This window comes from Bubalus bubalis, chromosome 15 (genome assembly GCF_019923935.1).
Source record: "Bubalus bubalis isolate 160015118507 breed Murrah chromosome 15, NDDB_SH_1, whole genome shotgun sequence".
NCBI classification, from domain to species: domain Eukaryota; kingdom Metazoa; phylum Chordata; class Mammalia; order Artiodactyla; family Bovidae; genus Bubalus; species Bubalus bubalis.
Window position 1 is genome coordinate 81,443,449 of NC_059171.1, and position 269,190 is coordinate 81,712,638.

Sequence of the window (269,190 nt, forward strand, 5' to 3'; positions counted from 1 at the left end):
AGGATTGTACCTGTGGGTGGCCGGCACCCCTCTGCAGTTTAGGCAGGGTGAGGAGTGTACAGAATGAATAAGAATATTCTCTAGAAGAATGGGTTTCTCTGCATCTAAGAATAGACAAATGTTTATTGAAATATTACTTCACATGTTAGCCCATAGAGGCATTAAAGAAAGCACAGGAAGACTGTCTAAATTTCTACGTTTGTTTTATACTTTGTATGGGCCAGAAAGGTTTCCTGTAGATGCTTTTGCTCTGTGGAATATGATTAGAAATGTCCTGGACCCCCGTCATGAGGCTGTTAGACAGCCTATGGGGGAGGCTATGGCGGTGGGTGCTGGGTCTCCACCTTCTGAGCAGATCATATTTTCTGCCATTGACGAAGAAAAGGAGGGAGACTGTGCTCTGCCTCCTGAGGAAGGAGAGGGCTTACAGGACGCTGCAGCCGGGCGCCCTGGCGAGCCCCCTCCCCCTCTACGCAAACCTTTAAAAACTTATCCACCATTTTCTGATTTAAGGCAATCGCCGCTGCCTCTGTTTGTGCCTCCCAGGGCCCAGGAGTTCCCCACTTTGCCCCCAAAGCCTCCCAAAGCGTTGCCTAAGGCCGAGGTAGATGGTTTTTTGAACAAAGGAGCTTTTAAAGCATGCACAATATGCAGAACCTACTCCTTGGAGAAAACCCCCTCAGGGGGGCCTCACCCAGGCTAGGAGAGAAGCCGATAAGGGGATTTAGCAACAATATTAACCCCTGACATGCCAGTTACTCCGATTCCAAAGGGAGTGGCTGGCCCCCTACCTGAGGGCATTGTGGGACTTGTGCTGGGGCGTAGCTCGCTTTCTTTTCAAGGAATTTCGGTGATGCCTGGTGTAGTAGATTCTCATTATATTGGGGAAATTAAAGTTCTGATCTCGCTGCCTACCAAAACTGTGCAAATTAATAAAGGTCAAAGAGTAACACAGCTTTTGGTTTTATCTTATTATCAGACAGAAAAAAACTTGACTTCTCAAGCTAGGGGCCCCAGAGCATTTGGATCTAGTGATCTAGCCTTTTGGGTGCAGGAAATTACAGCTCCAAGGCCTTTGAAAGATCTTTTAATTCAAGGGAATAAAATGTCAGGGCTGTTAGATCCTGGAGCAGACGTCTCTTGCATTGCTGGAAAAGATTGGCCCTCGTCCTGGCTGACACGCTTGACCAGTGCTGGCTTGGTAGAAATAGGGTCAGTGCCCTCGGTTGCTAAGAGCTCACAAATTTTGACCAGGTCAGATGAGAAGAGGGCACAAGGCACCTTTTGTCCATATGTGATTCCTTCACTACCTTTTTTCTTTATAGGGGAGAGATATATTATCTCAGATGGGAATGCTTTTATATAGCCCAGATAAAAAGGTTACTAATCAAATGCTGCAAATGAGGTATAACCCTGATAAGGCGCTTGGTGAAGATCAGCAGAAAATTGTTTCTCCATTAGAGGTGGTTCCTAACAAAAATACAGAAGGTCTAGGATATTCAAATTTATCCAGAAGCTGCTGCTCTTGCTGCCGACCCTATTACCTGGAAATCTGATGATCCGGTATGGGTGGAGCAATGGCCCTTAACAGCTAAAAAGCTACAGGCAGCTGAGGATTTAGTTGTGAAACAACTGGCAGCCGGCCATATGGAGCCTTCTAATAGCCCCTGGAATACTGCTATTTTTGTTATTAAGAAGAAATTAAAAAAATAGAAAATTGTTACAAGATTTGAGAGCTATAAACGCAACTATGGAAGACATGGGGGCCCTCCAGCCGGGCCTCCCTTCCCCAGTGGCTATGCCTTTTCAGTACAATGTGATAGTTATAGATCTACAGGACTGTTTCTTTACCATTCCCCTGGCTGATCAAGATTGTGAATGGTTTGCCTTCAGTCTCCCTTTATATGGGCTTCCCTGGTGGCTCAGAGGTTAAAGCATCTGCCTCCAATGCGGGAGACCCGGGTTCGATCCCTGGGTCAGGAAGATCCCCTGGAGAAGGAAATGGTAACCCACTCCAGTATTCTTGCCTGGAAAATCCCATGGACGGAGAAGCCTGGTAGAAGTCCACGGGGTCGCAAAGTGTCGGACATGACTGAGCGACTTCACCTTCACCTTCACCTTCCTTTTAGCTAATTTTAAACAGCCCTATAGAAGGTTTCAATGGAAGGTTTTGCCTCAGGGAATGAAAAATAGCCCTATCTCGTGTCAGAAATTTGTAGACCAAGCTGTGCAAAATGTTAGAAGAAAGTATAAGGATTTATATTTGATACATTATATAGATGATATTTTGGCCGCTCATAAGGACAGAGCCTTGTTGCAACAAATTTTATCTGAATTGATTGAGGCTTTGGAATACTGGAGATCTCTTCAAGAAAATTAGAGATACCAAGGGAACATTTCATGCAAAGACAAGCTCGATAAAGGACAGAAATGGCATGGACCTAACAGAAGCAGAAGATATTAAGAAGAGGTGGCAAGAATACACAGAAGAACTGTACCAAAAAGATCTTTACGACTCAGATAATCACGATGGTGTGATCATTGACCTAGAGCCAGACATCCTGGAATGTGAAGTCAAGTGGGCCTTAGAAAGCATCACTATGAACAAAGCTAGTGGAGGTGATGGAATTCCAGTTGAGCCATTTCAAATCCTGAAAGATGATGCCGTGAAAGTGCTGCACTCAATATGCCAGCAAATTTGGAAAACTCAGCAGTGGCCACAGGACTGGAAAAGGTCAGTTTTCATTCCAATCCCAAAGAAAGGCAATGCCAAAGAATGCTCAAACTACCACACAATTGCACTCATCTCACACGCTAGTAAAGTAATGCTCAAAATTCTCCAAGCCAGGCTTCAGCAATACGTGAACCGTGAACTTCCTGATGTTCAAGCTGGTTTTAGAAAAGGCAGAGGAACCAGAGATCAAATTGCCAACATCCACTGGATCATGGAAAAAGCAAGAGAGTTCCAGAAAAACATCTATTTCTGCTTTATTGACTATGCCAAAGCCTTTGACTGTGTGGATCACAACAAACTGTGGAAAACTCTGAAAGAGATGGGAATACCAGACCACCTGACCTGCCTCTTGAGAAATCTGTGTGCAGGTCAGGAAGCAACAGTTCGAACTGGACATGGAACAACAGACTGGTTCCAAATAGGAAAAGGAGTACGTCAAGGCTGTATATTGTCACCCTGTTTTTTTAACTTATATGCAGAGTACATCATGAGAAACGCTGGACTGGAAGAAACACAAGCTGGAATCAAGATTGCCGGGAGAAATATCAATCACCTCAGATATGCAGATGACACCACCCTTATGGCAGAAAGTGAAGAGGAACTCAAAAGCCTCTTGATGAAAGTGAAAGTGGAGAGTGAAAAACTTGGCTTCAAGCTCAACATTCAGAAAATGAAGATCATGGCATCCAGTCCCACCACTTCATGGGAAATAGATGGGGAAACAGTGGAAACAGTGTCAGACTTTATTTTTCTGGGCTCCAAAATCACTACAGATGGTGACTGCAGCCATGAAATTAAAAGACGCTTACTCCTTGGAAGGAAAGTTATGACCAACCTAGATAGCATATTCAAAAGCAGAGACATTACTTTGCCAACAAAGGTCCGTCTAGTCAAGGCTATGGTTTTTCCTGTGGTCATGTATGGATGTGAGAGTTGGACTGTGAAGAAAGCTGAGTGCCGAAGAATTGATGCTTTTGATCTGTGGAGCTGGAGAAGACTCTTGAGAGTCCCTTGGACTGCAAGGAGAGCCAACCAGTCCATTCTGAAGGAGATCAGCCCTGGGGTTTCTTTGGAAGGAATGATGCTGAAACTGAAACTCCAGTACTTGGGCCACCTCAAGCGAAGAGTTGACTCATTGGAAAAGACTGATGCTGGGAGGGATTGGGGGCAGGAGGAGAAGGGGATGACAGAGGATGAGATGGCTGGATGGCATCACTGACTCGATGGACGTGAGTCTCAATGAACTCCGGGAGTTGGTGATGGACAGAGAGGCCTGGCATGCTGGGGTTCATGGGGTCGCAAAGAGTCGGACACGACTGAGCGACTGATCTGATCTGAAGGCGATCCTAATCCCAGTTCTGAGAGAATTGACTAGTGAGTTGGCTCTTGTTAAAGTGGATGAGGGTTTAAATGATCAGTTAATTAGGGTTAATATTACCAGAGAATGGGATTTAATTATTCTCGCCACAGAGCATACACCTACAGGAATCTTGTGGCAAGAAAGCCCATTGGAATGGCTCCATCTACCAGTGACCCCAAGAAAAATAGTTTTATCTTATCCCAGCTTGGTGGCACAATTAATTATAAAAAGTAAAAAAAACAAGTGTAGAACTTTTTGGAAAAAAAGTAGCAAATATAGTGATTCCATTCAATAAAGATTAAGTGCAATTTCTTTTACAAAATAGTGATGATTGGCAGGTTTCCCTGATAGATTTCTGGGGTCAAATTTTGTTTAATTTGCCTTCAAGCCCCCTTTTGCTTTTTTTGAAAACTCATCCAGTGATTTTTCCGAAGAAATTTTCTTTTTCTTTTTTTTTTTCCAAAGACATTTTTTATTCAACCTTTGGAAGGGGCAATTTTAGTTTTCACAGATGGTTCCTCTAATGGTAAAGCAGTCACAATTATTGATAGAATATCCCATGTTCAGGTAACTGAAGAGACATCTGCACAGAGGGCTGAGTTACGAACAGTTATTCAGGCTTTTCAACAGTTAAGAGACCACACCTGCAATCTTTTGCCTGACTCCCGATATATTGTAGGGTTGTTTCCTCATATAGAGACTGCTAATATTGTGGGAAATAAAACTATTATCTTCTCTTTGTTATCTGATATACAGAAAGAGATTAAACACAGAGATAAGAAATATTTTGTGGGACATATTAGAGCCCTTTCTGGCTTGCCTGGCCCTTTACATGAAGGAAATGCTTTGGCAGATACATTAACTAAAGTAATTGCTTTTAACTTACATGAAAAAATTGACAAGGCCAAAAGTTCTCACAAAATTCACCATCAAAATGCAGCTGGTTTAAGGCATGAGTTTCATATCCTAGGGAGGCAGCTAGACAAATAGTTAAGTTATGTCCAAATTGCCTAACATCTAATCCATCTCCACCATTAGGAGTAAATCCCCAAGGCCTTTGGCCGAATGCTCTCTGGCAAATGGACGTAACTCATACCCCGGCCTTTGGAAAACTGTCCTTTGTACATGTTACCGTGGATACCTTTTCTCATGTTATTACAGCCTCTGCTAGATCAGGTGAAGCAGCAAGAGATGTAATTCAGCACTTGTTTCAATGCTTTTCCCAAATAGGACTCCCTGAAGAGATAAAAACAGACAATGCCCCAGCTTATACCTCTGCTGCTTTTATGAGATTTTGTCAACAATTTTCTATAGTGCATTCAACAGGAATACCTTACAATCCCCAAGGCCAAACCATAGTAGAAAGAGCACACCAGACTTTAACAAATCAGATAGCTAAATTGAGGCAGGGAGAATTTAAGTATTCCTCTCCACATCATGTTTTACACCATGCTTTGTTTGTAATTAATCATTTAAACATAGACACACAGGGGTAGACTGCAATGACGAGACACTGGACTCCTGAAGGGGCTACGACTCGGCCCCTGGTCAAGTGGAAGGACCTCCTTACCAGAGAGTGAAAAGGGCCAGATGTGTTGCTAACTTGTGGGAGAGGGTATGCTTGTGTGTTTCTACAGGATTCCACTTCTCCTGTCCGGATTCCTGACAGACTGATTTGACATGTCCAGCCCCATGGGACCTCCAGGATCACGAAGACCCCCGAGGTCACTGAGATCCCTGGCGCCCTGGAGTCCGGGACTGAAAAAAGATGGGGAGACCAAAAGCTCGTTGAGGCCAGGCCTGAAGGAGCCAAGGAAAAGCCAAAGGGCGAATGACTCTTCACCTGAGGCTTCACCGCTTGTACATCTCTTCAGGCACCTGGCACTTCAAGAGAGACATGCTGATCTACTTCAACCGTATTCTGCTCCACCTTGTCGCCATCATCATACTCAAACAACTACCTCCAACACAGTACTAACTTAGGGCCAGCTAAAACATCTCGCTCAGCGGGCTGAAAAATTAATAGAAAGGGGGAAATATGAGGCCACTCCTATACTAATGTTTGTGGCTATGCTTGCTGTGTTGGCTTGTCAGCTGAGGCCCTCCAGTGCAGAAAAGGTTCAGATCAGATCAGATCAGATCAGTCGCTCAGTCGTGTCCGACTTTTTGCCACGCCATGAACCCCAGAACGCCAGGCCTCCCTGTCTACCTGTCCATCACCAATTCCCGGAGTTCACTGAGACTCATGTCCATCGAGTCAGTGATGCCATCCAGCCATCTCATCCTCTGTCATCCCCTTCTCCTCCTGCCCCCAATCCCTCCCAGCATCAGAGTCTTTTCCAATGAGTCAACTCTTCGCATGAGGTGGCCAAAGTATTGGAGTTTCAGCTTCAGCCTCATTCCTTCCAAAGAAACCCCAGGGCTGATCTCCTTCAGAATGGACTGGTTGGCTCTCCTTGCAGTCCAAGGGACTCTCAAGAGTCTTCTCCAGCACCACAGCTCAAAAGCATCAATTCTTCGGCACTCAGCTTTCTTCACAGTCCAACTCTCACATCCATACATGACCACAGGAAAAACCATAGCCTTGACTAGACGGACCTTTGTTGGCAAAGTAATGTCTCTGCTTTTGAATATGCTATCTAGGTTGGTCATAACTTTCCTTCCAAGGAGTAAGCGTCTTTTAATTTCATGGCTGCAGTCACCATCTGTAGTGATTTTGGAGCCCAGAAAAATAAAGTCTGACACTGTTTCCACTGTTTCCCCATCTATTTCCCATGAAGTGGTGGGACTGGATGCCATGATCTTCATTTTCTGAATGTTGAGCTTGAAGCCAAGTTTTTCACTCTCCACTTTCACTTTCATCAAGAGGCTTTTGAGTTCCTCTTCACTTTCTGCCATAAGGGTGGTGTCATCTGCATATCTGAGGTGATTGATATTTCTCCCGGCAATCTTGATTCCAGCTTGTGTTTCTTCCAGTCCAGCGTTTCTCATGATGTACTCTGCATATAAGTTAAAAAAACAGGGTGACAATATACAGCCTTGACGTACTCCTTTTCCTATTTGGAACCAGTCTGTTGTTCCATGTCCAGTTCGAACTGTTGCTTCCTGACCTGCACACAGATTTCTCAAGAGGCAGGTCAGGTGGTCTGGTATTCCCATCTCTTTCAGAGTTTTCCACAGTTTGTTGTGATCCACACAGTCAAAGGCTTTGGCATAGTCAATAAAGCAGAAATAGATGTTTTTCTGGAACTCTCTTGCTTTTTCCATGATCCAGTGGATGTTGGCAATTTGATCTCTGGTTCCTCTGCCTTTTCTAAAACCAGCTTGAACATCAGGAAGTTCACGGTTCACGTATTGCTGAAGCCTGGCTTGGAGAATTTTGAGCATTACTTTACTAGCGTGTGAGATGAGTGCAATTGTGTGGTAGTTTGAGCATTCTTTGGCATTGCCTTTCTTTGGGATTGGAATGAAAACTGACCTTTTCCAGTCCTGTGGCCACTGCTGAGTTTTCCAAATTTGCTGGCATATTGAGTGCAGCACTTTCACGGCATCATCTTTCAGGATTTGAAATGGCTCAACTGGAATTCCATCACCTCCACTAGCTTTGTTCATAGCGATGCTTTCTAAGGCCCACTTGACTTCACATTCCAGGATGTCTGGCTCTAGGTCAATGATCACACCATCGTGATTATCTGAGTCGTGAAGATCTTTTTGGTACAGTTCTTCTGTGTATTCTTGCCACCTCTTCTTAATATCTTCTGCTTCTGTTAGGTCCATGCCATTTCTGTCCTTTATCGAGCTTGTCTTTGCATGAAATGTTCCTTTGGTATCTCTGATTTTCTTGAAGAGATCCCTAGTCTTTCCCATTCTGTTGTTTTCCTCTATTTCTTTGCATTGATCGCTGAAGAAGGCTTTCTTATCTCTTCTTGCTATTCTTTGGAACTCTGCATTCAGATGTTTATATCTTTCCTTTTGTCCTTTGCTTTTTGCTTCTCTTCTTTTCACAGCTATTTGTAAGCCCTCCCCAGACAGCCATTTTGCTTTTTTGCATTTCTTTTCTATGGGAATGGTCTTGATCCCTGTCTCCTGTACAATGTCACGAACCTCATTCCATAGTTTATCAGGCACTCTATCTATCAAATCTAGGCCCTTAAATCTATTTCTCACTTCCACTGTATAATCGTAAGGGATTTGATTTAGGTCATACCTGAATGGTCTAGTGGTTTTCTCTACTTTCTTCAATTTAAGTCTGAATTTGGCAATAAGGAGTTCATGATCTGAGCCACAGTCAGCTCCCAGTCTTGTTTTTGCTGACTGTATAGAGCTTCTCCATCTTTGGCTGCAAAGAATATAATCAATCTGATTTTGGTGTTGACCATCTGGTGATGTCCATGTATAGAGTCTTCTCTTGTGTTGTTGGAAGAGGGTGTTTGTTATGACCAGTACATTTTCTTGGCAAAACTCTATTAGCCTTTGCCCTGCTTCTTTCTGTACTCCAAGGCCAAATTTGCCTGTTACTCCAGGTGTTTCTTGACTTCCTACTTTTGCATTCCAGTCCCCTATAATGAAAAGGACATCTTTTTTGGGTGTTAGTTCTAAAAGGTCTTGTAGGTCTTCATAGAACCATTCAACTTCAGCTTCTTCAGCGTTACTGGTTGGGGCATAGACTTGGATTACCATGATATTGAATGGTTTGCCTTGGAAACGAACAGAGATCATTCTTTCTTTTTTGAGATTGCATCCAAGTACTGCATTTCGGACTTTTTGTTGACCATGATGGCCACGGAGGTCAAGTTCAAAAATAAAATAAAATAGAATAAAAAAAAAGAAATTACAAACTTAAAAATTAAATTATCTTTAAGGTGCCATGCTGAATTTAAATGGATGTGCATTACCCCCCTAGAAGTGAATGAATCCATGCATTCTTGGGAACGCATTAAGAATCATATTTTAGGCATCTGGAATCATTCAGATTTTACTATTGATATCTCTAAATTACATCAGGATATTCAGGATATGAAGCAGGCGGAGTCTGACTTTTCCTCTCAGTTCAGTTCGGTTCAGGCGCTCAGTCGTGTCCGACTCTTTGCGACCCCATGAATTGCAGCACGCCAGGCCTCCCTGTCCATCACCATCTCCCGTCCGTCTAGTCAAGGCTATGGTTTTTCCAGTGGTCATGTATGGATGTGAGAGTTGGACTGTGAAGAAAGCTGAGCGCCGAAGAATTGATGCTTTTGAACTGTGGTGTTGGAGAAGACTCTTGAGAGTCCCTTGGACTGCAAGGAGATCCAACCAATCCATTCTGAAGGAGATCAGCCCTGGGATTTCTTTGGAAGAAATGATGCTAAAGCTGAAACTCCAGTCCTTTTCCTCTCAATGGCTTTCTAATTCCCTCTTTGAAAATCTGGAGGGGTATCTTTCCCATGGATGCTTTTCTACAATAATGATTAATGCGGCCATGTGCTTATGCCTGTTAGTTCTGATTTGTGTAATAGCCCCGTGCCTTTTCAGAATACTCAGCAGGAATGTTTCTGCTCTATCTACTGAGTTTCATACCTATGCTCTAAACAATAAAAAAGGGGGAGATGTCGGGAGCCACGTTAGGCATTACTGACAAAATGGAGGCACGGCCCTAAACCCCCTCCCTTTGTTCCGTAGGTACGGACCCAGAATGAAGGAGTTAGGCTTTGTGATTCTGACTTGTTTCTTCCTTTCCTTGGCTGAGTTGACTGAAGAGAATATTAAGGTGCTTATTGTTTTTGAGAGGAGCATAAGAAGGCATAAAGCCTTCTGCAGCGGTGCTCAAAGAATAATTCATAAAGTTAATCACTGACATTTGTTCAAGGACTTTTACAAAAAAGTGTTCCAGGGTGAGCACACAGGCCGCAGCTTGAGGCCATGGGAGGGATTGCTATCCGAAGGCCATTTGTGAGAAAAGTGTTTCTGGCAAAGGAGTTTGCTGAATTTAGGGCTTAGGAATAATTAAAATAGTTAGAAGCTAAAGATACAAGGATTGCTGTAATGTTAGCATATTCTACTATAGCTTATAGAAATTAGGGACTTTAGAGGTAGTATTAGCTAGAAGCCCTTTCTAAGAAATAGTGAGTTTAGGACACTAGAGGCAAACAGGGCTTAAAAAGATAAGAAATAAACTGAGGAATGTGGTATGCAGCCCAGACATTAGCATGAGTTACAGTGTATTCACAAGGACACATGAGAAAAAGTAGATAAGAGAAGCGCTGAGGAAGGAACTCCTTTTGAGGGGCAACAATGATTTTTTGAGAAAAATAAATCTGGGTCAATGGGAACTAAAAATATCAAACCTCTGACCTAATGCTTTTGTAAAAGTATAAAAGAGAATCATAAGCTTGAAATGAACAGGCAGTCCAAGAAAAATGAGAGGCTGCCTCAGTTTCTCTCGCTGACACCGTCCACCCCTTCAGGTTGAATCCCTGGCTGCTGGAGCTGGACTCTGGCAGGCCGGGGTCTCTGGGTGGATGGACCTGGATCACCCCTCTGCTTCTTCAAGGGTCTTGTTACTGAACGCAGGTCTGTGTGCACGACACATGGTGAGGTTGAGGCTTGCAGCAGAGAAAGGTTTATTGTGGTGCCGAGCAAGAACAGGTGACTCATGTTCAAAAATCCCTTAAATCTCTGGGGTTTTCTCATAATTGGTTGGTGGAGAGGTAGCGGTGGTGCCCTGGGCTCCCTTGTTAGGCTGGGACCTTAGTCCTGGCAGAAAAACTCAAGAGACCCTGCCCCAAGGCTGTAGTTTCTCAACCGCCCCTCCTTGGTTTCTGTGTCCCGCCCTACCCAGATTAGCAACTATTTGAACCTGACCTTTGGAATTCCGGAGAGGTTTTAGGGGACTGAAGGAAGCCTGTTTCCTACAAGGAGAAATGGAGGACCTGGAAAGGATTTTACTGGGAAGGGCCCTACAGGGTGCAGTTCATTTTCCATCCCCGCCCCCCCTTTTTTAACTTCTCAATCTTGAGAACAGGTGTTGGACAAAAAAGGGAATAACATTTTGTGTAGAGAGGTTAAGTGTAGACTTGGCAGAGGAACTTGGTTTTATGGGAACTCGGTTTCTGTCCGGGTTTGCTTCCTGTGGCCCTCTCGCTAGGAGCTGCCTCCAAGCCAAGGGCATCTGGGGCAGAGGTTCCAGGAGACCACCGGGGCTGTCCCCCACCCCACCAGAGAGCTCCAGTACAACTCTGCCCCCTCCCCTCCCCCCCACCGCAGTATCTTCCCCCTCAAGGCAGCTCAGACACTGCAGGGAGCCCTGGTTGGGGGTGGGGGTGTGGATCCTGAGCTGTGTTGGAATTCTCAGGGTGGACTTGCTGGGGCCCATGTGAGGAAAGAGGAGAGACTGCATCTTGAAGCCTGTCATCCATCTTAAAGACAGGATGTGACCTGGGCCTGAACCCTGCCCAAGAGTGAGGAAACCGTTGCTAGTGAAAACCAGGTCTCCTGGAGGCTTCCCTCCCTACAGGTGACAAAGGGAGACTAGTGGAGGCCAGGCTGCCTGTTAGGTTAACCACGGGGATATCCCCCCCTTGATGTATAGTCATTGTTCCCCCCTTTAACCTTAATCGTTTGTTCTCCCAGCACCTGCTTGTTGTAAAACTCAATCATATGCAACGAAGTGGTTGCTAACATGTAACCAGTCACGTAGTGGGGGGTATGAAACGGGGCCTCTCAGAAACATCAGGGTCCTTGTTGGGAACTGATCCCTGTTGGACCCGCTGGCGTAGTAAACTGTACTCCACTGTCCTGAGTGTCCTCCGAGGCGTGTTTTGGACTCCAGATTCCACAAGAGAATCAGAGGGAACTGAGATAAGGTGCTGAGTCACACTCCCTCTACGGCCTCCAGGGAAAATCCCCAGGAAATGGCCAAAGTGCCACATAAACAGAAGGGAACAGGAGCCAGGCCTCTGCCCTGGGCATTGAGCACTCCTAGGAAGGGGCTTGGGGGTGGGGAGAAGTGTGGCTCCCAGCCCTGACCCTCCCTGCGGGCTCTCACTCTGGCCTTTGAACCCCTAGGCCTTATCTCTGCCTAGTTGGCAATCTGGGGAAAGGGGCAGACCCCAGGGAGCCAGTCGCCTCCACCCAGGCAGGTCTCAGGGCAGCCTTGTCTTCTAGAGGGAGTGTTCAGGTGGCCCCTACCATACCTGATTGGACAGACCCCTCTGTGGGGTGTGGTTGGGGTTGGGGAGGAGAAGCTCCAAGAGAGCTGGGAGCCCAGGCCTCAGGACTCTGTCCCAGTGTCCCCTGCCACCCAGGGCAGGGCACCTGGCTGAGCAGGAGCCAAGGGCTGAGTTCAGGCACAGTTCTGCCCCTCCCTCACTGCAGGGTAACCTTGGTGGGCCCTGAGGGGGTATGGGGAAGTGGTGGGCTTGAGAAGAACCTGAGGGTTCCTGGACCCCTGGGTCAATTAGGAAGGAAGCTGGAAAGATGCAGGCCCCCCTCACACAGTTGTGAAGTTCACGGGCTCAAACTATCCCTTTTCCTATCCCACCTTGCCACGGCCATTGGGCCGGCCGGAGCTGAGCCACTTCATCCTGCACTCTTCGGGCCTGGAGAGCTTCAGGGAAGAGGTCTCAGCTCACGTCTGGTCAGCCCCCCAGGTCCCGTGTGCAGGCCTGACCCCACTGGCAGGCCCCCGGGCCTCAGCGCCCCTCTACGTGGGCCCACATTTCTCTGCTTCATGTTTGCCCCAGCCCCGCCTTCCTAGCCCAGGGCCGCCAGAGCATGTCAGCAGCTTCCCTGCACACCTGCCTGTCCCCCGCCCACTGCTGGGCGGACCCCCAGGTCCTTCCTGCATCAGCCCATCCAGCAAGCACCAGACGCCCTTGTTCACTGCATGATATTCACAGCAGCCCTAGAGCCCATCCCTGGATGGAGATAAAATGTGCTCTAGACATTTTTAAAATGTGGTCTGGATCATCATTCTCCATCTTTGGCTGCAAGGAATATAATCAATCTGATTTCGGTGTTGACCATCTAGTGATGTCCATGTGTAGAGTCTTCTCTTGTGCTGTTGGAAGAGGGTGTTTGCTATGACCAGTGCGTTCTCTTGGCAAAACTCTATTAGCCTTTGCCCTGCTTCTTTCTGTACTCCAAGGCCAAATTTGCCTGTTACTCCAGGTGTTTCTTGACTTCCTATTTTTGCATTCCAGTCCCCTATAATGAAAAGGACATGGTTTTGGGGGTGTTAGTTCTAGAAGGTCTTGTAGGTCTTCATAGAACCGTTCAACTTCAACTTCAGCATTACTGGTCAGGGCATAGATGTGGATTACTGTGATATTGAATGGTTTGCCTTGGAAACAGAGCATTCTGTCATTTTTTGAGATTTGATCCAGGTACTGCATTTTGGAGTCTTTTGTTGACTATGAGGGTTACTCCCTTTCTTATAAGGGATTCTTGCCCACAATAGTAGATATAATGGTCATCTGAGTTAAATTCACCCATTCCAGTCCATTTTAGTTCACTGATTCCTAAAATGTCAACGTTCACTCTTGCCATCTCCTGTTTGACCACTTCCAGTTTGCATGATTCATGGACCTAACATTCCAGGTTCCTATATTAACAAGACCAGGAGCTGACTGTGGCTCAGATCATGAACTCCTTATTGCCAAATACAGACTTAAAATGAAGAAAGTGGGGAAAACCACTAGAAAATTCAGGTACGACCTAAATCAAACCCCTTACGATTGTACAGTGGAAGTGAGAAGTAGATTTAAGGGACTAGATCTGATAGATAGAGTGCCTGATGAACTATGGACGGAGGTTCGTGATACTGTACAGGAGACAGGGATCAAGACCATCCCCAAGAAAAAGAAATGCAAAAAAGCAAAATTGCTGTCTGAGGAAGCCTTACAAACAGCTGTGAAAAGAAGAGAAATGAAAAGCAAAGGAGAAAAGGATAGATATACCCATTTGAATGCAGAGTTCCAAAGAACAGCAAGGTGAAAAAAGAAAGCCTTCCTCAGTGACCAGTGCAAAGAAATAGAGTAAAACAATAGAACGGGAAAGACTAGAGAGCTCTTCAAGAAAATTAGAGATACCAAGGGAACATTTCATGCAAAGATGGGCTCAATAAAGGACAGAAATGGTATGGACCTAACAGTAGCAGAAAATATTAAGAAGAGGTGGCAAGAATACACAGAAGAACTACACAAAAAAGATCTTCATGACCCAGATAATCATGATGGTGTGATCCAGAGCCAGACATCCTGGAATGTGAAGTCAAGTGGGCCTTAGGAGGCTTCACTACGAACAAAGCTAGTGGAGGTGATGGAATTCCAGTTTAGCTATTTCAAATCCTAAAAGATGATGCTGTGAAAGTGCTGTACGCTTTATGTCAGCAAATTTGGAAAACTCAGCAGTGGCCACAGGACTGGAAAAGGTCAGTTTTCATTCCAATCCCAAAGAAAGGTAATGCCAAAGAATGCTCAAGTGAGTGAGTGAAAGTTGCTCAGTCATGTCCTACTCTTTGCAACCCCATGGACTGGAGTGGGTTGCCTTTTCCTTCTCCAAAGAATCGTCAAACTACTGCACTATTGCACTCATCTCACCCTGCTGCTGCTGCTGCTGCTGCTAAGTCGATTCAGTCGTGTCCGACTCTGTGCGACCCCATAGATGGCAGCCCACCAGGCTCCCCCGTCCCTGGGATTCTCCAGGCAAGAACACTGGAGTGGGTTGCCATTTCCTTCTCCAATGCATGAAAGTGAAAAGTGAAAGGGAAGTCACTCAGTCGTGTCCAACTCTTAGCAACCCCATGGACTGCAGCCTACCAGGCTCCTCCATCCATGGGATTAATGTTCAAAATTCTCCAAGCCAGGCTTCAACAATATGTGAACTGTGAACTTCCAGATGTTCAAGCTGGATTTAGAAAAGGTGGAGGATACCAGAGATCAGATGGCCAACATCTGCTGGATCATGGAAAAAGCAAGAGAGTTCCAGAAAAACATCTATTTCTGCTTTATTGACTATGCCAAAGCCTTTGACTGTGTGGAGCACAACAAACTGTGGAAAACTCTGAAAGAGATGGGAATACCAGACCACCTGACCTGCCTCTTGAGAAATCTGTGTGCAGGTCAGGGAGCAACAGTTCAAACTGGACACGGAACAACAGACTGGTTCCAAATAGGAAAAGGAGTACGTCAAGGCTGTATATTGTCACTCTGCTTGTTTAACTTATATGGAGTACATCATGAGAAATGCTGGGCTGGAGGAAGCACAAGCTGGGATCAAGATTGCTGGGAGAAATATCAATAACCTCAGATATGCAGATGACACCGACCTTATGGCAGAAAGTGAAGAAGAACTAAAGAGCCTCTTGATGAAAGTCAAAGAGGAGAGTGAAAAAGTTGGCTTAAAGCTCAACATTGAGAAAAGTAAGATCATAGCATCTGGTCCCATCTCTTCATGGCAAATAGATGGGGAAACAGTGACAGACTTTATTTCAGTGGCAGACTTTATTTTTTTGGACTCCAAAATCACTGCAGATGGTGACTGCAGCCATGAAATTAAAAGACAATTACTCCTTGGAAGAAAAGTTACGACCAATCTAGACAGGATATTAAAAAGCAGAGACATTACTTTGCCAACAAAGGTCCATCTAGTCAAGGCTATGGTTTTCCAGTGGTCATGTATGGAGGTGAGAGTTGGACTACAAAGAAAGCTGAGCGCCAAATTGATGCTTTTGAACTGTGGTGTTGGAGAAGACTCTTGTGAGTCCCTTGGACTGCAAGGAGATCCAACCAGTGCATCCTAAAGGAAATCAGTCCTGAATATTCATTGGAAGGACTGATGCTGAAGCTGAAACTCCAATACTTTGGCCACCTGATGCGACAAACTGACTCACAGCAAAGACCCCGATGCTGGGAAGATCGAAGGCAGGAGGAGAAGGGGACGACGGACTTTGAGATGGTTGGATGGCATCACCGACTCAGTGGGCATGAGTTTGAGTAAACTCCAGGAGTTGGTGATGGACAGGGAGGCCTGGCGTGCTGCACTCTGTTGACTTAAAAAAAAAAAAGATGTACAACTTAAGAGTTGCGAGTCAAGTTTTATTTGGAGCAAAATGAGGACTGCAGCCCAGCAGGCAGCATGTCAGTTCTGAGAGACTGCTCCAAAGTGGCAGTGGGGGAAAGTCAATATTGATGAAGAGGGAGTTCAATACTATGAAGCACTCATTTTACAAAAGGTTTTTTGTTAATCATGAGGATCTGATGTCACCATGAAGGAATTTATTTAGTGCTTCTCTGGATGTGAGGAGATGCAAGGACTGAGATAATAAAATCTGTTCCTAAAAACATCCAACTATCTAAAGAGCAGTCCCACCAGATTCCTTGGAGCACAGAGTGCCTCCCTCCACCCTGAACTCCCTCAGGGGGTGTTGAAGGTCTACAGCTATAGGGGCATGGGGTTCAATCTCTGTAGAGGCAGATGGCAAATGCCTTTGCTGTTCAGTCGTTGGCAATGTTTTTGTAAGTACCAATTTGTAGTTAACAAGTCCATGGGGTTGCAAAGAGTCGGACACGACTGAGCGACCAAACTGAACTGACTCTTCACACTTAGAGGTCTCTAGAGTTTTCAGAATCCAGAATGGTAGGTGGAGGTGGCAGGAGTAGTGGGGGCCTGTGAGAAGGGTTCTGGAGACGAGTGGAGGCAATGAGACCCCAAGGACCTCCCTGGCCCTCTGCCCCTTGGGCTCCCTAGACAGCAGGGATCTGGGGCTAAGGCTCACTCACTCTCTCAAGGTCACTGGGAGGAGCCCTGAAGGCCAATCGAGTCTCGGGCCTCCCCAGACTCAAGCCTGAGTGCAATTCCTGAGTTTTCTCCCCACTGCTGTCTCTGGACCAGCAGCAGAGACTGTGGGCACCACACACAGCACAGTCCACACTCACAACGTCAGCCCCCCAGCTGCCACCCTGCTCTCACACAGACACACACACACACATGCGTGAGCTCTGCTCCCCCCAACACATACACACAGCTCTGAGAGCCTCACTGGCATCCAGGACTCCTGGGTACAATCCTAAGCCCTCACCAGCCAGTCGCCACCCCGCCTGTCTTCCTGCACCCCTCTCCTCCTTTTCCAGCAACCCTGCTCATTCCCCTCATCCTCTGCTCATGCTGAGTCCACAGGAAGTGCACCTCCTCACTGCCCCCTCGAAACACCACACTTTACCTTGTTGCCTTTAGAAGCCAGATACGAAGAACCACTAAGAAAATGTTACAGTAAAACTGGCTTGTCCCTCGTCCCAACGCCATAGGTGCTGAGACTAACCCACCTTGGCACCCAGAGCCTTGGTCTCTGGTTTGTTGCTGTCTGCCTGAAGGGGGCGGATGTGAACAGCACGGGCCTGAGGCCCTGGAGCGGGCACAGGGAGCAGGGGGTGCTTCCCCACCAGGCTTTGGGTGAGGCCAGTCCAGGGGTTCCGAGCTGTCCACTGCTCCTGGGTGAGGACTGCCCTTGGCAGCTGTCAGCTGGGACTCCAGTGAGCCCTGCGCGAGGACGGGTCCTGCTGCAAAGGTGTGAGCTTGCCCCAGCTGCCCGTCTCCAGGGCCGGGAGATGCTGGTGGGGCTGTGGCCAGACCGCCAAGCCCAGGCAGCACAGCCTCCTGCTCTCAGACTGGGGGTGGCTGTGGCCGGCAGATTTAGTCAGCCCTGCCTGTGTGTCAGACTGTGCCCACCAGAGAGGCCAATGCCTGCTCCCAGGGCCGAGAGGACAGACAGGGAAGGGCTGGAGAGGGAGGAGGGCCCTCAGCAGCAGGTCAGAAAACAGCTTTATTGGGAAGAGGGGACTCCAGACGCCATGAACAGACAGACGGGTGGTCGTGGAAAGCAGGTGTCCGGGGAAGCAGGAACCATGGCGGAAGGCGGGCCTGGGGAGCCAGGGCTCAGGCATGCAGGAAGCGGTTGAAGGCGTTGTAGGCCGACTCCAGGTCGAAGAGCATCTGGCGCACCTGGGAGTCATCCAGCTCGTCTGAGGCCGACATGCCACTCAGGGTCTGCAGCCTGCAGGGCACAGGGTACAGCGCCTGAGTGTGTGTGTGTGGGGGGGGGGGGGGGGCTATGGGGCTGGGGTGTGTGTGTGTGTAAGGTTATGCGGCTTGGGGTGGGGGGCGGTGTCTGGAGGGTAGGGCTATAGCACTTGTGTGTGTGTGCAGTGGTGGAGAGGGAGGGCTATGGGGCTGTGGTGTGTGCGTGTGTGTGTTTGTGTATGTATATGTGTCTGTGGAGGGAAGGACTATGGGGCCAGAGCGTTCATGCATGGGTGTGTGTGTGTGTGTGTAGCTATAGACCCAGGGGGTGTGTGCACAGGGGAGGGGACTGGGGCTAGGGTTGGGGGGGGCAGGGTTGGGGGCCCTGGCAAGCGACAAGCACTCACCACTGGCTGACCGTCTGGCGGCCCTCGAAGTCAGGGGGCAGGTGGCTCATGCGGTGCATGGTCTCCATCAGCTCCCGCAGGTCAGGCTGGATCTAAGGGAACAGCGCCCGCTGGGACCCGCCCCCGAGCCTGGCTCCTCAGAACCTCCCCATCCCCCTTCCCCCTGCCCAGGGCCTCACCTCGTCCATGGCTCGGATCTCCAGGCGCAGCTTGTCCATCACCGTGATAAAGAGCTGGGAGCAAGTGTGTGTGCGTGTGACTTCCCGGACCCCCGGCTCAGACCCCCGACACCCTGGTTCCTCTGCAGAGAGGAGCCTGGGGCCGCTCCACCCCGCCCCTTGCTCGCCTTAGCTGGAGGATCACTTGGGCCTTCCCCGCACCCCCCCACCCTCCGCACCCATTCCTAAAACCAGGGGCTACTGGGTAGGAATGCAGGACACGACCCAGGTAGGCCTGGGACAGGGCGGGGCCTTGGGGCGCCCCCCCCCAGCCCCCGCCCCGGTGGACCCCTGCGGCGGTTCGGGGCATGCGCACAGGGCCCGCACCGAGACCACGTCGGCTATGCAGCGGTTCAGGTTGCCTTTGTCGTCCTTGATGGTGATAGGCCGGTCCTCCTTGATCCTCTCCATAGCCAGTGGGCAGTCCAGCTGAGGGGGGGATCATAGCTGGGCCTCACAGGGCAGCCCGGCCGCAGCCCCGGGGCCCCTATGCCTGCCCCCGTCCCTCAGGGTGAAGGAGTCGCTCACTCACGCGAAACTTGCGGCAGAATTCATCAATGGAGCTGATTTCTGAGCCCTGGACCTGCCGGAAGGCCGCCTTGTACTGGACCAGGAGTCGGGAGCAGGCTGCAGTATACCTGGGGGAAGAGGCCAGGCTGCTGCCCGCAGTGCCAGGCCAATGCCTCCGGGTCCCTTCTGCTTATCCTCTGCCCTTCCAGACACGGGGCAGCTCGCATGGACAAGACGTGAAGGGCCAGAGACCGGCCATGGGGGCGGAAGCTTCCTCATGAAGCTTTGAAAGGTGCAGGGGGTGGGGTGGGGTAATGCCCCAAACGTGGCTGCCACAGAGGACCAGTGTGGACTTTGCAAGTTGGCCCCGCAGGTCCCAGCCAGGTCCCTGAGCCTGTTTCCTGGGCTGTGTTGGCTATGCCCCCACATGGACAGCTCACAGTGCTGCTGCGGGGCACGACCGCACTAGACAAAGGCCCCACATACCTCCGGGCTGCCAGGCCTAGCCAGCGGCTCCCCATGGACTGACTGCCCGAGCCCCCAGCTCTCCTTCAAAGAGTTCTCACCGATGAGGTCCCGGGGAGTGGGGCGGGGCCAGAACCCTGGAGAGAGCTGGGTGCAGCCGCACCCACGTGGGCACTGCCCCCAGACTGCCCACCCTCCCTCCCCACTGAGCACCTGGCCTGGGAGGCCAGAACTGAGCTTCCGAGGCTGGGCCAGCAGTGCAGGGAGGCGGGCTCTCACTCGTTGGGGGTGACGCAGTCCTTGATGTACGCCTTCTCCAGGGCCTGCATCGTCTTCACCACCGCAAACAGCTCCGCCATGTTGTCATACCTGAGGGGGCGCAGACTTCAGGCTGCCCAGGCAGGAAGCTGACGGCCCGAGCACACCTGCCAGCCCTGCCTGGGTGCCACTGAGGTGGAGCTCTTGGTCTGGCCGCCTCCTCACCCCACCCCGAGCAGAGGCTTCTGGGAACCTGTTTCCCTGGGAAGACCCCCAGGGTGGGGGAGGCAGGCAGCCTGGGGCTGGACTCACTTCTCCCGCTCACGGGCGTTCTTGTACAGCTTCACTTCCTGTCGGGAGACCGGGCGGAGGGTCGGCCAGCAGCACCAGTGAGGCTGCGGGGCCCCAGTGAGGACCACGCAGACGAGAACCAAAGTTGACGTGGCCAGGAGGGTGCCCACCACTCACCTCATACAGCTCCGGCTTGTTTCCAGGGGCTGCGAAAGAACAGGCAGAGTGGAAAGTCACCCCAGCGAGCCTGGCCACCACCCTGGCCCTAGGAACTGCAGTCCCAGCCCCTCTTAGTCTGCAGGGGACCCGAGCAGAACATAGGCCCCCCTCACTCTGAAGGGAACCCGAGCAGAGCACAGGCCTCTGGGTTCAGGGGCTGCACGCCAGGCCTGGTGCTCCATTCCACTCCTGTTGCTCAGCTACTGCCCCTATAGCTGAGTGACCACATCTTGCTCATGATGTGGTTGTGGGTACACAATGTCTGCCACATGCTTTGCCGCCATCCTCCTGGCTTGGGGACTCCGGGACACTTGAGACACCCTGAAGCCCAGGCACACCACAGCTGTCATCTCTGCATCCAGCTGACCCCACTTGGAGGAGGTCTTTGGGCCCCTGGCTACCCCCTGGGACCTTGTTGTGTCAGACGTTATAGCCTGCTGGCAACCCCTGGCCTCTGCGGCCCTCTGGGTCCCTGGGCCCATCATGGGCCATACTCACCTCCCATGCCAGGAGTGGCTGGGATCCCGTGAAACATCCTGCCGGCTCTGAGTCAGGTGACCGGGAAAGAGAGGAAGATGCTGCAGCCACTGGAGGAGTGACCTGCAGAAGAGAACACACGACGCAACCTCTTAAAAGACAATCCCGAGCATGTCTTCACACAAGAATAAATTTGGAGCAGACCAACGGGGGTTGGGGTGAACTTTCTGTGAGGACAGTCCAGAGGATGATAAAGGCAGAGGGGAGTGTGTGTCGGGGGGTGGTTTGTCAAAGGACGCACCACTCACAGGCAAGAGGAGTCTGGGCTTATCCTGGTGCAGCGAGCTGGAGTCACTGGACAATTGGAGACAAGTCCTCGGGGACCCAGATGGGCAGCGAGCTGAGCAGACAGTGGAAGCAGGAGCCCTGCTCACTTGAGAAGTTGATGCAGTGGCTGGGGCGAGGTTCAGACGTGCTTTGGAGATGGACCCACCAGGTGCAATAGAGAATTTTAAAATGGGTAAAAATTAAAAACGACTCAAGAACGACATCCTTATTTTCGGACCAAAGGCACCATGACCGTCAGATGAGCTGACACGGAGACGGTAAACAGAGTAGGTGTAGACAGTAGGTGGGTGTACTACGGTTTGAACGTGTGGGCTTTGAGAAGCTCCGCAGGCTCCAAGGAGGCTGCAGAGGCGCCTGGAGGTCAGGGGAGAGGCCCGGACGGGCAGCCTGAGCCTGTGGCACTGAGTGGGTGGGTGGCGCCCCACAGGAAATGGCTGAGGGTGAACCAAGGTAGCGAAAAGACAGCCTATGCTGAGCCCCGGGACCCGGCGCAGAGGCAGTGCAGCGGGAAGGCGGGATGAGGCCTGGGGGACGAGGCTGTGAGTTCAGCTGGGCGCGGCGGGGGCGGGGCAGGGACACAGACCGCTCAGCAACAGTGAGGCGGTGGGACGGCCAGGAACAATCAGGGGCTCGGCTGTGGCCCTACAGCGGGACCCCAGCAGCCACGAAAGGGGAGCTCCGCGGCCACACGCTGAGCATCGTCACCCTGCACGAGCAGGGCGGCGAGCTCCCAGAGAAAGCCCAGCAAGCGCAGGGCGCGCAGGCCCGGGAGACTGCCTCAGAGCCCCGGACGGAACCAGGAGACCCGGGGGCCCGGGACACAGAACTCCGAGAGGGCACCGAGGAGCAGGGATGCAGAGGACCCTCCGCAGCGTGGCGAAGACCGTGGGTTTTGGTCAGACCGCCTTTTCCGCCCGTCCCTGGCCCGGAATACCTGGACCGCCTCGCAGGTCCCAGCGACGGCGCGAGGGCGGGGCGCGCCTGACGTCTGCTCCCGCGCCTGCGCGCCAGGCCCCGCCGCCTGCGCCTGCGCACGCTACACCTGCACCAGGCCCCGCCGCCTGCGCCTGCGCGCTGGCTACGCCCCGCCCCCTGAGAGCTGAGGCTGCGGGTGAGTGTGTCCTTGGGACAGAGGGAAGCAAGCTGCGGATAAGCGGCTTTGCGTTCCCCTGGAGGGCCTCTAAGCGGCCAGCTCTGCCCTTGAAACCGCCCCACAGGGTTAACAGAAACTGGTAACAGAAACCTTAGAGCTTGTCTTACCGCTTGTTAAGAAGCCCGCGGTAAACAAGGACCTACTGTATAGCGTGGGGAATTATATGCAGTCTCTTGTAATAACCTATAATGGAAAAGAATCTGAAAAATAACGTGTGCATACACACATATAAGAAACTGAAGTAACACTGCAAGTTAACTGTGTGAAGGCTTGCCGCCCTTCCGACTATGCAGTCCATGGAATTCTCCAGGCCAGAATACTGGAGTGGGTAGCCCTTCCCGCAGGCCCTCCATTTGTAGCCTGTCTTCACGGATCGAGGTTGCTTTAATTGTTGATACAAAAGCTTGCATGTACGACGCTAAAACTGGCCCTGCTCCGGGGTCCAGCGAATGACCTAATGCCTTCAGAGCTCCACCCTATCATGTGCCACCATTTTTAACGTGTGCCATGAAGAAGCAATTCAGATGTGCCTCTGCAGAACAGATGATCTCACCTCTTCCCTGCCTCCAAGGTTCTCTCCCCACACCTAAAATCATCCTGCTTTTTGTGGGGGGCACTGAGGCTCGTGGGATCTTAATTCCCCTACCAGGGATCGAACCTAGCCATTGGCAGTGAAAGTGCAGAGTCCTAATCACCAGGGAATTCCCCCAACCTGTTTCTTTATACTGTAATGTCGCAAGCCCCTCGCCTTTGAGGAACCAAATATGAGACCTGTCCTCCCATCACCTCGCTTGGCTGCCTTGTGAATAAATCCTTCCTCTGCTGCAAACCTTGGTGTCTCTGGGTTTTGGCTCGCTGTTTCCTGGGCAGACGAACCTGCTCCAGTAACACCCTCAGTTCCTGTGGGCTCTAAGCTTTACAACCCTGCCTTCCACCTCCCACTTGCCTTCCAAGGAGCAACAGCAGAGAGGGGTGGAAGCAGCAGTGGCTTCTTTATTAGAGGCCTGGGGAGGGCACACCATGAGGCTGGCCAGTCAGAGGTGCCTGAAGAAGAGCTTGGGGCCCTGGTCCAGGGTGCACACTTTGGGGCCCAGCTGGCTGGGAAACAGCTGGTGCAGGGCATCCCGGTCCTCAGCGGAGAGACGTCTGGTGCACAGCTGCAGCTCCTGCAGCTGCGCCACAACTTTGTCCCAGAGGTCTAGGCCCAGGGGGCCCTGAACAGCACAGCCTGCAGAGGGGAGGCAGAAGTCAGCCTTGGGGAGCTGCTCCTGGCAGGATGCAGCAGGAGTCCCACGGGAGCTAGTGGGGTTTGTCTCGGGTCTCACAGGACTTTTTTCTTTACAGTGTTGCCCTAGGGATGATATGCACTTCCCCTGAGGCCCCGAGGGCTGCAGTGAGGGGCATGAGCAAAGCCCAGGAGAGGCCAGATCATTCTCAAGGATGGAGGGTGCTCTCCCAGAGGCTGCCTAGGACCGCAGACCCCTCCCACAGCCAGTGGTCAGGCAGGAGGGAGGTCAGCTCTGAAACACTACATTCACATCTGTGCCTCTGACAGTGTCTGATGATGTCTCTGTCCATAAGATGGACCCAGCATGGCTTCTTGGGAGTCTCAAGACACTGAACTGCCAATGCTCAATCCTCAGAGACCACAGAGTACCCAGCAGGGGGCTTGGTGAGAGCCTACAGGTGCCAGGAAGCCAGATGTGTGGGTAGCGGCCCCACAGCTGAGTGAGGGCTGGGTCGCCTACCAGCCTGCCTTCAGGAGGGCCTTCCTGAAGAACCAGCCTGGCCCTGTGGGGCAGTGGGCGAGGAGCAGGAAGAACCCAGGGGTCCCCAGTGTGCACACCCACTCCCAGCCCTGGTTCTCTGGAGGGCCAAGTCTGGTCTGCCCTGCCCCCAGCCCCAGCAGGACGCACCAGTTCACCCAATGCACCTCCCTGGGGTCGTTCTCAAGACGGGGTCCTGCAACAGGTGTGGCCAGAGAACCACCTGTCAGGCCACAGGCCTAGATGGTACAGTCAGGGTGCACTGGCCAGAATCAGAAGGGTCCCTCGGAGGCAGGTATTGCCACTCTAGGCTGACCTCCCTCCCTCCCTCTGGACAATAGGAATGAAAAAGTCCCTGCGGCAGTGGGTCGCCCAGCCATGGTCTTGAGGGTCGGGCTGACCAGGCTGGAGGCAGAGGCCTATGCTCCTCCCGCCCTGCAGTTTGAGGGGTGAGGCTTGCACCTGCCTCTGAGCGCGCTGGGCACTGTCCTCCACTTGAGCACCCAGGGGCCCCAGCTCCACTCTGCAGCCTGGCTAGTGGCAGGACGGCCCCTTCAGAGGAGGCACCTGGGCCTCAGTCAAGTTCCCAAGCAGGGGCTGTGTCACCAGCTCCAGTTGGGCAGCTGCGGCCGCCACACCCAGAGCTCACCTGACAGGCCCAGGAAGCTGAGGCCTTGGGGCCGCTTTTGGAGGGTAGACAGGAGCTCCTCCAGGCCAGCACTGCTGACCTCAGGGTTGGCAGACAGGTCCAGCGAGACCAGTGAGGGGCAGAGAGGGAGACATCTGAGACAGGGCAGAAGCCTGGGGGTCAGTTTCCATCATGAGGGGAAGCTGCCCCAGGTGACACCAGACACTCCTGAGAGCCACTGAAGCTAGAGGCCATGGAGCAGTGGCCCTGGCATGGGCCATGGCACATGGGTGACAGGAGAGGACCCAGCAGAAGGATGTGAGAGCCCGAGGGAGGCAGGTCGTGAGGCCCCAGCCTCCCAGCTATGAGACCAGACCCGCAGGGTAGTGGCAGCGTTACCTGCTCAGAGCTCTCACGTCTTTGTCGCCCAGGTGGTTTGCCGACAGGCTCAGGTGCTCCAGGACGCAGCCTTCCTAGACATCAGAGAGGGACACCTGCCCTCCCTGCCTCCCAGTAGAGGCCCTACACCCAGAGCGCCAGACACCACCCCCATCCCTTGAGAATGATGGAGTGAAGCATGCCTGACCCCCGAAGCCAGAGGGGGCGGCGTCTCCCCAAGTCTGCAGGTCAGAAGGAAATGCTTCTACCCAGAGGAGTGGGTCATACTTGGCACACCATGACGTGATCTCAGTAGACCCGCGCCACCCAGGTGCCTTTCCTGTTGGCCAGGACCTCGGAACCCGAGGCAAGCAGGTCTATAGAAAGAGTTCCCCACCCCTGTTCTCTCCCAACTTGCACCCTCTCCCAGCTCCCCCAACCCCAGTCCTGGGGGTCAAGGTGCCTCTGGCTTAGTGCCCCCCTTGAATGAGTACCTGGCTCAGGTAGCGAACCACAGGCTCCGTGAGGCCGAGGTCACTCTTGCCAGTGGCCACAGAGCTCAGCTCCAGGCGCAGGAGGCTGTGTGCCGGCATGCTCCCCAGGACCTGGCCCAGAGCAGTGGGGCCCAGGCCATTGTAGGACAGGGACAGTGTCTTCAGGCGCTTGGTGTCTATATGAAGGCCAGACCCTCCATCAGGTTCCTCCCTGCCCCCAGGCCTTGGCCCAGAGCCCCCGTGACCCTTGGGAGGCTGTCACTGTCTCCGAGGTTCTATGCACTGGGAAATGGGGTCTCCAGCTCAGGGTCTCACGCTGGGGAGGGGGCAGCACCAGACTCCTGAGCTCAGTTTCTTCCCACCACTTCTGGGTACCCGACCTGTCCCTACTCATGACAGGGTGGCCCCAAGACTGGGACACCCACACATGGTGGGGCAGGGCTGGGTGGGGGCACTCCGTCTACCACCCAAGTCCCAGCCCCTCCTCCCCTCTGCTGCGCTCCCAGCTCTGAGCCTCACTTCCTAGCTCAGGCCTCCGTGGAAAACCTCCTGGAGGATGCTCAGTTTCCCACCTCTTGGTGCTGGGACTGCGGGTGGAATCGTCTCCCACAAACAGAATGCTCAGAGCTGGGGAGCAACAGGGCTGGGCCTGCAGTGTATGTAGCTGGGACTAGGTCTGGGTCCTGGGGGGCTGCCCAGGCCAGGCAAGCCACCCCCATGTCCACCCACATGCTCCCGAGAGCCAAGCTGGTGCCCTGGTTTGAGGCTCTCTGAACCCCTGGGGCCGGGGAGTGGATGTGCCAGCAGCTCACCTTGGAAGGCACTGCCCAGGGCCACCTGATGGCTCAGGAAGAAGCTGGGGCCAAAGCCACAGGCCTGGAGGTGCAGGGTGCAAAGCACGGGGCAGGCCCGCAGGACGGAGGCCAGGGCCTGGCCACAGCCATCCCCGAGGGGGTTCATGCTCAAGTCCAGCTCTTCCAAGTTCTGTGGGAGACACAGGGCCCCCAGAGGGTCTGGTGTTTGCCACCTGGATCTGGGCGCTGGCCAGCGCTCTCAACTGCACCTCCCCACCAGGGATGGGCTGGATGTGGATACTCAGATGCTGGTGTTCCCTGTACCTCTTACCTGCAAGGTGGTCTGCCCCAGGAGGCCCGCAGCAAGCTGGCGCAGGCCTTCAGGGCCCAGGTGGTTAGAGGACAGGTCGAGGAGGGTCAGGCCGGGCACGGTGTTCAGGGTGGCCAGCAGCTCAGCAACACACCCATCCCCCAGCCGGTTCCCGGCCAGGCGAAGCTCCCGGAGTGCTGAGTGCAGCTTCAGGGCCCGCAGCAGTGGCGTGAGCTGGGCCTGGCGCAGTGCCAGGGAGCAGGCGCTGAATGTGGGGGCTGAGCCCTGGTGCTCCACGGCCTGTAGCACCTGCTGGTGCTCCCCTGGGGAGGGACATGGTGTCACCAGGACAGGTCCCGCCTGTCCTGCCCTGGGAGTCAGTGGTGGCCAGTCAGGCGGCACCCCGCCCCCCGATCCAGCATGAGCTCCAGGGCAGCTCCTGGGGCCCCAAGGCATGCTGCAGAGCCAGGGTGCGTGGTGCTGACCCACCTCCAGATGGAGCCACCTCCTGCCCCCACTACCTACACGCTACGGGGCCACTAGGTAGGGGAGGAAACCCTGAGGCCAGATGTGGCGGGGGGACCCCAGTCAATGCCTGGGGTCCTGGGACTGAAGGCCGTGGGCCTGGTCTAGTTCTCTGCCCAGGTCTCCGCAGGGCTGCCTGGACCCTTACCTTGCTCCAGGGTCTGGCAGGCCCGGCGGTAGCGGTCCCTCAGTGGGGGGAGGTCCCACGAAGTCACCTCAGCCAACACCTGGCGAGCAGCAGCGGTGAGTGGCCCCGACCCGTCCTAGAGGACGCCCCCAGCTCAGGGCCCTGGCTCTGGCCACTCACCTCCTCGTTGCTCTGCAGCACGTCGGGGATGGGGTCCTGAGGGGCCAGCAGGGCCCCCTCTTTCTGCAGGGAGAGCCGAGGCAGCAGCCCGGAGGCCTGGTAGTGACGCTGGGCGGCCTGCTCAGCCAGCCAAGCCACAGAGTGGGCCTCCCTGTGTGGGCACGGGTGCGGGCTGAGTACAGGCAGGTTCCTGCCCTGCCACCTGGGGGTGCGCAGCTCCTCCCTCTCCTCCTGTCCGCCTGCGACGTGCACACCGGGGCACCTCCAGGCCACTCTTAGGGATCCCAGGGCCTGGCAGACCACTCGGGGCCTTCCTGAGCCCGTGCCTGCCGGCACCTCCCCGCAAGCAGTCCCCCAGGGGCGAGGGATAGGGCCAGGTGGGCTCTCATCACAGGTCTCATCTCGACAAGGGCCCTCTACTGCCCCCGGGCACCATCCCCAGCACAGAGCCCACAGAGGCACAGCGAGCCGGGCGCCGGGAGGAGACACCTTACCGGTGTGGAACGGGAATGAGGAAGAGGTTGTCCTGAACTCGAACTCGGACTCGGATGGGAGGGGGCAGGACCTGACCCTAGGCGTGGGGGCAGGGAAGAAGGGGCTGAAGCCAGGAGAGACAGGCCCCTGCCCATCCTCTCCCACAGCCTGGGTGGCACTCTGCCCCAGGTGTGAGCACCCACCGGGAGGCGGCCTGCTGTGGGGTTTTCTCCAGCGGGCGCCACGACCCTGGGGACGTCGGGGCTCCGTGCGGGCTCTGTGGCCGGGTTGTCGGCTCTGTCTGCTCTGACTGGTGTGCTCCGGCTCTCGAGATAGGGCAACCGGCTCTGCCGGGCCTGGGCCCGGGGCCTGCGTGCCGTGTCGCTGCCTGGGCCGGAGACACGGTGTCTGCCGCCATCCCCACTGCTCTGGGGACGGGCTGGGCGGTGGCCCCGGTGACCAGGGCTCATTGGGAAGTCTTCCTCCAGCCAGTCTCTGGCCAAGCACTCCTCCCTAGGGATGAGTGCTGCTTGGGGGATGGGCATCTCGCTGGGCCCTCGCAGTGGACTGGGGCCCAGGCGGCAGGTCTGGGCACTGCCCACTCCACGGATGGCTGCCCGGTAGGCAGCCCAGCTGGCACTTGTTGTGGCTGCCTCCCTATCGCTGGCAGGCCCGGGCATCGGGGCCTTGGTCTGCAGTGATGGGCTGGCGTGCCGGGGCCTCTTCTGGGTGGGCTGGGACGGGCCAGCACTGTCCTCGCCCTCTGAGCTGCTACTGCTGGCCACTTTGTGCCTGCTCCTCCGAGGTCTGGCCACAGTAGACACTGCCAGCCCCTGGGACACTCTGGTGCTGGCTTCACAGACCTCTGGGGTTCCTGGGCAAGGACTTGAGGGAGGAGAGGTCTCAGGGTCAAACAGATGGTTACTTGGGAGGGTCTGTGGAGCCTGGGAGCTGTGGGGAGCTGCGGAGAGAGCAATCTCTTGTGAGACAGTGCCTGGCACATGACGGCCACCCTGGGCCCAAGACTCTCAGGCTAAGGAGTGGAATCCCCAGGGGCAGAGGAGGCCCTGCTTACCTCGACCCAAGGAGGCCGCTTGGAGCAGCCTCCCCATGGCAGCTGCCTTCTCCTGCGTCTCACTGTCCAGATCCTTGCCGTACAGCTTCACCCACTGCTGCAGCGTCTCCAGCGGGCTGTGGCCCTGGGGGTACCAGTTGGGCAGGGCTGGTGGCAGTAGCTCCACCCACCGCTGCCCACGCCCACCTGGCCTGTGTCCACTCACCTGCCTGGTGCGGAGGGTGACAGAGGCTCCTCGCTCGATGAGCAGCTCAGCCACCTCAAAGTGGCCACAGTTGAGGGCGTCATGCAGGGGCGTGATGCCGTCACAGCCCTGGCCGCCTGGGTCATCCACTGCAGCCCCGTGGTCCAGCAGGAAACGGACGATGTCTGCGGACAGGTGCATGAGCTGGCTCCCAGGCCCTCTCTCGGGAGGGACACATCCCCTCTCCCCATCACAGGCCAGAACCCCTGTCCCATGCTCACCCAGATGCCCGTAGTTGCAGGCCTCGTGCAGGGGCGTCCAGCCACAGTAGTCCCGAGGGTTTAGGGGGTGGCCCTGTGACCAAGAATGGGAAGGAGCCTGGCCCCGAGTGCCCCCACCAGCCTAGCCTTTCCCTGGCACTGAAGCCTGCAGAGGGTGCCACGGGCGCACCCCTCAGCCTGGCCTGGCCCAGATCACAGCAGAAAGAGATGCTCCCTACCAGGAGGGACAGGGTCCCCAGTTCTGGCTCTGGCCCTCCAGCCCTGCCCTGTTCCCTGGGGAGATGGCCCAGTCTGCGGGGGCAGTGCCTCCCTGCCTCACCAGGTCCTGGGTGCGGCCCAGCCTGCAGGGGGGTGCCTACCTGCCTCACCAGGTCTTGAACGCGGCCCAGCCGGCCCTCGATGCAGGCTCGGTGCAGCAGCGTCTCTCCCACGTCGTTTCGCCGGCTCCACTGTGGGCACAGCCCAGGACGGGGGCAGAGGCATGAGGGGCTGGATGGCACCAGTGACCACAGAACGGTCACTGTCCTCAGCCCGCGGTCCTCACCTTGTTCACCCTCTGCCGGCCCAGGCAGCCTCGTAGCTCCTCATCTTCCTCCAGTGGCGGGGACGCGTCGGCTTCGTTCTCTGTAGCAGAGCCAAGCCCGCCACCCTACGTGAGCTGGTCCCTGCGCCGAGGCCTCCCGAGCTGAGACTGCCCGTGGGTCAGTCTCCCCCAGCCCCAGACCTCCGCTATTTCTTTCCCAGGTCCCGCCCTCGGTGAGAGCAGCTGACGTGGGGCGCAGGTGTCCTTCACTGCGTGACACCTGTGTGCGCCCGCGCAGCCCCACTGCCTCTGGGGCGCCCACCCTCCCAGCACCTGCTTCTCCACCGTGGGTTCCTCTCACCCAACTGCTTAGTGGACAGCATCCCTCTTCCACCTGCCAGGTGCCCAGCTGTTCCCTCCTCAGGAGTCAGAAGCCCGCGAGCTGGCCCCAGCCACCCCAAGCAGGCGCCAGGGAGCGAGCCTCACCACTCTCGGAGAGCTCCAGCTCCGTGGCCTCCAGAGCATCGTCGTCCTCCTCGTCCTCCCCGTCCCCCTCGTCCTCCCCGTCCCCCTTGTCCTCGTCTCCAGCCGCTTTCAGTTCCTGCAGCCTGGTTTCGGTGCTGGGGGCCTCCTGGGGCTGCAGCCTCAGCTGTACAGCATGGAGGTGCTTCAAGATCTGCCTCTGAGGAGAGGGGGCACCCAGCTCAGGGCCATGGGCAAGACAGGGCCGCGGGCAGTCAGGCTCCGGGGAAGCTGTGTGCGGGATCCCAGCGTGGGTGGGCAGGCGCTCCCCACCTGCAGCTGGGGCTGCCCGGCCAGCTGGGCGCAGCCAAGAGCCTTCTGGAAGCACAGCGCCAGCACCTCATAGGCATCGCCAGCCTCCTCACGGGACAGCGCAATGTTCAACCAGGTCTTGGCCTCCTGGAGAAGTACAAAGTTGACGGCTATGGCCCCCGCTGCCAAACCCGAGATGGCGGGTGGCCGTCCCGGGGGTGCAAGGCCCCCCCGTGCCCACCCCCAAGGGTGGCAGCCCTGTGATGGAGCCTCGGGCAGGATGGGGCCATGACTGCTCACCTCCAGGGGGTTGCCCTCCTGCAGCTTCAATTCCGCTTCGTAATGGTGCACAGCTTGGCGGTGGTCCTTCATGTCCCCCAGGGTGGCAGCCAGGGACACGTGGATGACGGCCAGCTCGGGCCCCGGCCTGCTGAGCAGCTCTGCAAAGTGCAGCTGGGGGGCAGCTGCCGTCAGGCCAGGGCTGTGCCACCCCCTGTAGCCCCTGCCATCCGCCATGCCCGCTTGGCACACACCTGCTTCTGGTAGGCTGCAGCGGCCTTGGGAAAGTCGCCTGCCTTGGAGAACAGGTCCCCCAGCTGTTCACAGATGCCCATGGCAACCTCGGGGTCACTCTCCTCGGACTCCTCTAGTCGCTGCTGCAGCTGGATCACCGCCAGCACTGCCGGAAAGAGCCTTATGCAGGGATGGCCGGCGCGGGCCTGACCCAGCTCCAGCAACCACCAGACCCAGCCTCTGCTCACCCCCAGTAAGGGGGTGGTAGGAGGGGCTACCTCGTGGGGTCACAGCAAGAGAACCCACTAAGGTCAGCACAGGGTAGGGACTGGCCTGTGGCAGGGATGCAGGCAGGGGCCCTGGTGACCACTACTTATCAATGGAGGACACCGGGCCACTTATCAGTCCCACTAGGCCATACTCCCGCCGTTAAGCAGGGCGTCTTTTGTCTTGGGTCTGCCAGTGAAGACGCTGGCTTATGAGCAGACACCAGCCTCCTGACCACCCAGCGTGCCTCCTACACTCCTTGCTGAATGGAGGCTCAGAGAACAGTAAGACCCCTCCTAACAGGAAGTGGTGGGGATGGGCCTCTCCCGATGGTGCCCCCTCCCCAAGGACGCATGCCCTGGCCTCATGTGCTGAAAGAAGGAGCCCTCCCTACCCTGTCTTGGGGGGTCGAGACCCCAGTGCCCCTCCTAGGCTCACCATACTTCAGGGTCCGGCAGACTGAAGCTTTCTGCAAAGGCTTCTGGGAGCCGAGCCGATAGGCCTTCTTCAAGGCTCTCTTGGCAGCCAGGAAATCCCCGAGGTCTAGGAGGACCTGGGGGGCAAGGGAAGGTAAGCCTGCAGGCCCCTGAAGGCCCAAGCCCACCCGAGGGCCGAGCCCAGGGCACCTGCGAGAGCAGCAGGCAGCACTCGCTCTCCAGGAAGGCCTGCTTCAGGACGCGCGCGCACTCCCGTGCCCCCTCCAGACAGCGCATGGCCTGCGAGTGCTGCCCCCGCCGCCAGTGGATGGCCCCCAGGTTGTAGCGGGCTCGAAACAGGTCTTCATACAGGTGGTTCTGCCTGTGGGGGGACGGGGCTGTCGGTGCCCGGGGCTCCTGCACAGGGACAGCAGAGCAGGCACCCACAGACACCACTGAGGGCTCCGGCCCCACAAAGTCAAGCCAAGCCTCTGCTCCCAGGAGACTGACAGGGCACAGGGGTGAGCCAGCTGGCTGCCCTCGCCCTGGCCACTTCCTCCAGGGGCAGGAACCCAGATCCCCCTGGGGCCTGGTGGGGCCTTACTCGGCCAGGAAGATGCTCTTCTTGAAGTAGGCACTGCACAGGCCCACCTGCTGCAGGCTCTCGCAGGTGAGGCCCAGGTTGAGGTAGATTCGGGTCCTCATCTCACTCAGCTCTCGCTTGGGCAGTGAACCTGGAAGATGCCCCTGCAGACACTCAGTGCCCCACCCCCATTTGGGGTCTCCGGCCTCTCCCCAACCCTCTTCTAGCCTCTCCCTGTAGGTGCCACGGGTTCTGCTGCAGATAGAGTGAAGGGAATAGAGCAAAGGCAGCCAAATCTGGGGTTAGGAGGAGCACGGGATTTGCAGGCCGCAAAGAGGGGGGTGGGGGTGGCTTCTGAGAGCCAGTCTCAGCCTCACAAAGGGAGGAACCTAGACAGGGGACCCGTCACATGGGCAAGGAGGCTGTAGCCTCTTCTCCCTGCAGAGCACAGGAAGCCAAAGTGGGGGAGGGCCAGGCCTAAGGGCAGTCACCCTGCAGCTTCTCATCCAGGATAGCCAAGCTTTTCTCGAAGGCATCCTGTGCCTGCTGCAAGGCGTCCTGGGACTGGTGGTGGTCATAGATGTCCAGGTGGGTGCGGCCAATGGTGGCCCAGGCCCTCTGCTGCTCAACGTGGTTGGAGAGCGCACACGCTAGCTCCAGGTAGCGGTGCTGGTGCTGGAGGCACAGAAGAATGGCCACTGTGAGCCAATCCCCCCCGCAAGCAAGCCCCACATGTCCCCCAAGCCCCCAGGTGCAGGCAGAAGCCAGGCTACACACACACTGTTTCCTCTATGCCAAGCGCTGCCTGTGGGGACGGTGGCACCACATGCTGACCAGCCAGTCACACAAGAAGAGACTGACTGGGAGTCATTGGTGCTGCGGGAACACAGAACCCAGGGCAGTTCTGTGTGGATAAAAGGTCTGGAATCCAACCCAGCCAGCCCCCGGTGATTTCAGCTCCAGTAGTAACATGTTCATCAGTGGTTTCTGCAGCCACGCTCCCAGGAGAGGCTGTGGTGCATGCATCCAAGGACCAGGTGACCACTGCTGATGCAGGGCTCTCTGAAGCTGAAGCCGCATCGCACCATGTCCCCCTCTTCCCTCCAGCCAGAGGCCTGGACGGCAGAGACCTAGCAGGCTCTGCCCCCAGGAGATGCAAACCACGGAGTGTCGACTGTGGCCAGCGTGGGGGCGGGCCGGTCTCCGCCCACCTGCAGGGCAGCCGAGTAGTCTTCCATCTCCGCCAGCCGCTCTCCGATTTTGCGGTGGGCCACGGCGCAGCCCAGGGGGTCGTCGGTGGTCTCCAGGAGCTGCAGCTCTTGCTGGTGCTCTCGCAGTGCCTCCGCGTAGCAGCCTGGGTGGGCGGGACAGGCTTCAGTCAGACTGGGCAGTGGGCCAGGGGCAGGAAGGCCAGTGAGATGGCGGCCGGCCGGTACTCAGGAAGCCCTTACCCCCGGTCCTCCCGGTCCCAGGCCCCTCCGGCCCCTACTCCACCTCACGCACCATGGCTGGCCAGGAGTTCCCCTAGCTGGTGGCAGAAGGAGGCCTCCTCCCGCAGCTGGCCGCTCCTCTGGGCCTTAGCTTTGGCCTTGCTCAGCTCTGCAGAGAGAATAACGAGGCCTGAGCGCTGAGCCTCTCCGCCCGGGAGGGCCAGGGCCGTCTCCAGCCCCCGCGCTCGGGCGTTTTTCTCTGGACTCACGGCGAAGCTCGCGCTCCAGGCTCATCCTGTAGTCGCCGCGCCCGGGGTTCCGGACTTCCCGCGCTCTCTGCTGGCGCGGCGGCCCCGCCCTCCCTGGCCCCACACGCAGGCCCGGTCCTGCTGCGGAGCATCTCGGGAAGTGTAGTCCAGGTGCCCAAAGCATCCTGGGAGTTGTAGTAGGGCTGCGTTAGCGCTCGAAGCGTGGAAGGCGCCTTCAGCACCCGGGTCTTCTGCGCGCGGAGCCCGGGCCCCGCCCCATGATCGCAGCGGCCCTTGGGGTGAGGTCTCCCGGGCTCCCGCCGCTTGCTGCCGCTGTTCTGGACACCCGCGCGACCTGGTCTGAGGAACGCACTGCCTTCGCAGGGGAGGAGAGGAAGGCCTCGGGGACCACGGGCACTTGGGCGCTCGGATCTGTGTCCCCGCAGAACCTGCATCAGCCGCGAACGTGCCGGAGTCCTCACACGCGGGGACTCCGACCTCCAGTGCTGCCGGCGGGAGGGGGGGTTTGAGTTCCAAAATGAACTGAACTTCTCAGTGTGCTCGACGGTTGTATTCCTGGAAAACTCAGCGTGCGCTCGTTAAAACTGCAAAACCGTCGTGTGCTGAGAGGTAAAGGGGGCAGGATCCGAGCCTGGAGCGCTGTGGCCTCAAAGCTGGGAGATCTGGGGCGTGGGGAGCCCTGGCGACCTCTAAGTGCCCGTCCTGTACCCCACGCCTGGAGAACCAAACACCTGCTAGGCCGTGTGGCTCTGTCCCCGCTGCCACTGCGGGTCCCTGGGCCCTAGGTGCCAGGGCTAGCGCCCCAAAGGCCCTAGAGGAGGTCTGGAAGAACTGGGAGGCAAATGTAATGAAATGGGGCTTCCCTGAGACTGTAAAGAATCTGCCTGTAATGCAGGAGACCTGAGTTTGATCCCTGGGTCAGGAAGATCCCCTGGAGAAGGGAATGCCTATCCATTCCAGTATTCTTACCTGGAGAATTCCATAGACAGAGGAACCTGGCCGGCTGTAGTCCATGGGGTCACAAAGAATCAGAAATGGAGTCAGACCCAATGGGGTAAAACTCTCAGCCAGTGGATGGGCAGCAAGGCCTGTTGGGGAGGGAGCTGTATGGAGGGCTGCTGGTCCTCAGGTCCAGGGAAGGTTGCCCAGGGCCAGTGGGTGGCTGCAGGGGTGGGATGAGGCTGAGTTTGGGGAGCTGCAGGAGGGCCTACTCTCAGCCTCCTTGAAGGGTGTGGGGCTCTCCCCTGCCCCCCACCGTCCCCAACATGGATCCCAGGGACAGGAAACCAAGGTGGCTGCTTGGCAGGCGGGCTGTGAGGTTCCAGGGGCACAGTGAGATGCAGGGTGGGGATGGGGGAGTCAAGTCGTGGGAACAGACTGTCCCAGCTGAACAGGGTGTCTCCCAACACCTCTGTGCCTCCAGCCCTCCAGCACCAGCATCCACAGGGCAGCTCAGGTTCTGGGCCTGATCCCATTTCATAGAGGACCCAGCTTCTCTAGCCTTGGCCTTCTGCACCCATCAGACAGGGATGCGCATTCAAGGCACTGCCAGCCAGAGCTGGGGGCCTGGGGTGGGGAGACTGCAAGTTGGGGCCAGCCTCAGCCCCTGGCTGGGAGGCCCATCTGTGAGGCTGTCTTGTAAGGAAATACAAACAAAACTTGGCTTGGAACTTTTTAAAAACTATAGAGACAGAAAATATCGAAAGAGATTATAGACCACAAAAGCAACATAGTATGTTGTAAAAATACCTCTTGACTCCTCTTTTTAAAAAATTATTTTTTATTATTTTTGTAAATGTCTCACTTTGGGCTGAGAAATGTAGTGTTTAAAAGGAAGTGGGGTGAGAGGGGGAAGTGGGGCTCGACCTGTGCCCCCAGGCCTGCCCCCACATCTGCTGAGGTTGCGCCCCCACATCTGCTGAGTTTGCACCCCCACCTTCACCAGCTCAGGATGCTAAGATGGACTGGGATCCTGGAGACAGACCGCTGGGGCCTTCTCCTTTCTAACAACGTGACTTGGACACCCTCCAGTAAACCAGTGACTCCTGGTGAGATGCCACAAGCAGGTTCATGGCACCAGCCTCCATCGGTGGCCAAGAACACACTACAGTGTCCCAGGGTGCCCATCTCCACAGGCTGTAAGGCTCAGCTGCTGAGGTGACTGTCACAGGGTGGGGCTGTGGGATAGATTAGCAGTCTCGGGCACCCCTTCAGGGGGGGCCTTGCCTGGGCACCAGCCTCCCCCGCCCAGTGCTGGCTCGCAGGCCGCTGGAGCTCCTGGGCTGTGCCCCTCTGTGCACAGCTGACCTGGGGTGGCAAAGTGCTGCTCCTCCTGGCCCTCCCCACACACGCAGCACAGCTCTCCCGGCCTTGGTTTCGCCCCCGTCACACACCTTCACCTGCCCACCCAGGCGGCCTGGCCCTCTGCTGCCTCAGCTTCACACAGGCACCCACACACACACAGACCAGGTGAGCCCGCCCTGTCCTGCCCCCCCGCCCCCAATATAGTCACTTCGGAACCCACAGAGGGTGTTTGGCCCCAAAAGACCTGAGATGGTGTCACGGCACCATTCCACACACAGGAGACACAGCCTGCATGGACCTGAATGTCCTCACCTGTGCCCACTGGCAGGTGGGGGCAGCCCTGGAGGGCAGTGGGACCACAGCAGGGTGTGGCTGGGGTGGAGTCTTTCTTTGTGGAGGGGAGGCAAGACTGAGTCGGCCTTGCAGGAGTCGTCTCCCGCCAGCACCATGCCCTGGGTGTGGAACAGGGGAGCCCTGGGCCTGGGAGAGCTGCCTTGGCCACTAGGAACTGGGCTCAAGCTGTACCCCACAGCTCCTTCACCCCTCTGCTCAGCTCCCACCAGAGGGCCAGGAGAGAGCAGCCCCCAGAGACAGGCCAGGGTGGCCCTGCCCATCAAGCCTGCAGTGGGGGCCAGGCCACCAGGCGCTGCTCCAGGCCCAGGTGGGCTGGCTTGCGGGGAGGGAACCAGCTCTTTGGTACTGAAGCCGTGAGTGCGGGGAGCCTGGTCTCAGCAGGGCCCGCACCCGCTTCACGAGCAGGCCTCGGGGTCCCAGGCAGGGCTCCTCCCGCCGTGAGGCCCACAGGCCTGCACCTCAGGGGGCCACCTCCCTAGGGGAGGAACCACCTTCCTTGGGGAGGAACCACCCTGCCCAGCGCTGACTTCCACTGGATGCAGGACCAGCAGATGGTCCCTGAGAGCAGTCTGGGGGCAGCTGTACCACTCAGACCCTCAGCCAGCCAGGCCTGCTCACTGCCAGCGCACCCCAAAACTCTCCTCATGGCCTGGAGACACTGAGTCCTTGAGACTGAATACAGAAGATAGAGTCTCTTTTGCTAAATTTGTGTAACTTAGACAAGAGCCCTTAAAGGGTTTATTTTCCTGGGAAGAAACAAAAAATCACCCTGCATTCCGAAAAGCCTGCTGAGCCCTGTGGCTAAGTCTTGCCTCCCTGGAGCAGCTGGGGGTGGGTGTGCTGGGGAAACTGACTGCTCCCTCCCCGAGGCCTACAACAGAGGGGGCAGCGACTCCAAGTCTCTCCTGAGGGACGGGCTCTGACCTTGGCCAAACTGAAGACCCCATCCTGTTCAACTATAGCCACGCCTTCCTCTTGAACAAAACAGAAAGTAGGAAACAAGGGTGCCTTTTTAATTGCAATCAAATATGCTGTCTGTGGTCAGTGCCCCCGAGCCCGGCCCAGGAGCTGTGGGTGGCCCGGTGTGCAGCCCAGAGCAGGCGTGGGGCCCACTGCACGCTGGGGCTGGGGCCAGGCAGCTGAGCCACGCCACACCCCTTGGGTCCCCGAGCAGTGTCTCCTCTTCGGGGCCCAGCCTCCGGTGCCCAGGACAGGGGAGGTGGGGCAGAGGGCAAGGGGGCTCCCACCTTCGCACACACATGCAGACATCCCAGGGTTCGCTTCCGTCCCTTCTCCGCTGAGATGGGCAAGGGCGCGGTGCAGCCACGGCGGCGGGTGTGGGCGGGGCCGCCTACTTTTGAATCTGGAACAGGAAGAGCCGCAGGTTGATGTTCTTGGCGGCCAGCAGCTTGTTGCACTCCACGGAGTCGACGATGGGCAGCGGCACGTAGTCCGTCTCGTTGCTCTCGTTGGTGAACACAAAGTGGTAGATGACGGGGCTGATTTTCACGTCGTCGTACGGGCCCTTGAGCAGCAGGAAGGAGCACTCCAGGGGCGCAGTGACCTTGCTCTTGAGCAGGAGCTGGAAGGAGAGGGTGCGCTTGCACGAAAGGTTGGGGTTGCGCTCCGAGTCGTTCACGCGTGCCTTCAGGACCCACGTCTGGTTCAGCACCGTGAACCGAGGCGTCTCATAGTACAGACGCGTGATGAAGTCGTCCGTGCGGTACGGCCGGAACTGGACCTCTGTGGAGACAGACAGGCCGGGGCCGGCGGTCAGAGGGGGCAGGGCCAGGGTGGCGCCTTCCCGGCCGGCCGAGAAGAAGGGCTCGGCCAGGGAGGAAGGCAACTTACCCGGACACAGCAGCTCTACTTGTCACAAGGCAAATCAAACCCATTAGGGCAAACGAAGGCGCACGCAAGCTTTGGGGGAACAACTACAAACAGAAGTGACACTCGTTAGCGGCAGGGAACCCAGAGGCTGCGAGGGGAGAGTGGCCGGCGTGGCCGGACCCCCACTGGCCCCTCCTCTTCCCCCCGGGGCCCCGCAGGGGGAGCGGCCCCGCCCAGGGGAGCCGGGGTAAGCAGACACACAGACAGGATGCAGTTCTGTGAAAAAGTGCACTTTATTGGTTCCGATACAGAGCTGCCAGAAAAGCTGGTAGCTGGGCTGGCACGTGGCCCCCGAGCCCACACTGGGCCTCAAGGCGCAGCCCCATTGAGGGCCCAGTCCTGGCTCTGCCAGCTGGCCGAAGGGCCCCTCGGTCAGCGGTGACTGCCGCCACACAGTCCTCGCAGTAGAGCCCGTGGCCCCTGGCCGGCAAGTCCCTCTGCAGAGGTGGCCAATTCTCCCTTCCCGGCCACTGCCGCAGTCACGATGCCTCGGTCCACAGGGACTCTCCAGGCTGGGTGGTCTGGGACACGGTGCCCACTACGGCAGCCAAGGCTACGACTAACCAGAGCCATGGCCTTCTGCTGCTGAGGCCAAGCCCTCGGCTCCCTGGGCCTCCGCGGGCCAGCACGGAGCCAGGCCCGGCCCAGGCAGCACGGTCTGACTGCTGCCTGACTGCCCTTGACGTGGAGCTGGCCGCCGGGCGTGAGCTCCAGCGAGCACAGGCTTCCTGCCATCCTCTGTCTAGAGCGAGCTCTGGCCTGAGTCCTGCTCCCCAGAGTGTCCAAACGCAGTAGTGGTGACCGGGAGAGCCCAGGAGATCCAGCGGGCCTGGGCGCAGTCCAGCCTGCCCATCCCTGGGCATCCACTCCCGGCTCTGTGGTTTGAGTCGGGCCCCCTCAGCTCGCTCTGGAGCCCCAGCCCTGCCCATCTTCTCACTGGCCTCAGGAAGCCTGCGGCCACTGCAGTAACTGCCTTTCGGCAGGACCCGATGTGATGACTGCTCTTCTTGCCCCTGGCTCCGCAGGGCAGGCCCTCAGCTCTCAGAGCCCCCCAGACACACCCACCTTCCAGTGAGACTCCACCAGTCCCAAGGCCGTGCAGCCCCCCGCAGTGAGGACACCACTTTGTTGGAGTCACAGGACCAGGGTGGGGACGCCAGGGAGAGGGGCCTCTGCAGAGCCATGCAAGGGCCCCTAGGGTCCTGCCCGGCCCCCCTGCTCGGCCTCCAGCCCTCTTCCCCGAGGCATCCTCCCACGCACCAGGAACTCATCCAGAGCCTGGCCACCGGGTGCATCTGCCCTGGCTCCTGGCTGCCGGCCCCGCCCCAGCCCGTGTGGGGTGCAGCAGGCGGCAGGGTGCCTCACCTGTGTAGCCGATCTTTTCAAAGCTGAGCAGGCTGAAGATGCTGTTGTAGAGCTGCATCTCCTTGCGGTGGCTTTGGTCCATCTCATCCAGGATCTCCATCAGCTCATTGCCTGTCTTGGTTGGGTGGGCACATGCGGCCTCGTGCACCGTCAGCTCGTGGAAAGGGCCGTGCCACGGGCAGCCGATGCGCTTGTACTTGCACTGCGTCACCCTGGGGAGGCGGTGAGCACTGCGGTCACACCCTGCCCATGCAAGGTGGCCGTGCCAGAGGTCCTCCCAAGGGGTGCCTCCACCCAGCCCTTCTCATGCGAACTGCTCCCTGAAGAACAAATACCCCGTGTGCTGGCCCCGAGTAGGGGTCAGAGCTCGGGAGGGCCTAGGAAGGAGCAGGGCATGTGTGAATTGTGGGTGTGCACACCACCTACACCCACCGGGGTGGGCCCCCCACGATAGTCCTGAGCCCTGCATGGCTCCGCTCCAGGGAGGCTCAGTGGCCTGGCTCCCTAGGGGATTGTGGAGCCAGTGCCCCCTTACGCCACAATCCCAGAGCCCTTGGGCTGGCCACACTCTACTGGCCCAGGACCACCAAGGACAGGCTCCAAGGAAGAAGTCACCATACGGCCATGAGGAACTCTGGAGGGCCAGGGTGACTCCAGAGGCTGCCAGGTGCGGATCTAAGCCCTGTCTGTGGGGCCTGCCTGCCCCAGCAGCTTCCCGCTGACCCCGCCCTGCCAGGGCCTGGAGGCAGGTGGACCAGCTGGTCCAGATGCTCACCTGTCCTGGCACTCCTCTTTCTGGTGCCTCTCTAGGATGGAGCGGGGGAACTGGCACAGGCAGAAGCCACACTCAGAGGGCAGCTCGCTCACGGCCTTCTCCACGGCCAGGTTGCGGCAGCAGAGGCTCTTACTGATCTCACAACGACAGTTGGGGCACGTGGCCTGCTCCTCCTTCAGCCGGGCATCTGCTAGTAGGTGGATAAAACAGCCAGCGCACATCAAGTGACCGTTAGTACACTGCGGAGAAGGAAAGGGAGACGAAGCTCACGGACCTGCGGGACCAGGCAGAGGCGCACCCGCCCCACGGCCGGCCCCTCCCAGGGCTGCAGCTGCAGGGGCCACAGGCAGGCAGCGGTCTGAGAAGCACAGGTCTGGCCTCCGGAGCCCGCACGGCCCCGTGGGGAGGGCGGGTCTCGAGGTGGCCCTTGCCGCCAGCAGAGCCTGACTCGGGGACGCCTGGAGCACACGTGCTCTCGGCGAGCTTCCTACCCTTGGCAGGTGCGCCCTCACCCAGGCCCTGCCACACTGGCCTCCTGGGCCGGCACAGGTGGCAAGGCAGTTGCCACCCCCCCAAGGGGCTGGCTCCCGCCAGCGGCTTTCTTAATGGCTGGCAGTACAGCCCGGGCAGATGGGGAGACCCTTGGCACAGCCTGGGCACAGGGGCAGCGCGTGTCTGCAGGGGATTGCTGGCTTTCGGCCTCGGAGCCGGCCCCTCCCTTTCTGAGCCTGTGGATCCAAGGGCCAAACGCTGTGGTTGTCCACCTCCCCTCCAGCCTGGGGGCCTGGTGTGTGGACAGCAGGCTGCTGGCTCAGCTCCCTCACTGAGGGAGGGTGCTCCACACATCCCCAGAGCACCCACTTGATGCCACTGACAAACTTGGGCTGTGGGCTCGGGTCTGCAGGGACTCACAGGGTTGGGGTAGAAGAGAAGGGAACCAATGGTGCAGAAGCAGACGAGCCATGTCCTCTGGGGCATACTGGGTGGTCGCTGAGCCTGGGAGGGAGTGTGGTGCCCCCCCTCTGGGCACCCACCTCCCCTGCGAGACGCCCAGGGCAGAGGATGAGCAAGCAGACAGTGCGCCCACCAGCTCCCCTGGGGCCCAGGACCCTTCTGCAAGTGGGATGCAACGCAATTGAGACGATCGGGGCTACTGCCAGGCCAGGCCCGCAAAAAGTGGGTCCTCAGTGAACACCAGCCTCCATCCCACCCTCCATCCCACCGCTCCAGGGTCCGGGCCCAGAGCTGAGGACTACAGGAGGCCGAGTGGGCTCTCAGCACCGACAGGCCACGCTTGGGGTCTAGTGGGTGAGGGGACTATGTGCTGAAGGCTGACTGGGGGCCAGAGACAAAGGCCTCAGACACAGAACTCAGGTCCACACAAGTGCCCTAGATCAGCTGCACTCAAATCTCAATTTCTAAGTCAGGTGAAAGGTTAAAGAGTGTGAGATGAGGGGGGAGCCTGGCAGGGTTTGCTCTGGACATGCGGGCTGGCTGAGGGTGGAGGTGAGGCTGGTGCCAAGAACAGTCAGGGCAGAAAAGGAATCTGTTCTGTCTACCCCCTGAGTCGTGGAAAAGCCAGAGAGGTCTGAGTGGAAAGGACAGTGGAGGACCAGGCACCACAGGCTGCTGCCGCTCACCCAGGTTGGGTGTGTTCTCCAAGCCCCCACGCGGGTGGGCCCAAGGGCCTGGCTGCACCAAGCCACATCCACAGAGAGGGTCGGTGTGGCCTCCAGAGGCAGAGAGGCAAGCAGGACCTGCTAACCTGACCGCTGACTCATGGGAGGAAGTGCCAGGCAAGGCAGCACCACACCTGCCCAGCACCCCAGGGAGGGAGCCGGCTGGACGCTGGGACCCCAGGGCCTGGGACCCCACACTACTTTGTGTGGCCAACGTTAGTTCTAGATGCCCTCAGGCAGGGCCCGAGGGTCTGGGTGGAGAGCAACAGCTGCTGCTGGGCCCGGCCCAGCTGACTTTTCTGGTCTCTGGTGGTCCAGCCAGGATGTGGGCCTGAGGGCAAGAGACTTGGGATGGGGTCCAGGGACCCCGTGAGGGATGCAAGGCTGCCCGGTGTGTGACTGCTCACTCCCGGCCCTGCCCTGAAAGTCCACTGCTCGGGAACAGACGGGGTGACCTGCAGGCCTCCCCTCAGAACTTGGGGGTTGCAGGAGAAACCCTGTTCCAGGCCAGCTCCCGTCCGGCCCCCCGGAGCCTCCAGACCTAACACAGGCACCAGCCCTCTCCTGGCCTCTGGGGAGACACGGTGACGGCCCCTCCAGCCCTAAGAGCTCAGTTCTCAGATTGAACACGGCGAAGCAGTGCTGCTGGCCTGGCTGAGGGGCAAGCAAATACCCACAGCTAGTCCCTTATCGGCCACCCAACGGACACTCTCTGGGGGGACAACGGGTGACCTGCCTGCGGGTCTGTCTGCAGTCACCACACTCGAACCCTCCCCACATCCAGGATCCCCTGGACCCCCGACCAAGACCCAACTCTGCACACAGGCCTGGCAGAGGCAGCGGGCCTCTTGCCCAGCCAGAAGTTGGGTTTCAGAGGGCTCAGCCCAGTACTGGCTGTGTGCCAAGCCTCTGATGGACAGCACCAGCCAGGGCAGGCCAGAGTGCCCCACACAACTGCCAGGGCCAAGCCCCTGAGAGCCTGGGCCCGCCACGGAGCAGCTCCTGCCGCACCCAGCCTGGGCTGCTTGCCCACCACCTGCCAGGGAGACCTGAGAGACAGGAAGGATTGGGGAGGGGGCTCCAGGCTGGCCAGATCCCACAGGCCACCGGCAGGACGACCACAGACTGGCCACCTCCCTTTCTGGGCTTCATTTTCTCAAGCACATAAGGCAAAGGGACTTCCCTGGAGACCCAGTGGTTAAGACTCCGTGCTTCCACTGCAGGGGGCACAGGTGTGATCCCTGGTCGGGGAACTAGATCCCACAAGTTTGCTCCACCCCCCGCCCCCAAAAAAAAACCTGCAATGAGAACACGCGGGTCTTACCATGTGCAGCAGAGGTATGACAGCACCACACGAGGGCACAGAACTAACTGCCACTGCCAGTGGGCCTCTGCACACCCCTGCCCAGGAGCCTCAGGAAGGGCTCCAGGCACAAGCCTGCCTCAACAAAGGCCCTCCCTCCCACTGGGTTCTCCAGTCAAGTCCCTCTGCAACAGCCCTGAAGGAGGCATTCGCACCTGCCCCCGAGGTCATCACCTGGCCAGTGCACCCAGGCCGTGCAGGTCAGGCCTCTGCTTGAACCACTTTTCCCTGGGGGAGCTGGAGGCTGTGTCTGCACTCCTGAGAAAAAGCCCTGGGCTCTGGGCCTTGGGACAAAAGCAGGTCTTACAAAGTGCCCTCAGTACTTGATCAAGTCTTTGATCAGTAGGTCTTACAGCCCGGAGTGCATGGTCCCCTCAAACCCTGGGGTGCCCCCTAAACGCCACTGCTTACCAGTAAAGGCAGGCTCAGAACCCAGACTCACGGGACCAGCCCACTCTCCAAGCACAGTGGAGGCTCTAACCATCTTCGTGCCCCTCAGCCCAGCTGGAGCCACAACCCCCCACCCCGTCACCTGGCCCAGTAGGGCCTCATGGCACCTCACACCCCTGCACCCTCTGTCCAATGTCTCCTTGACCTCTTTCGTCAAGAGATGCAGAAGGCCCCTTCTCAGGGCAAGCCAGGACTCCAGCCCTCCCCCAGGTTTCAGGGCTGAAGCTCTGGGCCAGCAGCCCAACCCCCCACCCCAAGGCTCGGGGACCTGGGCGGGGACCAGGAGTGCTGCCTGGACCAAACGTTAACTCAACTGACAGCCAGCTCAAGCAAGCACAACTTCTCGTGGCCACAGACTGGTTCCTCCCCTGGTGTGGACGGCTAAGCAGACAGGTTCTCAAAGCAGGAGCCGGCAGTTTCAGCATTAGGGAAGAGGACCCCCAGCCACGTGGGTGGGCAGCCCTGTGGGAGACCCCAGAACATCACCACGAACAGAGTCTGCGGCACCAGGCAGGTGGACAGGCGCTGAGGCGGGGCACTCACAGGATCCCCAAGGCAGGTGCCCACGCTGGCCAGGACCCAGGCAGAGATGGAGCCACCCCTGCCTCAGGCCTCTCACCCACACGACCGCCCACCAGGTGGCTGAGGCCCTGGGCTGACCTGAGGCCTGCTGGGGACAGAAGGCACAGCAGCGTGGCCTCAACCCTCCCGTGGGGCAGACAGTGCCACTGGCCGGGCAGGTGGGGTGGGAAAGGCATCCTGCAGCAGGGAAAGGACGGCCTCGGCCCGGGGTGCTGCCTCAGCAGGGCCCGCGGGAGTGGGAGGGGAAAAGACCGAAAAGGGGCCCCAGGCAGAAGGGGCACCAGAGGAAAGGGCTGGAGGGGGCTCAGGCCTGAGGCAGTGGACCAGGCACCAGGCCAGCTGGAGCCACAGCCTGTGACAGAGGCCCCAACTCCTCCACCCTCAGGGGGGCACAGGCGCTCTCCTGGCTGAGAACCGAGTTGGGGTGGCAGAGCCTCTTGGGCCTGTACTTCAGAGGCTGGTCTGCGGCTCAGAGCCTTCGCTGACATCAGCGGGGTCAGGGACAAGTCTGCCTTGCGTGAAGGGCTGGGGGCAAGCCCGGACGGGGGTCAGAAGTCAGATGAGGGGGCAGCGCCTCAGGCCCACCTGCTGAAGCTGTGTTTCCCCCGAAGATGGCAGAGGAGCCGGGTCACAGCACCCTGGGGCCCCAGAACTGCATGCAGAACAGGCGCAGTACTGCTGCCCGCCGCGCCCAGCGCAGAGCTCCTATCCTCTGTCCCGGCTGCACCCCTGACCGCCTAACCCTACCTGGCTGCCCGCTGCTGTGCCTATCCGAGAGCCTGGAAAGCAGCCGCACACCTTGTCAGGCCAGGCATGAAGGATGCATCTAACACCCACATAAGAACAGCAAAACCAGCACCTGCCGTACCTGCTACAATCCTGACCTGACCCAACCTAACAAAGGCCATGGTGAGAACCAGTTGCATGAGCGCCCTGGTCTGACTCCAGAGCAAGAGTCCCAACCCAGGTGGTGTGGCGGACTGGATGTGGGCAAGGGTTTCCAATCAGGGACAGGTGACCAAGCCCAGGCATGCCACCGTGTCTGGTCTCGGCACTACCCAGGCTTCCCCAGAGGCACGGAGGTAGGAGCTGACGGCCAGAGAGCAAGCTCTCGAGTTGTGTGCCCAGCCACATCCAGAGGCCTATGCAGACACCCCAGCACCAGGCACTGCATGAGGGCTCAGCACGGTCACTGGCTCTTCTCCTCACCCCCAGAACCGGGCACCAACTGCAACAGCCCTCAGATGCATGGCACAGCTGGTGCCCGCCCCAAGCCATGTATCCTGGTGGGGTCAGGCTAAATGTTGCCTGTAGCAACAGAGAGCAAAATATACCACAACACCAGAGGCAAGCGCACCAGACAGCCCATCAGTGTAACTCACCAAGACGGCCAGCAGAAGTGGAGAGGCTGAACCCAGGCCAGGAAGACACGGCAAGCAGTGGGCCCCAACCAGGGACACGCAGAGAGCTCTGCGTCCACTCATTTCAAGGCAGTACATGCAGGACCCATGCCATCCTTGCCCAGATCCTCCCAGGAGAAAATGGCACAGGGCTCCAGGTCCATTTCAACCTCTCCCCCATCAATGACCCCATCCAGGGTGGCTGTGAAGGTGACCTGGAATACTACTCGCAGCAAGGAGCGACCAAGAAGCCTTCCCTCGGGGCCCCACTCACCCCAGGCTCCAGTGTGGGAACGGCTAGGCATTCACACCAGGGGCCCCCATCCCACAGCAAGTCTTCAGGGAGCCAAAGTGAGTTCTGACCTGTTGCGGGGCTCTGACCAACTGTTCCAGAGCCAATGGCTCTCCCACTGACCACATGCTCTACAGCTTTCTCAAGCCTCTAGAGATGAGAGGAAATTCACTCCCTGCCAAGGCCTGGTGTCACTGGGGAAGGATGGAGGTGGGGCAGACGGCCAGCGCCGGCACCATCCGTGGCTCTCCTTGCTCAGCAGGCCCATTCCTCGGGAAGCACTGAGCAGAGCCCACGAGGTTATGGGCAAGGCCATAGCCCACGTGGCCACAGTGCCCTCACCACCCTTCATCAGAGCTGCTCAGCCGCCTGCCTCCAGCCGGGCCAGGACAGACCTCAGCTCCCGGCACAGTGTGGGCCGGTTTGAACCAGCCAGGCTCAGAGGCCCGGTCACCAGAAGCTCTGGCCAGAGGCAGAAATGCAGCTGTCTCTGCTGAGTGGACCAAGAGCCGGCACTGCATGGTCTGTTCTGATGCCAGGTCCAGCTCCAGCCCACTCACATGAGGGGAGACGAGGCACCCCCAAATTCCCTTGGAATTCCGCACCATTGACTTGGTTTCCTAGTGTCTCACTTAAGGCCCAGGGAAAAGTCCTTCTGGAAGAATCAAAAGGTCATGGGCAACCAAAATGGGTAAGAGGAAGGACATGTCCTCAGGTGCACCCCGAAGCCTTGAGGGAGTTATGAGAGGCACTACCCCCATTTGTACTGAGCCAGGAGGCCTGTGGTACCCGTGAGCTAGGACCTCTGGCCAGGAGCTTCCCAAAACCCAGGAAAGTGAGTCGAAAACCAGTGTCCTCTCCCAAGGAACTCAATCCACTTCCCCACCAATGCCTCCTCTTTTGTTTCTCCATCATCCAGGCACACTGGGGTCGTCCCAAGCAGCCTCCTGCCAGAGCAGGAAGGAGCCGGAGATCCAGAGGCTGGGAAATGACAATCCACACTAGCCCTGCACTATTTAGCACAAAAATGACCTTCTCACCACAGCCCCCAGTTTGAGCGCAAGCAGGGGGACAAGGCCTCATCAGTCATGTCCAGCTCCTGTAAATGCAAACAAAGGTGACAAAAGTTCCTCAAAGCAGTTGGGGGAGGGAAATCAGAGATGGGGGTTGACATGGAAAGACAGATAGCAGAGAGAGCAGAACACTGCACAGTGATCCTGGGACCAGAGTGTGACCCTGTCACTGGGTGGTGTATGAATAGGATCCCCCAGGGTCCAGTACCCTCTCTGGTAGGCCTGAGCTGGTTAAGGATTCAGAGTCCAGCCACTAGGCTGCCTCTTCATGTATAAAGAAAGCCAACAGACCTCCTGGAGCGCCAGTAGCCTAGGAAGCCAGGCCTGGTGTGGGTGATGAGGGACGGGCAGGAGCCCAGTCTGAGGCAAAGCAAGCCCAGAAGGTGCTAGGCTGGGCTGGGGAAGGGGCCCAGGCTGTGGGGCTTGAGGTAGGCAGTTCATCCATACCAGGAGTGAGGGTTCGGGTGGGGGAAGGCAAGGACGTGAGCCCTTCCCTTCTCAAAGTTTTTCCAGAAATAAATAACAAGGGGAAGGGGATTTTTCCACTGCAAAGGGTAAAGGGATACAGGACGAACATGAGGACAAGTTTGGGCGGCGGCGGCGGGAGGCGGGGGGGTGTCTGCAAAGAAAGTGACAAGAACTCTTGAGGAAGAGCCAAGACCAGGGGCTCCTAGAGCCCAGGGAGCTCAGGGCTGCGGGGAGCAGGCCGGGAAGTGGGGAGGAGCCCACATCTGTCGCCAGCTTTCTCTGGGGTCAGTTTGAAGGTGGGCTGGGGAGTGCTGAAGAGAAGAGAACAGGGGAAGCGGGAAAGAGAAGGGGCGTCTAAGTGGGAGACAGGAGGTTCCGATCAGGGTATAAGAGCAGGAGAAAAAAAGGGGTTCCGAACAGGAAACAAAAAAGTTGCCAGAGAACGAGAAAGGAGCTTCCGAACAGGCGCCAGGGTCCCACTTCTGGGCCCCAGGGCTCCGGCCTGGCCTCCGAGGAGACGCGGTGCCGGGGGGCCAGCCGCGGCGGGGCTGGAGCCGAGCCGGGTCGGGGTTGGGCCGGCGGCCCTACCTGGTACACGGAGGCCTTGGGCAGGTCCAGGCAGACCGTGCAGCACAGAACCGAGTAGAGCCGCTCCTCCAGCTTCCCGCTGCCCGCCGCCGCCGCCGCTGCTGCCGCCTCGGCTGCCTCGGCCGCCCGTAGCCGCTTCTTGGGCGGCGCGTCGGGGTCGCCCGCCGCCTCCTGCAGCTGCCGGGCGCCGGCCAGGCCCGCCTCGTCTGGGAGCCCGGGCCCCGCCGCCTCACCCAGCGCCGCCGCCGCCGCCGGCCCCGCGGCCGCCCCGGGCCCGGCCCCGACCCCGACCCCGACCCCGGCCCCGGCCCCGGCCCCGACCCCGGCCGGCACGGAGCCGGCTGGCCCAGCGGCCGGGCCGCCTCCGCCAGCCTCCTCGGCGCCGGACATCGCGGCCGGCCGGCCCGGCGGGCGGGTGCCGGCGCGCTCCCGCGGCTGGCGGTTAGGGGCGCCGCGCGCTCCCTCTGTCCTCTCGCCGCCGCCGAGACCCCGCAGCCCCGCGCCCTGTGCCGCCGCCTCAGTGGGTCTGGCCCGCGCGTAGCCCCGCAGCCGCCGCGGCCACCGACCCCGGCGCGGTCGCCATCTTTGTTTTCGCTGCGCTCTCCCCCACCTTCCACCGCCGCCTACGCCCCCTCGTTCTCCCAGTCACGTGAGCTGCGTGAGGCCAATGGGAGGGCCTCTCGGGCGAGACAGCGAGTCGTCCAGAGCCAATAGGCGCGCGAGGACCCGCCCCTGCAGAAGGTGGGCGGGGTCCCGGGCGACCAGCTGAGGGGTGCTCACCCCGGAGTACCTGGTGAGCAAGGTACTTCCTGCCAATTCAGGTCCGGACCACACGCCTTGGGTGCCCAGGCAAGGAGGGCAACCTTGGACTCCCAAGTCTACATGTCTCTGCGCCTTTGTCGCCAGACACCCAGGCTTGAGTGCGCGGGGCTCTAGCCTAGCTCACCGGGGCGAGAAACTGCCGGCCACCTCTACCTCTCCGCCCAATCCCGTCTCCTAACCCGGGCGTTCGGAGCTGCAGAGCGGTCTACTAAGGAAAGCGAGGGTCTTAGGAAATCAGGACTTGCCTTGCACAGGCCGAAGGGCAAACGGGTAGAGGTTGAGTCAGCCCTGGGAGGGGATGTACATTTCTGTGAACAGCTGTAGGCTTCGTTTGCCTTCATCTCAGCCGGCGGCCAGTGAAGGTCACTGCCTCAGAGGACCACCAGCCAGACCTTGCAAGGATATTCATAACTCCATCGTGTCCCAGGAGAGCAAGGGCTACTGTATCTTCTCAGTCCAGGGGCCCTCCTGACAACAGGGCCGTCAGGCCAAGTTGAGGGAGACCCCCGAGTTGGTCCTGCACATTGCCTTCTTTTGCTCAGGAAAACCAGTTGCTGCCCTGGGAGCCTTAGGAAGTTCACTGCAGGACTCCTCAATCTGGCTAAAGAAGAGGCAGAGTCCATATTCCTGCTAAATCCCTCAGGTTTATTGGAGACCAAGCCTCTCTCTGGATCCACAACCATGGCCTGCCCAAAATCAAGCCTGAGAACGTGCCTGGGACCCGGTCCCCCTCATTTTGGTTTTGGGCAAGTCCTCACACTAAGCCAGAGAGGGAAATAGTCAATCTGCAGAAAGCTGGCTTTGGGAAGGAGAGTCTATCACTAGCGGGAAGGTGGTAGCTGGTCAGAAGCTTCGCTTTGTGGTCTCCAGCCATCACTCCCACTGTAGGCGCTGTGTGTGCAGGGCCCGGTGGTAGGCCCAGCTGCCCCCTGCCAGGGCCCAGCGACAGATGTCCTCCTTCGGCAGCAGCAGCAGCAGTCTGTCCTCCTCCAGCCGGCTCAGAAGACCTGCAGCACCCAGCATCACACCCCCCCACATTCCATAAGAGTTGGTTGTGAAAACGGCCACAATGAGGATGGTCACTGCGACCACCAGCACCACTGCCTGACCAGCCACAGAGCGGCCCTCAGCACCAAGGTGGTCACCAGCCACTGCCAGCACCATGCCTCCTCCCAGAAGCAGGTTGGCAGAGGAGCAGTCCCCATTCACCCAGTGGAAATCGAATGCCAAAAGGGGCAGGCCAATGACAGTGGCCACCCAGGCTCCAGCAAGACAGTCTTCATCCGTGCCCAGCCCTGAAGCCAGCATGGTGGCGGCGGCCAGGGCCTGGAGCAAGAAACCAGCAGCGGCCCCTCGATTTGCCTGTCAACACAGGGAAAGGAAATGTGGGGAAAAGGGGTCAGGACCTCCCTTTAAGCAGGGGAGGGTCTGGGGGTCTCAGGGAAGCCTGGCCCACACACTAACCTCCCACCACCCTCTAGGAATTTGGGAGTAGGCTACGCCCCTGCCCCGCCCCAATGTACTCACCTGGGCAGTGCTCAGGGCTGCATGTAGAGACACTGCTCCCAGCGCCAGGTGGGACAGGGCGGAGCTCCACTCGCCCCCTGGCCTGGGGGTCATGACACCTCAGGCGGTAGTGAGTTTAAGGGGACAGGAAAGGGATCCTCAACTTGAGAAGAATGTAGAAGCCCGGCGACGGGGAGCCTTAAGGGTGCCTCTTCAGGACTCCCAGGTTCCAGAGTCCCATTTCTAAGTATTGTTAAAGGCTCATCCGAAACTCGCGGGAGCCCTGACGCCACAACCTTGGGGAAGAAGGGCCTAAATAGGCCGGGAAGGGAAAATGCGGTGAGGAACCGGGGCTGGGTGGGCGTTATTTCTGGAGTCCTGGAACCCAAGTCAGGGTGCAGAGCCCTGCGCTCGGGGAGGCGCCGTCCTCGGAACCCGGTCGGGAAAGAGCGACAGCCCAGCACTCAGGCCGTTGACCACGACGCAGCGGCGAGCTGGAGGCCCAAACCAGCCCACCGCACCGCCCTCGGGCTGCTGCTCCGCCTCTCGCGCCCGGCCTGCGGCTTCCGAGCGCCGACCAACGAGAAGAGCGGCGGCTAGAGCGGCTGCGGGGGGGGGGGGGGCGGGGCGGGGCCAGGGAGTCTGGCCCCGGGGAGAGATGGGGTCAGATGGACGTGAGAGATGGGCGGGGCTGGGAGGAGGGGGGTCTCAGCTTGGGATGGGACACGCAAGTCCATGGTTTGCGGGGAGGGAAGGGGCTCGAGGAAGGAGCGGTGAAGGGAGGGCCGGTGAGGTGGGGTTGAAGGAAGGGGCGGTGAGGGGAGGGAGCTGAGGAAGGGGAGGTGAGGGGAGGGGCTTTAGGGGCGGGGGCGGGGCCTGGAAAGGGCCGAGGACCGGCCTTGAGGGGAGGGGCCGAGCAGGGGGTTCGCGGATAGGGAGGTTGGATGCTTGCGGGTAGCAGCCTCTGAGGGTTGGCGCCGCGCGCGGTCCTCCGCCGAGGACTGGTAGGGATGCTGGAAGAGGGTGCGGGGCTGCGCCGAGGGGGCGGCCGCCGGAGCATGCGCGCGGGCTCTGCGGCGGGCGGGCGCGGTGTCGGCGCGGGGACGCGGGGCGGCGTGAAGCCGGGCCCTCTGCCGCCCCGCGCTCCCATGTACGCCTTCTACTCGCTGCTCATCTACATCTTCTACAGTCTCTTCCGCAGGGATGGCGGGGCCGCGGCGGCCGTCGACGCTGAAAACCCCGCCCAGGTGAGCGGGGGAGCGCTCAGCTCGGCCGGCTACCCTCTTCCCGAGAACGGTTCGCAGGTCCCAGGGCGTTGACGCGGGGGAGGGCCCGTACCAAAGACCCCGTCTCTGGTGTTGGAGGCTGAGAGACCGGAGCCAGCCACCGAGCTCAGTCCCCGGAGGCAGGGACCCCACAGGCTGCCTGGCCTCTCCTCAGGGCCTCTCCCCCGCTGCCTCCCTAGAGCGCCCGCTGTAAGCCCGGGAGTCGCCGCCGCGCCTACCAGCCATCCGCTGAGCTGTGGACCGAGCTGACCGGCCTGGTCGGTAGGTACTGTTGGTGCATCGGGAACGCTGCTGAGAGATGCAGGGAGGGACCTGGCAGGCGCCGGCTGGTGGCCTGGCGTCCGACACAAGACCCAGCGCGCCTCCCCAACCCGCTTCCTGGCCTCGCAGGCTCTTCGGAGGCCGAGGATGGGTCGGCAGGGGGAGCCGAGCGCTGTCCGGCAGAGGTCTCTCTGGAAGAGGCTCTCGTGCGTCTTGCCGAGTTCCTCTCAGTCCAGCTGGGGGCGGAAGAGAGCTTTGGGACTCCTCCTGACCTGAGCAAGGTGAGCAGTTGAAACTCTTCCAGCTACCTGTTCTGCCTCCCCAGGTCCTCTGATCACCATCCATCGCTGTTTTCCCTACACCCGGCCCCCATTCTTCTCCACTTTGATACCTGTTTCTTTCCCAGCCCGGTGATGTTCCCCCACTATTGACGGTGACTGGTCAACTCTTGGCTCTCCTGGCATGGATTCGAAGTCCCAGGGGCAGGCAGGCCCTGTCCCAGGGGACGCAGCCTGTCTCAGGGGTGCAGCACCCTCCTCCTGCTGGTGCGTAAGGAGTAGTGAGCTGAAGAGGGAGTCTATCCAGGGGTTGACACCCCCCAGAACCCGAGCAGCCAGATGTGAGGTGCCCCCTTTCAGGCCACAGAGCTCTTCTGTTCTAATTGGATCCACCTCACCCCAGGATCCGCATTGCAAGAAGAAAGCCCTTCCCTTTCACCAAGGGGCGAGGCCCAGGGACAGCAGCCTCCTCAGCTGGAGGAGGACCAGAGGGCTTGGCAGCGGCTGGAACAGCTCATCCTTGGACAGGTGAGGAGTCCAGAGCAGCTGGGACCTGGGCGTCTGGGAAGGGCTGGGAGTCTGGGAGGGGACTGGAAGGAGGTGTTCCACCCTGTGTCCCTCCCTCCTTTCCAGCTGGAAGAGCTGAAGCAGCAGCTGGAACATCAGGAGGAGGAGCTGGGTCAGCTGCGCCTGGGAGTGGTGAGGCTGCTGGATGGGGGCTGGATGAAGGACCCAAGAGGGTACCAGCCTCCAGGTGAGTCCTGAGGGCTTCCTTCTCTCCCAGGGAGCAACAGACTCAGAGAAAAGGGTTCAGCATCTGACTCTGGAGAACAAAGCCCTGAAACAGAGCTTGAGCCTTACTCGGGACCTCCTGCTGCACTGGGGCCCTGCCCCCCACACCAGGGCCCCCCAGGTATCCTGCTTCTCAGCTGCGACCATCCCTGTAGCCTGGGGCTCCCACACAACTGGTCTCCAGCAGCACTGCCCATGATTTCTCAGGACTCACGCTCTGACCCTTCAGACCTGGGCCCAGACTGTGGGCAGCAAGTGCATGGCAGCCCTGTTCAGGAGTAGGACGCTGGGACCTTCCTGGTGCTCTTGGGGCTGAGCCTCTGTACTCCTCATGCAGGAGGCCCGGTTCCATCCCTGGGCAGGGAATTAGATCCCACGTGCCTCAACTAAGAGTTTGAATGCTGCAACTGAAGATCCCACACAGCCTAATAAATGCTTTTTAAAAAGGGGCGGGGGGGTGGGGGGGTGGGACTTGAGAATCCCCTCAGTTCACTCCAAGGCTCCTCCCAGTGGCTGACCCCAGGGGAGCAGAAGGACTTGGGGAAAGGACCCATGCATGGAATTGGGAGGCACGGATGTGTGATCAACTTTACAACCCTCTCTTAACTTTCTCATCTGTAAAATGGGGCAGCTGGAATGCACCCCCCAGTTGCCTCCTGCCTCCACAGTTTGACTGGCTCCCACTCCCCCTGCAGGAGGAGGCAGAAGCCCTGCTGGAGCTCCGGAGGCGGCTTCAAGAAGCCCAAGACACCACAGAAGCCCTCCGAGTCCAGGTGGGCACTGGGCCCAGGGGCTGGGAAGTCTGGGGCTCTGGGAAGGGGGTGTCTGAGGCAGAGCCTGGTAAGTGCCTGTTTCCTCAGTGACAGGGGTGGGGTTGGGTGGGGGCAGTTAGGGGTGCAGGAGGTGCAGCTGCAGGGCCTTCAGGGGGCCCTCCGGCAGCTCCAGCAGGAGACTGAGCAGAACTGCAGGAGGGAGCTGCAGCAGATGCGAGGGCAGCTGGCAGGTAAGCTCCGGGGCTGTGGAGCTCATGGCGAGGCGTGGCGTCTGGCCTCCCCTCACCATAGCCTCCCCCGCAGGACTTCGTGCTCGCATGGCCAGCTTGCGTCAGGGCTGTGGGGACCTCCGGGGACTCGTCAGCACCTTTACCCAGAGCTGCCAGGGTTCTCTGAGCGAAGCCCAGGGACAGGTCAGGACCGCTTGCTCCCTCCCTCGCACTTGCTCTCTGGCAGCCTTTTCACTGGCCTTCCCTTGGGGAGCCCCTGTCCCCGCCTCCTTTCCACTCCCAGGGTGTCGTCTGCTCTGATGGAGACCAGGGGCTCTGGAGCCAGAGTGACTGTGTCCTGTGCAGACTGGGGTGACAGTGGATCTCTCACATGGTTGCCAGGAGCCACCATTCTCCTCAGGTCCCTGAGCTCCATCCCAGGTCACTGAGAGATCACTCCCGCCCCCTGGGGCCTGAAGCCACAGAAAGCGGTAGATCACCGCAGCTGGGCTGCGGAGTAGATCCTGCCCTCAGCACCGCATCCCCCAGCTGTTTCCACTGCCTCCCCTCCCTGTGCTGGCCCCTCCCTCACGTCTCTGTCCCCTCAGGTTTCCTGGGCTCTGGGGGCACTGTCAGCTGACGGGGCTGGGACTCAACTCGCAGAGGCGCGGCAGAGGCCTCTGCCTGGATGCTCAGGGCGGCTGCTGGAGCTCAAGGGTACAGCAGGTTTGGGGAGCAAAGGGCTGGAGTGGCAGAGGTTGGGGACGTGGAGGCTCTTCACACTTCAGGACCTAGGAGGCAGCCCTGGACCTGATCTCCACCCCAGGAAACATCCGTGTGCTGTGTCGGCTGAGGCCAGGGACACCCTCCAGCCTGGTGAGCTTAGAGCCCGGCCCGGGTGGCACTGTTACCACCTGCTATCGAGGGCACCAGCGTCGCTTCCGCCTAGACTGGGTCTTCCCTCCGCACGCCAGCCAAGAGGAGGTGATGCTCCACCCTTGGATCTGTGTTGACTGTCTCTCAGATCCCCTGGAGTCCTGAGGAGGCGCCTGTCTGTCCGCCCTCCTAGGAGAGAGGGTGGCTGGACTCCAGCAAGGAAGGGAGGGAGCCGGGGGCCTAGGAGCAGGGCTGGCATCCTAGCTGGGCACTTGTTTTCCTCCCAGGGTTTTTCCTTTGCATCTGGCCACCAAGCTCTTGGGGCTTCCCTGGTGGCTCAGACGGTAAAGAGTCTGCCTGCAGTGAGGGAGACCCGGGTTCGATTCCTGGGTTGGGAAGATCCCCTAGAGAAGGAAATGGCAATTCACTTTAGCACTTTTGCCTGGAAAATCCCACAGACGGAGGAGCCTGATAGGCTACAGTCCATGGGGTCACAAAGAGTTGGACATGACTGAGCGACTTCACTTTCACCAAGCTTTTGCAGGCTGGGGAAGACAAATTATGGCTTAAAGGAAGATTAACATTTTCAAAAGTAACTTTGTGCCAGGAGAGCATGCATGAGGTGACAGTCCCGCAGGGCTGCAGGGTACGGCTGAGGCCCTGCTGTGCCCGGGGACCTCTGTCCCCCAGGCTTCTCTGGCTGTCCACTCCCCTGGCCCAGTGTTCAGACTGACCTGCTCTGAGAGGGGTACCCCTCCTTGCTTTGTGGTTGGGGGAGTGGGGACCACAGGTGAGCTTCCAGCACCTGAGCTCTCCCAATGCCCTGCTCAGATCCTGCCCTCCTCCCCTTTGCTGCCAGACCCAGGGAGCTGGAAAGCAGAGGCTCAAGTCCCAGCGCCCGCCACCTTGCTTCCCACACACCCTCTCCAGTGCACACACACTGTGCAGCTGGAGCTTCCCGAGCTCAGAAACAAGGCTGAGAGCTGGGAGGGTGAGGTGAGAGGCGGAGCTGTGAGAGATCAGACTGTGGTGGCCTCACAGGGACGGACTGTGGTGAGAGTGCCTGGCAGGTGGCCAGGGCTCCCTTTCACTTTCTGGGTCCCCACAGCTGTTTGCCACCTACCTCCATTTACCCCCACACCACCCCTACCCTGTGTTCAGCCTCCATGCCTGCTGCAGCCCTGGACAGGGGCCCCTTTGTGCACTGTCTTCCAGGTAGACAGGGCCCTCCGGTTCTGGAGGAGAGTTAAAGGCATCTGGCACTGAGCCCCCTCTCTGCAGGAGCACCTCTGGTGCTCCTTTCTAGCCACGGAGTCTGAGCCACCTCACTGGCTATTCTGGGTTCTGCTTTAGTGTCTGGCAATCAACATTTCAGACAGCACCGGCTCCGTACTCAGTTAGGCTTTCATGCCTCTGGGCATGGGAGTTGACCGTGTCATTGCTCAGGAGGCTGCTGCTGGTGTCCAGCTGTGAGCAGGATGCTAAGTCCCAGCTCCATGTCCCCTTCACCTGCTTCTGTGCACCCGCCCAGGGATGGCTTCAGGATCTTGGCTGCTGCCACCCCCCAGCCATGGGCCCTCTGGGTTCATCCTTCATGTGCCACGTGCTGCACTAGCCCTCTTTCCTCGTTATCACTTAATCCTCACAACAGGTGCCACTACAGTCCCCACCTTGCAGAGGAAAAGATGAGTGATTTGCCTCCAATCCCACCTAGGGTTTGAACCTGGCCATCGAGCCCAGGGTCTGGACCCTTGACTGCTACACCCCCAAGTCTCCCAAGCAGTCAGTCATCAGGACTCTATTACTCTGTTCCCGCTATTTGTCATGTTCCTTCCCTCTTTGGCTGGCAAATTCTTGCAAATGCCACCTTGTCCAGGGAGCCTCCTCTGTCTGTCGGGAGATCCTCGCTTCCCCTACGTTCCCCTAAAGCCAGTCTCCTCCCAGGGGAATCAAGTTATGGTCAAGTTCTCTTACCTCAGGCTTAGGGCCCTTCCAAACCCCTTGCACCCCTAGGTCTTCAGGGAGCTGGAGTCTGCTGTGCTGTCCTGCCTCGGGGGCTACAGTGTCTGCATTTTCACCTACGGTCAGACAGGGACGGGGAAGACCTACAGCATGGAGGTGGGAAAGGATGCAGTTGGGGAGCTCCGGAGCCAGGGGCTGGGATGTGAGCTTGCTGAGGCACCCCATGCCATCCCCAGGGGCCGCCTGAGGACCCCGGCATCGCTCCTAGGGCACTGCAGTCACTGTTCCGGGAGATGGGCACAGGCGGGCAGCACCGTGTGACCCTCAGCATGGTGGAGATCTACAATGAGGCTGTCAGGTCAGGGGCACCTGGTGCCTCCTGCCTTGCCCCCAGCCCCAACCTCTTCTGTCTCCACCCCCCAGAACCCCCAACAGAGCCCTGCCCTTTTTCACCAGGGACCTCCTTGCCCCAGGGCCTCCCCAGCGCCTGGCAGTGAGGCAGGGCCCAGCAGGCCAGGGGGGAATCCAGGTGGCCGGCCTCACCCACTGGGACGTGCCCAACCTGGAGTCTCTGCACCAGGTGAGGCTGCCCAGTGGGGCCCTGCAGTCCTCCAAGCCCCCGCCCTGTACCCGCACCTGGGGCGCGGGCCCCGCTACAGGCCAGCCCTTGTCCGCCCGTCCTGCAGATGCTGAGCCTGGGGAGGAGCAACCGGGCCACCGCTGCCACCGCCATGAACCAGCGCAGCTCTCGCTCGCACGCCCTGGTCACGCTGACACTGCGCACAGCGTCCCCATCGCGCGGTCCTGGCACCGCAGGTACCTCGGCGCCTGAGCCCTGCGGGTGCCTCGCTGCACCCACGCCGGGCCTCCGTCCACGCCGGGCTCGCTCGCTCCTGCAGGCACGCTGCACCTCGTTGACCTGGCGGGGTCCGAGCGCGCCTGGAAGGCGGGGACGGCCGGCACGTCGCAGGAAGACCGGGACGGCGCCCAGCGTCTACGGGAGGCTCGGACCATCAACCGCTCGCTGCTGGCACTGGGGGGCGTGATGGCCGCGCTGCGGGCCCGCCGGCCCCACGTGCCCTTCCGCGACTCGCAGCTCACGCGCCTGCTGCAGCCGGCGCTGGGTCCAGGCGCCACGGTGGTGCTGCTCCTGCAGGTGGGCTGGACGGCCGGCGGGGAGGGTGGTGATATGCATGCCAGGCGCCGCCCACCAGGGCACGCCCACCAGCGCCGCTACCCGCAGATCTCCACGCGGCCCGAGGATCTCGGCGAGACAGTGTGCTCGCTCAAGTTCGCCGAGCGTGTGGGCCGAGTGGAGCTGGGGCCGGCCAGGCCCCGCAGGGCCCCCCGCTCCGGGACGCCCTCCTCCCTGAGCACCGACACACCACTCTCCGGGACCCCCTGCACCCCGACGCCGTCGCCCGGCAGCCCTCCAAGCCCTGGCCTAGACAGCGGCTCCAGCTCGGCCCTGGCACCGCCGGAGGACCTGCCTTCCTAGTCCTGCCCAAGGAGCCTGGGTCACATCTCTGCGGGCAGAGGCAGCAAAATCCCTATTCCCTCATGACTTCCTTGACCTCTGGGGGCCGCTGCCCCCTAGACTGCCAGAGCCCACCCTCCTCTCCCACCCTGAAGGAGTGCTCTGCCTGGGGTAATTATCACAGTACCCCCCCCCCCCGCCCCCCTTATCACCATCTGCTGTTATCCTAGCGCACAGCAGGGGATCCCAGGGCCGCAGAGGCAGACCGCGGCCAAGTGGTCACCAGAGTCACTATCCCATCAGACTTGTGTTGAAATGTTGTCTATTCCTTTACTGTTACCTCCCCACCTCCATCACCCAAGCCAAGTAGGGTCTCCATTCTCAATCCCCTTCCCCCCCAAGGTGCTTCCTCTTTCCCAGGCAACAGCTGAGGGAGGACAGGGCTTTAGGCTGGAGCCCCATTAGGTTTTCCCTCCCCCAGCCCCAGCCAGGGAGGGGAGGTGACAGCTGGTGATGGATGGATAGATGGACGGAGAGCTGGAGAAGGTGGGACCAGGAAGGGCTACTCCAGGCAGAGCCCTGCTCCATCCAGCCTTGCCTCTAGGGGTAGGAGGGGCACGACTAACCACTGGGCCGGGTGATGCCCTGCTGGGCCATAGCTCTTCTGGGGCAGCCAATAAACATGTGGACTCTCAGCGTGGCTGGTGCCTCTGTCTCAGGCTGCCAGAGTCACACAGACGTTGGTTTCTCCTCAACAAGCCTAAGGGTGGCAGAGGAAAGCAGCCCCTGCCCTGGGAGCATCACAAGCCATACCAAGACAGCAGCCAGCCTGGGGTGGGGGTGGCCAGGTCTCGGGGGTGGCTAACCCACACGTCATAGATGCTTTTGTTGGGTGGCACCCCCTGAAAGAGAGTATCTAGATCCCAGAGCAGCCTTGTGGGGCCATGGGTTTCCGGGGCCACCCCCCAATAGCCTGTGCTGGTGGAGGGGGGGCACCGGGGGCAGGAGGTGGGTGGCAGTGGGGCCAAAGGCATCACCACGTTGGGAGTGTAAATGGGCAAGTAGGAGGTGGGCAGCTGCCCCCACAGCGAGGCCCTGTGACCTCCACCAGAGAGAACCCCGGGGTCTGGGGTGCCCTGCAGTAAGTGGAGAGGCCAGGCCCTGGGCTCAGGGGACAGGACGGAGGGCTTGCTGTTTTCCCCCTGGGAAGTCTTCCCCTCTGCCCTGATGGGCCTTGGGAGGGGGCAGACCGGCCACAGAGGCTTCTCAGAGGGCGGGGGTGCAGCAGGCACCTCTCCCTCCCCTGAACGCTGTGAGCCTGACCGTCTGGGGCTGCTCCGCGGCGTCTCCTCCCCGGAGTCCCCTAGCAGAGACTTGATGCTGAAGCCCTCGCAGGGCGGCGACTGGGGACTGGGCGGCTGGTAGGGCCGGCCGTGCAGCACGTAGGGGCCGAGGTCCTTGGCGAAGGCTCCCCTCGCGCCCCTGCTCTGCCAGCGCCGGCACAGGGCCGTGTTCTGCAGCCGCAGCGCCTCGGCCGGGATCAGGCTCACGTCGACCGCCCAGAAGTTGCCCTTGGCCTGGGGCTTCGCGGGATCCTTGGGCACCTGGTGGGGGAGGGGAGCAGGCTTGGGTGGGGCCGCACGACCCCGGATATCAGGATTTCCGCCGGCGTCCGGCTCCCAGGCTCCGACCCTCGCCCTGCCCTACCTTGCGGAAGCACCGGTTGGAGGAGAGGTTGTGGCGGATGGAGTCTTTCCAGCCTTCGTAATCGTCCCTGAAGAAGGGGAACGCGGCCTGGACCTGACGGATGATCTAAAACCATCGGGTGGGCGGTGGGCGCCGTGAGCCAGGGCACGCGGGCGGGGGCAACGCTGTCCCTCCCCTCGCCACTGCGTGGCCTGCATCGCCAGGAAGGGGTCTGCCCGAGCACTTTAGTTCTCTCCCTGGGTGCCCAGGCCGGGACTGGCCCCCCTGGTATGGCTGGGGACGGCCAGGTCGGGGTGGAGGCCGGAGCCTGGGCCTCAGGCCATTAGAGGACGCGTAGGGACACAGGTCCGATCACCGAGTGCGAGGGAGAGCGCGCGGGGGTCCTCTCACCTGGGCCAGCTTCAGCCTGCGGGAGGGTGCAGCCTGGATCACAAGGGCGATCATGGCCAAGTAGGTGTAGGGGGGCTTGTCATGCCGCAGGTATCTCTTCTTCCTCCTCTTGGGGGGCTGGGAGGGCGAATCCCCCTCAGGGAGCCCCAGGCCGGGGTTGCTGCAGGGCCCCATGCAGGGGAAGCAGGAAACGTGGGCAGGGGCCCAGCAGGGCAGTGGGCGCTGGGCACGGGGTAGTGTGGTAGTGTGGGGAGGCAGAGCTGGGACCTGAGGCCAGGCGGGGGCTGGCGGGCCAAGCCCTTTATCATTCGGATGGAAGGGGGAGGGGAGGGGAGGCAGAAATACGCGATGGGGGAGGGGAGCGTGCTGAGGGCAGCCACAATTAGCAGGTTTCGGTTAATCTGGAAGGGAGGGAAAGGGCAGGGAAGATTCCAGTGGGGGCTGCGGCCGGCCACCCAGGCCCCATTCCTCACCCCTGGGCTGCCTTGGGCACCCCCCTAGAGCTGGAAAGAAAAGTCTGTGGAAGGGGCTTGTGACACACACTTTATCCCACCCAGATCTCAGGCTCCCATTTAACAGAGGAGTGATTGGTCCAAGATGAGCTGCCAAGAAGGGGTGGGTCCTGCCCAGAGTTCAAGGCCAAGCAGCTAGCAGGACTTGGATGGTGGTCTGGGAGGGCTTCCTGGAGGAAACCTCAAAAATAAGAGACAGATAAAGTTGACTCAAGGGATTTTCCCACAGGCTGCTGCAGGGCCCCAGAGGGCTCCCCAGGTCCTGGAGGCCACTTTCCCTCCCTTCTTGGTGCTGGTCAACAGTAGGTCCTCACTGTGCACTCACTCTGCACCTTAGTGGCCCTGGGACAGCTGGACCTCCATGGCCTGAGAGAACTTCCTGGAAGCACGTTTGTCTTTCTACCCCTCTTCTGGGCCTGTGGGTCCAGATCCTTTGGAAGTTTTCCATTGGAGGAGGTCACTTGGTCCTCTGGGGCACTCAGGCAGTGCCCCTGGGTGGGTGTGCATGGAGGGACAGGCCTTCTAGCCGTATGGGTTTACTGGTTACATCTTGGGGCCACGCCTTGAGACTACATCCCTGTGGATCATGGTCCCTACCCAGGGGAGCCTGGGAGGACCACTTGGCATCACCCTGGGCAGGAGTGAGGACAGCTGTGTTATGTGTGGGTACACAGGACTTCCCAGTGCCCTGTAGCTTACTCTAGAAGGAGGGAGATGCTCCCCAGGCTGGTGGGGTCTGGCCTGAGTGGAGAAGGGGCACTCTGGGACGAGTGGAGGGTGAGCCCCATGAAGCCTGTGGTGCCAGCAACCCCTGCTCAGGCCTGGCTAGAGCCTCTAAGTGCTTTAGCAGACACAGGGCCTGGCCCAATGGTGCAGCCCTGGAAAAGTATGTTTGGCAGCAACCCTGAGACATGGTTCTCCTGGTCCCAGACCCTTCTTTCCCCTCACCTCCTCCCTGGCCCGATCTGTGGCTCTGCCTCTCAAGTGCTCTGTACCCTGCTCTGTATGCTACCCCAAAGCCTGGGTTCCACCCCCCCACCCCCCACCCCCCCGCCCATGAGGACTGGGCAAGTTTGCACAAGGGATTTATCAGGCCCAGGCCACCAGCAGTGGTGGGGTGTTGCTATTAGAACCCCCAGACCCGAGGGAAGCCATGAAAGCACAGGGACACACTTTATATCACTTTACTCAAGATTTTTCTCGGGCAGCAGCAGCACTCCCCATGCCCAGTCCGCCCCCAATTATACCCTTAGAGGGCTGAAAATCTGGAGCATACAGTGGATGTGCAGCTCTCACTGAGGTGCTGAGAGAAGGGATGGGTGATGGGTGCTCTGGAGGAGGAAGCCTGGGGCTGAGATGATGTTGTTGGGGTGCTACATTGCTACCTCCATTATCAGATTCTTCGTATTTCATCTGGCTTCCTCTGGACTCCCATGTCACCTCTTCAAGTCCTGTTCGTTTCCAGGGCTCTAGCTGAGAGGTTCTTGTGTCTCCTAGCCCAGTTCAGTTATTGAGAGGTCTTTTTCTCCAACAGGTCTAAGGCACCGCTTTTCCTCCATTGTCCCTTCCTTGCTTCCAGGATAAAGCCCAGCTCTTGGTTTGGCGTTCAAGGCTCCTCACGTCCTGACTACTCATCGGTGACTGCACATACCCCACAGAGCGGGCCCCGCCCTCCTAAACCACCACCCCAACTGTTCCCACCTTGGCGCATGCTCTCCCCAAGTAATGCCCCTGCTTTGTCGAGTGAACTCGGACCCTTCCTTAAAAGATCAGCCTAATCAGACGACCTCCCTCCTGGTAAACTTGTGACTACTTGCGCTTCTCGCCCCGGCAGGCCCTCCCCTTGCCGGCCGGCCATCACTGCCCCCTGCCCACGCGGCGGTCCGCAACCTCCTCAGTCGCTCTGGGCAAGCCACGCCCCCGCGCGGCGGTTTCCGGTCCTGGGGCGCGCAGGCCGGAAGTTTCGCGTTGCCATGGCAAGGGCCGGGCGCGGGCCCGCCCCCGCGGCGCCGGGAGGAGCGCTGGGCAGAAGGACCCGCGGACCGGCTCCGATCGGCTGCGAAGTGGCTGCTGGCGGGAGGCGGAAGGTGAGGAGCGGACTTCCGGGGCCTGCAGGCGGGCGGGGAGACCGGGAGGCTGGGATCCCGGCTGGAGGCCGCCGGGGCCTCGCTCCGCGCGGGTGCTGAGGGTCGGGAAGGCTCCTGGAGTGGCGGCCGTCAAGGCCGGGCCGGGGCGCTGTTCGCGGCTGAGCCGAATGCGGGGTTGTTTTCAGCCGTGTAACCTGTTGGCCAGGTAGGCAGCACCGGAGTTACCTCCGTTTCAGCTGAGGACATTAGGGCCTGCAGAGAAGGTACTTGCCAGGCTTCCTGTGTGCTTTGGACCGAGGCCAGAGGAAAAACCTGAACCTTTCTGTGCCAAATTCCTTCACTTCCAGGGATTCTAGTGACCTCCTTGTGGGGATCCTGGGCTCCAGCCCACCGATGGGTGTCCGGGCTGGAATAGCCATCGCTGTGCGGCGAGCGCCGGCCCCCGCGGCTTCGGAGGCGCACGGGCCTGGGCGGGAAGGTCCACGCAGGCGGAGCCCCTCCCTGTCCTGCAGTGGAGGCTGAGGCTACTGTGGGGTTAGTTTCCGTGGGTGCGGAGGCGTTCCAGGTGTGGGGGAGCGGGAGCCAGGGCCGAGCTCTGGCTAGCCCTCCCCAGAGCTCTGGGCCTCCCTTTCTCTACCCCGTCCTTAGCTTGGGGGTGGAGTGGGGGCCGGCACTGCTCTTCTCAGCCCCTCTGCTCCCCGGGCTGCTCCCTAGCGATGCTGGGGGCTCTCCCTGGGAGAGCTGTGAAGGAAGGGCCTCTGTGTCCCTGGCTGGCCTCCTGGCTTACTTTAGGGGCAGCCAGAGTCGCCTTATGGGCGGATGGCTCCCGGACGGATCCTGGACCGTGCTGGCCCCGTGATCCTTGCCAGGGGGGCGTGTGGCGCTCTGAGCACCCAGCTCCCTGCCTGCCTCTGCTGTGCTGGCGACTTTTGCTTAGAACTGGGATGGAGCAGCATCAGCAGGCCTATCTTTCCTTCCTTGTGGGCTCTCCGCGGACCTGCCCTGGCTTCATTCCTCACCTGCCTGGACTCTGCTCTCCCAGAAGGTTCCTGGGCTGCCAGGCGCCCAGCAAGAGGCCCTGGTACTTGTGGGCTCCACGTTGGTGTCTGTGTTCTAGGGATTTCTGAATCTCACTGCGTTCAGCTTTGGAACTTCAGTCTCAGATGAGCCTGTGGTGACCCAGCACAGCACCTGCACCCCAAGAGTTCCCCACTCCAGTGCCTCTGTCCCGGTCCACCTGTTAGCCAAAGCAAGATGTCTGGGTGGTAGTGTCTTCTCTCAGACTTGCTCCTCAGTTGCCCAGATCCTGGCTGTGCTGTCCATCTCTCGTACCAGCAGCCTGCACCTCCTTCTGGGATGGGAGCCTTTGCTCCTGGCCACTCTTCTGGGCTCCGACTCAGAACTTTGACTCCACCCTTCTCACCATAGGCAGAGTGATGGGTCCGAAATGCAGATCTGATCCTTGTCCCTCCTGAACATCCTTCCTCAGAGACTGCAGGACGACATGCCTGTCTTTGCACACTCGCCCCCCTCCTCTGTCCCCGCCCCACTCCTGAGCACCTTGCTATGTGTGTCGGGCCTCCACCCTCCTGAACCCCTGCAGTAGTGGTGGAGGAGGCGAGGAGGGGAGAGAAAGAGCCTCTGCCTCCCTTTCCAAGCTCTGTGTCTGCCAGCACATCAGACTGAGAAAAAAGGACAGAGGAACAGTCAAGTCTAATTCCACAGACGCCTGGGATGGCGGGCTGGGGAGGAGGAGGCGCTCGGCTGCTGGGCCCCGTGCTGGATGTGTGGTGAGGCCGGATGGCAGACAGCGAGTCTGGGCTGCGTGCTTCCTGGGCAGCTGTGACAGACACAGATTGCCGGGACTGCCTGAGACCTTGGTCATTCTTTGATCTGATCACTGCTGTTGGGTGGGTTTTGTGTGGGGTGCTTTGTAAGACTCACCCCCACCCACCCCCAGAACCTCCTCCTGTTTTGGAAGGACGAGCATGTGAGCCCTGGGATCCTCCAGGACTCAGGTGAAGCTCCTGCAGACCCTTCTCACCGTCTGGGAGGTCTGGATGGCCCTTCCGCACTGGCAGGGCACGTGGCAGCCTCGCCGTGGCCACAGGCTTCCTGCGTTTGCTCCGGGCTGCACTCAGGGCACGCGGGCACTGTATGTGTCACCGTCGCAGGCTCTGCATCCCAGTGCCAAGCCCAGCCCTGGCACAGCTGCACTCACAGCTGAGTGACAGTTCATCCACCCAGTGGCTCAGTCCTGGGCTGGGCTTCACCCGCGTCTGCTTCCACGCCGTCCCTCAGTGTCAGGAACCCATCAGCTCCTGCGGTCATGGGTACTTCCTGCAGGTCAGGCCCGGGGCTCGGGGAAGAAAACAGCGACTAGTGCAACAATGGAAGCGGGGTGAAGACGCAGCAGAGTGATGGGTTGACGGCAGGGGACCTGAGGAGGCAACGTTTAAGCTGGGATCTGAGCTGCAGGAAGAAAGGAGCTATGCTGAGATCTTGTGGAGAACTTTCCAGACAGAAGGCACAGCTGACAGAAAGGGGCACGACGATGAGGTGGCAGATCAGGGTCGGCAGAGCTTTTCTGTGAAGGGCCAGAGAGTCAGGGTTTCAGGCTTTGCAGCCCATGTGATCCCTGTGGCAGCTATTATGCCGTTTTGTGGAAGAGCAGCCACAGACAATATGCAAGTGAATGTGCTCTGTTTCCACAAAACTTGACTGACAGACCCTGAAACTTGAATTTCACGTAATACTCATGTGTCACCAAATATTCTTTTTCTTTTAATGTCTTTGCCAATCATTAAGGTCAAAACCATTTTCAGCTCATGGGCCATACCAAAACAGACAGTGGGTCAGTTTGCCTGCCCTTGTGCCAGACAGCAAAAAGTGCTGTGTCTTAGTTCATTGAATCCTCATAAGAACCTTATAAAGAAGGTACTATTATTCCATTTACAGGTGAGAAAACTGATTCCCTCAGAGGTCAAGAAACTTGACCAGTGCCCTCAGCTCCTGGCACTTTAAACCCAGAGTGTGGTTCCCGAGCTCAGCTTCCAGCCTCTGTGGTATGGAGCCGAGGTCCCTGAGGTGCAGGAAGCAGGCCAGTGCGGAGTGGGTAGTGGAGAGATGTGGGAGGAGACAAGGCCAGGAGAGGCCAGATCACCGGAGTTAGAGGCCAGGGGAAGACTTAGGTTGTATACTTATATTTTTTTACACCCAACTTTATTGAGGTGTAGTTTACATATAATAAAAGGAACCTATATAAAATAATTTGGTGGGTTTTGATAGATGTATGCTCCTTGTAAATGCCACCACAATCCAGACACAGAGCATCTTCCTCATCCCTGAAAGTCCTTTTCCCTGTGCTCAGTCCACGGTCCTCCCTGCCCCAGGCAACCACTGATCTGCTTTTGTTTTTATAGATTCATTGTCCCTGTTTTCTTTTCCTAGAATTTCACATAAGTGGACGGATACAGGATGAACACTTTTGTGTCTTACTTCCTTTCGCCGGACAGAACGTTTTGGAAATTCAGATTGCTGCATGTCTCCATAGTCCATTGTGTTTCTTGCTGGGGGTTTGGTATTCCATTGTATAGGTACACTGTTTACTCCATGCACACACCTGTTGATGGACATTTTGGTTCCTTCCAGTTTTTGGCTATTGTGAATAAAACTGCTGTGAGTATTCATGTTTACCAGTCTTTGTATGGACATACACTTCATTTCTCTTGGGTTGAGATGACAGAAATGATGGTTGAAGTGCGTACTTGTATTTCACTCTATACAAAAAGTGCCAAAACTATTTTCTAAAATGGGAAGTCATATCACATTCCCAATTGTTCTGTGTCTTTTAGTCATTCTTTGGAAGTTTAGCCCTTCATGTGAGTGTTGATGGCTTGTTGTGCCTTGAGTTGGCATTTCCTAATGATGAATGGTGTTGCACACCTTTTCATTTGCCTGCTCAGCCATTTGTGTATCTTATTTTGTGACGTGTCCAGATCTTTTACCCATAAAAAATGGGTTGTCTCATCAAGCTCTAAGAATTCCTTATATGTTTAGGGTGCTAGTCCTTTGCCAGATACAAGTATTGAAAAAATGTCCTCAGTCTCTGGCTTGGCTTTTAATTTTGTCACCAGTGTCTTAGACAGATACTTATAATTTTGATGAAGTTCAGTTTGTCATTTTTTCTTTATGGTTTATGCTGTCTTTAATGGTCAAGAGGTCAGGGGTCATTGTTTTCCTTGGATATCTGGGCATTCCAGCACCATTTTGAAAGGGCACTCTCTCCCCATTGTGTTACCTTAACTCCATTGCTGACAGTATGTGTGGGTGGACTTCTGGATTCTCTATTCATTGATCTTATTGCTCATATCCTGCAGATTTGATTATATTAGCTTTAAAATAAGCCTTGAGGTCAAGTATAAGTAGTTTTCCAACTTGGTTTTTCTTTTTCAAATCATTTTGGCTCTTCGAGATATGATATTGCTGCTGCTGCTGCTAAGTCGCTTCAGTCGTATCCGACTCTTAGCAACCCCATGGACTGCAGCCCACCAGACTCCTCCGTCCATGAGATTTTCCAGGCAGGAGTACTGGAGTTGGGTGCCATTGCCTTCTCCGAAGATATGATGTAGTTCTATGTAAATTTGAAAACTGGCTTGTCAGTTTCTCAAAAAGAGCTTACTGGCATTTTGATTGGGCTTATACGGAAGCTAGGGATCTGTTAGGTGAAGAATTGACATTATAAGAATGTAGAACATGGTATACATTTCTCCATTTATGTAGGTCTTGTATTAATTATCTATTGCTGTATATGAAATTATCCTTAAACATTATGGCTTAAAACAATGAATTTTTGTTCTCTCACAGCTGCCATGGGTCAGGAATTGTACAGTGGTTTGGCTGGGTGGTTCAGGTTGCAGGTCTAGCCCGCCATGGGGATGCTCCACCAGGCGGCTCCCTGAGGGCCAGCCAGGCTCTTGGCCCTGCCCTTCCGGCCTCTGGGCAGCCTCACCCCCAGGCCCCAGGTCCAGGAGAGAGCCCGCAAGCTGCACTGCCCTCCAGGACCTGGTCCGGAGCTGGTACCTCCTGGTTTCAGGCTTTGTTTCCGTTTGTTCCTTAGAAGTAATTAACTGAGTCCAAGTGAAGTGACTGATTAACTGCGTTCAAGCCGTATCCAGGGGAAGGAGACCAGGCTCTGCCCCTAGCAGCCAGCGTCAGCGCCTGTTCCGTTTGGAGACACTAATTTTGCGAATGATATATTTCACATTTTACATGTTCCAGTCCTTTGTTACTAGTTCACAGACATAAATTTGATTTTGGCGTACTGTCCTTTGTATCCTGCAACCTTGCTAAATATATTCATTTGTTCGAGGAGCCCCATTATAGATTTCTAAGGATTTTCTACAAATCTTTCTATGTGCCTCCTGCATCTAAGGAGTTATCTTCCTTTCCACCTGTCTGCTCTTTATTTCGTTCCTTAGTGCACTGCCTGGGGCTTGCAGTGTTGAGTAGGAGGGGCAGGAGTTGATGCTCTTACCTTGTTCTCAGTCCTGAGGGTTTTACCAGATTGAGGGATTTTCCTTTTATTCCTAGTTTCCTAAGGGGTTTTTTTTTTTTTTTTTTAATCATGAATGGAAAAATAAAAATAAAAACAAAAATTATGAATGGATACTGAATTTTTCCAAGTCTTTTTCTGCTTTATTGATTTGCTTGTTTATTTTAAATAGCAAACTATGGAGTTTCTTTGTGGGAAGGTTTTTAATTAGAAATTTAATTCCTTTAATAGTTATAGGACTGTTCAGGTTTTCTATTTCTTCTTGACCCCATTTTGATAATTTGTTTCATTCAGATAATTTACCCATTTATCTAAGTCAAACATGGGAATTTTTAAAAAAATATATATAAAGGGCCAAATAGTAAATATTTTAGGCTTTTCAGGCCATATGGTCTCTGTTGTGATTGCTCAGTTCTTTGTGTAACACACAACAGCCACAGACAATACATGAACAAATGAGCATGGTTTTTTCTAATAAAACTTTATTTACAAAAGAGGTGGTAAACTGATTTGGTCCATAGGCGTAGTTTGTTGATCCCTGAATTAAGTTGTTAAGTTTATGATTATAAATTGTTCAGAACGTTCCCATTTGTTGTCTGTAGGATCTGTAGCGATAGCCTGTATTTCTTTTACAATTTTGGTCATTTTTGTCTGCATTTCTTGATCAGTTTAGTGAGAGTCTTATTGATTTTATGAATATTTTCAAAGGAACAACTTTTAGTTTCAGTATTCTCTTTTTGTCTGTTTTCTTTCTTTTTTTTTTTGGTTCACAAGGCATGCGGGATCTTAGTTCCTTGACCAGGGGTTGAATCTGTGGCCTCTGTAGTGGAAGCATGGTGTCCCAACCACTGGACCTCCAGGCAATTCCCCATTTTCTGTTTTATTATTTTTTGTTCTTATTATTAATTCCCTTCACTTACTTTGGGTTGAGTTTTCTCTTTTTTTTGTAGCTTCTTACTAAGTTGGAAGCTTTGGTCATTGATTTGACCATCCTTGTTATTTATGCGTTCAGAATTAGAAGTTTTCTTCTAAACCCTGCTTTGTTTTACTTATTTATTTTTGGTTGCTCTGGGTCTTTCTTGCTGAGTGGGGACTATTTTCTAGTTGTGGTGTGTGGGCTTCAGGAGTTGCAGCTTGAGGGTTCCAGAGCACAGGCTCAGTAATCATGGCTTACAGGCTTACTTGCCCCCTGGCATGTGGGATCTTCCTGGACTAGGGACCAAACCTGTGTCCTCTGCATTGGCAGATGGATTCTTCCACTAAGGAAGTGCTAAACTCTGCTTTAAATGCATCTATTGTATTTGATGTGTTTTCATTTTCATTCAGTTCAAAGTATCTTCTACTTTCCATTTTGATTCCTTCCTTAGCCTGTAGGTTATTTAGAAGTATGCTTTAAAGTTTCCAAATATTTGGGAATTTTTCCAGGTAGTTTTATGTTATTGAGTTCTAGATTAATTCCATTGTGGTCAGTGAAAATTCTCTATATGCTTTCATTCCATGTAAACTCACTGAATCTGTGTTGCATTCCAGCATGTGGTCTGTTTACTTGAATAATACATTTGCAGTGTTGTGCCGCTATCATCACTCTCAATTTCCAGAACTTTTGAATGACCTGAAACAGAAACTGTCCATTCAACACTATTTCCTTACACCACTTGCCCCAGCCCCTGCTTTCTATGCCTGAATTTACCTATTATATAAAAGGAAATCATACATGTGTCCTTTTATTTGATACATTTCTGACATGTGTCAGGATTTTGTTCCTTTGTATGACTGAATATTCCATTGTGTTTGTATATGTTGGAGAAGGCGATGGCACCCCACTCCAGTACTCTTGCCTGGAAAATCCCATGGACAGAGGAGCCTGGTAGGCTGCAGTCCATGGGGTCGCGAAGAGGCGGACATGACTGAGCAACTTCACTTTCACTTTTCACTTTCATACATTGGAGAAGGAAATGGCAACCCACTCCAGTGTTCTTGCCTGGAGAATCCCAGGGACGGGGGAGCCTGGTGGGCTGCCATCTATGGGGTCACGCAGAGTCGGACACGACTGAAGCGACTTAGCAGCAGCAGCAGCAGCAGCAGCATGTATATGTACCACATCTTATTTTCTCATCTGTCCATTGGCATTGGGCACTGGAGTTGTTTCTGCTTTGTAGCAATTGTGAACAGTTTTTCTGTGAACATTGGTGTGCAAATAGCTGAGTCCTGGCCTCCAGTTCTTCTGTTTGTACACCCGGAAGTGGAGCACGCCTTTGGTTTCACACTGCATGGTCGGCAGAGTGACGTTTTACTCTGCACGCTAGTGCACTGCCTTGTGGCACAGAAGCTGGAGACATGTCAGTCTTTCTGTTTGCAGAGCCAGACACCGTGCACCGGCTGTCCCCTCACGGGACCTCTAGATGAGCAGTCAGGCTCACAGGGTCGGGCAGTGTTTCCGGTCTGCTGGAGAGTCTCTGGCCTCAGGCCGCTCCAGACACCTCTCCCTGCGCAGTGGCGTGTCTCCCCCCGGCCCCCGCCCGCGGGGCTCCCACCATTCTTCCCTCTCACATCAGGCACCTGTAAACCGATCATTAGGTTTCCCCGGTTCATGGGGACACGTATGTGCTCCCGTGGCCATCCAGAGCCTGCACACCCCTTCTTCTCAGGCTGAGCATCCAGTCAGAGAGCAGACCCAGGGTTCCAGCGCTGCCCTCTCCAAAGCCCACTTCCGGTATTCTGGTTTGGACACTACTGAATTGACAGGCCTTCGTTTCCAGACCACACGGGAATCATGAGGCTGGCATGGCTGTGGGCAGCGGGGCGTCGAGCCTGGAGCCTGGCCTCTGGGAAGGTGTGGTGCTCAGGCCTCTGGAAGCCGTCCTTTCTCCTCTTAGCTAAGAGAGGGCTGGGCTTTTCCCCCTCTGTTCGGTGTGGCTTGTGGGATCTTAGTTCCCCAACCAGGGATGGAATCCAGGCCCTCGGCAGTGAGAGTGGCCAGGGCTGGCGTCTATCCTTGGTTCTCAAAGACTCTTTTGACATGCAGATACCTCCAGTTGCCTAACTTCTTTCATTTGGCCATCTAGACTTCTCACACCTTGCTGTGAGTTGGTCTTTAGATTTACTTAGATGGAAAGGCAAATGGAGGAGGGAGCTTTGGGGCTCCCCTGGTTTCCGGTGAGGGACCCTTGCAATTTTCCAGCCCCACAACACTGCTGCTGAGCTTGCAGCCCCTTCCTCACATGGTTGCGACCCTGTGAACTGCAGCACGCCAGGCTTCCCTGTTTGCTCAAATTCATGTCCGTTGAATCACATATATGTATAGGAATTTAATTTATTACCAAAGTGGCACTGCAGAACAACATGGAGAGAAGCAACTTTTAAATAATGGTGCTGGGACAATTGGATATAAATATAGAACAAAAAGGGGCTTCCCTGATGGCTCAGATGGTAAAGAATCTGCCTGCAATGCAGGAGACCTGGGTTCAGTCCCTGAGTCAGGAAGATCCCCTGGAGCAGGGAAGGGCAACCCACTCCAGTATTCTTGCTGGAGAACCCCACGGATACAGGAGCCTGGCGGCCTACAGCCCATGGGGTTGCAAAGAGTCAGACACGACAGATTGACTAACGCTTTATCACTTTATCAATTTCAAAAATGAAATTGGAGCCTGTCCTAGTTATATATTGATGCCCAACAAATTGCCCCCAAATACAGCGCTTCTCTCCCACATCTCAGGCTTGACTGGGGGAAGGGTCCGTTTCCGGGTGGCTGGCTTCCCCCAGAGTGAGTAGCCTGGAGGAGCGCAGGGGTGCAGTCAGGGCGCCTTGCACACTCTGACCATGGTGGGCATTGAGCAAGTGCGGAAGTGCCACCACCCACACTTAAGTGGGAGGGACCAGGTCTACTGAACTGACAGGCCTTCGTTTCCAGACCACACGGGAATCATGAGGCTCCTTTTAAAGGGAGGAGTGTCGCTTACTTTGCAGGCATATTTTACAACTCCACAGATTCCCTTCTTCACACGAGACACAAACATTAGCTCCAGGTGGACTGCAGACCTAAATGTGATGCAGACTAGCCTCCTTTTAGAAGATAATATAGGAGACTTGTCTTCAGAAAGATGTCTCATCTCATTAATACTCAGACAACTGCAAACTGACCACTGCGCAAAGAGTGACAAAAAGAATAAAACCAACTGGACTGTTTCCCCATCGCTGTTGGGAGTAGAAACTGGCACAGCTTTGGAGAGCGGTGCTAGTGTCTGTTGACTCATGTCATAGCCTGTGGTTGGCGGCTGCACAGCAGTGTCAGTGGACAGGGTGTTCACAGGCCCGCACCCCTCAGAGTGTGCCCTGGGCTGTGCAGACAGGCTCCTAGTGGGCTGTTACTCAGCCAAAGGCAGAAAGCCTGGAGCTGCACACTTTGGAGTGGGTGGATCCCACACAGTGGGGGTGAGGCAGCCTAGAGCACGGGGCACGGCTCCATCTGGAACTCTGGCCTGTCAGCACCAGATTGAGCTCAGGAGGGGCATGGGAGGTGTTGGTGTAGAGAAAAGCGAGGTGGTGGTCACTACGTGGAGCAGTGTAGGAGGACTCTGAGCTGCTTGGCGCCATCCTGATGGGGTGGAGTTCATATCAGTTTGCATCTCCATTATTAGTGCATTGTGATTTTTGCATTTTCAGGACTATTACTGATTTAAAACAGCCAGTTATTTTATCAGGGAAATGGATTTATTTCAGAGGAGCAAACAGCTGCAGATCAGGACCTGTAGCCCATGGGGAACCACAGGCAAGTGCAGAGAACAAAGGAGAGGAAACTTACAGAGGAGAAGGGGAGTGTGAGGGGCTGTGATGAACAGAGAGCCCTTTGGAGGAAACTGGGTGTGGCGGCTTCTCATTGGCTGCGCTGTTGCCAGGTGAGGAGAAAATCTGCTTTCCTCCTGCCAGGTCGTGTTGTGGTAACCTTGCCCCTGTGGGGTCTGCAATTGAAGGGAAGTGACAGGGTGTGAGAGTGCTCCTTTCTGGCCTCCAGACTCCATCTTATTTCTTTTGTTTTATTTTTATATATCTTTTTGGCCTCGCCCGATGACTTGTGGGATCTTAGTTCCCCAACCAGGGATTGAGCCTGGGCCCCATGCAGTGGAAGTGTGGAGTCCTAAGCACTGGGGAGATCCCCTGCCTGGATTTTTAAATGAGGTTTCTGTTTATTCATTTTCACAGTATCACACTTCACAATATAAAGATTTTAAGAGGGCACCCCAATACCCTGTGGGAGGCTGTGTGGAAAAGCCCATCCCGGGCACAGGGTCCCCCGTCCCTGCAGGCCCGATAGTGGGGTGGTGGGCAGGGCCACTGAGGGCCGGGCTGGGAGCGGGCCCAGCCTGGGATTCGATGGGCTGGCTGAGCTGCACGGACCTCACAGGGTCAGCAGGGCTTTAGGACCATTTCAGGCGAGGGGTGACTGGGTTGAGGCTGGCGTTTTCAATGCCCCGGGGCTGAGTGTGGAGAGAGCTGGACCCCAGACTAGGAGCAAGGCAGCAGGCAGTGGCCCGTGAGGTGCAGGCCCAGAGGGGCTGGGGCAGGAGCGGGCTGGAGGGAGCGGCCTGGGCTGTGCCCTGGCTTCATCTTCAGTGTGGTCAGCGCCCCTCCTGGAGGAGAGGGCCGGCCATGCCCTGCGCCTCCCTGCACCTGCCCACCTGCCCCCGAATCCTCAGACCTGCCAGGTGTCTTTCTCTGGGCCTCTGTGGCCACACTTCACGTGGCCTGGGTGCTCCTTCCTTCCTGGAGGTGGGCACCGGGTGGCTGTGTGGGTCACCCCGCCCGTCCCTCTGAGGTCCGCCTGGGAGGAGCGGCGGCTGTGGTGCTGTGGGTGATGGTTGTGAAGTGAAGGGGCAGGCGCAGCGGGAGGCACTGGCCCCCGCGGCCCGGCTCCGCCGCGGTGTCCATCACCGTTTGCTCCCTGGTCTCCAGCCCGTCTCCTCCGCAGGTCCTCTGCAGGACAGAACGCTGCAGTTGTGCTGAGACCTGTCTCATTCATCGAGAGGGCTGTGCTTTCGGTGTCAGACCTTCGTGGTCCCGGCTTCACCCGTCACGTGTGGACACAGCTTGGGCAGGGGTGAGGTGGGCGTCTCCTTGCGCCACGCAGCTGGCCAGCCGCGCTCAGTGAGACTCTGCTCTGCTGCACTGTTGTAACCGGGTGCCTGCTTCCAGACTCCCTTGTGCCCCCTCGCTCTGTGTATCTAATTACTTCATGTCTTCCTTTTTTACGGTTTTACTGACAAGTCTTGCCCTTTGGCATTCCTTGTTAAATGGAGAATTAGTTTGAGTTTCAAATAGAACTAGTGAGATTTTAACTGGGATTGCATTGAGTCTTGGGTGAATTTGGGGAGAAAAGGCATCGTTATGGTTCAGTCTTTTGACCCCTACGTGTGGTCTGTCCCTTTTGGTTGTTCTCTTGTGAACTTTAAGAAGTTTCAGTGGTCTTCTGTGTGGAGGTCTTGCACATCTTTTATTAGATTTATTCATACACATTGATGTTTTGGACATAAATAGCGTCGTTACAATTTTATCTTCTAACTGTTGCTGGCATTTACAAATATAATTTATTGTTATACATTAGCCTAGTAGCTATCACTAGATACTGTGATCACTTGCTGTGATATCATATTCTCATAGTTTTTTAGGAATTTGCAGGTTTTTATCATATATAATGTGTCATTCTCAAATATTGAGTTTTTCCCTACCCTTCCTGTTCTTTTATATATGTGTGTGTGTGTGTGTGTGTGTGTGTATTTTGGCCACAGCATCTGGCTTGTGGGATCTTAGTTCCGCAACCAGTGATTGAAGCTGGGCCCCATCAGTGAAAGCACCGAGTCCTAAGCACTGGACCGCCAGGGACGTCCCTCACCCTGCCTATTCTTACTGCTTTTATTGCCTTTTCTTGCCCTGTTGCATTGGCTAGAACCTTCAGTACAGTATGAATAGAGCTAGTGGTAGCAAGCATCCGCGTCTCCTCCAGTGGGATTTGTTGTTTCTTGAATTATGTTGAGATCATCACTCTGCTGATAGGAAGGGGCTGGAGCAGAGAGCTGGTGCTGGGAGCCCGGGTTCTGGGCCCTCCCCAGGGTGCTGGAGAGCCCTGGGGTTGGGGGGCATCAAGGCCCGGGAAGGCCCCATGGGGGACTCCGTGGTTGCTGGCTTTTTCACGGAGGTGGATGTCCTCTTCTGATGGTTTCTGTCTTGTCAGGAAACATGTCAGCAGCTGAATGTGAGGATGAGGAAGAAGGGAATGGAAGGCTTTGGGGCTGTCAAGTCTGAGTCTGGTCTTCAGTCAGCAGCTTGGCTGGTACATTCTGACTCAAAGCCATTGTGTTGGGCCAGGCAGGACTTTCCCACAAGCTCAGGGCCTGGGAGCCTGTGAGGCTGGGGCTCTGGGGTGCTGCGGTCAGGAGTAAGCTGGGAGAGGGTGGCAGCAGAGAGCCGGGCTGTGGAACTGAAATGCTGGGGCGGGGTTGGGGGAGTTCCCAGAGGTGATGGGGTCCAGGGTACCACTGAGCCCGAGGATGAGGTCATCACCGAGGGGCAGGGGCTGAAGGATGGTCCATAGGGATATCGAGCCTACCAGGTATTTGGACCTGACACGGCGATGGGGCACGATGCCCATGGCAAGGGCTGGGGTGGGTGGTCGGTGCAGCCAATGGACGTGTCAGCCAGGACTCAGGGGCTTGCAGGCTGAAGCAGGAACAGGGGATGGCACTTCCAGGCCTGGGGGCGAGGTGGGGAGAGAAAAAGCAGCCCCCAGAGAAGGCTGGCGGGAAGGGGGAGAGCAAAGACTGAGCTGTGCCTGACTCTGGGGGGGTTTCAGGGTGGGGAGTGGGGCCGCTTCTCTTCTGCAGCCTGCGTGCTACCTGCCTCGCGTGCCCGGAGAGGCTCTAGGGTGGCAGGGCCCTGCCTCGGGACTGCGGCCGAGTCATGTGAGGAGACCGCCGGTGTGCTGGGCGGGCTGCCTGCAGGGCAGCACCTTGGCTGAGCAGGTCGAAGGCTCTCTACACTTCAGTAGGCACTCAGTAGGTACATTCTCCTGGCTGATGCCCTCAGTCTTTGTGATCCAGTCATAGATGCTGTCCATGAGTGGGCAGGGGTCTCTCCGGACTGCCGTATCCTGCTTCCAGCTTGCCTGTACTGATTGAGTATAGGCCCGGTGTTTCCAGTGGGATCCGTGCTCCGTCTCTGTGTGAAGCCGTCCTAACTGATGTGAAGACCACTTTGTCCTGTTTACTGCAAGTGTTTTTACCCAGTCGACCATCTGTCTTGATTTTATAGGCTTTGTTTTGTTTTCACAGTGTGGACGTAAAAAAAATCTAGCAGGATGGGATTTGTTAATTTCCCTTTTGGTTTCTGGGTTTTGTGTCAGGCTGGAAAGGCCCACCCCTTACTGGAGTCACGCGGATGGTCCAGGCCTCCTGCAGTTGTCCCTCCGCATGGCTGTGTCTGCGGTGCATGCTGCCCCCATGCCTCCTGCAGACCCCTCCCCAGCCCTGCGCAGCTCCCCCGTCTGTGCCTCCACAGACTCCTCCCTTCCGGACCCTCTTTCAGGGGCGTCTGTGGCCCTGCTCACCTTGGATGCTCCCCGTCCCAGTTCTTGGGGGCCTCCTTCCTCCGTCTGCCCCTTGCTGGCCCTCCCCCCGGGGCACTCCCCCTGCACCCGTCCCCGGCAGGCGGGCTTCCGGGTCCCCGTGTGTCTCCTGCCGGCTCTCATGCATCTGGAAGCCTCTGTGGCTCCCACAGCCTGTTGGGCCTGTTCCGTCCCCGCCCCGCCCCCCAGGCTAACCGGATACCTGACAGCCGTGCTCACACCTGCCCTCCCCAGACAAAGCACTTAACATTGTTTAGAGGAGACCTGCCCTCACGCAGCTCAAAAGCCAAACAGCAGGAGTGGCCCCGTCCCTGCAGCCCCCCGAGGCCTGTGGCTGATTCAGGTTTACAGGCGTGTTCACAGTGAAGCTCTGTCTCACGTACAGATTGTGAGTCCCTGGTTCTTCACTGAACACTGTTTCTTGGTGACCTTTTCATGGTAGTGTATAGGTAGCTCCCTCATACACCCCTCAGGGCCTCATGTCATGACCCTGAGGTAGACGAGGAGGGCTTGAGAGCTGTGGCGGTGGCAGGCCTGACATGCGTGCTGTGGGTCTAGCCTCTGGAACCTTCCAGAGCAGGCCTGCTGGGGGCTGCCTTGCACGCATGTTGTGATGATGGCGCCCTTGGCAGCACCCCCAGATCACGGAAGGCGAGCAGGCCTTCCATGCTTGCCACGCCAGTGTGGGCGCCCCTGCCCACCGCCGTCCAGCCGCTCGGCCCAGCCCCTGCCTTCAGCCGCTCTCGGCTCCGCTGTCTGTCCCCCCACGGCTGGTGCCACCTGCACCCCCCGGGCCTGCCAGGTGGACCCGTCATGGGGCCAGCACAGAGCCCGGGCACCACGCTGTCCTCCTCGTGGAGCCCAGCCTGTGCCTGCACAGAGGCCCATGCCCCTCACCCCACCCAGGGCCCCCCAGAGCTGCGTGGCCAGACAAGGGTTAGTAGTCGGGCCCTGCCTTGGGGCCTCGGCCCCTTCCCTGAGCGGCACTGACTCGAGGCCTCCCTCCAGGTTCCGGCTTAGCCCCGGGGACAGACCCGGGGGGCGCGCAGCAGGCGGGGACAAGCGGTGCCCCCGACAGACTCGTGCCCTCGGCAGCTGGCCGTGAGGCAGGGATTGGCGGCGTCCCAGGTGAGCTGAGTTGGAGCCAGGAGGCCAGAGCCAGGGTGGGGTCAGGGGAGTCCTGCCTCCCAGTCCCCGCCTGCGACCAGGCGGGGTCAGATCTGGCTCAGGGTTTTGGCCATGGAGCCCTGGCCCCACGGCTTCCTGAGTCCTGGCCCCATGACCTGCCCTGCTGAGGGCGCGTTTCTGTGTGACTGCAGGTGGTGCCGCACGCCTCACCCTTCCCAGAGCGAGGAGCACGCCTGCCCCACCATTCGCTCTTGTAGATAAAGCCACAGGGACCAGCCCAAGCAGTCAGGATGTGAAGCCCCAGAACCTGTGGGAAGGTGGGCACCCTCCCTCCATACCTTCTCCCTCCCTGCAGGTCACGCCCCCTGCAGGTCATGCCCCTCCCCGAAGGTCAGGCCCCCCACCCCACCCCCACGGCCCGCCCCAGGTCCCAGCGCCCTGGCGCTGGGCTCTTGCTGTGACCTTGATTCTTACACAGATGCTGGGCATAGCTGTGAGGCAGCCTGGGGGAGTCTCAGCAGAGCACCAGGGTTCAGGCCTGGCCTCAGTTTCCCAGGTAGAGGGTGGAGACACTGGAGCAGGGTGGCTGTAGGTATGGAGGGGCCCCTGAGGCACTCAGGCTGGGGGTGGGTCTGTCCATCCTGAGGGCCCAGGGCCACTCCCAACAGACTCAGGCCTTCCCCTGGTGCTGGCTCAGAGGAGGGGGGCAGTCTTCGTGGTCCTTCCAGAAAGCTCCTCCCGCCTTGTCCCACACCCCAGGCGTGGAGCTGAGAACTGGAAAAATCATGCAGATTATCTCTGTTTGACATTCCAGGGAGGCTTGGGGCAGGATTTGTGGACTGAGGCTGTAGCTGCCCTGCTCAGCCCCCCTCAGCCTGGGTGTGGTGAGGTGGTCAGTTGCCGGAGCTCTGCCGAGCTGTGCTGGCCTCTGTGGCTCAGTCAGGGGTGAGTCTTCAGCTCCAGGGGGCTGTTCCTGGACTGTGGCTGGGGGAGGTGGCAGAGAGGGCAGAGGCTGGGTGGGGGAGCGGGCAGAGAGCTTAGACTCAGCCCGGGTGGGGCTGAGCACCATGCTGCCCTCCACGGAGATGCTCCCAGGACGGATGCCCACTGCCTGCGGTCCCTGGACACCAGTGGGTCACCTTTCTCTCAGGGGAGGCAGTCCAGAGGCCCAAGGTCACACAGAGACCGCCCTCAGGCAGCTTCCTGCAAGGAGCATTGCTGAAGGAACCCAGAAGGGACCTGGGGATTCAGGCAGGTGGGCCCCCAGAGTGGGGGTGAGTGCCCGGCTCCAGGGCACACTGCCTGGTGAGGGTGTGGGGGCCGCAGGGAGCAGGTCTCTGTCGAGCCCCCGCCCTTCCTGCCCCCCTGGGCAGTAGCGATGGGGCAGGGACAAGGCCCAGGCAGAAGGCAGCCGGCCTTGCTCCTTCCTTATGGTCTTGTGGGGCAGGCTCTTCAGGCTGGCTTCCCTGGCAGGCCCCAAGGCCAACTCCAGAGAGATGTACGTCCCACATGTGGGCAGGAGAGGGTGCCCAGTCCCTCCAGGGGAGCATGAGAGACCTGTGAGTGGCAGCAGGGAGGCAGAAAGCCCTGCCACACCTGGGTCTGGCCGGGGCCTCATGGGTGGGGAGCAGGCAGAGGCAGGACACGGGGCCCTGGGAAACCCAGGCAGGCAGTCTGGGCAGCTCCTGTGCCAGCCCTGCAGTCGGCAGAGCTGGCCAACAGGGGGTGGGCTGCCCGGAGCAGGGGCGCTACCTGGGGAGCTCTTTCCTGGCCTCACTGGTCCCCCATCCTGTCCCCAGGAAGCCTATGAGGCCAGGCTTGCAGAGGGGATAGTGGAGTGCCAGCCACGTCCAGGACCAGGCAGACCCGAGAAGCGAGGCTCTGGGTACACTGGGGGTCCCCAGGCTGGAGAGGCCTGACCTAACCTGATCTGGCCCAGGACAGTTTCCTTCCAGAAGGAATGGGCACTCACTAGTACAAGTCTGGTCAAAGGAAGGCTGGTCAGTCTCTAGATGGCCATGAGGTCTGTCCGAGTGGGAAGGGGGACTTCAGGTGGTCAGGCTGAGCTGCACGGGGCACCTTCTAGGTGGAACCTGGCCACGGCCAGTGGCCACCCCAGGCATGCTGGGCAGGACAGTCCATGGTGGGGACTGTGGGGCTGTGCTGCAGCCCAGCTGCTTGCCCGGCTGTCTGTCCTGACAGCTCCCAGGTCAGGCAGGCCACTGCGCCCATGTTCACACAAGCAAGGCTTGCATGTAGCCCAGGACAGCTGAGAGGGCATTGAATGGCCTGAACTAGAAAGCCTGGCAAGGAAGAGGCCCAGACTCGAGCGGTGAGCAGCTCATGGCCAGGACAGGCCTTGCCCTCCACCCTCTGCAGCTGAGGAGCAGGGTGGCCTGGGCACCCTCAGGAGTCTGGCAGAGCTGCAGGAGAAAGTGAGCTTGCCTAGCCCAGCCCTAGGGCACACGGGTCAAGGGCCGACGTGGGGCCTTGAGGGGCCACCCGGCTGGAGGCCTGCTGTGAGCGGGCGTGCTGTCCGCCTGCTCTTTTCTCTGAGCTGCAGAGAAATGCTGAGTGTGGGGCCAGAATGCGGGCCGTGCAAGGTTCTCTGTGGGCAGGGCGGGGATCTGGGGGGGGCCAGCCTGTCCCTGTCCAGCCCTGACGGCTTCCTGCTTCCTCCTCTCAGGCCGGCGGGAGGGAGTACCTGTGTGTGCAGCTCGGCCACTGGCTACTCCAGAGGGGGCCCTTCCTGAAGACACAGTTGCTGGGCCCTGGGTGCCCTGCCTGCCTAGAGAGCATCAGCCCCGGGTGCCAGGGGCCAGGACCCCCGGACCCTGGACACACACCTGCCCAGCCCTCCCTCCTGCTGCACCTTCTCTTAGCACTGACGCCCTGGGGGGCGGTAGGGGAGGAAGGCCTGGCCATGGCTGCCCCTGGACCCCACCTGGTCTAAGACTGGAAGGCAAGGGCTCTCTGGGCTCCCAGGAGTGTGTACCCTGCCCTGCCCTGCCCTGCCCTGCCCCTGTGTAAGGAGTCGGGAGCTGTAGCCTTTTCATCTGGGTGATTAGCTTCAGACCCTGGACTGACGCTGGCCAGGTCCCGCCTGCTTCCTGCAGGGTGTCCTCCTGACCCCACGCGGGAGGGAGGCCCTGCCCATCGAGCGGCCAAGGTGCTCGGGCCCCGGGAGGCGGGCTGCAGGTGCTGTCCCACGCCACCTTTCTTCTTGGGGCCCGTGGCCCTCACACCTGCCCGGGCCTGGTCACGGCGTGAGGCCTCCTGACCCAGCCTTGCCAGGCACAGAGGCCACGAACCTCGGGAGGGGATGCCCCCGAGGTCTCCAGTCCAGCCGGCTGCCCCCTGCCTCAGGCCCAGCCTGGCCCCTGCACTGCCCTGGCCGGTGCCCCCTGCAGCCCCCGCGGCAGGCAGCCCCCACCATGGCCGAGCACCTGGAACTGCTGGCAGAGATGCCCATGGTGAGCAGGATGAGCACACAGGAGCGGCTCAAGCACGCCCAGAAGCGACGGGCCCAGCAGGTGAAGATGTGGGCCCGGGCTGAGAAGGAGGCGCAGGGCCGGAGGGCCAGCAGCCGGCCGCAGAAGCGGGTGCTCTTCCCGCCCAGCGTCACCCTCCTCGAGGCGGCTGCCCGGAATGACCTGGAAGAAGGTGAGTGTGGCTGAAGTCCGGGCCGGGCCAGCAGCCCTGTCCCCACTCCTCATGCAGGCCTCAGGAGCCGCAGCCGCCTGGTAGGAGCCCAGGGCAGCCTGCAGACGGCCCTGCTGGGCCAGGGGCCAAGGCGGGGTGGGCTGGGAGCCACCATCTTCTCTGCCTCTGGCCGGGGTGCTGGGAGTTGCCCACGACGCCTGCCTGCCTGGGTTCTGAGCCTTCGCCTCCATAAAGGACACGTGCCCTGCCACCCCCCGGCAGATTAGACCCAGGGTGCAGGGCTGCCCAGCAGGACCCCCTCAACGCCTGTCCTCAGTTCTGCCTCTGACTTCTTCCTTCCCCCTCGGAGCCTTCCCGGAGCACAGGCTGGGCAGGACCGCCTTCCTGCCACTGCCCTGTGCCCGCTCTCAGCCCCTCTGCCCTCCCAGGGAGGCTCCTGAGGACTCCTGTCTCCCTCCAGGGCGGGGCCTCTGCTGTGGCAGCTCGGGTGCAGAGGGCAAGGAGCGGCAGGGTGTGCCCAGAGTAGGGAAAGGGGGCTGGGCATGGCAGCCGTTGGTCAGCCAGCAAACAGGAGCTGTGGGGCAGGGGGTGCAGCTGGGGAGGGCTGGGCCTGGGTACCCTGGGCCTTCAGTCTTGGCCACCGAGGTGCAGGGAGGGGGCTGCAAGTACCAGGGGAGGGGTGTGTGTGAGTGTGTGAGCGTGTAAGGCTGGGGGAACACGGGACCTGACCGAGGGGTATCTGAGGGTACATGCCAGCCCCCAGGCCTGTGGGGCCCCTTCTGGGAGGAGTCGGAAGGCTGGAAGGCCCTAACTGGGAAGGCATTCTGAGGTTGAGGCTGAGGCAGGGGGCTGCTGTCTGTCTATACCCTGCCTGGGGGCCCAGCCCCGAGCCCTCAGCCTGGGCTCTGGGGTCCCTCCTGCCTTCCCTGTGCTCCTCTGCTGTCCTAGCTACAGCGCAGCACGTGACCCAGGTGCCCTGGGCAGGGGCCTGAGCAGGACTCACGGGCCTGCAGCCAACTTCTGCTCCCGAGCCCTGACCGCCTCTGTCCTCCCCACAGTCCGCCAGTTCCTCGAGAGCGGGGTCAGCCCTGACCTGGCCAATGAGGATGGCCTGACAGCCCTGCATCAGGTCAGCCCTGCTGGCGGTGGGAGGGGAGGCTGGGGCCACGGTGTGGGCTCGGACACTCAGGCTGCGCGCTCCACAGAGCTGCATCGACGACTTCCGGGAGATGGTGCAGCAGCTCCTGGAAGCTGGGGCCCGGGTCAATGCCCGCGACAGCGAGTGCTGGACACCGTTGCACGCTGCGGCCACCTGTGGCCATCTGCGCCTGGTGGAGCTGCTCATTGCTCGGTAGGGCCCGCTGGGAGTGTGGGCAACCAGAGCGGGCATCTCTATCAGGCCAGGTCAGGCAGGACCTTCCCCGCAGGGGGCAGCTCATGTGGAGACAGCCCAGGTTTCTCCCCTGGGTCTCTGTCTCCACTTGCCCTGGTATGCCCTGCCTGCACCCCAGTGCGCACAGCTGGGGCCTGGCAGAGGCCACAGTGCTGCCTCCGCAGGGAACTGGCACCCCACAGGGCAGCGTGGCCCTCCGCCTGTGGGAGCTCCCTGAGGACAGGCTTTGACCTCCCACTCTGGTTGTCTAACCTTCCCAGGGTCTGCACAGAAATGCCACTCTGGTCAGAGTCACAAGGGAGGAATTGGCAAGGGGATACCTGGACACTGGTGGGGCCGTTAATGGGGAGGGCAGAGCAGGGCTGGGCTCCTGAACACTTGTCTTGGTGAATGGAGACGGTGGTCAGCTTCACCAGGATCCAGGAGCCCCCTTCAGCTGGCCTTGCAGGGCGTTGGAGGTGGGTGTGCGGGTGGATGACCGTCCCCCAGCTCACACACAGATGCCTGGCCGTGGGGAGGGGTGGATGTGCAGCCCCCAGCCCCACTCCACTCCTCTCCACAGAGGACACCCCGCTCCCTGCAGAGTGCCCGGGACACCCAGAATCTTGGCACCCCTTGGGGCGGGTGGACCCACTGGACACATTCATGGCAGCCAGGGGTTGGGAGCTCAGAACACCTGACAGGCCAGCTGCACAAGGACAGACGCAGGGGCATCCAGAGGGCTGCCTCTCAGCTCAGCAGAAGCCCGGGCCCCTCGGTTGCAGCCCCACAGTGCGCTGCCCGAGGTGGGGGCCTCCCTCCCGGCACAGGGGCCCCGTGACCAGCACCCTGTCTGTCCTCTCCACAGTGGTGCTGACCTCCTGGCAGTCAACACGGATGGGAACATGCCCTACGACCTGTGTGAGGATGAGCAGACGCTGGACTGCCTGGAGACAGCCATGGCCAGCCATGGTGAGGGCACCCCCTCCCTCCTGCCCGCCGTGGGGGAAGCTGCTCTGGGAGAGTGAGCCCTGAGTGCCCTGCCCCGCAGGCATCACCCAGGACAGCATCGAGCAGGCCCGGGCCCTGCCGGAGCTGCACATGCTGGAGGACATCCGGAACCTGCTGCAGGCAGGGGCCAACCTCGACGCCCCCCGGGACCATGGGGCCACGCTGGTGAGGACGTGGCACTGGGCCGGGCGGGGGAGGGTCTCCCCCAAGCTGAGCCGGGACTCAAGTGCAGGCGGTGTGCCTGCAGCTACACATCGCCGCGGCCAACGGGTTCAGCGAGGCGGCCGCCCTGCTGCTGGAGCACCAGGCCAGCCTGAGTGCCAAGGACCGCGATGGCTGGGAGCCGCTGCACGCGGCGGCCTACTGGGGCCAGGTGAGCGCCTGCAGATGGCGGGGCTGATGAGCCCGCAGGTTCCGCAGGCCTCAGCAGCCCCGTCGCTCCGGCCCACAGGTGCGCCTGGTGGAGCTGCTCGTGGCACATGGGGCTGACCTGAACAGCAAGTCCTTGATGGACGAGACGCCTCTCGGTGAGCCGGGGGCCACGTCCTCGCGGTGTAGGGGGCGCGTGGCGGGGCCCATGACCCTCCGGCTCCTCCGCAGATGTGTGCGGGGATGAGGAGGTGCGCGCCAAGCTGCTGGAGCTGAAGCACAAGCACGACGCCCTCCTGCGTGCCCAGGGCCGTCAGCGCTCCCTGCTGCGCCGCCGCACCTCCAGCGCCGGCAGCCGTGGGTGAGTGCCCGCCCCTCCCGCCAGGCCCCCGCGGCCCCACCCCGTGGGCTGGGCCCAGGGCTTTGTCCCCGCTGAGGTCAGCTGGCAGCCCAGGGTGCCAGCCCGGGCAGAGTCCGCAGGGAAGGTGATGTCTTCCCCCACCCTCTCTTTGCGCCCCTAGGAAGGTGGTGAGGCGGGTGAGCCTGACCCAGCGCACCAGCCTGTACCGCAGGGAGCACGCCCAGGAGGCCATCGTGTGGCAGCAGCCCCCGCCTGCCAGCCCCGAGCCGTCAGAAGAGGATGAGGACCGCCAGACCGATGCAGAGCTCCAGCCGCCGCCCCTGGAGGTGAGCCTGGCCCGCTCCCACACCCTGGTAGGGCCAGTGACCCCATCCTCAAACACAAGAGCCACACGCTCAGGGGTCAGCTCCACCCCCACCCTTGTTTCGGCTCCTGGACCACCGTGCTGCCTGGGGCCCTGGGCCACAGCGCGCCTGCTGATGGCCTCCAGGCCGTGTTTCCCCCACAGGAGGAGGACCCCGAAGAGGCCAGGCCGCACAATGGCCGAGTGGGGGGCGCCCCAGCACGGCACCTGTACTCCAAGCGGCTGGACCGGAGCGTCTCCTACCAGCTGAGCCCCCTGGAGAGTGCCTCCCCCGACGCCCTGGTGCGTGCCAAGGCCCACCACACCCTGGCAGATCTCAAGCGCCAGCGGGCTGCTGCCAAGCTGCAACGACCCCCAGCTGAGGGGCCCGAGGCCGCTGAGGCTGGCCTGCCTGTGGACACTGAGACCCCCCAGCCGGAGAGTGGCTGTGGGGTGAGTGGAGAGCCGCCCCTGCTCAAACTCACAGCCCCCTCAGAGGAGGCCCCCGTGGAGAAGAGACCGTGCTGCCTGCTCATGTGAGGGGCCGGCGGCTGGGGTGACGAAGGTCCCACTGCCCAGCTCCGCGCCCCTGCTCTGCGTGCCCAGTGCGTGTCCCGGGCCAGGCTGCCAGTCTCCCTGAGGAACAGACCTGGGGCAGAAGCCGTACCTGGGAGACCGCTGGCTGCAGAGACCTAGTGTTGTTCTGTGACTTTCGATAAAGGGCTCTTCTGCCACTGCCTTGTCGTGTGTCTCAGCTGGGCCTCTGTTGCCAGCAGGGAGTAGCTGTGTTGCTGGGCCTGGGTGCGCCTGCCCCGTGAGCACCAAGGCCCGTAGCGCACGCTGGGGCTCGCTCGGGGTGCCCAGCCCCGCGTGGGTGTGTGGCACATGCCCGTCAGGCAAGAAGCCTAGCCCTTCAGCACCCTGCCTCCCAGGCTCCTGGAGGCCCCTCTGTAATACTTTGCTTTCTTGAGCGGAAGAAGTAGCTTTGGAAGGACACTCCTTGGGGGGCCAGGGCTGAGGGTGTCCTCGTTGGAGGGCAAGGACCCTGATTTAGAAGAGGAGAGGGTATTTCCCATAAGGCTCTTGGCCAGAGCCAGCAGGGCAAAGCGATTCAAGGCTTGTGTCAGAAGCCTCCCTGTCGGGGGTGGGTTCCCCGTTCCTGGCATGCAGCCCCGGGGCCCTGGCTGCCAGCTTCCGCTTGGGCTGGCAAACAGGCTCTGAGCTGGCCAGGCATGATGCGTTAGGGTGACAGGGCTGCTTAGGGGCCTCACTTGGGAGGGCTTGGGCCCTGCCAGCTTGTCTGTCCCCGGCAGGTTGCTTGGCCCAGCCACGAGTGCTAGGTGCCATAGGCTGGGGTCACCCTCTCTGCTGGACACTTACTTACCTGGTCAGCTCAGGGTCCGCGGTGTCGCCCTTCCCTGAGCATGAGTGGTTGGAGGGATGTCCCCAGCAGAGCGGGGGGTTGCGGGGGCAGGCTGCCGGTTAAATTTAGCGTGTGGGCCGGGGCGGCTGCCCAGGGTCCACTCTCCACCACAGCTGCCACTTGGGCCCTGCTGCCAGGGGGCGGGCAGAGGCGGGCTCCGCCTGAGGCTGGGCCCGTATCAGCCTGCGCTCCTGCCTGGGGGCCAGAGAGGCCTGCGCTCTGGGAGGCAGCGGTGGCCGAGGAGCAGGAGGCACGAGGTGAGAGGCCAGCTGCCTGGGCACCGGTTTCTTCTCCCGCCCGCGGGAGCTGAGGGGCTGGCGCGCCACAGGCCTGCCCAGCTCCGCTGAGAGGGCGCTCCCTGACCCTCAGCGTGGGGTCGGAGCCTGGGGCTGGGCAGGCCACAAGGGGCCTATCGCTCCCTGCAGGGCCTGCAGAGGTGGGCCCCGAGGCTTATCACAGCTCCCTTCCCACTCTCTGCACCAATCAGGAGCCTCAGGGAGGGGGCGCTTAGGTCACCTTGCCCCCGGTGCAGCCCCAAGGGCAGCTCCAGGCTGGTACGTGTTTGGCAAAAGGGCAGGACAGCAGCCCAGAGCTGCAGAGGTGTCCCAAGGGCCCTGTGAAGGCCCGGAGCTGCCCAGCACCCCCACTCCCAGCACCCCAACTCAGAGACTCCAGCCTTGCAGCACTGATGGGGGACCAAGCTCCAAACACAGGGCTCTTGCTGGCCCAGGCCTGGTCCCAGCACAGGAGGGCCAAATGGAACCCGTGTCTGAAGCCTCGCTCCCCTCCCCCAACAGCCCCAAGATTCCTGAGGCCTGGCTCAGTTACCCGGGAGACAGGCCTGCTCTGCTGGCCGGGAGCAAAGATGGGGGGTCCGAGAGGGCTGGGCCTCGGCCGAGCCCCACTGGGGTAACTATGCTGAGGTCCCGGGCCTCACTCCCGCTCGTTCGGGGGCCCAGCCCTCCCAGCTCTGTGGGCCCCTCAGGGCGCTCACCCCCTCCTCGCCCCCAGGCCTGGTCCCACAGAGCCTCTGGCACCTTCTGCCTGTCCCTGCCCCATGTGGGTCTCCTGTCCCCTGTCCTGGGGACGCTGGGCGGGCACCGGGCCTCACCCCAAGCCCCGCCTGCCTTCTCACCCACTCTCTGTGGCTCCCAGGGCAGAACTGTGCCCAGGTGGGCGGGGCCTGGCAGCCCGGCTCCTTCAGCCTCTTCTGTCCTCTCAGTGGGGCCAGCAGGCTGCAGCCAAGAGGGCACCCCCTTCCCAGGCTCCCCCTTCCCAGCCCTGGCCCATCGAGCCTGGACCGGCTGACCTCACCCCTGCTTCTGGATCCTGCTGCCTCCTGAGCCTCCTTCCTGCCCATCTGAGCAGAGTCATGGCCTTGAGGGCAGGTGAGCACAGCCAGGAGGCAGCAAATGGGCTGAAGGAGAAGGTGCTGACACTGGACTCCATGAATCCTTATGTCCGGAGGGTGGAGTATGCGGTGCGAGGCCCCATCGTGCAGCGGGCACTGGAGCTGGAGCAAGAGCTGCGCCAGGTATGGTCCTGCCCTCCGGGCCTGGCGAGAGGACCCCAGGCGGTACCCCCTGCCCCCCAGCCCCCAACCTCCCGGGCCTGGCAAGAGGGGCCCGGGCTGGTCCCCCATCCCCCGCCCGCCCCCGGGGCCTGGTGAGAGGGCCCCTGTCTGGTCCCGCGCACCCCGCCCCCACCTCCTTAGGAGACAAGGCCTGTGGGAGTGATAAGCTCCCCCATCACTGCGCTCCCCGCCTCCCTCCAGGGCGTAAAGAAGCCCTTCACCGAGGTCATCCGCGCCAACATCGGGGACGCACAGGCCATGGGGCAGATCCCTATCACCTTCCCGCGCCAGGTGAGGCTCAGCACTGCCCTGCACCCTCCCCCCATCAGCCCGTGGACCCTGGCCTCAGCACTCACTCCTCCCAGGTCCTGGCTCTCTGCGTCCACCCCGATCTCCTGAACAGCCCTGACTTCCCCGACGACGCCAAGAGGAGGGCGGAGCGCATCTTGCAGGCGTGTGGGGGCCACAGCCTGGGTGAGCGCCAGAACCCGCCCAAGCCTGGAGGAGGGGTGGTGAGCAGGAGCTGGAGGGAGGCTGTCCCGGTAGGGGGGTGGGCCCGCTGGAAGGGGGCGGGTCTCCTCCGAGGGCAGCGAGGGGACCTCACTTGTCCCACCCCGGCTGTCCTGCCCCGTTTCCCGCTCAGGGGCCTACAGCATCAGCGCTGGCGTCCAGATGATCCGTGAGGATGTGGCGCGGTACATCGAGCGGCGCGATGGAGGCATTCCCGCTGACCCCAATAACATCTTTCTGTCCACGGGAGCCAGCGATGCCATTGTGGTAGGCCGGGCCAGTGCGGGAAGCCACCGTGGCTCCTAGTGCGCAGCCGGGAGGGTCTGCCAACCTCACCTCCCATTCCCGCCCGCAGACGGTGCTGAAGTTGCTGGTAACCGGCGAGGGTCGTACGCGCACGGGCGTGCTTATCCCTATCCCTCAGTATCCACTCTACTCGGCCGCGCTGGCCGAGTTCAACGCGGTGCAGGTGGACTACTACCTGGACGAGGAGCGTGCCTGGGCGCTCGACGTGGCCGAGCTGCGGCGCGCGCTGCGCCAGGCGCGTGACCACTGCCGCCCCCGCGCGCTCTGCGTCATCAACCCCGGGAACCCCACCGGTGCGCGTCCCCACCCGTCCCCGCCCCGCCGCCCTGGCCCGAACAGGCACCCCTGTCCACCGCACCTGGGTCAGCCTTTCCCTCCACCCGCCGCCCTGCGCAGAGCAGAGCGCCCCTTCGGCTGACCCCGGACCTGTCGCACCCCCGCGCCCCAGGGCAGGTGCAGACCCGCGAGTGCATCGAGGACGTGATCCGCTTCGCCTTTGAGGAGAGGCTTTTCCTATTGGCCGATGAGGTGCTGGCTGGGCGCCCGCAGGGAGGGGGCGGCGGGCGGCGGCGCGCGCCCAGGTGACGTGGCCCGCTGTCTCCCGGCCACCCATCCAGGTGTACCAAGACAACGTGTATGCCGAGGGCTCGCAGTTCCACTCGTTCAAGAAGGTGCTCACGGAGATGGGGCCGCCGTACGCGGCTGAACAGGAGCTCGCCTCCTTCCACTCGATCTCCAAGGGCTACATGGGCGAGTGCGTGCGGGCTGGGCGGGTGGGGCCCAGAACCTGGGCGACGGCCGGGCTCTCGTCGCCGGCAGGCTGGCCCCTCCTTGCCAGCCCTGCCTCGATGCCCGTCTTCGCCTCGCAGGTGCGGCTTCCGCGGCGGCTACGTGGAGGTGGTGAATATGGACGCCACGGTGAAGCAGCAGATGCAGAAGCTGCGGAGCGTGCGGCTGTGCCCACCCACCCCGGGCCAGGTCCTGCTCGACGTGGCTGTCAGCCCGCCGGCGCCCTCCGACCCCTCCTTCCCGCGGTTCCAGGCGGTGAGTGGGCGGGGCCGCGGGCTTCGGGGCGGCGCGCCTCGGCCTGGCTTGACCAACCCTACCCCCTCGGCAACAGGAGAGGCGGGCGGTGCTGGCCGAGCTGGCTGCCAAGGCCAAGCTCACGGAGCAGGTCTTCAACGAAGCTCCCGGCATCCGCTGCAACCCGGTGCAGGGCGCCATGTATTCGTTCCCGCGCGTGCAGCTGCCCCCGCGTGCGGTGCAGCGCGCTCAGGTCCGACGTAAGGACGGGCAGGCCGGGCAGGGCCCGCGGGGCCGGGGACGTCCTCCCTGAGCGTCCCCTCCCGTCCTCCTCCCGAACCCCCAGGAGCTGGGCCTGGCTCCCGACATGTTCTTCTGCCTGCGCCTCCTAGAGGAGACTGGCATCTGCGTGGTGCCTGGGAGTGGCTTCGGACAACGGGAAGGCACCTACCACTTTCGGTGAGGCCCTGCTTGCGCAGCCCCTCCCCTCGACCCCCACTGCATTGGCTTACTTTTTTCCCCCTTTCAGGATGACTATTCTGCCCCCCATGGAGAAGCTACGGCCCCTGCTGGAGAAGCTGAGCCAGTTCCATGCGAAGTTCACCCACGAGTACTCCTGAGGACCCGTCAGAGGCCAGGGCTGGCCAGTAGGGACGACCTCCGACTGAGGGCACTCTGCCCTGGGGCCTCTGGACTTGCTCCTGCTGGCCGTGTGGCCGAGCCCCTGCCCCTCCGCAGGCCCTAATAAAGCAATGGGCTGGCCGGGCTGCTTGGAGGCTGCGTGCACACCCGTGTGCACCTTCACAGCCTTGTCCACTCCTGACTGCCTGTCTGTCTGGGTTCTGTGCAGGCCTGGGGGCCAGGGGGGATGGTCAAGCAGGGCTTCCTGAGGAGCAGACATTCTTACAGAATGGAGTTGGCTGGATGGGAACTGGCAGAGGGAAACCAAGCAACCGTGAGAGGGCAAGGAGGATGCCTTGGTTCTCCAAACGGGGCAGGTGACAGCGGTTCTGCTGCTTTTGACAGCTTCAGGAGGATGTCGGCTAAGGAATCGGGGAGGAAGGGCACATGGGTCACCTTTGTCATGCTGTGTGTGGAGTGTGTGGCATCCACGTGCAAATGCAGTCCTTGGGCTGGAAAACAGAGAGGAGGCCCCCTCAGAGCTGGGGCAGGTTTAGGGCACCAGCCCTCAAGGATGAGCACCTACTGTCACTGTTGTGGGTCCTCTGTGGTGGGCACTTTAGTCCCCATTTCATAGAAGAAGAAACCTGCTCCCTCCCCCCCCCCCCCAAATGCCTAGAAATGACAGGAAACTTACTCCACGTGGCCTTGGCAGCTGACCAAGGGTCTTGGCTCAAGTGCCTGTGAGTTGGTTTAAGGGTTGGGTGGCTTCAGAGATCCACAGGCATGGGGAGACTACTGGCCAAGCTCCCAGCTCAGCTCGGGAGGGGGTTCTTAGCCACAGCGCTCTTGGTTCACTCGCTCCCCTGGGCCTCAGGTGTCCTCAGGCATTAGCACAGCTCTGGGCCGAAGAGGCTGTGTGAGACCCTGCGCTCAGGCTCGGGTTTCCCCTTGCGGGGCGCGGACTGCCTCCTCGCTGAGGCCAGCTGGAGCCTAGACAGGCTCTAGGGGCCTCCTGACTGAACGCGAGGGCCTTCGGGGCAGCAGCCGGATGCGTCCCTGGGATGAACAGGGCTCAGGCCTTTCCCACGACCCTCTTCAGCCACCGGCCTGCAGAGAGCGCTGAGACCACGACCTCAGGGAGCTAAGGGGCACCGGAGCCAAGGAAGCAGCAGTGGAGGCTTGAGAGGACAGCTGCTCTGTGGGGCTGTAGGCGACCCAGCGGAACCGGCAGCCACCAGGCCCCAGGTGGGACATCTGCGGCACTTCCGGAGGCTGAGTGATGTCTGGGAGCGGATTAGACGGCCGGGGAGGGCCCTGGATGGGTCCCGGTTTCCGACGTTCGAAGCCAGTCGGCCACCGGGGGCGCGCGTGGGCTGTCGGCGCTCTAGCCCGCCCGCGTCCTCTATGGCCGCCTTATTTCCGGGCTGTGCTGTGGCGCGCGAGGGCTACCCAACCCGCCGCCGAGACGTCCAGCTACTCGGGGGCCTGAGCCCGCGGGACCCGAAGGCGTGTTCGCGGATGCCAGCTTGGCCACCCCTGACCCAGCCCCAGTCATGCCGCTGTGTGACCCCTAACCCCATCGCGACTGGACGGACCGGACCCCCCTGGGAACCGCCCTGCCCCTGCTGAGTGGGTCCCCTCATCCCGCCCCAGTCTGGTCCTGAACGCAGCCCCCGCCCCAGGGCCGCGCCCTCTGGCCATGGCCATGCTCGGGAAGCTGCTGCCCCTGGCTGGTCTCTACCTGGTGCAGGGCCTGCCCTACGGCCTGCAGTCAGGCCTGCTGCCCGTGCTGCTGCGCGCCCGCGGCCTTTCCCTGACGCGCGTGGGGCTGGCCAAGGCGCTGTACGCGCCGTGGCTGTTCAAGCTCGTTTGGGCCCCGCTGGTAGACAAGTGGGGCTCCTCAAGGGGCTGGCTGGCGCTCAGCACGGCTGCCCTGGGCCTGCTGTGCGGGCTGCTGGCAACCCTGCCTCCTGCCGGCCCTGGCGGGGCTGCGCTGCCTGTCCCAGTGGCGGCGCTGCTCCTGCTGCTGAATCTGGCTGCGGCCGTGCAGGACGTGGCCCTGGACATGCTGGCCGTGCGGCTCCTGGAGCCAGCCGAGCTGGGGCCCGGCAATACCGTGCAGGTGGTTGCTTACAAGCTGGGGGCCGCGCTGGCCAGCGGCGGGCTGCTGGCCCTCCTGCCCGCGCTCTCCTGGACGCTGCTCTTCCTGCTCCTGGCCGCCACCTACTGGCTGGCTGCGGCCGCGGCCTGGGTGGCGCCCGCCCTGCGACAGCTGCCTGTACCCGCGCCCTCAGCGCATCCCCGCCCCAGCCTGCGCCTTCAGCAGGACTTGCTTGCCGTGCCTGGGACCCTGTGGACAGCGGGCTTCGTGCTCACCTACAAACTGGGTAAGTCAGGCAGTAGCACAGGTGGGTCCCCAGGAACTGGCGCGGGACTGCCTTCCCTCTGTGGTGTCTGATCTGAAGGCTGGAGCCCACCCAGACTGTGGCTGGGCCTTGTTTCCTATCCTGCAGGTCTAGCCCCAGCCACACCCCTTTAGGCCTCTCTGGGCTGCTTTGTGCTGACCCTGAATTTGGCCGAAGCCTAGCCCCGACTGTCTGCTGGTGTTTGTGGCCCAGCAGAGGCAGGGCTGGGGGAGCATGACTGAGGCTGAGGTGGAGAAGCAGGGCAGGCCGCCCCTACTTTCTCTCCACAGGTGAGCAGGGTGCCAGCGGCCTGTTCCCACTGCTCTTGCTGGACGGTGGCATCTCCACTGCAGAGCTGGGGCTGTGGAACGGTGTGGGTGCTGTGCTCTGCTCCATTGCCGGCTCATCCCTGGGTGGGGTCCTGCTGGCCAGGTGTTGGTGAGCCCCCCTCAGCGTGCCCTGCCCACCTGCTCCCCTCTCCTTCCCTGTGCCCTCTGACCTGCTCCATCTTCCCCTCAGGCAGCCACTGCCCCTCCTGAGGTCAGTGCTTTGGTTCCGTCTTGGGGGCCTGGGCTACCAGACTGCCCTGCTCTTTCAGCTGAACAGCCCCAGAGCCAACCCTGTCCCTGGCACAGTCCTGAGAGGTGAGGGGTGGGCCACAGGGGGGAGGAGCCTGGGTCCTGGGCCCTGCTGACCCTCACCCTCCCAGGGGCAGCCCTGCTGAGCCTGTGTCTGCAGCACCTCCTGGGGGGCTTGGTCACAACCACTACCTTCACCATGATGATGCGCTGCAGTCAGCTGGCACCCAGTGCCCTGCAGGTGAGAAACATGGCTGCAACATCCGGGGCTGTGGGCCTGGAGTCCAAGCAGGTCCTGACATGACATTCTCCGTCCACCCTGCAGGCCACACACTACAGTCTCCTGGCCACTCTGGAGCTGCTGGGGAAGCTGCTGGTGGGCACGCTGGCAGGAGCCCTGGCTGATAGCCTGGGGCCACGCCTCTGCTTCTCTCTCTTCTTAGCTCTCTCAGCCACCCCCATGCTGTACCTGGGCTTTGCGCCCAGCGCCCTGGCCTGAGCCGAAAGGCTGAACATCAATAAAATGGAGTGTGCTTCTGGGACAAGTACTGTGCAGTCATCCCCAGACTATGGGGTTCCCAATGGAAGGAAGGATCCTAAAAACAACTCGAGCAACTTTTATTCTGCACTTTGGGGCCTCTCTGCCCCCGTGCTCCTGGTGGTGGGCTGTGTTCAGGGTAGTGGGCCACTGTCCTGATCACTGCATCCCCCTCCATCTTTACCCTGAGGACCCACTACACCCGACACCCCCACGCTGTGGCCTTGCAGCCCTGCTTAGGCCCCTGTCTGGGACACGGGGGCACTGGGTCCTCTGCAGCAGGGTGGTCAACGGCCCCACAGCAGGAGCTCCTGCGTAGCCAGGTGCATGAGGGCAGGGAAGCTCAGGTGCAGGTACTTCCTCCAGAAGCGCCGGTCCCGCCCAAACACCTGGGCCGGATAGCAGGGACTCCCTGGAGGGGGAGGAGACGCGGCTGAGGACTTCGGGCCAGGTGTGCCCCCAGCCCCCACCTCCCTCAGGGCTAGGCCTCCCAGGTCCGCACCGATGCCGTGGAAGATGCGGGCCACAGCCCTGCCTGAGAACCGCTGCTCTGGCCAGGAGGACAGGAGCTGGCGGATGTCCCGGCGGATCTGGTCTTCCCAGTCCTGGAGCTGTGGGGGGGACAAGTCAGGCCAGCCCAGCTTCCACTGCTCGGTCTTCTGCACAGCTCAGTGTTGCGCATGGGCTTGTCATGGTGCCAGCAGGAGGCAGGTGTGTGCCTGCAGACGGCGCATCCTCTGCAGCCACCCCTCTAGGCCCTGACACTCACCCTGTCCTGTCCCAGCTCGGGGTCATCCTCTGTCTCCAGGCCCCCTGGCTGTTCTGACTCTTCTTCAAAGTAGTGACTGAGCAAGGCCTTGAGCCTGCTGCTGCGCTCCCAGGCGGGCTGCTCCAGGCATGGCCCACAGCTGGGGAAGGCCACGCTGTGGAGGGGAGAGCCTGTCAGAGGGGCCTGCCTAGGGGAAGGGTGGGGTGGCCCACGGCCTGCCCACCTCCGCCTGCACCTGTGAAAAGCCCGGAAGGTGTGGTGCAGGTGGACCAGGGCCTCTCGCTCTCGGGCCTGCACACGGCTGTGCAGAAAGTCGCAGATCTGGTCCCTCTCCTGGGCCGTCAGGTCCCCTGGGCTGTGCAGGCGGAAAGCCGTCTCCCTGAACTCCACCAGCACCCCAGTGCCCTGGGGCACACCTGCCAGATAGGATGTCAGAAACTGGCCAAGGGGCGGAGAGCGGGTGACAAGCGGGGCTAGGGGTGGGCGCACCTGTCCTGGGCTCTGGGTCCCACTGCAGCTGGAGGAGAGCTCGCCGCACAGGGCCCAGCTCCCAGCCGGTAGAGTCCGCCAGCTCGACCAGATCTAACTCCACAGAACTGCATCCCCGCTTCGTGTCGGGGTGCTGCTGGGCCAAGCACAGAGCCAGTGGAGGGCACCTATGCCAGGGGAGCAGCATGTGATTGGCAGCCCTGTACTCTGTCCCAGTCGACAGCTCGGGTGGGATGTGTGCTCACCTGCGGGCCAGGGCCTGGAGCTGGGTGGGGCCCCCAGGCCAGCGCAGGTGGCAGCGGGCATAGGTGGGTGCCAGCAGCTTCAGCCAGCGCCGTGGGTGCAGCTCCAGGTAGCACAGTAGTGTCTCAATGGCTGCGGGCAGAGCAGAGCTCACTCGGGGCCTGTGGGACCCCCCAGCCCCGCCACATACGCCCCTGCTCCTCACCCTCCTCTGGCATGTCCAGGGCCTGAACGGTTGGCTGCACTGGGAGCACCCGCTCGTGGCCTGGGCACCGGGGTGTGTGTGGGACGCTGGGCTGGCCAGGATCCTGGGCACTCGCAGCTACAGGGGCCCCGGCCAAGTGCCCTTCCTTGCTCCTGCTGCCCTCCTGCTCTGGGGGCCTCCGGGCACAAGCACAGGGAGGGAACACGCGCTGTACCAGCCTCTTCACAGCAAAGAAATCCACGGTGTTGGCGTGCACGTGTCTGCATAGCTCCCGCAGGTCCTGGCCCTGGGGCAGAGTGGCGTGAACGTGGGGCACAGCCCCGGGCGGGGATGGGGGAACTGCGGGGGGTGGGGTGGGCACCCACCTGGGGCTGGAGGAAGAGGTGGCAGTGTGCCGGCTGCCCGTCACGCCCTGCGCGGCCCACTGCCTGCACGTAGGTCTCAAAGCTGGAGGGCAGCCCCAGGTGCAACACAGCCCGCACGTCTGGCCGGTCCAGCCCCATCCCGAAGGCCACCGTGGCCACCACCATGCGCAGCCGGCCCTCCATGAAGGCCTGCTGCACCCGCCGCCGCTCTCGGCTGCACAGGCCAGCATGGTAGGCCTCGGCCACGGCCTCCAGCGCTCGGCCTGCAGAGAAGACACAGGGCAGTCAGGTGGGGTGCGTGCCTGGGGTGCGTCTGTGGGCGCAGGCCTGCCTCCACCTCACCGTGGGGCCCCGGATGCTGGGCATCGCGCAGGCAGGTGCGCAGCAGGGCGGCGACACGCTCTGTGTCCTCTCGCCTGTGGCAATAGATGATGATGGAGCCCTGAGCCCGGAAACGGTCACTCTGCAGCAGTGTCACCAGCGCCTGTGGGGACGACGGTCACTGCAGAGACCTGGGAGGCGAGGCCGCTGCCAGGCCCACGCACGTACGCTTACCTGGTCCGGGTCCCTGTCCGAGGACACGGAGAGGTGCAGGTTGTCAGGAATGGTAGCTGGCCCTCTGAGCACAGACTCCTCGGTCACGCCCAGGTGCCAGGCCACGTCGAGGGCAGTGCTGCGTGTGGCCGTGGCTGTAAGGCCCAGGAAGCAGTGGACGCCCATCTGGTCCCGCAGCGTCTGTGAGGGGGGCGGTGAGCCAGCCGTCCCCTCCCCGCCCCTCTGCACACTGCCCCACCCGCCCAGGCTCACCTGACAGACGCGCAAGTAACAGGGCCGGAAGTTGTGGGACCACTGAGAGATGCAGTGGGCCTCATCGAGGCAGGCAAAGGCGACCGGCGGCAGCTGAGAGAGGAGGGTGCCGGCCCCGGCCCCAACCAGCGCCTCTGGGGACAGCATCAGCACCTGCACGCGGGCCGCACGAGCCTGAGGAGGCCCGCTGGTCAGCAGCGGCACCCAGCTCCACCCGCTGTTCCACCCGTCTGGCCCTGGGAGGCCCCCTCACCTTCTGCAGGGCAGAGTCCCTCTGCTTCTTGGTCATCCCTGAGTGAATGCAGGCTCCCTTCAAGCCGGGGGGCAGGCCAGAGAGCTGCAGGTACAGGAGCACAGCCTGTTCCACGGCCCTGGCCCTTTCCCAAAGGCCTTCCAGCGTGGTTTCACCTGACAACTACTGGTGACTCCCCTCCAGGCCCTTTGGGGAGGAGAGGCCAGAGCCAACCGTGGACCTTGACTGAGGCGCACTGGGGATGGGTCCCAGTGGGGCTGCTCCTACCAAGCTGCTCCCCTGGTGGGTGGGACTAGGTCTAAGCAGCCGTGTCCCTGTGCCTTTGGGCCACTGCCGACTGTGGACAGGGTGGAAAGGGCCTGATAACTTGTAGCTCTGGGGTGGGGGTGGGGCAAGAAACAGCAGCCCAAGTGAGTCGGCAGAGCCACGGTTACCAGTCCTTGCTTTTGTCATGTGTCCGTGGGCCCTATCCACCTACCTGGTCATCCATGAGTGACGTGAGAGGAGAGATGACCAGGGTGAGGCAGGGGCTTCGCTGGAAGTAGAGCAGCGCTGGGAGCTGGTAGCACAGGGACTTGCCAGCCCCCGTGGGCAGCACCAGCAGGGTGGACATGCCTGGTGTGATCCAGAGTCAAGATAGCCGTCCTGCAGCCTGGCCCCAGCCCCGCCACACTCCTGCCCGCCAACTCACCAGACAGGACCCGCATGACCACACGCTCCTGCCCAGGGTAGAAGGCATGGTGCCCCAGTTGCTCCAGGGCCTGAAACACCTCAGCCGGTGTGTCTGTGGACACAGGTGTCAGTCAGCTTGGTGCCGACTTGTCTTAACCCTTCCGTCCAGGCCTGGGCTGTTGGGCATCTGCTGACCTGCCACCTGACCCGAGGGCCCCGGTGGGTAGAGTGGAGGCACGGAAAGAGGTGGACAGGGCATTCTGGACACAGACTGCCCCGTGGGCACCAGCAGCTCAGGTGCCCCAGGCTCAGCGTCTTCTTCACCTGCTGAGAACAGATGAACAGTATAGGAGCCCTGGGCGGGTATGGCGTCACAGTACCAAGAAAGCAACTTGCTACAGCCTCTCCTCCAACTCGTCACTCACCAGAGCCTTGGCAGCAGGCCGCACCTGTCCTCAGGGTCGCTTCCTGTGACGTGGGCTGGGTCTGTGCACCATCCGCAACCTTGACATCCTTCTGAGGGGCCAGGAGAGGTTCTGGACCAGAAGCAGGGAGTTAGTAGGGCCTTTGCTTGAGCCAGAATTGCCTCCCCAAAGAGCACGACACCCCTGTAAGCAGGCTGGCGTCCAGGTCAGAGGCCTCACCGGGCTGAGGGCATCGGGACGCCCATTGGCTGAGCTGCCCACGCTGGAAGCAAGAATCCTGGGCTGGGGCTCTGGGCTGACCACCCCCAAAACACTCTCCTTTTTTCTGCCACTTCTGCTTCCATGCCTGGTTGGGGACACAAAGAAGGGTCACAGGGCAAGCAGTAGGACAGGTGGGGGGAGCACCCGGTACCACCTCCTCACCTGCTTGCGAAGGAGCCTGCCCCGCAGGGCCCAGCCCCGCACATAGCGTCGCTGCTTCATGTTGAGCCGCACATAGTTCCCCCTGTACTGGATGGCAGATCTGGAAGAAACGCACAGGTCGGCAGTGCCCACAGCCCTCCCCACACTGGCTCAACTGAGGGCAGCCCTGCTGAGAGGTTAGAGCAGTGATACCTGGAGGCTGGGGTCCTGCCTGGGGGCTGTGCCTTCACAGGCTGATCTGGACAGTCTTCTGCAGGCACTGCAGCCCCAGCTCCCTCAGGCAGGGCTCCTGCTTGGTCGGGGCCCTGCTGGGTCTGTGCAAGCCTTCCCTCCAGCTCCCCACTCTGTCTCCGCTTCTTGCCTTGACGGTCAACAGGCTGACACTTCCCTGCACTGACACCAGCTGCTGGTAGGGCTGGAGCCTCTGGGCCCTGCAAAGGCACCTCAGGACCAGCGCTGGGGCTAAGGACAGACGCAACAGCTGGAGTCAGAAGCTGTGAATCCTCTGCACCCAGGCCAGGCTGGCAGGTCCTGGGAACCTCCAGAAAATCTGGGGTCCTGTTGTGACACCGCTGCAGCCAATCAGGGTCAAGGGAGCCCAGTCGCAGGCTCAGGGATGCCCTCAGCTGCTGGAGCCGGCCTGGCCTCAGCTGGGGCCTGGGAGGCTGAGGGAGCACTTCATTGACATTTTCTGGAGAGATGAGGGCAGCTGCTGTGCCTGGTGGCTCCGGTGAAGGGATCTTGGAGGAGGATCTTTGTGCAAGCCGGGGTATCCCGCCCAGGGTTGACCTAGCCTGCGAGGGAGACAAGAAAGCAGGAACTCAGGCCCTTGGGGTGCTACAGACTCATACGTGCTGGAGGCCCACCTGTAACAGCTAAGTAAGGTAAGAAGCAAAAGGTTGGGACGTAAAGGAAGCTGAGGGTGGAGGCTGACCTGGAGCTCCTCTGTGGAGCTGTACTGGATGTGTGTGCACAGGTGAGCATGTGACTACCCGTGAGAGACTTGACAAGGATGGGTATCTGGTAATTCTGCCTAGGGCCACCTGCAGCTCTGGACCCAGGATGGATGCACTGACTGCCGGGCCCTCACCCCTCACCTGCAGACTGCCCTTTAGGTTGGCCTTAAGCCTTTTTCCATAATCCTGCGCAGACTCCTGAGGGCTCCACCTTGAGGGAGGATGGGGACTCTGGGTCGCAGCCCGATTCAAGTGGTGCCCCCAGCAACTGGGCTCCAACATCTGCAGGAGACAGTGGAGAGACCTAAACCACGGAGAAGCTGGTGTGTGAGGGGGAACAGAGATGTCTCCACCCCCTAGAAACCCGAGGAGGGGCTGTCCTTCCTGCACCCTCTCACACTTCCCCCTCCCCCCGCTCCCACCGAGCTCTGTGCCCCACGGAGGTTGGGTCACGACTCCTCCCGGCTCCGGCATACAGGCTGTTGACCCAGAGGTTGGGATGTCGAGCCCAGGTACCTGCTCGGCCGCCGCGGGAAGCGACTGCCCCGAGCCGTGAGGCTCGACGCCGCCGGCCTGGCCCAGAGCTTTCTTCAGGGAGCGGTACTCTCGGTACAGAGCTGAGAGCGGGGTCGGGGGATCGGAGTTGAGGACTCAGGATTCCCCCGGGAGGGGGCGTGGAGGCCTCCCGCCCCCGGCCCACGGCCTTGGCCACTCCCTCCGCCCCGCGCCCGCGGGCTCACCGCGGGTCTCCTCGGGCGCCGCTTCCACGTCTTCCTGTAAAGGGAACGCGTCAGGCGGATGCCGCGCCCTCAGCTCCCCGCCCACGGGCAGCCCGCACCTTGCCCGGCCGCCGCCCGCTCTGCAGCCGAAACGCGCGCTCCCACGCCTGCAGCCGCTCCCGCACGTCCTGCAGCCTCTCCCGCACGTCCCGCAGCTGCTCCATGGTCACCGGAAGCTTGGCGCCCCGCGAATCTCCCGCCTAGAGGGCGATGCCGGCCGCCAGCCAATGGGGACGCTCGGCAGCTTTGGAGGCGTAACACCGCGGGGGGCCCCTGGGCTGGGGCAGCCAATCCACGGGGCCCCGCTGCGGCAACCAATGAGGTGCGTTTACGTCATCGCGGCGCGCGACGGCGCAGGCGGAGCGCAACGTACGGCTAGGCGGGGCCGGCGGCGGTGGCGGTGGCTTGGGTCCGGTTGAGCGCGGGCTGCCTGCTGGGGACCGAGCACGGCGGCTTGCGGCTCTTTCTCTGCCTGGCTGCACAAGGAGGGTGCGGTCACTCGGGGCGGCGTCGCACCGGGGGCGGGGGCGGGGGCGGGGGCGGAAGCCCGGGCGGGGCAGCTGAGGGAAGGGGAAGACCCGAGTAGGGTGCCGGGCTGAGCGGCCTCGGGTCCTGGGGAACGACGCTCCGTCTTCGAGAGGCAGGCCTCGCCGGAGAGACGGAGGGCGTCGAATTGACGGTCTCCCGCCGCTGAAGGCCCGGAGGAGCCGTGCGGGGGCGTCTTCAGGGAAACGCTGGAGCCGTGGGCCGGTGGGAGGGGGCGGTGGCCACCACGCCGAGACTCCTCCCATAGTGACCACACTGGCTGCTTTCATTTTCTCTCGTGACAGGTGATCGGTTGGTCTGTCCTCTCACAGCGAGGTATGAATCGTCCTCGCGAGATTTATCCTCAGGCAGAGCGAGACCGAGGGTTGACGTCCTGGGCTTCTCAGGAACCAGCGCCTTAAGGACTTGTGTATGAGGTCCGCAAGAGCTGGGGCTCTGGGGCCAGTCTGCCACCCTTCCCAAGTTCGTTACCCGGGACCTTTGTCTGGCAAGGCCTAGGTCTTAGTTTCCTAACTTTCAGGGAAGTGGCCCGAAGGCAGTTTTGAGGATGAGGTGCCTGGCACGCAGTAAATCAGCAGCAGAGCTGCCATGCAGGCACCTTGTGGCCTCAGGCATCTCTTCTGTGCTCCTTGTCAGCTTGGATATACCATTGGCAGCCGCCTCTACCTATCTCAGCAGAGGCCCCTAGTTTGGGGTCTTTGAATCCCATGGGTTTGATACTTGTCCTCTTAATATAGTTCTCCAGGGAAGAGAGACATTTACACAGATGGTAAGGACACCAATGGGTGAGGTATTCTTTCTTTCTATAAATCTTCAGGGGTCTCCATGTCTGATAGTGCTCCTGGAAGATAGTTATGTTGAGGGCTTGGGTTACTCTAGCTCTTCAGACTCAGAGTTCACTGGGTTCTGGTCCGTTCTACTTGTCCTGCTGTTTATTAAACTGTATCTATGGTTTCAACTCCTCTTTGCTGTGCTGTGCAGAATCCAAGGGCAGCCTGCAGGAGCTTGTGAGGCGGCTGAGAGAGGGTGCTGTGATGCACCTTCCAGCCCCAGGGATTATCTCATCCCTCTAGTGCTTGGCCAGGGGTGGGAGGGTGGCGGGTGGGGGTTGGCTTTTTCCTATGTTTAAGAAGGGGAGGATCTCTTGATAAGTGGCTTTGTGATTTGGAAGGTCTGAAAAACAGATGATGTGCCCTGCAGAGCAGCAGCCATCAAAAGCACACCTACACAGGCTGGTCATCTCTGGTGCCATGCTGTTTATATGCTGCTTGGTGGCTTTGTCTCCCTAGAGAGGCCCCTCTGCTTCTCGGGGGCCGGGATGGGGGTGGCCTTGTTCTCCCTTCTCCTTTTTTCAGCCTATTGCGAAGTATCTAGCACGTGCTCGTCAAAGCCATGGTTCTTTGCTCTGTGCCACGCACCAGGCTGAGCTTTCCCACTACCAGCATGGAGGGGGTGGGGCTGGAGTCTGTCCTCCCCACTGAAGGGCACTTCCCTGCAGGTGATCTCCTGCCTGGCCTAGCGCCATGCACACCCTTGTGTTCCTGAGCACACGGCAGGTGCTCCAGTGCCAGTCAGCTGCCTGCCAGGCCCTGCCCCTGCTGCCGCGAGAGCTCTTCCCCTTGCTGTTCAAAGTGGCCTTCATGGACAAGAAGACGGTAGTTCTGCGTGAGCTGGTGCACACTTGGCCTTTCCCGCTGCTCAGCTTCCAGCAGCTGCTGCAGGAGTGTGCCCACTGCAGCCGTGCCCTGCTGCAGGAGCGGCCCAGCACAGAGAGCATGCAAGCCGTGATCCTGGGCCTGACTGCACGGCTCCACACCCCGGAGACTGAGCCTGGCACGCAGCCCCTCTGCAGGTATGGGCTCACTGGAGGGACCTTCAGGCCTGGTGGGGGGATGCAGAGTGGGTCTCCCCAAGAGGTTCCAGGCTGGTACAAGAGCTCAGTGCAGAAATAGGCATGTTGCTTCTGTTCCAAGGTGGTTGGGAGTGGGTGTGGGCTCTGTCCCCTTGTCTCCTGCCTCAGCCCACCCATGCTCCCAGGAAGCATGCGCTGCGGGTGCTGGATATGACGGGCCTCCTGGATGACGGCGTGGAGCAGGACCCTGGCACCATGAGCATGTGGGATTGCACGGCAGCTGTGGCCCGCACGTGCATCGAACAGCAGCAGGGCAGGACTGCAGAGCCTGGCCAGGCCCCTGTTCCTGTGGAGGTGCGTGTGGACCTGCGGGTGAACCGGGCTTCCTATGCATTCTTGCGGGAGGCACTCCGCAGCAGTGTAGGCAGCCCGCTGCGGCTCTGCTGTCGGGACCTGCGGGCTGAGGACCTGCCCATGCGCAATACAGTGGCCCTGCTGCAGCTTCTGGATGCAGGCTGCCTGCGCCGCGTGGACTTGCGCTTCAACAACTTGGGCCTGCGCGGCCTGTCCGTCATCATCCCACACGTGGCCCGCTTCCAGCACCTGGCCAGCCTGCGGCTGCACTATGTGCATGGGGACTCTCGACAGCCCTCCGTGGACGGTGAGGATAACTTCCGCTACTTTCTGGCCCAGATGGGCCGCTTCACCTGTCTGCGGGAGCTCAGCATGGGCTCCTCTCTCCTCTCAGGGCGGCTGGATCAGCTGCTCAGGTGAGTGGACTCTGCTATGGCTCTGCCTCTCCCTTCCCCTCCAGCAGACCCTCCCCTGGCTCTGCCTATTTGTGACCCCTTGTGTTCCCCCCCACCCCAGCACCCTGCAGAGCCCCCTGGAGAGCCTGGAGCTAGCCTTCTGTGCCCTGCTGCCTGAGGACCTGCGTTTTCTGGCACGGAGCTCCCATGCTGTCCACCTCAAGAAGTTGGACCTGAGTGGCAACGACCTGTCTGGGAGCCAGCTGGAGCCCTTCCAGGGTCTGTTGCAGGCAGCAGCAGCCACACTGTTGCACCTCGAGCTGACCGAGTGCCAGCTTGCCGATACCCAGCTGCTGGCCACACTCCCTGTGCTGACTCGTTGTGCCAGTCTCCGCTACCTCGGCCTCTATGGCAACCCGCTGTCTGTGGCAGGGCTCAGGGAGCTACTGCGGGACTCAGTGGTGCAGGCTGAGCTGCGCACAGTGGTGCACCCTTTCCCTGTGGACTGCTATGAGGGCCTGCCCTGGCCACCGCCTGCCTCTGTCCTCCTGGAAGCCTCCATCAATGAGGAGAAGTTTGCCCGTGTGGAGGCCGAGTTGCACCAGTTGCTACTGGCCTCAGGCCGTGCACACGTGCTCTGGACCACAGACATCTACGGGCGCCTGGCTGCAGACTATTTCAGCCTGTGACCTCCAAGCTCTGGGTGAGAGACTGTCCGGGGGTCCAGGGCTGCTGGAGGCCCCTTGCCCCTTGGGTAGGCAGAGCCTATCCTGGAACCCTGTGGAGGCTTGACACAATGGCAGTGGCCTCTGATTTCTTTGCTCCAGGGCTCGCCTTGAGCCTCCCCATGCTTTCTGCAGCACCGTGTGCAGTTTGTCCTGCGTCTGCTCCCCTGGCTGGCTGACCATCTGTGGGCCTGAGGGCTGGATTCCAGGCCTACATGGCCCTGCTTGGTTTGGCTGCACTTAGCTGCTCTTCAGTGTCCTGGGGTCTTCAAGCTGAGAGATGATGTTTTCCTCTAGGCCCTCTCCAAGACCAGATTGCTCTGGGTTGGAAGTTGGGACAGGGGCCTGCTTCACGGAGGGTTGGGATCCTAGACACTCTGGGGCCTCTTACCTCTTCTGGGTTTTGGTGCCAGAGGGTGTCTTAAAGGTACAAACGTGCAGTGTGCTTAGAACTTAAATCTGTGACTTTTTTCTTGTCCTAATTGGTTAGAGTGACTCATCTCCTGTTCTGTCATCCCCAGCATGGCCACTGGGGACCATGTCTTTGGTTTGCTGCCCATTTTTCTGGGCATTTCCACAATCTGTCCCCTTCTCCCACATCTCAGAGGTCCAGGCCTACAAAGGGCGGTGGGACCAGAGGCAGACATGCAGAGCTGGAGGTCAGGTTAATTTGGGAAGTGGGGGAATCATTTCTGGAGGGTCTCAGTGGCGTGCTGGGAGCCTATCCCCGGGCACCCTCCATTCGCGTCCCAGGACTTTCATTTGCAGGGGTCCGCAGGTGTTCCAGCCCCGCCCAGCCCCGCCCAGCCCCGCCCGCGTCCCTAAACCCGCATACACGGCTCGCTACACTGCGCAGCTTCCACCCTTTACTAACCAAGCTGGGGCATGCGCGGGTGAGTCGAGCCGGCCAATCCGCGGTACCTACGTCATCAGCCCGTGCCCCGCCCCTCAGCAGTGGATCTCGTAGGCGGAGGGGGGCTGCAGCGGGAGCCCCTGCGCGACTCCAGGCGCTTCGGCCGCTTCCGCCGGGCCCTCGGCGAAGAGCGGCTTGGAGCGGTCGATGACGAACATCTCGTGGCCCCGCTCGTCGCGGAGCTCCTCGAGCTGCGCGAAGGTGCAGGGCCCGTCGGAGTAGTCGTTGACGAAGAGCGCTCCCTCCCCAGAAGGCCCCGGCGCCTTTTTACGCCTGCGCCGCCTGCGGCAGATCATGGTCGCCAGTAACAGAGCCGTGAGCGCCAGGAGCGCGATGGCAGCCGCGATGGCCGTCTGTGTGGCCAGGCCCAGGGCACGGAAGGCCATGCTGCCGGTCTCGGGCAGGGGCTCGTGGCTGACTGGGCCGCCGGCCGGGGGCGGCGCGGGCGCCATATGCTGCTGCCGGGACACGTTGACCAAGAGCTGGAAGGGTACGCGGGCGGCGCCTCCGGCGTTGGAGGCCTCACACTCGTACTTTCCGGCGTGGGCTAGGGTGATGTTGGTGAGGAAGAGCATGCCGCTGCCGGTGTCGGAGGCCCCGAGACCTCCTGGGCCCCGCCACCCAACTTCTGGCTGCGCCTGGGCGCGAGGCGCACCCTCGCGAGGCTGCGCCACCTTTCTCCAGGTCACCAAGGGCTGCGGGTAACCTGAAGCCTGGCAGGCCACCCGCAGGTCCTCACCCAGGTTGGCTGTCACCTCCAGCGGCTCCACGTGCACAGACGGTGGGATGCAGATGAGGCTACTTCCAGATACTTCCAGGAGACTCTGAAGTGCCAGGCGCGGGGGCTCTGCACACAGGATCTTCTTGTCCCTGGAGCTGAGCAGTCGCTGGCCTCCCTCCTTGATCCAGGCTCCCAGCCAGTGCAGGGCACAGTCACAGCGCCATGGGTTCTCTGTAGGTGGAGCAGCAGCAGGCATGTAGCTCAGGGGTGCTCTGGAACACAGCCTGTGCGGTTGGGGTTGTCGGCAAGAGCAGGAGCCCCCTTACCTAACACCGTGGGGGACCCCTGCCACCTCTCTCTGACAGGGGGCTCCTTAGAGTGGGCAGCACCCACCCCCCCACCCCCCCCACACACACCCCAACCTCCGTTCTGTGATGCATGTCCAATTCATTTCACCAGTCTGAGAAAGCTCCTGTTCCTGGCGTTTCCCTGCCACAAGTTTTGCTATTTGAGGGGAACCTCTGTCCACATAGCCATCCCACCAGCACTAAGACCTTGCACATCCTGCCAGCTTTGTCTTCAGGCGCTGTCTGGAGGGAATGTCCCCACTCTTGGTCATGTTTCCAGTTTTTTCCTGCAGGCCCTCTCCTGGCTCAGTAATGTGGAAGCTGCTCAGCTCTGTCTGGTTTGTTCAGGGCCTTGTACATGTTCTGTCTCCCTTAGGCAACTACGACTCTACCCTTGTTCTTAGCAGCTTTCTATCATGGCTGTGGGTAGGTAGTGCCGCCCGCCCCCCCAGGGCTGCCACTGGAGCCCCTTCCACAGCTGGCTGGCTCTCTAGTGCTACCACTGTGGCCAAGGAATATGCCTTTGCATGAGAGCCCCTTGCCCCCAGAAAGAGTTACCTGTGAGGCGCAGGACCTGCAGGCTGGCCAGTGGCTGCAGGGCCTCCCGGCTGATGGTGCCCAGCTGGTTCCTGCTGAGGTCCAGCAGTGCCAGTGAGGAGAGCCCAGCCAGGGCCTGGTCCTCCAGCAGCTCAATGCTGTTTTCTTGCAGGTGCAGCTCCTGCAGTCGCTGAAGCAGAGACAGATCATCAGAGAAAAGGGCCCTGGGGGACAGGTCCCCTTCTTTAGCCTGGGCTGCCTTTTCTCCCCTTCACTACTCCAGCCCAGTAGGGCAGGTGGCAGGGCAGGAGGACCTTCTTGCACACTCCTCCCACCTCACCTGCAAGTGTAGGAAGGTGAAATCCAGCAGCTGTACCAGCTGGTTGCCAGCTAGGTAGAGCACGCGCAGTTGGGCCAGGCCTGCGAAAGCACCGACACGCAAGCCGCGCAGCCGGTTGCCAGTGAGCGCCAGTTCCAGCAGGCGCGACTGCGCGCGGAAGGCACCCGACTCCAGGGCGTGTAGGCTGTTGTTGTGCAGGTAGAGATGGCACAGGGAGGCGAGGGGCGCCAGGATGCCCGGCTCCAGGCGCGCGATGCTATTGTCCTGCAGGAACAGCGTCTGTATCGGAGGGAGAGACGGCGCTTACCCATCTGAAGGGGTCTTTCTTTTCCCTGGAGTGCCCCATTCACCCACGGGGAGGCTCACACACCCGTCCCTCCGTTTCGCTGGCACCCCTTACCGCCGCCCGGCAGCCCCACGCGGTGCCCACCTGCGTCCCGGGTGGGATTCCAGGCGGGACTACGCGCAGTCGCAGAGCACCGCACTCCACCGTGGCGCTGTAGCAGCGGCAGGCGGCGGGGCAGGCGGCAGCGCGAGGCGGGAGACCCGGCAGAGACAGCAGCGACAGTAGCAGCAGTGCAGGCGCCCCTGGGGCCATCTCCCGCGGGACCGGCCGCGGGCCACAAGCCTGCAGCCTTTCCAGCAGCCTCCCTACAGTCCGGCCCCGGTGGGATGCAACTCCTGAAACACAGGTTGGCAGGCCTGTCCCTAACATTTGAGAGCCAGCGAAAAGCATGAATGGAGGCACACACCGTGTCTGAATTTTGAAGCTTGAAATCGGTTTAAGAAACTGGTAAAATAAAATTTCATTGCCTTCCTTTATAAAAAGCTTTAAAAAAAAAAAAAAAAAAGTCAAAGATCTGGAGCATCAGGTTTCAATTTAGAATTTCTCTTGTCTTCAGAGTCTCGCCACACAGGCCACAGGAAGGAAGCCTATGCCACCCCAACACTTTTCTCTCCCCATCCCCCATCTGCCTGGTACTGAAGGGTTTCCTGCTCATGCATGTGGACACATGGACTGAAGTGCCCTCTACAACCCAACATCCAGCCACTCCTTGGATCTTAGGTGCAAGAGACTGGTATGGGCTTGGGAACACGTGGGTAAAGTTCAGGGTCAGTCACCAAAGCATGGACTAGAAGGGAAAGAATAGGCTCTGAACAGACACATCCCCTGGTCTGCATGAACTCACTCTTGAGCACTGGCATGAAACCTCAAGATATGGAGCCCAGATCAGGGGTACTTTGCGTAACCTCAGGACAGGGCACAAGTCTCCCTGTTGCTAGTGTTTGTCCTTGTCCTCACCTAATTTTGATCCAGAATTTACTCTCGTCATTTTTATCCCTAGAACTCATGCTGTGTCCCCAACGCTCGGATTTTCCTGTTGTGACTTGACATGGGCACAACTGGCCTCGGGTGGGTGGTGGGGGAGGGCCACCAGCCACAGGAAAATGGAGGCATACTTTTGTCCAGCCTCTAGCCCTGCCCTACTTGGGGTGGGAGTGGGTAGAACAGCTTAGCTATAATTAGAGCTTTTTCTCAGGGAACTTGCTAGAGAATTGAAGGATGAGACAAATAGGAAAGCCAGATCAGCTGTGGGGCCATGCTGACCCCACATGGGGTTAGGTGGGTCCTTGGGATGACTGGGCTGTGAAAGAAGGAACCTTGGGTCACCAACTGTGTTTCTAGTGTAGTTTGCCAAGTAGGTTCTGTGCTCAGTGACCTCCTGGACTTTGAAGGAGTGTGTAGTGTTTTGTTTTGGGGATTATACACATGCAGCTGTGATCCTAGAAAGAGAAGACCTGAGTCTAGTTCAAGGCACAATGAGTCCAGTTCAAAGCACAATGAGTCCAGTTGGATGGTGGGGCTGAGGTGTGCCATCAGCTAGCCTCCACTTCAAATGGTCTCTGCTCCGAACACCTGCCAGTTCACCAGGTCTCCTACCAGGAAGAGTGTGTCATGTGGAAAGTTACCAAGTGGCCTTGGTGTTTATTTAAATCTTGCTCTAAATTTAACTCACATGGTTATTTAAAATTACTGAACACAAGCAAGCACAGTGAAAGTTTTAATGTAATTGCTTTGGTCTAGGCAGAGGCAATTCCCAGATGTCTCAGAATGTGTGTGAACCCCAAGAAGTTGGGGGGCATTCTCAGCCTCTGGGACCCGCTTCCCTCAGCAAAAGGGCTGGCCTAGAGTGCCCACCCAGCTTTCAGCGGCAAGGCCTCTCAGAGAAGATTCTTGGCCTCTTCTTAAGGACTTAAGAGGATTGCTGCTCACGTGGACACCCCGTAGATGCTGATACGTGTGGAAGAGCTGGCCTGGGCATGGTTGAGGACTCAAGCAGGAACAGCAGGGGAGGCTAGCTCAGAAATACTTTAACCCTGCGGAAACCCTCCTAATCTGACTGGGTAGGAGGTGGGGTGTAACATACTGGATTTGGCAACAGCTGTCAGTCTCCAGGGGGCCCATCTGTGCGAGGAGGGGTGAGTGAAGGGATAATGGAGGAAGCCCTGCTTCGCTCTTCTGCGCAGTGCGAGGCCCGAACCTTGATCTCCCGAGGCGCCCCCTGCATCCCCTCCGGCGTGGTCTGTCCAGGGCAGGTTCAGGGCAGGGCGTGGTCCCCGTCAGGTCGCACGCCCTTCGCAGTAGTCGACAGAGACAGAGCCAGGATGGGCCCTGATCCCGCCCCACGCCCGCTGACCTTGGGCCGGGCGCCCCCTCACCTGACGCTCCCGCGGCGCGGCTCCCCCGCCGAACCCCGGCCCACAGAGCAGCACCCGGCGGGGGAGGGACGGGCGCCGCTCGGGCTCGCGCACTGGAGCCCCCGCGCCTCCCGCCCGGCCGCCCCGATCCGCCGTCGCGAGGGCCGGGCAGACCAGAGGACGAAAACTCCCCAGGCCGGGGGTGTGTGGAGGGAGTAGGGCCCCGGAGACCCCGCCCCTGCCGGCGTCGGGACTCGGTCCGCGGCGCCACCTCGGACAGCGCCGGCGGGGCGGGGCCGCGGCGCACCTTCGCCGCGCACGCGCACTCGGCCGGCGCGCTCTCCGGGTGGCGCGTGCGCAGCCTGACGGCCCGGGGCGCTGCGGGTGCCAGCGGCTGCTGGCCCGCGGTTCAGGGCGGCGGGGCAGCAAGCAGGAGTGGGGCCAGGTCCATGGTGAGTGCGAAACGGCGGCCCTGCCAGCGCACGTGCGAGGGCAGCTCGGGCGCGCCTGGCGCGTACTCGAAGCAAGCGCTGAGCTCGAAGGCCAGGGCCGATCGCACCAGGCCCACGCCGCCCGCGCGCTCCGGCGCTGGGTGGTAGAGACGCCCATTCGTGGCCAGAGGCAGCAGGCGCGCCGGCTCGAAGGGCACAGCCAGGGCCTCGCCGCCGCCGCAGTAGGAGAGGCGCTGGGGCGCAGGGCCCGCGGCCAGAAGGTGCGTGAAGACCACGGGCCGGTCTTCGCAGCGTAGGAAGTTGCGTTCCCTGCCGCAGAGCGAGAGGAAGGGGAAGTAGGCCTCGTAGCGCCCGCTGCGGTTGGGTCTCAGGCGGGAGAAGAACATGACCAGGAACTGCGGGTCTGTGGGGAGGAGGGGGAAAGGGCGTGACTGCTCAGCACGCCAGACCCCGAGTCCCCCGGGCCCTACTGCCCCAGGGCAGGCGGCTCTCCCTGGGCCACATCAAGGGCTTGTGCCGGCTGTCGGACAGCCACCCAGGCCTCACTTCAGTTAAGGGGCTTTTAAGCACAGTACGGCCAGCCTCCTAACGCGGGCAGGACGGCTGGCAGGTTGGGCAGCGCGAACGCTTAAGAGCCTTTCCCGAAGGAAGAGGGAAGGTGGGGTGGAAGGAGCATCGGTACCTTTGAAGCAGGTGGTGAAGTTCTTCATTCTGGAGTCGTCCAGGAAAAGCTGCAGAGAAGCAGACCGTGGCCCTTGAGTAACAGCTCGAGAGAGCTGTCCCAGGGCGAGAAGGGCCTGGTGGGCCTGAGCCCGGGCTGATGTCCACTTTCTTTGCTCGTCTGTGCACACCATGTGCAGGGAGGCGCGTGGAAGATAAACTTGGGAGCCCTGCCGACCTCCCCACATCTATCCCACGCCCCCCGCCTTACTTCCTCAAGCACAGATTCTCTCAGCTGGCATGCCCTTTCCGCGCCTCTTCCCTCCTCCCTTTTAGTTTCTAATGAGATGTGCCACTTCTTCCGCAGAGGCTGAGTTGCTTCCTTGTGTGTATGGTGGATGCCACCGCCAGGGCTTCCAAATCAGGCGCGGCGGCGGGGGACGCAGGACCGGGGGATGCAAAGCCCGCAGAGCGCAGCCAGGCGCGGGACGTTGTCCTCTGGGGGCCTAACCCTTTGGGGCCATAGCCGCGCGTCCTAGTGTTTCCAGCGCGACCCGGGAGACCGGGTTGCCTTACTGTAAAGACCCCGCCCCCGCCCACCTGGCCCTGATGATCCACATAGTAAAAGTACTCGCGCGTCCGAGGCTCTGGGCTCTGGCCCTGCGTGTAGGAGACGCTCCCGCCCCCAGCGTAGGTCCGGGCTCCCGGGGACCGCGCCAAGATTAGAGCCCAGGGCCGCAGAGCCCCACTCATCGCCCACATCCTCCTGCGCCGGAAACGGCCGGAGGTCACGCGGGGCAGGTGCTGTGGGAACACCGGTCCCCCGGCGGTCATGGCCTCGTGCGTTGGGTTCCGTCTGCGGCCAAGGAGCTCGTCCGCCACCCACCCCCACCACCTTCCTCTCTCCTCCCAATCCCAGGCGTTTCCGACACTCTAGGCGTCAGGGGCACGCCGCCCAGCGTTCCGGCTGGGGAAAGGGTGGCGAGCGGGACCGCCCGACGTTGGGGTTCTAGTGTGAGACGCAGGTGCGGTCGGTTTCGGGAACAGGGACATAGGCTGGGCCTGGACTTCGCTGGGCATGCAGGCCCTGTCCCTCCGCTCGCGGAGACTGGCTGTCCTCACGTGAGCGAGGTACGTGCAATGTACCCCCGCCCTCAGGAAGCCGGCCCGGCTGGGCAGCCTGCATGCGAGGGTGGCTGCTGAGGGCAGGTGGTGAATAAACACCGCCCAGAAAGCCTACGCCAGCTTGGTCAGAATCCCGCCCGCCGTCCCCACCCCAGCCTCAGGCAATCAAGCAGAGCTTACGGGCTCAAGTGGAGTCAGGTGCCTCGCCCCATCCCCTGGAGGTACCTTCCTCTCCTCCCCGAACCCCTCCCTGCTCCCCCTCCCCTATTCTCCCTTGACCTTACGTCCACCCAGGTGCCCACACCGGCAACTGGCTGCTGATAGCTGCCTCGCTGCCACTGGAAGGAATGGGAGGCGACAGACTCGTAAGTGTCCATACGTACTTTATTCGCACAAAGTGTTTTCATCTCTCGAGTCCATGCGTCAGAGCGAGTCTTTGGCCGGGCTGCCGGTACCCAAGCCTCGAGACCACCGGACCCAGGACCTTCTCCCAGGGGGACACCGGGCCTCGGCAGGGCTGGGATTTTTTAATAATAAATAAAAACTCAACTCTAAAAAATATATATATATATAAACTGGGGATAAATTAAGTTTTACAACGATTGGAACCCAAAATTCCAAAATGGAAAATGTACAGAGTCTAGGTACCTCCGCCGCCCTATCCTCACCCTGCCCGCGCGCGCTCTGGACTCGAGGAAGGACAGCCTCTGGTGCCCCTCTGGTCCCCCGCTCTGGGCTCCTGCCCTCTCATCTGCTGCAGGTCTTGGACGGGGATAGGGCAGGATTCGCTTTTTGGTCAAAGCCAAGAAGGTGGAGAAGAAAATGAAGGAATGATAGCAACTTGTCTGCAGAGGATGGGGGAGGACGACTCAAGAAATAAATAGCATTTGGGTTAAGATTATGTCATTAGCAAATTTAGTTCTTATATCTTTCGCTCTATTTATATCTCTATACACAGGCGGGTTGGGATGCGGGATAGATTCTGCATTTATAGTTACACGAAGAAAAAATATTCTCGCCCCTCCCCCACCCTGCCCCAAGAATGCCTGCCCAACCCTGCCCCCCACCCCGGAGGACTTTGGCTTGGAGGCTCCTTCCCGCCCAGAGAGCCTACTGGGCCCTGGACCGGCCGGACTCTGCTCTGGTGGTGGACAGTCCAGAGCCCTGGAGACCCCAAATTCCTGTGCAGTCACCACGCTGGAAGCCACAGGTGGCGGGGAGGGGTGGGGGGGTGCTGGGTAGGGTAGGGGGCGGGAGAAATTGGGGAGGGTTAAAGTCGCAGACGAGGAGACCCCCAGGACAGAGGGAGGGCAGAGGAAGGGAGGGGTAGCCGGGCTGGGACCAGACTGAGCACAGCACCCAGCCAGACGGCTTGCCCCAGGGAGGGCGGCTTGTGCTCTCGGGCCGGCCGGGAGGGGCAGTGTCACTTGGCTCCAGGAAACAGAAGGCACTTTCTCGCGACCGACCTGCGGCTGGCGATGGGCGGGGTCGCACCTAATGAACCAGCCAGAGGCCGGGGGCGGGGCGGAGGCGCCCTTCCCTCCGCTCCTCTGCCCCGGCTGCGCCTTCAGGCCGAGGGCCAGGGTGGGGGAGATGGGGGTTCCAGGGCTGGGGCGGGCATGGGCGGAGCCGGCATGCTACCTCCGCGACTGGGGCATCCCCTCCCCCCTCCCCGCGTGCCCCCCTGCCCAGGCGCACCCGGGCAGGCTCTGTCCCCACCCTCGGTCCCTCGGTGCCCACGCGCTATAGCACGCCCTCCATGAAGCTGGTGTCCAGGTGCTGGATGAGCACGCGCAGGAAAGACATCTCCTTGCGAGTGTTCTCAAAGATGACCCGCGGGTCATCTGAGCGGCAGCGCAGGCAGTTGGGCGCCATCACCATGGCCAGGTTGCTGACGTCCATCTTGGTGATGGCCACATTGGCAGGCTGCACGAACACCTGCGGGGGAGCGGCGAGTGGGCCCGAGCCAGGCGCGGAGGGGGCGGGGCGCAGCGCGGAGGGGGCGGGGCGCCAACCGCCTACCTGGAGGAAGCGGATGAGGTAGCACAGCACCAGGCGGTTGATGCGGGGCAGCGCGTGCACCACGGCCACGGCAGCCTCCGGGCTCTCGTAGTGCGCGATGCACTGCTCGTAGAACTCGTGCGGGATCAGGGGCTCCTCCAGCTCCCGGTACCACAGCTTCAGCAGCGACGCTGAGAACGCAGCGCGGGCTGTTCAGCCATGTGGGGCCGTCGGGGACCGGCAGCAGCAAGGGGTGAACCGGACCGTGGGGGGCGGTGATTGTGTGCTGGCGCCGAGGGGGCAGAACCAGACTGGAGGTGTCCACACAGTGGTGAGGGCTACCTGGCTGGAAGCCAGTGGGCTCCTAGTCCTGACCGTCAGGATTGACCCCGAGCGTGGGGGACACTGTCCTGAAGGACATGCAAATGTTCTAGAGAGGATTTATCAAGAGGGCTGTACAGCCACTCTGAGCCATGAAGACTGACCAACGACAGTGGATCTCTGCACTGGAAATGGATCAGAGGGCTGCCCCTTCTCCATGGGAAGCAGGAAGGGCTTAATTAACCATTCCAGCTGCTCCTGCTGACGGGGCTGGGGGCTCACCTGGGACGTGGGGGTCCTCCAAGCCTGTAGGTACCTTCCACTGGTCCACCTGTAGCTTCAGGGCATTCACTTCATCGATGTCCCCAGGTACTCTGCCGAGCACATGGCAGGTCTCAGGGAGGAGGAGCTGGGCTTCCTCCAGCTCAGGGCTTCATGACCCCTCTCTGCCCGAATGACCTCCTTCCTACCGGAGGGGAGGTGTGGCTGGGGTCCCCTGCCCCAGGCCCTCATCCTGCTGCTGACTACCCCCATGCAGATCCCTTCCTCAGAATGATCCCTGAGGCCCAAACCCACAAGCTCATTTCCCCAACTGTCCTGGGCAGGTGAGTCATGATGGCAGGTGGCTGGCCACGTGCCACCCCCGTGGGGCAGGGCTATCATCTCCACGCACAGGTGAGGGTCCTTGCTGAGAGTTGCTGCATCCTTCCCAGCCCTGCCCATGGCTGTCGTCCAAGTGCCCTCTGGGGCCCTGGTGGCCATTTCTGAAGGATTACTGTCCCAGACCAGCTCCCCTGCCTGGATTCAGGCATGACGTAGTTCAGGGGGAACAGTCCTATGCCCAGCCTCTCCATTTGCTCCAAGGTGCCTCTCTCCAGCGTGCTGGCCTCTTGGAAGTGCTCCTCTGAGGCAGGGACCCAGTACCCAGTGGCCCTGACTGCCCAAGACTGGTGGAGACACCCGAGGCCCCCACACCCGGGGCCCAGGTTGCAGGGCACCTGAAGATGCCTTCCGTCTGGTCGCCGTTGAGTGCGAGCACCTCCTCTGACAGTCGGGTCTGCACCCAGGGCAGCTGCCGATCAGGGTAGCGCTCCTTCTGCATGCTCATGACCTCCTGCAGCGCGCTGCCAAACATGGACGGGCTGAAGACCGCGTTCTTGGCATGTCGAATTTCCTCTACGTTGGGCTTCTTCAGCCCCTGCAAAGGCAGCCCAGCACTCTGTGCCAGTGTGGCCAAGCACCCAGCCCTCTGTCCCCTGACACCCCTGCAAGGCCTACCCCTGGTTCACCCGCCTCTCCTGTGAGCCCCAGGCCTCTGCCTAGCCAGAGCACCCCAACTCCCTGGCCCCCAAGTCAACACGGCGGCTTCCTGTTGGGCCACCTACAGCACCGGAAGCTCCAAGTGGCACCCTTTGCCCTGTGAGAGGTTGAAGGGTGAGCCCTTCACTTCACCTGCCCCCTTCCCAAGTCTGCAGCCCCACCTCCCGCTGGACTCTGTCTGGGCCTCACCAGCACAGGGTGCCCACCCACCTCTCCCCGGCAATGCAGGGAGTTCATACCTTCTTGGCCCCAGTTAGGGCTGCCTTCTGCAGCTTGTGGTAACAGTACTTGGCATATGTGCTTATTGCCACCCCTGGAAAAGAATGGTACCAGTTGGCTTGGTGTGGACATGTAAGAGCAGGGGCTGCAGGCCAACCAGTGACTGAGAGGAAGCAGCAAGAGGGGCGAGGAGAAGTGGCTCTTGTAAGAACGTGGGCACCCAGGGCCTTACTCTCCTGGGCTGTGCTTTGAAGTAAACCTATGTGGAAGGGAAGGAGGCACTGCCCTCCCCTCCAGAGGAGCCAGAATGCAGAAGGAAGCCCTCTGCCAACCCACCCAACCCTCCCCCTAGCGAGTAAGGGCAGGCCTGGGGGTGTGGTGTTTCCCTGGAGAAGTGGCAGGCCGGATAGGGCAGGGCCTGGGGAACCCCTGAGAAGGGGGATTTGTGTGCAGCAGGCCTGTGGGCACTTGGCACCCACTGCCCAGGGTTACACAGGACGGAGCTCTGGGTTGGCTGGACTGCAGGCCTTCTTGTAGCTCTGATTCCAGAGGGAGGCCCTGGGCAGCTCAGGGAGAGGCCTTAGCCTGCAGGGTCCCATGCCCACGTGGCTGAAGGCTGCCTGGGTGGGAGTCAGGGAGAGGGAGGCGCAGGGCCTGGCTCATGTGGAAGGGGGATAGTGGGAGTGGATGCCCCAAGTCCTGAACCTGGGTTTTGCTGGGAGGGCAACGCTGGGGAAGAACCACTCAGGGCTCTGCCTGAGGGCTGAAGGTGATGGGAGGATGGGTCTTTTTTCTCAAGGAGGGAGGCTTTCTAACTGGTGGTCATGGAGGGAGGCAGAGCCAGCAATCCGAGAGCAAGGCCTCGAGCACCTTGGCCGGGGTCTTTTCAGATTTGAAGGGAGAGGGGCTAGGAGGAGACCTAGTCCAAGGAGGGTCTGAAATGTGGGCACATCCTTCTTGGCCCAGGCAGGCAAGGGAAGGAGCAACAGGACAGAGGAGCCACCTGGGCCGGGCTGTCCAGGCCACGGATAGAGGGGCTGGACCATGTGCCCCCAGGCTCAGGTCAGGCCCCTTCCCTGTAAGACTCTGCCTCTGCTGAGTGCCACCTGCCTAGGGGCCTCTGGCCCCAAGCCTCAAATCCAAACACAGAGTCTTTTTCAAAGGAAGCAGTTTCTTGAGATGTCTGAGGACGTGGGGCTCCTTGAACCTCAGTGTGAAGAACACAAACATGTCTCATCCATGAAAACCTTTTCATTTCTAGTTGTCACAGAACAGCTGTCGTTACTGGTGACGGAGTTCTATTTTAGAGGAACCAGAATGAAAATGAATGTTTCTTCTAGATGTTTAAACCCTGAAGAATCTGTTTCAGGTCCCTGGGGACCCACAGACCCCTGGCAGAGATCCTAGCTGCTGCCTCCCATTAGCCCACTTGGAACACAGCGCTTGGAACCTTCCACCCCTGGCCCATGTGGCCCACGTGGGCAAGCTCTGGGCTCAGGGAGAAGGGATGGCGCTCAAGCAAAAGGAACCTGGGCTGCACCCTGAGCACTGGGAGCACTTGGCAGCAGCGCTCCCTCTCCCCGTCCTGGGTGCAAGCCCCCTCTCCCTTGGGCGACTGCTTCTGTCCCTGGGCTTGGGGCCCACGGGCAGACTTGCCCCGCCCTCCTGCCACAGGTCTCATGGGGCTTCCTGCACCTCTTACCTAGGGTTGGTGGTGCAGCCCTTCCTGGCCTGACTCCCTATTTGTCGGACGGGGACGGGTGCCCACTAGGCCAACCCCGGAATCTGGCCGAGTGAGGACTCAGCTGAGAACCACCACTGCTGGAGTCCCAGGGCACATCCTCCTGGGCCAAGACTATGGGGCGTTTGCTCAGTGCCCAGCGTCCAGCCCAGGGAACCCTCTGGAAGTGTGGGGGGACTCTGCTCTGAGCCCCGCGTCCAGAGGCTGACAAAGCAGTTCTCCCAGAGCCTTGCTGCTGTGCCAGGGCCCAGGCCATGAACCTCAAAGGCCACCAAGTGTGGCCAGAACCTGCTGCCTCTTGGCATGTGCTCTGCAGGGTCCCAAGGGTCTGGCTCCCTTCTCTGACCCACTCAGGGCTCCGATCACCTCCAACCCCGCTCATGGCGGCACTGCTCTTGTGGATTGGCTTGGGCAGGAGCTCAGGACCCCACCTGCTCCTACCCACGACAACAGTGGCCCAAGGGTGCCCTGGAATCCCAGATGGCAGCTGCCTCCTTTCTCCTGGCACAGGCAGCAGACAGCCAGGCACTTCCCAGAGGAAGAAGAGTGGGGAAAATGTGGGTAACTGGGTGTAGGCAGGCTGGGAGCTAGTCCCAGGATCTTGGTGCCAAGAGGGGCAGTTCATGGCACAGCAATGCACCACTGGCTCTCCTGGTGGGAGAGGGTACACAGCCTTGAGCTAACAAGGCTTCCCTGGAGCTTGGGCAGGGGTGGGGTTCCTGAGCCAGGGCCCAGAAGGGCAGGGATGGGAATGCTGGGGGAGGGAGGCTGGGGAACCCCCGAGTGTGCTGGGGGCTCTGCCAGGGAACCGAGGCCCGGCTTGGCCCCCAGGGCACTCCCACACCAGGGGCTGCCTCCAGCAGGCCCCTCCGCACTGTGCGCCCAGCATGCACACCGGAGAGTGTCCCGAGCATCGCGGAAGCCGAGACAGGGTGGCGCGGCCTCTCCCAGGAAGCCCTGTCAACAAGCAGGCTTCAGCCCCCTCTGGAGGAGGCCTGGCAGTTAGTGCCCCCGCGCCCCAGCCCGGAAGTGGTTAGAGAGAGGGGGCCAGGCGGCCGAGCCGGAGAGCAGAGCTGTGCAGCGCAGCGCCCGGGCTGCGGGAGAGGCCCTACCATCCGGCTCCTCAACATAAGGCTTGGGTTTCTTTCTCAACTTGGACTTCTTCTTAGTGTTCCTTTCCAGGAGCGCTTTCATGTGCTGGGTCACTGGGGAGCAAACACAGGGTGAGGCCACAGAACACAGAGGAACACGAGCCCACACGGCCCCAGGTGGTGCTGACCCCGGGCGGCTGGTGGGTGACGACCCAGCCTGCGGGGCTCCTTGAGGGGTGAAGGCGAGTGTCCTGCTCACACTCCCAGGACAGGGGTGGGTGTGAGGGCCTGTCCGGGCCACGTGGCTGGGGAAGTGCCAGCAAGATGCCCGCGGGCAGAGGCGAGGGACTGTGGTCAGCTCCTGACCCTCTGGCCGACAGGATGGAAGGGGTGGGGACAACCCTGCGGAGGCCCCAGGCCAGCCGTAGGGTTCCTACATGGCTGAGGGGGCGCTGAGCAAGGCGGGGCGCCGGGCTCCCCTCTCTGGCCAGTCGGGGCGCCTCCCACTCGGCACTGCTGACACAGCCCCTCCTCCCCCGTCCCACGCTCCAGAAGGAAGTTGGGGTGCACGGTCCACACCGAGGTGGGAGCTACCTCCCATCACGGTGGACCCTCTTACCTACATATATTATTCGTAATTCTTCTGGATGGGGAAGCTGTTATTTACCTAATAACACTTTGGGTTATAACCCAATATGCTTTATTCTGCTGTTCAGTGCTCCAGCTTTGGCCCCGGGAGCTGTGTTCTCTAACACAGCCCTGTGTCAACCCTCATCCCTTCCAGCACTTCCTCCCCTCGACGGACATCAGTGTGACCAAACTCCGGGAGATGGTGAAGGGCAGGGAAGCCTGGCGTGCGTGCTGCAGTCCACAGGGTCACAAAGAGTCCGACACGACTTAGCAACCGAACAATATGTACATTCCCAACCCCACCCTTAGAATCAGTTGCTTCTCCAAAGAGCACTGGTTCTGTCTCATAGAAAATGCTAGAGACCAAGAGCTGTTGGTGAGCTGTGCTCACTTGTACGGGGTGGCACTGCCCTCGCTGACAGGGCTTGGGCAAATAAACAGGTAGCTAGGTGGGAGAGGCTGCCTTCTCTTCCCAGTTCAGAGTTTTTGTCAGGAATGGAATGCTGGATTTTGTCAAATGCTTTTTTCTCCACTTATTGATATGCTCATATGATTTTTTTTTATTCTGCTAATATGACAAATCACACTGACTGATTTTTAGAATGTTAAACCAACTTTCCCTTTCTTAGATAAACCCCACATACTCAAGATGCGTTATCGTTTTAATATATTATTGAATTCAATTAGTTAAAAATACTGTTAAGTTTTTGTACTATGTTCATGAGGGATACTATCTGTGCTTTTTTTTTTCAAATTTTTGGTAATGTTCTTTTCTAATTTTGATACAGAGAGAACTGGGAGACAGTCCTTCCACTTCTGTTTTCTGAGTTGGTAAAGAATTGCTACACAAGCAAGCATGTGATAATTCTCTAGTGAGGCCATCTGGGCCTGGCATTTTCTTTGTGGGAGAGTTTTAAAGTCCTAATTTAATTTCTTTAGTAGATATATGATTTTTCTGAAATAGATATGAAATAGAGGCCTTACATATAGCTGTGAAAAGAAGAGAAGCGAAAAGCAAAGGAGAGAAGGAAAGATTTAAACATCTGAATGCAGAGTTCCAAAGAATAGCAAGAAGAGATAAGAAAGCCTTCTTCAGCGATCAATGCAAAGAAATAGAGGAGAACAACAGAATGGGAAAGACTAGGGATCTCTTCAAGAAAATCAGAGATACCAAAGGAACATTTCATGCAAAGATGAGCTCGATAAAGGACAGAAATGGTATGGACCTAACAAAAGCAGAAGATATTAAGAAGAGATGGCAAGAATGCACAGAAGAACTGTACAAAAAGGATCTTCACGACCCAGATAATCACGATGGTGTGATCACTGACCTAGAGCCAGACATCCTGGAATGCGAAGGCAAGAGGGCCTTAGGAAGCATCACTACGAACAAAGCTAGTGGAGGTGATGGAATTCCAGTTGAGCTATTCCAAATCCTGAAAGATGATGCTGTGAAAGTGCTGCACTCAATATGCCAGAAAATTTGGAAAACTCAGCAGTGGCCACAGGACTGGAAAAGGTCCGTTTTCATTCCAATCCCAAAGAAAGGCAATGCCAAAGAATGCTCAAACTACCGCACAATTGCACTCATCTCACACGCTAGTAAAGTAATGCTCAAAATTCTCCAAGCCAGGCTTCAGCAATATGTGAACCGTGAACTTCCTGATGTTCAAGCTGGTTTTAGAAAAGGCAGAGGAACCAGAGGTCAAATTGCCAACATCCGCTGGATCATGGAAAAAGCAAGAGAGTTCCAGAAAAACATCTATTTCTGCTTTATTGACTATGTCAAAGCCTTTGACTGTGTGGATCACAATAAACTGTGGAAAATTCTTCAAGAGATGGGAATACCAGACCACCTGATCTGCCTCTTGAGAAATTCCTATGCAGGTCAGGAAGCAACAGTTAGAACTAAACATGGAACAACAGACTGGTTCCAAATAGGAAAAGGCTGTATATTGTCACCCTGTTTATTTAACTTATATGCAGAGTACATCATGAGAAACGCTGGACTGGAAGAAACACAAGCTGGAATCAAGATTGCCGGGGGAAATATCAATAACCTCAGATATGCAGATGACACCACCCTTATGGCAGAAAGTGAAGAGGAACTCAAAAGCCTCTTGATGAAAGTGAAAGTGGAGAGTGAAAAAGTTGGCTTAAAGCTCAACATTCAGAAAACGAAGAAAAAAAAAAAAAGAAAATGAAGATCATGGCATCTGGTCCCACCACTTCATGGGAAATAGATGGGGAAACAGTGGAAACAGCGTCAGACTTTTTTTTTCTGGGTTCCAAAATCACTGCAGATGGTGACTGCAGCCATGAAATTAAAAGACGCTTACTCCTTGGAAGGAAAGTTATGACCAACCTAGACAGCATATTCAAAAGCAGAGACGTTACTTTGCCAACAAAGGTCCGTCTAGTCAAGGCTATGATTTTTCCTGTGGTCATGTATGGATGTGAGTTGGACTTGAAGAAGGCTGAGCGCCGAAGAATGGATGCTTTTGAACTGTGGAGCTGGAGAAGACTCTTGAGAGTCCCTTGGACTGCAAGGAGATGCAACCAGTCCATTCTGAAGGAGATCAGCCCTGGGATTTCTTTGGAAGGAATGATGCTAAAGCTGAAACTCCAGTCCTTTGGCCACCTCATGTGAAGAGTTGATTCATTGGAAAAGACCCTGATGCTGGGAGGGATTGGGGGCAGGAGGAGAACGGGACGACAGAGGATAAGAAGGCTGGATGGCATCACTGACTCAATGGACGTGAGTCTCAGTGAGCTCCGGGAGTTGGTGATGGACAGGGAGGCCTGGCATGCTGCGATTCATGGGGTCGCAAAGAGTCGGACACGACTGAGCGACTGATCTGATCTGATCTATTTCTTACTGAGTGATTTTTGGTAGTCTGTGTTCTTAGAGGAATTTGTCTATTTCCTCTAAATTGTCAAATTTACTGACATAAAAGTTGTTCACAGTATTTTTTTATTATCCTTTCAACATCTGTTGAATCTGTAGTGATTTCATCTCTCGTTCTTGAAACTGGTAATTTATGTCTTTTTGTCCTGGTCAGTCTGTATGGAGGTTTGTTAATTTTGTTGACCTCTCAAATAATCAGGTTTTTGTTTCACTGATTTTTCCAGATGGTTTTTTCTGTTTTCTCTTTCATTGATTTCTACTCTAATCATCATTTCCTTTGTTCTCTTTACTTTTGGCATAATTTCCTCTCTCTCTCCTTTCTAACGTTTCTCAGTGTAGGAGCTACGTGATCTATTTCCTAGTACAGACATTAGGTGCTGGAAGTTTCCCTCTAAGAACTGCTTTAGCTCCATCACACTAATTTTAACATGTTTTGTTTCTATTTTCTTTCAGTTCAAAATACTTTCTATATTCTCTTTTCATTTTTATTTGACCCATGAATTGTTCAGTATCATGTTTAGTTTCCAAATACTCAAGGATTTTCCAGATATCTGTGTGCTGCTGATGGTCAGTTTAATTCCATTGTGGTTAGAGGACACACTTTCTTTGACTCATATTCTTTAACTTTTACTGAGACTTGCTTCATGGCTCAGGATATGGATTATTTTTAAAAAGTGGCTGACATTTGAGTCCAGATGCTCTAGGCTTCTCTGGTGGTTCAGACAGTACAGAATCTCCCTGCAATGCAGGAGACCTGGGTTCGATCCCTGGGTTGGGAGGATCCCCTAGAGAAGGCAATGGCCACCCATTCTAGTATTCTTGCCTGGAGAATCCCATGGACAGAGGAGCCTGGCGGGCTACCGTCCATGGGATCCCAAAGAGTCGGACATGACTGAGCAAATAACACACCCGCTCTGAGACCCAGATCCTTGAAGTGTGGCTGCTTTGTTTCTCACGCAGACCTTCAGCTAGGCCCTCTGTTCTCAGCGCCACGGTCACTACCACTTTCACACCACTGCGGAGGATGCTCGCCCCTGCTACTGAACTTCTCAGGCTTTGCCAACTGCTTCAACTTTTCAGCTTCCCCACCGCCTGCTTGGGATCCATGTTTCTTGGTCTGCCAAGTGAGTTTCTCGCCGCTTGTCCATTTGCTTTCCAGCTTCCAAAACATGATTGTTTTTCCTCTTCCCTTGTCTTTGTCCTGGTGGGTTTTAGTATTTTTATTATAATAAAATATACATACCGTAAAACTTGCCATCCTAACAATCTCAAGTGCACATTCAGATCATTAATCGCATTCGTGTCACTGTGTCCCCACCGCCCACCTCCAGCGCTTCTTCCCCAAGTGGGAACTACGGCTCAAACAACTCTCCACTTCTCCTTCCTATAACCTACGGCACCGCCGTTCTGTCTCTCCGAATTTGACTGCTCCAGGGACACGTGGCGCTAGTGGTAAAGAATCCACCTGAAATGCAGGAAAGGCAGATTGGGTCTCTGGGTCGGGAACAGCCCCTGGAGTAGGAAATGGCAAGCCACTCCAGTATTCTTGCCTGGAAATTCCATGGACAGAGGAGCCTGGTGAGCTACAGTCCATGGGGTCGCTAAGAGTCATACATGACTGAGCAACTGAACACACGCAGGGAAGGACCTCATGGGTAGATTCATATATTTGTCTTTTGGGGTCTGGCTTAATTCACTCACCCTAGTGTTTTCAGGGTTCATCTATATCGTAACCTGTGCCAGAATCTCCTTCCCTATTTAAGCTGAGGAAGGCTTTCTTACCTCTCTTTGCTATTCTTTGGAACTCTGCATTGAAATGGGTATATCTTTCCTTTTCTCCTTTCTTTTCGCTTCTCTTTTCACAGCTTTTTGTAAGGTCTCCTCAGACAGCCATTTTGCTTTTTTGCATCTACTTTTCTTGGGGACAGTCTTGCTCCCTGTCTCCTGTACAATGTCACGAACCTTCGTCCACAGTTCATCATAAACAAGAAAGCCTTCCTCAGTGATCAGTGCAAAGAAATAGAGGAAAATAATAGAATGGGAAAAACTAGAGATCTCTTCAAGAAAATTAAGAGATACCAAGGGAACATTTCATGCAAAGATGGGCTCAATAAAGGACAGAAATGGTATGGACCTAACAGAAGCAGAAGATATTAAGAAGAGGTGGCAAGAATACACAGAGGAACTGTACAAAAAAGATCTCCACAACCCAGATAATCACAATGGTGTGATCACTCACCTAGAGCCAGACATCTTGGAATGTGAAGTCAAGTGGGCCTTAAGAAGCATCACTACGAACAAAGCTAGTGGAGGTGATGGAATTCCAGTTGAACTATTTCAAATCCTAAAAGATGGTGCTGTGAAAGTGCTGCACTCAATATGCCAGAAAATTTGGAAAACTCAGCAATGGCCACAGGACTGGAAAAAGTCGGTTTTCATTCCAATCCCAAAGAAAGGCAATGCCAAAGAACGCTCAAACTACCACACAATTGCACTCATCTCACACGCTAGCAAAGTGATGCTCAAAATTCTCCAAGCCAGGCTTCAGCAATACATGAACCATGAACTTCCAGATGTTCAAGCTGGTTTTTAGAAAAGACAGAGGAACCAGAGATCAAATTGCCAACATCCGCTGGATCATCGAAAAAGCAAGAGAGTTCCAGAAAAACATCTATTTCTGTTTTATTGCCTATGCCAAAGCCTTTGACTGTGTGGATCACAATAAACTGTGGAAAATTCTTCAAGAGATGGGAATACCAGACCACCTGACCTGCCTCCTGAGAAACCTGTATGCAGGTCAGGAAGCAACAGTCAGAACTGGACATGGAACAACAGACTGGTTCCAAATAGGAAAAGGAGTACGTCAAGGCTGTATATTGTCACCCTGCTCATTTAACTTACATGCAGAGTACATCATGCAAAATGCTAGGCTGGATGAATCACAAGCTGGAATCAAGACTGCTGGGAGAAGTATCAATAACCTCAGATATGCAGATGTCGCCACCCTTATGGCAGAAAGTGAAGAGGAACTAAAGAGCCTCTTGATGAAAGTGAAAGAGGAGAGTGAAAAAGTTGGCTTAAAGCTCAACATTCAGAAAACGAAGATCATGGCATCCGGTCCCATCGCTTCATGGTAAATAGATGGGGAAAGAGTGGCTGACTATTTCGGGGGGCTCCAAGATCACTGCAGATGGTGACTGCAGCCATGAAATTAAAAGATGCTTACTCCTTGGAAGGAAAGTTATGACCAACCTAGATAGCATATTCAAAAGCAGATACATTACTTTGCCAACAAAGGTCCGTCTAGTCAAGACTATGGTTTTTCCAGTAGTCATGTATGGATGTAAGAGTTGGACTGTAAAGAAAGCTGAGTGCCAAAGACTTGATGCTTTTGAACTGTGGTGTTGGAGAAGACTCTTGAGAGTCCCTTGGACTGCAAGGAGATCCAACCAGTCCATCCTAAAGGAAATCAGTCCTGGGTGTTCACTGGAAGGATTGATGTTGAAGCTCAAATTCCAATACTTTGTCCACCTGATACGAAGAGCTGACTCATTTGAAAAGACCCTGATTCTGGGAAAGATTGAGGGCAGGAGGAGAAGGGGATGACAGAGGATGAGATGGTTGGATGGCATCACTGACTCAACAGACATGAGTTTGAGTGAACTCTGAGAGTTGGCGACGGACAGGGAGGCCTGGCATGCTGCAGTTTATGGGGTTGCAAAGAGTCGGACACAACTAAGCGACTAAACTGAACTGAACTGATTTAGGCTGAATAATACTCCACTGTATATACAGATAACATTCTACTTAATCTGTTCATCCATCAATGGATACCTGGCTGCTTTCTACCTCTTGGCTGTTGTGAACATGGTGCTATGAACACAGGTGTGCAAGTATCTATTCACGTCTCTGCTTTCAGTTATTTCGGGTATTTACTCATAAGTGGAATTGTGGGGTCCTATACTAATTATATTTTTATCTTTTGAGGAATTGCCATTCTATTTTCCATAGTGACTGCAGTATTTCACATTTCCTTGCGAGGTTTCTTTTTTTGTCTTTAAAAGATTCCCTCACTGTTTTTACCATGAACTCAAGGTGGGATGCAAGTAAATGTACGTGTCCAGCCTGCTATCTTTACTCAGAGGATAAACGCCTGCTGCAGGCATGAGGCGCCTGCACTGAGTATCCCTCAGGGCTCCTGCAGGAGCTGCAGTCGGAGCGCTGCCGCCAAGCCCCCGGGACACCTGTGCTGCCAGCATGCTCGGGGGGTCCAGGGCACACAAGCTGTGTCACCTGGGGGTGGCTGGCACAACGATGTGATCATGTGAGACGAGGTTAAGCCAGGGGGGCGGGAGCTCACATGAACTTGGGTTCACTGTGGGGTACCTTGGTCCCTCGAGGTTGTGACCACACAGCAGACGTCACACACATGCTGGCAGACGAACTACAGCTTCTGAGGCCAAGGCAGGGAGCAGCTGGGTGAGGCCCCACGTGGGGGAGCCAGCTCAGCTTTGCCCTCACCACTGCTCCCGGGACAGACTGCATGTCCTTCCAGGCACAGGCTCGTCCCCCTGGGCTGAGGGGGCCTGTCTTTCTGACCAGCGGCCAGCACCCACATTCTCTCAAGGCCGCTCTTCTGGGCTGGTGCTCACCCAGGAGTGGGTCTCACAGCTGGAGACAGGGCTCTGACGGGAGGGCAACCCTGTGCCACTGATGTAAGACCAGACCCCACAGCCCAGACACAGGGCCCAGCTTGCAAAAGCACACAGACCCAGTGTGGTCTGTGGACAGAGACCACTGGGGCTGGGCAAGCATGGCTGCCGGGCTGAGCCTCGATTCCGCCTGGCTCCCACAGCACAGACGTCAGGCCGGAGGCTCACTGACCGCGGAGCCAGCGGCACTGTCCTGCTGGACAGTGCCCGGCTCTGCACAGGCGCCCCGGCGAGAGAGGGGCCGGCCCCGAGCCTCTGGCGTCTGTCCACCGCTCACTCAGCAGCACTGCTGGAGCCCTGCGGGCTGCATGCTAAGCGCTGGAAACACATTTCCAAACCTCCAGCTCACAGCAGGGACATTTCAAGTCCTTTTTGAAAGAGGCTGAGGTGAACCATGAAACTACTGAGGGCCCACCTGCGCCTGGGAAGGTCTAAGAGGACAGAGACAGACAGACCCAGGCCACCTGCCTCACCCTGGGAGCAACCTGGGAGGCCTGTCTGTGGTGTTCAGGGATCGTGCTTCCAAAGGTGCACGCCTGAGTGAAAATGTCAAGACTTCCGAGATGTGCTTACCAACGGCTGGCGTGCTGGACGGTCCCTGTGCTTGACGCGCCTCCCAGGACCCACACTGCCTGCAGCCCTCCCCACTGTGTGCAAGTGCCTCGGCACCCATGGCTGGGCAGGAGCAAGGCCCCAGTCAGGCCAGGCCAGGTGACCACTCGCCCCAAGCCATCTACAGCACAGAGGACACTCAGGAGCACAGAGTGGCTGACGGCCACTGCACGGGCACGTGCTCCTGCAGCCCCACCCTGGCGCTGGCCCAGGCCCAGGACGTGCACCACCTGGCTGGCAGGACTGTGGCCCAGCGTCCTCCCCACGCGGGTCAGGTCAGGGCCACACAGACCTGACACATGGCCTCCAGACGCAGCCTGCACTCGGCCCCAGGCGGCCGTCAGCAGCTTGCTGCTATGACGTTCCCACCCTCTGACCCCTGACGCAGCTGAGGCCATCGCAGCTCACAGCACCACAACAGCCTACTGGTCGCCTCAGCCCTGGTGCTGGGCCAAGTGCCCAGCTCCTTGCTGCTCTCAGAAGCCCTCCTGAAATGGCCTTGAGGGACAGTGTGAGCCCAGCCGGGGTGGATGCAGTAAGTGCCCTCATCAGGCAGGGCCACTGGGATGGGGCCTCTGAGGGAGCAGACGCTGGCTGGTGGGGATGCGGGTGTGACATGCAGCCACATCTCTCAGCCAGCGGCCGGGACGGCGGCACGCCTGGAGCGGCTCTCCTCAGGGCCTCCGTGCTGAGAGGGGATCCCTGAGGACCCTGCGTCCCTGTGGAAGCCAAGGGTGTGCCCTCGAGAGGCGGTGCCTCTGTGTGCCTGCTGCCCGCGGGCCCAGCACTGAGCCCAGGCAGGGGACCTGCCGCAGCCGCCCCTGAGCCAGTGGCAGAGCCAGTGCCCGCCTGGGCCATTCTTACCTTTGGTGTCGTTGACAGGGTCCATGTGCCGGTAGATGTAGCCCTCCAGGTAGGAGTGGAACTTGGGCGTGGGTGGGAAGAAGGCCAGGCAGATGGCCATAAGCTCCCAGCCACGGGCCAGGCTCTCAAGGCGAAAGTTCTCGGTGGTCTGCCGGCACAGCTGGATGTAGAGCTCGTCCCGCAGGCCCTGCACACTCCAGCCTTTGGTGGCGATCTCCAGGGCCACGTGCAGCGGGTCTGCCTTGGCGCGCCGGTCGCCCATGTACATCTGAATCAACTTGAAGACCTCACAGGCCTCTTTCTTCACGTGGCGGTCGCTGGTCACGATCATGGGCTTCTTGATGGACTCGCTGCTCCAGGCCAGCATGTTGGCGATGGACACCTTCCGCCGGAAGAGGCCCTGCGTGTGGGTGTTGAAGTGCTTGGAGGCCCAGTTCTCGATGTCTGTCTCCGAGGATGGCTTGCGGAGAGTGAAGGTGGGGAACACGCAGCTGGCGCTGGGCATCACACTCCGGGCCTGCCGGCTGCTCTCGAACTGGGCGCAGGTGCCAAGGTCCTCAGACTGGGGGACAGAGGGGCCCACATGAGCCAGCCAGTAGAGAGGTGTGGCCCCCACCCCACACAGGCCCAAACGCTGCTGGAGGAGAGAGGCCTGGGACTCAGCTCTGCCCACCTCATCCCAGTCTGCCCGCCTCAGTCCATGCCTGCCCTCCTCACCCATCTGCCTGCCTCAGTCCATGTCCGCCCTCCTCACCCATCTGCCCGCCTCACCCGTCTGCCTGCCTCAGTCCATGTCCACCCTCCTCACCCGTCTGCCCACCTCGCCCGTCTGCCCACCTCAGTCCATGTCCGCCCTCCTCACCCGTCTGCCTGCCTCAATCCATGTCCACTCTCCCCACCCGTCTGCCCACCTCACCCATCCACACGCCTCACCCCTGTCTGCCTGCCTCAGTCCATGTCCACCCTCCTCACCACGGTTTTGCCCACCTCGCCTGTCTGCCCACCTCAGTCCATGTCCGCCCTCCTCACCCGTCTGCCTGCCTCAGTCCATGTCCCTCCTCCTCACCCGTCTGCCCTCCTCACCCGTCTGCCCGCCTCAGCCATGTCTGCTGTCCTCACCTGTCTGCCCATTCGCCCATGGTCCGCCATCCTCACCCTGGTCTAAGTGCCTCACAAGGCTGAGACGGGACCAACCTTTCCCTGGGGGCTTGGCCTCTGGGAGGCACCCACCCTGGTCCAAAGACCAAGGGTCGGGGGGCCAGCAGTCTGGGAGTAGGAGGTGCTCGTGCGGCCCACGGGACACTGCATCCCGGACTCACACGGCCCCCCAGGCAGGGGGCCGACCGTGCGTGAGGGTGGGCAAGAGGGAGAGCGCTGTGGCTTCTGCTGGTTCAAGTGGGAAGGGCAGCCCCTCAAGGACACAGAGAGCCCCAGATTTCAACCGTGCTTGACAGAGGAACGCAACCTTCTCTGGGCCGCCACTGCTGCACCTCCCCAACAAAGACACAAGGATTCCCAGGCATCAGAGGCAGGGGGGAATGCCCCTGGCCCCTCCTTCTCCTGGCAGGTCGTGCCCACACCTGCACGGCCTCCCCAACCCCTGGGGCAGGAAGCCACCTCCCCCGGCAGCACCGGGCATGGACCTCAGTCAGGCCCTTGGAGCCCACGTGTCCTTCTTCCAGATCAGGCTGGGAGCTGGGTGCCACAGGATGCAGCTGCCCACACCCCACCCACCACCCGCCCCCACCCTGCCCGTCTGTCCTGATGCCCTCCTGTGTTACAAGCCACAGACAGAGACGCTGCTCTGAACGCTCCAATCTGGAGTACACTAAGGTGCCCCAGGGGACACTGGCCACCTAAGACGTCCTGGTTCTTGGGCATGGCATGTCTTCTGCATCAGGGCTGGGGGTGCACCTAAGGAGCCTGGCCCTGGAGTCTCTGACCACCAAGGAGGGCCCGGCACTCCACCTGCACGGCTTCTCACTGTGCCTGTTCATAGGTGGGAGGCAGAGGCTCAGGGAGCAGAGGGTGGGTGGCTGCCTCTGCGTCCTGGAATCAGGATGTGCCTTTGGCCCCCTGGTTAGCAGGAGCCGAGGTGAGAGATCTCTGTGCTGGTGGAGACCCCAGCGGCCATCCACCATCTGTCCTCAGGCCCGCCAGAAACTGTGAGGCCACACACGTCTTGGGGTGCTGACCTGCCCCACCCCTGCCCAGGACCCGCCTGTGAGCGCCTACCTGAGAGGGGTGCAGGTAGGGCTCCGGGGAGGCCAGGCTGGTCTGCACGGAGACGCTCTTCTCGAGCAGGACCTGTGGGAAGGCGAGCCTGTCCAAGGCACCCCTCTGCCAGTGCTTGCTCTCCTGCTGGGCCAGCGCCTCATCCTCACTGAAGGCACGCACCACGGGCCCGGGCATGGGCAGCGGCACCGCCCCGTCACTCTCGTAGCCCGAGCCATCCTGCTGCGAGTCCCAGCTGCCCCTCTGCTTCATGTGCAGGTGGGCTTGCTGTGCCTCCCAGGCCAGCCGGGCCTGTGCCAGGAAGGGCTCAGCCGGGCCCCGGTGGCCCTCCCCGTCCCCCGCCTCCCCCTCTGTGCGCTTCATGGGCGTCAGGCCGGGTCCACACAGAGGCCGCTCCTCCGTCAGGGGCTGCTGGCCCAGCGGGTCGCAGTCCCCAGGGCCCTCGGCGGGCGGGGCGCTGGGAGCATGGCACACGGAGGGGTTCCTGCTCTTCCTCTTGCGCGTGCTGGGGGAGTAGCCCGTGGAAGACATGGTGTCCTGCTGGCTAGACCAGGACATGGCATCGTCTTGGGCCTGGGGCAGGGGCGTGGGCGGTGGGGCGGGCCGCAGCTCGGGCCCCTCCATGCTGCTATAGTCCCCAGACACGACCCCCAGCGAGGACGTGGCCCCCAGGCGCTGGTCACGCAGCAGGCAGGGGCTGGGCTGCAGGGACAGCGAGCCGCCCCCCGGGTGAGGCGTGTACTTGTGCCGCGGGCCTGCCCGCAGCTTGGGGCTGGAGCTGGCCTGCTCCACGTACACCAGCTGCCGCACGTACTCCTTGCCGGCAGGGCTGTACTCCAGGCTCAGGTAGCGCTCTGGGCACTTCTGCCTGGTGAGCACCAGCTGCTGGTAGGGCGACGCGGAGGCTGCCTTGGGTGGCTTGCGGCCAGGAGACCGCCGGGGCGAGCCGGCCTCAAACTGCACATCCATGGGGGGTTCGTCGTAGAGCGGGGCCTGGTACTCCACGGGGGGCTCCTCATAGAGGGGGGGCTCGTAGGCGTAGCGTGGTGAGGAAGGCTGCGAGTCTCCAGTGGGCCGGCGGGGCTGGGCCAGCAGCGGGGAGCAGCTCCCTAGCTCAGCCCTCTTCGGGAAAGGCGACGGCCTCCGCTCCGGGAAGAAGACGGGGCTGTCCGCGTCAGGGGTGAAGGTCTGCAGGCTGGGCGAGTGCTGTCCTCCGGAGGGCCTGCGGGAGCGACCCCCAGGCTGGCTGTCCAGGGCGTAGCCATTGCCCTGGGGGGAGAGGAAGCTGGGCTCCCTGTCGGCAACTTTGATGAGCATGCGCTCCTTGGTGCCCGAGTTCCAGCGGAGAGAGGAGGTCCTGGTAGGGGGTGGGGAGCAGGTTACCTGAGGAGGTCCTGGGGGGGGCAGGTTACCTGGGGAGTTGGCCAGGGGGCAGGTGACCTGGAGGGAGCCCTGGGGGGAGCAGGTTGCGGGCGGGGGGCAGTCCTGGGCAGGTTACCTGGGGGGAGCAGGTTATGTGGGGGGCAGTCCTGGGGAGAGCAGGTTACCTGGGGGAATCCTGAGGGGGGGGGCAGATTACCTGGGGGGAGTTCTGGGGGAGGTTACCTGGGGGGATCCTGGGGGAGCAGGTTACCTGGGGGGGGGTCCTGGGGAGAGGTTACCTGGGGGGGTCCTGGGGGGAGCAGGTTACTTGGGGGTTCCTGGGGAGAGGTTACCTGGGGAGTTGGCCAGGGGGCAGGTTATCTGGAGGGGGGGATCCTGGGGGCAGGTTACCTGGAGGGAGCCCTGGGGGGAGCAGGTTACCTGGAGGGGGGTCCTGAGGGTAACAGGTTACCTAGAGGGTTCCTGGGGGGAACAGGTTACCTGGGGGGGTCGGGGGGGTAGCAGGTTACCTGGGGGGGTTCCTGGGGGGAGCAGGTTACATGGGGGGGCAGTCCTGGGGGTAGCAGGTTACCTGGGGGGGTCCTGGGGGGGGTCCTGAGGGGAGCAAGTTACCTGGGGGGAGGTTACCTGGGGGTGTCCTGGGGGGAGTCCTGGAGGGAATAGGTTACCTGAGAAGGTCCTGGGCGGGGGCAGGTTACCTGAGGGGAGTCTGGTGGGGGCAGGTTCCCGGGGTGAGGTGGAAATCTGACCCCTTCGCCAGCCTGGACCCTGACCACCCCCCTTGACCTCACGGGTGTGTGAGGTCAGCCCAGAAGGCCTGGTCGTCTCTCACTGTCCTCTTCACAGCTGCCCCAGGGGCTGCAGGCTGTGGGGCCTGGTACTGCCGGGTGCTGTGATGAGCTGTGATGAGCTGTGAACCTTTCACTGCTGAGGCCCTGACCCCGGGTCGTGCAGCCTGGAGCAGCTGCCCCCTGGCCTGGGAGCCCCCCTCACACACTTCCCAGGTCAGCCCGGCAGCCCTCCAGGGGCTCTCCTACTGCTGCCCATGGGGACGCTCCTCCAGGGCCCCTGTGAGAGGCTCTGCTCTGGTCCCAGGCCAGAACCAAGCACAGAACTACTCCTGGACGGAAGTGCTGGGGGCCAGGGGGCTCCCAGAGGCCTCTGTGGCTTTGGAATCCTGGGCTCAGCACCCTCCCCACTCCCGCAACACAGCCGATCATCCTGTAGCGCAGCACCTCTCAGGGCCTGGACTCCCAACCACAGGCCCCCGTGAGTCCAGAAGGGCTGACTGCCTTGCTAGCACTGCCCACCGCCATGCTCAGCACTCTGCACCTGGACCGAGATGGTAAAACCGCTCCCCGTTCCTAAGGGCACCTGTGGCCCCAGGGAGTTGTGTGCCCAGATCCTGGCCCCTCCACCTAGCAGGGGGCACTAGGGGTGTTCAGGCTCTTCTGAGTCTCATTTGCCTGATGACAACACGGAGACGCTGCCCCTGGCGATACAGGGACTTGATCACACACCGTGCCCACCAACTAACGGTCAGCCCCATGTCCCACGGCTGTACCAGCCATGACACGGCAGACCAAGAGGCCCAGAGCCGTGCGCGAGGCTCCCCGCTTCCAACTGCCCCCTCAAGAAACTCCCAGCTGCTTTAAAGATTTCCTTCTAAGAATACACCTGCAATGCGCAAGACCTGTGTTCGATCCCTGGGTTGGGGAGATCCCCTGGAGAGGGCAAAGTATTCTGGCCTGGAGAATTCCATGGACTGTATAGTCCACGGGGTCACAAAGAGTCGGACATGACTGAGTGACTTTCACTTTCTACATTTAGTTCTACATCTGGAACCTTTGCGTCAGTGTCTCTGCTTCATAGCACTTCTTCAGTCTGTGGTCTGACATATTTTATGATTTCTGGAAACTCCTGACCATATCTTTAAAAATATTACTTCCATCCCGTTTCCTCTCTCCTTCTCTGGGAGTCAGGTGCTGTCCTCTGCACTGAGCTCCACAAAGTTGCAGGCTGTGTCCTGTGCTTCTCATCCCCTGGACTCTCCACACTGCAGACATTTTTCTGATCTACCGTCTAATTTACTAACCTTTTAAGAATCCATCTACTGAGTTCTTACTTTTCTTATTATATTTTTTTCAGTTCTAGAGTATCTATTGATATACAATTTTTTTTAACAGTACTTTGAGGTTCACAGCAAAACCGAGCAGAAAAAAATGTACATTTCCGATGTACCCCCTGTACCTACTCACACAAAGCTTCCCCGATTATCAGCATTTTGCAAGAGACAGAACATCTACTGTCAACTGATGGACCAGCACTAACACATTATAATCAACCAAAATTCTTAGTTGATATCAGGGCTCACTCTTACTGTTGTACATTCTGTGGGTTTGCATAAATGTAGAGACACGTGTCCACCGTTGTAGTGTTGTACAGAGCATTTTTCTTTGCCCCCCAAACCCACATGCTCTGTCTGTTCATCCCCCTCCCCAAATCCCTGGCAACCACTGATCTTTTCACTGTCTCCATAGGAGGCAAATCTAAAGCCAAATCAACGAGCAAATCTTTGGCCTCCAAAAAAGGCAATCTGAAAACCTACATACTCTGACTCCAGAATGTCAGGAGTGGAATCACGCAGTGTACAGGCTCTCAGGCTGGTGTCTTCGCTTTGTGACATGCACTTAAGCTCCTCAGTGACTCTTCACGGCTGACAGCTCATTTCTTTTTAGTGTTGTATAAGCCATTGTCTGGATGGACCACAGTTTACTTCTCTATTCACCTACTGAAGGACATCTTGTTTTGGCAACTATGAATAAAGATGCTAAAAACATCTGTGTGCAGGATTTGATATGAACATAAAATGTCAAACTCCTTTTGGTAAATACCAAGGAGTAGTACTGCCAAATCATTTAGAGTATATTCAGGGTTTTAAAAGAATATATTTATTATTTATGGCCGAGTCAGGTCTTAGTTGCAGTACGTGAAATCTGCATTGCATCATGCTGGATCTTTCCCTGCAGTGCAAAGGCGTCCTCCAGTCATGGCACACAGGCTCAGTAGTTGTGGCACGTGGGCTCAGCGGCTGTGGTGCATGGGCTCAGTACTTGGGTGCTCAGGCTTAGCTGCTCTGTGGCATGTGGAATCCTAGTTTCCCAACCAGACACTGAACCTGACTCCCCTTGCCTTGGAAGGGGGGATTCTTAACCACCGAACCCCAGGGAGTCCCTGTGTTCAGTCTTAGCAGCTGCAGCCTCCTGCGCTCCCACCAGCACTGACCGCGGGTTCTCTTGCTCCGCACCCTCGCCAGCACCTGGTGTCAGAGTGCTCACCTTCTGGCTCCTCTAACAGGCCTGCAGAGGTATCTCACTCTTGTTTTACTTTGCATTTCCTGCTGACAAGTGATGTGGAGCATCTTTCACATGCTTTTCTGTGCCAACAGTATAGTTCTTTGCTGAGGTGTCTGTTCAGCTCTTTGGCCTATTTTAAAAGCAGGTTGTTTTCTTACTGCTGCATTTTAAGAATTCTTTGTATATTTCAGATTACGGTCCTTTACCATTTGTGTCTATTGCAAACATTTTCTCCTAGTTGGTCTTTCGCAGAGCAGAAATTTTTAATTTTAACATAGTCCAGCTTATCAATTGTTTCTTTCATGAATCGTGCCTTTAATGTTATATCTAGAAAGTCATTGCCAAACCCAAGGTCATCTGGGTTTTCTCCTCTGTTACCTTCTAGGAGATAGTTTTGTGTTCCCATTCAGGTCTGTGATCTATCTTGAGTTAATTTCCATGAAGGGTGTAAGGTCCACGTCCAGATTCACTTTCTTGCATGTGGATGTCCAGGTGTTCCAGCAATGTCTCTTAAGAGACCATCTTGGCTCCACTGCATTGCTTTTACCCCTTCATCAAAGGTCCGCTGATGATATTCATGGTGGTCTATTGATTGTCTCCAAAATCACTGCAGATGGTGACTGTAGCCATGAAATTAAAAGACGCTTACTCCTTGGAAGGAAAGTTATGACCAACCTAGATAGCATATTCAAAAGCAGAGACATTACTTTGCCAACAAAGGTCCGTCTAGTCAAGGCTATGGTTTTTCCGGTGGTCATGTATGGATGTGAGAGTTGGACTGTGAAGAAGGCTGAGCGCCGAAGAATTGATGCTTTTGAATTGTGGTGTTGGAGAAGACTCTTGAGAGTCCCTTGGACTGCAAGGAGATCCAACCAGTCCATTGTGAAGGAGATCAGCCCTGGGATTTCTTTGGAAGGAATGATGCTAAAGCTGAAACTCCAGTCCTTTGGCCACCTCGTGCGAAGAACTGACTCATTGGAAAAGACTCTGATGCTGGGAGGGATTGGGGGCAGGAGGAGAAGAGGACCACAGAGGATGAGATGGTTGGATGGCATCACTGACTTGACACACGTGAGTCTGAGTGAACTCCGGGACTTGGTGATGGACAGGGAGGCCTGGCATGCTGCGATTCATGGGGTCGCAAAGAGTCGGACACGGCTGAGCGACTGAACTGACTGGTCGTCTCTCCATTCTATTCTATTAATGTGTCTATTCTTTACCAACACCACCCTGTCTTGCTTACAACAGCGTTACAGGGAGTCTTGGGACTCAGGTAGTATTATTCCTCCAACTTTGTCCTCCTTGAATATTGTGTTGGCTGTCCTAGGTCTTCTGCCTCTCTAGAGAAATCTTATTATCACTTTGTCAATATCCACAAAACCACCTGCTGGGATTCTGACTGAGACTGCATGGAATCTATAGGTCAAGTTGGAAAGAGTAGAGTCCTTCCTCCACTTGTTTAGTTCTTCTGTGATATCTTTCATCAGAATTTTACAGTTTTCCTTATATAGATTTTGTACATATTTTGTCACATTTACACCTAAGTATTTCATTCTGGGTGATACTAATGTAAATGCTACTGTTTCTAACTTCATATTCCACTTGTTCGTTGCCAGTATATACGAAAGCAATGGACTTTTGCATATTTAGCTTATATCTTACTACCTAGCTACAACCACTTAGTTCTAGGAGTTTGCCAATTCTTTAAGATTTTTTACATAGGTGATCAAGTCATCTGCAAGCAAAGACAGTTTTATGTTTTCCTCCCCAACCTGTATACTCTGTGTTTCCTTTTCTTGTGTTACTGCATTAGCAAAGAGCTCCAATACGATGCTGAGCACCAGAGGTCAGAAGGGAAACCCTTGCCTTGCTTCTGATCTTAGTGGAAAAGCTTTGAGCTTCTCACTACTAAGTATGATGTTAGCTGTAAATTTTTTGTAGATATTCTTCATCAAGTTAAGGGAGTTCCTCTCTTTTTGGGTGGCACTAGTGGTAAAGCACCCACCTGCCAATGTAGGAGATGTAAGAGACACAGATTTGAGCCCTGGGTTGGGAAGATCCCCTGGAGAAGGGCATGGCAACCCACTCCAATGTTCTTGCCTGGAGAATCCCATGGACAGAGGAGCCTTGTGGGCTACAGTCCATGAGGTTGCAAAGAGTCAGATGGGACTGAAGTAATTAAGCACACACATATTCCTACTTTACTGAGTTTGTTTTTAAATTAAGGTTGGCTGTTGGATTTTACCAAATGCTTTTTTTGCAACTGTTGATATGATCATAAGTGAAAATGAAAGTCGCTCAGTCATGTCCAACTCTTTGCAACCCCATGGACTGTACAGTCCATGGAATTCTCCAGGCCAGAATACTGGAGTGGGTAGTCTTTCTCTTCTCCAGGGGATCTTCCCAAGCTAGGGATCGAACCCAAGTCTCCCACATTGCAGGTGGATTCTTTACCAGCTGAGCCACTAGGGAAGCCCAAGAATACAGGAGTGGGTAGCCTATCCCTTCACCAGCAGATCTTCCCTACACAGGAATTGAACTGGGGTCTCCTGCATTACAGGCAGATTCTTTACCAACTGAGCTATGATTTTTCATCTCTGGCCTACTGATGTAATGGATTATATTGACTCTCAAATGCTGAACCAACCTTGCATACCTAGGATAAATCTCACTTGGTTATGATATATAATTCTTTTTATACATTGGTAAAGAAATACAAAAAAGCAAAATGGCTGTCTGGGGAGACCTTACAAATAGCTGTGAAAAGAAGAGAAGTGAAAAGCAAAGGAGAAAAGGAAAGATATAAGCATCTGAATGCAGAGTTTCAAAGAATAGCAAGAAGAGATAAGAAAGCCTTCTTCAGCGATCAATGCAAAGAAATAGAGGAAAACAACAGAATGGGAAAGACTAGAGATCTCTTCAAGAAAATCAGAGATACCAAAGCAACATTTCATGCAAAGATGGGCTCAATAAAGGGCAGAAATGGTACGGACCTAACAGAAGCAGAAGATATTAAGAAGAGATGGCAAGAATACACAGAAGAACTGTACAAAAAAGATCTTCACAACCCAGATAATCACGATGGTGTGATCACTGACCTAGAGCCAGACATCCTGGAATGTGAAGTCAAGTGGGCCTTAGAAAGCATCGCTACGAACAAAGCTAGTGGAGGTGATAGAATTCCAGTTGAGCTATTCCAAATCCTGAAAGATGATGCTGTGAAAGTGCTGCACTCGATATGCCAGAAAATTTGGAAAACTCAGCAGTGGCCACAGGACTGGAAAAGGTCCGTTTTCATTCCAATCCCAAAGAAAGGCAATGCCAAAGAATGCTCAAACTACCGCACAATTGCACTCATCTCACACGCTAGTAAAGTAATGCTCAAAATTCTCCAAGCCAGGCTTCAGCAATATGTGAACCGTGAACTTCCTGATGTTCAAGCTGGTTTTAGAAAAGGCAGAGGAACCAGAGGTCAAATTGCCAACATCCGCTGGATCATGGAAAAAGCAAGAGAGTTCCAGAAAAACATCTATTTCTGCTTTATTGACTATGTCAAAGCCTTTGACTGTGTGGATCACAATAAACTGTGGAAAATTCTTCAAGAGATGGGAATACCAGACCACCTGATCTGCCTCTTGAGAAATTCCTATGCAGGTCAGGAAGCAACAGTCAGAACTGGACATGCAACAACAGACTGGTTCCAAATAGGAAAAGGAGTACGTCAAGGCTGTATATTGTCACCCTGCTTATTTAACCTATATGCAGAGTACATCATGAGAAACACTGGACTGGAAGAAACACAAGCTGGAATCAAGATTGCCGGGAGAAATATCAATCACCTCAGATATGCAGATGACACCACCCTTATGGCAGAAAGTGAAGAGGAACTCAAAGGCCTCTTGATGAAAGTGAAAGTGGAGAGTGAAAAAGTTGGCTTAAAGCTCAACATTCAGAAAACGAAGATCATGGCATCCGGTCCCACCACTTCATGGGAAATAGATGGGGAAACAGTGGAAACAGTGTCAGACTTTATTTTTCTGGGCTCCAAAATCACTGCAGATGGTGACTGCAGCCATGAAATTAAAAGACGCTTACTCCTTGGAAGGAAAGTTATGACCAACCTAGATAGCATATTCAAAAGCAGAGACATTACTTTGCCAACAAAGGTTCGTCTAGTCAAGGCTATGGTTTTTCCTGTGGTCATGTATGGATGTGAGAGTTGGACTGTGAAGAAGGCTGAGCGTCAAAGAATTGATGCTTTTGAACTGTGTTGTTGGAGAAGACTCTTGAGAGTCCCTTGGACTGCAAAGAGATCCAACCAGTCCATTGTGAAGGAGATCAGCCCTGGGATTTCTTTGGAAGGAATGATGCTAAAGCTGAAACTCCGGTACTTTGGCCACCTCATGCGAAGAGTTGACTCACTGGAAAAGACTCTGATGCTGGGAGGGATTGGGGGCAAGAGGAGAAGGGGACGACAGAGGATGAGATGGCTGGATGGCATCACTGACTTGATGGACATGAGTCTGAGTGAACTCCGGGACTTGGTGATGGACAGGGAGGCCTGGCATGCTGCGATTCATGGGGTCGCAAAGAGTCAGACACGACTGAGCGACTGATCTGATCTGATACATTGGTAGATTTGATTTCCTAATATATTTTTGAGGATTTTTACATCTATGTTCATGAGAGAGACAGGTCTGTAGTTTTCTTTTCTTGTGTTTTTCTGATTTGGATATTAGAGTAATACTGGCTTCACAGAACAAGAAAGTATTCCCTCGGCATCTATCTTCTGAAAGAGATTGTAGAGAACTCATAAAATTTCTTCCATGTATATTTGGTAGAACTCACCAGTGAACCCATTTAGAACTTCTGCTTTCTTTTTTGGAAGATTATTAATTATTGATTCAATCTCTTTTAACAGATATAGACCTATTCAGACTGTGTATTTCTTCTTCTATGAGTTTTGGCAAACTGTATCTTTTAAGGAATTGGTTTATTTTGCCGAGGTTAACAAGCTTGTGTGTACAGCCTTGTTCAGAGCCTTCCTGTCCCCTTTGAGGCTCCTGAGGCAGAATCACGTCTTCTGGACTGCACCGGCTGTCAGACCACGGCCACAGGTCTTGGCTCCTCTGTGGATCTCTGATGCCTGCGGAAATTTGGTCTATTTTGTTCTTGTACAAGCTGGTCTCAGGTAAGTGAATCCACCATCACAGAAAGTAGAAATCCCAAGTATCCAAAGAAACCAACTGTGTACTCTGGTCCTGTGCCTCTGTCCTCTGACTGAACCACGAGTCCTAACTGTTGGCCGTGGGTAAGGCAGGACTGAGAGAACCAGGGTGAGAGTGAGCAGGGCTCGGGAGGCAGGCTCCCTTCGGGAATTCAGCTCTTGGTTGCCAGAGGCTGCTCCTGGCCAGCCGCACAGGCCAGCCAAGCAGAGCAGAGAATGGTAGGCAGTGTGCCCGCAGACCTGGAGAACCAGCCCTGGAGTCTGAGAGATCCAGGGCTGAACTCCAGCCTGTAGTTCCTGGGCTGTGGGGCATCACCTCCCACTTCCACCCCAGTCCTCACGAGTTCTTGCGAGGACTAAAAGCAGGACATGTGGAAAATCACGGTGTTGGTTCAGCAGGGGCACACAGGAGACACTGCACATGGTCCACCGCCCAGCAAATGCGGGCAGGGCTGCAGCAACCAGATAGGAGGGAGCCAAGGCAGAGGCAGGCACGAGGCAGCAGGAAGGCGGGTGCCGGCCTGTTTCAGGAAACGCGCCCCCAGCGGCCCAGAGACGATGCCCCTCAGCGCCCCAAGGCCCAGCCACAGTCCTGTGCTTCTCTCCCAGCCCCTGCTCACCTCCCCTCCCACAGGACGACCCCCGCAGCCCCTCACCACCACCCGCAGACCCAAGAGGAGGCCCGGCCTTCTCTCTCAGCCCCAATTCCTTGTCAGCTCTGCTGGGGAGGAGACACCCAGGGGAAAGACCCCTCCCACCGCCTCCTGCCTGTTTCTGGAGGCGCCTCAACAGGGAAGCGTTGCTCCTTGCTCAGCGCCCTGCAAGAGCGGCAGGAAATGGGACCTGGACTGCCTCGGAGGGAAGCTTCTGCCCCTGACGTGGGCCCCGCTCACAGGCCACAAGACCACATCAGCTCTGTGCCCACAAACCCCAGTCAAACCTGAGTCTCCCGGTGACCAGTGAGGACACCCGTGGACACAGCCGCACTGCTGGCCCAGGCAGGCTTAGATCCCTCCCTGTATCAACAAACCCAGTCTTGATCTCTAAACTGAGCAAACTGCCAAAGGCCCCTTGCGCTCCAAATCCCCACCTCCAGAGGCCCAGCACCCCGTCCATCCCCCATCAGCTACGGACGAGGTGCCTGCTCCAGCCTGGACACATGAGCTAACCCAGGGGAGGCCCTTGCTCAGCCTGCTGCTGCTGTGCCCAGGGTCCTGAGCACTGAATCTGGAAACCCCAACACCCAGCAAGGCCAACCCAGGCCCGAGGGCAGCCAGCCTCCCTGCCCCACTTGGCGGGCACCAGTCTTCCCAACGTGGCCTGGAAAGCACTCCAATGCGCCTGGGGCTCTGGGGGGGACCACACACTAAGGAACCTCCAAGGGATCCATCAGGGCCAGTACCATGGACACAACAGTACTCCACACCACACAGTGGCCCAACAGCCTCTCCTTGTGTCCCACGGGCCAGGGCAGGGCCTGGCACGCTCTGCACGTCCAGATGGTCACTTCCTGCTGGGCCAGACCCTTCTCCAGCTCACCCGAGAGCTGCCAGGAAAACCACCCCCGGCCAGGAGATGGACAGGCCTGAGGCAGGGCCTACCTGCAGTGGAGAAGGTGGCCGTCCACGCTGTAGTCCCGGTAAACCTCGTAGTCCTTCTCAAGGAGCACTCCTGACGGTGAGGAGCTGAAATGCAGCAGAGTGAACAGGAAACGTGAACAGAAGTACAACCGCTTAGAGACACAGCGGGTCCATAACGCATGCCGCGGAACGAGTGCAGCCCTCTGGTTCTCACCACAGCTCCTCCCACAGGTCTGCCTGCACCTGGGCAGGGTTTCTTGCACCCTCACCGCCCCCTCCCACGATGCCCAGATGGAGCCCACTGCCTCACCCAGGACAGCCCCAGGCCCAGCAAGGAGCTGGAGCTCTGGCCGGTGGCCTCCGGGCTGGGCTTGGACCAGGGGGCATGGAGTGGGGCACAGAAGGGCTCGGGCCTGGTCGCCAGGGCCCCTGGGCTGGCCATGCTGGGGAGCCTGCACTCCACTTCAGGCTGGAGGGCAGCTGACTACAGCCAGTGGGCCTCATCCAGCTCCAGTGCCTGGTTTTGTACAGCAAGTGGGCAATGAATTTTTTACATGCAATTCAAATTCCAGTGTCTGTCAGGAGCACATCATGGGAACACAGTCCTGTGTGGCCACACCACTCAGCACACCACAGGTCCCGGGTGCGGCCACAACTCAGCAGCCTGAGTGCCCCCACACGGCCAATCTGCCGGCCACAGACGGGGGCCTGGACGGCTCTGCCTTTGGCGGCATGCAGGCTCTGTGCCGCTGGGCCAGGCAGACACACGGCCCCGCTGGAGAGCTGCAAGGTGCACAGCGGTCAGAGCCCACGACGGGAATCTCGTCGCAGCAGAATTACTTCAATGAAAACGGAAGGGACCTTCACACCACATGTGCTTCCCAGCGGCTCATCTGTTAGCCCAGCAGGGACAGCAACCACGCTGTTCACAGACGACAAGTATCAAACTACGCCGACAACGGCAGCTGAAGGCACGTGTCCAGAGGAAATAGGCCTGCTTCAGACCAGCAGCCTTGAGGCACGGACAGTGCTGGGGAGAGGAAAGGACAGTGAGAGCCGCTCGGCAGCGGGGCCCGGGGCTGCCGGGGCTCCTGGCGCTACTCCAGGCTGTCGCTGCACTAAGGAGTCGCAGCTGAGCGCGACAGGACTAGGGAACTGGCCTCCACGCATCACCTCTGTGGAACGCCTGAAGGTGAAATCACTACCAAAGAAACTGAGGAAACACTAATTCAGTCCAGCCTGCAGTGCAGCTGAGACTGTCATGACTGACCATGCTTAAAACATGCGCTGGGGGCCAGCACAGGGCGCAGGCTGGCGCTGAGGGGGCGCGGTGAGCCCCAGCAGCAGGCAGGCGCTCAGCAGCCCGTCGTGAGCTGTGAGGCAGCCACACAGGCCGCCAGCATCCTCTGCCCTCCTGGACTCGGTCGTCAATGGTCCCGCAGGTTTGTGTCAGGAAAAGAAGGGAAGTATCCCAACCTGACCCACCACACAGCAGTTTAAAAGCTTGGAAACAGAAAGCTTTGCTGCAATGTTTAAAAAACTCATGGCCTAGACTGAAATTTTTTCTTTGAGAAAAGATTCTACTCAATTACTATCATCAAACATTGAATGTGAGGGGTTTTTTTAGATTTGACAATGTTTCTCAATGAATTCAACCTAAAATTATAAGGCAAACAGTGCTTATATGAGACACTGAGACTGCAACAGTCATTTTGATGACAATGGATGTCTGAGTCACAAGCAGCATCAAGCTTCTTCAGCATCTCCTTCTCAGGCTGCCGAAATTGGAACAAGAAGCAAGATCCCCATTCCCACACAGGAGACACGCTTTCTGAGCTCCACTACTGGTTCCAGAACAGCGCAATAAAGCCAGTCACGTGAATGTTCTGGTGTCTCAGTGCAAACCAACATTACGTTCACACTGAACTAGTCTATTAAGCATGCAAAGCCACCTGGGTTTTCTGAGGAGCTTGAACTCCAGGCCTTGAATGGTAGAAGGAATGCCCACAATTAGCTAAGATGGTCGTAAATACAAAGGGAGACAGGAATGTTTCCCAGCACTGAGGCTTGAGAGGTGATGGCCCGAGAGAGCACACGGACAGCGCGGCCAGGGTACAGGGCCGCGCGTGGTGTGGGCGCATGCAGGCCACAACGTGCAAAACCCACAGGTAACACAAGACATGTCAGCAAATACCTTTGGTCCAAGGCCAGAAAGAACTTTTTAAACAAAACATTAAAAACAAACAAGGTGAAAATTACAGTAAACTTGCTTGTATCAAAATCAAGTGCTCCAGGGACCCAACAGCAGGCATGAGGGGGTCTGTGGGGTGAGGCCACCCACACACTGAGTAGGAGCAAGTCTGCAGAAGCAGCTGCCTCGCACCCCTGAGGCTCTGCCTGCCCAGCACTTGCCCCAGGCCCCCAACGGGCCCCAGGCGCAGAGCGGTGGTGCAGGCTTCCCCAGGCTATGGGGTGAATGCAGCATCCTGGGGGGGCACCCAGGAACACGCTGGGCAGCAATGCATGCGTGGAGCACGTGGGAACGCACAGGAGGAAGGGGCAGGAAGGGTCTGACCTGGAGGAGCCGAGGTGACACCACATCCTCCGCTGCATCAGGGGTCCCCACGAAGCACCCCACAACCATCCCACCACACCAAGGCCAAGTGTTAGAACAGGTGAAGGTGACCAGACCCTAGAGGTCCCTGAGGAGGAACACACCTAACACATGCGAGGATGGCTGTTCAGGGGCAAATACGAACCATGGGGAAGTGGCTGACCCTGGTTCCAAAGCACAAGTCAAGGCAAAAAGCATCAGCGATACGACACAGGGAAACATGCTGGGAATACCTGACTGCAAACCTCCCTGGAGCCGACCCACAGCTTCCATGCAGAAGGGCAGGAGCAGTGGGAGACAGGAAGAAGGGACAGACCACTCCCACCACCCGGCGGGACTCACCTCCCAGAATCCACGTGTCTCGGCAGATCAAAACTTAGTAAAGAACTCAACTGATACAATTAACAGATCTGACCTAACAAACACACAGAGAACCCTAGAGCTAACAGAGAAGAGAAATTGTCTGCCTCGGCCAGCAGGGTGTTGTCCTGTGCGTCTCCGTATTCTTGCAAGGACAACAGTCCTGAGGGGTCAGAGCCCTGCCCACTGCAGGAGGGCCCATCTCAGTTTAACCAACGGCATCCACAACAGCCCTGTGTCTCCAGAAGGTCACATTCACAGGTGCCGAGAACAGGACGGGGCAAATTCAACCCACAAGACAAAGAAACAAACTGGAAAGGATTCCCCATCCACTCACACTGAGAAGCCTAGTAAGAGAAAGGGACGTCCCAGCCTGAACCACAGGGTTGCGGGGCCATCGGCCTGCCTGCCCCCCTGGCCCCACCTCCTCGGGGAGAACCAGCCAGCTTGGGACAGCTGGCAGTCACAGGCAACTCTGGACAGTGCGCTGGACTTTGTAATAAGAGCTCAACAAGTGTAAAAACAGGACTGACGTATAAATATAACATCTGGGGCCTTCCTTGGTAGCTCAGTGCTAAAGAATCTGCCTGCTAACACAGGAAACATGGGTTGAATCCCTGGCCTGAGAAGATCCCACGTGCCACGGGGCAACTAAGCCCTTGCGCCACAACCACTGAGCCCGTGCTCTAGAGCCGGGGACTGCAACCACTGAGCCCGTGCTCCACGACGACCAAAGCCCGCGCGCTCCAGAGCCCATGCCCACAAGAGAAGCCGTGCAGTGAAAAGCCTGCGCACCACAACCGGACAGTGGTCCCCGCTCACCGGAACGAGAGAAAAGCCTGTGCAGCAATGTCAAAGATAAATTAAATACATAAAATTAATTTTTAAAAAGTAGTACCTGAATACCAGTAATGATCATACAATATGACTTTATATGGTATCTAAAAACAAACCTATAAAAAATGCAAGTTCTTTGGGGGAAAATGTATAAAATGTACTACCTTCATGAATGGGAGAAAATGACACAAGCAAGGTGCCTAGTCCCCAACCTGCCCCACAGTTTAAATACAATTTTAATCCACCTCCAACTAAGCTCCTCGTGGGAGGCCGATCCGAAGGCAACACCATGATCCAAGTCACCATACCACACCCTGGACGCTTTTGGGAAGAGGACACCCCTGCCCACAGGACGTCTGCCAACAGAACCTAAGAAGAGTCCAGCCCCTCACCGGCCTGCAGCGAAGAGCCAGCAATCGCCACCAGCAATGCCGCGGGTGACCTGGGCCCAGAGGCTGTCACGTCTGCTGGACAGGTGGCGGCACCGGTCTGAGCTTGCCAGAACACCAGAGGGATGCAGGGCTGTCTTTAAACCTTACTCACTAGCTTTTTCCTTGGGGACCATCCCAGGCTCTGCTTCATGAGGACAACTCCCAGCAACCTTTCAGGCTTCTCCGGCCCGCATGCCCAAGCCCCTGCCCACAGCCCTGCCCTGTGCGTGCCAGGCTCCCGCACACCCTCAGCACAGGTACTGCACCCCCGGCCTGGCATGTCATCCTCCCAGGAGCAAACAGACCCACAGCCTAAGGTGGCTTTTGACTACTTTGTGACTTCCACTGTCCCCGGGTAAAACCCAGCCTGCCTGGTCTCCAAGGCCCATGTCCCATTCCTGCTCCTCCCTGGCTTCTTTCTGGTAACTTCCAGCCTGTCAGGGTTTATCCAGGTCACATGCCCTCCAGCCATTTCTTCTGGACTGGGACCCTGGAGTGCTGGCCCTGGGGAACAGCTCCCTGGGGTTCAGGCTCTGCCATATGGGCACTTGGGGGTGCACAAGCAGGGGGGGTGGGAGCCCAGGTGTCCATAGCCTCACTGTCTGCAAGACCAGGAGGGAAAACAGCCACAGTGGCTGCTGGACAAGTCGACACCCTGGGGGCGCCCAGGACAGTGCTCTGCCCCACTGCCGACCGCCTCAGACCTTCCTCTGCAAAACAGGGGTGATGCCCTCACTTCTCGCCTTCAGTGCTGGCGAGGTCAGTCAAGCTCGGGCAGGGAGGCCTAGAGTTAGGTGGGGCTGGCCGACGGATCCCCATGGATCTGCGTCCAGAGAACAACAGGCAGGCGGGCCTGGGGAGGGCACCCCTCCATCACAGGAGCTCTGGGGGCCATCTCTGGGGTGCTCCCATCCCGGGAGCACTTCCCACAGTGGAGAGAACCAAACAATTTCACGATTAGCCAGAGAAACTCCAGCCCCAGCAGGGCCCAGAGGGCCTCGGCCAGCTCTGCCCCGGTGGGCACAAGGGAGCGGGTGGTCCCCCAGAGGCGGCAGGGTGCAGGGGCCTGCCTCACCTGCCGCTCTCGTCCTTCACCATCCCCGGCGCGGGCTGCCGGCTTGCGCGGCCCACAGGCTCTGGTGCCCTGTCGCCGGAGTCCAGCTCGGGTTCCAGGGACGAGCTGGTGCTGCCATCGCGGCTGACGCTGCTGCCCCGCCCGGGGCTGTTCTCCGCCGAGGCGCGCGGCGACTCCGTGTTCTGCTTCAGGGTCTGCAGCTTGGCCAGGGGGATGATGTCGCAGTCCTGCGGCCGGTGCCACACGGTGCGCTGGGTGCTGGCATTGTAGTAGTAGAAGCGCGACGTGTTGGGGTCGAAGAGCTCCCACCACTGGTTCTCGCTGGTCCGCTTGATGCGCACGCCGGCCGGCGGGTCCCACACGCACTCGCCGGTGACCAGGTTGGCGTACATGCGTTCGCGCGTGCGCGGCTCGATGATCTCCACCCACTCCAGCCTTGGGGAGAGGGCAGCATTAGGCAGGGCTGGGGGACCCCACCCATCCCGAGACCAAGGGTCCCGCCCGTCAGGCCACATGCTCTGGGCCCACGTCCGAGGACTGGCGTATCCAGCACCAGACCTTCCTAGTGTCTGCCAGCCTCAAAAGCAAGAAATCTCCTCACATACAGAGTAAAACCAAAGCTTACCTAAATTCCATCCACTCCCGATTTTCTAAACGCTCATCAGGGCCCAGCCCTGGGTGGCGGGGTCTTCAGCCCGGCCCCACATCAGGGCCGCCCTGGGTTCTGGCTCCCCGTCCACAGGGGGCTGGGCCACAGGTACTGCTCACCGTCCTCCCAGACCGCGTCAGGTCCCTCCCGGATGCTTGGCTGCTCTTAGCAGCAGCCACCACTGGCTGCCAGCGCCACCCGTCACCCGCAGGGGGAGGGGATGCCAACATCGCTGTGCTGTCCCAGTCAAAAGCAGAGCTGGTTCCCCTAGAAGCCCCCCAAGCACACCCCGCCCCGAGGACAAGCCTGTCATCCAGCTAAGGTCCTTAAAAAAAAAAGTGTAAATTAAAACTATTCAGAATAAGGCAATTTTAATGCCAATGTGTTTGATATCACAGTGTGCTCCAGCTGATAGGTAGATAGCATATTTTACTCTGCTTCCAAGTTTCTACACAAGTAACAATCCTTTAAATACCACTTCTGTAATGGCCCTGGTCCTCACCAGCACTGGGATGATCAGAAGCTTCCAGGACCTGCAGAGAAGGGGAGCACCCGTCTCCTTACTCTCTGCTGCAAGCCCAATTTTCCAGGCGGGAGCACAGGTGGGCTTTAGCAGAGGACTGAGGGGACAGTGCTGGCAATCTTCTCTGAGAACCTCATCCTGCCTTTTGAGGCCAGATGTGCTCAGGGCAGGAAGGAGAAGGCACAACCCTGCAGGGCGATGAGCCTGCACCACACACACACACACACACTCACACACACACCCAGATATGAGTCCCCACCACACACACACACACACACACACACACACACTCTCCCACCTAGATATGAGCCCCAACCACACACACCCTCACACACACACCCAGATATGAGTCCCCACCACACACACACACACACACTCTCTCACACCTAGATATGAGCCCCAACCACACACACACTCACACACACACCCAGATATGAGTCCCCACCACACACACACACTCTCCCACCTAGATATGAGCCCCAACCACACACACACTCACACACACACCCAGATATGAGCCCCCACCACACACACACACACCCAGATATGACCCCCCCACCACACACACACACTCAGATATGAGCCCCCACCACACACACACTCACACATACACACACACACACACACACTCACACCCAGATGAGCCCCCACCACACACACACACACACATGCCCCGCAGCAGCCCTGCAGGCTTGGGGGCTTCTTTTGGATGCACAGTGTCTTCTGGAAGCTCTCAGAGCCAAGGTAGGCTGGCCGAGTGGGCAGGGTATAGCAGCTGAAAGGTGTGGAGCCAAGAGGGGGCAGGAGATGAGGGAGCAGTAGAGAGGGAGAGCCCTGAGGACCCTGAGGGCTGGAGGAGGGAACGCAGGAGGGAGCAGCCTGAGGGGCTTGGCCATGTCTGAGCAGCAACCCCTGCAGCATGCTCACACTAGGCAGCCCGGTGGGGGAGGGCGCCGGGGCTCTGTGCTTGCAAGCGTGGGACCACTGCCTAACCCGCCATTCTGCAGAAGGTGGGGCAGGGCTGGGTAGGCATTGTGGGATCGGACGGCTAGAGGGACAGGGCCATGAGAGGGTGTCCTCGACGCAGAGGGCGGGGCAGCCCCGCAGCAGTGCCCGCAGGTTGCAGCATCTCTGAGCCCCACAGGTCTCGCATGGCCTCTGATCTCTAGTGACCCTGCAAGGCCAGCGCCTGCGGAAAGTGGGCAGGAGGCCTCACGTGTGCCCACTGTCATCCGTGTCCCCAGAGGCCCCTCCCAGGCCCAACCTCCACTGCCATCACCCTGCCCAGCGGGGGTGTGAGGCCCGACTCGTCTGCTCTTGCCTGCTGGCTGGTCGTTCTTCACACAGAGAACAGAGCAAACTTCTAAACTTGGGAACCTGGCACATTTAACTGGGAAGCCTCATGCCCCCTGCCCCCCAGGATGGAGATCCCCCCAACACAGCTCAGCAGGCACTGTCCACTCTTGGCCTGAGGACACAGCCCCCACGCTTGGCAGCCAGAAGGCACTGCCCGAGGGCACTCCTCACAGGGACAAAAGAGCCTGGAGACCTCGCTCCTGTGAAAAGGGAAGCTCTGAATTCTGCGATCGCCCTCAGCTGATGGCCTGCTTGCCCCTTGAGCTGCGGCATGGGATCAGCCAGGACAAAGGGCGGAGGTGCCCAAGGAAGGCCCGGCCCAGCAGAGGTGCTCAGAAAGTACTGGACTGAACACTGTGAGCCCCAGGGAAGCAGTAACAACTTCTTTTATAGCTCTAAATACACTTTCAAATGAATTTACTGGTGGTAATTCTCTCTGAATAAAGAAAAGAAGCTGGTTCCTTTTCAGCACACTGCTGTGTGCATGTGGGCAGGACCCTGTTTTCTCAGAAGAATGTTCTGGGTGCCCCCCACAGCACTTTTAATGAAGACCCCCAGAGACCCAGGGGGCAGAGAATATGCTGGAACCCGAAGTCTGGTGAGGGTCGGGAGTAAGGTGGGCCGCAGCAGACCCCACAGCCCGGGGGGAAGGCAGACCTTGTGCAGACCCCAAGTGGACTGAGCAGACACGCCTGTCCCTGGGGTCAGTGTCGCCCACACCAAGCACCAGTCAGTGGGAGCAGCAGGGCACGTGGCTGAGAAGGGTCAGAACCTGCGGGTGACGGACGGACCACCGTGGCCCAGCCGCACTGTGGAAGCTGTCGAGTCTGAGGGAGATTCATCTGGTGACAGTGTCTGGCACGAAGTGGGAGGAAGACTCAAGATGGCAGCGGTCTCTTGGTGTGACCAGCCGCGGCCTCTCCCCAGCGCCCAGGGGCTGCGTGGACAACTGCCTCTCTGTTCTCCAAGTCCTGCAGACTTTCACTTCAGACAGTGACCTGTTCAAAGACTCACTTCCAGAAGACCCTAATGGGTGCCAAATGTGTCCCAGACAATCTACCAGGAGAAAGGGAGGCAAGTGTGGCCAAACACGTCGCCTGTGACACGGGGCCCTGCGACAGGATCCAAAGTGCAGAATAAACGACAAACCACATAAAACAACAGAACTCGTGATTCCACACAGAGAGGTTCAAGTGAATACAAGACGCTGGGCACTGGCCCCCTGGAGTAGGCTGGGTGCCGTGGCTGGGAGGCTGGACAGCTCCACACCCACCCCAGGAAGGCCCAGAAAGGGTCGAAGCCCCAAAGCTGGTGAGGCGTGCAGGGGCAGGAAAAACAGCCACTGTCCCGAGAGCAGGGGTGGCAGGTGGCCGTGACCCTGCAGAGGGGCACAGTCCACTCAGAAACCCTCCGACAGACCATACCAAGGGCTCAATCTGTCCACTGAAAAGATGTCGACGTCACAAAAGGCAGAGACAGGAAGTGGAGATGTTCCAGGCGACACGCAGCAGCCACAGGGTGAATGGCACTGGAGGGGCCGGAAATGTCAAGAAGGAGGCAGGGAACCAGGGGCCAAAGGCAAACAGCGGCGCAGGAGACCGGAGCCTCAAGCCACATGGCGCCCCTTGTGCTGGGAGACAGGCCCCACCCCGCCAGTGGCCCAGAGCAGGGTAGGGGGAGCAGTGACCACACAGCCGCCAGATCGCGAATCCAGGTAAACGGCCCCAACGTACACTGCACTCTTCTTCTTTGGGCAACTTGTGGACTTATTCCCAAGTTATGCCATAAATCACACAAACGAAAGTGACCATCTGCAGCTGCCTGCCTCGGCATGGATGCTGAGAGAGGGCCTAAGGGGCAGGGTCCAGCTGAGGGCTGGCAGGGCATCCACTGCCCACGGAGAAGCCCTCCCCGGCCTGCAGCGCAGTGGCTGAGGGACAGGGAGCGGGCCAGCCCCACGTGCCTGCTGCCGAGCTGAGCAAAAGGCTCCGGCTCCTCTGGTCCCACAGGTCAGCCTCCTCACCTCGTGCTGGACCCTGACACCCGGGACTCCAGCAGGCCGGCATGCTGGCTCTCACACTCATAGTCCTGCGCCTGGGACATGGCAGCCTCTTCTTCAGGAGCCAGACGGACGGCCGTCAGCCGGTCATCAGGACGCCCTCCAGCATCAGTCAGGAAGGCATCGCCCTACAAGACAGCAGAAGCCACAGTGTTATGCTTTGGGGTTTGGGGCACCAGTAACAGCCAGCCCAGCCCTTTTCATGGCCCAGGTCGCTGGTGAGAATGTTAGTGCCCAACCCTGAACCCAGCTGGGATCTGGCTCCTGGGGAGGGCATTCAGACCCCTCACCAGCTGGCTCTGGGCAAGTTGCCTGCTCCTCCAAGAACAGGGTCCTTGCCTTTGAACAGGGACAGCACCACCCACTGGTGCTTCCAGGTGGGTGTCCACAGTAAGAGGTTGGGCAGCACTTGAGGGTGGTCTACACACACACAGGGCCGGGATCTACAACCGAGGGGCTGTTCCGAAACGGTGCTGCAATGGCACAATTTACACATGGGAAACAATGAACCTCGAACCCTACCTCATCCGATACATCAAACTCAATTCTAGGCAAACCACTGCTCCAAACATTAAAGACACAACAATACGGTTACTTCCCTGGTGGTCCAGTGGTTAAGAACCCGCCTTCCAGTGCAGGGGACACGGGTTCCATGCCTGGTCAGGGAACTAAGACTGCACACACCTCGGGGCAACTGAGCACGCACGCTGCAACTAGGGAAGCCTGCGCGTGGCAATGAAGACCTCCCCCCCAGCCAAAAATAAATAAAGTGAAACAATAAGACTTTCAGAGAAAATGTAGAAGAAAATCTTTGTGGTCTTGGAGTAGGTACACTTAATCAGACACAAAACCACTCACGACAAAAGAAGCATTAAAAATTGGACTACAACCTAAGAACCTCTGTTTATAAATCTTTACCATCATGGATATTACTCAGGCATAAAAAAACAGTGAAATGATACCGTCTGCAGCAACGTGGATGGACCTGGAGATATCATACTAAGGGAAGGAACTCAGAAAGAGAATGACAAATCCCATAGGATATCACTTTTACGTGAAATATAAACTATAACACAAATGACCTTGTCTATGAAACAGATTCACAGACAAAAAGAAGGAACTTGTGTTGGCAAAGGGAGTTGTGGGGGAGGGAAGGATAGGGAATTTGAGATTAGCAGATACAAACTATATATAGGATGGATAAACTCCTACTGTATAGCACATGGAACTGAATTCAAGATTCTGTGATAAACCATAATGAGGAAGAATAGGAAAAAGAACATATATATGTATACTGAATCGCTGCACCGTACATCAGAAATTAATACATTGTAAATCAGCTTTAATTCAATAAAATCTTTAAAAATTAACATTTTTTTTCCTATTACAAGTAAAAACACAAACCCTGGGTGGGAGGTATTTGCTGCACAGAATATGTATAATGCATTACATATGCATGTGTACCTATCTGACCTAACAAAGGACTATTTCCAGAACTCATATAAGGTTCCTAGAAATAAATAAGAAAAATCTAATACTCGACAGAAAAAAATACAAAAGACTTGAAAACACACTTTAAAAAAAATATCCAGTAAACGCAGAGAGAACTGTGCACCACCTCTTTCGTCATTGGGAAATTCTAACTAAAAGCACCCTAGGACACTGGCGTGCCCACCCGAGTGGCTGAGACGCAGAAGACCCGCAGCCGGCGCGCGCGTCGGGGCTGCGGGCACGCGCGTCGGGGCTGCAGGCGCGGGGGAGCCCTCCCACTGGGGGCCTGCAGCCCAGCCTCAGCACAGGGGCCCACTGCGGCCACCCAGACCTGCTCACCGTCCCCAGCGGCGCGTGGGTGTGGCTCCCAGGAGTGAAAGACAGAAGCCTGACCTGGAGTCACCAGCACCGCGGGCCGCCGTTGCGCATGTCTTGGTTTACAAAAGCTCTCTGGGTTCCACGCCATTGCTTTCGCACCTTTCCGTTCACATGCCTCCCACTTCAGGGAGACATCTGAAGGAATGGGGAGCAGCAACAGTGGACAGTCAGGAATCAGCGAGGGAGGCATCCACAACCCACAAGGTGGTGGACTGGAGGTGGAGTCCTGGGCAGGCGCCCGCCCCCCTTTACTGTAATGTGGGGATCTGCACATACGTGTGTGTGTACACAGGTCAGTTCACACAAACACACGAGAGGGCCTAAGAGCAGCAACAGGCAGAGCAGCTCCTACACTCACGCCCAGAATCTTCAGAGACTGTGGAAAGCAGACAGACACGATGACCCTGGACGGAGAGTCCTGCAGTCAGAAGGTTATGAAGACTTAAGACAAAAACACAGCCCGACAGTGAAGGGGCCTGTCAAAGGGACAGCAGTGCCAAATAAAGAGCTTCCAGTGACCAAAGCTGGAGCATTTTGAGAAAAAAAAAAAAAAAGCCATACTAAATTGTAATGCGAAGTATCAAGTAAATGTCCCTAAGTCCATGCTGATATAATGACACATGAGTAAGAAAGATGGGGAGACAAAGATCCCCTGCAGAGTACCATTGCTGCAGACACTCCAACTCCAGGACCCTCCTCCCAAGGGCACCCCCAGGCCCTGCCCACCACTGCCCACGGCCCTGCCTCTGGAGCAGAGGGTTCTGTCTGGGCACCACGGCTTGGGCCGTGCTGTTCATTTCATACCCAGTTCTTCCCAAACCCGACTCTCAATATGCAAGCCAGCCCTCCAACCCAGGGCGTCTCTTGCCCTCCCTGGACGGCCTCTTCTCCAGACTCCAGCACCAACCACAGCTCCCCACCCCGCACTTCTCTGACCATCTTCTGTCTGCTTGTCTCTGTGAGGCCGTTCTCTCCAGCCAGAGCAGCTGTCCCAGGGTCGTGGTCCTCGGTGCAGCAGCCACCCTGTGTCTGCGCTGCTCGTGGGCCCTTGTGGCTGCCACAGCCCTGTCCCCTCTCTCGGCTCTGCCAGCCCCACCCCCACTTCTTCTCCCAAGTGCTCAGCTCCCTCCCCTCCTCCTCCTCCCAGTGTCTACAGGAGGCTCCCACTCTGGCTTCTGGTCACTGTCTGTCTGCAAATGAGGACAGGGACAGGCCAGAGATGGGGAGTCCCTGCCAGCTGTGCTGCTCCTGAAAGCTTGATCGCCAAATTTCTTCACAGGCTCTGCTCTGGAAATGAGTTTCTGGTCTTAGGACATTTTTTGGTTGCAAGTGACAGAAACCCAACTCCGACTGAAGACAGCATTGCACCTGCACCCGGTAAGGCCATGTGGGTTCCCAGGATGCCCGGCACGGCTCTTCTCTGCTCTGCGCAGGCTGGCGTACTGCGTGCAGCAGCACCTCAAACACAACCAGACGTTTCTTCCTCTGGTTCCAGCAAGAGTCTCCTGGTCTCTGACTGAGGACAGGGGCCCCAGCCTCTGCAGTGCTGTGAGGGGACGGGCTGGAAGCTGGCTCCACAGGCATCTGAAGGCCCTCCTGCCACAGTTCCTCTGAGGTGACCGCCTGCCCACCTGCAAGCAAGCTGACTGACCAGGAGGCCTCTTCTCAGCCCCACCTTAAGGGGGACGAGGCCCAAGGCCCTGCCAGCACGTCCCCAGGGAGGGCCACCTCCCCTCCCTCCCCCACCTCACCCCGTAAGAATCTGGCTCTTGTAGAAAATGCACTTGGAACACCTGGGCCTTCCTCCTTCAGCTCATCTCTCACCAGACACCCACCTACATCTGGTCTACCCCAAGGCCCACCCAGACCACAGACCCCTTTCTGCCAAGTAAATGTCATCAACAGTCCCTCCCAAGTACTCCAGTGGGGAAACTGCAACCTGCTCAAGGCTCTCGCTTTCTCCTCCTCCCTGTCTGGCCAACACCATTGTCCGGCTGTGCTTATCCCTGATTCACTGTAGATTAAATCCTGTTACCCAGTTTTCATTCTTTTTGTCCATTTCAGTGAGTTTCAGGGAGGGAAGAAGAATAAACAAGTCTCTGCTCAGCCATCATTTCCAGAAGGCCTACGTTCCATTCTCAATGCTGTTTTTAATAAGTTTTCCAAGTTCTGAACAATGAGCCCAACTCAGTCTCGAGCTCTGAAAGCCTGGCTCTGAGCTGGAGGCACAAGGCTGCATTCTCCTGCTCGGAACAGGCCGGGCTGGCATTTCCGCCTCCGCGCCTCCCGCCCAGCTGTTCTCACTGACTCCCCTCCTCTAGCGCCCAGCCACGCTGTTATGCTGAACATTGTGACCTAACCCCTCGGCAAGTCAGAGAATCAGCCTATAGGTCAGAATCAGCTTTTCAGACCCTTCTGGGAAAGGATGTCTGATGCACCCACACAGAAAGGACACGGCTGTGCAAAGTCAACTGGACATGCAGGCAGTGAATCTCAGAGGCTGGTGCTGCCCTTCAAGCTCCCAGAAAGCTGCCACCGTGGGGCCAGCACCCGGCTCCTGCCTGGCCTCGGGGTCACACGCAGGCCATCAGGACTCACAGACCCTGCTCTTCTCACCCGCAGGGCACAGCCCCCTCCTCACCTTCCTGGGCTTCCCTCACCAACACAACAGACGCGGGGCCCCAGCAGGACTACTGAGGGAGCAGAGCACCTGTCACGTGTTCGTGAGCCGGGTCTCACACACGGCCTGGCCTGTGACCGGAACAGCCCCACACGGCGCCCCGGCTCTAGGAGGTCAGTGTGAGACGGCTGTGGTCTACACGGTCACGGGGGGCCAACGTTGACACTCCGTCACCTCAGAGACCAGAGGGAGGCCAGTCCCACCCCTCCAGGCTGATCCCCCAGTCCCCAGATGCCTTGGCCCACAAAACCCCATGGGGGCTTCAGGGAGGGGTGTGGGGTGGTGCAGTGACCCCAGGCAGCAGGACAGGACAGGATCCCCACAAAGGCAGGGCGGCATGGAGAAGTCAATTCTGACACCATGCTGAAACTGTTTCTTTGACTTGCTTTTCGTTGCTCTTGTTATTATAATCACACATAGTGGCCTGCCTCAGAGAATCCTACCCCTCTCCCTGACTGTTAAACTAAAGTGCCTTTGCTCAGAGCCCTGTCTACCTGTAGATGGCACGAAGGACTAAAATGACACAACCCCCTGCTGGAGGCTTGCCATCCTAGTAAATGTTCGCAAGACTAATGGCCTTTTTACTTTGTTTCCTCACCTCCCACCTGTCTCTGATACACAAAAGATACCTGGATACCTGGCATCCAGACGCTGGCAAGATGGTCACTTTGAGACATTAGTCTGCCATCTTCTTGGTCACCTGGCACTCTGAATAAAATATTCCTTGCCTCAGCACCTCACCTAGCAGATTCACTGGCCTGCTGTGCAGTGAGCAGAGCGAGTTTGGACTCTAGCAGGAGGAGCCAGTGGCACTCCTGTAGCAGAACAGCCTCCCCATGACTGTAGAGCACCGCCTTCTGCCAGTGCTCGCTGAGCACCCAGACCTTCGCTCAGCGAGTCCACTGCACTCACTGCAGCGAAAGGACCTGAGTTTCCAGTGAAACTCAGCAAAGCCAGCGTCAGACTCTCTCGTGCTCACTCCTGGCCCCGTCTGCCCCCACCCAGGAGAACACAGGGCCTCCCGGAGAAAAGGGAGCCCCTAACACTGCGGGACAACAGAGCACAGGGGCGGCGACAGGCTGAGAGCCACGCTCGCTGCTCCCCAGGGCGCCTGCTGCCTGCCCAGCCCTCCGCCAGGCTTCCGTGGGCGAGACTGGAGACAGGACACCCCTCGCTGCCCTGCCCTGCTGTTCAGTCTCAGGTCTGGCCTTCTCTAGTTGCAGGTGTGGATGTTCTACCTGTTTCCATGGGTGACTGAATGGAGGCTCACTGCTGGCCACCCTCACTCTGTCCTGGTCAGCTCCCCAAAATGCTCCACAAACACCCCACACCTGAGGGAAGTTTCCTACCTCCCTGCCCGCCAAGACCCCTTAAGACTACCTGCACGCAGGCCCTGGAGCTGCCAGCGGGAGCCCTAGGCTAGCTCCACACCTGAGCTCTGCAGCCCCACCTCTTGAAAAGCACCTGGCTGGAGGGGAAGTAGAGACACACGAAAAACTCACAAAAAATGCACAGGGACATGCCGACAGTCGCCCTGGGTCACTGGGCGCCCTCCCCCACCTTGCAGGCAGGGCTGCCCCTCCCCGTCCCACAGACCTGCCAGGCAGAGGCTGCAGTGCTGGGGACTGCCGCCGGCTCCTCAGCACCCTGCTGCAGGTGCGCTCCAGTCACCTGTGGCTGAGCAGGTGCTTGAGCCCAGCTCCCTCCGCAGGCTGCAGAGCAGACACGCCTGGTGCTGGGTCCTGATGGGCTGCATCTAGAGCACGAGCCCCGGGAGCTGGACTGGCTGGTGCCCAGCAGCACTGCCCCCAGCAGGCTGGGGCCGGGCCTCTCTGCCCCTGCAGCCTGCATGGCGCGGGCTGTGAGACTCCTGAGCATGTGAACACTGCAGCGTGCACCGGTAAACCAAGGAGCCAAGTTCCAATAACAGGAGAGACAGTGCCTTTCTGGCAGGGCCAAGCCGGCCAGGCTACCGGGAAAACTGGGGCCCTCGTGCTGTAGACACGACCCCCCCCACAAACACATAGGAGGCTAGCCCCAGGACCTCCTGGGAGAAAAGACTTCAGGGAACCCTGCAATTTCTGTCACAATAATGAAACATATAGCTCTGACCAACCCTCTTAAGAGAGAACACACACTATTATGACAGTTTTAAACTATGGGAAAAAAAATTTAATCTGCTGATGAGATGGGAAGAAAGTTCAGAACCCCGGAGGGCAAAAGCCAAGTAAAACCAGGAATGGGGATCATTCTGCTGTGTGCATCTGAGGAGCATTTGTACCACTCAGGAGAGGCAAGGGAATGGACAGAAAGCCCTGGATGTGCCTGGGTGATGACCCTTGGAGACACCCCAAGGCTGATACCCTGAAGGCAGCAGGTAGAAAACGTAGCCCTCCCACCCAGAGGAAGCAAGAGCTGGGAGGAAGTATCTAAGAGCTCCAGACTGTTTGGAGGGGAGTAAAAATATCAATTAAATTTTGATAAATGAATTCTTTGTGTTAAAATACCCAGGGCAGCCATGAGGGAAGTTAAGTGAGTGAATTCCAGTTCAGATAAGAAAAAAAAAAGAAAAAATTAGTCCAAAAGGAGAAAAGAGGAATCTGTTCTCAATGACAGGACAGAGTATGAGGTAAGATGGTAGAAATAAATTCAAACACAGTAATTTTCATAAACACAAATGGGCAGGTGGTCTAGGTAAGACAAAGATCATCAAACCATATGTTTAAAGATCCAGATACATTCAACATAAGCATGTGAAACTGTGACGGTCAAGAGTGGATAAGACACCCTGGTCCGCTAGAAGGCCATGCAGCTCCGGAGGTGGGGGCTCATGTCCGTGAGAAAGAAGAGTTGGCATGTGAACCGGGCTTCATCTCAGGGACCATCCCAGGAACATCTGAAAACAGACTCCATCGGGGCATAGAAGTCAAAGGTCCCAACAAAGGCCAAAGGACCAGCTGCTCAGTCACAGCCCTAACCCTGGGGCGCAGCGCTCAGTGAATGAGACCTGACCCCAGCAGTTGTCTGGGGTCACAGCTCATAGGAAAAAGGAAGCTGTAGGCACTGTTTCCAAAGGCAGGGGGCCTGGGCGGGGACGGGGTGAGGGGCGGGCGTCAGGAGGTGCCTCAAGCAGGTGGGGCTGCAGCTACTGAGGGATGTCACCTCTACGGGAACCTAGAAACCTAGAACCACAGTCACCCCGATGCTCTGGTCTGCACCTGAGCACCGCCCCTGCCCTAGCTTTGGGGGGGCATCCATGCTCCCCGGGCAGCACAGCCAGGACAGCAGGTCAGGACAGAGACTGCCTTCCGGCGGCACAAGAAGCCCACACGCACAATTACCCTGTGAGCAGCTGCAAGGCCGAGACAGGGCAGGAAGTGTGGAAGCCGCAGCTCAGCAGGTGGCCCGAGTGCGACATGCCGCTGCCCCAACCAGACCGGAAGATGCACTTCCTCCACAAAGCTGCCTCAGTTTCAGCATCTGAACAGGCACAGCCCTCGCCCTGGCTGCATCACTTACTGAGCACCTACTGTATACAGAAAACACTTGGCAAGAGCTCTAAAAGCATGATCACATTTCCCCTCTCACCCAGGACACAACAGCTGTGTCCATCTCACCTCACAGGATAGAAAATGAGACCCCGGTTTTTAAAAGGCCAGTGTCTGAGCTCACGCCCCGCAGCTGGGCCAGGCTGTCCGTCCACACTTCTCTCCCTCCTCTGCTAGCAGACCCCTTCCCTGAGGCCTTCCAGGTGTCTGAACCCAGGCCTCGCCGGCACCCCACCCTACATGACGGATGCACTGAAGCCCCAACGCCCTAGAGGACCATGGGGGAGGACGTGGCCTGCCTGCTTAAGTCCCAGCCTGGGTTTGGGGCCTGAAGCTGCTGGGTGCTTCGTCCCCAACAGGGAGAAGCTTCTCAAAAAAAAAAAAAGGAGGCAGAAATAAACAGTAGGAAAAAGGTGAATGACCACGTGACACCTGGATCCAGCCACCCCTGATGCAGGCAGCCCTGGGAGGAGCCACATGAGAGGGCAATGATCCCTTGTCCCACAGCTGGGTCACACTGGTGATTAACAGAGCCCTCGTGGGGCCATTTAAAGCCCCCGCCCCACACCTGCCGCTGTCAAGAGGAGCAGGGAAGGGTGAGGAGGGGAGCAGGAGCTGGAGCACAGCAGAAGGGCATCTCCAGTCTGTTCCATCCCCAACGGCCTGGCTTGCGGCAGGCAGGCTGCCCCTCCCGGCTGCAGCACAAAGGAAGTAAGGAGGGCTCACCAAGGCCACAGTAAGAGCCGGCACTTCAGGAGCGGTGACGCGGGTCGGGGACACACAAGCTCCCACCCAGCCTGTGTCACACTGGCCTCAAGGTGGGTGTCGTCCAGGACGGCCCTGACCCTGCGGTCATCAGTAACATCCAGCACGAAGCAACTGTGGGAGCTCATGAGGGTTGGGACACATGATGGGGAAACAGCAGCAAATGCTCAGAGCTGGACAGCAGGCCTGGAGGAGGCAGCAGCGCCCAGAGACGGACACCCCCACCACAAAGGGCCAGCACGGGGAAGACAACGCAGGTATCACCGCCGGGGCAAGGAGACCCACACTCGGCTGTGGCAGGAAAGCTGACACCTCCCCGGATCACTGACAGTCTGAGCAGAGGGCACCCTCAGGCCCCCAGCCGGCCCGAGCAGAGACTGCCTGCAGGTCCGGGCTCAGAGCCCTGGAGCAGGCTCCCTGCACTCACCCAGAGGGATGGACCACCTGCCCCCTCATGAGGCGCCCCAGCCGGGGCTCAGGTGACCCCCTGGCGGCAGCTCAGGGGTGCACCGCCCCCCAGGCTCAGCCACCGTGTCACGCTTCCCATCCCGTCACCTCTGTGCTGTTCTCATTAAACTCCTTTCAGCTAGTTCACAAAGCCTCTCTTCAGCTACTTATAATCTGACATTTAGCCAGTGGGTTAGGGTTGTTTCTAGAGATTCCATTTGGTCTGTCTCAAATCTCCCTGGCCCTTCCTGTCGGCCTCCCGTCTTCTGCTCCTCACTGTGGTCTCTTCTCGCTGCCTTTCGCTCCTGGGAGCCTTCAGATGAGCCCGGGGTGCCAACAGGGTTAGTGTCGGCTTTCCTGCCGCAGGACACAGCCCGGAGTCCTCAGGTCTCCTCCCAGCTCCCAAACTGTCCTGGTTTGTCTCCCTCCCTTTACTCGCCCTGGCCCTGGGAGCTGATCTGTTAAGTGTCACCTTCCCGTCTATTCAGCAGGTGTTTGGGAGACTGAAACTGTATGCTCGGGTTCAACCTGCCACCCTCACCTGAAAGTCAATATGCTTTCTTTAAAATATTATCTTTATGGGAAAAGTAGGAGCTGGATTTTAGACATTTTAATTAATTAAAATTTAATTTTCAACATAGAAATTATTTCAAAATACAGAGAAGAATAATTTCCTAACCTCATCATCTATTAACATTAACCACTTTACAAATACAGGCATACCCCCATGGAAATCATCCTGATTAACAGTTTTTGGTAGAGTATCTTTCAGGTTTTGATAGTTTAAAAGTTCGCAGAGTAGATATACATATATATATATGTATAGCTGAGTCATTTGACTATACAACAGAAATTAACACTGTAAATCAACTAAATGTTGATAAAATTTTTTTAAGTTCATAAATCATATATTTATTCTAATACATATTTCAGTTAATGGTTATTAAAGGGGTAAAATTTTACTTATGTCAAAAAACTAAATCAAACATTTCCTCAGAACAACATGCAGGGAAAACACCTCAGGTTGGATTTGAAATTCAGCTGGGAAAAGCATCCCTTGGGGCTCAGTTGGGAAAGAACCTGCCTGCTGCACAGGAGACCAGGGCTCGACCCCTGGGTCAGGAGGACCCCTGGAGGAGGAAATGGCAGCCCACTCCAGTGTTATTGCCTGGAGAACCCCATGGACAGAGGGGCCTGCCGGATGACAGTCCACGGGGTCACAAAGAGTCGGACATGGCTGAGTGACTAGCACACTTGCTGTGCACGTCTGAAGCGTCCCGGGCACGTGCTGCTGGGGCACGGGCTGCATGGGCCCTCTTGGCAGGTGGACTGCGCAGAGGCGTCCAGCATCAGGGAAAGGTCAGCCCTGCAGCCAGAAGACTTGGGCTGGAAACCCATCCCCACCAGCCTGCTTCTGACCCACAGGCGCTGTGCCCGCACTGCGAGGGGAGTATTTCTGCTCCTGCTGCACCCAATCTCAGTAACCTCAGGGCCTTTGCTCATGCCGGAACATGCCCCACCTCCTACTGAGCCTCACCCTGGCACTAGGACTTCCTGGGGGTCGTGGCCCCTGCGGAGGTGCATCACAGGACCACCGGGAAGGGTGGGGTTGTTCCTCTGCCTCCTCCTCGATGGAGCACAGTTGGGAGTGTTTGTTCTGATCCTTCTTATGTGTCAGTGTGGGGAAGAGCGGGGGAGACAGCCTGTCCACGTGTTAAACCCCCATAACTGCCACCTGTCCTCGTTCTCACTGCTGCAGACCCCCAGGGATGTTGACCACACCCCCCAGTGCCCGAGCCCCCGCTCACCATCCCCAGGCGACCTCCGACACCAGCTCTCAGCAGCCTGGTCTTCCGCCCATGGGCCGTGGCTGCCTGTGCAGCACGTATCTGAAAGCAGACTCTGGTTATTCCTCATAAACAAAACAGCAACCTGAAAGCTACTTTAAATTGTGTCAGGTTAAGAGTGCTGGTGCATGAGGAAAAGAATTACCTACTCAAAAGCTAAGTGAACTAGAGGACAGGACTGAAATTCATGTCGAATGCCTGAGAAACAAGCAGGGAAGCACTGTGCCGGGGAGAACAGACTGGAGTCCCCGTTAAGTTCAAGAGAACCTCTGAAGAAGACACAGCGAGAGCGGCTCCAGACAGTGATTTCTGGAGCAACAGTACCACCTGGTGCATGCGTGTACATTTTTGTTGTTGTAAATAAAACAAACCCATAGCCAGGCTCACCGCGTTAAGGACTGAATGTCCTAATAGCTACCACCGAAGAGAGCAAGATCAGTGGTCTGAAAGGACACCAGCAGGTTCCTGGACCCCAGGCCTAGACAAAAGGGCAGAGCCTAAGCCACCTTCCCGGACCACAGCTGGGCAACCTAACTCCCTCCTAGTGGGCGTGATGGGGAAGAAGTGACACTGCGACCACTGAGATCCGGCTGCAGAAGAAGCTGCAGCTCTACTGTCAGCTCTTGGGATGCACGCTCTGGCCACCAGCAAGGAGTTAGCTGCAAGGTGCTGTTCTGGGGAGCCCACCAAGTGGGTCCGGCTACTCCTCAGTCAGACTCCGGTGCACGCGAGGGAGCCTGGAGATGACCCCTCCCTAGCCCCGTCTGAAATGCAGTCACACAATATCCCATGCTGAGTGTCTCCTGAATTCCTAAGCCACAGAAACCATGAGAGGTGATAATACAAGGCTGTTTTAGGCCCCTAAGCTGTGGGGTGATTTGTTAACGAGAATAAAATAACTAGAGCAATCATCGACAAAGGAACACCAATTAGGGACTTCCCCAGTGGTCCAGTAGCAAAGATTCTGCGCTCCCAATGCAGGGGACCCAGGTTCAACCTCTGGTCAGAGAACTAAAGATCCCACACGCGCCAACGAAGATCCAGGGCGGCCAAACCAACGCACATCAGAGACAGGTGACAAAAAACGTGAGATCTGCGGGCTGGGAGATTCATATTTTACATGCTTCACACAATCCCAATGGCTAGGAACACATGCTGGCCACTAGGGAAGTCACAGCAAGTGGCTGAAGGGGCAGTCACGAAACCACCAGCAGTATCTCGGGATGACATTCCTGTAAAGTTCAACCCCTGAAGGAAGCCCCCATGCCTCTGGTTCATGCCGGGCCTGCAGGAACGTTAGGAAAGGACTGAGAGAGACAGCGGAACAGAGAAGGGCAGCCAAGGAGCCACACAGGCCCCAGCAGTGGAGGCGAGAGGAGGCGTGCCAGGCCTGGGGCAGCGCCCTGCGGCCACGGTTCACACTGCAGCCACACTCGGGGTCCACCAGCCTGCAAGAGGATGGGGAACATGCTCTGCTGACTTGGCCTCCTGGTGTTGAAATTAACTTTTTAGAACCTCATACACGTGTAACCCTCAGTAGTGTACAGCATCCTCTGAAATTTAGTCATGCTCCAGCCCAACAGCCCTGGAAGACAGATGGAGAAGATGCAATCCAACCCTCAGACATGAGCCAAGGTTTGGCTGCGAAGTGATGTGACCGATTCACCTGTGATGGACCACATCCCTCAGGGCAGCGGCAAGGCCGAACTCAAGGCTTCCGCGCTGCAAACAGTGCTGCGTCCCCTCGGCCGGCCCCTCAGGGACTGACTCGGGGTTATCGTGCCGCCCACCAGACTCCTCACCACGACCCCGGGATGGAGTCAACATTAAGGCCTTGGCCTCCACCTTGGAAAGCTCCCTTCTGAAAAATCCTAGTCACTCTTATTTTTAACAGCTTTATTGAGATATAATTCACATACCCTAAAATTTACCCATTTAAAGCACAGACTTTTGGAATATTTTAGCACACTCTCTGACATGTACAATCTTCAGCAACGTCAATTTCAGAATACTTTCACTGCTCCAAAAGAAACCCCATACACCTCAGCTGTCATCCCCCAGGGCTGGCACCTTGAACCCACTTCCTGTCTCTATGGATTTGCCTATTTCATAACAATGGAACCATACAAAGCCAGATCTTTGTGTCTGGCTTCTTTCACTCAGCATAATGTTTAAGATTCATCCACGTGGTAGCATGAATCAGTACTTCATGTCTTCTTATTGCCAATCAATATTCCACTGTATGGACGGAACACACTGTCTGTTCACCTATTGATGGACTTTTGGGCTGTTTCCCCCTTTCCCCTTTTTTTCCCCTTTTTGGGCTGTTTCCTCTTTGGACGGACTCTTGGGCTGTGAATGACACTGCCGTGAACATCTGTATACAAGTTTCTGTGTGGATGTTTTCCTAATCACTCTTACCAATAAGAGCACATAAATGGTGAGCCAATTTCCAACTGAGAAGCTCATTTAGGCTGACCATACTATATTACTTAAACATAGATGGATAACTGGGAGAAACAAATGACCAAAGAAACAAATGACCAAAGAGTTAGAGACATAAAGAAACAAGAGCAAAACCTGATCTAACAGAATAAACAGTAGTTAAAGACAGAGGTGTTACTTCTAGGGATGGGCCCTACAGCCACATCCACACGTTTGCACCATGCTGTACCTGCAGCCTTATTTTAACTGCACAAAATACGATATTCACCAGCAGAGGCTGGTTAAATTACAGTCACAATGAAAATATGATATTCACAGGAAATATACAGTGAAAATACGATATTCACCAGCAGTGGCTGGTTAAATTACAGCACCCCCACACAGCCAGTCATGAAAAAGAATGAAATGAAAAATGTACTGATATGGAGTGACTTCCCAAACACATTTAGTTAAAAAGGCAAAGTTGAAAAACTTTTAAAAGAAAAGAGCAGGAAATAAGACATATACGTGTTTGCTTGCATAGCTACAAAGCGTCTAGGAGAAGATGTAGGGGGTGCCTCCACCAGACCAGGCCTGTAGGGCAGAAAACGGAAGCAACAGACAGCTTAACCACGCACCCTCTGTACCTTCACACCCTGAATACACCATCAAGCCGAAAACATGTTTAACCCTTTGGGGAGTGAAAATAAAGATAATTTAAGGGAATTAAAACATTCACACTTAGGAAAGCAAGAGATGAGAGATCTTGGTACCTGGAAGCAGTTAAAAAGAGCAAACCAATAAAGGCATCTTGCCTACTGCTGTGTCAACCTCAAGAGCACCTGGGTGACCCCCACCTAAAGCCACTCATCCCCGCCGATGCCAAGACACAATGGAACTGTTGCATAAAGCCCTGAGACACAAAAGTGAGAATGCCCTCAAGGATTCCCTGTGCAGAGGGGGACGGCTGGAGGCTGTGTAGGCCTGCCTGTGTAGGGACAGAGTGGTCCCGGGCAGCCCCAGCTGGGCCAGAGGAGCTCTGCGTGTTTCAGGGGAGGAGGGAATGCAGAGCGGGGCTGGGCCTGGTGACACTCGGCAGGGTCGCTGGAGAACAGGATGTCAGTGGGGGCGCACCAGGCCATGGAGGGTGGTCTCAGGGCACCGGACTCCGAGGAGACCCGTGCAGTGGCGTGACTGGCAGACACGCCCTGAGCCTGCTCCTTGCCCTGGAGCATCCAGGGTGTCACGGCCTGTTGACCTCCGCACATACACTGCCAGCTGCACCCGCTCCTGGCTGGAACAACCAAAAATGTCTCCAGAGGCAAACCACCCCTGGATGAGAACCAAAACACATCCCCTGAAGACCTGCAGGAAGACAGAGGGAGGCAGCGCATCCAGGAGGCACAGTCACAGCGCCCACGGGACGGCACACAGGCCCGCTTGGCAGGTGGACTGGACAGAGGAAGTATGAGCTCATTAACTACCTGGGAGGTACAGTGAGCAGGATGTGGAGGGCAGGAGACGGTGGCTGGGGGAAGACCCAGAGCACCAAGCTTCAAGGCAGGAGCCTGGAGATGATGGTCCAGGGGCACCCATGGCCAAAGCCGGAAGTGAAGCAGGAGGCAGGGAGGCCAAGAGATGAAGTGAGGCTGGCCCTGCCACCCAGAGGGGGCACTGAGCAGGCTCGCTTCCTCCCCGGGGGGTCCTAGGCCTGTCTCCAGGTGTGAGCCCACCCTCGCCCTGGAAGAGGGCTGTCCATCCTGCATCCTCCCACTCCATCCTTGGGAAGAGCATCCGACCCCTCGCCAAAGCTTTGCCAGGTGACCTGCTCTGGCCACAGAACCTGAGTTGCCAGCTCTCCAATGAAGCTCAATGAGACACAGTTTCTACCACTCTCTTGTCATAAGAACAGCATGTCCCAAACAAGGGCATGCCCGAGTCCGCAAATGAAGACTTGAGAGAAAAGCGCCACAAGCAAATGAAACGTGAGCTAGAAATAAACCTGTATTGAGTTGCTGCTGCAACTCTTAAGTCTCTGATTTCTTTCTTCTCCAACCCATCCTATGTGTCACTGCCAGTCACACGTCCTGAACCATTTTACCAGCACTTCCCCTACACACAGACCTGCAGTGGCTCCTATAGCCACAGAACTAAACTCTATAGTCCTTCAGCTGAGTTCAGACATCTTCACATTATTATTTCCTCTTATTTCTCACATAACCTTCTACCCCACAAACCACATAATTCACCTTCTTGCCTTTGCTCCAAAACCCGACACACCCTCTCTGTGCTGCTGAAAAGTCCTCACCCCTGGCCCCCACGCAGCTGCCATGAGGGAGGTGCAGCTCAAAGACCACCTCTTCCTTGAAGCCTTCCCTCACACTGTAGCCCCTGCAAGCCTTTTCCCTCTGAACTTCTAGAGCAAACTTTCTGGAAATGGGCCAGAAAGTAAACAGTTCAGGCATTGTGGGCCATAAAGTCTCTGTTCCAACTAGTCAATTCTGCCAAAGAAGCCATAGATGATATAAAAATAAACCAGTGTGGCTGTGCTACAATAAAACTTTATTTACAAAGACAGGCAGCGGGCTGGCAGTGGCTACAGCTTACAGACCCTCATCTGGGGCAGAGTGGGAAGGTGCAGACAGGAGCGCAGCAGAAGCAGAAGTGAGCCAGGGCTGCAGGGGGGAGGTTCTTCTCCACAGGGTGGAACTGTGTGGCTGCAGGATGGCAGGGAGGGTCGGAAGCGACCCCAGGAGCAGGCCAGAGCTGCCAGATAACACCAAGGGCAGGCCCAGGGGCTGGCAGAAGGCACAGAGGGGCCGGTGCAGGAGGCAGGAGGCAGAGCCAACAGCTGAAGTGCAGACTTCACCAGAGGAGCAACAAGTACCAGAAGAGGGCTGGGGCAGGCCCGTCCAGTTCAGCTCTGCCAGGCCTAGGGCTCTGCACCCCCAGGCTGTGCTTCTCAGACAGGACACCCACAGAGCTAACTTTAAGAGGCAACGTATAAGACCACAACAAATGGCTACAGGGGTCAGTGAACAAGCACAGCAAAGACACTTACTACTAAAACTAGGCATTTCACTGAGAACATAGTATATGGATATTTTTCTCAAAAGCACCAAAGAACCAGGGAGAAGCTTCATAAGACACCGTGTTCACTGTTACCACTGCTGGAGGGCAGCCCATTCAGCACACATGCGGGAGAGAAGGCAGGATGGACGTTTCTAAATCTATCTTTAGATATTTTAAAATTTGCTCACAGAAGCTGTTTCATGACCATTTGTTCTGAAAATCAAATGTTCTCAACCTTAAACTCCACAAATGCCAAAAGACTCTACTTAAAGTGGGGGTTTCCCCTCGTCTCAGTGTGACAGAGACAAAGGGGACGAGATGAAGTGATCAGAGTGAGTCTAGGATCTGGGAAGGAGAATCATCTCCTCGGGAAACATGACCAATTTTTCCACTTTGTTCTGAAGCAAGTTAAGTTACCCCTCCCAACACTGAGCAAGACAGAGCCTCACTGCACTGGTAGTGCCCAGTCTTCGCTTTCTGGCGCCTGTGCCCTCACTGTTACCTAGAGCTGGTTAACAAAGTATCTTTTCTGTCACAAGTGTTAACACTGGAAAGTATAACAATGGCTCTGGTAGTTTAACTCAAGAAGAGAACTACCCAAGAACTGCTCGGCATCTCATTTCTGTTAGCAACAATCCTACCTACCTCCTAGGGCAATAAGTACTGCAGGATTCTAGATCAGAAGCTTTTCTCTTCTAAAAAGATTTTTTTAACAGTTCTATATGATAATCTAAGCATGTGGGATTTGTTCCTTGTTTACCTTTATGAAGACCTGCTTCTCCACATATGCTTCTCCCCAGCTTGTGTAAGAAAAAAAAGCCACAGACCTCGAGTTCGTGTTAAACTAAGACAAAACAGCTGACCCAGCAGGTGCGTCCTGAAAACCAGATCTTGGCAGCCATAATAAATAGCTCCTGACTTTTCTCAAGAGGGACACAGTGCCAGGCACGATGAATTCACGGAGTCCCACAACCACCCATTTTGCAGATGAGTAAGCAGAGGCAGAGTACAAAGCCAGGAAACAGAAGAGTTGCCACTCAAAGGCAGGCAGTCTGGCTCCAGAACCCGCCCTCTTCTCCCCTCTGTTCTCCAGCCTCTGGGCAAGACAGCTGACTAGACAAAGTGTGGGCAGGGAGACCCGGGCCCTGCTCATTCCCCAGCCAGGGCTCAGGTCACAGAGTCCACGCCAAACTGCTTTACGGAATGAGTCTCGTTGCTTTACAGCCACAGCTATCAAATCTCCTTCCCCTCCCCCAGCGAGGAGAAACACACCTTGCTCACTGTGAAAGGGGAGCCGCTGACCGGGAACCACCTGCTGTTTACAGAGGCACCCAGGATGTACAGGGTTCAATTCCCCTCGCTGGCCTCAAAGACAAATCTCCTATTGTCTGCAGTAGGGGAGGAAAACGAAGCCTTGCAACTGTAGGTTTCTGCAAAGGTCACAGGAGGTTTGCTTAAAGCCTACGACACCGAAGCGGGTGGAGGGGCGCCGCATTTCAGCTGCTGAAGGCTGCGCAGCGCCCACAGCAGCTGCTGGTGGGAGCAGCATGTAACACACCCACAGTTGCCACGGCCTCGCAGCCAGCTGCACGTTTTAAAATAAAAGACGTCCTGACCCCCAAGATGCGCGCAGCCCGCCTCGATCTGGGCCCTCGCACTGAACACCGCCTCCACCCCCACCAATCCCGCAACCCGCGGGCAATTGAGCAAATTCCAGTTCCAGGAGGGCGACCCGGGGGGTAAGGCGGGGACGCCCCTGCCCGCTCCGTTCCAGAGGCCCGATCGGCGGGGCCGGCGGCCACGGCCGGCACCCGGCCACGCGCGTCCGGACTCCCTGGCTCCGCAGCGCCCCGACTGCGCCCCGGAACCGCGCCGACGCCCCGCGCTAAGTCTCCGCACTCCACTCACGCCCACCCTCGGCCGGGCACGCTCACAGCTCCGGGCCGGGGACCCTCACCCGCCCGCACCCCCAGGCCTGACCCCACACCCACTCGCACCGTGGCCCCGGTCCCCGCCCGGCCCCGGGCCCCGCCGGCTGCAGCCCGCCCGCCCCTGGGGCGGCGCGGACTAGAATCCCCACGGGCCGGGCTGGGGGCCTCCGAGAGGCGGGGCGGGGGCCGCAGCGCCGGCCTCTCCGCCATCTTCCCGGCCCGCGCCGCCCACCGCCCGCGCTCTCACCCGCAGGCTGCGCGCGGGCCGCGCCGCCATAACCCCTCATCCCGGCTCGCCCGCCGCGCGGGAGCCGCTCGCAGCGCTGCCGCTGCCGCCGCCGCCGCCGCCCGCTCGGCGCGCGCCTCCTCCACCGCCGCCGCCGCCGGACCCGTCCGCCGCCCCGTCCGCCGCGGCCGCGCGTCCTCCCGTCACCAGCGCAACCCCCCGCCTCCGGCCCCGCCCCCGCGCCGCGCGGCCCTGCCCGCCAGGGGGCGCCGCCGTGGGGTTCTGGCGCGTGCGCCGCGCGCGGCACCTCGGGAGACGAGGTCCGGCGGGGGCGCGCACGGCCTGCCGGGAGGTGGGCGTACACTTGCGCTGGCCCCGCCCCCAAGGCGCGGGGTGCGGCCCCCGTGAGGTTCGCTGGAGTCCGGAGCTGTGGCGGGCGGAGGAGGGTGTCCCAGGTGCGGGTACCGCAGGGTGCGGCGGGCGCAGAGGGACGGCCCCTGGCCAAGTGACGCCGAAGCGCCCCCTCCGCCCCGCCGTCTGCACCGCCGCCGATCTTGCCTGTGGGGTCGCCCATGAGATTCTTCCGATCCCATTCTGTACGGTGCAGTTGACATTTCCTACGTGTCACTGTGGATTTGGTGTAATTTTACCTTCCCAGGAAAGATTTCACTTTCCCTCGATTCTGAAAAGTTACCGACCATTGTCTCTAAAATATCGGCTCTTCCATCCTATGGGACCTCCCTATGTGTCCGTCAGATAAACTGGATGGCCTGTGTCCTCCATGTCCCTAAGATTTTCTCTGTTTGCTCTGTCATCTTAACCTCGTAATTGCTCAGTTCGGTTTCACCATTATTCTCTTTAGCGTTTTCTAACCTGCGTTTAGCCTGTTCTTCAGGCTTTTAAAAAATGGTTATTAAATAGACAATATTAATTTCCAGAAGTTGTAGTATTTAACTTCCATGTTGGTACGGATAGAATCTAACCAGCCTGAAACTCTCACAACAAAACACAGAAGCCCACATCACTCTCTGGTCACAGTCCGGATCCCTCAACACCAGGGAACTACAAGGGCTGAAAGCTCAAGCTCAAGAGCTCTCGATTCAGTCCCACCTCCCGCCTCCAGTTCACTCCCTCAGTGCTCTGCTGCAGCAGTTCTCTGCCTCCTGGCTCCCTGATCCCTGACTGTGTCACCACTCTGGCTTCCCTTTTGGCCCATCCTCATACTGAACTCCCGTGGACAGGACAGTGGTCTCTACTCCCTTGTCTCTAGCTCCCCTCCATCGTGTACACCTGAGAAAGCCCAGTCTGGATGAACCCCACCGTTCTCCATGACAAGTACTGCAGAAACCACATAACTAAGCTGGCTGGCTTCACTTTAAACTCAGATGGAGCACTATACCTCCTTGGCAATCCTGTGATTTTCCTACAGAGGGTAAGTCTCCCACCCTCCAAAGTGAACATAGGTATTTCTTAGGCCTCTCTAGTAGAGCCTCCCTGCTGGCTCAGATGGTAAAGAGTTCACCTGCAATGCAGGAGACTCAGGTTCCATCCCTAGGTCAGGAAAATCCCCTGAAGAAGGAAATGGCAACGCACTCCAGCATTCTTGCCTGGAGAATTCCATGGATAGTGGAGCCTGGTGGGCTATGGCCCATGTGGTCATAAAGAGTTGGATACGACTGAGGAACTAAGCACAGTTGAGCCTCCCGGATACGAAAAAACCCTTTTCTTATCACCAAACCCAAAGGCCTGCCCATATCCATCCCTGCCCTTCACCTTCCCTCCTGAAAATGGGCAGGCAGTGTTTCCCTGTTCCCAGACAAGGCAGGCCCTCCTCTGATGAACTGGAATCTACTCCCTCTTCCATTCTCAAAGATTTTATTCAGCTGTCTCCTCTCCTGCATCATCTGTTTGTCTCTCTCTGTTTTATTAATATTATTTGGATGTGTATACAAAGACACTCTGATATTTCTCATTATAAACACAGAACCCATAACTTCCCTGGTGGTCCAGTGACTAAGACTGCACTACCAAAGCAGGGGGCCCAGGTTTGATCCCTGGTTGGGGAACTAGACCCCTCATGCTGCAACCAAGATATCCCATTCCATAAGTAAGAGGTCACAAGCTGAAAGCAAAGATTCCACATATGGCAATGAAAATAAAAGATTCTGCATGTTGCAACTAAGACCTGGCACAGCCAAATAAATAAAAATAAATTTTTAAAAACAAAACACCTCTTTTGACTTAATTTCTTCCTGCCAGGTCCTCAGGTCCCCAGATGACCATTCTTCACAAAGACTTGCCTGCACCTCATCATCATATTTGGGCTTCCCTGGTGGCTCAGATGGTAAAGAATCTGCCTGCAATGTGGGAGACCCAGGTTTGATCCCTGGGTCGGGAAGATCTCTTGGAGAAGGGCATGGCAACCCGCTCCAGTATTCTTGCCTAGAGAATTCCATGGACAAAGGAGCCTGGTGGACTACAGTCCATGGAATTGCAGAGTCTGACACGACTGAGCAACTAACACTTTCACTTTCATCACCATATTATTTTGTTTTATTGAAGTATAGTTAATTTACAGTGTTGGAGAAGGAAATGGCAACCCACTCCAGTATTCTTGCCTGGAGAATCCCATAGACAGAGGAGCCTGGCAGGCTACAGTCCATGGGGTCGCAAGAGTCAGACACGACTTAGTGCACTGTCTCACCCCAGAGATCCTGCCACATATACCACAAAAACCAAACATCCCCCAATGACCTTGGCCCCACTGTTCCAATCACTCCCAGGTGGGAATTCAGGCACATGTCCACAGAGGTCACAGACAACATACATATGGTTCTGTTATGTCCCATATATTACCCTTTCATGTCCCAAGGAAGACATTTTCTCTTAGAGATTTTCATTTAGTGTATCTTTAAAAAAATCTTGTGTTAAACTTGCGTCCATCTTTTTCTTGGGTAAGGACAACCCAGAAATGGCCCTTTTGTGTCTGTGATATTGCCATTCACAGCTTTTCTTGATAGGCCTAATACAATCTTGAGAACAGGGTTGCTGTACGCTGAATGTCAGATGGTAGCTCTTAGCTTTGCCTATCTTAGGTAGTTATGCTATGCATTTTTTATTGGTGTACCATGTTTGATTTGTCCCTAATACCTTTGAAGTTTTTCTGAGAAATGAAATATTGCAACATGAACTTATTAAAATACATTTTAAGCCTTAAAAACTTACAATGTTATGTTAGTTTCAATTGTATAGCAAAATGATTCCATTATACAAATTTTTGCAGATTTTTTTTCATTATAGGTTATTACAAGATATTGAGTATAGTTCCTTATGCTATACAGTAGGTCACTGTTGTTTACCTATTTTATATATAATAGTTTACCTATTATATATATAGTAGAATCAGTTTATCCCACACTATTAATTTGGGATGAATGGATAAAGAAGATGTGATACATATATATACACACACACACACACACACACAATATGGAATATTGGTGCTGTGCTAAGTCATGTCTGACTCTGTGCGACCCTATGGACTGTAGCCCACCAGGCTCCTCCGTCCATGGGATTCTCCAGGCAAGAATACTGGAGTGGGTTGCCATTTCCTTCTCCAGGGGATCTTCCTGACCCAGGGATTGAATCCAGGTCTCCTGCATTGCAGGCAGATGCTTTAACCTCTGAGCCAAAAAAAGAAAAGCTGCTAACTAATTTTGGGGGTTTGGGGGTAGGCAGGTGTGCTCAGCCAATGCTACAATAAAAGAAAAGAAAAGAGCCTAAAGATTAGAAGAGAATAACCTGAAGTATCAAAAATTGAAGATAATATCAAATTCTACACAGAAAATATACAGACAACAAAGTATCAGAATCAGGAAGTTCAATAAGATCTGCTCACAAAACCCAACATGGTTCTCTACAGTTGAGAAATCACCAACTGGAAAATATGATGGAAAGTGAAATGCCCTTCACTTCACCAACAGAAGCTATAAACCATGTGGAAATTAAGCAAATTAAAAAAATATAAAAATCTTACAGATGACACTTAAATACTATATCAAAGTACCTTAAGAGAAAGCCTAAATAAATGGAGAAACATACTATGTTCATGGACCAGATGGCATAAAACTGTAAAGATGTCAATCCTCACTAAAGTGGTCTAAAAAAACAAAATATTAAAAATCTAAATTCTAGTAAGATTTTTTTGAGTACTATGAAAAACATATTTTAAAAATACACGTGGAAGAATAAAGGTCTACAAATAGCTAGTTCATTTTTTTATTTTTTAATTTATTTATTTAGTTGCAGCAGGTGGAATCTAGTTCCCTGGCCAGGGATCAAACCCAGGCCCTCTGCATTGGGACCGAACAGTCTTAGCAACTGGACGACTAGGGAAGTTCCTGCTAGTTCAGCTTTGAAGGAGGACATTCAGCAGGCAGGTACTCTACCAGATGTTAGGAGCTACTCCAAAATAGTGGTACTTGATAGGCCCGGGAACACAAATAGACAGATGGGACAGAAAAAAAGAATCAGAATCTCACTAACGTATAAAAACTAATGGGGAAAGATTGATTATTTAATATATTATTTTTAAAAATATATTCTTTCTTGAGGAACTATATGAAGAAAGAGGAAGCTGGACTCACATCCAATATGTATAAAATTGGATTCCCAATAGATTATCTACATAAATATGAAAAGTAGAAGAAAGTAAAACCAAAATACTAATAGAAACAAAATATAGAGAGGTGAATCTTTATGACCTTGGAGACGGTAAGTTCAGTTCAGTTCAGTTCAGTTGCTCAGTCATGTCCAACGCTTTGAGACCCCATGGACTGTAGCACACCAGGCCTCCCTGTCTGTCACCAACTCCCGGAGTTTACTCAAACTCATGTCCATTGAGTTGGTGATGCCATCCAACCATCTCATCCTCTGTTGTCCCCTTCTCCTGCCTTCAATCTTTCTCAGCATCAGGGTATTTTCCAATGAGTCAGTTCTTCATATCAGGTGGCCAAAGTATTGGAATTTCAGCTTCAGCATCAGTCCTTCCAATGAATATTCAAGACTGATTTCCTTTACGCTTGTCTGGTTGGATCTCCTTGCAGTCCAAGGGACTCTCAAGAGTCTTCTCCAACACCACAGTTCAAAAGCATCAATTCTTCCGTGCTCAGCCTTCTTTATGGTCCAATTCTCACATCAATACATGACTACTGGAAAACCATAGCTTTGACTAGACAGACCTTTGTTGGCAAAGTAATGTCTCTGCTTTTTAATATGCTGTCTAAGTTGGTCATAGATTTTTTTCCAAGGAGCAAGTGTCTCTTAATTTCAGAGCTGCAGTCACCATCTACAGTGATTTTGGAATCCAAGAAAATAAAGTCTGTCACTGTTTCCATTGTTTCCCCATCTATTTGCCATGAAGTGATGGGATCAGATGCCATAATCTTAGTTATCTGAATGTTGAGGTTTAAGCCAGTTTTTTCACTCTCCTCTTTCACCTTCATCAAGAGACTCTTTAGTTGCTCTTTGCTTTCTGCCATAAGGGTGGTGTCATCTGGGTGTCTGAGGTTATTGATATTTCTCCCAGCAATCTTGATTCCAGCTTGTGATTCATCTAGCCCGGCATTTGCATGATGTACTCTGCACATAAGCTAAATAAGCAGGGTGACAATATACAGCCTTGACGTACTCCTTTCCCAATTTTGAACCAGTCCGCTGTCCCATGTCTGGTTCTAACGGCTGCTTCTTGACCTGCATACAGATTTCTCAGGAGGCAGGTAAGGTGGTCTGGTACTCCCATCTCTTTAAGAATGTTCCACAGTTTGTTGTGATCCACACAGTCAAAGGCTTTCGCATAGTCAATGAAGCAGAAGTAGATGTTTTTCTGGAATTCTCTTGCTTTTTCTATGATCCAACAGATGTTGCAGTTTGATTTCTGGTTCCTTTCTAAATCCAGCTTGAATATCTAGAAGTTCTCGGTTCACGTACTGTTGAAGCCTTGCTTGGAGAATTTTGAGCATTACTTTGCTAGCGTGTGAGATGAATGCAATGATGCAGTAGTTTGAGCATTCTTTGGCTTTGCCTTTCTTTGGGATTGGAATGAAAACTGACCTTTTCCAGTCCTGTGGCCACTGCTGAGTTTTCCAAATTTGCTGGCATATTTAGTGTAGCACTTCCACAGCATCATCTTTTAGGATTTAAAATAGCTCAGCCAGAATTCCATCATCTCCATTAGCTTTGTTCCTAGTGATGCTTCCTAAGGCGCACTTGACTTCGCATGCCAGGATGTCTGGCTCTAGGTGAGTGATCACTCCATTATGGTTATCGGTGTCATTAAAACATTTTTGTATAGTTATTTTGTGTATTCTTGCCACCTCTTCTTAATATCTGCTTCTGTTAGGTCCATATCATTTCTGTCCTTTATTGTGCCCATTTTGCATGGAATGTTCCCTTGGTATCTCTAATTTTCTTGAATATTGCATCACACAAAACGCTCCTCTGCATACTAGGCTTGGCTTAATTGTTCCTTTTCTGTAGGCACTGTCATCGTTCTGTCTTCCAGGTGGAGACGCTGAGCACAGAATTGAGAAGCTTGGCCCAAGTCAGCCTGCAGTCCTCTGACGGGGCCAGGCGCTCAGCTCCATTGGTCCTAGGAAGTTTAGAGGTGACTGGTGGCACCCACACCCACTCTTATTCCTCCCCTGCAGAAGGCTGGCTGCTGAGATGTTAAACAGCCTTCAGACATCCTTTAATTTTGTGTCTGGAAAATAAGACAGCCTGACTTAAAAGAAATTTTTTTTAACAGCATTATTGAGATACAATTTATTTATTTGTTTCTCCTGACTCCATGGAATTTATTTCATAAGTATGGGAACAGAAGCAGGTATTATGGTATTTGTATAGCTATCTTCTGCAAATCCATATTTCTTGCTTTTGAATCACATAGTTTTTTTTTTTTTGGCTGCACTGGGTCTTCATTGCTGCAAGTGGGCTTTCTTTAGTTGCAATGAGTGGTAGCTTCTTGTTGCAGTGGCTTCTCTGTTTTTAGAGTGTGGGTTCCAGAGCACAGGCTCTGTAGTTGTGGTATACCGGCTTAGTTGCTCCGAGGCATGTGGCATCTTCTCTGACTAGGGATTTAACCCATGTTCCCTGCATTGACAGAGAGATTCCTTTTTATTTTGAAATAATTTAAAATTTACAGGTAAGTTGCAATAATGCAGAGAACTCCCAGATAACCTTAATTCAGGTTAATCAATTTTTAACTTTTCCCACATTTATATTTCTTGTTTTATCCTGAACCATCTGGAAGTAGGTTGGATATATGGCTTGAAAATAACTTTTTAAAAAGTTCCCTTCCTTCATTTGATCATTCATTGCATTTCTTCTTTTTTTTTTTCTTTTTTTTTTTTGAGGGGGTGCATTTTCATTTTTAGTTTTGAAAGATATGATTTTTTTTTAAGTTTTCGGTATCTCCAAATGCTTGTTTGTGAATGCTTACTTCAGTTTGCAGTATTAGTAGTTTCTTCTGCTCCCTTTGAACTCTAGTTACCTTGGCCTGCCTGCACTCCCAGCTCCATCTCCTTTGTTCATGGAGATGCCCAGCATCTCTGTGCATGGAAATGGAATGTTTTCTCATTCATCTTTACACAGAGGATAAGAGCCCTCTGGAGTTCCAGCGCTGGAGGAGACTCAGTTGCCACCACTATTCTGGAGTCCCTCGGGCCTAATCTGTCGTTTCCATGTTGGCCAAGGCCCCAGAGCTGCCACAGCATCATTTCCAAGTTTGAAGCTTTGGTTTCTATTTCTCTCCTCTTTTTCAGCCCTGGCGGTGCTCCCTCTCTCCTTGGTGCTTAACTGTGAATTTTCCTACTGCCATTCCTGTCCCAGTAAACCTGGCATCATTCATTTCAATTTTCAAAACTAGGCCAAAAAAAAAAAAAAAAAAAGAATTAGGACCACTTGAAAGTTCCTGCCTTGCTAGCTCCTGAGGTACCCTCCTTGGCTGAACTCTATATCCCTTTGAGATAAAAAATAAATAAATAAACTTTCATTTTACAAATGCAAACACTAGGGCTCCAACCAAGACCATAACTCCCATCTGCAGACTCTACCTGTGGTTTGGTAGGGGAGGTGAGCCAGACCATGGTGGAGAATAAGGCTTGAGCATGCCCCATTCAGGACCACCCAGGTGGCGCTAGTGGTAAAGTGAAAGTGAAAGAAAGTGAAGTCGCTCAGTCGTGTCCAACTCTCTGCGACCCCATGGACTGTAGCCTACCAGGCTCCTCCGTCCATCCATGGGATTTTCCTGGCAAGAGTACTGGAGTGGGTTGCCATTTCCTTCTCCATGTGGTAAAGTACCACCTGTCAATGCAGAAGATGCAGGAGATGCGGGTTCGATCCCTGATTCAGGAAGATCCTCTGGAAGAGGGCAGCTTTTTGGTTGTGTCCTCAGAGTTGACAGGGCTAGTCACCACTCTGTCTCTTCTTAAAGGGTTGTCAACTACAAATCGGCACTTTTCATCTACCTCTTCAAGGATTAAATCATGTGCTACTGGAGCTGCTGATTTTCAACACCCTCTGAAAAGAGCTGAGAGTGGAGAGCAGAAATGACGCTCTCTGTGCTCTGGGAAAAACTGGCAGAACAAGTCTTCAAGTAGATATTTTCAGAAGATGATTTCATGAGCCCAATTCTTGTATCTCCTCATATCTAGGAAAGCACTAAAATCCTTCATGGTTCACAAGTCACTACTGCTCCTTGTGACTAGCAGAAACCTTCTGCAACAAATATGTGCTTTGTCACATATACTCCCCCTTCACCAAAATCACAAATATATTGACCTCCTCCCTTCCTCTTTGGAGCAATTTCTCAGAGCTATCTGAGATGTTGTCTCCCAGGCTGTACTCCTCATTTTGCCCCCAATAAAATTTAACTCACAACTCTCACATTGTGTAATTTTTTTTTTTTTCTTTTTTAGTCTGCAGGACACTAATCCCATCCTAACCTAAATACTTCCCATAAGGTCCAATTTCCAAATAGGGTCACACTGGGATTAGGGTTTCTACATAAGAGTTGAGGGGTGGGGCACATTCAACACGTGATTTGTCTGACTGTATCCACACTGATGGTGTAAAATGGCAACTTTGTGGCTTCCACTTGCATTTCCTTAATGGCCAGCAAAGCCCAACATCTCTTCAGGTGCTCATCAGCATTTTATATTGTTCTTCTTTGAGATAATCTATTCAACCCCCTTGCTCATTTTGTGGACTTGTCTGCCTTGTTTTTCACTGACTTTGCGGGGCGGGGGGAGCCGGGGGAGACCCACCCCGCGGCTTGCAGAGTCTTGAACCTGAACCACGGCAGTGAAAGCGCCGAGGTCCTAACCACCTGAACGTCAAGGAACGTCCCTCATTGACTTCTAAAATATCACTCCATGGAGATAAATGCACACCCCGTCAATTTACCCATTCAAAGCGAACAACTGAGAGGCGAAACTCGCTCACATTTTTGTGCAGGCGAGCCTCGCGGCCCAGAGTCTGCACTCAGCCCCTCCAGCGCCCCCACACCCCAGAGCCGACCGCGTCTCTTCGGTCCACAGCCGCCGCGGAAACCGCAGAGCCGGCCGCGGAATCCGCAGAGGTTCCCGCGGACGCGGCGCCTGGGCCTCGCCCCTCCGACCGCGGAGCACCGAGAGCAGTCCTCCAGCAGTCCTAGAGCGGCCCGTGCAGAGGGGTAGGGCGTGGCGAGCGTCGCCTCTCAGTCGGTTCTGGGAACCAGGCCCTGCTTCCGGCTATTCGCGGTGCTGCTCCGGGCTCAGGACCAGGCGGAAGGTGCGGAGGAGGCGCGGGGAGCGGGCTGCTGGGTGGGAAAGGTCTGCCCTGCCCGCGGAACGGCGAGCGCCCGGGAGTCAGGAAGCCGATATGGCAGTTCGGGGCGGGGCCGAAGGTCGCTGACCGCTGGTAGGGCGGTGGCTCCGGCGAAGCTTGGAGGCCGCCTCGGGCGCTCCTTTCTCCGAGCCTGGAGGCAGCGCACCGGCCTCCCGGGAGCGGAGCCCGAGCGGCCGGCAGCCGGGCAGTGGACGGTTGTCCCGGCACAGGCCAGACCCTGAAGGAAAACCCGGAGTTCTGGCAGTGGCTGGTCGCTGACGACTAGGGTGAGGGGCGCTCGGCCTTCCTGGAGAGCGGGGTGCGAGGAAGACTGGAGAGCCCCCCTTTCCCCCGGGCCGCCTTGCTGAGGACGGCTCTGCTCGGCACTCGGTGCGGCTGCGGTGCGCGGGGTGCTCCTGCAGGACCAGGGGTGGGGCGTCGTGCCGGCCTTCAGGTAACCTCTCAGCCCTTTTCTCTAGATACTGCCCCTACCTCTGCTGCCGCGTGCGCCTTAGCCCCTCCTGCCTGAGAGGCGCCATTTGGTCCCGAAAACAGCAGGGATTTCTGAGTGTACGAGCCTGGGTTCTGATCTTCTACCTGAGTGATTGATTGCGCCTGATTTCCGTGTTGGTGGCAGAGCCGCGCGAGGCCCGGAGGCAGAGTAGATAAATGGCCTCAGAATCTATAGTGGCAGTGGCTGTTGTGTCCTTGTGTTCTCTGGACCTCGCTTCTCTTTCATTCTTTAACCCAATGTTTATTTGAAGAACTCATGTGTGCTCTCCTTTTCCTGGTTCTCTTCCTTTTCTCCTCCTCACCTCATCTCCATTTTCGGCTGCTTTCTGCCTCCCCTCTTGCAGGGACTAGAGAGGGCTTTCTGCCACGTGATTCCAGGGCACCTCCTGTCACACTGGCTGTCATTCTTGGTTCATACCATCAGCATCTGGGAGTGGAGACCCTGTCAGACCTCATTCACTGGCCCAAAGGGTGTGAGGGTCACTGGGCTTCTCTCGCACCCCTTCCAGGCCGGCTGGGCTGAGACCTCCTACTAGGCTGCCTGTCAAAGAGCAGGAAGCATCGATGTCTGCTGTGGGTCCTGCCGCTGCACACCTGCATCGCCCTGGTGACAGTCACAGTGACTGCGTGAGTTTCCTGGGGGCCCAGTTGCCCCCTGAGGTGGCAGCAATGCCCCAGCTTCTGGGGGACTTGGACAGGGCCACGTTCAGAAAATTGCTGAAGCTGGTGGTCAGCAGCCTGCAGGGAGAAGACTGCCGGGAGGCGGTGCAGCACCTCAGGGCTGGCGCCAACCTGCCTGAGGAGCAGCTGGGTGCCCTGATAGCTGGCACACACACCCTGCTCCAGCAGGCCCTCCGGCTGCCCCCGGCCAGCCTGAAGCCCGACACCTTCAAGAACCAGCTCCAGGAGCTTTGCATCCCCCAAGACCTGGTTGTGGACTTGGCCAGCGTGGTGTTTGGTAGCCAGCGGCCTCTCCTTGACTCTGTGGCCAGGCAGCAGGGGGCCTGGCTGCCCCACATCGCCGACTTTCGGTGGAGGGTGGACGTGGCCATCTCCACCAGCGCCCTGGCCCGCTCCCTGCAGCCGAGCGTCCTGATGCACCTGAAGCTCTCGGATGGGTCTGCCCTCCGCTTTGAGGTTCCCACGGCCAAATTCCAGGAGCTGCGGTTTGCCGTGGCCCTGGTCCTGAAGGAGATGGTCGACCTGGAGAAGAGGTGTGAGCGCAAGCTGCAGGACTGAGCCTCGCCAGTGCCTCCGGTCGCCCAGGCAGCTGTCTCAGATGGGCTCTCGAGAGCGAAGCCTGCCCTTCTGAGAAGGCACTCCAGTGAGGAAGTGTAACCATGTCTTTCTCTAAGTGAAGTAGACAGCTGTGTCTTTCCCTTTTTTTGGAAGTAAAGCAACTGTAAAAAAAAAATACGTCCTCCTAGGTAGGCATCAAATGGCATGTGCCCTCTCCACAGTGGTCGGTCGGTCTTGCTGCCAGGTAAGGGCACCCACTGTGCTGGTGGGCCCACGTGTAGTCTGGGGTTGAGGCCAAGGCCTTTGTGAGGACACAGGCTGTTCAGCCTGCCCTGTGCAGGCTTTGCCCCTTTGCTCTTGGGAACCCTGTATTTCAGCGTGCACATTTCATTCCCCATCTTAAATCCCTGACCTTAAAGTGCATTCTAGTGGAGGGGGTGCGGGGAGGAATGTGTAATAAAAACAAGCAGTGTAGCCCTGGAGAGGGTAGGTGCTGCAGGAGGTGCAGCAGCCTCCGGACATGGGAGGCAGGGCGGCGGGAGAGCTGGGCTGCACTTTAAATCAGGTCTTGGGGCGGGTGTCCTGAGGATGTGGTTCTTTAGCCAAGAGGAGGCAGGGACACTGCTCAGAGGGAAAGCCTGTGGGCGCGGGGCTGCGGCCAAGTGGGAGGAGATGAGTGGAGGCATAGGAGCAGGCCAAGGGCCTCTCTGGGAACTCGGCTCAACTCTGAGTGAAATGCGTGTGATGCGATAGTCGTGTTAGAGGATCACACCGGATACTGTGTTGACTGCAAAGGGCAGGCTGCAGGATGGGGGTGAGGAGTCTGGAGTTGGTGGTGGCGGCGGAGAGGGGAGCGGGGGCCTCGCCTAGGTGTCTTGCGGCTGGGTGGCTCAGGCAGCTCAGACCGCCATAGACTAAGTGGCTTGAACAACAGAAATGACTTGCTCGCAGTTCTGAAGGCTGGGATCAGCCTTCAGGAGAGGTCCTGGTGAGGCCTCTCCCCCGACCTTTGGACTTCCCTCTGTGCATGTGTATGCATGTGTGTGCCAGTATGTGACAGAGTGTGTGAGCGTGTGTGTGTGTGTGTGTGAGAGAGAGAGAGCACTCTCCTCCTCTTAAGAGGGCACCAGTCCTGTGGGATCAGGGCCCTGTGTTTATGACCTCATCCAACCTTAATCACCTCCCTGAAGGCCGCATTTTTAAATGCAGGCTCAGAAGGGGTTTGGGCTTCAACAATTGAGTGGGAGAGTGGTGGGGAGAGGGGAGCACAGGCCTCTCCTGGGTGCCTTTAGGGCAGCAGTGTGCAGAGCCCTTGACCAGCCCTGTCCCCTTTGGCATAACTGCACCCCAGGTAGGGGGCCTGGCAGTGTCCCCACCTCTGTGGTTTGCTCTACCAGGAAACCAGGTCACAGCCTGGTAGGATTAATGGGCCCAAGCATCAGGCAGGAGCTTCCTCTGAAAAATAGCGATTGGGTTTGGGTGCCCACCTGGCATCCTGCCATGTCTGTTGGAAGCCCCTAGCCTTCCCCAGCACCCCCTTCCTGTCCCCTCTCTGTGCCAGAACCCATCAAGAGCAGCAGTGTTTCCTCTGTGCTGTTTCCAGAATGCTCCCATGATCTTGATTAATTAGGCCTTTCCCTGAGCGAGGGTCCCAGCAACTTGGGCCAAAGGGACAGAGAAGAGAAGGTGCCCTGGGGGCTGCACTCAGAGCTGGGGTTTCCCGAGCCAGGCCCCACGTGGGGCTCAGTCCTGGCTCAGCCGAGGGCTGCAGACTCCCCGTATCTGCAGTATCAGCCAGCATCCTGGGCCCTTCTTCCCTGAGGACAGGAGCTGGACTGGGCCATCCTCGCTGCTGCCTAGGCCTGCCCACAAGGACCTGCACTGTAAGCTGAGCACCATGTCTGCCTCAACCAGTGATGGAGGCTCTCTTTGCTGTGACTTCTTCCTCAACTGTCAGGCATGTGTCAGGAATATGTACTTATTATGATATGTTTGGAAAATCCTAAAAAACAAAACTAAAAAGAACCAGAAAGCTCCTTTGCCCATAGACAGCCATGGAGAAACCATCTTGACAAGATTTGAACTTATTCTCTGTGCTGTGTCTGTGTGTTAACACAGCTCTGTTCATTTAACTCTCCCTGAATGTGATGGTCTGTCTACCGGCTGCAGAGCATGCATCCCTTCAGTGGGCATGCTGAGTTTTTCTTGGGCTTGGCAGACAGAGCACCAGAGACTGGGCAGCTCCTAAAACAGCAGATGTTGATTTCTCACAGTGCGGAGGGTGGACGGCTGAGGTTGGGGCCGGCAGGGTCAGGGAGCCGTGGTCCTGGCTGCAGACATCGCTGTCCTCGTGTGGAGAGAGGACACATGAGGGGACTCCAAAAAAAAGTGGGGGGGCTCAACCCTCATCACCTGAGCACACCCAAAGGCCCCCCTCCTCACATTTGGCATTAGGTCATTTGACACAAACATTCAGAGCAGAGAAACTTCTGTGTTTCCTTTTTTTCCGCAATTAAAAATCACAGTGATGTTATGCAACTGGAGATTATTATACTGAGTGAAGTCAGAGAAAGACATATGATATCACTTACATGTGGAATCTAAAATACCACATGAACACATCTACAAAACACAGACACAGAACAGAATTGTGGATGCCAAGGGGGAGGAGGCAGAGGAGGGAAGGGTTGGGAGTCTGGGATTAGCAGATGCAAACTATTATGTACAGGATGGAAAAACAATAAGGTCCTCCTGTACAGCACAGGGAACTATATTCAATATGTGTGTGTGAGTATGTGACAGTGTGTGAGTGTGTGTGTGTGAGAGAGCGAGCGCTCTCTTCTTAAGAGGGCACCAGTCCTGTGGGATCAGGGCCCTGTGTTTATGACTTCATCCAACCTTAATCACCTGCTCAGCAGGGGTTTGGGCTTCAACAATTGAGTGGGAGAATGGTGGGGAGGGGGGAGCACGGGCCTCACCTGGGTGCCTTTAGGGCAGCAGTGTGCAGAGCCCTTGACCAGCCCTGATCATGATAAATCATGGAAAATGTGTATGTATAACTGAATCACTGCTGTACAGCAGAAATGAGCGCAACGTTGTAAATCAGCTGTATTTCAACAAAATTGTTTTAATCACTGATATCAATAGTAAGTGGTAAATGGATTTTATGTATTAAGACTGTTTAGAGGTAGGAACAGAGAAGGCAGAACGTGACCATTTTCTACATTGAATCATACCTTGTGTAGCCTTTTGTGTTGGCGTTTTACTTAGCATAGTGTTGTTTAAAAAAAAAAAAAAAAAGCGACCATTTTAAAGCCCTAGGGGCTTCCCTGGTGGCTCAGATGGTAAAGAATCCACCTGCAATGCAGAAGACAGGGGTTCCATCCCTAGGTCGGGATGGAATGGCTTCCCATTCCAGTATTCTTGTCTCGAGCAATGAATGCCACGGTAGACAGAAGAGCCTGGCGGGCTGCAATCCTGAGTCCCAAAGATTCGGACAGTACCTAACTTCCCAAAGCACGTCCTTGCGCGCCCCCTACAGGCCAGGCCCTGACGACGCAGCCGAGTGGGGAGAAGGAACAGGTGGAAGGAACCACCAAGTGCAGGCGCTCCACCAGGCTCATGTTAGACCGTTAACTCAAAGGCACCGACATGGTGAAGCGCAGAGGTTTGAGTCTTGCCCAGGGACACACAGCTGATGGGGGAGCTGGTGGGCGGTTCTCTGCCAGCCTTCCCTTCCTGCCTGCACATCCGCTGGCTTCTCGGGCATGTGACCCTGGTGGCAAGAGGCGCTCCGTGCTGGCTCCCGTCCCCCGAGGCCGCTGACCCCAGGGTGAGGATACGTGCTCAGGGCAGACGTCCACAGGCTGGGGCGTGTCTCTTTTGCAGGTTAGCATAGCAAAGTTCACTGGTGCAACCAGGAACGAGGCCTGGAGTCCAAGCCCAGCCCGGGTGCCCCAGCTCTTAGCCCCGCTGCCACAGAAGGGCCCTATGGCTACGATTCTGTGATTTTAAGGCACATGCTTGGCAGGAACACACACAGGGTCCCTTCCTGAGGGACCCTGGAGGAGGACAAGAGCTCTCAACTGAACCCACCTCATCCTCTGGGCTGATCTAGCAGGCAGGGGTGCTTTTCTGACCGAGGCTTGGAGCTCCGCGCCTCAGGACTAGGGTTTGCACACCCTCTTGCCTGCCAGGCCACAGAGGCCTCTGTCGCTGTGCTCCTGGCCGGGGTAGCCCCGCTGTCTGCCAGCCAGCCGCATGGGTGTGTCCACCTTGCTCATCCCCTCCCCAGGCCCTGGAGGGTCAGCAGACTCAGTGGGTCTGGGCCCCTCTGAGGCTCTGTGTCTATACGTGCTGTCATCTCCACCCTTGAGGGGCCAGGCTGCTAACTGGGGGTGCAGAGCTCTGCTTGCTCACCTGCTTCTCTCCCCCATCCCCAGAAGGCACCATCTGTGCCTTTTAAGTCACTGGTCAGGAACGCCTGGACCAGAACATTGACCTCCATCCTCGGGAGGCTGGATGTGGTGGGCCCTGACTATGTTGACCCCTCGCCTTGGCCTCCAGTGAGCTCTTGACAATTCTAATACTGCCAGCCCCAGGTTGTCCATTTGTGAGCCCTTGTGCTTGTGTCAAGGAGGCACACACGGGCAAACAGTGACACAGGCATCACTGTACAGAGAGAGAGGTTTTCGTGAGAAGCAGACGATGGGCAGCAGGCTGTTCCCGGGACTGCTGGCTCCTGGCGCTGAACAGAGCCAGGTAATGAGGCCACCAGCCTCGAGACCATGCACAGCCTCTGGCCTTACTGTGTGTGGGGACGTAGACATGATCCAGCTGAAGAAGGTCCCTCCAGCTGTGGGGCACAGGCTTGGAGGCTAGCAGAGGTGGCCCTCCTCAACTGCATTGGGTGTGGTGACCTTTTCTCTAAACGGCTAGAGGATATTTTAGCCTTTCAGGTCATGATTCTATCAGCTCTGCCACTGTAGCTCAAAACAACCAGAGAAAACAATGAAACCAATGTGCATGATTATATTCCAATAAAATGTCCTGTGGACACTAAATTTTAATTTCACATCACAAAATTTGTTTCAACCATTTAAAACCCATTCTTAGGACTTCCCTGGTTGTCCAGTGTCTAAGACTCCACACTCCCAGTGCAGGGGCCCCGGGTTTGATCCCAGGTTGGGGATCAAATCCTGCATGCCATAACTAAAAGATCCTGTGTGCCACCGCTGTGACCCAGCACAGCCCAAACCAGAAAAACCGTTCTCACTTCCAGGGCCTTGCAAAACCAGGTGGGGTGAGGGTGGCTTTAAACGCTGCGCCTCCCTGCGCGCCTGTAGGGCTCCCTCAGACTGCAGAGCTAGCCCTGCCCCTGTGTCCCCAGACAAGAACAAGACCTTGCAGAGAGCAAATGTTTGACCTTATGTAGACCTCTGTGGAAACTCTTGGCGCTGGAGCATTTTCTCTCGTCTGTGGGCCTCTAAAGCTTCACCTCAAAGCCTGCTGTACCTCAAACACAGCATTCATTCAAAAAACTTCTGGGCTCTGAGTGCAAGCCACATCCACAAAGGGACACACGAATGTGAAAACCCACTGGGCTCTGCACAGACACCCCACTTTATTAATGAAGCTTCCAGAATGCTCAAAGTATCATAAAGCTTATCTGATAATGAAGACAAATTTCAGGTCAAAATTATGAGTTTAATTTGTCTCCAAAAGAGAAATCCAAAGTATTTTAGAATCTATTCTATGACCATTCTAGAAATTCTCTTTGGCCATGCTGGGCATCTTGTGGGATCTAGGGGAAAGCTGAGTCCTGACCACTGGAGTGCCAAGAAATTCCCAGAAATTCTTAAAATGAGTTTACTGTTCCTGAAACCCCAACTGGGAAATACAGCTTGGAAGTAGGATAGGATAGTCCAGAACTCCCACACCTGGCAGGCAGCCCTCTCCTCTCCTCCCAGCGCACACAGAGAAGTAGGAAGACACTTCTCCGTGCTCTGGGATCTGAAACCCAGGCAGCAGCAGTTTGAATGCAACGTCGTCAGGTGACACACAAATACCACAAACCTTTTTCACGCGGATGCAGCCAAGGAGACTCCTCACCCAACGCTTCTGCAGCCAGTATTCTAGGCTGGAATGTAGGCCTTGAGATTTATTTCTATTGAATTTTTGGTTATCCTGGGACATTTAAGTGAACAAAACATAAGAACAGAGGAAAAATAATACCTCAAAGGCTGGAGGCAGGACTGCCATGCAGTCAGAGGCACTCTGCAAGCAAAGGGCCAGCTGTGTTCCAAGAACCTTTATTTGGTCACACTGAAATCTGATTTCAATATAATTCTCAAATGTCACAAAATAGTCTTTCCCCACCCGCCTCCAACCATTTAAAAATGTAAAAACCATTCTTAGTTCTTAGGCCTGTTACAAGGTAAACGGGGACATGAAAATTCTGAAGGTGATTCAAGCACACATGGATTGTGAGCAGCACCAAGCCCACGTGGTCAGGAGCCCTGCCGACCGGCCAGGAAGCAAAACCAGGAGGCTGTCAGATCAGAAGCAGCTGCCGCATTGGCGAAGCCTCCTTGGCTGGCTGTGATTACATTTCTCAGACCTGCACGCATTTACAGACTGACTCCAGCTCAGGTTTTGTGGAGGTCCCAGGCCAGCGTCCTCAGGCTGATCACCAGGCTTCACAGACGTGGGCACAGGCCTGCATTTGGCCCACGGGGCACACAGTGGGCCAGCCCCAACAGGACCATGTTGATTCCGAGTCCAGCTGCTAGAGTGCGTTTAAGGCTGGGTCCTCAGGCCCTTTTTGGCTGGCCTGCAAGTGCTGTCAGGAAAGACAAGCATCCTGTGGCGCAGACCCTGGAGTCCAGAGGCCCTGTACCCCTTTGCGTGTCATTACCAGGAAGTGGCCAGGACTCCTTGTGGGGAGGGCCCATCCGATGACAAACCACTTTCTTAGCACCAGCAGACGGTGGGGGTGTGGCATGTCCACCCAGGACCTTGATCTTGTCCCACTGTTAGGTGGCTCAAAAGGCCTAAGATATGGCCCACTTAGAGGTGCCCACCTTGCCTGGCTCTGAAGGCAGTGACCACCTGGTTGGGCACAGCAGCTGAGGTGGGGACGTAACCTCTGGTGTCTGTAGAGGTCCCTGCTGTCTTGCACTGACTTTCAGACACAAGTTGTGGGTGAAGCGGGGGGTTACAGCTGCTGCAGACGCACAGTGTCTGCATGGTGCCCCAGCCAGGGCAGGAGCACACCGAAGTTGCAGGTGGGGCAATCCTTGTCCCAAGACAGCGCTGCAACCTACACACCTTGTGCCAGGGAAGCAGCCAATCAGGCTGAGCTGCTGGGGGGTTGAGTCCCGTCTACTTGCTGAGAACATCCTGGACTCTGCTGTCCCAACCTCTCCAGGCACCTGGAGCGGCTGGCACTTGTTCTCGGAGAGAAACCCACAGGCTGCTTCTGGGCTACGTCACACAAGGCGAACCTGGGCTTAACAACCCATGTGATGTGACCCACCAAGTCCTGTTGCAATAAACCCTCAAGTGACCTCAGGGTCACCTGTTGGACACGGGAGACGTGGCCCCTCCATGGAAGACAGCCCTTTGCCCTGTGATTATCGTCAGTGGTGCCAAAGATCGCCAGGTCTCGGGGTGGTGCTGGGTAGCAGCTGGTGACGCTCCTCATCCTGAGTCCCCCTGCACAGCCCAGGGCCCTGGGCCATGCGGGAGCTACCACTGCACGTCAGCCTCATCCTGCAGCTCGCAGGCCTTGAGCTGCTCCAGGAGCTGCTCTGCAGCCCAGCCTGTCAGTCAACCAGAGCAGCGATGTTCCCTGCACGTTCCTTCCACTGGTGACAAGATGGCCACATGCTCTGACCACTCGACCCAAGCCGGGCCATGCTGGCAGAGAAAACCTGAGCAGGAGGCGATGCCAGCAGAGTGGGCTTGCTCACTGGCACCCAGTGCTTGGCGCCCATGGGCCCTCTGCCCTGGGACCTGTGGGGCCCGTTGAGGCCACACCCCCATGCTGATCCTGGTGAGCAGGCGTCTCCAGCACCCATTGGCCTATGCAAAGGCACCAGCTCACGCGTCTGCCTGCAGACCTTCCAGTTCTGGTGGTCCGTGTGGCTGGTGTTTTGAGGGTACGCCTCTGGTGGCGTCCTCGGGGCTGCTCTTTCATTCTTGTAACCACTGTAAGACAATGCTCGGGGAGGCCACTGGATTCTGGACTTACAGCAGGCCAGGGACACTGTCCCCAGGCCTGGGTGCTGCTCCTGGCGTGCCTGCATGGACCCAGCACCTCCCCCAAGAGAAGGGCTGCTCTGCGAGGCATATCCGCTGAGGAGAGCAGAAGGGGAGCCCAGGCACCCCCCCCCCCAGCAGCCCTGCACAAACACATCCTTGCTGCAGAAGCCAGTCTGGTACCTGGGGCCTAAGGAAGGCGTCCCGGGTGACTTCTTCCACCCCCTCAGCCGGTGGGGCTGCCGGGGCTCGTCTCATGCCTCGTCCGCAAGGTCCAGGGTCATCCCTCTGAGAGCTCAAATGCTACACGTGTCACCCTGATGGAGACACGAGCTTTACTGGAGGGGATAAGGTCAAACGTGCCAGCAAAAACATACACCACGTATGAATCGCAACACTCCCTAAGAGAGCAATTCTGAATCTTCCCCAGTTTTCTAGATCTTCAGTGTAAAAGATCCCATGTCAAATAAGTTAAGGCTGTAGGTTTATTCACATTTATACACATTTGTAAAGGTAAGTGGTCTAGCCCATGTGAATTTTCTGATGCTGAGTAAGCCTTGAGCTCCTATTAAAAGCTTTGCCACATTCTTCACATTTGTAGGGTTTCTCTCCAGTGTGAATTCTCTGGTGGATAATGAGATGCGACCGCCACCTGAATATTTTCTCACATTCATTACATTTGTGAAGTTTCTTTACAGTATTAACTCTCCTACGACTCGTGTGGGTGGAAGCCTCCAGGGTGCTCCCGTACTCACGGTACCACTGGGCACGAGTGTGGATCCTCTGGTGCTCGATCAGGTATGAGCTCCGGCTGAAGGCCTTCCCGCACTCGCTGCATCCATAGGGCTTCACCCCGGCATGGATAATCTGGTGCTGGAAAAGGGTGGAATTCTGGCTGAAGGCCTTCCCACACTCACTGCACTTATATGGCCTCTCGCCCGTGTGCACCCTCTGGTGTATCGTGAGCTGTGTGCTCATGCTGAAGGCTTTGCCACATTCGAGGCACTCGTAGGGCTTCTCCCCCTTATGAATCCTTTGATGGTAAATGAGGCTCGAGCTCTGGCTAAAGGCCTTCCCGCAGTCACTGCACTCGTACGGCTTCTCCCCGGTATGAATTCTCTGATGCTGAATGAGGTGTGAGCCCTGGACAAAGCCCTTCCCACACTCATCGCACTTAAACGGTTTTTCTCCAGTGTGAGTTCTCTGGTGGCGAATAAGTCGTGAGCTGCAACCAAAGGCTTTTGAACACTTGTTGCATTTATAAGGTTTCTCTCCAGTGTGTGTCAGTTGATGCTGACTCAGGCGGGAGACCCACCGGAAAGCCTTCCCACACTCATCACACTTAAATGGCTTCTCGGGAGCATGCATCCTCTGACGTGCACCCAGGCTGGGACTCTCCGGGGTTCTCGGGAGCTCAAGCTTCTCCCCAGCGTGCATCCGCTGGTGCTGAGCTAGGGTTGAGCTCTGGCTGAAGGCCTTGCCGCACTCCCGGCACGGATAGGGCCGCTCTCCTGTGTGGGTCCTCTGGTGCCTGGCCAGCTGAGACTGCTGGCTGAAGGCCTTCCCGCATTCCCGGCAGCCATAGGGCCTCTCTCCCGTGTGGACCCTCTGATGATGGATGAGGCTGGAGCTCTGCCCAAAGGCTTTTCCACATTCTTCACACCTGTAGGGCTTCTCCCCAGTGTGAATCCTTTGATGCTGAATAAGTTTTGAGCTCAGGCGAAAGGCCTTCCCGCAGTCGGTGCACTTAAATGGCTTCTCTCCAGTGTGGATCCTCTGATGCTGAGTAAGCTGTGAGCACAACCTGAAGACCTTCCCACACTCCCTACACTCATATGGTTTCTCTCCGGGCAAGGTACTCAGATGTGTCCCCTGAAAGCAATCAGATAACTTTTTTTGGCACTCTTGGCATCTGTTGGGTTTCTGCTGGGTATTCATTTCCTGGTGCAGAGCAACATCTGAAGGAGATCGCAAACTCCTGCCACATACATCGCACCTTCCAAAGGACCACTGACTTTGATCAGGCTGACAACCCAGGCGGCCACTGCTTCCCCGCTCACCATGACCCTGGAACTCGTCCTCAGTGAAGGCCTTCCTGGGACCCGTGGTCCCCATGTTCAAGAAGTTTTTATGGAAGAGGGAGCTTGGCTGTCTCTGTGAACAGACTTCAGGATCTGAGGTGTTTCCAAAGCCAGGACTCTGGGGAAAGTCCTGGGGCAAGGTTTTGACCATGACCCCCCCAGATTCTGATTTAAAACTGTCCATGTCCTCACAGGCCTGCTCACCATCAGTCCCAACTGTAGAATCTGAAATGAACAGGAAGCAAATTGCTGCTAATCCCCTGTGCTCAGAGAAAGGAGACTGGGGGGTGGGGGTGCATACCACCCCTGGGACTGAGCCCCCTCCCAGGACAGGCTGTACTGAGCATTTGGAAAGATGCGATGAGAAGTCAATGCCTTTTGACAATGGTCAAAATCTGGTTCTGTTCATGCTTAATGCATTCATTCAGTTACTATATACCTGGAAGACTCCAAAGAGCCACTCTCCTACGTGGAGAAAAGGTCATCTCACAGGGAATGAGTACGAGGAAAAACCCACAAAGAGGCAAAGTGAGCCCAAAGGGTGGAGGATAAAAGGCAGGGTTAGGGTGCCTGTGAGAGGAAGTAGAGTAAGGAGGAAAGAAGGGCTGAAAACTGAACAGAGGGGTGTTATGTACTGAGAAAAATGAGGCACAAGAGCTGCTAAGGGGCGCACGGGTGAGTCCAAGAGAGGTGGGCCTCAGCTGTCCACCGGGCAGGGTTCTCTCCAGCCGCTGCCAGTCCTGCCCTCTGACTCACACTGCTGCGTCCATCCCTTGCTGCCCTGCCCCTCAGCTTCCAGGTGGCCACAGTAACTACACTGGGCTACACTGATGCCTCCTTCCTGGGGGTTTCCAGAGGGCCCACCTCCCTGCTTGCCCTCACATGGAGGGATGGAGGGATGTGGCCACCAGCCAAGGAATACCTGGGGCCACCAGAAGCTGGAATAGGCAGGGAGGATCCTCCCCTACAGGTTTCAGAGGGGACACGACACTGCTTGTGACTTGATCCTGGACATGTGGTCCCCACAACTAAGGAACAGTAAATCTCGGCTGTGGTAAGCCTCTAGTCTATGTGCTTTGTTACAGCAGCTTCAGGACACCAACACAGCCCTGGAACTTCATCTGAGAGGCTGGGTCACCCAGACCCCATGAAACTCTGGAGGGAGCATGGCAGTGGCAGGTGAACAGCTGCTCAGAGTCACACATGTGCCTTTGCTTAATATGAATATTAGTAAAATTCAAACTAATAAAATGTGGTTCAAAAACAAATTGTCTTGCTATAATGCACAGGAGTTCTATGCCCTTGCTTTTCTGTAGTTTAGTCTCTCCTGAGGCTGCCCCATGACTGGCCTACGCCTCTAGGCCCACCCCACAGCATATCCAGCCAGCTCAGCAAAGCTGCATGGATAGCCTCTGGGGTCCCCCTCCAGCTTCCCACCTGAGCCCTCGCCGGGCATGGGGACCCTGAATCCCTCCTGTGCCCGGAATTCTCACCTGTCCGGGTGGTCCTGGCTGTCTCTCTCCCCTCTGCTCCTTGCAGGTCGAGGACCCATGGATCCTGCCCCTGTTCTAGCCGGGAGATCAGCTCAGGCTTGAAGACCAGGAATCCTGCTGTGGGGGCAGCAGAGGAGGAGACGGTATCATTGTGGCTGGGAGTGCAGCTTGGGGCTCAGTTCTCCCTGGTCCCCAGGAGTGAAAGGTTGGGGGCTACTGGAGCACAGGGGCCTCCTGTCCAGACCTGCTGCCTCCTGAGGCTGGACAGAGAGGAACGTGTGGACTCCCAGTCTGGCCCTGCTGCAAATGGAGACAGGGCCAGGATCGCCAGGGAGTCCTGTCACCCAAGTCTGCAGAACACAGGCCAGCTCTCCCCCACGGGGAGAGGCAGGCACAGCCAGCACTTCCCTCAGTCCCCTCAGGGATGCTCCAAGAGGTACGGTTGCTTAAGAAACAATACAACAACAAATCAACCAACAAAATGGATTTTAAATCAGAAGGTGTGAAGCCCAATCATCAGCCAGCAGCCCCAGCCTCAAGTCCTCACACAGAGCCCAGGGCCTCAGCAGAGGGCTGGAGACCGGCAGGCACCCCCTGGCACCTGCCTTCTGGGGCCAGTAGCCCCCATACTGTGGGGCAGCCATGTGAAGTGCTCCCAGCCCACCCAAGGGCCAGTCAAGCCCTCTGGCTAGAGCACTCCTCAGGTGTTCAGCCATGGGGTGGAGAAGGCAGCAGGCAGAGAAGGTCAAAGGCTCAGGTGACAGCAGGACCCCACACTCGACAGGAAATAGGTTCCCGCCAAGCACACGTGTGCTGCTCACAGAGAGATGTCCCTGGGCAGCCAGAAAGGGGGTCGGGCAAAGGCCATGAAACAATACCACAGACGGCACCTGACCTAAGTGCAGCTGGACACACAGCAACCACAACGGGTGGCTCAAAACTATGACTATCCAGAAACTATATGATGAATTAGTAAGTGGCAACTGTATTTACTATGAGTTAAAAGTCGTAGGATGCAGCTGAAGTGGTATTTATGCATAAAATTTCATGTTTTTAACTACACCAACTAGAAACAAGAATGGTAAACACAGAACAGGTAAATACTAAGCTCAAGAAACAATAAGAAATCTGACTGAGTAGCTGTTCAAGCTATTTCAAGTTTGGATTCTATTTCTATTCACTCAGGCAGAAAGTCCACCAATCTAACTTTCAGAAGTCCACCTACACTGTGAGCACAGCCAAACGGTACAAAGGAAAGAAAAGTAACAACACAGCAGACCCAATAAATTAAAAGGGAAGAAGGAAGAAAGGCGGAAAGACTCAGTGACGGAGTGCCCTGCCCCTCCTGCCCCCCAAAACCCACAAGCTGGGTCTCTGAAAGATGAAACAACAGTCTCATGGCAGTCAGTATCAATCATGGTCAACACAATGAAAAAATGCTGCAAAAATAAATAAGGGAAACAAATACAAACATAACAGACATTAAAAATGAAGAGTGTTCTGAATAAGTACACACTAGAAAAACTGAAAATCTGAGTAACTGTTTCAGCCATTTCAAGTTTGGATTGTATTTCTACCCATTCAGGCAGAAAGTCCACCTACCCTGTGAGCACTGAATCACATGACGTATGCAAACCTGGGAGCCTGCTTGGCTCACCAAGACTCCTCCTGGGGTCAGCTTCTGACCCACAAGGACTCACAGTCCCAAGCCCCTCCCTAGCTCATGAGGGCTCGACCACATGGCCTCCAGATCTGCAGCCTCTAGCAGAGGCCAAAATACGTGGGTGCTGACCGATGATGGAAGGGCTAGGGGTGTCCAAATAAAGCCTCACCTAGTCCAGCCACACTGCTGTGGTTCTCAAGCATCACCTCCTTGTAGAGAGCCCTCTGGCCAGGGTCCAGACACTGCCATTCCTCCCGCGAGAAGTGCACGGCCACATCACCAAATGTCACAGCCTCCTGAAAGGACACACACCAGTCTCCTGGCTGTCTCAAGCACACAGACCACAAGGTTGAGGGAGACAGTCACCAGGCCCCTTTGGTTTTAAAATTGAGGGGAGGAAGGAATTCCCTGGCTGTCTTGTGGTCAGGACTCTGCTCCCACTGTAGGGGGCACAGGCTCAATCCCTGGTCAGGGAAGTAAGATCCTGCAAGCTGTGCAATGTAGCCAAAAAATAAAATAAAATCAAGGGGAGAGACAGTATGGAGGAGAGGGAGGGACCCAGGTCATGGGGATCTACAACCCTCCCCCAAAAGCCTCAGGCAGGCCCAATCTGAGCAGGCTTTGCTCACTACCTTGGACACACCCGAGACTGGCAAGGGGTCAGCAAGAGGCCGAGGGTCTAGCTCCAGGCCCATTGGGCATGGTGGGTGCCCAGAGGAGCAGGTAGGGGCCTCACAAGACGAGGGAGGGAACAGGGGAAATCAGACTCCTACCATGAGGCTCGGTGGGTGGGAATCCACGTGTCCTGGCTGAGAGACCTGTTGGCAGTTACCAAAGAGTCAGAGGTCACAATCCTGGAGGCCCCAACCTCTCACTTCCAGACTAATCGAGGGGGTACCACATCCTCCAATCTTTTACTTCCAACTCCAAGTGTTCTCTGGCAGGGACTTGTGGTGGGGCCAAAATGGCCGTAGCACTACAGGATCTGCCCTCCGAAGCTTCATTCGTCTTTCAGAGAGTGTGACATGTAAGAATTACTCCACAAACATGTAATGGGTAGTTGCCACGTGTACCAGGTGCTCGGCTAGGCAATAGGGATGTGGTAGTGAATAGCGCACAAGGACTCTACCTTCTTGGAGCAGCCTAGTGGGGGAAAGAGCTAACTGACCATGCAAACAAACCAAAATTAAACTGTGATGACAGCACAAGTACAAGGGACTCAGAAAGCATTTACACTAGGAAACTCGGACTTAGTCTGATGGGTCACTTCCCCTAGGTGCTAACTCAGTGCTAATCGGGGTGGGGAGGGAACTCGTAGGCAGCAGGAACAGAGGCAAGGGCCTCGTGTGCAAGGGCCAGAGGCAAGAAGGACCCTCCGAGGCAGGAAGGACTAGGGCTGAATGAGCCAGTGGGGCAAGATCTCAGGCAGCAAGATGAGTCATGGTGTGACGGGCGGCTGGAGTAGACAGGAACCAGAAGGATGGACTGCACGGAAAAGAGGAGGGGACACCTGACCACACCCCAACCTTTGTACAAAAATCTGACCCCTCTCCGGGCATCCCCCTGGGAGGTCAGAAAGAGAAGTGGACTTCCTAGGGGAGATTCTGACTCCAAAAGCGGCTTGAGGGAAGAAGCTTTAGGCCATGAGCTGATTCAGACTGCAGTGACCACTGTTAAGCGGTTCCCCACCTGGGCCTGGCCAGCAGCAGGCATGTACCTCCCGGTGCTGGATCCTGGGTCCCTGTAGAGAAGTACAGGCTCTAAGTAGCAGCCAGAATTAAGAAAAAATACACAGCCTACGATCCCAAGACATAGCCCTTTTGGCCACCTTCATGAAGTCTAGGTCTTGAAGGAGCAGTGAGAAAGGGTAAAAGAGTGCCCCCGAGGGAGATGATGGGTATGCAGGCTGGAGCATGCCTAGAACCGAAGGGGAGGCTACGAGGCTGCCGCGAGGCCGGATCTGTGGGACGACCCCTCCCGCTTCTTCCCGGCCAAGACGGACAAGTCTCGACCACCGCCCTACCGGCGCCAACGGGCTCTCAGAGCTGCCCGCTTCACCAGCGCTTCCCAGCGGAGAGGCCGGGGGAGCGCGGAGCCCGCCTCATCGGAGGCGGGAGGACGCGGGGGCCGGTAGGAGACCTCTTAGACCAAAGAGGGGAGGAGAACTTGGGCCGCCCCGACTCTAATCTACGCCCTCAGCACCGACTCACCCTCCCGGGGCCAGCCGGAGACTCTAGCAGCGCGACGACGCCGGAAACGGGCCTCGGCCGCTGGCGGCCGCTCGCCCCGCAGACTTCCGGTTGCTCTGGGCGGTTCGGAGGCTCAGCCGACTCGGTGGTTCCCAGCTGTTCCCCAACCCAGGAAGCCGGAGACCCGGCAGGGCCAGGTAGCTTGGGAACCGACAGAGCCCGGAGCGGGCGGGGCGGAATCCGGTAAAGGGCGGGGTCACAGTTCAAGGAGGGCGGGGCTGGGGCCGAGGGAAAGCGAGGGCCCGGGCTCGCTGCTGTGTGGCCTGGAGGCGGGGAGTAGACCCGGACGAAACCGGAGGAGAGCGATCTGAGGGTCGCCCGGGCCGGCCCCGCTCACCTCTGGTCACAGTCTGGGCCGCTGGTCCCCGCATTGGGTTCTGTGTGCGGGCTGCTGCTAGGCAGAACGCGCCTGCTGGGCCTGTTCCAGGCTCCAGGACTACAGAGACGCCGCTGCCCCAGCTGTGCCCAGTGGAGTACGGGGGCGAGCGGCCAGGTGGGGCGCAGAGGAGCCCTGTGGAGAGAGTAGGTGTTCCTGTCCTTGGTGTGGAGATGTCTCGGGCCACGGGCACCGCAGAGTGTGGAGGGGCACCGACAGCCCAGAGATGAGGCTGTGAGGGCTGCAGAAAGGGTGAGGACCACCAGGAGGAGAGGCCCAGGGCAGACGTCAACCGGGACGTCTGGCTGGCGTCCCTGGCTGCGTCGCGGGGCTCGAGGCAGCGGGACAACCTAGGACCCGCCGAGAGACCTGAGGCGGTGGGCCCTCAGGCGAAGGGCAGAGCGCCCGGGTGTCTGGTCAGGACTGCTCCTCGCCGTGCCCTCTCCCAACCCAGCTTTATCTGGCTCCTGGGGCAGCCTGTTCTGGGTTTTCTCCCATACCCACGCGGTCCTGTGTGTAGGGGGAGGGCACCCCAACTTCTTTGGGATTCGGCAGGAGCCTCCCCTTCGGCAGCCCAGCTCCCTCAGCTTTGGGGAGGACGCTGCGCGTGTCTTCGGAGGCCACAGCTTCCCGTGCGGTCCGGGCCCTTGGAACTTCTCACACTGGACAGCCCTGGAGCAGCAAGGTTGAGGGGAGGGCCCTGACACCAGCCTCATTGATGATCCAAACCCTGGGGTCCCTGGCAAAGCCCCGGTGAATGGGCGCAAGCCCAAGGAAGGAGGTGGACAGAGTCAGTTCCTGGATCGACTCCTAGGGGAGGTGGAAGGGAAAACCTAGAATGCTCAGAGGAACCAGCTCTTTTCCCTGGGCACCTGCGGGGTGTAGTCTGGGTCTCCCACCCCACGCCTCCAGATGTCGAACAATTCTCAGCTCTCCCATCTCCACATCCTCCCTCATAACTCTGAAAGCATCTGTGCAAAAGATGAATAGATGAAGAAATGGGGAATGGGAAAGGACTGGGTGTACACCTGCTTCTTAACCCTAACCCCTAGCCAAGTACTCAGGCACCCTGAGCTCACTGGTGTCCTGACCTACTGGGTCCCCCTTCTGCTGGAGTGTCATCACACTGCACCATCTTGAGCTAGGAGGTCCTGGCAAACCTGGGCCCCAGCCTAGCCCCTCAAGGAGGGGAGTACTCCTACTCAAGATCAGGGGAGCACTCCTACTCTAACGTGAGGCTGACCCAGGGAGCAAGAAGGGGAGCCAGGGCTGACACTGGGATCTTCAGACTGATGACAGAACCACCTCAGCTGCCACAAGAGTCTGGCCCAGAGTGTCCACCCGGCAGACACCTGGGCAGTGTGGGAGGTGTGGGGACCAGGGTTCTGAGGGTGCTACCTGGGTGCGGGGTGAAGGAGACTGTGTCTGTCCCTGCAGGCCATTCCAGGGCCTCCACACCTGCATTCCATAATCCTCACTGAGCCTTGGACCCACTGAACAAACAGACTGTTAACAGCCAGGGGCCTGCATGGTCCCCAGATGGTCACAGTGCCTCTTCTCTGGGCAAACCCAAATCACTTTCCAGCTATTTCCAGCCTGGGATTAGGATTCTGAGCTGTAAGTGTTCCCAGGGGAAAAGCCATGCTTGAAAGTTATTTTCGAGGACTTCCCTGTTGGTGCCGTGGATGGGAGGGGACACAGGTTTGATCCCTGGTCCGGGAGGATTCCACATGCCTCAGAACAACTAAGCCCATGTGCTGCAGTCACTGAACCTGGGGTACAAGAACTGTTGAAGCTCACATGCCTAGAGATTGTGCTCCGCAACAAGAGAAGCCACCAGAATGAGAAGCCCACACATGGCAATGAAGAGTAGACCGGCTTGCTGCAACTAAAGAAAGCCCACGCAAAAGCAACGAAGACCCATCACAGCCAAAAATCAATCGATAAATAATTAAATTATCTTTGAGAATTCCCTGGCAATCCAGTCCTTAGTTCTCCACACTGTCACTGCCAAGCATACAGATTCACTTCCTGATTGGGGAATTAAGATCCCACAAGATTGTGTGGACAAATATGTATATATATTTTTAAAGAGATGTGTTTCCAAGGCCACTTTCTGTAGTCTAGTAGATGGCACAGGGAAATAACACTTTCAGTGAAGTGGGACAGAGCTGCTGAAGGCTGTCACTATCCCCGAACACTCAGGAATCTCCTTGTGAGTTAAAATGTATGTGGATTTTGTTTTAATCAGGAATGGTAAGATGTCAGAAAAAGCAAAAGAGTTCCAGAAAAACATCTGTTTCTGCTTTGTTGACTATGTGGATCACAATAAACTGGAAAATTCTGAAAGAGATGGGAATACCAGACCACCTGACCTGCCTCTTGAGAAACCTGTATGCAGGTCAGGAAGCAACAGTTAGAACTGGACATGGAACAACAGACTGGTTCCAAATAGGAAAAGGAGTATGTCAAGGCTGTATATTGTCATCCTGCTTATTTAACTTATATGCAGAGTACATTATGAGAAACGCTGGGCTGGATGAAGCACAAGCTGGAATCAAGATTGTTGGGAGAAATATCAATAACCTCAGATAGGCAGATGACACCACCCTTATGGCAGAAAGTTAAGAAGAACTAAAGAGCCTCTTGATGAAAGTGAAAGAGGAGAGTGAAAAAGTTGGCTTAAAGCTCAACATTCAGAAAACGAAGATCATGGCATCCGGTCCCATCACTTCATGGGAAATAGATGGGGAAACAGTGGAAGTAGTGGCTGACTTTATTTTTCTGGACTCCAAAATCACTGCAGATGGTGATTGCAGCCATGAAATTAAATGACACTTACTCCTTGGAAGGAAAGTTATGACCAACCTAGACAGCATATTAAAAAGCAGAGACAGCAGTTTGTCAACAAAGGTCTGTCTAGTCAAGGCTATGGTTTTTCCAGTGGTCATGTATGGACATGAGAGTTGGACTATAAAGAAAGCTAAGCGCCAAAGAATGGATGCTTTTGAACTGTGGTGTTGGAGAAGACTCTTGAGAGTCCCTTGGACTGCAAGGAGATCCAACCAGTCCATCCTAAAGGAGATCAGTCCTGGGTGTTCATTGGAAGGACTGATGTTGAAGCTGAAACTCCAATACTTTGGCCATCTGATGTGAAGTGTTGACTCATTTGAAAAGACCCTGATGCTGGGAAAGACTGAGGGTGGGTGAAGAAGAGGACGACAGAAGATGAGATGGTTGGATGGCATCACCGACTCAATGGACATGAGTTTGGGTAAACTCCGGGAGTTGGTGATGGACAGGGAGGCCTGGCGTGCTGCGGTTCATGGGGTCGCAAGGAGTCGGATACGACTGAGTGACTGAACTGAACTGAACCCTGCATATAAGTTAAATAAGCAAGGTGACAATATATAGCCTTGACGTACTCCTTTCCCAACTTTGAACCGGTCTGTTGTTCCACGTCCAGTTCTAACCTTTGCTTCTTGACCTGCATACAAGTTTCTCAGGAGACAGGTAAGGTGGTCTGGTATTCCTATGTCTTGAAGAATTTTTCACAGTTTGTTGTGATCCACACAGTCGAAGGCTTTAGTGTAGTCAATGAAGCAGAAGTAGATGTTTTTCTGGAATTCTCTTGCTTTTTCTCTGATCCAGTGGGTGTTGGCAGTTTGATCTGTGGTTCCTCGCCTTTTCTAAATCCGGCTTGAACATTTGGAAGTTCTCCGTTCATGTACTGTTGAAGCCCAGCTTGGAGAATTTTGAGCATTACTTTGCTAGCGTGTGAGATGAGTGCAATTGTGCAGTAGTTTGAACATTCTTTGGCTTTGCCTCTCTTTGGGATTGGAATGAAAATTGACCTTTTCCAGTACTGTGGCCACTGCTGAGTTTTCCAAATTTGTAGGCATATTGAGTGTAGCACTTTCGCAGCACCATCTTTTAGGATTTGAAATAGCTCAAGTGGAATTCCATCACCTCTACTAGCTTTGTTCATAGTGACGCTTCCTAAGGCCCACTTGACTTTGCACTCCAGGATGTCTGGCTTTAGGTGAATGATCACACCATCATGGTTATCTGGGTCATGAAAATCTTTTTTGTATAGTTCTGTGTATTCTTGCACCTCTTCTTAATATCTTCTGCTTCTGTTAGGTCCATACCATTTCTGTCCTTTATTGTGTCCATCTTTGCATGAAATGTTCCCTTCATATTTCTAATTTACTTGATGAGATGTCTAATCTTTCCAATTCTATTGTTTTCCTCTGTTTCTTTGTGTTGATCACTAAGGAAGGCTTTCTTATCTCTCCTGGTGTTTGGGGTCTTTGTTTACATTTGGCCAATTATTTTGTTTCTTTCTTCACATCTGACTGGTCCTTGGACCCTCCCCAATATGTGTGCACAACTTTTTTCTAAGATGAATCCCAAGGCAGAGGCCTGTGGGTGCATGTCCACACTTGTAATGGGGTGGGGCTCCCTTGCTTTTCGACCCCCATGAAGCCTTCCTGTGCAAGTGCAGACAGAGAAGTCTTCCTTAACCTCAGGAGTGGTCATCTCATTGCTTTAACAGAGCTCAGTTTTTGCCACTAGCTTTGTCCTTGAAGTGTCAGGGTGAGAACAAAGCTTGAATTTTACTCCAGTTGACAAACACCTAGTGTCCAGCCCAGGGGCCCATCTCCTAACCCTAACCCTAATACCACCAAAAGTGAAAGTGAAAGTCACACAGTCATGTCCGACTCTTTGTAACCCCATGGACTATACAGTCCATGGAGTTCTCCAGGCCAGAATACTGGTATGGGTAGCCTTTCCCTTCTCCAGGGGATCTTTCCATCCCAGGGATTAAACCCAGGTCTCCCGCATTACAGGTGGATTCTTGACCAGCTGAGCCACAAGGGAAGCCCAATACTGCTAAACTGCATACTTATAAATGACTACAATGGCAAATATTATGTGTATTTTACCATGCTTTAAAAAGTTGGAAAAAAAATGTCAGGGCTAAAAATGCACTTTGTTTGGGAAAAGGGTACCTCTTTAAGTACATTCTTAGCTTATTAGTGAGAAGACCACATTTTGCAAGTACTTCAGAGATTTGCTAATAGGCAATGGCACTCCACTTCAGTATTCTTGCCTGGAAAATCCCATGGATGGAGGAGCCTGGTGGGCTGCAGTCCATGGGGTTGCTAAGAGTCAGACACAACTGAGCAACTTCACTTTCACTTTAATATATTTATGTATATATATTTGGCTGGGCCAGGTCTTAGTTGCAGTATGTGGGATCTAGTTCCCTGACCTGGGATCGAACGCAGGCCCCTGCATTGGGAGCAGGCAGTCTTAGCCATTGGATCATCAGGGAAGTCATTAATATTTTTTCAAAATTAGAAGAAAATCCCCATTATGCTTATGTTAATGAGCAGCAATTAACTCAAAATGAAAGTATAAAGGCTCTATTGTGTGTGTTTGCTGGACCACTCCAGAATATTCAGTTTTTCTGTAGAACAACAAATTAGGAGAGTGGATGAGACGGTTTTCAGATATACAACACAGAGCACGTGGGCAGACACGGGAAAGGGTGGAGTGAACAGAAGAGCTATTTGTCTACGGAAAGGGACAAGTAAGTTAAGAAGGCCCCATACACAACCCCTAAATGTCCAAGAGGCCCCCAGGAGGCCCCCAAATGCAGATAAAATCACAGCGGCTGGCCTGACCTGCAGTGTGGGACCAGATGATCACTGAGTGGTGTGTGTGTGTTGGGGTGGTGGTGGTGAGGGGCGGGGGGTGGGGCTCTGCTGTGGGGTTGCAGGAGCTCTGAAGCCAGAGAGCCCACTACCTGACACAGCTCAGAGGCAACGACCTGTCTGCACCTCAGGCCAGCATTCATCACTGTAGGTGGGTCTTTCAGAGAATGTTTTTTAATTTTTCTTCTAATATTTATTTATTTGGCTGCAGTGGGTCTTAGTTGTGGCATGCAGGCTCTTCCATCTTCCTTGAGGCATGTGGGCTCTTTAGTTGTGCCATGAGAACTCCTAGTTCCGAGACCAGGGATTGAACCCTGCCCCCTGCAGTGGATGTGTAGAGTCCTATCCACTGGACCAGGGAAGTCCCCCATGCACACTTAAAAAAAAACAAACCCATTTTTAGAAGTAGAATACACAAAAAGGAGATAAAAACACCTTCAGTGTGCAGCGCAACTCTTGTCAACAAGCTGATCCTGCCCAGGACCTTGAAGGCTCCCTGTGCTCCCCCTGGTCACTCTCTCAGGCCACCTCTCCTGTCTGTGCCTGAGCTTGGCCCCTCTAACTTCTACAGCCCTGGTGATTTTTGTAGGCTTACTTTATATTCATGCGTATTCACTCATCTAACCCTCACAGTGATCTTATGATCGGTAGTATTATTGTTCCCATCAAAGACAGCAGGAGTATAGGGTTCTGTTTGCCAAAGATGCTAGCGTGGGGAGCATAGCTGAAAAAGAAGAGGGGCATGGTTACTTGAGTTTATTCCAAATTACTTGTGTGTAGGTGTGAGAAGAACAACTTTTAAAGGAAGTGGACCTCGGTGGTATTAGAGGGCACCCCAGCTGACCAGTGTGAGCAAAGGCACTGTGTGGGGAGTGCCTCATCTGGGGACAGAGGCAGTTGGGCCCCTCCTGAAGATCTGAGAACCCCATGCCCAGGGAGGCTGTCCTCACCACCCTGAATGGCCCGGATCTGCAGAGACCTGGCTGTATATCAGGCTCAGTTGCCTCATGTGGAAGCCGACATTCAGACCAGTGAGGGGAGCTGAGGCACAGATCTCCGACTGTGGGAGGTTGGCCAGCCAGTACTACCATCTCTGCATAGATGCCCCAAGCATGAGGCAGGGGTGTGCACCTTCCAAGCCCCACCATCAGCTGCCCTTCCTTGAGTCTACACATGTGCCTCAAGGTAGGCCTTAGGGAGGAGTCCACATGAGCACCACCCATGAACAGCAGGTCTCAGGCTTCCCTGGGCCCATGGCCCCCAGTGGGGGCTCACAGCCACCAGACACGCCCTGGCTCCTGGGCTTGCACTGCTACCTCTGTCGTAGCCAGACTGTGGTGAGAGCCTGGACACAAGCCTGGAGTGGGCTTGGTCAGCCTTATTCTGGCTGCATCCACAGCTTGGGAAGCCAGTTTAGGGTCAAAGGGAGAGTAGAGGGCCGTGTGTCCCGCCCCGTCCCTCCCCCATACTCCATCCCAGGGACCCCACAGCACACAAGTCTAAGCACTGTCCCCACCTCCATCCCTCTGACCTTCTGGTCTTTTGAGGAGCTGACCTCAAAACCCCTCAACCTGCCCCAAGAAGATCCAGGTGCCCCTCAGCTCTGGCCCTGCTGTGGGAAGTGCTGCCCCCCTGGTGGGCTCTCCTTGACAAGCCCAGCCGGTTGCCTCTTAACTGGTCCTCATGCAGTCCCCTCTGCTCCCTCGTGGCTTCAGAACGTGGCCACATGGCCACTTCCTTCCCGCTCCTGTCATCTTCCGATGTCTCCCTGCCATCCACCCCTGCGAGGCCACACTGGAGCAAAAACACCACCCCGGAGTCCCGAGCAGAAGCCCCTCTGCTCCGTGAGACCCCTGCCCTCCCTCTCTCCCTACCTCGCCGGGTCTCCCCCTTCAGGCCTAATCTGCACACCCAGAGTCTTGATCACTAAACTCTCCCCGTCTGCGCCTACTCTGTAATCATTCAGGGGTTCCACCTCCTCTTTTGCTAACTCCAGGGACCTTCTCTGGAAGGACTCCTCCCACTTCTCCAGGAGGGCCCTCTCCCCAAGAAAGAAAGATGTATCTTGCTGGAGACTCCCTGCCGGGTAGCCTTGCCCACCCAATCCGCGGCCCCTCTGCTAGAGAGCAGCCTCGCCGCTAGACCCGCGCCGGGTCTTAAGTGCAGCGCCGGCCGGTCTAACTCAGTGCGCTTAAGCAGAAGGCCGGGAGCGCGGGAGGAGCTACGGGCGACCTCCATAGAACTACAAGTCCCGGCGTGCATTGCGGCGGCGGCGGCGGCCCTTGGCCGGAAGGTTACGGGCTCTCGGCCCCACCCCGGAAGATAAGGCGGCTCTCTAGGGCCGTGTCTCCTCTTTGGGCCGCGCTCTGCAGCAGGTAGGACGTGTTGGTGCTATCCGGCGCCATCCGGCGCCCCTCGTTGTCCTAGGCTCCGCTAGGGACCCTAGCTGACTCTGGAAAAAGCGCCGGGGCGCACGGCTGGGGCTGGGGACGCGGAGAGTCCTGAGGGCGGGAGGGAGGAGCCGAGGGAGCGGGGCCCCTGAAGCCCGGTGGTGGGGATGCAAGGGCCGAACGGCCGCTGACTGTGAGCTTCCTTCAGATCGCCGCCATGGGCCGCGTGATCCGTGGGCAGAGGAAGGGCGCCGGCTCCGTGTTCCGCGCACATGTGAAGCACAGAAAAGGCGCCGCGCGCCTACGCGCCGTGGATTTCGCCGAGCGACACGGATATATCAAGGGCATCGTGAAGGTTCGGGGTGTGGGCCGGGACGGATTGGGGCGCGGGGCGCCCAGCGGGACCCCCAAGCCGATCACGCTGCCTCGACCCGCAGGACATCATCCACGACCCGGGCCGCGGAGCGCCCCTTGCCAAAGTGGTTTTCCGGGATCCGTACCGTTTTAAGAAGCGGACAGAGCTGTTCATCGCTGCTGAGGGCATCCACACCGGCCAGTTTGTGTACTGCGGCAAGAAGGGTGAGCTCCGCGCCGAGGTGAAAGGTCTTGATGGGGAGGGACTTGCGGTGCCTGGCGGTTTACAGCTTGGGTCCAGGCAGGAACGTTAAGGTTGCAGTCTTCACTTGGGGACACCTGCTTGGCCAGGCGTCCCGGTGAGTGCCCAGAGAGCTGTGGGAGGAGGCTGGCCTTGGTTTTGGCTAGCAGTGGCGAGGACATACCACCTTTCTCTTGCAGCCCAGCTCAACATCGGCAACGTGCTCCCGGTGGGCACCATGCCTGAGGGTACCATCGTGTGTTGTCTGGAGGAGAAGCCTGGTGACCGAGGCAAGCTGGCAAGAGCCTCCGGAAACTATGCCACAGTCATCTCCCACAACCCTGAGACAAAGAAGACGCGAGTGAAGCTGCCTTCGGGCTCCAAAAAGGTCATCTCCTCTGCCAACAGAGCTGTGGTCGGTGAGTGGAAGGCAACGCTTGTATGCTGTGGGTCTCCTGTGGACAGCCAGCAGCTAGACGGGCCAGGAACCCAACTGTCTGTTTCACTCAGGGAGCTTTTTAAGCTTGAGCACAATATGTGGTCTAATTCGGGATACTTGTTAAGTGAGTGCAAGTAGTTCCTGTTTAACTCCTGGTTGGGTGTTGAATGAGAGTGGGTTCAACATGCTGGACTTAAAGTAAAGGCAGGCTTAGTTGCACTCTGAGATAACCTATATTTAGGTGATCTTTGCTTTTGTGGGCCACTTGGTTAAAGCCACAAAGTGTGTTGAAATGCATGTACTCAAGTTTGTTGGCTGTTTGACAACGTCTTTGAATCCGTGTGGTAAATCCAGTCCTGCCTGGGGGAGGCTCTTGAGGGTGTGCTCACAGAATAAGCAGAACAATGTAAGAGAAGTGGTGGGCCAGGTCAGCTGTCTCTTTGGGGTGGGGAGGAGCCTAGTGCCAGACCCTGCAAAGGGGAGGGCTTCTGCAAAGCTGTGGCTCAAGGTGGGCATTCCAGACGATGTGAATAAAGCCCTGGTTTAGCTACCCTGTAGCTGAAGAAACTGTCAGCCAACAGGCTGTGTGTGTTAGTCGCTTAGTCGTGACTCTTTGCGATCCCATGGAATTTCCTGTCCATGGAATTCTCCAGGCAAGAATACTGGAGTGGGTTGCCATTCCCTTTTCCAGGGCTTCTTCCCAACCCAGGGATTGAACTTGGGTATACTGCATTGCAGACAGATTCTTTACTGTCTGAGCCACTGGGGAAGCCCTAGCTGATAGGCTGTTGCAGGAGTTACTGCTTGGTGATGGTTTCCAGGCATTTTTGAGGCTCCTGGGATCATGTGATCCTGAACGACACCTGGTGGTGGGGCACTGGCAAGGACACACCAGGGGATGCTCTGCCTGAGGGGAGTGTCCCCCAGTGCTGGGTGGGGTGGGTGATACATCTCCCTGAGTCTCCTGGTCTCCAACAGGTGTGGTGGCTGGAGGTGGCCGCATTGACAAGCCCATTCTGAAGGCCGGCCGTGCCTACCACAAGTATAAGGCAAAGAGGAACTGCTGGCCACGGGTGCGGGGTGTGGCCATGAATGTAAGTAGCCCAGAAGTGGACAGTGGGGTCAGTATTCAGTGTATGAGGCCTGTGAGACTGGGTGGACAAGTTCCTTCCTGGAGTGTCTCCTCTTTATGGTGGGAGATCTGTGGTGTGAGGTAGCTGATAGTTTGTAAGCGCAGACCGGTTGAATCTGCCAGTTCCCAAGCCCTCCTGAGGTAGATGAGGGTCAGCCCCACCTCACCATCATCTCTTTTCTTCCTGCAGCCTGTCGAGCATCCCTTCGGAGGTGGCAACCACCAGCACATCGGCAAACCCTCTACTATCCGCAGAGACGCCCCTGCTGGCCGGAAAGTGGGTCTCATTGCTGCCCGCCGGACTGGGCGTCTCCGGGGAACCAAGACTGTGCAGGAGAAGGAGAACTAGGGCTGTGGCTCAATAAAGCTTGTTTCTTTTCACAACTGAGCTGTGTGTTTCTGGTTTCAGAGGGAAGGGTCCGCTCTCCGAGGAGTGCCCTGTGCACCAGGGAACAGTGGAGGCTCTGGGAGGTGAGGCTGCTGGGTTGCTTCACACCTTGCCTCTTGTAAATCGCACCCACCCCCCCGCCCCCAACACATACAGCAGAAAATCCCACTCGCAAGGAATGTAACCTCCACGTCTCCTGTTCATTACCTTCAACTTGTCTTGAGGGTCTGGGTGCTATTGGGTGTGAATGGTGCCCCTGGTGCCACAGGCTGAGGGCCAGGGTGTTCTGTCCTGCAGTGGAAGGACCAGACGGGCTTCCTTTTTTGCGATGGCTCACCTGCACCTTGTCTGGAACTTAAATGATAGACTGGTCAAAGCTGATAGGGCCATGCTGGCTTGGGCACCAATGTGGGTTGGGGGCTCATAAGTGACAGGACCACGTGCTTCCACAGGCCAGCTAGAGTGCCCTGCCCCTGGTGGATCTGCTTGTGAGCTGATGTGAAAGCAAGAGCTGCAAGCCACTGTGGGTAACTGACCACAGGAGTGACTGGTAAGCAGACAGTGAGAGGTAAGGTAATGGTAAGGGGACAGTAAGGGTGGGTGGTGGGTGGCTGGCTGAGGAAGGATCCCCTCAGTAGCCTGGGTGGAGGGCACTGGCAGCCACCTTCCTAAGTGGCACACAGCAGCTGGTCATCTTGGCTATCTTGGGATGCTGTGCGGCAGGGTCCCTTGGTAACAGGTGTCACTGGTTCCAGGTGTCTGTGTTCTCATGGTCCATGCCTGTTGCTAGTGTGAACTTCAGTTTTGGTCTTGCCTTTCTGGGGCCCCACCTGCCCTCAGCCACCCACACCTAGACAGCGACCCTTTGTTGCTGAGACCTCTGTCATGAGAGGACTGTAAGCTTCTTCCTGGAGAAAAGGGCACTGGACATGTTTGCCAGGACATAACTTGCTTTACTGGGTAAAGCCTGGGGCTTTGTCCAGGGGGCTGGCAACAGGGAGGGTTTGCTCCAAGAGCATTAAGGCCCCATTTACAGGCATTGGTGCTGGGGGCAGAGGTTTAAAACAAGGGCTGTTCTGACCAGTGTGTGTGTTAGTTGCTCATTAATGTGTGAATCTTCACGACCCCATGGACTGTAGCCCCCTAGGCTCCTCTGTCCATGGGCTTTTCCAGGCAAGAATATGGGAGTGGGTTGCCATTCCCTTCTCCAGGGGATCTTCCCAACCCAGGGATGAAACCTGCTTTGCAGGCAGATTCTTTACTGTTTAAGCCACCAGGGAAGCATTTTCATTTTCTGAGTGATCACATGGCCCTGAAGAAGGGTGTACTTTTCTGCCTTTTAGTTCAGTTGCTCAGTCATGTCTGACTCTTTGCAACCCCACGAACCGCAGCACGCCAGGCCTCCCTGTCCATCACCAACTCCCAGAGTCCACCCAAGCCCATGTCCATCGAGTCGGTGATGCCATCCAGCCATCTCATCCTCTGTCATCCCCTTCTCCTGCCCTCAACTCTCCCAGCATCAGGGTCTTTTCCAAATGAGTCAGCTCTTTGCATCAGGTGGCCAAAGTATTGGAGTTTCAGCTTCAGCATCAGTCCTTCCAATGAACACCCAGGACTGATCTTTAGGATGGACTGGTTGGATCTCCTTGTAGTCCAAGGGACTCAAGAGTCTTCTCCAACACCACAGTTCAAAAGCATCCATTCTTCGGTGCTCAGCTTTCTATATAGTCCAATTCTCACATCCGTACATGACCACTGGAAAAACCACAGCCTTGACTAGATGGATCTTTGTTGACAAAGTGATGTCTCTGCTTTTTAATATGCTGTCTAGGTTGGTCATAACTTTCCTTCCAAGGAGTAAGTGTCTTTTAATTTCATGGCTGCAATCAATCTGCAGTGATGTTGGAGCCCAGAAAAATAAAGTCAGCCACTGTTTCCACTGTTTCCCCATCTATTTGCCATGAAGTGGATGGGACCGGATGCCACGATCTTAGTTTTCTGAATGTTGAGCTTTAAGCCATTTTTTTCTCTCTCCTCTAACACTTTCATCAAGAGGCCCTTTAGTTCTTCACATTCTGCTTTTAGCTTGTAAAGAAAAGGGCCTTCCTGATCTTAGTTGTAGTGCCTTGAGTGGCTGTCTAGGGAGAGTGTCACTGCAAAGAAATTTTGGAATCTTGAGCACCAAAAGCCTTCGCCTAGCCTTCGTTGCAAAGCGTCGGGGTCGTGAGTCCAGACTGCCAACTGGCGGCAGCCTTTGGAGCCAAAGTTTAGCTTGTATGTTGCCTGGCAAATCCCATGGACGGCTCCTCCGTCCATGGGGTCGCTAGGAGTCGGACAGGACTGAGCGACTTCACTTTCACTTTTCACTTTCATGCATTGAAGGAAATGGCAACCCACTTAAGTGTTCTTGCCTGGAGGATCCCAGGGACGGGGGAGCCTGGTGGGCTGCTGTCTCTGGGGTCGCACAGAGTTGGACACGACTGAAGCTACTTAGCGGCAGCGGCAGCGGCAACGGCGGCGGCGGCAGCAGCAGCAGCAGCCGACGGCTGACCACCGAGACGCGGAGTCCTGTTCCCAGAGCGACCGGAAGGCGCCTCCTGCCAGTATCTCGGAGGAGGAATCGTCACTTCCGGTCAGGTTCAAGTCTTCAGGGCTTAGGGAGTAGGCGGGGCCTGGTCCGTCAGCCGCTGTTGGGCGGTGCTGAGGTGAGGGTGGGAGGTTGGGGACGGGGGCGGCCGCGGGGTGCCCGGGACGCGGGGTGGGGACGTCCCCTCGACTCCAAATCTGCCGCTGAGGGTCCACCCGAAGGCCTCGAGTCCCACTGGTCCCTCCCGGCTGGGGTCGTTCCTCGCCGGGCCCCTCTACCGTGGTGGAGCTTCCGTCACCGGCCCCAAGCCCGTCCTGGTCTCTCCACCGGACTTCCCTTCTGGGTCTTCCCAAGGGGCTGCTTCCGCGGAGTGAGATGCTGCCGGTAACCGAGCGCTGCGCGCGCCGGCCTCGCCCTACCGTGGCCCTTCTCCACCTCCGCCTCCTGACTCCGGGGCCTCCAGCTGGCCCGCGCGCAAGCCCCTGTCACCTCCCGCAGCAGCCGCCTCCCCATTCCCCCTGCGGGCCCCGCCCCCCGCACGTTTCTCCGTCACCCGTGTCAGCTTCTGGCGCTCTGAGACCTTTCTGTTCTGTTTCTCTTCTCAGAGGCTTTTATTCAAGGTTTGAAACCTTTTTATTTGCCCCATAGGTTTCTGTTTTTAATATGTCGCTTTAAAAAATGCTTTTTGCTTGTACACAGATATGCAGGAACATCCTTGTGCGTCTTTTGTGCATTAGCAAGAATTTCTAAAGGGCACGTACCTTCAATTTGGTTTCCTGTCCCAGGGCTTCGAAGAGTTTCAGCTCTGCCAGGTAGGGCCAGGTGGGTTTCCAGAGTGACTAGCAGACTGTCTGCGGGACTCTGTGAGTCCCTGTTTCTCAGGCCTTCGTGTGTTCAGTCTCGCAGTCGTGTCCCGACTCTTTGTGACCCTATGGACTGTAGCCCACCAGACTCTTCTGTCCATGGGATTTTTCCAGGCAAGAATACTAGAGTGGGTTGCCATTTCCTTCTCCAGGGGATCTTCCCCACCCAGGGGTCAAACCCGCGTCTCCTGAGTCTCCTGCATTGCAGGCAGATTCTTTACCACTGAGCCATGGGGGGAAGTGCAGCGGTAGATATTGTGAAGCATTTTATATATTTTCCATTATCTGTGGTGATGAGAAGTCTTATTCTAATTTGTGTTTTCCTAATTCTTAATTACGCTGAAAATCTTCAGATGTTTATTGGACAGTTTGATTTCTTTATATAATTTATTAGGTTTCATCCTGTGCTTACTTTGTGTGTGTTGAATGGCCTTATTTTTTATTTTTAAAGAATTATTATTTTTGGCAGCATCGCGTCTTCGTTGTGGCATGCATGATCTCCCTTGAGATCAGCTGGCTTCTTTTTAGTTGAAGCGAGTACTCGGTAGTTGCGGTGCTTGGCCTCAGTTGGGCAGCGAATGTGGGCTCTTAGTTCCTTGACCAGGGCCCAGAATTGAACCCAGGCCCTCGCAGTGAAAAGCACAGAGTCCTAACCACTGGACCACCAGGGAATACTGGTTTAAATATTGATTTTTGTTTGTTTCTTTTTGTATTTTTAAATATATCCTATGTATATCTTTTATAGTTGCTGCTGTTTAGTTGCTTAGTCGTTTCCAACTCTTTGCGACCTGGTAGACTGTAGCCCCACTCCAGTACTCTTGCCTGGAAAATCCCATGGATGGAGGAGCCTGGTGGGCTGCAATTCATGGGGTCGCTAAGAGTCAGACACGACTGAGCGACTTCACTTTCACTTTTCACTTTCATGCATTGGAGAAGGAAATGGCAACCCACTCCAGTGTTCTTGCCTGGAGAATCCCAGGGATGGGGGAGCCTGGTGGGCTGCCGGTCTATGGGGTTGCACAGAGTTGGACACGACTGAAGCGACTTAGCAGCAGCAGCAGCAGACTGTAGCCCATGAGACTTCTCAGTCCATGGGATTAACCAGGCAAGAATACTGGAGTGGGTAGCCATGTCCTTCTCCAGGGGATATTCCTGACCTGGATCAAACCTGCTATATCCTGCACTGACAGGCAGGTTCTTTACTGCAGAGCCACCTGGGAAGCCCATAACTTTTATTAAGTATGTTTGAAAATATCTTCTCTCATCATGCTATTTGCTTTTAATTTTGTGGTGTCTCATACAGGAGTTTTTTTTGATAAAGTAAAATTAAGCAATTTTTTCTGTTTGGATAGTGTGTTTTCCATATTATTTTCCTATAATAGCCATAAACATTTTTAAGAAACAGAACTTCAGCCTGTCTGAGATACCTTTTTGTGTGCCGTGGAAGGCAGGATCTAATTTTACTTGCCTGTGGAAAATCAGTTGTGCCAGTCCCATTTATTGAATGGTTCATTGCTGTTAACATTGCAAGTGTGTTGTAGTGTATGCATGGAGCTTATATAGGAGAGTTCAGCATTTTTGGATTTTGATACCCAGTTGAGCATGATCCTGGAATCAGTTCCCTATGGACAGTTAGGGACAACTGTATTTCACTTTTATGACCACAGCCCTATGATAAGACTTGCTATCTGGTAGGGCATGGCTCTGCCTGAGTTCTTTGGCATTTCCTTGGTTAATCTTAGGTCATGACTCATGATAGTCATTGTGCTCAGATATCATGATATGTTCTGTTTTGTCTTTGGCTGCACTGGGTCTTCCTTGCTGCTTGGACTTTCTCTAGTTGCGGTGTGCAGTCTTCTTGCAGTGGCTTCTCTTGTTGTGGAGCCTGGGCTCTAGGGCTTGTGGGCTCAGTAATTGCAGCTCTTGGGGTCTAGACTGAGCAGGTTCAGTAGTTGTGACACATGGGCTTAGTTGCCCCTTGGCACGTGGGATCTTCCCAGGCTAGGGATTGAACCTGTGTCTCCTGCAGGTGGATTCCTAATGACTGGATCACCAGGAAAATCCTATTGCAATTTTGATTGTATAGAATTAATAGATTCATTTGGGGAAAATTGACATTTTTATATTGAGTCCTCCTGTTTATGAACACTGTCTACTTCTTCATAGGTGTTTTTTGTTTTTTTTAGTGTCCTTCAGTAAAGTTTTGTTCATAAGCATGTAGTTTTGGTAGGTGTTGTGAAAGCTGTTTTTTGGTTGCTGATTACTAGTACACAGGAGTGATATTAACTAGCCTGTTGACCTTCTATATGGCAGTCCTGTTGAACTTTATCATCCCAACACTTGGCTAATACTCCTGTATTTTTTATGTAGATGGTCTTATCATTCTCAAATAATGATGATTTTGTCTATTCTCTTCCAATCTTTATGGCTTGTGTTTCTTTTCTTTTCTGGTCAAGCGATAGCATTCAGGATCTCAGTTCCCCGACCCAAGATCGGACCTGTGCTCCCTAACCACTGAACTATGACATCTGCTTCTTTTTCTGTGACTTAATGTACTGACTGGGGTCTTTGGTGCATTGTTACAGCAGCGGAGTGAGGAAGCAAGCATCCCCATCTTGTCACTGACCAATGCACACACTTCTGTTGTGTTACTTTAGGGTTGCTACCAACCAGACTTGGGTGCTGGGACTGCCAGGGGCTAGGCTTGCACTCTGAAAACCATTGCTGTATGTGTGATATGTAGAGTTGTGTTCCCTTTTTTGTTCTTTAAAATATTGTGTCCTTTTCCATCTCTTCCCCTTCCCCACATTGGACTTGCCAGATGTTATTAGCATTTTCAAAGAACCAAGGTTGAGATTATTTTCTTTAAATCATGTTTATTTTCTTCATCTTCTTTCCTTGAGTTGCTTTCTTATTCTGTGTCTGGTCTCTTGTTTAATGCTTAGATTATTCTTTCAATCCCCTTGTTAAAATAAATGTGTTAAGGATGCCCATTTTTCCTCAGGTAAGCTTTATTTCCATTTTCCCTTCAGTCTCTGTTCTTATGTTTTTCTTGAAGGGGTACTTTTAAAAAATTAATCAGATAGTAGGACCACAATATGAATGTTTGCCAAAAGATACCAGTCTTTGGAATTTTTTGAAACTTTCTTTTTTTGCTTGGTATGTGGTATTTCTTATAATACTCAGTGTACATTTTGAAAAAAAAATGTGTATGTATTCTCTATGCTTTAAGTAGGTATTCTCTACTTGATCCACTCACTTCTGAGGAAAGTGTGTTAAACTCTCTCATTGCAGGGGAGGGTTTGTATGTTTCTTATCAGCACTGCACTTAGCTCTGATTATACTTTGAGGATTTGTTGGTAGACACATGTGGTTATAATTACAGCTTTTTGGTGGATTTTTCCTATTATTAACGTGTAGTGTCTGCTTTTGTTCCTAATAATGATTATTGGTTTGAGTTTTTTTTATTTTTATTTTTTTTTTGAGTTTTGTTTTGATTGGTATAAATATTGCTAAACCATATGCAGCAATGCATATTGAGTTTGCAAATAGTGTGCCAAAGGGAGGAAGCCAGCGCAGAATGTAGAAGGCATAGCTAGTCTGGTGGAGTCCCCAGGGCCCTGGTCTGTGCTGGTGAGAGGAGGGTAGCGGCTCTCCCTTGGGAGGTGAGGAAGCAGGCAGAACCCGCAGCTGCCAGAGGGCTGACGGCTGGTTCTGTCTGCTGAGCCCCTTGACCAGTGTGGTCGGGATTTGTTGACTTTCCTGTATAAATGTTTTACTCCAATAAAGAGCTTTAAAAATACAGAGAAGGTAAATATAGCTATTGTAGCTTTATTTTAATTACTGTTTCTTTGGTCTGCCTTATGTTTAGCCTTTCTGTGTATTTTATTTTAGGTTATATAGGTGCACTTTGTGTATCTACTTGGGGAGTTTTTTGCGTCCAGTAGGTGAGTTTAATCCTTTTGCTTCAGTTACCCATCCATTGGACTTACCTCTGCTCATTTTGTATCTTTTGGCTCCTAATCTTTGTCTTTGCTTTTCGCCTTCTGTTCAATTTTTTTAACTTCCCTTTCCTTCTCAGCCCTTAATGTGTTATCTTTATTCTTTCATATAAAGTGAATGACTCTCCATTTTCCACCTGAATGAGATAACTCTGTGCCTGGGAGGAGGTAGGGGCAGATGATCTGAAATGTTGCACGTGTCTGCAGGGAGCAGAGTCTGCTTGGGAGGCCGAGTGCTGAGGCCAACTGCGGGAGGGGCCAGGCAGTGACTGGCTCCTGCATCCATCCATCCCAGGAAGCCCAGGGTACCAGGGGATGGCAGCTTTGGATCTGTGTGCCCTGCCTCAGGTGAGCGTCTGTCCTCCCTGGGAGGCGGGAGGTCTTCTCCCAGGGCTTCCCTGTCTACTCAGCCTTAGCAAACTGTCAGGCTTCTCTGGTGTGGGATGCTGAGGGGTGCTGAGTAGAGGAAGGGTGACCTTGGATTTGCCTAGCCTCCCTGAATGGGTTGGCTCAGCAGCCAAAGGGTCAGGGCCCACGCCTCCCCCCACTACTCCAGGCCACACATGGGGGGTCAGGCCTGTAGTTACCTCTGTGCTACTTCTGTAGCCCAGGGCCCAGCCTGAGGCATGCCTGGGCCTCAGCAGCTCCTGTTGTTACAGGCTGAAGTGACCTTCGAGGATGTGGCTGTGTTCCTTTCGCAGGAGGAGTGGGGCCTTCTGGGCCCTGCTCAGAAGGGCCTCTACAGGGAAGTGATGCTGGAGACTTACAGGAACCTGGTATCGCTGGGTGAGCCCCCTCGCTGGGATGCAACTCAAGGAACAGCCCTGGGGGCTGAGGGCTGAGCAGGGGCTGGCTGGGGGCCTCCCCCTGAGTTCAGAGATGTATTACTGATTCTGGTCCCAGGCAAGCCTGTCTGCACAGCAGAGGGCCCCCGGTGGGGCTTGGTTAGGCGGCCCCAGATGAGACTGCCTCCCTTCCCCAGGCCCAAGGCAGATGCGCCTCCTGATGGAGAGAGCCCTTGTGCTCAGATCTTCAACTGCATGCCCACGCCCACCCCTCCAGGGAGTATCCAGACTTCCTGTCACCCCTGCATGTGTATGTCCTCTCCCTTGGCAGTCCCGGGTGAGCCCGCACTGTGTCCGTGGCACCCACCCCAGGCCCCGTCTCCTTCCCAGGAGCTGGACTTGCAGGTCCCAAGCCGGCGGTGATTGCACAGTTGGAGCAAGGAGATGAGCTGTGGGTCCTGGACATGCATGGGGCAGAGCAACCAAGCGTCAATGGCTCAGGTGCGTGGGGGGCTGCCTCCCCAATCCACCTGCTGAACAAGCGTGTGTGGAGGCCCACAGAATGTGGTACCAAACTGACTCATGGGTTTGGAGGAAGATGGGCAGTACAGCGGCCCTGGGAGCGGCCTCTGCCAAAACCTGGGTGCTTTTTCTTTTAATTGAAATATAGTTGATTTACAGCATTCTGTTAGTTTCAGGTGTACAATTTAGTGATTCAGTATTTTTACAGATTATATTCCTTTTTTTTTTTTTTTTAAAAGATTATATGCCTTTTAAAATCATTACAAAATAACAGCTGTTTCCCCCATGTGGTACAGTATCTTTGTTGTTTAGTTATGGGGTAATTCTTGAGCTGAATCTTGTAGAAGGGTGAGAGGGGGCTGTGTTGATGGAGGAGAAGAGGGGAGGACACCTGGGCATGCCCTGAGGGACCCCGTGGAGCCCTGCTCTCCAGAGTCCTGCCTTCCAAGGAGCATCAGGTGGTCAGACGGGGCCACAGGGAAGAGCATCACTTCATCACCCTCCTCTAAGTTAACCTACTGGATGGTTATAGACTTTTACAGGAAAGGGAGGGGGTACACATCACCCTGGATTTCAGCACCCAGATGCAGATGTGTGCTGGTGTGCGCCTGCTGTCTCTTTCCCAGTGGAATCTAGGCCACACCCGCATAGACCTCACTTCCTAGCAGGAATGCAGTGACCTGTGCGCATTGCTGGGTTGCTGATTTTTCACTGAACGCACTTCTGTTTCTGTGTCCCTGTGCTCACTGGAGGTACTTGGGAAGGCTGTTCTCTAGACTCACTGCGGCAGATGACCTGAGAGTGTTGTCCTGCAGTGTCTGCCTAGTGTCCCTGGAAGGAACTGTTGGCTCAAAGGACTTGAATTTCTCTTCTGTAAATTTGTTTCTTCAGATATAAATATTTACAGAAATGAGACAAATCCTATTTACAGCTCAGTGAGTTTATACAAACAGTCCACCCACCAGATCAAAATAGGGAACATTCCTAGTTCCCTGGGAGACCACAGGGCCACCTCTGTCATCTCCCATAGCTCCCCTGGGCCTCCTCTCTGACTCCTGCAGGGCAGGGCTGCCGTGTTGTATGCAGTTTGTTTGGTCTCTTCACCATTTGCTGTTCTGTCATGAACATACCACAGAATATTTTCCACTATACTTCTGCAGGGCATTTGGTTGTCCCCACCTTGGGCCTGTTGTGTGTGTGTGTGTGTCTTGGCTCACAGAGAACAAGTTTCTGATGAGCATGTTCCTGCACGTGGAGTCACTATGTGTCTTGTCAGGGAAGGAAGGGTGGACACAAGGCCTCAGATGAGGGCATCCTCTGTGGCGTCTGGAGTGTAAGTGCTGGTGGCTCACGGGTGGTCTCTCAGGACCCTGGAGAGACCCCTGAGAATGGACGTGGCCTGTGTGCTTGTCACCCTAATCCTCAGTTAGCACAAGCTGTGCTCTCTGTGCTCCTGGGGAGGCAGCCGGTTTCCCACCATGGATGTTGGGGTGGATCAGCTGCTTCTTCATCAGATATCCTTAGTGTCCTCTGGGGCCCCTCCTTGCTCTGGTTTCGGTGATGCTGTGAAGCTTCCATCTTCCGTCCTTTTGGGACTAGGACGGGTATCCTGCAGCAGGCTCTGTGTGCAGGAAAGGTTGGGTATTAAGAGTTGGGCGGATGCTTGCACTGCCCTGTGATTGCAGCCCTGGGCAAGGCTTTTAGCCTCTGACTGTCAGGCTCTCGTGTCTGCATGACATTGGAGATGGTGGAGCTGGTAGTCCACAGGTGGTTGGCAGCATCTTTTACCTTCCTTCCAGAGTCAGAACAGGAGACCTTGAGGTGTTCTGTTTGTTGTTTCAGCTCATGGGACCAGGACTGAGAACCAGGAGGTCACTTCAGGAGAAATGCTGTTTGGGAGAGAACTGGACCCACTCAGGGGGAGTGTTCTCCGGGGACCTGAGCCAGGAGAAGCCCATGAGCATGTCAGGGAGCCAGAGGGGCGCCTGGACAGGCCTGGGGAGCAGAGAGGCCCCAGGCTAGTCACACTGGCCAATGAGGAATATGGCCTGGAGTCTGGAGGAAACCTCAGGTCGCGGTCAAGGCCTGTCCCTGATCAAAGACCTCACAAATGTGATATATGTGAACAGAGTTTTGAACAGAGATCATACCTTAATAACCATAAACGTGTACACAGGTGCAAAAAAACAAATATAGTTCACGATTCAGGGGAAATTGTCCCTGCGAATTTAGTTGTTAAAGAAGATCAGAAAATTCCTGTTGGGAAAAGATTGTATTATTGTGGTTGTTGTGGGAAGGCCTTCAGGTACTGCGCTAACCTTGTCAAGCACCAGCGACTGCACAGTGAAGAGAAGCCCTACAAGTGTGAAGAGTGCGGGAAGGCCTTCCACCAGAGCTGTGAGCTCATCAGTCACCGGAGGATGCACTCTGGAGAGATCCCCTACCGTTGCGATGAGTGCGGGAAGACATTCAACCAGAGGCCCAACCTCATGAAGCATCAGAGGATCCACACGGGGGAGAAGCCCTACAAGTGCAGCGAGTGCGGGAAGCACTTCAGTGCCTACTCCTCCCTCATTTACCACCAGAGGATCCACACAGGGGAGAAGCCCTACAAGTGCAGTGACTGCGGGAAGGCCTTCAGTGACGGCTCAATCCTCATCCGGCACCGTCGGACCCATACCGGAGAGAAGCCGTACGAGTGCAAAGAGTGTGGTAAAGGCTTTACCCAGAGCTCCAATCTGATCCAGCATCAAAGAATTCACACTGGGGAAAAACCCTATAAATGTAATGAATGTGAGAAAGCCTTCATCCAAAAAACCAAGCTTGTTGAACATCAGAGAAGCCACACCGGAGAGAAGCCCTATGAGTGTAATGACTGTGGCAAAGTCTTCAGCCAGAGCACCCACCTCATCCAGCACCAGAGGATCCACACGGGAGAGAAGCCCTACAAGTGCGGTGAGTGTGGGAAGGCTTTCCACAACAGTTCCAGACTCATCCACCACCAGAGGTCACACCACGGAGAGAAGCCATATAAGTGTGCTGATTGCAAGAAGGCCTTCAGCCAGGGCACGTACCTCCTGCAGCACCGGAGGATCCACACTGGGGAGAAGCCTTACACGTGTGGTGAGTGCGGCAAAGCCTTCCGGCACAGCTCCAACATGTCCCAGCACCAGAGGATTCACCTCCGGGAAGACTTCTCCCTGTGACGGTCGGGAGGCCCAAGGTTTGTGGTGCGCTTCCCCCACGTGACCACCCTCTGTTTACTTACTGTCCACATGGTGTCACAGGTGAACAAGCACTTCTAATTTTAAAAAACCTCTTTCTTAAAAGCAGTGGATGTTCATTTTAGAGAAATTGAGTGGAAAAAGGTAAGCAAAAGGGAGAAGCCCTGTGGCCTACCCTTAGAAAGAGAACTCCCTACTATTGCAATCAGCGTAGGTTGTGTCCAGACACTCAAATAGCATCCACAAGAGAAGTACTGTGGGACTTGGGAGAGCAGCTCCTGTTTCCTCAGTCCTGGATAACTCATACTGGAGAGTTCTACGTGTTTATGTGGTTTTACACCTTGTAAATTTTAAAACAGCATGTTGTTCATACTTTCCTATGTCACTTAATAGAGTTGTGCCTTTTTTATTGTGGTAATAACATTGTGTGTTAGTCACTCAGTCGTGTCTGACTCTTTGTGACCCCATGGGTTGTAGCCCGTCAGGCTCCTCTGTCTATAGGATTCTCCAGGCAAGAATACTGGAGTGGGTTGCCATTTCCTTCTCCAGTAAAAACATTACGTTTACCATTTTAACCATTTTTAAGTGTACAACTCAGTGGTATTAGATACATTCACAGTGTTGTATGACCATCAGCAAATCTGTTTCCAAAACTTTTTTATTACAGACAGAACCTCTGCACTCCTCCCCTTTTCCTTATTCTCTCTCTTAAGAATTTGCTTACTCTGAAGTACCTCGTGTAAGTGAGGTCACACATCTGCCTTTGTGTCCTGGCTCATCTCACCCAATGTAAGGTCTCTTCACAGCTGAAGTGTACTCCATTGTTTGCAGACACCATGTTTTGTTCACCCATCATCTGTTGATGGGTTACGGGTGTTTCTGCTTGTTGACTTTGTGCATAATGCTGCTGTGAACATTGGTGTACAAATCTGTGCTTGTACTTTCCATCCTTCCAATACTTTGGGAGTATATTCCCAGGAATAAAGTTGATGGATCATATGATCTTTTAAGTTTTTGAAGAATGACCAAACTTTCCCACAATGGCAGTGTCATTGTACATCCCCACTGTCAGTTCATGAAGGTTCCAGTTTCTCCAGGTCTTCCTCAATACTTGTTGTTTTCCATTGTTTTGATAATTGTCATCCTGAATGTGAAGTGGTATCTCATTTGCTTTTGGTTTGCATTTCCCTGATGACTAATGACATTGAGCATCTTTTCATGTGCTTATTGACCCTTTATTTCTATGTCTTCTTTGGAGAAGTGTCTATTTAGACCCTTTGCCCATTTTTGAATTGGGCTGTTTCTTTTTGTTGTTGAGGTGTAGTAATTCTTAATGTATTTTGAAGGGTAGTCTTTAATTTTCCCTTTTTTTTTAAAAAAAAATATACTTTACTGAAGTATAGTTGACTTACAGTGTTTCAGGTGTACAGCAGGGTGATTCAGTTGTACAGATACACATATTTTTGAAATTATTTTCCATCAGAGGTTATACAAGATGTTGACTATAGTTCCCTATGCTATACAGTAAACCTTTGTTGCATGTCTGTTTTTTAATTAGAAATCTAGCTTTCCATTCATATTAAAGGGGTAATCTTTACAAGATTAATAATGCTTGCAAATATTTTCTCATTCTATGAGTTTTCTGTCTACTCTGTTGATAGTGTCCTTTCATTCACAATAGTTTTTAATGTTTATGAAGTTCAACTTATCTAGGGCATCTCTGGTGGCTCAGTAGTAAAGAATCTGCCTGTCAGTGGAGGGGACATGAGTTCGATTCCTCATCTGGGAAGACACCCACATGCCCCGGAGCAACCAAGCCTGTGTGCCAAACTCTTGAGCTTGTGCTCTGGAGCTCACTTGCCCTAGAGCCCCTGCTCTCCGACAAGAGAAGCAATGAGAGACGCCTGCACACAGCGGCTCGCTGCAACTAGAGAAAAAGCCCGCACAGCAGTGAAGAGCCAGCACAGCCAAAACAAAAACAAAAACTTACCTGTCTTTTCTCTTGTTGCCTCTGCTTAGGGTATCATATTCAGGAAATCATTATTAAATCCAATATTATGAAGATGTGCCCTATCTTTTATTCAAAGAGATTTATAGTTTTAGGTCTTATGGTTTGGTCTTTGATCTGTTTTGAACTAATTTTTTATATATCTTGACAGGTAAGGGTCCAACTTTACAATCTTTTGCGTGTGGATATACAGTTTTCCCTATAACATTTCTTGAAAAGCTTTTTTTTTCCCCACCCACAGAATGGTGTGTTAGCTCAGTCTGCCATAACAAAATATCACAGACCAGGTGGATTAAAATCCAGAAGTTTATTTCTCACATTTCTGGAGGCTGAGAAGTCCAAGACCAGTGTGCTGGCTGATTTAGCTCCTGGTCAGGGTTCTTTCCCAGGCTAAAGTACAGCCACCTCAGTGTGTCCTCACTTGGTGGAGAGAGATGTCAGGTGTCACTTTGCTGGCAGGAGAATGAAGCCTGTGATTAGAGGGTTAAAAACCTCCACCTCTAGGGAGCGGGGTTGGGCTAGAGGTTGAACTGATGGTGTCTGTGAAGGAAGCTTCCATAGAAACCAACAGAGCTTCTGGGTGGTGAGCACGGAGTTCCACGCCTTTCCTCGTGCCTGGCACTCTGTATCTCATCTGTCTGTTATTGACATCCTAGTGATAAACTGGTAATCTAGTGAGTAAACAAGTTTTCCTGAGTTCTGGGACCCACTGTAGCAAGTTAACTGAACCCAAGAAGTGGGTCACGGGAAGCTGATTTGTAGCCAGTTGGTCAGAAATACAGGTAACAACCTGGACTTGCAACTGGTGCGTGAAGCAGAACTGGGTCTTGTGAGGTTGAGCACTTTCCTGTGGAATCTGACTCTGTCTGGGTAGATAGCATCATAACTGAGTTGAATTTTGGACATGCTGCTGACATCCAAGAATTGCTGTTGGTGTGAGGAAGCCAAGGTGCGCACACATACACAGACACACACTCACTCACTCTTTGGAACTGGATCCAGGAACTCCTTTTGCAGAGATGACATAAATTTTGGGCCTAATCAACTCGGTGGGCAGTAGAGCCATTCTCCGGAAAGCAGAAGACAGATTTAGGGACTAATCAGATGTTGTGGACATGTCAAGTGTGAAATGTTTGTGAAACACCAAAGCAGAGATGCTGAGTAGGCAGGTGGGCTCTGGGTATCTGTCTAGTCTGCAAGTTTGGGAGACACTACCAAAGACGGCATCACAGTCACAAGAGAATTAAGCCACCGTGAAAACCCAACTGAATGCAGAAGTCCTGGGACTATCACCTGGAGCAGCTGACATCAGAGCCTGCCCAGAGAGTCAGTGCTGGTGTTTGGCTGGGATTCTTAGGGCAGGAAGCTACCTGCTCCTCAGAACAAAGCCTGGGCTGCTGGGGGATACACTGGCTCCTTGAGGATGACACCTGCTCAGGAATGAAGGCAATACAAAGGACCAAGCCCTGGGGAGACAGCCTGGACCCAGCAGTGCCTGACACTACCTCATCTACATTTCCTGTAACAGTACAGTTAGCACACGCTTTTGCTTATCCACATTTATAAGAACAGTTTTATTACGGCAATGGGACTCAATGGTATGGCACGCCATACCACTTGAGAGGACATCCTTCCATAAGTGAGCACCAGTGTACAACTACAGCTTCCCCACTAACCCTTATTAACAATACTTACTTAGTCTGCTTCTGAGACTGTTGAGAGTCTTTTATAACAGGGGTCCCCAACCCCTGAGCCAGTACTGGTCTATGGCCTGTTGGGAACCAGGCCACACAGCAGGAGATGAAAAGACAGCGAACAAGGAAAGATTCATCTATATTTATATCCACTCCCCATTGCTTGCATTACAACCTGAGTTTTACCTTCCGCCCTCTCTGTGGAAAAACTGTTTTCCATGAAATCTGTCCCTGGTGTCAAAAAGGTTGGGGACTGCTGTTTTACAACACAGTGTGAACACTCACTTCAGTCTACTGTAGAACCATCTAAAGGAACCCCCCTCTTCTGGCAGGAAGGACATCTCAGCTGAAAACCTACAAATGGGGTCCTGGGCTTGTCAGCACCCAACATGCAGGTCTCCCATCTGCCCCACAGCATTACTGGAAAAGTGCTACACTCCACAGAAACCCCACATCACTGCACTACTCTAGGGAAGAGGCTAAAAGAAATTAAACCTAAACTCTTCATCACGAGTATCCGAGGTGCCCTTGGACCTTCCTTCTGGACGAGGTCTGCAGACCCTTCGGCTCTTCTTTCTGGCAGCCTCACCTACAGGCTGCACCTGGGCTGAGTGGGCAGCTGTAAGCGGAGAGAGGGACAGTATCAGAATTGAATAATAATAGCAAACATTAACTGCCCATAAAACTCTAACTTCACTGTAAAAATTAACTTATTGGCTTCTCAAAATTGTAAGTCCTATCATCACACACCTTTAAGAATCACAGAGAGATTCACTAACTCTACTCCCCTTGCCTCGCTAGTCCAAGCCGGAGTTCTGTGACCCGAGCCCCAGGCTTTCTCCCTGTGGCTTTCCTGAGCCCCCTCCTACTATGGCAGCCCCGCTGCTCGAGGCTTCCCCCTTTCACTGCCCAGGCTTTTTCTTTTGCCCCCTTGAACTAGGCAGTTCTTCATCAACCAGTTCTCAGCTTCTCACCAGTCCTGAGAGCCTGCAGGGCCTCGCGCCACTCGGCTTCTATCTGAGCCCTGTAGTCCCCAAACAAAGAGCGCATCAGCTGCCTCTTCCGGGGCAGAGGGGTTCTCTGGCTGCGCAAGGTTCGGATGGCTCCAAGAGCTTGTTCTTCTGCAGATGAAAACAAAGGACTAGTAACCTCTATCCTCACTTCCAACTGTCCTACCGCAAAGGCAACAATTCCATCCCTTGGCAGCACCTGAGGCCGTAGGACTGTCACCGTTTCCCTCCCCCAACTCTACAGAAGGGTCCTCACTCTGCTTAGGGGTGGGTCTCTGCATCTTCAGTCCCAGCTCCAGCTTTTCCACGCACCAGGCCAGTTCCCGAGCCAGCTGCTCAGCCTATGATGGATTGTGGGTAGTAACTGTGAGCGGGAATCGGGGCGCTGGGGCCTCCAGCCTCATCCCATAGGAACCCCAAACGCCGCATCTCATCCACTTCCCGCTGTAAATCCGGGACCACACCCACAGGTGGGCTCCCGCCCCGTACGCGCCCGGGACTTCACCCTTCCCGACTGAGGCCCGCCCTTGCCTGGGCCTCTGCGCTTAGGGGGGCTTCCTCGGGGTCCTGCTTTTCTGGGGTCTTCCCGCTTCCACTGGCAACAGACGCCCCATCCCGGGTTTTCTTCTTTTGCTTCTTGGTCCTCGAGGCAGCGTCACGGCACGTAGGGCGCCCTAAGCAGACGGACTGGCTGAGGCCTTACAGTGAAGGACTCGGGGCTTTAGGAAGCAGCCTGGGGAACCAGGGGCTGCAGGGTGCACGGGCAGTACCTGGGCCTGGGGCTGCCGCTGTCTCCCGAGCAGGATGTCCTGGAGCCTGGGGAAAGGGGGAAAGAACGAGGGTCATGAGGAGCCGCCGACCGCCCAAAGGCGGTCCCCACTTGCATACCGCTCACCGCCATGCGCTGCCGCCAGGACCGAGGAGGGCTGGGGTCCCACGCCGAATGCGCTCCCAGGGAAACAAGTCTGCGTCGCAGAGTTCCGCGGGGCGGGGGCTGTGCGCGCGGTGGGCGGGGCGCGGGCGCTCGGAGCACCGTCTGGAAGAGACCCACTCAGGACCTACTAGGTTGCAGGTGGTGGTGGTGGTGGGTTAGTCGCTCAGTCGTGTCCGACTCTTGCGACCCCATGGACTGTAGCCCGCCAGCTCCTCTGTCCCTGGGATTCTCCAGGCAAGATACTGGAGAGGTTGCAGGTACTGCTCTGGATGAAGGGACGCTACTCAAGGGAACGTACCTGCTACTCAAGGGAACCACCTGCTAGTGGGGCGGGAACAGTGGGAAAACAGGGGGCTTTAAGAACTTGCCTGCCAACACAGGGGACACGGGTTGGATCCCTGGTCTGGGAAGATCCCACGTGCCTGGGCAACAGAGCCCCCAGTCGGCAACTGCTGAAGGCGCGGAGCCTAGACCCTGAACCCTGCAACAGAAGAAGCCTCCGCAGCGAGAGGCCTGCGGCTGCAACTAGAGAGTAGCCCTTGCTGGCCACAAGTAGAGAAAGCCCGTGTGCAGCAACAAAGACCCGGCGCGCCCCAAAATACATAAATAAACAATAAAATAAAGAAGGCCCGTCAACAGACATGAATAGCTGTCATTGAGAGCGACGCTGTAACAGTGGCCCCAGCCGGGCGGGGAGTGGTCAGCGGTCCTCCGAGGACCTGCAGGCCTGGCGGGGCTGCTCTGGCAGCAGAAAGCAGGGTGGGGGCGAGCCACATGGCGAGGTGGGCGGGTCGTGGGGCCCCGGACCGCAACGCAGGCGGCTTCTGTTTCAAGAGAAGTGGAAGAGGGTGGGAGGGGGTTCGGGGCTTGCGGGAGCCCCCTCATCTCTTGGAGGAGTGTCGCAGTGTCGCGGCCTTCCCCGGACGCTGCTGTGTGGTCGGCACCATCTCCCTGCGCTTCCAGGCTCTCGGCCCAGGGCCACCCTACTGCACAGCCGCTGTTGGCCCAACACCACAGGCGTCAGGGAGTGGCTCAGGCAGTAAAAGCGGCTGCCTACAATGATGGAGACCCGGGTTCGATCCCTGGGTCGGGAAGGTCCCCTGGAGAAGGAAATGGCAACCCACTCCAGTATTCTTGCCTGGAAAATCCCATGGACAGAGGAGCCTGGTAGGCTACAGTCCATGGGGTCACAAGAGTCGGACACGACTGAGCGACTTCACTTTCACTTTCTTTCACAGGCATCAGGACAACGGGAGTGCGCGGTGCTGTTCATCATTCCTGTCAGTGAAATCTGGGTCGCTTCCTGAGGCAAGAGGATGGGCGGTATCAGAAAGTAGAGTTAACTCAGAAAGTAGAGTTTGCTCATCCCGATAGTTCCTTCAGTGTTTTGTTTTGTTTTTTTAATTTACCATTTATTTATTTTTGGCTGTGCTGGGTCTTCATTGCTGCAGGGGCTTGTCTCCAATGGTGGTGAGTGGGGACTACTCTCTAGCTGTGGTGCATGGGCTTCTCGTTGTGGTGGCTCCTCTTGTGGTGGACCATGGGCTTTAATAGTTCCAGCTCCTGGGCTCTAGAGCACAGGCTCAATAGCTGTGGTGCACAGGCTTAGTTGCCCCAGCGCAGGTGGGATCTTCGTGGATCAGGGATTGAACCCATGTCTCCTGTGTTGGCAGACAGATTCTTTACCACTGAGCCACCAGGGAAGCCCGTTTCTTTAGTTTTTAAGTAAAAATAAAAGACACATTTAACTTTATTGAACAATTTATTCACCATTTTATTCCACTACCGTCTGCAATTTTTCAGGCAACTTCATAATTTCATCTTCCTAAACATTTTATGTTTTGGAGCAAAGAATTGTTCCAGGTGACTTTTACAGTCTTCCAAGGAATAGAAATTTTTTTCCATTAAGAGAATATTGTACATATGTATACCTGTGACTGATTCATGTTGATGTATGGCAGAAACCAACACAACATTGTAAAGCAATTATCCTCCAATTAAAAATAATAAAAAAAGAATTTTTTAAAGACCAAAATAAATGGAAATCTGAAGGTGCAATGTCTGGTGAACAGGGCAGATGAATCGGAATGTCCCAGCCAAGCTCTAACAGTTTTTTCCTGATCATCAAAGAAACATGCAATCTTGAATTATCCTGATGGAAGATTTTGCATTTTCTGTTGACTAATTCTGGACACTTTTTGTCAAGTGCTGCCTTCATTTGATCTAATTGGGAGCAGTTCAGTTCAGTTCAGTCGCTCAGTTGTGTCCGACTCTTTGCGACCCCATGAATCACAGCACGCCAGGCCTCCCTGTCCATCACCAACTCCTGGAGTTCACTCAGACTCACGTCCATCGAGTCAGTGATGCCATCCAGCCATGTCATCCTCTCAAGTCCCCTTCTCCTCCTGCCCCCAATCCCTCCCAGCATCAGAGTCTTTTCCAATGAGTCAACTCTTCGCATGAGGTGGCCAAAGTACTGGAGTTTCAGCTTTAGCTCATTCCTTCCAAAGAAATCCCAGGGCTGATCTCCTTCAGAATGGACTGGTTGGATCTCCTTGCAGTCCAAGGGACTCTCAAGAGTCTTCTCCAACACCAAAGTTCAAAAGCATCAGTTTTCTTCGGCACTCAGCCTTCTTCACAGTCCAACTCTCACATCCATACATGACCACAGGAAAAACCATAGCCTTGACTAGACGGACCTTTGTTGGCAAAGTAATGTCTCTGCTTTTGAATATGCTGTCTAGGTTGGTCATAACTTTCCTTCCAAGGAGTAAGCGTCTTTTAATTTCATGGCTGCGGTCACCATCTGCAGTGATTTTGGAGCCCAGAAAAATAAAGTCTGACACTGTTTCCACTGTTTCCCCATCTATTTCCCATGAACTGATGGGACCGGATGCCATGATCTTCATTTTCTGAATGTTGAGCTTTAAGCCAACTTTTTCACTCTCCACTTTCACTTTCATCAAGAGGCTTTTGAGTTCCTCTTCACTTTCTGCCATAAGGGTGGTGTTATCTGCATATCTGAGGTTATTTATATTTCTCCCGGCAATCTTGATTCCAGCTTGTGTTTCTTCCAGTCCAGCGTTTCTCATGACGTACTCTGCATATAAGTTAAATAAGCAGGGCGACAATATACAGCCTTGACGTACTCCTTTTCCAATTTGGAACCAGTCTGTTGTTCCATGTCCAGTTCTAACTGTTGCTTCCTGACCTGCATACAGGTTTCTCAAGAGGCAGGTCAGGTGGTCTGGTATTCCCATCTCTTGAAGAATTTTCACAGTTTATTGTGATCCACACAGTCAAAGGCTTTGGCATAGTCAATAAAGCAGAAATAGATGTTTTTCTGGAACTCTCTTGCTTGTTCCATGATCCATCGGATGTTGGCAATTTGATCTCTGGTAAGAATCTCATAACAGATGACTCCCTTCCACTCCCATCACATACACAACATTATCTTCTTTGGATGAAGACTGGCCTTTGGTGTGGTTGGTGTTGGTTCATTTTGCTTGCCCTAAGATCTCTTCCGTTCCACATTACTGTATAGTATCCACTTTTAATTGCCGGTCACAATTTGTTTTAAAAACAGAAAGTTTTCATTATGTTTAAGTAGGGAATCACATGTGGAAATATGGTCAAGGTTTTTTCACTTATGTGGAACCCAAACATCAAAGTGATGAACATAACCAAGCTGGGGTAACTGATTTTCAGTGCTTGATTTGGATATTTTGAATATGTTAGCCATCTCCCCCATGCTGTAATTTGCTTGTCCTCAATTAATGTTCTTAATTTGATTGCTGCCAACTTCAACTTGTCTACCCCACTGTGGAGCATCATCCAGAGAGAAATCTCCAGCACGAAACTTCACAAACCACTTTTGACACATTCAATCAGTCCCAGCACCTTCTTCATATATTGCAAACAAATCTTCTTTTGCGTTTCAGTTGTGTTTTTTCCTTTCTTGAAATAATAAAGCATAATAGGCCAAAAATGTTGCTTTTCCCCAACATCTCTAATATTAAAATGGTTACACACAAAAAATCACTGACTTCCCTAGTTGTCCAGTGGTTAAGACACTGTGCTTCTACTGAAAGAATCACAGGTTTGATCCCTGGTCAAGGAAGTAATATCCTACAGTCTACTCACAGTGGTTGAATAGAAAAAAGAAAAATTCACCAGTTTTGGTAAGTTGTTTTAAATGCACACCCATACAACAGCTGTCACAATGCAATCTAACAAAATTGCTTAACAATGAAGTTAAAGACAACTAAGCATTACTGCTGCTGCTGCTAAGTCGCTTCAGTCGTGTCCGACCCTGTGCAACCCCATAGACGGACGCCCACCAGGCTCCCCTGTCCCTGGGATTCTCCAGGAAAGAACACTGGAGTGGGTTGCCATTTCCTTCTCCAATGCATGAAAGTGAAAAGTGAAAGTGAAGTCTCTCAGTCGTGTCCGACTCTTAGCGACCCCATGGACTGCAGCCACCAGGCTCCTCCATCCATGGGATTTTCCAGGCAAGAGTACTGGAGTGGGGTGCCATTGCGTTCTCCGAAGCATTACTAGAGCCATCTTATGGAAAAAACTGAACGAACTTTTTGGCCAACTCAAAAAGCTAACATTTTAGGTATTTATTGAGGGGTAACGAATTTTCAGGAAACTTAGCACATTGAAAATATCAAACATTCATTAACTCATAGTTTCTGAGGATCAGAAATCTAGCAATGCATAGCTGGTTGGTTCTAGCTCAGGCTTTCTCTTTAGGGAGTAATACCAAAGACGTTTTAGATGTTTTTGATTTTAATTTATTTTTTGGTAGACATATTTTAAAATAACCACAGTTAGGATGTCTCTGAGTTCTGGGAAACGAGAGTTTTAGAGGTGAGTAAATTACAGATCCTAAGGGGGTTTTCCCTGCCTTCTTTGGTTGTGAAATCTCTCTATGACTTGGCCCAGAACTACTTCCTGCAGAAGCCTTCTTAGCCCAGACATGTGTGCCTGAACTTGTGCCTCACTCCAGATGCTTCTTCTTCCACAGCCCTTACTCCCAGTCAGTCACTGAGTCCTATGAGTTTGTTGTTGGTCTGTCACTAAGTCGTGTTTGACTCTTTGTGACCCCATGGACTACAGCACGCCAGGCTTCCCTGTCCTTCACCATCTCCCAGGTCTTGCTCAAACTCATGTCCATTGAGTCAGTGATGCCATCCAACCATCTCACCCTCTGTCGTCCCCTTCTCCTGCCTTCAATCTTTCCCAGCATCAAGGTCTTTTATAACAAGCTGGCGCTTCACCTCAGGTGGCCAAAGTATTGGAGCTTCAGCTTCAGCATCAGTCCTTCCAATGAATATTCATGATTGATTTCCTTTAGGATGACAGATTTGATCTCTTTGCAGTCCAAGGGACTCTCGAGAGTCTTCTCCAACATGACAGTTCAAAAACATCAATTTTTCAGTGCTCAGCCTTCTTTATGGTCCAACTCTCACATCCATACACGAATATTGTAAAAACCAGAGTTTTGATGGTATGGACCTTTGTTGGCCGTCTCTGCTTTTTAATACGCTATCTAGGTTGGACATAGCTTTTCTTCCCAGAAGCAAGCAGCTTTTAATTTCATGGCTGCAGTCACCATCTGCAGTGATTTTGGAGCCCAAGAAAACAGTCTGTCACTGTTCCCATTGTTTCCCCATCTATTTGCCATGAAGTGATGGGACCGGGTGTCATGACCTTAGATTTTTGAATGTTGAGTTTTAAGCCAATTTTTTCATTCTCCTCTTTCACCTTCATCAAGAGGCTCTTTAGTTCCTCTTAACTTTCTTGCATATTTCTCCCAGCAATTGCCGTATATCTCCCAGCAATCTTGATTCCAGTTTGTGCTTCATCCAGCCCAGCATTTTGCATGATGTACTCTGCATGTAAGTTCAATAAGCAGGGTGACAATATACAACCTTGACATACTCCTTTCCCAATTTGGAACCAGTCCATTGTTCCATGTCTAGTTCTAACTGTTGCGTCTTGACCTGCATACAAGTTTCTCAGGAGACAGGTCACGTGGTCTGGTATTCCCATCTCTTGAAGAATTTTTCAGTTTGTTGTGATCCACACAGTCAAAGGCTTTGGTGTAGTAAATAAAGCAGAAGTAGATGTTTTTCTGGAATTCTCTTGCTTTTTCTATGATCCAACGGGTATTGGCAATTTGATCTCTGGTTCCTCTGCCTTTTCTAAATCCAGCTTGAACATCTGGAAGTTCACAGTTCATGTACTGTTGAAGCCTAGCTTGGAGAATTTTGAGCATTATTTTGTTGGCGTGTGAAAAGAGTGCAATTGTGTGGTGGTTTGATCATTCTTTAACATTGCCTTTCTTTGGGATTGGAATGAAAACTGATTTTTCCAGTCCTGTGGCCACTGCAGAGTTTTCCAAATTTGCTGGCATATTTAGTGCAGCACTTTCACAGCATTATCTTTTAAGATTTGAAATAGCTCAACTGGAATTGCATCACCTCCACTAGCTTTGTTCATAGTGAAGCTTCCTAAGGCCCACTTGACTTCACATTCCAGGATGTCTGGCTCTAGGTGAGTGATCACACCATCATGGTTATCTGGATCATGAAGATCCTTTTTGTATAGTTCTTCTGTGTATTCTTGCCACCTCTTCTTAACATCTTCCGCTCTGTTAGGTCCATGCTGTTTCTGTCCTTTATTGTGTTCATCTTTGCATGAAATGTTCCTTTGGTATCTCTAATTTTCTTGAAGAGATCTCTAGTCTTTCCTATTCTATTGTTTTCCTCTATTTCTTTGCATTGATCCCTGAGGAAGGCTTTCTTATCTCTTCTTGCTATTCTTTGGAACTCTGAATTCAGATGGGGATATCTTTCCTTTACTCCTTTGCCTTTTGATTCTCTTCTTTACTCAGCTATTTGTAAGCTCTCCTCAGACAACTGTTTTTCCTTTTTGCATTTCTTTTTCTTGTGGATGGTTTTGATAACATCCTCCTGTACAATGTTGTGAACCTCCGTCCATAGTTCTTCAGGCACGCTGTCTATCAGATCTAATCCCTTGAATCCATTTGTCACTTCCATTGTTTAATAGTAAAGGATTTGATTTAGGTCATACCTGAATAGCCTAGTGGTTTTCCCTACTTTCTTCAATTTAAGCCTGAATTTTGCAATAAGGAGTTCATGATCTGAGCCACAGTTAGCTCCTGGTCTTGTTTTTGCTGACTGTATAGAGCTTCTCCATCTTCAGCTGCAAAGAATATAATCAATATGATTTCAGTATTGACCGTCTGGTCATGTCCATGTGTAGAGTCGTCTCTTGTGTTGCTGGAAGAGGGTGATTGCTATAACCAATGTGTTCTCTTGGCAAAACTCTATTAGCCTTTGCCCTGCTTAATTTTGTACTCCAAGGCCAAATTTGCCTACTATTCCAGGTATCTCTTGACTTCCTACTTTTGCATTCTAGTCCCCCATGATGAAAAGGACATCTTTTTTTGTTATTAGTTGTAGAAGGTCATGTAGGTCTTCGTAGAATGGATGAACTTCAGCTTCTTCGGCATTAGTGGTTAAGGCACAGACTTGGATTACTCTGATATTGAATGGTTTGCCTTGGAAACAAACAGAGATCATTCTGTCATTTTTGAGATTTGACCCAGGTACTGCATTTTGGACTCTTTTGTTGACTATGAGGGTTACTCCCTTTCTTATAAGAGATTCTTGCCCACAGTAGTAGATATAATGGTCATCTGAATTAAATTTGCCCATTCTGGTCCATATTAGTTCACTGATTCCTTAAATGTCGATGTTCACTCTTGCCATCTCGTTTGACCACTTCCAATTTACCTTGATTCATGGACCTAACATTCCAGGTTCCTATGCAATATTGTTCTTTACAGCATCAGAATTTATTTTACAGGAAGAGAAGGGGATAACAGAGGGTGAGACGGTTGGATGGCATCACTAACTTGATGGGTATGAGTTTGAACAAGCCTCAGGAGTTGGTGATGGACAGGGAAGCCTGGTGTGCTGCAGTCCACGGCGTCACAAAGATTCAGACATGACTGAACAACTGAACTGAACTGAACTTTACTTTCACCACCTATCAGTTTATCTGCTAACTAATCTCCACCCCTCTCCACCATGCAACACACACTGTCTCTGGCCTGAACTGCATTCGAGTTCTCGTTCATCTCTCTGGCTGCACTTGCCTCCCTCCTGTCTTTTCTGAACCACCATGTAGTGGGAATGGTCTTTAGAAAACAAAACTGTGTTGCTCTCCTGCCTAGAAATCTTCTATTTCTTCCAGCATAAAGTCCAAGCTCCTGACTTCCAGCCAGCACATGCCCCATAAATCATACGGAGGCAACTATTTCCAGACCTGACTCTGCTCTGGCCCTGCTGATCTGCCAGCCTTCTGAGCCTCACCCCCCACCTCTCCTTACAGGCCCTCACAACCCCTACTGCCCTCTGCTTGACCAACAACCTCATTTTTCTTCCCTGGCAATATGAGCACCTGTTCAAACCCCCAGAATCAGGCAGTAGGTGTTTGCAGAACTTTAGCGAGGAAGAAGTAGAAAGTCAAGTCTTCCATGTCATCTAATCTCCTCTCCACTGCCTCCCACCCTGGTATGTAATAAAGGCTCAGAAAATGGACGGCGAGCCTTCATCTAGCTGTGCCTGGCCTTCTGCACCCCCACAGCCACTCCAGAAACCACTCCTAACGTTTCACTCTCAACCATCATGGCTGCTTCCTATCTCCTGAGACACACTAGTCTCCACTAACACAATCTTTTCATGGCACATTCCCCTAGCCTGTTTAAGATATAAATATTTATGTACAGTCAATTTTCATCATTCCTGGTAGTCTCATAAAGTAGCTGAGAACAGTGAATTAGGGAATAACAAACCACTGCTCCTGGGAGAAATGCAGTTAGGATTCTAGGAGCCTCTGGTCACAACATCTTCATCAACCAATCAATACATGACCTTCTTTTATGCGTGTTTCTCTCTAAAGACACCTTATTTGCTATATACTGTTGATTCCTAAACATTGAACTCAGCCAACAGCACTATGACTTGTACTGAGTGAAGTGTACCTAGCACATTGCTCTCTCCAAAAAGACATCACATCACCGTTCCCTTGCTCTTAGGGACATTAGATAGCACTTCAGCTCTATGCTTGAGGCAATTTTAAACAGTGAAACCCCCAACATAAACATAAAGATAAAAAAAAGTATGGCAATTAAAATACAGGCACATCTTGGAGATATGACAGGTTCAGTTCTGGACTACTGCAATGAAATGAGTGACACAATAAAAGTCACATATATTTTTTAGTTTTTCAGTGAATATAAAAGTTATTAGTCTGTGAAGTGTGCAACAGCATTATGTCTAAAAAACAATGTATGTACACTGGGAAAAATAGTGCTAAAAATGCCAACCATAATCTGAGTCTTTAGCAAGTCATGTGGTATTAAAAACATCAATTATCATTGACTGTGCATTACCATAACAAATATAACAATGATAGGTTTGAAATATTGCAAGAATACAAAAACCTGACACCCAAACAGGACGTGAGCAAACGCTGTCGGTAAGTGTGCAGTACTGTCATTCTGTCTCAGGTATTTGATGTTGTGTTAGCCGCATACACGGCAAGGAGCCTTGTGTTTTCCTGTAGACACGATCCCTTTGTCATAGTTAATACCCCCTCTTTGTCCCTGACAACTTTATTTGTTCAGATGTCAGAAATCAATTTTGATACTCCAACTTTCTTTTCATTAGTGTTAGCATGGTATGCCTTTCTCCTCCCTTTGTTTTTAATCTGTGTTTTTGTATTTAAAGTGGGTTTCTTACAGATGTGCAATTAGGTCTTCTTTTTTATCTGCTTTGGCAGTCTCTGTCTTTCAATTGGTGTAGCTAGACATTCACTTTTAAAGTGATTATTAATATGGTAGTTAGTTTTTTATTCACTACACTTGTTTTCTTTTTAGAAATCTTACCCTCTTCTCCTGTCTTCTCTGGTTTAACTGAGCATTTTATCGGATTCAATTTTTTCTACTACTTAGTATATCAATGATACTTTTAAAAGAATTTTAAGGCTTGTTTTAGAGTGTGCAGTGTGTATCAGAACTAATGTAAGTCTACCTTCAAATAACACTGCATTGCCTCACAGGCAACACAGGTACTTACAACCCAGTCCCGACTCCTCTCCTGTCCTCAGGACGCTGCTACCATCCACCTTACACAGGCGATAGTTACCCAATACACTGTCAAGACTATTACCCTGAAAACCCGTGACCTTTCGTTTTAATTAGGAATAAGACAAGTAAAAGATTTTCTTTTATGTTCACTTGTTCCTCCTCAGATCTTCTCCCTTCTGTAGGTTTCTTGTATCACTTGCTGTCTCTCTTGTTGTTCTTCAGTTGCTAAGTCATGTCTGACTCTTTTGACCCCATGGACGGAGGCACCCCTGTTCTTCTCTGTCTCCTGGAGCGTGATCAAATTCATGTCCATTGAGCTGGTGGTGCTATCTTACCATCTCATCCTCTGCCACCCCGCTTCTCCTTTTGCTTTCAATCCTTCCCAGCATCAGGGTCTTTTCCAATGAGTCAGCTCCTTGCATCAGGTGGCCAAAGTATTGGAGCTTCAGCATCAGTCCTTCCAATGAATATTCAGGGCTGATTTCCTTTAGGATTGACTGGTTTGATCTCCTTGCCATCCAAGAGACTCTTAAGAGTCTTCTCCAGCATCACAATTCAAAAATATCAGTTCTTCAGTGCTCGGCCTCCTTTATGGTCCAACTCTCACATCTGTACATGACTACTGGAAAAACCATAGCTTTGACTATATGGACCTTTGTTGGCAAGGTGATGTTTTGCTTTTTAACACACTGTCTAGATAATTCATAGCTTTCCTTCCAAGGAGAAAGTGTCTTTTAATTTTGTGGCTGTAGTCACCATTCACAGTGATTTTGGAGCCCAAGAAAATAAAATCTGTCACTGCTCCCACTTTTCCCCCCTCCTATTTGCCATGAAGTGATGGGATGCCATGATCTTAGTTCCCTTGGATGTTGAGTTGCAAGCCAGCTTTTACACTCTCCTTTTCCACCCTTATCAAGAGACTCTTTAGTTCCTCTTCACTTTCTGCTGTTAGAATGGTATCATCTGCATGAGGTTGTTGGTATTTCTCCTGGCAATCTTGATTCCAGCTTGATTCATCCAATCTGGCATTTCACATGATGTGCTCTGCATATAAGTTAAATAAGAAGGGTGACAATATACAGCCTTGATGTACTCGTTTCCCAATTTTGAACCAGCCCATTGTTTCATGTCCAGTTCTAATTGTTGCTTCTTGACCCGAATACAGGTTTCCCCAGAGACAGGTAAGGTGGTCTGGTACACCCATCTCTTTAAGGATTTTCCACAGTTTGTTGTGATCCACACTGTCAAAGGCTTTAGAATAGTCAATGAAGCAGAAGTAGATGTTTCTCTGGAAATCTCTTGCTTTCTTCATGATCCAGTGAATGTTGGCAAATTATCTCTGCTTCCTCTGCCTCTTTGAAATCTAGTTTTTACATCTGGAAGTTCTCGGTTCATGTAGTGCTGAAGCCTCCCTTGAGAATTTTGAGCATAACCTTGCTAGCGTGTGAAATGAGCACAGCTGTACAGCACTTTGAGCATTCTTTGGCATTGCCTTTCTTTGGGACTGGGAAAATTGGCCTTTTCCAGTCCTGTGGCCATTGTTGAGTTTTCCAAATTTGCTGACATACTGAGTGCAGCACTTGGACATCATCTTTTAGGATTTGAAATAGCTCAAGTGGAATTCCATCCTCTCCACTAGCTTTATTTGTAGTAATACTTCCTAAGGCCCACTTGACTTTGTATTCCAGGATGTCTGACTCCATCCTCCATGATCCACACATCATGGTTATCTGGGTCGTTAAAACCATTTTTGTATAGTTCTTCTGTGTATACTTGCCACCTCTTTTTAATCTCTTCTGCTTCTGTTAGGTACTTACCATTTCTGTCATTTATTGTGCCCATCCTTGAATGAAAGTTCTGTTGGTATCTCCAATTTTCTTGAAGAGATCTCTAGTGTTTCTCATTCAATTGTTTTCTTCTATTTCTTTGCATTTCTCACTTAAGAAGGCTTTCTTATCTCTCATTGCTCTTCTGTGGAACTCTGCATTCAGTTGGGTGTATCTTTCCCTTTCTCCTTTGCCTTTTGCTTCTCTTCTTTCCTCAGCTATTATAAAGCCTTCTCAGATAACCACTCTGTCTTCTTATATTTCTTTTTCCTTGAAATGGATTTGGTCACTGCTTCCTGTACAATGTTACGAACCTCCATCCATAGACCTTCAAGCACTCTGTCTACCTGATCTAATCCCTTGAATCTATTTATCACCTCCACTGTATAATCATAAGAGATTTAACTTAGGTCATATCTGAATGGTCTAGCGGTTTTCCCTACTTTCTTCAATTTAAGCCTGAATTTTGCAATAAGGAGATCATGATCTGAGTAACAGTCAGCTCCAGGTCTTATTTTTGTTGACTGTATAGAGCTTCTCCATCTGCAGCTGCAAAGAACACACTCAATCTGATTTCATTACTGAGCATCTGGTGATGTCCATGGGTAGAGTCATCACATTAGTGACTGGGGCATAGATTTGATTCCTGTGATGTTGAATGGGTCACCTTGGAAGGAAACTGAGATCATTCTGTCATTTTTGAGATTGCACCCAAGTATTACACTTTGGACTATGAGGGCTACTACAGTTCTTCCAAGGGTTTCTTGCCACAGTAGTAGATATAATGGTCATTTGAATTCAATTCACCAATTACCATTCATTTTTCAGTTTTCATTCCAATCCCAAAGAAAGACAATGCCAAAGAATGCTCAAAATACTGCACAATTGCACTCATCTCACATGCTAGCAAAGTAATGCTCAAAATTCTCCAAGCCAAGCTTCAACGGTATGTGAACCATGAACTTCCAGATGTTCAAGCTGGATTTAGAAAAGGCCAACATCCATTGGATTATTGAAAAAGCAAGAGAATTCCAGAAAAACATCTATTTCTGCTTTATTGACTACACCAAAGCCTTTGACTGTGTGGATTGCAGTAAACTGTGGAAAATTCTTCAAGAGATGGGAACACCAGACCACGTGACCTGTCTCCAGAGAAATCTATAAGCAGTTCAGAAAGCTACAGTTAGAACTGGACATGGAACAACAGACTGGTTCCAAATTGGGAAAGAAGGACATCAAGGCTGTATATTGTCACCCTGCTTATTTAACTTATATGCAGAGTACATTATGCAAAATGCCAGGCTGGATGAAGCACAAGCTGGAATCAAGATTGCCAGGAGAAATATCAATAACCTCAGATATGCAGATGACACCATCCTTATGGCAGAAATCGAAGAACTAAAGAACCTCTTGATGAAAGTGAAAGAAGAGAGTGAAAAAGTTGGCTTAAAACTCAACATTCAGAAAACTAAGATCATGGCATCTGGTCCCATCACTTCATGGCAAATAGATGGGGAAACAATGGGAATAGTGACAGACTATTTTTGAGGGGCTCCAAAATCACTGCAGATGGTGACTGCAGCCATAAAATTAAAAGATGCTTCCTCCTTGGAAGAAAAGTTATGACAAACCTAGACAGCATATTCAAAAGCAGAGACATTACTTTGCCAACAAATATCTGTCTAATCAAAGCTATGGTTTTTCCAGTAGTCATGTATGGATATGAGAGTTGGACCATAAAGAAGGCTGAGCACTAAAGAACTGATGCTTTTGAACTATGTTGGAGAAGACTCTTGAGAGTCTCTTGGACTGCAAGGAGATCCAACCAGTTCATCCTAAAGGAAATCAGTCCTGAATATTCATTGGAAGGACTGATGCTGAAGCTGAAAGTCCTATACTTTTGCCACCTGATACGAGGAACTGACTCATTGGAAAAGGCCCTGATGCTGGGAAATATTGAAGGTGAGAGGAGAAGGGGACGACAGAGGATGAGATGGTTGGATAGCATCACCAACTCAATGGACATGAGTTTGAGTAAACTCTGAAAGTTGGCAATGGACTGGGAGGCCTGGTGTGCTGCAGTCTATGGGGTTGCAAAGGATCAGATATGACTGAGTGACTGAACTGACTGATTTCCATTCATTTTAGTTCACTGATTCCTAAGATGTTGATGTTCACTCTTTCTATCTCCTGCTTAACTATGTCCAATTTACTTTGATTCATGGACCTAACATTTCAAGTTCCTATGCAATATTATTCTTTACAGCATCAGACTTTACTTTCACCACCAGACACATCCAAAACTGAGCATTGTTTCTGCTTTGGCCCAGCTGCTTCATTCTTTTGGGAGCTGTTAGTAATTGCCTTCTGCTCTTCCCCAGTAGCAACAGATCAACAGATGGACTTGGAGCGGGTGATAAATGTTGGCATCCTAACCTGGTGAGATGTGGGCACTTTCCCTGGATGTGGAGCAGAGAGGAAGCTCCTTCTCAGTCGCACCTCAGCAGAGCATCCGTCATGCTGAGCTGGGCGGGTGTGCAATGAGCCATGGTTCAGATGCCACACACTCTTGCTTTTCTGACCAAGTTTTAGTAGATTTTGTTGAATAAACATTTCTTAATTTGCTATTCACCCTTAGTACAATTTCCAGAGACATTAAGAAGGTTGTTAGTTTGGGCTGGGTTTTCTGTTTTGTTTTAATGATTCTTGCCAGCTGTGTTCTGCTGTGATATAGATTCACAGAGTTCATTCCACTGTCATCACAGTGTCCGGGCTTTCAATTTTGAAGAATATTTTTGCTGAACCTAGAATTCTAGGTTGGCAGTTATTTTCTTCAGTACATTAAAATTGTCCTTTTGTCTGCTATCTCCCACTTCTGAAGTTGAAAAGCCAGTCGGCAGTATTATTTTGCTTTGAAGATGATACATCTTTCTCCTCTTGCTACTTTTGATTTTTTTTTTCAGTTTTCAACAATTTGACTATATTATAGCCATGAGTGTATTCTTTGCATTGACCTTACTTAGGGTTCTTCAAGCTTTTTGAATCTATGGCTTACAGACACTAGCCAGTTGTGGAAAAATGTAGGCCAATATTTCTTTTTTAAAAATAAAATCCTAAATCTTTTATTTATTTATTATTTTGGGCTGCAGACAGATCCTTTTTTAAAATTAATTTATTTTTCTTGAAGGATAATTGCTTTACAGAATTTTTCTGTTTTCTGTCAAACCTCAACATGAATCAGCCAAAGGTATACATATATCCCCTCAAGTTTGAACCTCCCTCCCATTTCCCTCCCCATCCCACCCCTCTAGGTTGATACAGAACCCCTGTTTGAGTTTCCTGAGCCATACAGCAAATTCCCCTTGGCTGTCTATTTTACATATGGTAATATAAGTTTCCATGTTACTCTTTCCATACATTTCACCCTCTCTCCCCCTCTCCCCATGTCCATAAGTCTATTCTGTCTGTTTCTCCACTGTTGCTCTGTAAGTAAATTCTTCAATACCATTTGTCTAGATTCCATATATATGTGTTAGAATATGGTATTTATCTTTCTCTTTCTGACTCATTTTACTCTGTATAATAGGTTCTAAGTTCATCCACCTCATTAGAACAGACTCAAATGTGTTCCTTTTTATGGCTGAGTAATATTCCATTGTGTATATGTACCACAACTTCTTTATCCATTCATCTGTCGATGGACATCTAGGTTGCTTTCATGTTCTAGCTATTGTAAATAGTGCTGGCAGGCGGATTCTTAACCACTGGATCACCTAGGCCAACATTTCTTAAACTATTTCTTTTACCTGTTCCTTTTCTCCTCTCTTCCCAGGACTGTGAGATACTCACAATATGCTTCCTGTCTGGTTGTGCCTACTCCTTATGCTCTTTTCTGTATTCTCTGTCCTGCTTTTTCCTCACTGTGTTTTAACCTGAATACTTTTACTTATGTACTTTCAAGTTACCTAATCCTCTGTTTTGTTACTTGCTATCTGCCAATGAATTCCTTTGTCTATTGAACTCTGAATTTTAATTTTCATATGACTTCTAGTGCATTCTGTAGTTCTTTGTTTTCTTACATATACTAATCATTGTTTTGTTTGTTTTAAACTGTTTCTTAATAATATCTGAATCACCTGTGAAGTTGTTTCAGTTGTGTATTTTTTCTCCTGGTTTCTTGTCATTTAATTGTTAACTATTATAGATTAAAAGCTATAGAGACTTTCTATGATGTTACACTCTTGAAAGAGGATTAAGTCTCCTTCTGGTGACAGATAAAATGCCATTTGATCACCTTGTCACATCTAGGGGTTGGTCTTAGGGCTTGTTAGGGCTGGTCCAATACTCAGGGGAGAATTCCTGACTCACTGGTCCCCTTTGAGGAATGCTAGGGACTTGGTTTGTTATTCTGAAAACCGGCAAATAAAAGAATAAAGGATTGATTCTGCTTTTACTATGTGTTATCCCTCAGGATAACTAGATGATTGATGAGTAGAAGTTCCTTCATAGAAGTTCTAGCCAAAAAAAGAGTGAATGACCAAATTAGAAATTGTGTATGTGCGTAGTCACTCAGTCTTGTCCAACTCTTTGTGACCCCAAAGGACTATAGACTGCCAGGCTCCTCTGTCCATGGGGATTCTCTAGGCAAGAATACTGGAGTGGGTTGCCATGCCCTCCTCCAGGGGATCTTCCTAACCCAGGGATTAAACCCAGGTCTACCTGCATTGTAGGTGTATTCTTTACCATCTGAGCCACCAGGGAAGCCTGAGAATACGGGAGTGGGTAGCCTATCCCTTCTCCAGGGGATCATCCAGACCAGGAATCAAACTGGGGTGTCCTGCATTGCAGGTGGATTCTTTACCAGTTGAGCTACCAGGGAGGCCCAAATTAGAAATTAGTATTTTGCACCTCCAATTTTTAAAAATTTGCTTATTTTTTGACTGTGCTGCTCAAATTGTGATATCTCAGTTCCCTAATCAAGGATTGAATGCAGGCCCCAGTAGTGGAAGGACTGAGACCTAACCATTAGACTGCCAGGAAATTCCTGCAATTCCAAATTTTCATTTTATTTCTTTTGGTTGCACTGGGTCTTCATTTCTGTATGTGGACTTTTCTCTAGTCATGGCAAGCAGGGGCTACTCCGGTTGCAGTGTTCAGGCTTCTCATGGCAGTGGATTCTTGTTGCACAACACAGACTCTAGGCACATGGGCTTCAGTAGTTGCTGTATGTGGCTTCAGTAGTTATGGCACGTGCCAATTTTTAAAATTAAGAAAAATTATAATTTTTATTGGCTACTAATATCATAAAGAGAGAGACAACAGGACATTTTACACTTCCTGATGAAAAATATTCTATCACTTATGAAGGATTAAAACAAAAGTCAAACCTGAATCCTTAGATACCAGATTAAAAAACTAAGTACAGAAGACAGCTGATCCTTTCGTATCCTTCCTCTAGTCCTGCAAAAAGAACACCCAGCAATAAAATATCTTCTACATAGGGCAAAAACAAGGGTACTGCTTCAAAAAACCAAATAACTCTAGGTAAAGACTTCCAAATTTTGACATTTAGGGTGTCCTGGCCTTATAGCCACCATCTCACTCAAATGCATTTCTGATTCATAAACACACTCATTTGTAGAGTTCCCAAGTATTTTTATTGCCTTAATTTAAAATATAAACAGGCATCAATTATACTTCAGTGTTTTGAAAACAGCTAAAGAAATAGTAAAATTTAAAATCATAAAATACAAACAGGCAACCAAGGATTCCTGACATCCGAGGCAGCATGAACTGGTGTGAGACACTCTTCTCAACTCACAGGTCACTGTTTTGTGGCCTCTTGTTTTGTCACAGTCTTCATTCTGCTTCCTAGTTGGTGAAATAACACCTCTTGATGAGGATCATCTTTTCAGACTTTAGTCCCAGAATGTGGAGGACTCTTAACTCCTCAGATGCCCCTGACAGAAGCCACAAGAATTCAGGACCTTTACCATCTATGACCTGCTCCTTAGGCTTCTCTTTTGTTTCTGGAATTAATGATTGTTTGCTTTTTACCTTCCAGACTTGAATAGTGGAATCAATGCTTTTGAAGCACTGGAAGAAGTTCTGCAAAGATGACTTGGCCCATATTAGAGCCTACCCTATTAATATTTTCAGCCCAGTTTCTCCATTCTGACTAAACAGTCTGAAACTCATAGCTCTAATAATAACCACTGTTTTCAAAAGAGAGAGCCCATTGTGCCTTCATGATCTCTCACAACAGGCCTCCCTCTCACAGTTCTCACAAGGCTTATCTTCCCACAGGCTTTGTAGCCACATAATTCAGTGCTTTTGGACGGGTAGTTTTGTTTTTGGTAAATTCCCTTTCATTGAATCACAGAATTCTGTTGTGTCATAGTTTTTACAAATTTTCAGGTACTTTTACACATTGGAGACATGTCGTCTGCACTGATGTACACGTTTGGCATTGTCACCTTGTGCTGCACCTGCTATTGAATGGGTAGATTGCTTCCTTCTTTTTTTTTTTTTTTTTTTTCTATTTTCCATAATTTACTTCTGCATAACCAACTTGTCTAGATCAAAGAATTTTTCCCACTACTCATTACTCTGAATGCCCTTCATTCATTATAAGTTATTTTTGATACATTTATTTTTCAACTGTAGGGAATATGCTAGGCACAGGCCTGTACTATAATTAACAGATCTTCTTTGAAAAATAAGAATGACTTTCTCATCACCCCCAGGTGAAGGGCTGGGAGCAGTAAAAAGTACATCGTGGGAAAACATCTTGAAAACAAGATATTGAAGTACTGATGTGACTGATGGAAAACCATTAGTGACTGTTCTCATAGCCAGAGCCGTGAGGGGGTTGCTGAGAAAGGTCATCACTAGCTGAAGGGCTAAACAGAGTCATGAAAGGCCTGAAGGTTTGACATTGAGGACTGTGAATTGTATACCTTTATCCCCGATCTGAGATGGTAAAAAACAGATATCTCTAGAGCACATACAAGAAAGTAGATGTTAGCAATAAAAAGCATGCAAGAATTAGGATCTGGGCTTTTGCCCGCGAATGGCATCCCCTGATGCCACGTCAGCCCCCTGATCCCCACTTTATTTTTGAGTCTTGTTTTCTTTATTCTTCTATGGCACTGCTCCCTAGGTCAGTTCGATGTTGCGCAGGTCCCGACATCAATAAATGTTTGAATGTCTGCTGAGTGTCAGCCATGGACAACCAAGCATGCCAGCCTCCCTCCTCACTTTCCGAGGGCTTCTCTCCCTCAGGTCACACCTGGAAGCTCCTGCCCCATCTGTGCCTGTTAGTCCATCTCAGAGGGAGGTCTTTGACCTTGGGTTTCTTCTATCCCTCCCTCCCTCCCATGCCAGCTTTCACATCTCTGAGCAATTGGTTCTCTGTCCTTGCTTTCTCTTTTCTCTTCCCAGTGGGGTCATTTTTTGGTTTTGTATTCTGAGAATCCAAATCATCCTAGGAGATAATTGGTTCATATAAGTGTTCCTACTTTATGCTTTTAAGTATTTCCTGCAATAAAACATGAATAACTCCTTCTTCCATTCTTTTATGCTGTGACTATAGGAAGGAAAATACAGAATTGACTCCAAAGCAGGAAATTTCTGAAAAAGTGGACTTCCAGAGAACAAAATCAGGACATGTAAGGAGTATTTCCAAGGGATCTGATTTTGAAGAGATATCTAAAATGGAGGGAGGGATACAGAATTGCTGGGGAAAACCTCCAGTAGAGGGATTGAAGGAGGAATTCCCCCAGAAGACCCAGTTCAGGCCAGTGACAGTGGCAGGTGTGAGGACCTCCAAAGAGGAGAGAGGCCCAGAGCTCAGTGCAGCTGAGGAAGGCTGCATGCAGATGTGAATCCTGACAAAAACTGCAGGCCATCTTCAGGGAGAGTCTCCCCCAGAGTATGTCATGTGGAGAAAACTTGCAGCCAACTGTGGACCTCCTTAACCTCCAGAGTGTCTGTGCAGGAGAATGAGCCTGTCATGCAGATGTGTTTGTGAAAATGCCTAGGAAGAGTTCAGTTTTCAGTGAGAGCCAGAGCATTAACAGTCCAGAAAACCCTTTGAAAACTGTGCTGTGTATGGAAAAGCTTTTGCTCAGAGTACCAGAGAATTCACTGTAACACTCACACTGGAGAAAGACTCCATGAGTGTGACACACATGAGAAAGCTCTTAGTACACACCCATCTTACATTCAGCCTCTTACAGTTCATTCTGGGGCAAAGCCCTGTGAGTGCAGTCAGTGTGGAAAAGTGCCGGGAGCCACCACGGGAGATCCCACCCATGACAAAGGTCATGCGGAAGAGACCTGACAGGCAAAGGTGGATCAGGACTTGAGAGATTCCCTGGACCTGCTCGAGCATCTACCCCCAAACCAAAATCTGCCTACTGTTTATTATATTATGCCTTTCACTAACTCTTCTGACATTAACAGGGGGCTATCCCCGACCACCTTTCTCTGGAAAAAGTCAACTTAGGGCTTTAGTTAATAAGTCTCCTGGGCATAATAGGAGTGTTTCAATTCAAACCCCTCTGATGGCTTTCTAGCTTGCCTGACAGGTTTATCTAGACTCTTGCAGCTACACATGTGATTGTTCACAACTTCCCACCGTGAGAAACTCGGGAAGCCTAAAACATTCTGAAAATATAGAGCCTTTCAAAGAGTTAAAAACTATTAGAGTAGTGCTGGTGTAGGATTTCATTGTTGAGCCAATGCTTGCTGCCAAGTTCCCATATCCCTTATCCATTGTGCACCTGGGAGTGCATTGGTTAACATAGTTGGAATGTAAGAAAAACAAGTAGTAGCCTTGGAATTCACCACATCAGACCTTTGGGCTAATTGGTTCTTTCTTTGTTGTAACTCACTGCACTTTTGCTCCGTGAGAATGTAACTCTGTTTAGCATTTTCTGAGGCTGACATAGATTAGAAATATAAAGAAAAAACACTTCAAGGGAAAATAAGTTTTATGGTTGAGCAGCCTTTATCAAACAAGGGTCATAAAATATTCACAGGCCTCCAAGGCCAGAAGATAATGTACACAACATTGTTTATGGGAAAGGTATGCAGAAAAAATCCTGGTTTTGATAAAGACAAAACAGATGTAATATTTGGGCTGACTCTGTATGACTTTGCATCTTTCATTTCCCTCTATGTACAACTCAAGGTATAAAAGTTCCTTTTGAAAATAAAGTTATGGGCCTCGCTCACTGAAGCTTGGTCTCCCCATGTCATTCTTTTTTCCTTTTCTCTCCTTTTCTCTCTCTGTTCTTCCTTCAGGATGACTCCTTGGAACATAGGAGCTTTATTGGCTTTCTGTATTAATCAAGGAAGATCAAGCCTCTGTTCTCTTTGCTTTGCTATCCTTTCGCCTATGCCATCATCCTGAGGGTACCCCTGGATCCTGCTGGGGCTGGACCCCGGCAGAAAAGCCTTTAGTTATGTCTCCAACCTGATCCATCACTAGAGGGTGTGCAGTGCAGAGAAGTCAGACATATGTGTGGAGTGTGGAGAGGACTTCTGGAAACAGCATCAGAGAACCCATTCTGAAGAGAAGCCCCATGATTGTGGTGAGTGTGGTTAAGGCTTTAGTACATGATTTTCTCTTATCCAACAGCAGAGAACTCAGACATGAAGAAAACCTATGAGTGTAATGAATGTGGAAAATCCTTCCTTCAGTGCTTACAGGTTATTCAATAAAAGAAGGTTCACACTGGAGAGAAGCCTTATGTCTGCAGTGAGTGTGGGAAACTCTTCAGGGCTCACCTTTGCTTCATTCCACATCACAGAATTCACACCAGGGAGAATCCTTACGGGTGTGATGAGTGTGTGAAAACCTTCAGCCACAAGGGACACCTTATTCAGCATCAGCAAATTCTCCCTGGAGAGAAGCCCTATGAGTGTGACAGCGTGGGAAAGCCTTCAACCAGAGTTTTAGTCTCATTCACCATGAGGACACACAGTGGCGAGAAGCCCTATAAGTGCAGTGAGTATGACAAAGACTTCAGTGTGCTCTCCTCCCTGGTGCAGCATCAGAGGGTTCACACTGGAGAGAGGCCCCACGAGTGTGACAATTATGGAGACATTTGGAAAGATAATCACCCTCATTAAGTACGAGAGGACACACAAAGGGGAAAAGCCCTATGAATGTGGTGACTGTGGAAAAGCCTTCAGCCAGAGCACACATCTCATCCACTATCAAAGAATACATGCTGGGGAGAGCCCTTATGCATGCAGTGAGTGTGGGAAGGCCTTCAATATCTTCCCCCTCCTCATTTAGCATCTCAAAGTCCACACTGATGAGAAGCCTTACTGACGCAGCAAGTGCAGCAAGGCCTTCAGCCAGCATTCTCAGTTTACTCAGCATCAGATGGTTCACAATGGAGGGAAGCCCTATATGTGCACCAAGTATGGGAGAGTGTTCAGGGCATGCCTATCCCTCCTCCAGCACCAGAGAATCCACACTGGAGAGAAGCCCTACAAATGCACTGAATGTGGGAGATCCTTCCAACAAAGCTGTCACCTCACTCAACATCAGAGAACCCACAGTGCAGAGCAACCTTACTTGTGTAGTAGATGTGGGGAAACCTTCTGTCTGAGAAGAGGTCTTATTAATCGTAGGGAAGCACACAGACTCCACAGTGGAGAGCAAGCCCATCTATATGATGACTGTGGGAAACTGTTAGGTGCACAGGCAGCATTCCTGCAGCAGCAGAAGTTGCACTGTGGAGAGTGACTCATTCTGTCATAAATTCTTCCTTATTTCACAGCAGCAGAGCCCTACTAATGAGAAAGCTCACTGTATGACTTTTATTTTGGAAATTTAACCCTTAAGGAATTAAACTATCTGTCAGTGTGCTGCTTACTGAAGGCAGGCTGCCAGATTACATGGTAAACATTCCAGGGCAGCATGCCTTCCTTCAGATTCAGAGGTTAGCTCTCTGTTTGAGTGTTTTAAATGAATGCAGTTCAACTCAAATATATTTTCTTAGATCATGTTTTTATAACACCAGGTCTTAGTGTACAGTGAGGTGTTTCATTATCCCCTGCCTTTTTCTTTCATCTTCATCATCTATTTCAGCTTCAAGAAAAGTAACTGGGATCCATGGACTTTCAAGCATGATGGAACTGGAGTGGGGTTTTCTTCTTTTTCTTTTTTGATATGGACAATTTTTAAGTCTTTGTTCAAGCTGTTACAGTATTGCTTCTGCTTTTGTTTTGTTTTTTTTGGCCTCAAGATATGTGGGATCTTAGCTCCCAGACTAGAGATCCAACTCACACTGCCTGCATTGAAAGGCAAACTCTTAACCACTAGACCACCAGGGAAGTCCTGGGGTTTTCTTGTTTGTTTGCTTTTAGGTCCTTTTCAAAATGTTTTGTTCTACTGTGAGGGATGTGATAACTTTAACTTCAAAGGGGTTGTCCCTTTTTGGTTGAGAAGTCTTAGGCACATTGCAAAGTTTGTTAAGAAATGAGGTGAGGCTTCAGCGTAAATTCAAACTGTTGACATCCTGCTGAGAACTCAAGTGACTCCTGTAAACTGGGGTTTACTACAGGCTGAACTTGGGTGGACACAGGCTGGCAAGGGGCTGGGAAAAAGCTGACAAATTGTGTTGGTGTGTTCTCCATCCACTTCTGGGAGAGAGGAGGTTTGTGGGCACCTCTTACTGAGAGACTCTGGTGGGGGAGGCAGGTCCTCCTGGTGAAGTCATGGTACCAGCCGGCTTCCCATGGGTTGGTTATGGTTGCTGTGTAGGGAGTTTGTCGGCTTTGGATCCTGACTATGAGCTGCAGACATGCTTTCCCCTCCCCCAGGCTATGTGGTCCAGCGGTGTCTCGGTGCCTGTGTTCTTGCTGCCCGGTGCTTGAGGTGCTGCTCGCTTCCTGGGAGCTAATTTCCTGAGCACAGTCTTCAGAGTTGCTGCCCTGGTTCCTCATGTGAGTTCCCTCCCATGTCATCAGAATCCTTCTCCAGAACTTTCTATGGTACTGCCTTCTAGTTTTTTTGTGGAGGAAAGATTAGCATCAAAATGGCTGGAATAGGTTATGAGAGATTCAGCAGAAACAGTCCCTGACAGGCAGCTCTGGAAACAAGTCTGGCAACTGAAAGTGGTTCTGGGAATCTGATGAGAAGCTGGCACCATGTGTGCATACCCTTTGGAGGGAACAGATGAGTGGAACCTGGAGTGGGTACAATGGGCAGTGCATTGTGAGTGAGGCAGAGCGAGAATGCAGTTGAGTGAGCAGTATGAGCTGTTCAGGCACTTTTCAGTAATAAGTTTATTCCACTTTCCCTGCTTTCAAAGAAACTTTCTCTTAGAAGTTAACGGACCTTCCCATCCACTCCAGTGTTCTTGCCTGGAGAATCCCAGGGACGGGGGAGCCTGGTGGGCTGCCGTCTATGCGGTCGCACAGAGTCGGACACGACTGAAGTGACTTAGCAGCAGCTCCTTACATTGACTTGACCTATGGCTCAGGCCTTATCTCCCAGGCTCTTGTATATCTGGAGGTTGTATTGGTCTTTACTCATTGGAGAATTTTGAAAAGCTTGTAGGAAAGTCCACCTCTTGGTGATACTCTTCCTAAGCACACTTTACCACAAATAGCTTTGACATTTCTTAAAACTGTAATTAATACACAGAGATAATGATGGTTATCAACTGCTGAACAATAGTGCTGATTCAGTCCACAGACCTTTACCTTTTATCTTAGTATCAGCCACAGTCTATTCAAATGTCTTTTCTCTGGGCCCATTTTTGTGGGTTTTGTCTTGGATATCTGTTTTTCATCTTCTGTTTCCTGTTGCTGCTGCCTGGCTTTGTGTGGACCATGTTATTTTCCCTGTGGTGGATGTGGAGAGCCTGCTTATCTTCCTCACTGTGTTTTCATTCTCCCTGTTCTTTTCAGAGTGGAATTTTACCTGACACTTGCCCATCCAAGCAAAGGTGATGTTTCTAAGGGCGATGCTGTGAGATGTGGCATGTGGTCCACAGGCAGAAGGGACCTGTGGGTCTTCAGGGTCTCACCCTGTCCTGTTCCCACTGGCTGAAATAGTGACTGAGCTCTGGGCAGGATGGGGCCCATGCTCCTCCCTCTTCAGGCATACAGCCCTGAAAAGGCACAAACAGCCCTCTGCCCCACTGATGCCACTTTACATCAGTTGAACTTTATTCTAACTAATCCAGTACTTGATACCTGAGAGTAGGTTGGTGCTGAAACAGAACCTACTCCATGTGCAATTGGCTTAATAGTCAGGCAGTGAGGGTAGTCAATCTTAAAGGAAATCAGTCCTGAATATTCATTGGAAGGACTGATGCTGAAGCTGAAGCTCTAGTACTTTGGCCACATGATGTGAAGAACTGACTCATTGGAAAAGACCCTGATGCTGGAAAAGATTGAAGGCAGGAGGAGAAGGGGATGACAGAGGATGAGATGGTTGGATGGGATCACCAACTCCATGGACATGAGTCTGAGTAAGCTCCAGCAGTTGGTGATGGACAGAGAAGATTGGTGTGCTGCAGTCCATGGGGTTGCAAAGAGTCAGACTTGCAAAGAGTGACTGAACTGAACTGAACTGAACTGAAGTGAGGGCAGAAGTGTTACAGGTGGAAGCTGGTGACCCTTGCTATGTATGGCACAACGTTTGATATGACCCTTGCTTGAGATACATTAGGAGTAGACTAGTTACGACTATAACTATCACCCTAGAGAAGCTGGTTCAGAATTGTTTGGACTGTTGGTGAGGATTGGTTCCTTCTTGCCACTTTCAGCAGAGCCCCCCTAGAGAGACTCAGGTGGCAGGAAAACAGATGTGGGCACAGGGGGAGGAGAGCACAGCTTGGCAGGGAGTTTCCCACTGCCTGTGGCCTGTGACTTGTACTGACCAAGTGTGGTCAGCAAGCCCAGCACTGCAGGTGGTCTCATGGTACCATGAGCTGGAGAGAGACAGGAGGAGAGCAAGCACATAGAAAGCAATGAACACAAGACAGGGGACCCCAGGCTTTAACCCATGACTAGATGGGGACTTTGCATGTGGAACTAAATGGAAGCTAACCCAGCTCCCAACTGCCAATCAGTGGCCCCTCTACATCTGGGCAGTCCTGGCCAGCGCAGCCTCTTGCCTCACTCTTCAGGTGGGTATGAGGATAGGTCATGGACAGTGAAGGTGCTGGAGAGCCAAGTCAGACCTGGTGAGGCACAGGACCCATAGCTCTCCTCCTGGAGCTGAGTATGGGTACTGGGTGCTGTCCCGGGGATGCCTCCCCACCAGGAGAGGGCCTCCAGCACTCATGTGAAGTTGCCCACAGGGGACGCTGAACACTCTGCACAGAGACAACGGCACAGCTCACTTAAGTGTGTGCAATCACTGCATTTAAAGTATCCACGCCATATGCACAGCAGCCTCACAACAGACTAACCCTTGGACACAGCAGGCAGCTTGGATGCTGCTGTTTGCCATCCTCCTCCTTCTCCACACTGCAAGTTGGGTGTAAGACACAGGCCAGGTCGCCTTTAGTTAAAGGACCAGGAGACGCTGCACCTTGTCCAGAGGGATTCAGCTGAGCTGCTTCAGGGACTGGATGGGACTTGGTTTGTTCTCTTGGAAGGGGCTGCATCTTGCTGCAGCGGGGACCACACAGGAAGAGTGGAGAAGCAGCTCCTTATCCCTGTTACCCATTCTCTTCCCTGTGAATTAGCCAGTGGGAAATCCTCAGGTGGGGAACCCAGGTCCCTGATTACTGCCTAGGGGAAACTGCCATACAGACTTGTGACTTTACATGAGAGAAGAGTATTTGAACTTCAAGTGCTGACCAGCATTACCTAGGCTCCTAGCATTTCCAGCCCAGTCATATGAAGTGGTGTCAGAGCATCCCTTCCATCCTAGGGTCTGAAAAATATTTCCTTTGTATTTTACTCATTCCTTGCTGTCCATTTGTAGGTTTGCAGTTCATTTAGAGACCACGGACACAACTGAAGTAACTTAGCAGCAGCAGCTGTGTGTGTTGTTGGATCAGGGTCTGCTTTTGCTTTTCTCCATTGAGGGAGGCCGTTTTCTCAACACTTTTCACTGAACAACCCGCCCTCTTGCCATTTATGGTGGAGCTACTGTTGCCATGTATTAAGTTCCATTTGAGCAACGTCTGACCATGAGTCTTTGAGTGCTCTTTGAGTGTCTCGAGTGCTCTTTGTTAATTCCCCAGTATTTCAGAGTGTCTTGCTGTCTGTAGAAGAGATTTCATTTTTTGTTACATTTTCTGATTGCTTATTGCCAATGCAGAGAAATGTTCCTTTTTCTAAGTTTTAAGATAAATGCTTTTGCCTTCTTTAATAATAAAAAAAAGTATTTAAGGTGATATATTTATATATTTTTGTCTGGAAAATACTCCGTGGATAGTTTATATTTTATACTTTACACTGAGTTCCATAGATGTGAGAATAAAGTGTTTTGCTTTCATTGCTTTATAAATAGTCTGTAATTTTCCAGCTGGTATCACTTTTCACCCAAAGGTTTTGTAGACAGTGTTTCATAAACTCCAACAGTTAGAGTTTTGGGAGTCAACTTTTTATTACATATTTCTAGTCTAATTTTGACAGTTTAAAAGGCGTATTTTAAAATATTTGTATTCTTTGTGTTGTCTTCTACAAATCTGCACTTGCCATCTAGCTCTACAAGGATTAAACCATTTGTTGCTGCAGCTGCTGGCTTTCAGCACCCCCTGAAATAAGATCAGGGTGGAGAACAGAAAAGAGGTGCTCTGTGGTCTGGGAAAAAATGGCAGAAAGGGCTTTCCTGGTGGCTCGGTGATAAAGAATTTGCCTGCCAATGCAGAAAACACAGTTTTGATTCCAGATCCAGGAAGATCCCACATGCCACAGAGCAACTAAGCCTGTGCACCACAGCTATTGACCTTGTGCTCTAGAACCTGGTAACTGCAACCATTGAACCCATGTGCCACAACTGCTGAAGCCCGAGTGCCCTAGAGCCTGTGCTCCACAAGAGAAGCCACTGCAATAAGAAGCCTGTGCATCGCAGCTAGAGAGCAGTCCCTGCTTGCCACAAGTAGAGAGAGTCTGCATAGCAACAAAGACCCAGCAGAGACAAAATAAATAAATAAAATTGGTTAAAAAAAAGGCAGAACAGTCTTCAGACAATTACATATTTTCAGGAGCCAATTTTTTGAGCCCAATTCTTATATCTCCTCATAGCTAGGAAAGCAGTAAAATCCTTCATGGTGACCAATGCTCCTCATGACTAGCAGAAACCATCTGCAAAAGATATGTGCTTGATTACATGTATTCCCTCTTCACCAGAGTCACACATATAATGACCTCCCCCCTAACTCTTTGGAACAGTTTCTCAGAGCTATCTGAAGTGCTGTCTCCCAGGCTGTCTTCAGTTCAGTTCAGTTCAATCGCTCAGTCGAGTCCGACTCTTTGTGACCCCATGGTCTGCAGCACGCCAGGCCTCCCTGTCCAACACCAACTCCCGGAGTTTACTCAAACTCATGTCCATGGAGTCGGTGATGCCATCCACCATCTCATCCTCTGTCGTCCCCTTCTCCTCCAAATAAAACTTAACTCAGGGACTTCTCTGGTGGTCCGGTGGCTAAGTCTCTGTGGTCCCAATGCAGGGGGCCCGGGTTCGATCCCTGGTCAGGGAACTAGATCCCACATACTGCAACTAAGACCCAGCACAGCCAAATAAAAATAAAGATTAAAAAACAAAACTCACAACTCTCACCTGCGTGTCTTTTGTCAGCAAGGTCTAACTGTATGGTCAATTTATGTAGATGTTCCATGGATAGTCCCACAAAATGTGTATTATCTATGTAACTAATGAGCCTTTTGACACCTAGGCGATCATTTACTGATGGAGGGATTGTTCCTTCTCATGCAGCATCATGTTTTTATCAACCAAAACCTGTTTTGGTTGCAGGTACCTGTGTATCTAAGTCCCTAGTCCTTCCTGCATTTATAATGGCTTATTGCACCAACCCTGATCCGCGGGGCTCCCAGGGTTCTCAGCACCTCGCGGAGGCGTGGGGAGGGCTGGTCCCTGGTCAGGAGTGGAGCCGCCGAGTCACTTCTCCTCCCTCAGCCTAGAGCAGCCACATTGGGTAGGGCTGGCGGGTCAGCAAGCCGGAAGTTGAGGCGGGACTTCCGGAGCACAGCCTCGAGGCCGAGCTGCCTGGGTATCTCTTCGTTGCGCTCTGCCCCGAGCAGCTCTAGGCGGCGGCTGTTCGCGCTGTGGCGTCTTCGCGTTGCTGGTCGCGCTACCTATGACTCCGATGCACCGGCGGTGGGTGCTGGCCCCGGGAGGCCTGTCTCGGGTGCGCGTGGGGCCGTGGAACCGTGGGCGGCTTGCAGCCTCGGAGGGCCCCAGACGGGAGGGCGTGTGAGGGGCGCCCTGTGGACGCTGCCCAACAGAGCCGAGCCCTCCCTGCCCTGGAGCCGGGCGGCGGGACCGCTCGGCGAGGCAGCCGCAGAGCGACCGGCAGGTGTGCTGTGCTGTTCTGTCTTGCGTGGTTGGGGCGGAGGAAGGGCCTCAGGAATTGGTGCGAAGGTTAGAGCTGTCCGGAGCCGGGGGAGAAATGAATGGGGTTGCCGCTTGGCGTCCGATTCTGCCTGAAGGCACAGTCGGTGGTGGATTCGCCCTCCGGGTGGAGAGGGATCTCACGGGACGGGGACGGATTTATTCTCCCTCAGGGGAGTGGGACTGAGGATGGGTCAGGCCCATCCTGTGGCCGTCTGCCGTGGAGTAGTGGCTAGTAATCCTCACAGTTGTGTATTTGCTTAGCACTAGGTTGAGCCTTTAGCCAGGAGAATCAGCTTCCAAGCTCATTGGTAGAATCCAACTCCTGAGGTTGCTTTTTCCTTGCTGACTGTCCTTATCTCCTGGAGACCCCACTCCTTGCACACGATCCATGCATCCGAGTCAGCAATGGCTCGCGTGATTAGATTGGGTCCACCAGGTAATTCAGGCCTGTAGCCTTAATTTCCTCTGCAAAATCTCTCTTGCTGTGTAGTGTAGGTCCCGGGGATTAGGATGTAGACGTGGATGGGGAGGAGCATCCTGCTACCTCCTGGACAGGATCCCACAAATACTAAAGTGAGAAGAACAAGATGTAAAATGACATAGTTTGGTGTAACTTATAATAAAAAGACAAAGAAAAAATACTCATGTTTGCTTATGTAAGTTTAGAGTAACCAGGATGGGCATGCTGGAAACTGGGAATGGGCACTGTGGCAGGCTGGGGGATGCGTCACCTTATGTTCTCGTTAACCTTTTGAATTTTGAGCCATGTGACTGTGCCCCTGTTCAGAGGCAGTGATGATAACCTCAAGATTTTAAAATGAACTGAATAATACTACAAAGCATGGACTCTCCAAGGGGAGAGAGAGTGAAGGTTCCCCCTGCTCTGTTCTGTTGCTGCATGGATGAGTGCCTTGAGTCAGTGTTCTCCCTGCTTGTGCACCGTCTCTCCGAGCGGCCACGCCAGGTGAATCTTCCAGAGATGTTTCATTAATTCTGCCTCCCAGTGGAGAAATGCGGCTGGTGCCTCACTTTCCTCAGGTAGTCAAAGCCTCTTCCAGTCTGTGCACCCCCGCCTCCCCCAGGAACTGCCTCTGAGCTGTGTTCACACCTCTGTCCTGTCTCACCCCTGCCTTCTTCTGCCTTTCCAGCCAGGACCTGGTTGAAATGCCCACCTGCCCCAGGCTCTGCCCCTTCTCTGCTACCTGTGCCCAGCGCACCTGCCCGTCTCACTGATGCATTTGCTGTTACCTGTCTCCCCGCTGAAATCCGTGAGGGTGATGGTTACACTGTCCTCAGAATACCTTGACATGTAGTGGGTGTTTTGGAAACACTGAAAGCATGAGTCCAAGAGGAGAAAGTCAGTCCAAGGGTTGGGAGGCAGTGTCTGCCAACACTTCCTGCTTCGTCTTCATTACTGAAGGACGAGGGGGTCAGTGGTACCTGCTTATGGTGCGGTGTGAATCCGGGGCCGAGGGATGTTGCCCCCTCCTAGGTGGGACGCTGGCCAGGGCATGGTGCATATGCTCAGAGACAGGACAGTAGGGAGGGGGAGAAAATCAGTAACTTGTCCATATGGGGTCCCATCCTGTGCCTGACTGGGCATGCCTCCCTACTTGGAGATACCAGTTAAAGCTGGAGATGAGGCCAGTCTTTAGAGTCTTCATGGGGTAAAGGATGTTGGTACCTCAGGACTGGACAGATTAGCCAGGGAATTTGATGTGGATGCAGAAGTGAATCCTGGGACACCAGTGTGAAGAGGGAGCTAAGGAGGAGTCTGGGAGGGAGCCAGCCACTGGTGCAGTGGGAGGACAGCCCAGGAGGGTGGGATGGGGACAACCACTGCGGGTGCTGCTGGGTGGCAGAACTCAGGCTGGCCAGTAGAGTGACACTGTGATAACTCCATGCATGTCTGTGGTGAGGCTCCCCTGGCAGCCCGGCCTCTGAAGCTGCTGCTCCCTGTGAAGGTCAGTTGGTCCACTTTCAGGGCATTGTGTCAGGACCAGGGTGGCTCACAGCAGGTACAGGCGCCATGAGAGCTGCTTCCTCTTACTATGGCAATCTTGGGCCCTTCCGGGTGTGCTCACAGGCGCTGTGGGTCACCTTACTCTGTGGTCAGTATCTCATTCCTTCCCACCTGTGGCCCTGGCTTGTGAGTCTGTGTCTCCTTGGCTGGCTGACCTCCATTTGTTCCAGCATCAGAGAATGTGGTATCAATCATCAGGCCTTCCTGAGGTCTCAGGGTGAGGGGTGGAGGAAGTGACCCCTGCCTGGTGTGCCAGTGAACCGCTGGAGTTACCCGCTCTGCACACTCACCTGTGTCCTTGCTGGTCTCCAGGTCCCAGCCATGCCCAGCCTCAGAGTATGCTCTAAAGAGGCAGCAGTGGAGCTCTCAGTTCCTGGACCATCCCCTTGGACCCCTAGAGCCCAGGCCTGTGTGGAGTGATGCTCCTGCCGAGACCCACCCTGGATCTGCACTTCATGGTTCCCTCTGTTGTGGTGACGCTGAGCCAGGAGCCACCTCCCCTCACCATCAGCAGCCAGGTACTGGGTGTGCATTCCCTACTGATGCCCTTGTTCTGGGGAGACTTGGTCTACATTCCCCTGCACTTACCTCTGGAGGTGTCCTGTCAGCATTTGGGGCAGAATGCCTTGTGGACTTGCAGGGCCAAGGCTGGAGGTCAGAGAGGAAGTTGGCCTGGCACCTGGGTGCCCTGGTGCCCTGAGCAGGACTCTGGTTTCTTCACCTGAAATAGAGGGTGTGACATGATGATCACCAGCTGAGTCCTGCCTAACTTCCTTGCCAGACTGGTGGTAGTCCTGCCCTCAGGTCTAATCCTAGTCCTCCAGGCCTTGGCCCTGTTCCCTCCTGGCTGCATTCACACTGCCCAGCTGCTCCCATCCCTGTTAGATTCCAGACAGTCCTTCCTGAAGACACCTCACCAAGTTGCCTCTTCTGTGGCCCTTTCAGCAGGGATCAGGAATTACTCACTGTTAGCTTTCCTTGCTGGGATCTGATGATGGCTGTTTTACAAGAATACACCTATATGGGAAGTATTATACTGAGGACATGTGGGCAGAGTATCGTGGGCAGACTCTGTGTGGCTGGAGAAGGTTGGGCTAAGGGCAGAGATGGTCATAGGTGTGTTGGAAGGATGAGATGGGTAGAGGATGAGAGGCATGATGGGGCCAAGAAGTGGCTCTGAGGGAAAAACTTGCTGTTAGATGACCAAGGGTGTGCCAAGCAGAGAATGGCGAGTTAGGTCAAGACCCTTGCTCCAGGTAAAACACAGGTTGATGGTAGCTCATGTTTTAAAAGCCACTATAGAGCAAAATAGTGGAATAGGCAGCTCCAGACACCCATTTCTTCACATAAACTATTAAACAAAAACAAGTAGAAGCTATCAGGACCAACATAGTCAGAAATCTAGAAAACAGGTTTACAGCAACCAAGCAAATGCTGAATCAAGAAAAAGGCAACTTAAAAAGGAAAGCTTCACAGATACTTCCTGGTTCAGCAGCATATTGAAAGTGAGCATCCTGTGTTCCTAGTGTGGGGCCTGGTGCCTGCTTCCAGAGGGAGCAGAGCAGAACTTATTCAGAAATCACTTTGTTCTTCCCTGTGTGGGGTTGGAAAAAGAGTTGAATCAAAGTGTTTGTGTTGCCTAACTCAGAATTACTTGGTGGAAAGTGCTGGGCTCAAAACATAGAAACATGAACTGAACTTCCACAGGCACTTGGGACATCACTTAACAGTACAGTCAACTTCCTAAAGCCCAGGAGGGAAGGGCGGAGAAATGAGGACATTCAAAAGCACCCTCGTGTGTCAGGGAATTTAGAAAGCCATGTATAGAAACCCAGGATAGAAGGTATACTCAGAAAAGACCTATGAAGATTGTAGTGTCACCTCCAGCTGATCTCTGCGATCTGTGGAAGCCAGGAGCCACGCAGAGTAATAATTAGTGCTGGAGTAGTGTCCCAGCGGAGCACAGTAAATATTCTTAAATGTTTAGTTTTTAACAAAAAAATCATAAAGAATACAAATAAGCAGAAAATACAGCTGGCCCATTCAAGGGAAAAAGATTAATTGACAGAAGTGTCCCTGAAAAAGCACAGATACTTAACAGATTATAAATAAACTGTCTTAAATGTGCTCAAAGATCTGAAAGAAACCACGGACAGGGAACTAAAATCTATGTATGAACGAACTGAAAAAGTCAGTAGAGATAGTTGTAAATATACAATTCACATTTTATTTATTATAAAGAGAAACAGAGTGGAAGTCCTAGAGCTGGGACTTCCTGGTGCTCCAGTGGTTAAGGCTGCTTCACACTGCATGGAGCACAGGTTCGATCCCTGGCAGGGGAACTAAGATCTCACATACCTCGTGGTGCAGTCAAAATAAAGAAGTCCTGGAGGGAGAACTAAAGTAACTGAAGTGAAGAGTTTTCTGGAGGATTTCAATAGCAGGTTTGAGCAGGCTATAGAACTGGTGAACTTGAAGTTACCCAGTCTGAGTAGCAGAAAGAAAAAAGTTGAAGAAAAGTGAACAGAGCCTAACAGACTCGTGGTGAAAGGTTGTTGCAGAGCCGTGAAAGACACTGGGATTCTTGTCCTCTGGAGGAGAGGAATTCAATCTGCGGTCTGTGACAAGGCTTGACTGCTCAGAGCTTTTGTGTAATAAAGATTTATTAAAGTATAAAAGAGATAGAGAAGGCTTCTGACATAGACATCAGAAGGGGGCAGAAAAAGTGCTCCCTTGCTAGTTTTTAGCAAGAAGTTATATACCTATTCAGATCAGATCAGATCAGTCGCTCAGTCGTGTCCGACTCTCCGCGACCCCATGAATCACAGCACGCCAGGCCTCCCTGTCCATCACCAACTCCCGGAGTTCACTGAGACTCACGTCCATCGAGTCAGTGATGCCATCCAGCCATCTCATCCTCTGTCGTCCCCTTCTCCTCCTGCCCCCAATCCCTCCCAGCATCAGAGTCTTCTCCAATGAGAATTAGCAAGTTGTTAAAAGGAAATGTCTCAAAACTCAGAGTGGCACCAGGCCCCTCACCCACAACATGCGTTTTGAGATAACATTGGCACAAGGTGAGTCATCCCGGGCCATAAAACAACTGACATGAATCTTGAAGAGAGGCAGATTTCCAAGCAAATACATAGTCTCATTCACATAGTTTAAGAGAACATTTCCGTGAGTAAAACATACTGGTTTGTTGAGCCATTATCGGTTCTGAGTCTTAGGTGGAACCGACTTGAAGAAAGATAGAGTCTAAGGTAAATACATAGTTCATTAACATAGCTTAATGTTAAGAAAAACATTTCTTAATCTTAAAAACATTTCCATAAGGAAAACTCATTGGTTAGCTCAGGTTTGAGAAAAGTTAAGTTCAGGTGTCATCATGGTAACACAGAATTTTAAAAGAAACTTCCTTTTAATTTTGTATAGAGAAGAGAAAAAAATCTGACAATTGTAGTTTGTTTCCTCCTGCTGCTTAAGAGAGAGAGAAACAACGTCTGACACTTGCAGCCTATTTCCTCTGTTGGGGGCCCCTAGCCTTCCTGCCTGTTACCCTCTCAGTAGGATACTATCAAGGAAACCAACACACACATGGGAGTCCAAGAAAGAGGTGAGAAAGATAGAAAGGGGCGGAAAACATGTTAAATTTGATGAAAGATGCAAAAAAGCTTTGAACCTACATGTCTAGAAAGCTCCCAGTAGGACAGAGTCAAAGAGATCCACACCAGGACTCATTATAATCAAACTGTTGGAAGATTGAATCTTGAAATCAACAAGAGAGAAGCAAACCATCTTGTATAAGGGATCCTCAGTAAGACGAACAGCTGGTTTCTCATCAGCCCTTGGAGGTTGGAAGGCAGTGGGATGACATATTTAAACTGCTTAGAGAATGAAACTGCCAACTAAGAATTCTACATCTGGCAAAATTATCTTTCAGAGTAAAGACAAAGTTAAGGTATTCTTGGATAAACAAAAGCTCAGGGTGTTTATCACTAACAGACGTGCCCTGTGACAAGTGTCAGAGGAAGTGTTACAGGCTAAGAGGAAAGGGTATTAGGTAGGAGCTCAAAGCTATACAGAGAACCAAAGATCTCTGATAGAATTAACCACATAGGTAAGGATAAAAGCTAGTATTGTTGTATTGGTTTATAACCTCACTTTTTATTTCCTATATGATTTAAAAGACAAATGTGTGAAATGATCATAAACCTATACTACTTAACATATAACATGTAAGGATACATTTGTGACTGCAACAACATAAAGGTAGCAACGTATCTCTATAGTGGAGTTTCTGTATGATGCTGTGGCTACTTTGGTTAACAGTTCAAACTTGGTGGCTTTATTCTGAGGATTCAACATACAGCATGGTGACTGTAGTTAATAATGTATAATGTACTTGTCAACTGCCAGGAGAGTTGATCTTGAAAGTTCTCACCACACACACACACACACACACGCACACACACACACACACAGTGGATACTGTGCAAGGTGATGGATATGTCAGTTAACCTTATGGTGGTCATCATTTGCATATATATGTGTATCAATTCATCCCATTGTGCACTTTAAACTTAATATGACGGACTTTCCTGGTGGTCCAGAAGTTAAGAATCCACCTGCCAATTCAGGGTACACAGATTCAATCCCTGCTCCAGGAGGATCCCACATGCCACAATGCAGCTAAGCCTGTGTACCACAGCTACTGTGCCAGTGCTCCAGAACCCGTGAGCTGTAACTACTGAGGCCCATGTGCCCCTAGAGCCCATACTTTGCAACAAGAGAAGCCACCGCAATGAGAAGCCTGTGCACTGCAACTGAAGAGTAGTGCACCCCCTACCCCTGCAACTAAAGAAAGATGATGCAAAGCAGTGAAGACCCAGCACAGCCCAAAAATTTCTTTATTAAAAAAAAAGATAACTTACATGATGTTCTATGGCAATTTATTTCGATAAAGATGGGGCAGGGGACCAGAAAAGCTGAAGGGAGAGGGCCAAATTAGATTGTTTTAGGATGTTAGAATATTAATTATAATCTCCATGGTACAACTAAGAAAGTATCTTTAAAATATACACAAAAGGAATCAAGAATATCAAATGGTATGCTACAAAAAATAAACTGAACACAAAGGAAGATAGTAATAGATTAAATGAGGAACACAGAGGTCAAAGAAATTGAAAAGATTTAAGAAGCAAAGTGGTAGAAGTAAGTCCTTCTTTGTCAGTAATTAAATGTTAATGGTTTAAACTCTTGTCAACAGGCAGATATGTCAACAGGCAAATACAGACAGAATGGATTTAAAAAAGTATGACCCAACTATATACTGTCTACAGGAGGCTTAGTTCAGGAGGCTTCCAAAGGAAAAACTAAGCTTAAAGTGAAAGGTGAAAAAGATATGTTCCATGCAAATAGTAACAAAAGAGACCTGGGGTTGCTATACATATCGGACAAAGTAAACTATGTCAAACAACTGTACAAGAGAAAAGAAGGATATTATATATTGATAAATGAGTTAATTAATCAGGAAGATTGTTGTTCAGTCATTTAGTCATGTCTGACTTTTGCGACCCCATGTACTGCAGCCCGCCAGGCTTCCCTGTCCTTTACTGTCTCCCAGAGTTTGCTCAAACTCCTGTCTACTGAGTTGATGCCTTCCAACCATCTAATCTGTCGTCCCCTTCTCCTCATGCCCTCAGTCTTTCCCAGCATCAGGGTCTTTTCCAGTGAGTCGACTCTTCATATCAGGTGGCCAAAGTATTGGAGCTTCAGCTTTCGCATCAGTCCTTCCAATGAATATTCAGGGTTGATTTCCTTTAGGATTGACTGGTTTGTTCTCCTTGCTGTCCAGGGGACTCTCAAGAGTCTTCTCCAGCACCACAGTTTGATATATATTGATTAACAAGTCAATTAATCAAAAAGATAGAGTAGTGATAAACATAAACACTGAAAAGAACCCCAAAACATATGAAGCAGGCATAGATTTGAGGGAAGAAAGAGATGCTTCTACAGTAGCAGTTGGAGACTTTAATACCTCACTTCCAAAAGTCAAGAAAAACATCTAAACAGAAGTTTAGTAACGAAACAGGGGATTTGAGCAATACTATAATTAATAGACCTAAGAGACATAGATATACCCTCTGTCCAAGGGAGCAGATACAGTCTTCTTAAGTGCATATGAAACATTCTTCAATGTAGACCATATATTAGACTACAAAACCAGTCTCAATCAATGTTGAAATAATATAAAGTATCATCTCCAAGCAATAACTGCAGGAAAACTGGAAAATGCATAAATTTGTTGAAGTAAAACCACACACTCTTAACCAGTTGGTCGAAGAAGAAACCACAAGGGAAGTTAGAACATACCTACAGACAAATGAAAACAAAGCCACAAACTCCGAGAACTCACAGGATGTGGGGAAGCCCAGAGCAGAAATTTACAGCAGTCAATGCCTATATTAGGAGGAGGATAGATAGGTCTCACAGCAGTACTTAACTTGACATCCTAGGGGTCTGTGAGAAGACTAAACGAAACCCAGAGCTGATGGAAGGAAATAATGAACATCGAAGCAGAAATAGAGACTGGAATAGCAATAAGAGAATCAATGTATTTAAAAGTTTTTTTGAAATGATCAACAAATGACAAAAACAACACACTGAAAATCAAATGAAAATGGGATGGGGACATTATTACCGACTATACAAAAGTAAAAAAGAGTAAAAAGCAGTTGCACACCAACAAATTAGATAACCTACATGAAAGAGCTAAATTCCTAAAAAAGAGACAAATCACCAAGAGTGACTCAAGAATAGGTAGAAAGTAAGAACAGACTTATAACAATTAAAGATTGAATCTGTAACTTTTAAAACTAACAAACCAGGGCCAAATGGCATCACAAGACATTTAAAGAAGGATTTATGCTGTTTTGTCAAGCTTGCAAACTATACAAAAGGAAGGATAATCAAAGACACCACAGGAAAAGAAAATTATACATTAAGACATTTTGTGGCTGTATATACAAAACCCTCAACAAAATGCTAGCAAACTGAATCCAGCAGCATTAATAAAAGTGTTATATCCCATGACCAAGTGGGATGTAACCCAGGAACACAAGAGTGGTTCAACATAAGAACCAATCAGTGTCATTTACCACATTAATCGAATGAAGGGGAAAAGCTATAATCATCTCAATTGATGCAAAAAAAAAAAAAAAAAAAGTATTTGACAAAACCAAATTCATTTTCATAATGAAAACACTGAGAACTCCATTCAAGGCAACCTCCTCAACACGATAAAGGGCATTCATGAAAAACCCACAGCTAACAGCTAACATCATGTACATTAGTGAAATATGAAAAGGTTTTCCCCATAAATCAGGAAAATATGCCTGCTTTCACCTCTGCTCTTCAGTACTGTGTTGGAAGTTCTAACCAGAGCAATCAGGCCAGAAAAAAAAAAGGCATTCAAATTGGGAAGGAAGAAATAGAACTACCTCTATTTGTATAAGGCACAATCCTATATATATAATAGGGAATCCCAAAGAATCCATTAAAAACCTGCTAGGCAGTCCATGAGGTCGCTAAGAGTTGGACACGACTGAGTGGCTTCACTTTCACTTTTCACTTTCATGCATTGGAGAAGGAAATGGCAACCCACTCCAGTGTTCTTGCCTGGAGAATCTCAGGGACAGAGGAGCCTGGTAGGAGGCCATCTATGGGGTCGCACAGAGTCGGACACAACTGAAGCGACTTAGCAGCAGCAGCAGCAGCAGAGCTAATATTAAATGAATTCAGTAGAATTGCATAGTACAGATCAGTACACATAATCAGTTGTGTTTCTATACACCAACAATGGTGGGAATGTAGAATGGTATAGCCATGGTGGAGTATAGTTTGGCAGTTCCTCAAAGTTTAAACCTAGCATTACCATGCGTGCATGCTCAGTCACTTCAGTTGTGTCTGACTTTTTGCAACCCTATGGAGTGTAGCCCACCAGGCTCCTCTGTCTGTGGGATTATCCAGGCAGGAATACTGGAGTGGGTTGCCATCCCCTCCTCTAGGGGATCTTCCCAACCCAAAGATTGAACACATGTCTCCTGCATTGGCAGGCGGGGGTTCTTTACCACTAGCACCACCTGGGAAGCCCTGGCATTACTGTGTGACCCAGTAATTCCACTGCTGGATACATACCCGCAGAATTCAAGGCAAATACTCATCAAGTACACGTATGTCATATTCATAGCACTGTTCACAGTAGTCAAGAGGTGTAAGCAACCCAGATGCCCCTCAGTGGATGGATGCAGAAACCAGATGTGTTGTGTCTGTACAGTGGGATATTATTCAGTCATAAGGGAGTGAAGCACTGGTACCTACTGCAGTGACTGAACCTGCAGAAACATTAGGTTGAGAGGAAGAGTCCAGACATCAAAAGTTGTGTATCTTGATTTCATCCACATGCAAGGTCAGGAATGAGGTAAATCCATGGAGACAAAATGCAGGTGGGTGGTCACCAGGCGCTGGGGGCCAGGAGATATGGACTAATGCACTGGGGCTTTGAGGTGATGGAAATGAAATGTCTTGGAACAAGATACAGATTTTGATTGCACAACATTGTAAATGTACTAAATGCCACCGAAGTGTTCATTTAAAACAGTTATTTTGTTTGTTAACTTCACCTCAATACACATAACAGAGCCCCTGTGGGGATGGAGAGGGGTGGAGCCCCCGGCGGAGGCTGCGGTGCTGCTGGGGGCTTGTGTGTCGGGGCAGGTGCTGCTGAGTCTCTGCTGGGCCCCTCGACAGCCACAGCCACACGAGGACTTGTGAGCATGGTTCCAATGGGACATTTTTCACAAACCTGGGAGCAGCTAATCATACAGGCCTCCATTGTTTCCTCTTGGGAAGTCTAACAGGTTTGCTGTGTGCTGGCTGGGCCAGTCGGTGCCACACTTGTGGGGGCAGTGTGGCAAACAAGTGCATTTGTTTACACATCTTTTCCTTCACCATTAAACCCAGTGTTTTTAATGAAAAATTTTCTTAAAGCATATTTTTGATTTTATATTTCCTTTCAAAAAAAAAGAACTTTCATTATTGTTTCCAGTAATTCTTATGTTGCAGAGAATTGTATCCAGTCTACCAAATAAAAAATGCCATTACCCTCACCCATAGGACTCACTCTTGTTTCCTGTCTCAGTAAAATCCTTCCAGGCCAATAGTCTCTCTGGCCCCCAAAGCAGT

The 269,190-nt window shown here is 54.5% G+C and overlaps 20 protein-coding genes and 4 long non-coding RNA genes across 84 annotated transcripts in view; 12 read left to right on the forward strand and 12 right to left on the reverse strand.

Annotated features, from left to right (window-relative positions):
• Window positions 1-17,874: 17,874 nt before the first annotated feature.
• Window positions 17,875-22,372, reverse strand: VPS28 (VPS28 subunit of ESCRT-I). 4 transcript variants are annotated; one of them, XM_025265632.2, is made up of 11 exons: window positions 22,217-22,371; window positions 21,243-21,409; window positions 20,956-21,057; window positions 20,416-20,444; window positions 20,260-20,297; window positions 19,969-20,058; window positions 19,247-19,352; window positions 19,042-19,143; window positions 18,676-18,729; window positions 18,497-18,588; window positions 17,875-18,123 (listed from the first exon to the last, which is right to left on the reverse strand). In XM_025265632.2, exons 3-11 carry the CDS (start codon window positions 20,990-20,992, stop codon window positions 18,006-18,008), a joined length of 666 nt encoding a protein of 221 aa, XP_025121417.1. In that variant the 5' UTR covers window positions 20,993-21,057; window positions 21,243-21,409; window positions 22,217-22,371; the 3' UTR covers window positions 17,875-18,005. The 4 variants fall into 4 exon arrangements, with proteins under 4 accessions (XP_025121417.1, XP_025121418.1, XP_044784383.1 ...); XM_025265633.2 differs by having other exon boundaries at window positions 21,236-21,409; XM_044928448.1 differs by lacking the exon at window positions 19,042-19,143 and having other exon boundaries at window positions 22,217-22,372.
• Window positions 22,373-23,408: 1,036 nt separating this feature from the next.
• Window positions 23,409-34,579, reverse strand: TONSL (tonsoku like, DNA repair protein). Its single transcript, XM_025265630.3, has 26 exons — window positions 34,427-34,579; window positions 34,231-34,326; window positions 33,939-34,081; window positions 33,219-33,402; window positions 32,749-32,878; window positions 32,355-32,526; window positions 32,167-32,281; window positions 31,482-31,627; window positions 31,249-31,401; window positions 30,970-31,095; window positions 30,661-30,856; window positions 30,196-30,275; window positions 30,011-30,100; window positions 29,652-29,724; window positions 29,392-29,555; window positions 29,187-29,310; window positions 28,315-29,072; window positions 28,132-28,208; window positions 27,638-27,788; window positions 27,479-27,557; window positions 26,827-27,128; window positions 26,514-26,685; window positions 25,702-25,877; window positions 25,229-25,302; window positions 24,851-24,984; window positions 23,409-23,663 (listed from the first exon to the last, which is right to left on the reverse strand). The coding sequence occupies exons 1-26, from the start codon at window positions 34,449-34,451 to the stop codon at window positions 23,470-23,472; spliced, it is 4,134 nt and encodes a 1,377-aa protein (XP_025121415.1). The 5' UTR covers window positions 34,452-34,579; the 3' UTR covers window positions 23,409-23,469.
• A 3,497-nt stretch (window positions 34,580-38,076) lies between these two features.
• CYHR1 (cysteine and histidine rich 1) lies at window positions 38,077-49,539 on the reverse strand. The gene is made up of 4 exons (XM_006064607.4): window positions 49,010-49,539; window positions 41,115-41,353; window positions 40,340-40,551; window positions 38,077-38,827 (listed from the first exon to the last, which is right to left on the reverse strand). Exons 1-4 carry the CDS (start codon window positions 49,397-49,399, stop codon window positions 38,436-38,438), a joined length of 1,233 nt encoding a protein of 410 aa, XP_006064669.2. The 5' UTR covers window positions 49,400-49,539; the 3' UTR covers window positions 38,077-38,435.
• Window positions 49,540-50,455: 916 nt separating this feature from the next.
• LOC112579236 (cysteine and histidine-rich protein 1) lies at window positions 50,456-51,873 on the reverse strand. The gene is made up of 2 exons (XM_025265635.2): window positions 51,359-51,873; window positions 50,456-51,193 (listed from the first exon to the last, which is right to left on the reverse strand). Exons 1-2 carry the CDS (start codon window positions 51,449-51,451, stop codon window positions 50,705-50,707), a joined length of 582 nt encoding a protein of 193 aa, XP_025121420.1. The 5' UTR covers window positions 51,452-51,873; the 3' UTR covers window positions 50,456-50,704.
• A 79-nt stretch (window positions 51,874-51,952) lies between these two features.
• KIFC2 (kinesin family member C2) lies at window positions 51,953-59,946 on the forward strand. 8 transcript variants are annotated; one of them, XM_044928388.2, is made up of 19 exons: window positions 51,953-52,038; window positions 52,527-52,584; window positions 52,803-52,884; window positions 53,014-53,165; window positions 53,291-53,429; window positions 53,566-53,690; window positions 53,796-53,861; window positions 53,947-54,075; window positions 54,650-54,727; window positions 54,843-54,957; window positions 55,031-55,140; window positions 55,545-55,662; window positions 55,763-55,920; window positions 57,826-57,930; window positions 58,011-58,132; window positions 58,210-58,354; window positions 58,461-58,590; window positions 58,674-58,930; window positions 59,018-59,946. In XM_044928388.2, the coding sequence occupies exons 1-19, from the start codon at window positions 52,019-52,021 to the stop codon at window positions 59,270-59,272; spliced, it is 2,364 nt and encodes a 787-aa protein (XP_044784323.2). In that variant the 5' UTR covers window positions 51,953-52,018; the 3' UTR covers window positions 59,273-59,946. The 8 variants fall into 8 exon arrangements, with proteins under 8 accessions (XP_044784323.2, XP_044784319.2, XP_044784322.2 ...); XM_044928384.2 differs by lacking the exon at window positions 51,953-52,038 and having other exon boundaries at window positions 52,380-52,584; XM_044928387.2 differs by lacking the exon at window positions 51,953-52,038 and having other exon boundaries at window positions 52,380-52,584; window positions 54,903-54,957.
• Window positions 59,947-60,051: 105 nt separating this feature from the next.
• On the reverse strand, window positions 60,052-62,179 carry FOXH1 (forkhead box H1). The gene is made up of 3 exons (XM_006064603.3): window positions 61,349-62,179; window positions 60,959-61,063; window positions 60,052-60,855 (listed from the first exon to the last, which is right to left on the reverse strand). Exons 1-3 carry the CDS (start codon window positions 61,520-61,522, stop codon window positions 60,052-60,054), a joined length of 1,083 nt encoding a protein of 360 aa, XP_006064665.1. The 5' UTR covers window positions 61,523-62,179.
• Window positions 62,180-63,070: 891 nt separating this feature from the next.
• On the forward strand, window positions 63,071-87,096 carry PPP1R16A (protein phosphatase 1 regulatory subunit 16A). 15 transcript variants are annotated; one of them, XM_025265657.3, is made up of 15 exons: window positions 63,071-63,947; window positions 79,124-79,243; window positions 79,435-79,560; window positions 79,722-79,835; window positions 80,058-80,188; window positions 81,930-82,906; window positions 83,965-84,035; window positions 84,112-84,257; window positions 85,147-85,250; window positions 85,330-85,454; window positions 85,537-85,662; window positions 85,741-85,816; window positions 85,890-86,019; window positions 86,180-86,345; window positions 86,528-87,096. In XM_025265657.3, exons 6-15 carry the CDS (start codon window positions 82,678-82,680, stop codon window positions 86,900-86,902), a joined length of 1,548 nt encoding a protein of 515 aa, XP_025121442.1. In that variant the 5' UTR covers window positions 63,071-63,947; window positions 79,124-79,243; window positions 79,435-79,560; window positions 79,722-79,835; window positions 80,058-80,188; window positions 81,930-82,677; the 3' UTR covers window positions 86,903-87,096. The 15 variants fall into 15 exon arrangements, with proteins under 15 accessions (XP_025121442.1, XP_025121443.1, XP_006064651.1 ...); XM_025265658.3 differs by having other exon boundaries at window positions 79,722-79,799; XM_006064589.4 differs by lacking the exon at window positions 79,722-79,835.
• LOC123329355 lies at window positions 77,862-82,829 on the reverse strand. The gene is made up of 2 exons (XR_006544749.2): window positions 82,690-82,829; window positions 77,862-80,227 (listed from the first exon to the last, which is right to left on the reverse strand). It is a non-coding gene; the product is annotated as an uncharacterized LOC123329355 (long non-coding RNA).
• A 540-nt stretch (window positions 87,097-87,636) lies between the features above and the next one.
• Window positions 87,637-92,020, forward strand: GPT (glutamic--pyruvic transaminase). Of its 3 annotated transcripts, XM_006064598.4 has the most exons (13): window positions 87,637-88,042; window positions 88,583-88,694; window positions 89,154-89,319; window positions 89,560-89,649; window positions 89,724-89,832; window positions 90,002-90,135; window positions 90,224-90,467; window positions 90,623-90,702; window positions 90,792-90,928; window positions 91,044-91,218; window positions 91,295-91,450; window positions 91,544-91,656; window positions 91,727-92,020. In XM_006064598.4, the coding sequence occupies exons 1-13, from the start codon at window positions 87,787-87,789 to the stop codon at window positions 91,815-91,817; spliced, it is 1,863 nt and encodes a 620-aa protein (XP_006064660.3). In that variant the 5' UTR covers window positions 87,637-87,786; the 3' UTR covers window positions 91,818-92,020. The 3 variants fall into 3 exon arrangements, with proteins under 3 accessions (XP_006064660.3, XP_006064661.3, XP_006064662.3); XM_006064599.4 differs by lacking the exon at window positions 91,295-91,450; XM_006064600.4 differs by lacking the exon at window positions 88,583-88,694 and having other exon boundaries at window positions 87,936-88,042.
• Window positions 92,021-92,061: 41 nt separating this feature from the next.
• Window positions 92,062-93,450, forward strand: LOC123329352. Its single transcript, XM_044928449.2, has 2 exons — window positions 92,062-92,195; window positions 92,921-93,450. Exons 1-2 carry the CDS (start codon window positions 92,066-92,068, stop codon window positions 93,448-93,450), a joined length of 660 nt encoding a protein of 219 aa, XP_044784384.2. The 5' UTR covers window positions 92,062-92,065.
• MFSD3 (major facilitator superfamily domain containing 3) lies at window positions 92,613-95,349 on the forward strand. Of its 2 annotated transcripts, XM_006064601.4 has the most exons (5): window positions 93,083-94,208; window positions 94,517-94,664; window positions 94,746-94,870; window positions 94,936-95,045; window positions 95,130-95,349. In XM_006064601.4, the coding sequence occupies exons 1-5, from the start codon at window positions 93,521-93,523 to the stop codon at window positions 95,301-95,303; spliced, it is 1,245 nt and encodes a 414-aa protein (XP_006064663.1). In that variant the 5' UTR covers window positions 93,083-93,520; the 3' UTR covers window positions 95,304-95,349. The 2 variants fall into 2 exon arrangements, with proteins under 2 accessions (XP_006064664.3, XP_006064663.1); XM_006064602.4 differs by lacking the exon at window positions 94,746-94,870 and having other exon boundaries at window positions 92,613-94,208.
• Window positions 95,350-95,406: 57 nt separating this feature from the next.
• Window positions 95,407-102,053, reverse strand: RECQL4 (RecQ like helicase 4). 4 transcript variants are annotated; one of them, XM_025265647.3, is made up of 23 exons: window positions 101,788-102,053; window positions 101,690-101,723; window positions 101,466-101,566; window positions 101,091-101,231; window positions 100,186-100,787; window positions 99,994-100,093; window positions 99,790-99,916; window positions 99,571-99,681; window positions 99,341-99,469; window positions 99,165-99,257; window positions 98,952-99,088; window positions 98,474-98,557; window positions 98,221-98,394; window positions 97,969-98,148; window positions 97,756-97,897; window positions 97,414-97,676; window positions 97,049-97,334; window positions 96,846-96,975; window positions 96,601-96,767; window positions 96,347-96,527; window positions 96,112-96,265; window positions 95,845-95,953; window positions 95,407-95,754 (listed from the first exon to the last, which is right to left on the reverse strand). In XM_025265647.3, exons 1-23 carry the CDS (start codon window positions 101,890-101,892, stop codon window positions 95,630-95,632), a joined length of 3,675 nt encoding a protein of 1,224 aa, XP_025121432.3. In that variant the 5' UTR covers window positions 101,893-102,053; the 3' UTR covers window positions 95,407-95,629. The 4 variants fall into 4 exon arrangements, with proteins under 4 accessions (XP_025121432.3, XP_025121433.3, XP_025121430.3 ...); XM_025265648.3 differs by having other exon boundaries at window positions 98,221-98,373; window positions 99,341-99,472; XM_025265645.3 differs by having other exon boundaries at window positions 99,341-99,472.
• A 257-nt stretch (window positions 102,054-102,310) lies between these two features.
• LRRC14 (leucine rich repeat containing 14) lies at window positions 102,311-106,058 on the forward strand. Its single transcript, XM_006064583.4, has 4 exons — window positions 102,311-102,690; window positions 103,773-104,126; window positions 104,312-104,896; window positions 104,997-106,058. Exons 2-4 carry the CDS (start codon window positions 103,798-103,800, stop codon window positions 105,562-105,564), a joined length of 1,482 nt encoding a protein of 493 aa, XP_006064645.1. The 5' UTR covers window positions 102,311-102,690; window positions 103,773-103,797; the 3' UTR covers window positions 105,565-106,058.
• A 395-nt stretch (window positions 106,059-106,453) lies between these two features.
• LRRC24 (leucine rich repeat containing 24) lies at window positions 106,454-111,915 on the reverse strand. Of its 3 annotated transcripts, none has more exons than XM_006064586.4 (5): window positions 111,180-111,915; window positions 108,889-109,248; window positions 108,459-108,737; window positions 108,140-108,308; window positions 106,454-107,465 (listed from the first exon to the last, which is right to left on the reverse strand). In XM_006064586.4, the coding sequence occupies exons 1-5, from the start codon at window positions 111,765-111,767 to the stop codon at window positions 106,549-106,551; spliced, it is 2,313 nt and encodes a 770-aa protein (XP_006064648.4). In that variant the 5' UTR covers window positions 111,768-111,915; the 3' UTR covers window positions 106,454-106,548. The 3 variants fall into 3 exon arrangements, with proteins under 3 accessions (XP_006064648.4, XP_025121439.3, XP_025121437.3); XM_025265654.3 differs by having other exon boundaries at window positions 108,140-108,299; window positions 108,859-109,248; XM_025265652.3 differs by having other exon boundaries at window positions 108,859-109,248.
• Window positions 111,871-114,296, forward strand: LOC102406631. Its single transcript, XR_328081.4, has 2 exons — window positions 111,871-113,401; window positions 113,690-114,296. It is a non-coding gene; the product is annotated as an uncharacterized LOC102406631 (long non-coding RNA).
• A 718-nt stretch (window positions 114,297-115,014) lies between these two features.
• ARHGAP39 (Rho GTPase activating protein 39) lies at window positions 115,015-172,486 on the reverse strand. Of its 6 annotated transcripts, XM_044928377.2 has the most exons (13): window positions 172,330-172,460; window positions 164,617-164,697; window positions 153,464-153,627; window positions 148,913-149,347; window positions 143,617-143,700; window positions 132,050-133,406; window positions 129,815-130,376; window positions 120,110-120,202; window positions 117,277-117,350; window positions 116,716-116,915; window positions 116,000-116,091; window positions 115,418-115,587; window positions 115,015-115,333 (listed from the first exon to the last, which is right to left on the reverse strand). In XM_044928377.2, the coding sequence occupies exons 1-13, from the start codon at window positions 172,357-172,359 to the stop codon at window positions 115,139-115,141; spliced, it is 3,537 nt and encodes a 1,178-aa protein (XP_044784312.2). In that variant the 5' UTR covers window positions 172,360-172,460; the 3' UTR covers window positions 115,015-115,138. The 6 variants fall into 6 exon arrangements, with proteins under 6 accessions (XP_044784312.2, XP_025121436.3, XP_044784313.2 ...); XM_025265651.3 differs by lacking the exon at window positions 164,617-164,697 and having other exon boundaries at window positions 172,330-172,486; XM_044928378.2 differs by lacking the exon at window positions 120,110-120,202 and having other exon boundaries at window positions 172,330-172,463.
• A 7,200-nt stretch (window positions 172,487-179,686) lies between these two features.
• On the reverse strand, window positions 179,687-181,941 carry LOC112579238. Its single transcript, XR_003103737.3, has 2 exons — window positions 181,810-181,941; window positions 179,687-180,228 (listed from the first exon to the last, which is right to left on the reverse strand). It is a non-coding gene; the product is annotated as an uncharacterized LOC112579238 (long non-coding RNA).
• Window positions 181,942-182,005: 64 nt separating this feature from the next.
• COMMD5 (COMM domain containing 5) lies at window positions 182,006-187,168 on the forward strand. Of its 3 annotated transcripts, none has more exons than XM_006070066.4 (2): window positions 182,006-182,136; window positions 183,195-187,168. In XM_006070066.4, exon 2 carries the CDS (start codon window positions 183,250-183,252, stop codon window positions 183,922-183,924), a length of 675 nt encoding a protein of 224 aa, XP_006070128.2. In that variant the 5' UTR covers window positions 182,006-182,136; window positions 183,195-183,249; the 3' UTR covers window positions 183,925-187,168. The 3 variants fall into 3 exon arrangements, with proteins under 3 accessions (XP_006070128.2, XP_045018691.1, XP_025121460.2); XM_045162756.1 differs by lacking the exon at window positions 182,006-182,136 and adding an exon at window positions 182,143-182,626; XM_025265675.3 differs by lacking the exon at window positions 182,006-182,136 and adding an exon at window positions 182,143-182,459.
• Window positions 187,169-190,219: 3,051 nt separating this feature from the next.
• Window positions 190,220-199,782, reverse strand: ZNF7 (zinc finger protein 7). 6 transcript variants are annotated; one of them, XM_006070072.4, is made up of 7 exons: window positions 199,634-199,781; window positions 199,113-199,164; window positions 198,197-198,241; window positions 197,593-197,719; window positions 195,761-195,877; window positions 192,942-194,492; window positions 190,220-192,503 (listed from the first exon to the last, which is right to left on the reverse strand). In XM_006070072.4, exons 2-7 carry the CDS (start codon window positions 199,134-199,136, stop codon window positions 192,499-192,501), a joined length of 1,869 nt encoding a protein of 622 aa, XP_006070134.3. In that variant the 5' UTR covers window positions 199,137-199,164; window positions 199,634-199,781; the 3' UTR covers window positions 190,220-192,498. The 6 variants fall into 6 exon arrangements, with proteins under 6 accessions (XP_006070134.3, XP_006070131.3, XP_006070130.3 ...); XM_006070069.4 differs by having other exon boundaries at window positions 190,220-194,492; window positions 195,761-195,874; window positions 199,634-199,782; XM_006070068.4 differs by having other exon boundaries at window positions 190,220-194,492; window positions 199,634-199,780.
• An 8,203-nt stretch (window positions 199,783-207,985) lies between these two features.
• RPL8 (ribosomal protein L8) lies at window positions 207,986-210,711 on the forward strand. The gene is made up of 6 exons (XM_006070065.4): window positions 207,986-208,146; window positions 208,370-208,516; window positions 208,599-208,740; window positions 208,957-209,175; window positions 210,174-210,289; window positions 210,518-210,711. Exons 2-6 carry the CDS (start codon window positions 208,379-208,381, stop codon window positions 210,674-210,676), a joined length of 774 nt encoding a protein of 257 aa, XP_006070127.1. The 5' UTR covers window positions 207,986-208,146; window positions 208,370-208,378; the 3' UTR covers window positions 210,677-210,711.
• A 2,608-nt stretch (window positions 210,712-213,319) lies between these two features.
• On the forward strand, window positions 213,320-223,138 carry ZNF34 (zinc finger protein 34). Of its 11 annotated transcripts, none has more exons than XM_025265670.3 (7): window positions 213,331-213,420; window positions 214,002-214,124; window positions 218,060-218,112; window positions 218,374-218,514; window positions 218,826-218,952; window positions 219,342-219,452; window positions 221,316-223,138. In XM_025265670.3, exons 4-7 carry the CDS (start codon window positions 218,482-218,484, stop codon window positions 222,677-222,679), a joined length of 1,635 nt encoding a protein of 544 aa, XP_025121455.3. In that variant the 5' UTR covers window positions 213,331-213,420; window positions 214,002-214,124; window positions 218,060-218,112; window positions 218,374-218,481; the 3' UTR covers window positions 222,680-223,138. The 11 variants fall into 11 exon arrangements, with proteins under 11 accessions (XP_025121456.3, XP_025121455.3, XP_006070121.3 ...); XM_006070059.4 differs by having other exon boundaries at window positions 214,002-214,114; XM_044928422.2 differs by having other exon boundaries at window positions 214,002-214,114; window positions 218,868-218,952.
• Window positions 223,139-226,260: 3,122 nt separating this feature from the next.
• C15H8orf33 (chromosome 15 C8orf33 homolog) lies at window positions 226,261-228,413 on the reverse strand. Of its 3 annotated transcripts, XM_006070062.4 has the most exons (6): window positions 228,305-228,413; window positions 228,180-228,225; window positions 227,941-228,083; window positions 227,666-227,750; window positions 227,374-227,520; window positions 226,261-227,018 (listed from the first exon to the last, which is right to left on the reverse strand). In XM_006070062.4, the coding sequence occupies exons 1-6, from the start codon at window positions 228,308-228,310 to the stop codon at window positions 226,879-226,881; spliced, it is 567 nt and encodes a 188-aa protein (XP_006070124.1). In that variant the 5' UTR covers window positions 228,311-228,413; the 3' UTR covers window positions 226,261-226,878. The 3 variants fall into 3 exon arrangements, with proteins under 3 accessions (XP_006070124.1, XP_006070122.1, XP_006070123.1); XM_006070060.4 differs by having other exon boundaries at window positions 227,941-228,100; window positions 228,180-228,357; XM_006070061.4 differs by having other exon boundaries at window positions 228,180-228,354.
• Window positions 228,414-228,540: 127 nt separating this feature from the next.
• LOC123329357 lies at window positions 228,541-228,971 on the forward strand. Its single transcript, XR_006544751.1, has 2 exons — window positions 228,541-228,600; window positions 228,724-228,971. It is a non-coding gene; the product is annotated as an uncharacterized LOC123329357 (long non-coding RNA).
• Window positions 228,972-257,510: 28,539 nt separating this feature from the next.
• The window catches only part of ZNF16 (zinc finger protein 16), a 17,030-nt gene continuing 5,350 nt past the window's right edge, over window positions 257,511-269,190 (forward strand). Inside the window, exons 1-3 of one of the 5 annotated variants that reach the window (XR_006640021.1) lie at window positions 257,511-257,687; window positions 260,260-260,465; window positions 264,585-264,877. Coding sequence is in view for 3 of the 5 variants with exons in the window: in XM_044928391.2 (XP_044784326.2) it covers window positions 258,827-258,888; window positions 260,260-260,465 (268 nt within the window). In the remaining 2 variants the exon portion in view is untranslated. Of the gene's footprint in view, window positions 257,887-258,711; window positions 258,889-260,259; window positions 260,466-264,584; window positions 264,878-269,190 lie in introns of those variants that run through there. The other 4 variants (XM_044928391.2, XM_045162753.1, XM_006070063.4 and 1 more) reach the window with 4 other exon arrangements.

Bases quoted from the DNA above. Each gene is read 5' to 3' on its own strand.
- VPS28 (XM_025265632.2), bottom strand. From the start codon at position 20,992: ATGTTTCACGGGATCCCAGCCACTCCTGGCATGGGAG. The intron at 19,144-19,246 runs GTGAGTGAGCGA...TCCCCCCCTCAG, and splicing joins AATTCTGCCGCAAGTTTCGC to CTGGACTGCCCACTGGCTAT. The intron at 18,124-18,496 runs GTGAGTGCTTGT...TGTGCCCTGCAG, and splicing joins CGCCAGACGGTCAGCCAGTG to GCTGCAGACCCTGAGTGGCA.
- TONSL (XM_025265630.3), bottom strand. From the start codon at position 34,451: ATGAGCCTGGAGCGCGAGCTTCGCC. The intron at 31,402-31,481 runs GTGTGTGCCAAG...GCTGCCCCCCAG, and splicing joins CTGCAGCCTACCAGAAGCAG to CTGCACTTTGCAGAGCTGCT. The intron at 29,556-29,651 runs GTGAGCATGGGA...ACCTGTCCGCAG, and splicing joins CTGCAACTACGGGCATCTGG to ACATCGTCCGTTTCCTGCTG.
- CYHR1 (XM_006064607.4), bottom strand. From the start codon at position 49,399: ATGTCCGGCGCCGAGGAGGCTGGCGGAGGCGGCCCGGCCGCTGGGCCA. The intron at 41,354-49,009 runs GTAGGGCCGCCG...CCTTCTCCGCAG, and splicing joins CCAAGGCCTCCGTGTACCAG to TGTACTAACGGTCACTTGAT. The intron at 38,828-40,339 runs GTGAGGCACCCT...CTGTCTCCACAG, and splicing joins TGAAAAGATCGGCTACACAG to AGGTCCAGTTCCGGCCGTAC.
- LOC112579236 (XM_025265635.2), bottom strand. From the start codon at position 51,451: ATGACCCCCAGGCCAGGGGGCGAGTGGAGCTCCGCCCTGTCCCACCTG. The intron at 51,194-51,358 runs GTGAGTACATTG...CTGTGTTGACAG, and splicing joins CAGCCCTGAGCACTGCCCAG to GCAAATCGAGGGGCCGCTGC.
- KIFC2 (XM_044928384.2), top strand. From the start codon at position 52,396: ATGCGCGCGGGCTCTGCGGCGGGCGGGCGCGGTGTCGGCGCGGGGACG. The intron at 53,862-53,946 runs GTGAGGCTGCTG...CTTCTCTCCCAG, and splicing joins GTCAGCTGCGCCTGGGAGTG to GGAGCAACAGACTCAGAGAA. The intron at 55,921-57,825 runs GTGATGCTCCAC...TTGCACCCCTAG, and splicing joins CGCACGCCAGCCAAGAGGAG to GTCTTCAGGGAGCTGGAGTC.
- FOXH1 (XM_006064603.3), bottom strand. From the start codon at position 61,522: ATGGGGCCCTGCAGCAACCCCGGCCTGGGGCTCCCTGAGGGGGATTCG. The intron at 61,064-61,348 runs GTGAGAGGACCC...CGATGGTTTTAG, and splicing joins GCAGGCTGAAGCTGGCCCAG to ATCATCCGTCAGGTCCAGGC. The intron at 60,856-60,958 runs GTAGGGCAGGGC...CTCCCCCACCAG, and splicing joins CCAACCGGTGCTTCCGCAAG to GTGCCCAAGGATCCCGCGAA.
- PPP1R16A (XM_025265657.3), top strand. From the start codon at position 82,678: ATGGCCGAGCACCTGGAACTGCTGGCAGAGATGCCCATGGTGAGCAGG. The intron at 82,907-83,964 runs GTGAGTGTGGCT...TCCTCCCCACAG, and splicing joins CCGGAATGACCTGGAAGAAG to TCCGCCAGTTCCTCGAGAGC. The intron at 85,663-85,740 runs GTGAGCGCCTGC...TCCGGCCCACAG, and splicing joins CGGCGGCCTACTGGGGCCAG to GTGCGCCTGGTGGAGCTGCT.
- GPT (XM_006064598.4), top strand. From the start codon at position 87,787: ATGAGTGGTTGGAGGGATGTCCCCAGCAGAGCGGGGGGTTGCGGGGGC. The intron at 89,833-90,001 runs GTGAGCGCCAGA...TTTCCCGCTCAG, and splicing joins GTGTGGGGGCCACAGCCTGG to GGGCCTACAGCATCAGCGCT. The intron at 90,703-90,791 runs GTGCTGGCTGGG...CCACCCATCCAG, and splicing joins TTTTCCTATTGGCCGATGAG to GTGTACCAAGACAACGTGTA.
- LOC123329352 (XM_044928449.2), top strand. From the start codon at position 92,066: ATGGTCAAGCAGGGCTTCCTGAGGAGCAGACATTCTTACAGAATGGAG. The intron at 92,196-92,920 runs GTGACAGCGGTT...GACCCTCTTCAG, and splicing joins TGGTTCTCCAAACGGGGCAG to CCACCGGCCTGCAGAGAGCG.
- MFSD3 (XM_006064601.4), top strand. From the start codon at position 93,521: ATGGCCATGCTCGGGAAGCTGCTGCCCCTGGCTGGTCTCTACCTGGTG. The intron at 94,665-94,745 runs GTGAGCCCCCCT...TCTTCCCCTCAG, and splicing joins GTCCTGCTGGCCAGGTGTTG to GCAGCCACTGCCCCTCCTGA. The intron at 94,871-94,935 runs GTGAGGGGTGGG...TCACCCTCCCAG, and splicing joins CCCTGGCACAGTCCTGAGAG to GGGCAGCCCTGCTGAGCCTG.
- RECQL4 (XM_025265645.3), bottom strand. From the start codon at position 101,892: ATGGAGCAGCTGCGGGACGTGCGGGAGAGGCTGCAGGACGTGCGGGAG. The intron at 100,788-101,090 runs GTGAGGGGTGAG...TCTCCCTCGCAG, and splicing joins ACCTAAAGGGCAGTCTGCAG to GCTAGGTCAACCCTGGGCGG. The intron at 99,917-99,993 runs GTGAGGAGGTGG...GTCCCCAACCAG, and splicing joins GCAGGCTCCTTCGCAAGCAG to GCATGGAAGCAGAAGTGGCA.
- LRRC14 (XM_006064583.4), top strand. From the start codon at position 103,798: ATGCACACCCTTGTGTTCCTGAGCACACGGCAGGTGCTCCAGTGCCAG. The intron at 104,127-104,311 runs GTATGGGCTCAC...CCATGCTCCCAG, and splicing joins GGCACGCAGCCCCTCTGCAG to GAAGCATGCGCTGCGGGTGC. The intron at 104,897-104,996 runs GTGAGTGGACTC...CCCCCACCCCAG, and splicing joins CGGCTGGATCAGCTGCTCAG to CACCCTGCAGAGCCCCCTGG.
- LRRC24 (XM_025265652.3), bottom strand. From the start codon at position 111,767: ATGGGCGTCTCTACCACCCAGCGCCGGAGCGCGCGGGCGGCGTGGGCC. The intron at 109,249-111,179 runs GTGAGGGGGCGC...TTATTTTACCAG, and splicing joins CCGCGCCGCGGGAGCGTCAG to TTTCTTAAACCGATTTCAAG. The intron at 107,466-108,139 runs GTAACTCTTTCT...CTCCACCTACAG, and splicing joins GCAGGTCCTGCGCCTCACAG to AGAACCCATGGCGCTGTGAC.
- ARHGAP39 (XM_044928377.2), bottom strand. From the start codon at position 172,359: ATGGCGGCGCGGCCCGCGCGCAGCCTGCGG. The intron at 116,916-117,276 runs GTATGAACTCCC...CTGCCTTTGCAG, and splicing joins CCCTAACTGGGGCCAAGAAG to GGGCTGAAGAAGCCCAACGT. The intron at 115,334-115,417 runs GTAGGCGGTTGG...GCTCCCCCGCAG, and splicing joins ACCTCATCCGCTTCCTCCAG to GTGTTCGTGCAGCCTGCCAA.
- COMMD5 (XM_006070066.4), top strand. From the start codon at position 183,250: ATGTCTGCTGTGGGTCCTGCCGCTGCACACCTGCATCGCCCTGGTGAC.
- ZNF7 (XM_006070068.4), bottom strand. From the start codon at position 199,136: ATGCCTGCTGCTGGCCAGGCCCAG. The intron at 198,242-199,112 runs GTGGGGAACCGC...AACTGCCAACAG, and splicing joins CTGCTGCTGGCCAGGCCCAG to GTCTCTCAGCCAGGACACGT. The intron at 197,720-198,196 runs GTAGGAGTCTGA...GTGTCCTTTCAG, and splicing joins CCCACCCACCGAGCCTCATG to GAGGCTGTGACATTTGGTGA.
- RPL8 (XM_006070065.4), top strand. From the start codon at position 208,379: ATGGGCCGCGTGATCCGTGGGCAGAGGAAGGGCGCCGGCTCCGTGTTC. The intron at 208,517-208,598 runs GTTCGGGGTGTG...CTCGACCCGCAG, and splicing joins ATATCAAGGGCATCGTGAAG to GACATCATCCACGACCCGGG. The intron at 209,176-210,173 runs GTGAGTGGAAGG...GGTCTCCAACAG, and splicing joins TGCCAACAGAGCTGTGGTCG to GTGTGGTGGCTGGAGGTGGC.
- ZNF34 (XM_025265671.3), top strand. From the start codon at position 218,482: ATGGCAGCTTTGGATCTGTGTGCCCTGCCTCAG. The intron at 218,953-219,341 runs GTGAGCCCCCTC...TCTCCTTCCCAG, and splicing joins CAGGAACCTGGTATCGCTGG to GAGCTGGACTTGCAGGTCCC. The intron at 219,453-221,315 runs GTGCGTGGGGGG...TTGTTGTTTCAG, and splicing joins ACCAAGCGTCAATGGCTCAG to CTCATGGGACCAGGACTGAG.
- C15H8orf33 (XM_006070060.4), bottom strand. From the start codon at position 228,310: ATGGCGGTGAGCGGTATGCAAGTGGGGACCGCCTTTGGGCGGTCGGCG. The intron at 227,751-227,940 runs GCAAGGGCGGGC...AATCCATCATAG, and splicing joins CCCTAAGCGCAGAGGCCCAG to GCTGAGCAGCTGGCTCGGGA. The intron at 227,521-227,665 runs GTGAGGACCCTT...TTTCATCTGCAG, and splicing joins GAGACCCACCCCTAAGCAGA to AAGAACAAGCTCTTGGAGCC.